We start from the raw sequence: 258,337 nt of genomic DNA, 5'->3' as shown, positions 1-258,337 counted from the left end.
TAAGTCCTTTTAATATCACCAGGACATAGATGAACAAATGATGGAATTAGAAGACTTGGATTGAAATCTTGGTGTTTCTTCTTAATTGACTATGATCTCTGATAAATTTTATCTATGTTCATTTCCTCTTCTATAAGCTGTAGAAAATAGTCTGAAACAGTTGTAGTTAAGAGCAAAAGAGAATGCATCCTAGTGGCCCTAACCTATATATAATAGGTGCACAGTGGTAAGTTTGTTTCATCATTTGTTCGTTCAGACTTTAGTACTGAAGTCTTAATTGAATATGCTTGGGATGAAAATTCTTTATGATTATAGTGAACCCAAATTCACATCAAGATCCCCATTACCATCATCATCACCACAAAACAAGTCATAAAGCTTTATTAGGTTTCAGGGCTTGGGAACATATATTCCTAAGATTATTATACTTGGGAAGCACATGAATCCCAGAATTGGGAATTGTATAGAGAGCATAAGTGATGCCAGGTTTGATCTCACGAAAGTTCTGAAAACAAGAAGTGACCATGTTAGGCCCTCACGATGATTTTTCCGGGGTAAAATTTGATTCCTATAGGGCTAGGGCCGTAGCTCAGTGGTAGAGCACTTGCCTAGGCATTGAGTTTAATCCTCAGCACCACATAAACAAAATAAAGGCATTCTGTCCATCTATAATTATAAAAAATAATAATAAAAAATAAAATTGACTCCTATAACAACACTGTGGAACCAATTCATAAAACATGCTAAAATAGTAAAACATCTCTTCCGCCTCAAGGGCTAAAGCTCCAACCTCAGTTTCTTCTTCTAGCAGAAAGTCCTGAAACAGCTGCAAGGGAGCACCCACCATTCACATTATAGGTTACAGAATGGCTCCCCTTCCCCCTGGTTACATTAGGACCAAAGACAGTGCCACTTAAGGGCATGAATCCAGGGTGTTAATAGCTCTACTGGCTTCTGAGACATCTTAGTAAATCAGTGACAGGAGGTGAAGTAGGGGATCTGATATCTTAAGGGTTATTTCTAAAGCATTGTTAGGTTATCAATCTCTGAATTGCTGATATAATTGTCTGATATAAATACAATTTTCTTATTTTTGAAGAACTAAAACCATTTTATTTATCCCCAGTGATGTATGAATTATTGAGAAGCTGCCATAGAGAAATGCCAGGAGAAAAAGCTCTCTGGTGCCAATTTAACCAGCTGCTCTTCTACCCAGACCCAGTGGTTTCTCAGCGTATGTTACCTGAATGTCCACGAGGTGGAGCCAGTCACACGTAGTATGGCATCCTGAGAAGTTTTTGGGTCATCCAGCTTAGCGCCCCTATTTTACATACGAAGAAACTGACCTAATGGTCACCCAGCAGTTCATTTTAGCACTAAACTGAAATAATTAATTGCTTCTTCTATGGTCTGCTAAATTATTTCAGCTCATATATAAGCCTTAGAAACATTTAAAACTTTGGTGAACCTATTTCCCTTTGTTTAACCGAGATAGTTTTAATCTTAAGTAAGAACTAAGGGACAACCTTTACCTTTTTCTGCCTTTGGGTTATCACAAAGGAGAAAGAAAGCAGACTCCTATCCCTGATGCTGTTGTTCTCCATGAGTGCCACTGTGGGCAAGCACCTGCCTTGTGGGATGTAATCCTTGGATATTAGATTCTGTGGCCCACAGTTCTAAACCTCTGGGAATATTATAATGGACATTATCCCTGTTGTCAAGTGCCTTACATTCTTGGAGAACAATAACAAATTCTAAGATGAGGATATGTACAAGGTGCTGTTAGTACATGGAAAAGATTCCAAGCCAGGTGTCTTGGCACATGGGAGACTGAGGCAGGAGGATTACAAGTTCAAAGCCAGCCTCAGCAGCTTCATGAGGCCCTAAGCATCTCAGTGAGACCCTGTCTCTAAATTTAAATAAAGAAAGAAAGAAAAAGGTAAGAAACTGATTAATGGTAATACCCAAAATTAAGCAGAAATCTGAGAAACTGAAAAACAATGAGATGTATTTAGATTAAAACAGCTTGTTTCTTAACTAAAAAGTTTTAGGTTTTTTAACTTAAAAGTTAAGCCTTCTTTGTATACTTATTTTCAAAAGTTTCATCAAAGTATAATATTTCTGTTTTTTTTTTTTTTTGCCTTTGCAGTGCTGGATATCAAACTCAGGGTCTTGTACATGCCAGGCAAGTGCTCTACCCCTGATCTATACCCCCAGCCCTCGTCAAAATATAATACAAATTGGGAGGGACACTTACAGCTTAAGGGATTTTAACCACTGGGCACATCTATGTAACTTGCATCCATCCATTTTAAGAAACAGAAGATGACCAGAAGACCCTCCATCTTCTGTCCCATTTGTTCTCAGTCACTATCTTCCTCAAGGGTAACTACTATCCCAATATTTAACAATATAAATTAATTTTGCCTGGTTGTTGTACTTCATATAAATGAAATTGTGTAACATGTACTAATTTCTAGATCATTCTAATTTTAGATCATTCCCATTAACATTATAGCATTTTACTATGTGAATGTACCACAATTTTTTGGGAAGCATTTGGATAGTTCCAGTAAACATTCCTAGTACATGCCTTCTTTTGAAAATATGGATGCATCTGGGCATTTGGGGCATGTCTGTAATCCCAGTAACTGGAGGCTGAGGCAGCAGGATTCCAAGGTCAAAGCCATGCTGAGCAATTTAGAGAGACCCTGTGTCACAATAAAAAGGGCTGGGGGACCGGGGACCGGGGATCAGCTCAGTTGGTAGAATGCTTACCTTGCATGCACAGAGCACTGGTTTCAATCCCTAGCACGGGCGGGGGAGGAAGAGAGAGATGCTGGGGATGTGGCTCAGTAGTTAAGTGCTCCTGGGTTCAATCCCTGGTACCAAAAAAAAAAAAAAGAAAAGAAAAGAAAAAAAGAGGAGAGGGAGGGAGGGAGATGAGAGTGGGGAAAAGAGAAATGAATGAATGGAAAATATGGATGCATTTTTGTTGAGTATCTAGGGGTAGAATTGTCATAGATACTTTTAATGTTAGGAGAAAGAAGCAAATTGATTTTCTATTGAATCCCACCTCATCAACCAGTAAAGTACTGGCAATGGAATCTCTAGGGCACTCTACCTTGTTTTTTTTGTTGTTGTTGTTGGGGGGAGCTACTGGGGATTGAACTCAGGAGCACCCGACCACTGAGCCATATCCCCAGCCTTATTTTGTATTTTATTTAGAGACAGGGTCTCACTGAGTTGACTTTTTGCCTCCTTAGTCACTGGGTGTGTGCCACTTCGCCTGGCTCCCCTGCCACTTTTTTTTATGGTGCTAGGGATTGAACCCAAGGCCTTGTGCATGCGAAGCAAGCACTATACCAACTGAGCTATATCCCCAACCCACTCTACCCCTGTCCTTTTAATTTTTTATTTTGAGATAGGGTTTACCTAAGTTGCCAAGGCTGGTTTCAATCTTGTGATCCTCTTGCCTCAGCCTCCTGAGTTGCTGGGACTACAAGCATGTGCCACTGAACTGGATTTATTGACTTTAATAATATATAGATATATATTATATAACATATTAGAGGAATTTTGCTCACCTGATTTCCTGAATAATGGATTTTATTCACAAGATGTAGGGTGCAGTGGACTCAGGCATTAAACATGACGTTTTTTATACCAGTCCAAATATCCATAGCTAATAAAGCAACCTGTTCAACTTTAAAAAATATATATATATATAGATACGTTCCAGGACTATGGAAGATAACCCCAATGCACAGAATGCTCAAGCACCTTATATAAATGTACTAAACTTTCATATAATCTATACAGATTGTCCTGTACACTTTTTTTCTTCCACATACTTCAAATCATCTGAAGATTAATTATTATACCTAAGACAATGTGCTGTATAAAAGTTGTTCATTATTTATGGGATAGTGAGAAGATATTCAGTACAGCCACAATTCCCCCCTCCCCACATATTTTCAAGGTGATTGGATGAATCTGCAAATGTGGAACCCATGGATACAGATGGCTGATTCAATTCTCCTTTAAAGACAAGGTAACAATGTTTTTTAAAAGAAGAATTGCTTGTAAATCTAACTTTTCACTCCCATTCCCCACTTCAGGATCAGCCTTGGTCTTTTATCTTTGAATCCAGAACTCAGTGTCCAGCCTGTGTTCTTTTCTAGTAGTTATTTATGTTCCACTGCTACATAAGCAGTTTTCCAAGTCAGTAGATGGCCGAAGTCAAAGAAGTTTTTTTTCCCTCTATGGCTATATCAGCACTGACGAAATACTGTCAGGGAGAAGAGAGGAGATCTTCAGTGATTTCTACTGTGTAGTTCCAAAGAAAGACGTGTAGGAGAAAAGCAGGTCATCCATGCTTATAAAAGTGGAGGGTAAAGGATAGTTTACTGAGATGAAAAGGAATGCTAGCCACACATGGTTTCTGCAGGTTCTCATGTGTGTAAAAGCCTTGAACCCACTTATTCCTCCATGCCATCTTTTTTCTTTTTTCCTTAGGAGATGTCTTGCTGTGACTGACCTTGTTGCCCAGGTTGCTCTCAAACTCCTGGGTTCAATTGGTCCTTCTGCCTGAGCCTCCCCCGTAGCTATAGGTGGCATCACCATACCTAGCAGCATGCTATCTCTTCATGTGGAATATTTAGAAAAATATTTGACAACAATGACAGTTAAGGTACAAAATGTGTCCTCACAATGACAGAAGATTCACAAAGTAGCTTCTGAAAAGCTAATTTCTGATTTTACTCCTTTGCTTACAAAGAAAATTTACACACACACACACACTTGTCCAGGCTGGCCTCAAACTTGTAATCCTCCTGCCTCAGCCTCACAAATTGCTGGAATCACAGGCGTGTACTACCGTGCCAGGAGTGAATATAAAGAACCTTTATAACTCAACAGTAAAAAGACAATTAAGAGAATTAAAATTTGGGTAAAGGATATGCATAGCTGTTTTCTGAAAGAAGATATGCAATTGGCCAGCAAGCACATGAAAAGATGTTCAACTTCATCAGTCATTAGGGAAATGCAAACAAAAAACCCAATGAGATTACTGTTTCATACCTACTAGTGTAGTATAATAATAATAAGGGAAAATAACAGGCTTTGGCCCAGTTTTGGAGAAATTAGAACCTAGGAGTGCTTAATCACTGAGCCACATCCCCAGCACTCTTTTATATTTTATTTACAGACAGGGTCTTACTAAGTTGCTTAGGGCCTCGCTAAGTTGCTGAGGCTGCCTTTGAACTCAACATCCTCCTGCCTCAGCCTCCAGAGTCTCATCATGCCTGACCTACATGTATAAATCTTGAAAACATAATGCTGAATGAAAGAAGCCAACTACAAAAGGTCATACATCATATGATTCCAGTTTTATGAAATGTTTAGGATAGACAAGTATAGAGTCTGAAACTAGATTGGGGATAAAAGGGAGGAATTGGAGTGATGCTAATAGATCTGGGGTTTCATTTTTTTGGGGTGATGGAAGTGTTCTGGAATTAGATGATAGCAATAGTTGCATATCATATTGAATACAATAAATAGAAAAAACACTGAATTTTACACTTGAACATAGTTAAAATAATACATTTTATATTCTATAAATTTTATCTCAAGTATAAATAACCTGGTTTAGGTACAAGGGTGTTCACTGTATTGCTCTCTTTAAAATATAAAAACAGGGGTCTAGGGTTGGGGCTCAATGGTTGCCTAGCATGTGTGAGGCATTGGGTTCAATCCCCCGCCTCAAATAAAAATAAATAAAGTAAAGGTATTGTGTCCACCTACAACTAAAACATTTTTTAAAATTATATGTGTGTGTGTGCATATATATATATATATATATACATATACATATGTATATACATATATATAAACAGGAAAAATCAAAAGAAAAATAAAGTGCTCAATAGGGTAGTTGAATAAACTGTGGTAGACTTATATGTACAAATTTGTAGTAATTTTTTAATTGTTAATGTGAAAAGATTTCCATGATTTTTTTGTTTGTTTGTTTATACTGGGGATTGAACTCAGGGGTCCTTTACAACTGAACTACATCCCCAGTCTTTTTAAATTTTATTTGTTATTTTGAGACTGCCTTGCTAAATTTCTGAGGCTGGCCTTGAACTTGCACTCCTTCCTTAGCCTCTCAATTCACTGATATTGCAGGTGTTAGCTACCTCACCTGGCTGTTCATACTATGGGGTGAAGAAAAATGATTTGCAAAGTAATATTTAACGAATGATACTAATTTTTGGAAAAAAAGAATACTAGAGAGAGAGAGAGAGTAGAAGGGCATATGCTTAATGTTAGATAGCCCTGGGGGATGGTTTTCCTTTTTACTTCTAGGTGTTCTCTAATTTTTCTCAATAAGCTCATTTTTTTTTCCCCCAGTGCTGGGGATGGAACCTGGGGCCCTTGTGTGCTAAGCATGGAGCTACACCTACAGTCCTAATATTGTATGTTTTTAAAGTTGTGTTAAAAACAAAATTGAAAGGCAGAAGATTCCAGCCCTAGCTCTGAAGTTTCCCTTTCTTAGCCACCACCCCACCATTCTTCTTTCTCTTAACAGATAATGGTGAAATAATTGGCTTAATTGAGGGGTCTAAATATTCTGAAGATCTGTGTTGCCAGGACTCTTGGACTTGTCCAAAGCTGTGTTTTCCTGTTAGAAAAACATCAAAAGTGGAGGCCAGGAGAAGTGTCTCTTGATAAGGAGGAAACCAATTTAGAGAATGTCAATAGAGTGGTCCCTGTTAGGTGCAGGACAGGCTGAGTAAGCTGTCTGCAGGGCATGCCAAACAAAGTTAGCTGCAGGATGACCTGGCCTCTCAAACCCTCTGTCTGGTTCTTTATCAACTATTTGCTTCAAGCCCAAATGCCCAAGCCCCCACTCAAGGCTGAACACTCAACCCCTTCCTCATGGCCGAACATGTAACCCCCCTTATGCCAACAAGGCAGCTTGCAGACCCAGAGACCTCATTAGATTTGGGCTATAAAAACTCCCTCCTGCCGGGCCCCTCTCTCTCTTCCTCTCTCTGTCTCTCTTGCTCTCTCTTGCTTTCTCTCTTGCTCTCTCTCTTGCTTTCTCTCTCTCTCTCTCTTTCTCTCTTTTCTCCTCTGTTTCACTGCTGCAATAAAGATCTCTTGGTTGCTCTGAGTGTTGTGGTCACTTTCCTTTCAGTCCTCTACTGCTTGGCCACTTGCATTGAATATTTCCTGCTGGCTCTTTCTATCTCTCTAGTATAGGGGGTAAAAAAAAAAAAAATCAACAAAAAAAAAAAGATCATTGTGTTGGCAATAAAATTGTCAGGGCAGCACCTGGGAGCTACTGTAATAGAGTCTTTGAGCCCTTTCTGGTAATTCCACTTTTTAGATGTTTCAAACTATGTTGTAAACTCTTCATTCACATTCAAACTTAGCACCTTTTACTGCAGTCTAGAGATTTAAATGTTAAAAACAACTTTTTAGGATTGGGTAGAAACAAAAAATAAAGCTAAGCATTTCCAGAACCTGAAATATATTCTTGTGCGTCATTTTGCTTTTTAAAGGCATTTTTTTTTTTAGAATTTTAATATTTATTTTTTTTTAGCTTTCGGCGGATACAACGTTTTTTGTTTGTATGTGGTGCTGAGGATCGAACCTGGGCCGCATGCATGCCAGGCGAGCGCGCTACCGCTTGAGCCACATCCCCAGCCCCATTTTGCTTTTTAAAATGAAAATTTTTACATCTTAGGGCTTTTTTGTTTGTTTGTTTTTGGTATACTTAACAAGTTGAAAAACAATATAAAATCAGCATTTTAAAGGGACTTACTAGCCAGGAGCATAAAAATTAAACACTTTTAGAGTCAATAAATTATGAAATTATTTTTACTATCAACCAAGAGAAAATGATACATTTATTAGCTCTTTACTAAATTATGTGAGTTTGGGAAGTTTTTTTTTTTTTTTTTAAGAATGCTGCTCACTTTAAAAATTTTTTTTATTTTTATTTATTTTTTTGTTGTAGATGAACACAATGCCTTTATTTCACTTATTTATTTTTTTGTTTGTGGTGCTGAGGATTGAATCTAGTGCCTCACAGTGCTTCACACTGCTAGGTGAGCACTCTACCACTGAGCCACAATCCCAGCCCTCTTTTTTTTTTTTTAAGTTGAAGATGGACACAATACCTTTATTTAATTTATTTATATGTGGTGCTGAGGATCAAACCCCAGGCCTCACACATGCTAGGTGAGTGCTCTACAGCTGAGCCACAACCCCAGCCCAACTTTGGGAAATTTATATAACCTGTGTCTTGTTTTTTTTTGGTGGGGGGTGGGGTGGGTGGTGGTGGTGGTGGTGGTGGTGGTGGTGCTGGGGATTGAACCCAGGGCCTTGTGCATGTGAGGCAAACACTCTACCAATTGAGCTATACCCCCAGCCCTGTATCTTGTTTTTTTTAACTTTTTTTGTGTGTGTGTGGTGTGATTAAACCTGTTTCCCTCACTCATGTGAGGTAAGTGTTCTGCCACTGAACTACATTTCCCAACCCTCAGGGTTTCTTTTTCTTTTTCTTCATTTCTTTTGGCAGGGATTGAACCCAGGAACACTTAACAACTGAGCCACATCCTCAGACCGTTTTATTTTTTATTTTGAGACAGGGTCTCACTAAGTTGCTTAGGGCCTCATTAAATTTCTGAGGCTGGTTTTGAACTTGTGATCCTCCTGTCTCACCCTCCCAAGTTGCTGGGACTACAGGTATGTGCCACTGTGCCCGGAAGATTTTCTTTTTTAAAGATAGGAATCATAAGACCTAACCCACTGTGAAAGCCATGGAGTTTCACTATTCAGCAAACCTATCAAGGAAGGATTTACTGTCAGTTCTAAGGAGTACAGTGAGCTGCTGGCATTCAGATGTTAGTACCCTTGGGATCTGCCTCCCCTTTGAGGTAAGTAAGACTGTTATGGGCCAATCCACATTGCCTTGACCAGACAAACTCCATTTTACCCTGAGACTCCATTTCTTGTAAGAAATGCTTCTCCCATGAGAAAACCCGCCTCTGCCACCTCCTGGTAAGCACACCCTGTTTGACAACAGCATGGCGGTTAAAAAAAAGTTTCTGTTTTTCTTATACAATGTATTATTAAGAAATGCATTTGTAAAGATATTCTCCATTTAGTTCCCATTTTTCTTGGGCAGTGTACTGTACCCTGAACTGGGTCATTCTGACCCACTTCCTACGTTGCTATGGTTTTGGACTTACTGGTAGCTTGTGGGTTTTGGCTATAAAAGAGATATCCTACCTTCTGCAATGGGTCAAGTTTGCAGAGGTGACTTGATTGCTGTCCTTCCAACCCTCCATGGCAAATAAAGTTCCATGTCTTGCTTCAAGACTGACCTGGTGATTTATTTCAAACATGCCATAAGATCATGCTCTTCTGGGACAATCCCCAGGGAGTGGCTGACCTCAGTGGGGTACAAGAATGGGCACTCTAACCCAGGAAGAGCCTCCCTTCTTGGGTCAGCTTTGCTCCGGAGTTGTGGATGTTCTCAGGTTGGTCAACACTTTCAGATCTGCAGGGTGCTCTGAGGCTTTTCCTACTCAATCCTGCTTCTTCTCCCTTTTCTTTAATAGGTGTCAGATCTGCAGTGTGGTCTGAAGATATCCACTCCCTAAGCTTACTTTTCCCAGTTTTTCTCTTCCACATGCATTGTTGACCAATAAACACCTGCATTCCCATCTCCATCTGCTTCCCAGATTTGTTATATGCCAAGGGGGTGATCGAACATAAAAAATTCTAAATAGTGTCTTACATGTAGAAATCCCCCAATTAATGTTTAATATCTCAAACTCATGGACTCTAAGGATCTTCCTGACTCAGTTTCCCAAGGAGCTAGGATTACAAGTGTGTACTACTGCACCCTACTGGTCTAGCCAATTTGACACATAAAACTATTCATCACAAAATGCATCAAGTTTCTTTCTTGCTGTAGGTCAATGATAATATATAAACAGCCATTTCTGCTTTCAATTGGCTCATTCATTCATTTGTTCAAGAACTATTTCTTGGCTGGGCATGGTGGTGTTATCCGGAGCTGGGGTAACGCTCAAGTTACTGCTACCTGTCACTACCCCATGCCAAACTGAAGACAATAATTGTTCAGAACCCTGGGCATCAGGACTTAAAAGGTGTCTACATCCAGGGCAGCTCCTGACAGGACAGTGTGTTTGCTAATCAGATGATCACAACAGTGGATTCCAACTAGACATAGTCTAGCTGGGGCTATGTACCAGGGCACTATGACACCTGGACATCTTTTGATGTGAAGGTGAAAGCTGGTGGTTATATAGTAAAATAGGACAAATTCAAGCATTACAAAAAAAAGTCTCCTTTGAAGCTGAATTATTGAATTTCCCTCAAGGGAAATCAACCAAACACCTTGTTAGCTGTGCCCTTCATTTTGTAGGCTTTAAATCTTCAATTTCAATTTCTTCCTTTTTCTTTTATCCCTGTGCTTACAACTAAACCCTCAATCCTTGGACAAATACCTAAATTTCCTTCTTTGTCTTCATTATACACCTTTTTAAAGAATGTCTTTTTTAAAGAATTTTTTTTTTTTAATATTTATTTTTTAGTATTTGGCGGACACAACATCTTTGTCTGTATGTGGTGCTGAGGATCGAACCCGGGCCGCACGCATGCCAGGCGAGCGCGCTACCGCTTGAGCCACATCCCCAGCCCCAAGAATGTCTTTTTTAAATATGTATTTATATTTTAGTTGTAGCTGGACACAATACCTTCACTTTATTCATTTATTTTTATGTGATGCTGAGGATTGAACCCAGGGCCTCGCATATTCTAGGTGAATGCTCTGTCACTGAGCCACAACCCCAGCCCTCATTATACACCTTCTAAAATATTTTTTTGTTTTGTCATTTAGATTCAGAATAAAATATTCTATTATATTTTTGTCTAGCATAAATGGCCATACCTTTTAATGTTTTGTTTTTAAATTTTTTTTTTTTTTTTTTTTTAATGTTTTTTTTTTCTATATTTATTTTTTAGTTCTCGGTGGACACAACATCTTTGTTGGTATGTGGTGCTGAGGATCGAACCCGGGCCGCAGGCATGCCAGGAGAGCGCGCTACCGCTTGAGCCACATCCCCAGCCCTAATGTTTTGTTAATAAGTAATGTAGAAGATATATAATGGCTGTTATGGTAGTTATGTCTCCCCTCTGCCAACCCGCATGGGAGAATTACCTGGTTTTAGCAATACCATCCTTGCCTTTAATAGTCTGGCAAGAAATAATGAAAATATACCCTTCAACAAAGTTCCGCTGAGGACAACTGAGTAGCTAAGGTACTGAGCTAGGCAAATTCAATTATAACCTTTCTAATTCAACTGTGCACTAGCTTTCAGGTCTTGCAATGTGACCCTCTTGACCTGAAAGGATGAATGCACCTTGAAAGAATGAGCAGATTACTTGCTTCCCATCAGCAGGCTTAAGCGCTGTATTTTCATGGCTTGTGTAATAAAGCTTTGAAAAGAACACAGTTAAAGTGATAATCATTAGCCAGAGAAGGAAAAGATTTAACTTAACTGTATTTCAATTCTTTTAAACAAATTCTGTCCTGGGAATATATGCAAACAGTTGGTTGCATTCCTCAGTGAATGTCGTACAGCCACCTGCCCTGGAAGAATTTGACTCCATTCAGTTAAAATTAACAAAGAGCATTTTTTCAAACATCTCAAGAGTGATGTAAATAGCTGGGTAGATTAATAGCAGAAATAATCTTTGTTTTATCAAATGAATAACTGTGAATGTGCTTTGTGAACCCTACAAAGTAGGCTAAAAATATGCTGTCATTTTTTTTTACTTGTGTACATAAAACACACAGACTGATACATAATAATTTTGCTATGTATTGCGCCAAAAAGTGAAATAATTTTGATAATTCTTTTCCAAGATCAGTGAGTTTTTCTTTCCTTTTTTAAAATTTACTTTTTAAAAATAAATGATAGCAGAATGCATTACAACTCTTATTACATATACATATAGCACAAATTTTCATATCTCTGGTTGTATATAAAGTATGTTCACAACAATTCGTGTCTTCATACATGTACTTTGGATAATGATGTCCATCACATTCCACCATCATTGCTAACTCCTGCCCTCCCTTCCCCCCTCCCCCAAGTTTTTCTTTCTTTTTTGCTTTTTCTCTCTTTCCCTGGTAGAGTATAGGCACAGTGTCCCATTGATTTTTGTAATTCCTTGAAAGGATCATTTCTGATTGTCTATGTAATATGTATCCATTTTAGGAAGTTTTGAAAAAGAAGAAATGTATGAAAAATAAAGCAAACAATATCAGAACTCCATCACTCCGTGGGTGTAGTCAATGATATTTTAGGTTTTTTCCCTCTTATCTTTTTCCTACTCACATAAATATGTATATAGACATATGAGAATGATAAATATTTTATATAATACCATATTTAAGAGAAAATACAGATAGTGATTAACATTGTCAGATTATTTAGATTTGAATTCTGAATCATTGACTTTCTAATTGTGGAAATCTGGGCTGTTTGCTTATCTGTGTAATTCAGTTTCCTTGGGTGAAATGTATTCTATTAGTGGCCTATTCTGTAGGGTTATTGTGAGGATTAAGTTTATTAGTACATATAAAGCACTTAGAACAGTCTCTAAGGGCTGGAGATGTAGTTCAGTGGTAGAATACATGTTTATTATGCATGAGACCCTGCACAACTCAAAAGACAAACAAAAAACCCAGATTTCTTTTCTTTTATTGATCCTGAGGGTTGAACCCAGGGGCACTTTGTCACTGAGCTACATCCCTAGCCCTTTTTATTTTTTGAGAGAGTGTCCCTTCAAGTTGCCCGGGCTGGCCTCAAACTTGCAATCCTCCTGCCTCAACCTTCTAAATTACTGAAATTAGAGGCAGGTGCCACTGTTCCCTGCATATAATGAACATATGTGTACATATATGTATACATTTTTTGTGGTACTGGGGATTGAACCCAGGGCCTTGCACCTGCTAGGCAAGCATTTTACCACTGAGATACATCCCCAGCTCTTTTTAAAAATTTTGTTTTGAGACAGGGTCTTGCTAAATTGCTGGGGCTGTCCTTAATTTTGTGATCTTTCTGCCTTAGCATCCCAGTAGCTGAGATAAGTGGCATGCACCTTCTTACCTGCTTCATAATGAATATATATCTATATATCTATATTTATCTATATCTATATATACATATATATTTTGGTACTGGGGTTGAACTCAGGGGCATGTAACGACTGAGCCGCATCCCCAGCCCTTTTTAATATTTAGAGACAGGGGCTTACTGAGTTGCTCATTGCCTCATTAAGTTGCTCAAGCTGCCTTTGAACTTGGAATACTCCTGCCTCAGCCTCTTGAGCCTTGGGGATTACAGATGTGCACCACCATGCTGGGCCTGATTTTTTTTTTTTTTGTGGGAGGTGCCTGGGATTAAACTCAGGGGCACTTGACCCCCGAACCACATCCCCAGCTCTATTTTGTATTTTATTTACAGACAGGGTCTCATGAGTTGCTTAGTGTCTGGCCATTGCTGAGGCTGGCTTTGAATTTGGGATCCTCCTGCATCCATCTCCCAAGCTGCTGGGTGAATGTCTTAATAAGTAAAGTATTTTCTGCATTTAAGATTATTTGATTAAATTAGTTTTCTAGGTATAAACTCTGGTAGCCTCTCAAATAGCCTGTCTTTTGCATTCCTGCCCTTGTGTGTCTTCCCAACATCCATATTCACAAAATGGTAGGTTTGAGGCAATTTACTGAGGCCCTCAGCTTAAATAAAACCTCATGAAAAACGCTGAGCAAAACCACCTAGTTCAAAGGCTCCCAGATTCCCAACCTGCAGAAACTACATGAGATAATAAATATTAATGTCGTAGCCAGGCATAGTGGCTGACACCTATAATCCCAGCAGCTCAGGAGGCTGAGGCAGGAGGATCAAGAGTTCAAAGCCAGCCTCAGCAAAAGTGAGGCACTAAGCAACTCAGTGAGACCCTGTCTGTAAATAAAATATTAAGTGCCTCTTGAGTTCAATTCCTGGGACCCAACCCCAGAAATATTAATATCCTTTAAAGTGTCAAATCCTGGGGTACTTGTTATGTAAGAATAGTAAAATATAGACAAGTGGGTTGTCTTAGTCTTCACATGGTCTACAAAAGGTAGACTATGTAAACATACTTGATTGTTGTGGGCCGGCTGTGGGCTGTGTGTGTGTGTGTGAACTATGAGAGCATGAGAACTTGAGGGAACTAGACTGACTTTGCCTCTCTGTTTGGGCTGGTGATGTATGTGTCGTTTTCACTCGCTCTGCCGGTGATCCCCACGCGGCACCTGAGATGGGTGTGGCCTTCCAAGATGTCAGTCAATCTGCTGACTACAGGACATCACCAAGCTAGACTCCACCCCCCCACCCCCCCTCCCCCGGAAAACCTGACTCCTACCCTCATTTGGATGGAACTTTCTCAAGTGTCTTCCCCTCAGTAAAAAGGACTTCAGAACATGCTCCTCTCTCTTTTGTCTGCCTTCCTTGTCTCCCTTGTAGGAGCTGGAGCAGAGGAGCTATTGCTGAAGAACCCAAGGAAAAAGGTATTTTGTCTGTCTTTGATGATTTCATTTTATTTATTTATTTATTTCTATGTGGTGCTGAGGATTGAACCCATTGCCTCACACATGCTAGGCTGGTGTTCTACCACTGAGCCACAACCCCTCTTCTTGTGATTATTTTGTTCCAACCCAATTCACCTGGAGTGACCCTGACTGATTTAGTCCTGTGTCGCAGCACTTGATAGTGTTAAATGGCTTTCCTGAAAGGTTAGACTGATCAACTCCCATCAAAGGCATGTGAGAGGACTTGTATTATTATACCCTCATCACCCCTGAGTATTCATTCTGTAGTCTTTATAATTTCACAGAAAAAGTAGAGTATCTTAACATTTAAAAATTTTGCTTTTATTTCTAGCAATGTTGATTTCTTGCATGTTCCTTTTTCATTTGTATTTCCTCTTCTGGGAGATCTGTTTATATATAATTTGCTCAATTTCCTATTGTAGTCTTAGTGATTTGTGAAAGCTCTTTATATATAAAAGACATTAAGAATTTGTCATGTTTGTTAAAAATATTACAATAAAAAAAGATATTTTAAATTTTTATGCAAATAGTGATACATTTGTGTTTAAGTTTATATCCTTTCCTATTCAAAGATGGTTGTTCATATTATAGTTTTTGGCTTTGTTTTGCATTCATAATTTTAGTTCAGTTTCTACAACATTATTTATGCAATAGAAGTTTCCCTTTCCTGGTGATCAGTAATTATTACATATTCATATATTCAATTGTTTTAAAATCTAGTCAGTGTCTGTGTTCTCTTTGACTGAAAAGATCTTCTTATGTTGATGTCACTCCATCTTAATTATTATGATTTTATATATTTTTTTCTTTTTTTTTTTTTTTGGTGCTGGGGATTGAATCCAGAGGTGCTTTACCACTGAGCCACATCCCCAACCCTTTTTATTTTTTATTTTGAGACAAGTTCTTACTGCGTTGCTTAGGGCATTGCCAAGTTGCTGAGGCTGGCCTCAAACTTGGTGATCCTCCTACCTCAGCAGCTGCTGGGATTATAGACATGTGCCACTGTACCCAGCTTTTATAATGTCTTAATACCTGGAAGTACTAATTAGGAGACTAACATTAAAAGTGTAATCTCAGGGTCTGTCAAATCACAGAGCTTTCCAGAATGCAATCAGAGGCTGTTTAAAATGTTTAAAGTTGAGTGGCCCTTCACATAAGAATATAAGAAGGCAAAATTTCATCAAGATCAGAGATCTATAGAGATGTCCAGAAAAAAAATTTTAACATCCTACTAGCCAAAGAAATTAAAAATCCAATCAAGTGTTCAAGCAGCCTGTATGGGAAGCAGACTTCTATGAATCAATGGAAGAAAGAGAATTATTTGATTTGAACTCAAGGTAAATGAGTTCTGCTGCATAAACCAAGTTTAACCATTTTATTAATTTTCATATTTTTGTTAAGCTATGGAAAATTTAAAATAGGAAAGTAAAGCTATGAGTCTGGAGAGCTTCTGTAGACATTCCTTTGATAACTTAAAAAGCTTTTCTTTGTTCATAACTTTCAGGTTTTCAACTTCTGGAGTTGACATTGGCCATTATATTTCTTTTTTTAAAATTAATCATCCAGTTTATTGAGACTTGTTTCATCTGTATATGTGACATTTTTATAATTGAAAATTTCTAGCATATTTCTTATTTTTGTGTATGTACAGATCAAATTCAATGTTTATTTTATTTTGTATTTTTTTTTAACTTTTTTTTTTTTTTTTTGCATTACTAGGTATTGAATCCAGGGGTGCTCTGCCACTAAGCTTCATCCCCGTCCTTTTTATTTAATTCTGAGACAGTGTCTCACTCATTTGCCTAGTCTGGCCTTGAACTTGTGATCCTCCAATCTCAGCTCCCAAGTAGTTGTGATTAAAGGTATGAGCCACCACACGCAGCTTAACCATGCCCTTTTAAATTGTATTTTTCTTTTAGTATCTTCATTTACAATTATATGCATGGTATAGGTATTTTTTTTGTGTATGTATTTGTAGTACAGGGAGAATGTAGGAAAAGAAAAGTTCCTCAGACATATAGCTTGTTACCTGGTACAACTGGTTTGGACCATGTAAGTTTTATGATATATATATTTGTACTGAGGATTGAACCCAGGGGTGCTTAACCACTGAGCAAAGCTTTTTTTTTTTTTCATGATATTTAATGTGGAATGAAAAGGTCAAAGTGAAAGACTGAAGAAAAGGAATATTTTTTACATCAGCTAATTTGTGCAATTGAAATGACTATTTCATTTTCCTCAAGCACAACATAAAGCACTACCTAGGGATGCCTGTGAAAGGTACAGATGAAGGTTACAAAAGAAACTTGTAAAGAGGAAGAGTCTGGGTGATCATCATATACCTGGAGAAAAGCAGCCAGGACTCCAGGTTTTGAGCCTCCTAGCCTCCACATCTGCCATTGAACCTACTTTAATTGCTAGCCAGGGCTTTGGCTCTGGGTTTAGCGTCTCCAGCTGTGTGAGTCACAAGAAATCTGGCCCTTTAGTTTGAGGCACAGAGGAGAGCATCTCTAGTGCTCTTCTTGCTTTCTTCTATGGCCACAACATAGTGTGAGAACGGGGGTGGGGGTGGGTGGGGAGATTACTGAAGTAAGAAGGAGCTAGCAAAATAGACAGCGTACATCCAACCTCAACCACTTTGTTCCTTGTATTCTAGGTCTGAGCTCCACCTTGATCCCAGTGAGCCCCTGATCAATTTCTACCTTCTAGCCTAAAGGGGAGAAGGAAGAGATAACGCAAAGGAGATCACCATGCACTGGAACAGTTTTCTCCACAAGCTAGAGACTGCCTGCTTTCTTTAAGACTCCGCGGGAAGCTCGGTCCTATCCTGATGTTCTGGCACTAAACTTGCTCTGGTTGTGTGCCTGAGCCCTGGCCAAGCACCCAGGTTGTGGGTCACAGACTCAGCATCCGTGACAGAGTGATGAACAGGAGGCAAGGCCGTCTATCGCTGTGGGTATTTTATTGTGGAGAAATCATGTGCGAAACCTTTGAAAGGTACATATTCTCTGATCCTTCTGATCCTCCTTCTCATCATTTAGGTTATTTATTTATTTATTATTTTATGGTACCAGGGATTGAACTCAGGGGCACTCAACCGCTGAGCCACATCACCAGCCCTATTTTGTATTACATTTGGAGACAGGATCTTGGTGAACTGCTTAGTGCCTCACAGTTGCTGGTTTTGAATTCTCCATCTTCTTGTCCTAGTCTCCCAAACTGCTGGGATTACAGGCATGTGCCACCATATGCGCCTGCTCATCATTTAGGTTTGATGGTCTCTAAGGCTCCTTTCTGATCCAGAATCATTTGCTTGATTTCTGGGAGTTTAGTCTAGGAACATGATCTGGACTTTTGCCATTCCTACTTCTCTGGCATTTTCCCTCATCACCCAGAAGGCCAATATGAGCGAAGGCTTTCTGCTTGGGGCACTGTGTTGAGCACTTTACACTTCACAACACCGAAGCAGCACGGATCTTATTCTGTCCCCATTTTACATAAGAGGATGGGGGAGCTGCCTGAGGTTATGAAATTTCTCCAGACCCCGGTCTACCAGCTCCAGTGTCAAAAGCCTTTTTAACTTTTTTTTTTTAACCAGGGATTGAGCCCAAGGGTACTTACCCACTGAGCCACATCCCCACCTCTTTTTTATATTTGATATAGGGTCTCACTGTGTTGTTCAGAGCCTCACTAAATTGCCAAGGATGGCCTTGGTACTTCCAATCCTCCTGCTTCAGCCTCCCGAGCCACTGGGATTACAGGTGTGCACCATCATGCCGGACGCCATTTTACTTTGTACCATGTTGCAACTAACTTTTCTTATTTCTTGTTTGCTCCTCCTTATTTTGTCCCAGTCTTTATCAAGTCAAGAAATTAAACTGAGGACTGTGAGTGTAACTCAGTGGTGGGGCGCTGCCTAGCATGCACAGGGCCCTGGGTTCAATTCCCAGCACTGGGGCAGAGGGTAGTTGGAAACCAGGCTGAGTAAAAGTAGAAAACTTTCAAATTTTAGAATTCAATGAAGATGTCCCGGGAGGGGAGAGGAAGAGGTATAATTCTGTTTAGTATAGTTCAGAAAAAACAGCAATAATACTAAGTTCCACATGGCAAAATTTGGGAATGACCTCTTTCCCCTCACTAGTTCTCTTTTAAAAATGAAGGCTACAGTCAGGTGTCATGGTGTGCATGTGCAGTTCCAGTTACTTGGGAGTTAGAGATCATTTGGCTCAGCAGTTTGAGGCTAGCCTGGACAACATAGCCAGATCCTATATCAAGAAAATAAAAGTCGAGTGGACAGGGGGAGGCTTTAACACCGCAGACAGCACTAAATCATTAGAATAAATCATGTTTAAACATGGCATCAGTAGTGTCTCCTGTCCAGGGGCAGTAGCTAACACCTGTAATCCCAGTGGTTCAGGAGACTGAGGCAAGAAGATCACAAGTTCAAATCTAGCCTCAGCAACTTAGTAAGGTCCTAAGCAACTCAGTGAGACCCTGTTTCTAGATAAAATATACAAAAGTGCTGGGAATATGGCTCGGTGGTTGACTACCTCTTGGCTCAATCCCTAGTTAAAAAAAAAAAAAAGTGTCTTCTATTCTCAAGATGTTGATTTTATTTTATAAAATGGAATTTTAAGAAATCTGCTAAATTCCTTATAGTTCACCATGTTGTAGCTCCATGTATTACAAAAGCATTTTTAATGCTCTAAACTAATATACTTCTGTTGCCTGCATAAATTATGCTTTTACATTTCATATTCCAAACTTTATCTTTTTATAAATCACAAAAAGTTAGACTTGGAGGGGAACTTATAGATAATTGAGTCTGTGTCTCTTTCCTTAAGTATACAAAAAGATATTGTATTGGAACATATTAGTTATTGCATAAATATTTCAAATATTGCAAAATGTATAAATAACTTATTTAAGTTCACTCTAGAAGTTTGGTTAAGGTCTGATTGGCTATTTTCTAATTGAAAGTATTTCAGAGTTTAAAAAATATTTTCAAATGACCAAACAGATTTAGACACACAATTAGTATACACTTTTGATATTTATTTAGGCTCAGAAATTGAGGTTATGTGGGAAAGTATATATTTGTAACTAGCGCCATCTACTGAAAATTGTTTAAAATTATGTGATTCACTTATCTCCTTTGAACTGGTAAACTTTTAGTTTTTTTTTAATATTTATTTATCTTTTAGTTTTCGGCGGACACAACATCTTTGTTTGTATGTGGTGCTGAGGATCGAACCCGGGCCGCACCCATGCCAGGCGAGCGCGCTACCGCTTGAGCCACATCCCCAGCCCTGAACTGGTAAACTTTTTGAGAGGAGTTTTCAATTTTGGGGTGGTGGTGGTGGTACTGGGGACTGAACCCAGGAGAGTTCTACCACTGAACTACATTCTCAGCCCTTTTTATTTCTTATTTTGAGACAGTACCTTACTAAGTGGCCCAGGCTGACTTCTAACTTGCAATCCCCCTGCCTCAGCCAAGTAGCTGAAATTACAGATGTTTGCTAATATGCCCAGCAATTTTCAATTTTTCAGAATTAGTAATTCTTGGAGCCGGGCATGGTAGCGCATGCTGTAATCCCAGCAACTCTGGAGGCTGAGATGCAGGTACAAGTCCAGTCTCAACAGTTTATTGAAGATCTTAGCAATTTTGGGAGATCCTGTCTCAAAATAAAAATATTAAGGGCTGGGGCTGTAGCTCAGTGGCAGAGCACTTGCCTAGCACGTGTGAGGCACTGGGTTCGATCCTTAGCACCACATAAAAATAAACAAATAAAATAAAGGCATACTTTCCATCTATAACTCCAAAAAAATTAAAAAATAAATAAAAAATAAAAAGGACTGAGGATGTAGCTCAGTGGTAAAACATCCTTGGGTTCAATCTCCAGTACCAAAACCAAACAAAAAATAACAAACAAACTAAAAATTCTTGAATTTTATCCCAAGATTATAGACTAAAGGTTTCTTTTGTTGTTTTATAAGACCTTTTTTAGAAATTAATTTATAATGAACATGTTTTGACATCATAATTGTAACTTTTTGGAGATGTATAATTGAACTCTAAAAATAAATCTTGTAGGGCTAGGGATGTAGCTCAGAGGTGAGCTACCTTCCTACTCCTTTTTTAAGGCAAGTTCTTGCCAATATACTGAGGTTGGTCACAAACTTTTGATCCTTTTGCCTCAGCCTCCCTAGTTGCTGGGATTACAGGTGTGCACCACCATTCCCATTTTTTTTTTTTTTTTTTGTGGTGCTGGGGATTGAACCCAGGGCCTTGTGCATGCGAGGCAAGCACTCTACCAACTGAGATATATCCACAGCCCTTCCTTTGTCTTTTTGAAGGATGAAAATTCAACTTTTTCTTCTGAGGTGTCAGTTTGCCCCCAAATCTCCTTAGGGCTTTTCTTTTTCTTTCCCCACCTTCATTCTCATATACCATATACCTCTGTTCCCTAAATCTTAAATTGAGTTGGTTTCATCTCTGTTCTCTCATCCTTTTGGTAAAATTCTCCCTCCTTCAGGATCATAAGAGCTCACTTCTCACCCTGAAGGCAACATCTCAAGGGAGCTTCCTTTTCATCTTCTTCTTAGGCTGGTCTTTTTCTTTAAGGGGTGCTGAGTATTGAACACAGACCCCTGTGTATGCTACGTCCCCAGCTCTCTTGTTTTATGCTTTCAGAGTACTAATTATTTTATATAATATTTATTTAAAGACATAAATAACCTAGTTAATTATGTAAATATAAATTTTATCTATTATTTTACTAGCACCTCAGCTCAGATATCCAGCAAGTTCAATTTTAAAAATTTTTCTACAACAGCAGGAAGCAGTGGCGCACGCCTGTAATCCTAGCAGCTTGAGAGGCTGAGGCAGGAGGACTGCAAGTTCAAAGCCAGCCTCAGCAACTTATTGAGACCCTAAGGAACTTAGTGACATCCTCAGAATAAAAAAATAAAAAGGGCTGGAGATGTGGCTCAGGAGTTAAGCTCCCCTGGGTTCAATCCTGGTACAAAAAAAAAAAAATTCTACAACAGAGATTTTCTGATTCAAAGCCATTCAGCCCAGGTATAAAGCTTAACCTCTGGTTGGGAGCAGAGATCAGTAATAGAGCATGTGCCTAACATGTGTGAGGTCCTGGTATCCAGTGCTGAAAATAATAATAAAACTTAAGGGCTGGGGCTGTGGCTCAGCGGTAGAGCGCTCATCTAGCATGTGTGAGGTGCTGGGTTCGATCCTCAGAACCACATAAAAATAAATAAAATAAAGGTATTGTGTCCAAATATATATATCTTAGTTGTGTGTGTGTGTGTGTGTGTGCGTGTAGATATCAACTTAACCTCAGTCTAGGGTTCCTCCTGCCACCTCTGGGGTTGCGTTCAGGGAGTTTTACATAATTTCCCAGGCTCCCAGGCGGGGATTACTTGCTTTGTTTCTTGGGCCACTGATTCTCAGGCTCCTTTGCCAGCTTTTCCTTTCAGACTCCTACATTTTGGAGTTTCCCAGGGCTTGGACCTGGGTCCTCTTCCTCTTCTACATTTTCTCCCTGGATAATCCCCTGAAGATCTTGGAAGCTAAGTGTCATCTTTATTTAATTTGTCCCCAACCTCCAGAACAAAGGTCTCCCCAGGACTCTGGGTGAGGATATTCATCTGTCCCCTTGACATTTCCACCTGGATAACTAATTTCATTTTAGGCTTACATGATCAGAAGAGAAATTGAGATTTCTACCCTAGACTTGTCCCTCTCCTCTTCCCTTGTAGCTCAGCCAAAACACCTATGGGCCAACATTGGTGCCTGTGTTTTCCCCATCCAATTATTTGGCAAATTTACTGGCTCTGCTTCCAATATCTGTCCCCAGAACACCCACTTCTCTTTATTTCCAGTGCTTTCAACCCAGTCTAAAATACTATCATCCCTCATTTAGAATGCTATTTCCTTTACTTGTCTCTCTGCTTTACTCCTGTCTTATAACTATTATTCAAAATAGAAGCCAAAGGGTTTTCCTAGGACTAAGACTCAGACCAAAATGGTGAGACCATGTCATAACTCTGTCTCTCCTTCTGTTTGTTTCCCATTACACTCAGAAAAAAACCCAAGCTTCTTATCATGGCCTTCAAGGTCCTAAGTGATCTGGCCCCTTGCCTTCTTCTCTGATTATATCATTCTCCCTCTTGCTAGCAGCTCCAGCCACACTGATTTCCCTCTTGCTTTATTTCATTTTATGGGATGGGGACTGAGCCCCGGGATGCTTTAGCTATACTCTACAGCTGTTCTTAGGTTTCGAGAGAGGGTCTCACTAAGTTGCCCAGGCTGGCCTCAGCTTATGATCTCCAGCTTCAGCTTTCTGTCGTCTCTCTCACAGAAAAATAAGCCAAGCTTACTTTTACCTTAAGACTCTTTGAACCTTCCATTCCTAAAATACTCTTTCTCAGATATTCATGAAACTGGTCTTTTTAGAGAAGGAAGCGTTGAGAAAAGGAAAAGAATGATAGATGATTTTCTCTTAGGGTTTTGGTTTGGTCAACTTGAATGATGATCCCCTTTACTGAGATGTGAGTTCGAGGGAAGGAGATATGAAATTTGAGATGTCTGTTTACCAGCTGACATTTATAGAATGCCTTAGCATTATGTTAGTTATCTCTTGCTGCATAACAAATGATTCCTAAACTTAGTGGCTTAAAACAACTTTTATTATTTCATAGTTTCATAGTCAGGAATCTGATTGAGGCTTGGCTGGGTCCTCTGGCTCTGGGATTCTCATAAGGCTACCATTGTCTTAGGACTCAACTGGGAAGGATCAGCTTCCAAGCTGGCTTGGCTGATAGCTAATAGGATTTGATTGTTGAACTGAGGCTTCATTTCCTCACAGACTGTTTAATCAAAGGCCTCACTCAGTTCCTCACCACATGGGCCTCTCCATAGAGCTTCTCATAACACTGGAGGTGACAACATCAGGAAGGGCTAAAGAGAGTGGAAATTTCAAGGTAGAAATCACAGTCTTTTATGAACTAGTCACAGAAATGTCATTTAATCTATATTGGTCAGTGTTCACCAGAGAAATAGAACCAATAGGATTTCTATATCTGTGTGTGGATATCTATACATAAATATATATGTTATGAGGGATGGGTTTATGAGATATGGAGATTGATAAGTCCCATGATCTATCTGCAAGCTGGAGGCCTAGGAAAGCCAGTGATAAAGCTCCTGTCCCAACATGAAGGCCTGAGAACCAGGAGCACATGCCTGTGGGCAAAATCAATGAAAATGGATGACCTGTCTCAAGCAGAGAGTGAATTTGTCTTTCCTCTGCCTCTTTGTTGTCTCTAGGCCCTCTATGGACTGGATGATGCCGACTTGCATTGATGAGACCATTTTCTCTAAATCTATAGTTGCAAATGCTACTCTTTTCTGGAAACGCCCATATAAAGACACCCAGAAGTAATGTTTTACCAGCTGTCTGGAAATCTCTTAATCTGGTTAAGTTACATAAAAACAACTATCACCACCAGGTATGGTGGCCCACTCCTATAATCCCAGAAACTTGGGAGGCTAAAACAGGAAGATCACAAGTTTGAGGCTATCCTGGGTGACTCAGTAAGATCCTGCCACAAAATAAAAAATAAAAAGGGCTGGAGATTTAGCTGGATGGTAAAGTGCACTTGGGTTCAATCCTTAGTAGTAAAAAAAAAAAGGGTGGGTGGATTTAGCCATCACACTATCATTTTTTTGCTGTTTTCTCAGTGTAGGAAGCAAATCATTAGGTTCAGCCCATACTCAAGGGGAAGGGATTACATAAATGTTGAACACCAAGAGTTGGGGATCATTGGGAGCTATGTCACGAGCTGCCAACTATAGGCAGGTCAGAACTTTTTTCTTTCTTTCTTTTTGATACTGGGGTGCTTAAACATTGAGCCATATCCGTAGCCCTTTTTATATTTTACTTACAGGCAGGGTCTTGCTGAGTTGCTTAGTGTTTCACTAAGTTGCTGAGGCTGGCTCTGAACTTGCTATCCTCCTACCTCACTTTCCTGAGTCCCTGGGATTGCAGGTGTGCACCACTGTGCTTGCTGGTGGGAACTATTCTCAACGCTTTACATGTCTTCAGTTTTCATCCACTTGCAACATTGCTGTTTCCATTTCACAAGTGAGCTATCAAGAAGTGAGGTAACTTGGGTGAGGTAAAATAACTAACATCAGTAACATACAGAGCTTTGAACCCAGGCTGCCCTGCTTTGGCATCTGTGTTCTTAATGAGTTGGCTGTATTGCCTGAAGTGCTGTCTAGTAAAAGCTGATATCTGGACTTCTTGGGAGAGTACCGGACTGGCAAAAGACTTGCTAATCCTAGGAGAGGACTTGTAGCTGATCTCTAGTTTGTTTCTCTCTAACACCAAGGAGATAAGTGTTTCCCTGATACTCATTTGTTCTTTCCTTTTTTCCTTTTTCTCAATATACACTGACTGTGTTGGGGAAAGTATTAAAACATGGAGAATGTATTTTTAGCTCTATAATTACGAAAGATGAAATACAGTTTGAGAAATTTTCAGTTTATTTAAATCATCGACTTAACTCTCATCTAGGTTAACTTAAATTCTTCTTCCTATTATAAATGTACCACTATCAAGTGTTGTGATAATACTGGAAAATAAGCAATTTATAAAGCATCTGTGCACATTTTAACCAGGCTTACTACTTTGGCTTTCTCTATTATCTACTTAGCAATCAAAGCAACTCCTTAATTTGACAGATGATGTTGAAAATAATTTTACAATATTTCCAATTAAGTTAATTCTCACATTGCTTTTGTATTTTTTGTCATCACACGTAGAATGACGAGATTCTGTTTTACATTTCACTAATGAATATGGGTCGTGTTTTTCCATTTGGGTCAGTAATAACACACTATTATTTAATTTCAGAAACATTGAGTTCAATACTCAATCTACAAATTAAATGGTAATCAACTTCCGTAGATGAGCCACAATTCAGAGTTAAGCTTCCAAGCTACTTTTTCTTCATTCATGTAAATCTGTAACAAACCAAAGCTTGATGGTTCATTTTAGCTATATAGGTTTGGCAGAATCTAGACATTTATTAGCAAGAAATCTCCAGAATCAAGATAGGAAATTACAAGAATGAAGAAAAGATGATATTATACATTTTAAACTCATGTTATCTAATACATAATTTACCATTGAAGTGGTAACCTTGCTTCTTATTAATAAAATACTTTTAAACGTTAATAACAGTGTTATTCTGCTTTTAGTCTTTGCTAAATAATTAGTCAGCCAGGCATGGTAGTGCATACCTGTAATCCCACCTACTCAGGAGACTGAGGCAGGAGAATCTCCCATAAATTTGAGACCAGCCTCAGTTACTTAGCAAGAACCTCAGCAACTTAGTAAGAACCTGAATCAAAATCAAAAATAAAAAGGACTGGGGATGTAGTTCAGTGGTAGATCACCCTTTGGTTCAACTTCCAGCACTGGGGGAAAAATTAGAGAATTACAAAGAGAATTATGTTGTAGAAAGTAATGCTTCCTGGCAAAATCTACCCTCCCTAGTTTTGATAAGCATATGAGCTACCAGTTTGGTTACATTGCTAGGAAATTCTGATAAAAGATAAGTATTAATTTCTAAAGGATAAATCTGAAAGAATCTCATGATAGCTTTATTTTTTAATGAAGTTTTCATGTTGTTGCCACAGAAATATTGATGATTTATATAGTTGTGCCAGAACTTTTTAATTTACCTATTAGAATTGTGAGGTCTTCCTTCCAAAAGTGTTCATTTTGATGCAACTAAAAGACCAATACAGATATTCTCCAAAGAATATCATCATCATGAATTAAGTAAAAAAATTAGTATACAAGAGTGTTCACATTTAAGTGCTGAAAATGCTCTTGGTCTAAATTAATCCATTAGTCAAGGCTTTCTTGGGCTGTGGAAATCCACACCTGCTGAACACCAAAGAGTCATGGAGAGAGGTAAAGAAACAAGCAAATTCCACAGTAGGGCAGGTTGAGGGGGCATGGTGGGGTGGGGGTCAGGGAACTTCTGGGAATTCTAATTGGGCTCTACTATGAGGCTCTCAGGAAAATTTTTTTTTTAACCTCACAGGTGACTCTGATGGTTAGTCAGGACTGGGAACCATGCCTGTACTGGTTCTCAAAGTCCCTGGATTTGTCCTACATTTTTAGAATCACCTGGGAACTAGTTAAAAATGCAAATTCTTAGGCCTGATCCAGTCCTTCTAAATAAGTCGTAGATGTGAAGGGAGTAATAATGTCTCAGCAAGCCATCCAAGGGATTTTGATGCTTGATAAGAGAATCATTTCAGATTTTTATACTACTGAATCCCTCAGTTTTTTCATCAGACTGAGATGGATGTCCAAGTTGTTCTTTGCTGCAGAGTTAATGGGTACCTAGCCAGCCATTCTCCCTTTGGAGTTCTCTTGACTATAGCATGTCTGAAGAAACATGGAGAGGAAATAACATATTAGCTTCCTACTTTCTTGCTGCTTGGGAATATAAGAAGACTTGTAGAGAGATCTCTGCTTTGAGCACAGAAGGGGCCAACAAATAATAACCAATACAGGTAAGTGTCAGAGGTTCTGTGATCTTAAAAAGCTTTTCTGTCTTTCTGGCTCTGTCTCTGGTCTTTCTTTTTTTTCTCTTTATACATTTATTTATCTATTTATTTTTATGAGGTGCTGAGGATTGAACCTAGCGCTGAGCCACAACCCCAGCCCCTGTCCCAGGTCTTTTTTTTTTTTTTTTGAGAGAAAGAGAGAGAATTTTTAATATTTATTTTTTAGTTTTCGGCGGACACAACATCTTTGTTTGTATGTGGTGCTGAGGATTGAACCCGGGCCGCACGCATGCCAGGCGAGCACGCTACCGCTTGAGCCACATCCCCAGCCCCAAGAATATCTTTTTTTTTTTTTTGATGGACACAACACAATGCTTTTATTTTTATGTGGTGCTGAGAATCCAACCTGGGTCCTGCCCGTGCTAGGTGAGTGCTCTACCACTGAGCCACAATCCCAGCCCCTGTCCCAGGTTTTTTACCCTCATTATTATTCCTGAATATAGAGCTCACTCCCTCCATGCTTTCTCATCTCACCTTTAGCAAAGCCATATGACTGTTTGTATCAATTCAAAGCCTAAAAATAAAATAAAGCCAAGCAGCAGATGTCCTCTTTCAACACAAGTTTTATTTTTACTTTTTAATGGCAATCACTCTACAGCAAAATTTGCTTACTACATTCTGGAATTTTGTTGATGGATCATCCAGTGTTATAATGAACATTAACTGTTATAGTCTACAACAAACAACAATGTCATAAAACACTGAATACTGAAGATGTGTTTGCCCATTAAATGATACCAGATGTCTAAGATTTATTCCTCATTTTTTTTTTTTTTTGTAGTGCTGGGTGTGGAATACAGGCCCTTGCACATGTTAAGCAAATGTTCTGCCACTGAGCTACATCCCCAGTCCTATTCCTCATGTTTTTATTTTTGTCTTTCCTCTTACCATTGAATTCTCAGCAAATATTCCCAAGTTACCTTTTTCAGGCTTTTTAAAAACCTGCTTCTATTTTTTTCCTTTTAATTTGGGAGTTCTGGGAAACCAGAAAACAAGTTTGTTAGAATTATGTTCAAAATTAGTACAATAGCCAGGTGTGGTGATACATGCCTGTAATCCCAGCTACTTTGGAGGCTGAGGCAGAAGGATTGTCAAGTTGGAGACGTTGGCTCAAAAATTTTAAAAAGGGGGTGGGTTGGGGTGGGGACATAGTTTCAGTGATAGAATAACCCTAGGTTCAATCTCCAGTATTGCATAAGAAACTTAAAGAAAAATAAATAAAAGAGTTTGGTAAATAATTGGAAGAACTAAGATTCAAACCCAAATAATGAGGGTCTGAGAACCTGTGCTTATAACCACTGGATTTTATTTTATTTAAAAAAATATTTTATGCCACACGCCTGTAATCCCAGCAGCTCTAGAGACTGAGGCAGGAGGATCGTGAGTTCAAACCAGCCTCAGCAAAAGCAAGGCACTAAGCAACTCAGTGAGACCCTCTCTCTAAATAAAATACAAAATACAGCTGGGGATGTGGCTCAGCGGTCGAGTGTCCTTGAGTTCAATCCTCAGTACCAATTTTTTTTTAAAAATTATTTTTTAGTTGTAGATGGACACAATAACTTTATTTTATTTATTTATTTTTATGTGGTGCTGAGGATTGAACCCTGTGCCTTATATGTGAGAGGTAAATGCTCCACCACTAAGCCCCAGCCCCAGCCCACCACTGGGTTTTAAATAAGAACATCTCAGTTTATGCTTCGTGTATTAGCATGATTATTGATAGTGTCGCAGTGCATTCTCAGAAGTCCCAATTTGAATGATAAATCATATGGTTACCTTAGTTCTAGGTGAATATACAAAGATGCTCAAAAATAAGAAAATTCTCAGGGGATCAAACACTGGGGGGATTTTCTGAGGCTGAATACATGTGAAATCAGATGGCAGAGGGAACTGGGAACCCAGCACAACGCTGGGTTCTGTGTTTAACAGGATCTGTGGTCAAGTGGGATTCAGGCCTGGAGCCTGTGAAAGCTAGGATGGGATCCAGGAACAACCAGCATGGGAAATAGTGGGTTACTATAATAATTAGTAATAGTTGCAAAAATGGTCACAGTACAACTCCTGTCAAGAAAGATGAAAGGTGTATTAACTGACCTTGACTCTTGGTTGGCCTCATGACTTTCTTTGTCTGAAAGGTGGTGATAGAAGTGACACCATCACTGATACCATGTGAGTTTTGAACACTGCCACCAGATGAACAAGGCTGGTCTAGTCTGGTAGAAAATGAGAACATGTGAAGAAGGACCAAGGCGCCCCAGCTGACAGTTGGTCATCTGCCAGATATGCAAACAAAGCTGCCTAGGACCAGTCAGCCTCCAATAGACCAGCCAACTAACTGTACATCCAGCAGCTCACTGTAAATGTATGAACAAGATCACAGAAGACTGCCCAGTTGAGCCCCGTCCAAATTGCTGACCCACAGCACAGAATTGGGAGCTGAATATCTGGTTGTTATTTTAAGCTACTGAGAGTTGAGATAGTTTGGGATACAGCAAAAACTAATTAATACATCAGGAAACCCTTACAAATATTTACAACTTCCATCCCTCAGAAGTCTAGGCGGCTGGCATGGTGGCACGTGCCTGTAATCCCAGTGACTTGGGAGGCTGAGGTGGGAGGATTGATTGCAAGTTCGAGGCCAGTCTCAGCAACTTACTGAGATCCTGTCTCAAAATAAAAAATAAAAAAGTACTGGGGATGTGGTTCAGTGGTAAAGGACCTCTGGGTTCAATCCCTGGTGTATGTGTGTGTATATATGTATGGGTGTGTGTATGTATGTGTGTATATGTGTGTGTGTGTGTGTGTATAATAAAATGAACATCTTCTCCCAGTTGAAGCATTACCTAGAGAACCCTTAATCCTATAATTTAGTTCCATATAGGATATTTTCCTATATCTACTAGAATCAGTTTTGTAACTGTAAATGTGATTTCTGTTGAGGGAGATTTTCTTTCTCTTCTTTAGGATAAAGACAACAGAATTGAGCTGGGTGTGGTGGCACATGCCTGTAATCCCAGCGAAATGGGAGGCTGATCACAAGTTCAAAGCCAGCCTCAGCAAAAGCAAGGCGCTAAGTAACTCAGTGAGACCCTGTCTCTAAATAAAATACAAAATAGGGCTGTGGATGTGGCTTAGTGGTTGAGTGCCCCTGAGAGAGAGAGAGAACACAAACAGAATTGAAAGTGTAGTCATAGAACAAAACAAGAAAAACCCATTTGGTAGCAGCTGGTCCTATTCATTGTTCAGGATGTATGCAGCTATAGGGAGGCAGCTAGTGCCTTGTTTCGGGGTTCCTCTTTCTGCCAAGGAGGAGGTAAGCCACCTGAGAAATTAAAGTCTAGAATAATTAGTAAAGGACAAAAGACAAAGTCAGAAGAGATAGTTTTAAAAGGGGCGTTCCTGATAGGTCCAGGACACAGAAGCCGGAGCTGAACAATTAGAAAATGGCGCCCATGACTTACTTAAGGGAGTACATCAAAGGCAGGGGTAAAGTTTCAAGGGTGGAGTCTTGCTTCCTGCTATCAGCGAACTGATTGACATCTTGGCAGGTCACACCCATCTCAGAGAGGCTGTGCAGCTACAGCAGGTCACCCCATCTCCAGTGCTGTGTGGGAACAGGCAGAGCTTAAATAGGGCTCACAATCTCACAATGTCTTTGAGTAGTCAACCAGAGGTAATATCCACTGGAAGTTCCCAGATACCAGGTTTCCCTAGTCACTAGGCTACGATGTGCAACAGTCCACACACAGCCCATGGACAGCTCTCAACATATAGTTAACAATATTGAATCAAAGATGGAAGGAACATATTGCTTCTGGATACAGATATGTAGGTTTCTTACATGTCAGGGGCATATACATTTTAAATAATGAGTGAATGTTGAATGAATTTTATATTGAGTTTAGCCTTGCCATAGGGCTCACTAGAGCAAGTAGCCTAGGACCTTTGGTACTGGGGATTGAACTCTGAACTCAAGGGCACACAACCACTGAGCCACATCCCCAGCCCTATTTTGTATTTTATTTAGAGACAGGGTCTCACTGAGTTGCTTAGGCTTTGAACTCATGATCCTCCTGCCTCAGCCTCCCCAAATCGTAGGACCTTTTATTTAGGACACAATTAAGTTGCCTTCTGCACCTTCCCTTACCTCCCTGCTTGGTACCTTCAATGTGACAGATCTTGTGGTGGCTGCTGCAATCACTTCCAGCAAAGCAAGGAGCTGTCTTTATTTAGGGTTTTATGGAATATGGAGTTGGTGGACTTCCAGAGGTGGGTGTGGGTTAGTTGGTGTCACTATGGAAACTTGCTTTTTCAGATGAGAATGCTGTGGATTGGCTGGCTTTTAAAAGCATAGGACTGTTTCTGGCTGGTTTTCAGAAGTGTGTTCACTTAGGCAAGTTGCCATTGATTCATTAAACTGAGGCAAGCTGTCATGGATCCATTAAGCCAGTTTAGAACTGGTTCTGGTGGTTATTTGTTGCCATAACTACAGAGCATTCAGTCTTTTCCTAAGGAGTGTGGGAACTATTTACAGGTCTTTGCCTTCAAGAAATCAGAATCTCTGTGGGTGACAGACATGCAAGCTATACACAGCATCAGCATAACAGAGAGGTTGAAAGCACAGGTGTCTTGCTAACCGTGGAAGACTGGATGCTTGCATTTACTTCTGCTCCTACCTGAATCTCTACCCAGATGATGAGAAAGGGATTAATAAACCTATGAGGAGGAAAACAACATGAGGGGAATCAACAGGAGGGGGGTACAAAAAAGCAGTTAACAGATGCCAAATTTTGGAAGCTCCCAAACCAGTTAGCAATTGCTAACTGATCTAACAAAACCAGAGAAAGCTAAAACCACATTGCCTGCAGAGGGAAACCAAGAAGCAAAATCCTGCCTTAGAATCCTGGAAAACCTGAAGAGTTGGTGGTACCAGTCATCTCTGAAGGCAGGGGGCGGTGTCGGGCTGAAAACAGAAGGGTGGGTTGAAAGTCTGTAAATGAAGCAATTCAGACCCTCATGTCCCTTTCCACACCACAGGTAACCAAGTACACAACCCAGCAGGAAATGGAAGGATATTGAAATGTACTGGCCTCAAACATAGCTGAAAGGCAGGGGGCCCTGCAGATCACAAGGGGACTAAGCAGAAATCAAGATATAATTTCAAAGTAGGATTCTAAAGCCTCCTTCCCTAAATTGGCCTCTAGAATGCTGGCATCCAAGTTGACACTCATCAAGGTTAGGAGCTGAAGGGAGAATTTCTCTCTGGAGAAAATGACCAACTGGGTTTTGCTGGAGATGCTGACACATTTCTGAGGAGGTTCCCTTTAGGGAATTACTAAAGGGAATTACTAAATTCCCTTTAGTAATTCTGCAGTAAAGTCTACAACTCAGTCCATTGCATTTTCCCACAAAGGTCTTCTTGTTGGGTTTTAGACCTCACTCTTAAAATACAAATGAATAGATAAGAATCAACATTGTAGGAAAGTCTCACTATGAAAAAATAAAAGACAAACAGAACAGAGTTTGGAGCTTGCATGTAAACACATGCCTGTAATTTCAGCAACTCTGAGACTCAGGAAGTAGAATCTAAATTTCAAGCCCGGCCTCAGCAACTTAGAGAAGCCCTAAGCAATTCAATAAGAACGTGTTCCAAAATAAAAAAGGATTGAGGATGTAGGTTATAAAGAGTGAGATTTTTTTAAAAAGCTATATTTAGAGGATTTAAAGATTTCCTGAAAGGGCCTGGGGTTTTGGCTCAGTGGTAGAGCGCTCGCCTAGCATGCATGAGGCACTGGGTTCGATCCTCAGCACCACATAAATGTAAAATAAAGATTTTGTGTCCACCTAAAACTTAAAAAATAAATATTAAAAAAACTCCTGAAAATAAAAATCATAGTAGAAATTAAAAAATTAAGAGAAATTTATCAAAAGATGTCACATAGTTATATAACTTTGAGGATGTTATTCAACCTCTCTGCATCTTATTTTCTTTTCTATAAAATGGGGAAAATGGTAGAAAGTAACCTAAGTGTTGTCATGCGTATTTCATACATGTAATGTGCATATAGTTATAGCTACATTATTTTTTCAATTGCTATCTTGCCATTTATATCAGAGCAGATACTAGTTTCTTGATTAGTTTTAGCCTATAAATAGAATTGTTTGAATAATTGCTATTTATTTTAAAAAATTACTCTAACCTGGGCACAGTGGTACGTGCCGATAATTCCAACTAGCTGGAAAGCTAAAGCAGGAGGATTCCAAGTCTGAGACTATCCTGGGCAACCTAGCAAGATCCTGTCTCAAAAATATACTTTAAAAAAAAAAAAGGGCTGAGGTTGTGGCTCAGCATTAGAGCGCTGGCCTAGCACGTGCGAGGCCCTGGAATCCATATTCAGCACTACATAAAAATAAATAAATAAAGGTATTGTGTCCAACTACAACTGGGGGTGGAGGTGGGGGGAGGCTGGGTTGTGAAAAATTACCTCCGTGTCTGTGTGGTCTTTTCGTGCCAGCCCACACCACGCAGAGGGACCCAGATTCCATCGCCCTGGGGGACATGGATGGTAGCTACCCGCCTGGCAAAATCCTACAAAAGTCACCGGTAATCTAACTTCCATGGGGTATGGAATATGGGAGGCACTCAGAGCAGAACAGTGTACAGGATGGGGACCCCAGAGCTGCAAGCAGAGTTTCTGGTCACATGGAAAACATGCGAAAACGGCTCTAGCACAGGGCCACCGGCAACCTGGTGGATTCCTTCAAGCCCCGCCTCCTGCGCTTTCGCAGGCTTCCTTTTGGTCCCCCACCATCCTGGGGCGGGACTTCCGGCCCGCCCTCCAGTTTGGCGGAACCTGTATCTCCCAGCATTGCTGTCTGTCACATGCAAACACCCAGCTCCGGATATATACTTGCTAATGAAAAATTTTCTTAACAGGCAGGGTCCAAACCAACGAACTTCTTCGTTTTTATACTTAATTCTTTCCCTATGCTGAGTTACATAAACTAACCTCTAATCCCATCAACAGGTTTTTCCAAGAAATTTGATTTCCCATTCTCTCTATAGCTATGCTAAGGAAGAGTTGCAAAAAATTATTATGTTAACAAAAGATGTTCTACTTATGTTTTCTCACACATTATTTTTATTTTTAGGGACACTAGAGATAAATTTGACCATTATGAGAACAGAAGCTGGAAATCTAAAATGTTTAATCTCACAACATTATGACGAAAATTTTTATTCTTCTGATTTCTAAATATGTAAACACAAGGATTAAATATGTATATGCACAAAAATCCTATTTTAACTTCATTACATGTCAAAGTTTTCATAGATAAAAGAGTGCATTCATAATATTTAAAGTAAAATAAAAGTGAATACAAACACTTTAAAAAATTTTTTAGTTGTTGATAAACCTTTATTTTATTTATTTATATGTGGTGCTGAGAATCAAACTCATTGCCTCACACATGCCAGGCAAGTAAGCTACTGCTCAGCCCCAGCCTCAGCCTCCATCCAAATTCTTTAAAATTGTGATTTAATAAAATTCAATTTAAAATAGATAAATAAGGGCTGGGGATGTGGCTCAAGCGGTAGCGCGCTCGCCTGGCATGTATGCTGTCCGGGTTCGATCCACAGCACCACATACAAACAAAAATGTTGTGTCCACTGAAAACTAAAAAATAAATATTAAAATTATCTCTCTCTCTTTTTTTTAAAATAGGTAATTAAATAAAAACAGACAATGTCTTCATTCTTAATACATATTGTTCCAGCTGGTTAAATAATCTACATAATTTTTATTTTATTTTATTTTTTTAAATTTTTTATTGTTGGTTATTCAAAACATTACATAGTTCTTGATATATCATATTTCACCCTTTGATTCAAGTGGGTCATAATTTTTAATTTAAAGGATAATTAACCTATATGTCTATTTACTTCTAACAGTTTTTCTTCAACAGGAAATACATAACTCATTATGTACATTTACCTGATGCCCTGCCTTTTGCAGTTACGGATAAATTCACAATAAATGTAATTCATTATATAAATGCCTGTTTCAGGAGATACTTAATGACTTATACAGTGAAGATTCAAACATCAAGTAATCTTAACTCCTAACTACTGTTTAGGTTTTCATCAAGTGGTGAACAAATATAATTCTATGTACAAAGATGTCCAAAAACTTTGGCTACATTTTCATTGAAATATTTCTTCTTATTAAAATACAATAATTTATCTAGATTTAGAGATTTACAGGAATTGTTCCAAAATGTAACCAAAAAGAAGAAGTCTAGAAAGAAAGAAATGCTTCTACAGAGAGGAAAGAAAAATTAGAGAGTCCTAGAAGGAAGAAAGAAAACATCTTTGGGTAAAACAGGTCTTCATGTATTGAAGGTTTCTAATAATAGAAAGAAAAAGGTTTTTCTGGATAGAGGAGTCTTTATATGATTATACACAGAAGGTTCTAAATAGGTGATGTAAAAGGTTTGAGTAAATAGAGAACAGATATGTGTAACTAAATTGATTATAAATATATAGAACAATCAATTAAAAATATTTGAGGCTTGGGCTGGGGTTGTGGCTCAGTTGCAGAGCGGTTGCCTAGCATGTGTGAGGCACTGGGTTTGATTTTCAGCACCAAATAAAAATAAATAAAATAAAGGTCCACTGACACACACACACACACACAAAAAAAAAAAAAAATTGAAAAAAAAATTTGAGGCTTTTCCCTAAGAGCAAATATTAACATGCTAATATAAACCAAAATTTTAACCTACACATTGAGATGACAAAAACTTCTTGAAACATTTATCTACTCTCATTCTAATAGAATAATTACTTATGCCTAGTAAGTTTTATTATTTAAAAAAGGACTAATTTTTAAGAAATTAAGAGTCATACATTTTGATTAAATGGTAATTGTTTGCAAATACCACCTTGAGTTCCAAGTGTCAAACCTCTCTTTGAAAGATAAATTTAATTGATTTTAAAACATCAATATAATAATAATTATTATTACTAATTCTTATATATCAATTGTATCTCTGTTTCCTAAATATATAAATCCTTAATTATAAGGTTTAAGAGAACATTTTACTAAACTGATGCTCTACAAACTAGTTTTTTATAATGGTTTCTTAACAACTCATCCAATAATGAGCAAAATAATTAAAAATCTAATCATATGATTTATTCTGTAATTATATAAAACTTAAATGTTACTACATTGGAAAGTAAGCTTAGGTATATTTTTAAAAGACAATTGAGAGGCACTAGCTTATTAAAAGGGTAACATAAGATATAAAAATATTTTAACACCTTATCTCAAGAAGGGATTAAAAGTTCTCTTAATTTGTCCATTTCATATTTTAGATAGTCTGTATTATCCCAAAGATTGCATACCAAAGTTTATAAACTGATATTCAGATGGAAAAATGAAATTAATTTTGATATTAAAACATCTTACCTAACTTTTGCCAAGAGACCCATTGTTAGAAAAATTAACAAGTATACATAAAAATCTCTTAGGGTTCTACTATTGTAAGTACTGTCCATAGTTAACTGCTATTGGCATCTAATACATACCCTTCTAAACTTTTTTTCTATACACATAGATATGCATATTTTATATAAAAATATAGGATCATATTAGTATTTACAAAACTTATAAACTTATACATGATTGATGTTCTTTTACAGTGACACTTTTAATGTCAAATTTTCTATCATATAGTTCCTTTATCCAAAACCTTATGTTAAACATTTGAGTTGATCTTACTACCTAAAATACAAAGTTATTAAAGATATTTATACAACTATATCTTTATACATAAAAATTGTTTTGACATAAGTCCTTTGAGATGCTTTTGCTGGGTCAATGCCATATAAAATTTTTCTAAATAATTTGTTAAATCACTGTCCTAAGCAATACTACTGATACACTTTTACTCATCAATATTTAAAGTACTGATTCCCCATACTTAGATCAACATTAGATTTAATGATAATAAAAATTATTTTTTCCTAAGTTGGTAAGTAAAAGGTTATTCATTCTCCTATTTCATTTCTCATTATTAGTATTAAAGAAAAATTTTTTCCCTATACTCGCTAAACACAAATATAATTTTTATTCAAAAAATATTCTATTTATGTCTTCTATACCTTTATAGAGGTTAATCATACATTTGATAAAAATTAAACTTTCATTTACTATAATTCCTTTCTAACTCAATAATACTAACCTTAACATGCCTAATACATAACTCTTGCCAATTTTCCCGGCCAACTAAAGATAGTAAATCTTTTCTTCTTATTAAAATACTTGTACTATAGTAGGTCATTGTATACAGTTTAAGGCCAATAATATTCTGACTTATATCAACTTTTTCTTCAATTTTAAAAAATAATAAAGGGGGAAAAAGAACCCTACATGTCTCCGCTAAATCTCACAAAAATATTTTAAAATTTCTTTAAATCATGACACTCAAAGTCTTACTGCTACTGAGCAACACATGGAACAAAAGGATAAATCAGATTTCAAAGAAAGATTCTAAATCTGTCATCATGGAAAATGGCTGAAAAACCTGACACAGGAAGGTAAATCTCCAACCACAATATTTACAGTCATACAGACTTTGTGAGCTGTCAGGTAAGTAAAATCAATGGAGAGACTTCTATGGACCCATTCCACAAGTCCATCTTGAATGTGCGTAGCAATGTGGACTAAAGAACACATCCCGGGGCTGAGATTGTGGCTCAGTGGTAGAGTGCTCCTCTAGCATGAGAGAGGCCCTGGGTTTGATCCTCAGCACCACATAAAAATAAATAAGTAAAATAAAGGTATTGTGTCCAACTACTTTTAAAAAATAAATGTTTAAAAAAAACTACACACATCCCAGTATTTATTAATGATACTCATATGATGGATGGTCTTACCGATACTCATGTTACACCCATCCATGGGTTTAAGCATACAGGCTTCAGTAGGAACCTAACTATATGTTGGTCCCATAATGAACATACTGGCTATTTAAAGGTAACTCTTGAGGAAAGGACAACATAGGAAGACAGCCAATCATAATGGTACTTAGGACTTAATATTATATCTGGACAGTTGTTAAAATAGAATGATTATTGAAATAGAATTTTCTCATAACAAGCCACTTATTTCTACAGAATATCCAACAACGTTATTGCCCCAATACAATAAAATACAATAAAAATTGGAATCTTTCCTGAACGATAATGATGTACAAACGCTTTGCCAGTGCGACATAAAATTTCTAATAAATAAGTTTTGGGGTTAACCTTCAAAAATTGATAAAAGGCAGTCATCAAGATGCCACTTCCTATACAAAGTCTAAAGCCAAGTATGCTTAACATGGAAGCACTGTCACAAAATGTGTTTTACTTCTAATTCTTCAAAGAAATTTGCAAATAACCGTGTTTAATTTGGATTCTTAATTTAGTAAAAGATCTAAGAAGCTAAAAATATAATTGAGTTATCTAAAACTATTTTCAGAATACAAAAACAAGACTAGATATACTATCATTTTGACTCTTTAAAAATTCATATGATTTAAATTACTCCCTATTATTTGGGTATTGTTTTCAGAAAAAAAAAAGAAAGAGAGAGAGAGAGAGAGAGAGGGAAATGGGAAATTCATGGAACCTATTGTTAGCTCTTTTGGTCTCTATACTCACTTATTAGAGTGACAATTTAGGGGTTGGACTCCATTTTATTTTTTCAAAAATTATGTACTCAGCACCTATTCCCACATGTCAGGTAACTATACTAGATGCTGGTATTTTGAGATTTCATAATTGCCTTTAAGAAATATAAAAATGCCTGTCTAAAAAACTTTTTTAAAATGTGGGACTCTAAATTAAAGGTGAGGAAATCTCTCTCAGGCAGACAAAAAGACAGAGATGGGAAATAGGAAAGCAAAGATAAGAAATCTAGAAAATGAACCCAGGAGATGAAACATGTGCACAACAAGCGTTTGGGGAGTGGGGAGGAAATTATCAGATAAATGATTTTTAATTTGAAAAACCCTTTCAGAATTAAGTTTCTGGTTAAAGAGGCCCAGTGAGTTTACCAAGGTACCTATCTTGAAATTTTAGAACCCATCAGATAAACAAAAGGATTATTAAAGTTTCCAGGTTGAAAAAAGGGTCACATGTGAAAGATTCAGAATCATAACGGCATTGGGTACTCAGCAGTGACACTGTAAGCTATAAAGGCAACAGAACAATGTCTTCAAAATTCTGAGAGAAAAACTATGTCTCATCTGGAATTATAAACTGCGCCATAAATGCCATGTGAGGATGGAGAACAGGTTTTTTTTTTTTTTTTTGTGGTACTGGTGATTGAACCCAATGGTACTCTACCACTGAACTATAATCCCCAGAACTTTTTATTTTGAGACAGCATCTTGCTAAACTGCTGATGCTGGTCTGGAACTTGTGATCCTACTGCCTCAGCGTCCCAAATAGCTGGGATTACAGGCATGTGCCACTACACCTAGGTGAGAATGGAGAAATTTTAAAATCTAATATTTTACCCCTAATATTCCTTTCTCAGAAAACTATAGGAAATTAAAGAAAAGAGGTTAGGGATGGGGGTGTGGCTCAGTGGTAGAGTGCTTACTTTATATGCATGAAGCCCTGGGTTCAATCCCCAGCATCATGCAGTGCCCCTTACCACCCCAAAATCGTGTGTGCACAAATATCTGATTGCAGTTGAGCAGCTACACTAGACCCAGCAGTACAGATTGAGCAGGTCAGAGAGCTTTGGGAGAGAATTTCCAGGAAAATTAAGTTCCTATAGTACTTAAAGGACTTATGTGTATTAAGATGTAGACAAGAATTTGGGGATGATAGGGTGATTGACAAGCGATATTTCTAAGGAGAAAATGAAGCACACAAATTTCTTTTGTTTGCCTAGACAACTAAGCAATTAGGCCTTAGGCAAGTTTTTTTCCCCCACATTAAAAAAAAAATTTAAGATGTTGATGGACCTTTGTTTTATTCATTTATTTATATGCAGTAATGAGAATCATAGCCAGTACCTCTCACATGCTAGGTAAGTTCTCTACCACTAAGCCATAACCCTAGCCCCTTTCCCCTATATTTTTTATTGGTGTATTGTAGTGGTGCATAATGGTGGGATCTGTTGTTAATGTATTAGTTCATGCACACAATGTAACAATATAATTTGGCCAATTGGCTCCCCAGGACCCCTTCCCCCCTCCTTCCCCTCCTTTCACCTACTGGTCCCTTTCCTCTATTCTATTGATCTCCCTTTGATTTTCACGAGATGCCCACCTCCACCCCAACACACACACCTTTATTTTCCTTTTTCCTCTCTAGCTACCACATATGAGAGAAAACATAGAACCTTTCACTTTCTGAATTTGGCTTATTTTGCTTGACATATTGTTCTCAAGTTCCATCCATTTTCTTGCAAATGGCACAATTTCATTTTTCTTTATGGCTGAAAAAAACTTCATTATATATATACACCACATTTTCTCCATCCATTCACCTGTTGATGGACTCCTAGGCTTGTTCCATGGTTTAGCTATTGTAAATTGTGCTGCTATAAACATGGGTATGCATATATCACTGTAATATGATGACTTTAATTCTTCAGAATAAATACCAAGGAGTGGTATAGCTGGGTCATATGGTGATTCTATGCTTAGTGTTTTGAGGAACCATCGAACTGACTTCTATTGTTGTTCCAATTCACAACCCACCAATAATGTGAAAGTGCTCCTTTTTCTCCACATCCTCTTCAGCCTTTATTATTGTTTGTATTTTTTTTAAAGAGAGAGAAAGAGAGAGAGAGAGAATTTTAATATTTATTTTTTTTTTAGTTTTCGGCAGACACAACTTCTTTGTTTGTATGTGGTACTGAGGATCGAACCCGGGCCACACACATGCCAGGCGAGCGTGCTACCGCTTGAGCCACATCCCCAGCCCCATTTGTTTGTATTTTTTAACATTTATTTTTTAGTTATAGTTGAACACAATACCTTTATTTTGTTTATTTATTTTTATGTGGTGCTGAAGATCAAACCCAGGGCCTTGCACATGCTAGGCAAGTGCTCTACCACTGAGCCACCAACCCCAGCCCTTATTGTTTGTATTCTTGATGACTGCCTACACAATTTTTAAAATAAGGCAGACACATCTTTTATATTTTATTTAAAAGTTAGGCATACTATAAGGTTTGGCAGAAAAATTCTGAGGAGAAGAAATGAAATTAATTTTCTTTTTTTAAATATTTATTTTTTAGTTTTAGGTGGACACAATATCTTTATTTTATATTTATGTGGTACTGAGGATTGAACCCAGTGCCTCATGCATGCTTGGCAAGCATTCTACCATTGAGCCACAAACCCCAACCCCAGAAATTAATTTTCTTAATGAAACAAAATATTCTGTTTAAACAAAATAATTTCAATAGCTCTTCTACTCAAAGAAGCATATTTAGTTTAAAGAATGATAGGGCATGATAACATTATTTTGAATGAAAAACAAACCTAGTCCTGTTACAGATGCTACCTTAAGAATAATATGTAATTCTTTATACTTTGCTCTTCTATAGTTATGACAATATATAAGCATTCTTTGAAGTAGACAATGGCATTCTACCAGTTACAGAATACATAAATTGTATCATGTAGTTTTTTTTTTCAAAGCAGGAAACACTGTTGATATCTTTATTTACTTATTTGTGGTGCTAGGATTTAAACCCAGGGCTTCATACATGCCAGGCAGACACTCTACCACTGAGCCACATCCTTAGCCCTCATATAGTTTTGTTTTGGAGTTGTAGATGGACAGCATGCCTTTATTTTATTTTATTTATTTTTTTAACGTGGTACTAAGGATTGACTCCAGTGTCAGGCAAGCACTCTGCCACTGAGCTACAGCTACAGCCCCCTTCGACTGTTTTTTTAATTTAATACACACATAAATAAAAATTTGATCAAATAAAAACTCAGTGTTTTTCTTATGGAAATGGAAAGGAATGGAGGAATAGAGGTGAGATTGCATTACTTGGAAACATTTTTATTATACGTTAAGTCTGTTGATTAAAAGACTATTTTTACTATTATTTTCCTTAGATGCTTAGGCAAGTTTTTATTCCAGAGCAAACATAAATGTGTAGAAGCAGTATCATTTTACTGAGGTACACTACATGTAATTAGTCTACTGTATGGCTCAGCTGTACCTGGCACATAGGAAAAGATTAACAAATTTAGCCTTGCCGGAAGTATTAAGTGATGTAATATATAAAGTTTTATAAGAGGACTTTTGAAATTAGAACTTAATTCTATAAAGAGCAGACAGGAAAGACTCTGTAGTGATAGGAAGTCATCACTGGGCAGAGATGGATGAATAGAGTTTGACAGATGATAAGTTGGAAGGACATTTCAGTGGAGAAAGGTATAAGGTGCAACACAGAGGTCTGACAGTCCATTATGTGTTAGCAAGAAAACATGAGCCAAGGATTTATAACCTGCTAAATTGGCTTTTGAGAATGAAGGCCATAGACAAATTGTTATGAGATTTGAAAACCCAGGGAATATTTCTCCCACAAATTCTTCCTTTGGAATAAACATTAGTTTCATATAATCAAAGTGATTACATAGACTAAGACATAAAGACATGTGGCTTTGATCATTAAGAGCTCAATGTCACAAAAAAAGAGATAGTTATACATTATATACTTTCTAATGCAAGAGTGGCTAAGTCTAATCATGACAGAAACCTATGATAGGTGGAGACTAATTTTGTGGGAAGTCACTACTGAGCTATTTAAAATCTTCTTCACTTGGGTTGCAGGTCATTTTGTGGCTCCTCCCACTTAGTGGATTACGCAATGGGAGATTGCTCTGTAGCTCTGGAATTGGACATGACCCTTTGGGCCTTGACAGCCCACCTCCTACCTTATTTGGCAAAAGAACATTCTGTAGAAAACCTTTGATGTTACCCTCATATAAATAAACCAAACACAGGCGCTCTCTCTTTCCAGTGTGGAAGCTCGAACCCTAAGGTCAAAGAGCTGTCCCACCCCTGGTTTCTTTCTTTCTTTTATTTATTTATTTTTTGTTATAGGTGGACACAATACTTATTATTGTATTTATTTATTTTTATGTGGTGCTGAGGATCAAACCCAGTGCCTCACGCATGCCAGGTGAGCATTCTACCACTAAGCCACAACCCCAGCCCTCTTTTTTTTTTTTTAATATTTATTTTTTAGTTGTAGTTAGACGCAATACCTTTATTTTACTTAATTATTTTTATGTGGTGCTGAGGATGGAACCCACGTGCTAGGTGGGTGCTCTGCCGTTGAGCCAAACCCCAGCCCCCCACCCCCACTTTCTAAAATTACTTTCTGTGTAGTGTGGTTTTTTCACCACCTTCATAGCTTTATTTCACAGCCAGCTCACTCCACGCAGAGGAAACCCAAATTCCACCGCCCGCACGGGACGTGGGTGGGATAATTTGAGATAAAATTTGGAAGAACCTAGATGCCTAGTATTAACCAGAGGGAAGGAAAGGTAGGGGTCAAGGATGACACTGAGATTTCTAGTGTAGGTCACCTTCCAGTATGCAATCCAATATTTCTTAGCTTTAGGCTGGTGATACAATCTTCTGGATCTCTGAATCACACAATTTGTTTTGTTTAATTCTGCTCTCAGATGCAGAAGATGGAATTAATCATACAGCTCAATTCCTAGAACAGTATCATTATTAGTCTGTGCAAGGTTCCTCTCTTGTTTTATTGACTCCTTATTAACCCCATTTCCCACTTGTATCTCCTTCCCCCTGCTTTTCTTTCTTTCTTTTTTCTTCTTCTTCTCCTCCTTCTCCTTCTTCTTTTTTTTTTGTACTTGGGATTGAACTCAGGGGCACCCAACCACTGAGCCACAGCCCCAGTCCTATTTTGTGTTTTATTTAGAGGCAGGGTCTCACTGAGTTGCTTAGCACCTTGCTTTTGCTGAGCCTGGTTTTGAACTTGCGACCCTTCTGCCTCAGCCTCCTGAGCCACTGGGATTACAGGTGTGCACCACCGCACCCAGCTCCTTCTCTCTTAAAGACATGTATTCTAATCTATCTAATGTAGTTTTGTTTGCCTGGTTCTTACAAAAATAGGCATCTTTGTCTGCATACGTATTTTTGTTTGCAAAATATGTGCATCATATCCATCTTAATCTTGGGCATTATGCTCTAAGTCAAGCCATGGAGAAGATGCCCACATGCACATATGATCTGTTGCTTCCAATTGCTGCACAGTACTCCATGTGTGCATCCACCAATTTCATTGATCTACTCTCTCAGTGGTGAACACCCACACTATCTCCCACTCATGACATCATAAATATTATTACCATGAACATTCTGCATATGTCCCTTATAAATCTGAGACTATTTTAATATTGGCAAGAACTTAAATATCTCCCAATGCTTATTCAGTGATAACAAAGTATTTAGTGAATATTACTTATAGCACGGTTTGAGGTTCTAGGTATATAATGGGAAACAAGATAGACAAGTCCTTCCCCAAATAACTCACATTATAGAGTAGGGAAACAGAATAAAGAAAACTTTACATGTAGTAAAAAAAAATCATATGAAGAGAAATAAAACATAATATGCTACTGTCATAATGACTACTTTAGGTAGATAAGAAAAATATTAGAGCTAAAACCTTGAATGACAAGAAAAAGTCAGTTGAAGTGGAGATGTAGGTTAAGAACCTCCTAGGGTGTGGGATGATGGTTAGAAAGGAGTGACCTTAACATATGCGGAGAGCAGTATGAAAGCCAGGGTAGGCAGGCTGTAGGTGAGGAGTGTGGTTTAAGACAACAGTATTAGTTATCTATGGCTAGGTAACAATATTACCACAAATATAGCATCTTAAAACAACTTATTATCTCCTTCTGTGGATCAGGAATTCAGGCACAGCTTAACTGGGTTCTCTGTAAAGCTGTAATCGAGGTGTTGGCCAGGGTAGGGGTCTCATCTGAAGCTTATTAAGGATCTGTTTCTGAGCTTGAGTAGTTGTGGGAAACTCAGTCCCTTATGGCTGTTGGATTGAGGAGCTCAATCTCTTGCTGGCTGGTTATTCCCAACTTGGTTGCTTGCTTCCTCAAAGACAGCAAAGGAAAGAGAGTCTCCCAGCAAGATGGGCTATCATCTTATGTAATGTTACCATGGAAGTGACATCTCATCACCTTTGCTGTATTCTATGTTTAAACACATTCATATCCCACCTGCTGGGCAAGGAACACACAAGGAATGAATATCTAGAGGTGGGGGATCATGGGGGTCCACCTTAGAGTCTGTCAGCTACAATAATGTCAGGGAGGTTGCAGGTGGGAGGCTGGCAGAAAGATTATATTATGAACACCATCATTTTTGGAGGAGAGGTACTGGAGATTTAATCAAGGGCTTCCTTCATGCTACACATGTGTTTGACCATTGAGCTATATACTTAGCTCCCACCATCTTAGATAGTATGGATTTTCTTTCTAAGTAGGGTAGAAAACAATTTTGACTCTTAAACAGGGAATTCTATATGATTTACACTTCTTAAATATCTCTCTGCTTAAGTGTCTAGGAGAAATTTATAGTGGTACCAAGAAGGAAGCAAGAAATCCAGAGATGTCTGTTGCTATATCCTGCATAAAAGATGGAAGCCTGGCTTTGGTGATAGAGTATATAGAGAAAAGTGGATAGAACTGCTATCAACTTGATTTATCATGGGACTCTTCACAGACAAATTAAGTAATTTGCCCAAGTTCACAAACTATCATGGGAAGAGCCAGAAGTAGAACTCTCCCTGAGTCAGTCCAGTTCTCTTTCTATTTTCTATATGTGATTATAGATGCCATGTTTCAGTTCCTGCCTCTATCTCTCACCTCCAAATTTTGCTTCACACAAAGTACAGGTTGCTTTGAAGGAGAATCAGTTGCTTTTGTTAATTATTTTATTAATGTTACCAATTCCAAAAGCATCTTTTAGAGTTGCTGTAACTCTAAAAGACGCTTTTGGAATTGGTAACATTAATAGTGGTAGTGGTAGGTAGAGCTAGCAAAGGCAATTGTCTTTGAGAGAAGACGTCTACTGCAGCATGAGCAAGAAGCCCTAGAATTTATTCTCATGTGTAGTAAGTTCTGTGATGTCCCCGGGCACACATTTATAGAAGTCTGGGTGGCCCCCAAAATGCAACGCATGTGAAAGGAGACTGTGCTATCTTCTCAATTTGCACTCCTCTGAGATGTGTGGGGTGCCAGTTATAGGAATTCTTTATGCAGTATCCTATTTCCTTTCCTTAGGCTGTCTAAATGGTTAAGAAGTTTCCATGGGATGCATTCCTCCTGGCTCAATACTAGTCTTCTAGTGTACACAATAGCATGAGTTGGAAACTGCTTTTGTAAGAATAACTACCAGCCAGGTGTGTGATGGCACAGACCTATAATCCTAGTGACTTAGCAGGCTGAGGCAGAAGGATCACCAAGTTTGAGGTCAGCCTGAGCAGTATAGTGAGATTCCATCTCAAAACAAAATAAAAAGGGCTGGGGATATAGCTCAGGGGTAAAACACCCCTGGGTTCAATCCCCAGTACTGCTGGGAAAAAAATTAAAAAAGAAAGAAAAAAAAAGTTAGTATTACATGCTAGGCAATGTGCTAAGTACTTTTACATTTAATCAACAAAACATCACTGTGAATTATTATCTTATTTTAGAGGTCATAAAACTAAAGTTCTAAGAAATCCAACTTACACTTAGCTTGTGTTTTTTTTTTGTTTTTGTTTTTGTTTTTTGTGCTTTTATCTACTTGTGTCTGAAGGGGAATCTCTTTCCTAGAAAAACAGTTTGCATCAAAAAAAACATTTAAGTGAATTTTATTTAAGTGCAGCTCCATTTTGTCTTGTTCCTCACTATGTTGTACTTATTGTTAGGCATTTTGAAAAAAAAGTGAAGGTTTCTAAAGTCTGCATAGCTTAAAAAATATAAAATGAAAACAACATACTGTTTATTTTCCTTTCTTTTTCACGATCCCCAAATCATTTCACTGTCAACCTACAGGAATAATATGCATTCGCTCAGGCTTCTGCTGAGCTTTAATTATGCTGTAAAGTGGTTTATTTGTTTTGTTTTGTTTTGGTACTGGGGAGTGAACTTAGCCACTGAGCCACATCCTCAGCCCTATTTTGTATTTTATTTAGAAACAGGGTCTCATTGAGTTGCTTAATGTCTCGCTGTTGCTGAGGCTGGCTTTGAACTTGCAGTCCTCCTGCCTCAGCGTCCTGAGCTACTGGGATTACAGGCAAGCGCCACCACAGCCGACTTGCTGTATAGTTTTAAAGAGGCTATTTCCAATAGTCTATAAAGAATATCAACATTATGATGAGTATAAAACAGATGAAGGGGACATTTAGATCAAATAACAAGTAGCTCAACTGCTGATGGAAAGGTAGAGCTTGCTGTCTGAATTTTTACTTGATATTAATTACAAACAAAAATAATCCAAGGTAGGCACTTCAAATTGGGCAGTAGGGAGAGGACACTGGAAAGGGAAGTAGGAAAGCATCACAGAAAATGTAAGGTGGGGGCTGGGGATATGGCTCAAGTAGTAGTACGCTTGCGTGGCATGCGTGAGGCACTGGGTTCGATCCTCAGCACCACATAAAAATAAAATAAAGATATTGTGTCCACCTAAAGCTAAAAAGTAAATATTAAAAAAAAAAGAAAATGTAAGGTAGCCCATGACAGGTACATTATGGAAGCAGCTGCATGAGTCATTTTTCCGCCAAAGGATTTTTATTTCGAAGGGACTTAATGGTGAAGCACTATTAATGCATTAATTCCAGTAATTAAAAAAATAATATAAACCAAACTACTAGGAATGTGTAATTATAATTTTATGAAAAAAGCCCATAAAATATTAATCTTAAAAACTAGGAATTCTCTTTAAAAATTGCCCTAGATGACTGTGGAAACTTTTTTTTTTTCTATTTGAGGTCTGCATTACTTGAGTCTTGTCTTACATGAAAAAAATTTTCCTCAAATATTGAAGAGATAAGATACCCTGTCAATCTGAAAATATGTGAAAGTACCATATTTTAAATAAACTTATGATAATTGTTGCCCAAGAATCTTTATCTTCCTTTGCCTTCTTATTTTTCTTGGTTGCTCCCCTCTCTCTTTGTCTCCCTTTCCTTTTCTTCCTCCCTTCCTCCTTCCCCCAAATCTTACAGAACCACTGAGAAGCTGACTTCTATCACCCATATCAAAATGTCCAAGATAATTTCTCACATCTCCACTTGTAGACTACCAACTTTCACATCCTCTGGTGAATTAGTCTTTTCAGTTTCAACAACATGAAGCTACGTTAATTATAAGTGACTGCAACATACCCTGCAGGGATGGTACCTTTCTCAGACAATGCATACTTAACATTTCATATGTTCAAGGGATGTAAAGTCTGGTTGTTTTTGTCAGAATGAAACCATCCATGATGACTCTTTAGCGTTTTTGTCTATTTTATTGATTTGGTTGTTTTGCCATTTATATCTGTAGCTTGAATTCCCACCCAGTTCCAGGAGGACAAGGGGCCATATTGTCCCCGAGGGTGGCTTCATGGTCCTCCTGCCTCAGCCTCCCAAGCTACTGTGATTACAAGCATGTACTTGTCCCTTCAGGTGCCCCTAGCACGGGCCCATGTGGGGACTTGGGAATAGTGCTGGCGTGCAAGGGGCCTGTTTTGCTTTTGCCTTTGCTTTGGGAATGCTCCTAATGGGAATGGGATGGCAGTGCCCAAGGGCCACTGCTGAGGGAAGTTGAAGGCTTGTTAGAATGAACTCTTAAACCCGCTGAGTGTGAGTGATTTTTGGGTTCGCCTAAAACAACCGAAAATCAACTAGGGTGCTAGCAGCTTGAGAGGGTACCTGGCTAAAAATGTCCAGAAGTGATGGACTTAACCTCTAGGTTCTAGAGCAGTCAAAGGGAACTTAGTTAACATTCTTGTTCAAGAAACTTAACTTAATTAAGTTCATAGAAAATAGGGAATAGGGGAAGAGGAAACAAGTCAAATCATTGACACATAAAAGTTTGGGGGCAGTTCTTTTCAAAACAAGCCAGATTTGCTGGCTTTAAAGATCTCCTCTGGCAGGAAATTGTTTTACTTTTTACTTTTTGGTGGTGAGAGGGATTGAACGCAGGACCTTACATATATAAGGCAGGCCATTCCACCACTGAGCTACATTCCCAGGCCCTGGAAAGCTTTTTTTTCTAAATCATCTTTTTCATTTTTCAGAAGACATGGCTATAGTATTATTGTGTATTCTCCTATAAATGTTATGCTATGCTTACATAGACTATATTGTACTGGACTTGTTTCGTTATTTTTGTTTTTGCATTCTTTCTTGATTCATTTTTGCAATATATGTTTGGAAGTAAATGATTTATTTCATTTAATGGATTATTTGGGATCTATGGTGAGATCTATATGACCCAACGGATAGTTTTGCCTGGTCTGGAAATATAATTTTTAGGTTTTATTATTAGCTCAAGCTACAAACAATCTGTATAAGGCATGTTGTAACTTTGTGGCCACTCCTTGATTCAAACATGTGCCCTCTGCTTGTTTTTCAGTACAGGGAGGAACTCAGGGCCTTAAGTGAGCTAGGCAAAAACTCTACCACTGAGCTATCTCCTCAGTCCTCACACTTTTTCTAATCATGTCCACTCTTTTAGTGTGTGGTCAAGAGAGGCATAGCCTTTCTCCTCTCCTCAGCAGCTTGTTCTTTCTCTGGTTATAAACAGAGTCAAATGAATACTCTCCTATTTGTCTGACCTTCAATGTTGCCACATGAAATTCAGAGATTCAAAATTAAAATGTAACACCAGGAACTGAAAAGAACACAGATAATAAATGGCAAAATACTGTATCAAAAAATGCTAACACAGAAAATTTTTATGTGGAATGTACCAGACTGTTAAACTGGAGCCTTGTTTTCTTGATTACTCTCCTGATTTTACTGTTCTCTAGCTAGGCTAAATTTTTTTTTTTTTAATCAGAGCCTTAGATACAAGACCTAAAACAATTCTATTTGATGAAAACAGTTGGACACGTGTTTGAGCCAAGTTATTTATTTTTTAAAAACGTGTTTAGTTGGTCAGAAACACTTGTCCTTTCCTTCAGAAACTCTGATGTATTTTTAGCCTTTCCTCCTAATTTTATGCATCCTTACCAAAAATAATTTTTTAACCAGCTTTTGAGTGCCAATGAATTAATTCGTTCCACAGCAACAAATAACAGCCCAAATAAACACAATCTTATTATTGAAGGATACAGAGTTGCCTTACTACAGTTTTGTGGCAATGCTGATCTGGAGCATTCTGCTCTTATAGGCCAAGTCCCTGCTTTGGAAATAGTGATTTTCCCCATCCTACTATGAAGGGTGTTACCCAAGTGGCAAAGATGCCTCTGCCATTTCACAACTGCCCACCTGGGCGTTTTGCCCTTTTCGAGGCATTGAAATCACCTGCTCAAGGTCGCGCTGCCAATCAGTACTGAATGCAATCAGCAACGCACGGCAGGGCTGCGCGGTTTACAGCCTGCCGGCGCTCGTCCTGATCCCGGTCACCTGGTGCCCAGCAATTTGCAACCGCTGGAGAATGCGCCCTCTCCCGACCGACCGCCAGCCGCAGCTGGGCTGGGAACTAACGCCCAGCTCCCCCGGCCGGCACCGTAGATACCGGAAGGAGGCGGGGCAGCTCACGGGCGCGCGCGCGGGTGGGGGACGGAGCGGGGCGCGGCTTATAAAAGCTGCGCGCGGCGGAAAGGGCGGGCCTGGGCACGAGCGGCTGAGTCGGCGGAGAGCCCAGCGCCGCAGACGCCGCGGGCCAGGACTGGGAGGGGAGAGGGAGGAGACAGGAGGAGGAGACGCGAGTGCGGGGTGGCGCCGGTCCACCTCCGCAGCTCGCCTGGCTCCCGCGGGCTTTCGAAGGCGGGCCCGGGCTGCGGCAGCGGCGGCCTTGTGGCCTGGGGAGGTGAAGCCGGGCTGCGGCGGCCTCGGTCGGCGCGGCGTGGGGAGGTGACCCTCCTGGCGAGGGTGGGCAGGTCCGGGTGGCAGCGACAAGGTGGAGGGGGGCTCGGCATCGCTGGGCGGGGTCCTCGAGGGCAGCGGCTCGTGCCTTTCTCCCCAGGTCGGCCTCCCCAGCGACCTTGCAGAAGTGGCCCCCAAGGGCTGTGGGCAGGGGGAGGGGTCTGTCCCTTCAGGGTGCTTGTGACCACTGGGTCTAGGTGCCCCTAGCGCGGGCCCATGTGGGGACTTGGGAATAGCGCTGGCGTGCCAGGGGCCTGTTTTGCCCTTGCTTTGGGGATGCTCCTAATGGGAATGGGATGGCAGTGCCCAAGGGCCACTGCTGAGGGAAGTTGAAGGCTTGTTAGAATGAACTCTTAAACCCGCTGAGTGTGAGTGATTTTTGGGTTCGCCTAAAACAACCGAAAATCAACTAGGGTGCTAGCAGCTTGAGAGGGTACCTGGCTAAAAATGTCCAGAAGTGATGGACTTAACCTCTAGGTTCTAGAGCAGTCAAAGGGAACTTAATTACCATTCTTGTTCAAGAAACTGCTGGTTCACTTGGCGAGTGAGTTTTAAGATTTAAATGTCATTCATATAAATGAGATTGGGGGCTGGGGATGAGAGATCAGATAAAGAGGTTTGAGTGGTTGCTTTAGATAAAGGTCCCAACGTGGAAAGCTTATTTGTGTGTGAATGTGAGAAATCATTTGATCACAGAATTATTCAGAATGTGATATGCCCTTAGTGGAGAGAGGAGCTTGGAAGCCATTGCTTATGGGTTCTTCTTCTGACCATGTGGAAAATCGAATTTCTGGAAATATCCCCTATATTGTAGATTTTGCCTAGGCCAGTGCTTGTCACTAATTACTTTAAAAATAATGGGATGGACGTCCAGTATCTGAAGCACCATTAGGTTCTGAATTCACTTCCGTGGAAGAGAATTTTAAGAAAGTGGGTCTAGACTTCCCTAGGGAAGTTAAAGCCTGGTTTATCCCTCTAGTTTACTTTTATTCTTAACTTCCCCCTCCCCCCTCCTTCAGCTTCATCTGTTTCAATGGTGCAACTCTCTCCATCCCCTTTTGGTTACCAGTCACCTTCAGGCCATTCAGAGGAGGGAAGAGAGGGGAATATGAAGTCAGCCAAGCCCCAAGTGAACCACAATCAGCACGGGGAAAGCCAGCGGGCCCTCAGCCCCCTGCAGTCTACTCTCAGTTCTGCTGCATCTCCTTCCCAGGCGTATGAGACCTATATTGATAATGGACTCATATGCCTTAAACACAAAATTAGAAACATCGAGAAAAAGAAGGTAACTTTTTTTTCCCCTCCCAGCCCTCTGTATGCATGATCTTAAACAAGGGTTAAAGAATTGACATTTTCTTTATGTCAAGAATCACAGATCTTCCTTCCTGAAGATTTAACCTTGGGATTTAGTCTGAGAACAATTTAAATAAGCAGGCTAAATATTGGATGTATTAAACCTTCTGTTTCTTTTTTCAACACAGCTGAATAACAGTATTCTTCATAGTAAAACTATTATGCATACTGCTCTTGAAATTCTTGAAGAGCTAGTTATTTTGGGGCAGATAATTTTTTTGAGTTACAGAATTAATGTTTCTTTTCAAGGATGAGTAAAAGCCTGCTTTTTTAGCTTGTTTTCCTTGTGACTTTCTGCAGCAGTTGATATTGCAGTATTGCTGCTGCAGTCATTGGAAGCTTTAACCATGGTAGAGCCAAAAAATATTTCAGCACTAATTTTTGTGTTTGCTTGGTGTTGGTTTAAGATTGGTAGGGGAAAGTATTGTGGACAGCCTTGTAAAAAGGTCCAGGGGTTATTATCAGCTTAAAGTTATAGTAAATGCTGATGTATCCAAATCATTTTCCATTTCCTGAGTCATGTAGCCTATGAAACAGTACTGAACGTTTCTTTGTTGTGTCATGATTCTCTTCTGATTTAGACGGTAAGGCTGAGTGGGTAACTATCTGGACCTACGTGTTTGTACATACTTTTATGTCAAGATCTAGTTAAACCTTAGGAAGCCTGCTTTGCTTTTTTTTTTTTTTTAGTTCGTTTTGTGGTACTGGGGATTGAACCCAGGGCCTCAGACATGCTAGGCAAGTGCTCTATCACTGAGCCATACCCCTAATCCTGGGAAGTTTCTTTCAATGCCCAGTTTTAACCAGATTTTAAAAATGTGGTTGACTTTATCTCCCCTCAACCTGTCTTTTCTTTTCACTCTTTCTTTCAGCTAGGAAGGTAGTAAAGAAGGGCCAGTTGCTAGTATCTTCACCATTTTTCTTTTGAATATATGCATTTGATCACAAGTGTGATAAGGTGAATTTGCCTGGGTCAGCACAAATTCCCTACCACTATGAGAACTAGTCAAAGTGGGACTATTAATGGAGATTCATTAATGGCTTTCCTCAGATAGAGAAACTACATATATGTAAACCTATATTCTCTAGCTTAACTACTATTCCTCTTTAATTTTGAATACCTGGAAGTACCAGTGCTTTCATTTCAAGCTTCTGGGAAAGCATTTTTAGACTCTAAAGCAATATAGGAGGAACCTGAGAAATGCTTGACAAATATACTGGGTTTATGTTATCATTATGGCACTGAAAATGCAATTTATTTTTCATGTATTTCTTTAAATAAAATATCAAGTTTAATATGAAAAATAATAAGTTGTGGCTACTATAACATTAGAAAGGAATTCTTTTACATTTGTGCTTCCTTTAGGAAACTGTCATATAATTCAGCAGGTAATTGAACTAATAAGTTTAATTATGAGGTTAGAGCAGAACTTGAAACCTTGACACCATTGATATTGATTTGTGCCAGATAATTTTTTTGTTGTGAGGGGCTATCCTGAGCATTATGGGTTGTTTAGTGACATTATTGGCCTCTAACAAAAGATGCTGGTCCACCTCACTCTTAACTCCCCAAGTTGTGATAACCCAAACTGTCTCCAGACATTGCCAGATGTCTCTGGAGGACAAAATTGCCCAAATGAACACCACATATGATTGACTAAGGTAAGTCTCTGTGCACTAAGTAGTCTAATTATAAATAGAAGTTTTAAGAGGAAAATGCTTTGAGTTGGTGCAGTGGCATGTGCCCTTAGTCCCAACAACTTGGGAAGCTGAAGCAGGAGAATTGTTTGAGGCCCTCCTGGGCAATATAGCAAGACCCCTGTCTTAAAAAGCTAGAGAGAAAGGGCTGGAGTTGTGGCTCAGTGCCTAGCATGTGTCAGGCAGTAGGTTTGGTTCTCAGCACTGCTTGTAAATAAATAAAATAAAGATCCATTGATAATTAAAAAAATTTTAAAAAAGCAAGAGAAAAGTATTGTACCTTTTTATTATAATTTTAGAATAATGTTGTTCTTTTTGAAAATATTAAATTCCTTCATTTAAAGGTCCTGGAAAATGAATTATTTATAACTAGCATACAGGCTCTAATAATAAATCTTAATTGCTAGATATGTAGACTGGTTAATAGGAGTGAACTTGGGCTAGCATGGAGTGGGCTACATGTGTTTTGCTAATCTGTCACATTTCTTCTCATATGAAAGCTTTGCCCATTACCTCCAATACTTTCATATTCTAATAATCTAGCACTGTAGCATCCTTTTAAATCCCCCTTTTTCAGCCTGGTGTGGTGGGTAATCCCGGTGGCTCAGGAGATTGAGGCAGGAAGATTGCAAGTTCAAAGTCAGTCTCAGGAATGGCAAGGCCCTAAGCAACTCAGTGAGACCTTGTCTTCTCTAAATAAAATACAAAATAGGGCTGGGGATGTGGCTCTTGGTTAAGTGCCCCTGGAAGTACTGGAAAAAAGAAAAAATCACCCTCCCCTTTTTTTTTTGCAATTCATTATGCTTCATACATCAAAAACATCTGACGTGTTTATAGATGCTCCCTTTGTGCCCAATTTTGGGAAACTTCTGTAGGTTCAGAGCAATTAAGTACTATGAAGACCTTACATTCTTTTATTTCTCTACATTTTGTATTGGTGTATATAGTTGTACATGAAGTAGGATTCGTTGTTACATGTTCATATAGGCACACAGTGTAACAATATAATTTGGCCAATATCATTCCTCAGTATTTCTCCTTTCTTTTCTAAGACCTTTCATTCTTTTTTTATTTTCTTGTACTGCAGATTGAATCCAGGGATGCTTAACCGCTAAGCTACATCCCCAGCCTGTTTTATTACTTTTTTAAAATTTGAGATAGGGTCTCACTAAATTGCTTAGGGCCTCACTAGGTTGCTGAGGCTGGCTTTGAACTTGTGATACTCCTACCTCAGACTCTAGAGTTGCTAAGATTACAGGCATGTGCCACCGTGCCTGGCAGACTTTATATTCTTAATGGATCTACAGTGGTCCTTCCCCCAAACTGGCCTTATCTGTTTGAAATTTTGTTACTCTTACACTGGGGCACTAAATCACCACAGATTCCATCAGTCACACAGCCAAAAATTTACTTTTGTGGAGCTCCTTCTTCAGAGATATTCATACACGTAGGGAACTCAACCACCTAACCCACTTCTTCCATTTGTAAAATGAGATACTACTACCTAACTCAGAGTTGTGAGAACTAAATGAATTTGAAGCAGCTGTCACACTGTCCTGTCACCACTCAGCACTGTTCCACTGCTCTAATTCCTGGGGTGCATAGTTATTACATGTAAGAATGTTTCACCTCAAGAGAGGCACTTTTCTATTGCAACGGTAGAAATAATTAAAATACCAGCATCAGAATATCCCATTTTCGGGGCTGGGGATGTGGCTCAAGCAGTAGCGCGCTCGCCTGGCATGCGTGCGGCCTGGGTTCGATCCTTAGCACCACATACAAACAAAGATGTTGTGTCTGCCGAAAACTAAAAAATAAATATTAAAAAATTCTGTCTCTCTCTCTAAAAAAAAAAAAAAAAAGAATATCCCATTTTCAATGGCTTATACCTATGGTATTTAAGTTGTACTTGGAGCTGAGGCTGTTCCATCTATGAGATATTGACCTAAAGTCAGCCAACATCAGGGTTTTGCTGCAGCAGTTGGACACAACAACACAAAAAAGTAGTGGGAAATCTCAGGGCTCAACTCTATGGAACAAAGGGTCTGGCTACACTGAAGCAGTGCAGAGACCAGAGTAATGTTATTCTATGTGCCCGCCCTCTCACGACTGGAACTCATTTAATTGCTCTCTGCCTATGGTAAAATGGAATTCTTGAGTATTGATTGCTTACTTCAAGAAACCTTTTGTTTTCAAAGGGAACAAAGTCTGATATTTATTTGCTTCAGGTTTTTTAAAAAATCATATTATAGTAGATACAAATTTCTCTTTTGCAGCTCAAACTGGAAGATTATAAAGATCGTCTGAAAAATGGAGAGCAACTTAATCCAGACCAGTTGGTAAGTGGCTTATGATTCTTTGTCAAACATACTGGTTTCTTAATAAAATTCTAGGTGGATTTAGTGAGACCAGAGGCTTAATAGATCAAAAGGAATTAGATGCATATTAGGTTAACAACAAATAATTGTGTATTTCAAAATAGCTAGTAGAGAGGATTTTGAATGTTCTCATCATAAGGAAATGATAAATATTCAAGGTGAAGGACATGCCAGTTACCCTGATATGATCATTACACATTGTATATATGTATTGAAATATCATACTCTATCCCACAAACATGTACAGTTACTATGTCAATTAAAGATAAAAAACAAGCCCTGAGTTTAGTTTTTAAAATTTGTAATATTTCATACAATGCAGAAACCAGGAAATATTTAAAAAGTTGTAGTTTTTCTTTCACCTCATCTTTTCACTGTTCAGTTCTCATGTTACGGTATACTCATTGTTATGTTCTTTCAGAATTTCTTTAAATTTATATAAATTTATAAAAAAGATTTATTTTTGCCTCCTATTTTTTAATAGACTTTAGTTTTGAACAATTTTAGGTTTATAGGGAAATTGAGCAGAAAATACAAGTTTCCATGTACCCCCTTGCCTACCCCCAGCCTCTTCCATTATAATGTCTCTCATCAAAGAGATGCATTTGTTACATTTGATAAATCTACATTGTCACATTATCATCAAAGTTCATTAGGGTTGATTTTTGGTGTTGCATATTCTTTTTCTTTGTTTGTTTTATTCTTTTTTTTGATTGGTGCTGGGGATGGAACCCAGTTTGCATGATAGGCCAGTGCTCTATCATTGAGGCATACCCCCAACCCCTTTGGTGTATTCTATGTATTTTGATAAATGCATCTACCGTTAGTGTCATTTAGAATAGTTTCACTGTCCTAAATCGTCTCTGTACTACACTTATTCATTCACTTAATTTTTTTTTTCATTGATTTTATGTGGCAGTAGTATCTCCATAATACACAGTCTTTAAAGTTTGGTTGAGCTCCTCTGTGAAACTATTTGAACTTTTTTTTTGAGGTGGGAATGGGAGCTCTTTGAAAATACTATTTTTTTTTCCTTTGAAAATTGATTTTGTTTAGATTTTTTCTTTTGGAAGCAACTTTCAAAACCTTTTTCTTGAAAATCACTTATTTACTTTTTAAAATTTATTTGCATAGATTGGAATGAAGTTGTCCCTTTAATAAAATTTCACTGCCTGCTTCTTTGGTTACTTTCTATTTATTTTTAATTTTTTGTATTTCTATTTCCTCAGTTTCTTCTTCTTTTTCTTTCTTTTTTTTTTAATCTTGAAAATTTTATTTTAACCTTTAAATATTTCTGCCAAGTAGGGCTTTCTTTCTTTTTTTTTTCCCACTGTGCAATCCACTTCAGTGCTAGCAGCCTACACAGGCAGACCTCAGTTTATTCTTAATGAAGCTAGCTCATGATAGGTGTGTGTTTGTATGTACACATGTATGTTTGCAGAAAAAGTGTGTATATATGTATCTATACGTACCACACACACACACACATACACACTATACTTTTTTTTTCCTTAAGAATTAGTTTTTGAATTTTTGTTTTAAATTTCACTTTTTGCCTTTTCTTTTCTCTTTTGATTTGTTTGCTACTTTTTCTAACATAAAAATTTTATTTGTAAAAATTCCTTGAGTGTGATTTTTCCATCAAGCACTGCTTTAGTGGTGTTAGGTATTGATATTGTATTTTTAATTGTGAGAAATTTGATAATTTTAGTTTGATTTTCTTCTTTAACCCAACAGACATTGGTAATATTGTAAATAAAGTTTTATTTTGTCTGTATGGCTCTTTTATCCACTTTGAAGTGGCAACTTTTCTTTTTTTTTTTTTTTTTGTCTGTATTGGGCACTCTACCACTGACCTACATCATCACCACCCCACACAACCACTAACAGCCCTATTTTATTTTGAGATAGGGTATTTAAGTTACTGAGGCTGGCCTGAACTTGTGATGCTCCTGCCTCAGCTATACAAATCACTGGGATTGCAGGTATGTGCCATGATGCCTGGCAAAGATAATGTCTTAATTGAGTTGATTTTAGAGTCCCATTTAAAACTACATGTTTTAGTTCAGATATAGATTTGAAATGGAGAACCAAGTTACAAGTGAGTTCTTTGGTTCTACAGAAGTTTTTGCCATTGAAGAATTAGGATTTGGTTTCTCTTACCGCTAAACTCTGATCCTGTGTTGTAATTAATGCACCTACTGATAAGCACATTAAATAATGTGCAATCTTCTGGACACAGTGGTCCATGCCTGTAGTCCCAGTGATTTGGGAGGCAGAGGTGGGAGGATTGCAAGTTTGAGTTCAGCCTGCCTATCTTAGTAAGACTCTGTCTCAAAATAAGGGGAAAAAAAGGGCTAAGGGTATATCTATATCAGTGGTTAAGTATCCCTGCATTCAATTCCCAGTACCACACAAAAAGGAAAAAAATAATATAGAATCTTCTTTCCTTCATCATTCCTCTTTTATTTGCCTAATCAAGGTAGGCCACTTGAACTGTCCATTATTTTTCTAACTATTAGCCTTTTCTTGGGACTTTAGTCCTATTGTCTCTTGTGTCCTTGTTGTGAAACAGAAATCTCAGTACAAAATTGATCTCTTTTTTTATACCTCATCCTCGCAAAACAAAAACCTTCCCCTGGTATTTCCAAGCTCATTAAATGGTTTTGCCAGCTATCCAACTGGGAAAGCCTGAAACCAATTTTGGCCCTAACCTCTGATTTTAATGTGCTTATGAGATATCATGGGGTATGTATGTATTTAAAAGTATATGACCTGGAGCATAAAGTTTAGTCTAGAGATTTATCACCTATATGGCTGCTAATAGAACCATAAGAGAAGATGAGACTATCTTGGGCAGGATTATAGAAAGCAGAATAGATACTGAGAACAGAGTCCTGAGGATCTGACATTTCATGTTTGGATAATAGCTTAAGATACAGTGAACTTATTAGGGCTCATGCATCATTTTGTGTGTTTTATAAGTACTAAGTCATTTAAATTCTACAGCATCTATGTGCAGTAGGTCTTATGCCTATCTTACAGGTACTCCAAACTGAAGTGAGAGAAGTTAATGGAAATATTGTTGGCAAATAAGCAGCTGGTAAATGGGAAAAAATAGAAGTTTATTATATGAGAAGCAAGGTGTTTATAAAGCAGGAGAGTGCCTTTTTGTTGAAGGCTGCTGAGAAATCAATCAAATGAGAATCATAAAAGACCCAAACCAGAGCTTTAAAGAATGGGATTGACATCGCCGACTTCAATTAGAACTGGTCTAGTGGAATGGTAGAAGCAGAATCTAGGCTGATGAGGTCTGAAAAGGAAATAGAGATCATCAGTTTGGAAATTTGTCTGAGACTGGAAAGAAGTAGTTGCCAGAGAGAAACTTTAAATTTTTCTTATTTGGGGATGACTTGAACTTTTTTTTTTTTTTTTTGTGCTGAGGATTGAACTCAGGGACTTGTGCACGTGAGGCAAGCATTCTACCAACTGAGCTATATCCCCAGCCCATGACGTGGACTTTTTAAATGCTGATTTAAAGCATCAACAGAGAGGGAGAAACTCTGTTAGAAAACTCTAAAGAGAGAATCACAGTACGGATTTCTTTGAAAGTAGAATTAAATATGATCCAAGGCACAGGTGGAGAGAATTTCTTCTACTCTGTAAGGAAAGGACTGGTGTACATTGGGTGATGGGAAGTCAGGTGGCTCAAAGCTAATACCATTTGGGAATGGATTTGAAGTATTCCTTTCTAGATTTATGTCCCTCTGAGAATTATATGCTATGGTTTTATTATCTGCCCATTCATGTTTCTATAGATGGGAGGCCACGTTATCTTTTCTATTATGAAACATGGTCCAAACAAAGTGTTGCATCAGAGTTATAATGCATAATAAAGCAAGCAGCAGAACCACCTCTCAACTGGAATAATACATTGTCAGTACTACTGAAGTTCTTACCCAGTATTTTTTCCTTCCTGTAACTGTGATCTTGAAACTCTCTCCCCACTTTTAATTTAATTTTTGTTTATTGCCCTTAAATCTGTGAGAGCTACTTTTTGTACCTTATAATCAGTGGTATCACACTATATATTCTGTAGTTTTCCTTTTTCACTCACTATATTTAGTATTTTTCTATCGATGCAAGTAACTGTATTTTATATTTTTCTCTTCTTAATAGTAATCTGTAAATAGATGTATTTTGAACAGTTCTTTCATCAATCTTATGTATATATGTTATTGAGACATGGGAGAAAGATTTTTTCTAGGGTATATACATATCATTGAGCTGTAAGGTTTGCCCATAGTTAACTTCATGGGTACAAATGTTAAACTGTCTCCCAAAATTATTGTACCAATTTTTACTAATATTGATGGTACAAGGAGTTATTAGTTTTCTATAACTTCATAGGAACTTAGTATTATCAGACTTTTCCCAACAGATTATTGAGGCATAAGATAAGTGTCACAAAATAAACTTATTACAATTGCACAATTCAGAGATTTATACTAAATTTGTGGAGTTACGCAATTATCACTACAGTCCAGTTTTAGAATATTTTACCCCCTGAAGTCCCCTTTTGTGTCCTGATTTGTTTCTGTTTCTATAAGCTTGTCTTTTGTGGACATTTCATATAAAATAAAGTCTTTTGCATTTGGCTTCTTTTACTTAGCCTAATGTTTTTCCATGTAATAGTATGTATAGTATAGTATTCCACTATAAGGCTACACACATTTTGTTTATCTGTTTATCAGTTGCTGGATATTTAGATTGTTTTTATTTTGGGCTATTAAGAGTAATTTTGTTATATAGATTCATACATCTTTTTGTGGACATGTTTTCATTTCTTTTGGGCAATATCTAGGGGTTCAATGCTATACTATTTTAATTACTGATAATTTATTTGTCTTTATCTGGTTTGGCAATTTCTCTAATTTTTGTGTGTGTTTCAATTGGCCCTTCTTTCATATAGATTCAAATTAAATTATCATGAATAAAGTCATTCTTTAAAATAAATTGTGTTCATTTGAGAAATCTTAAACTTGCTCCTTTGATTTCCTATAGGATATTGTTTGTCTATTAATAAATAATTGTTTATATGTATTTTCCACAATATCATAAATGTCTTGAGGTCGCTCATTGATTTCTGTGATGCTTACTGTGCTACTGTACATTTGATTGATGAATGAATATTTATAGGGAAATCCTATAGGCTCAGTGCTCTTAAAACCTGCAGGCCTCTCTAACCTTAAACTTCATAGATAGGGTAGAATTAGGGAGTCTGATTTCTAGTATAAAACTTGAATTTCTAGCATTAAAGTGGAATTTTTACATTTAACTTTATATTGCTTGTTATTTTTCCTTAGGTAAGTATTTTTCAATGTGTATATAGTAAATGGCTAGTTCCTGAAATCTTAAATCTCCTCTGCCGTATTTAAGGAACATTTATTTTTACATATTTGTACTTATATGGTCACAGAATTGATGTTTTCTTATCCTGTGTGGTAGGAAGCAGTAGAGAAATATGAAGAAGTGCTACATAATTTGGAATTTGCCAAGGAGCTTCAGAAAACCTTTTCTGGACTAAGTCAAGATGTGAGTATGTTTTTTTTTTTTTTTCTTTTCCTGAAATCAGTTTAACCACCTTGAAGAAATGTCAGTATCTAATAACAATGTTTGTTTATCATCCTTCTAATTTCTGCTGATATTATATTGGTATTAAAGATTGAGGATAGTTAATACTTTTTTAGATTTCTGGAATCTCAAGGGAACACAAATAGCACCTGAAATATGGGACACCGTAAATGAAGCATTGGTTATTTAATATTTTATTTCATCGTGGAATCACAGAAATCATTGAGAATAATTTTGACAAGTATATTGAAGATAATTTTTGAACATATGCCTATAAATTTACACAATATAGGCTTGTTAGTTGAACATTATTTAATAAAGGAGGAAATAGAGTTGGTACTCCTATTGAGCGCATGAAAATTATTATGGAAAATTTGTGATTCGTATTAAATTAAGTCTGGCCTTGTAATAGTTAAGTTCTCTATGTTGATAATACAAACTTTTCAAACTTTTATTTTTATTATTATTTTTTGTGGTGCTGGGAATTGAACTCAGGGCCTTGTGTGTGTGAGGTAAGCACTCTACCAACTGAGCTATGTCTCCAGCCCCTCAAACTTTTATTTCTGATGTATTTAGTAGTTAATATAAAGTTTTAAGCATTCCTTAATGAAATACTCTTCACTGTTTCAGGATTTTAGCATTAGAAGTTCCTTTAAAGGTCATGTTTCAACAATTGAGGAAATTAAAAAAAAAATTGATTCCATGGGGAGCGTGTCTTATAAATAGTCTCTATGTTTTTGATATTTTTCATTTTTAAAAATTTCTTTACTGTTCCTTTGGCATCGGGGAGGGCGGGGGAAGAAAGAAAAAGAAAAAGCCTTTGTCATTGTGAGATGAGCTCTGTCCTTGTCAGAGGGATTCATTATTCTAAGTCATGGTTCAGAAAATAAGTTGTCATTCACTACTATCGATTTGGAGTGGTTTATTTCGTATAAATTCTTTCTTTCCAAATTGGTCTTCAATTGGAAGATAAGGAAAATGTAACCTGACTTTTGAGTTTCCAATAAGAAGAAATACGCTGTCATTGGTTTTTCATATGACTGCACACTGTCACTTGAAGTCAGGTGTGAAATTTTCTGTTTATGCTGTCATGTTGCTGCTCAATAAATTTCAGATTTGGAGCTTTCAGATTTTGGATTTTTGAAAACCCCAAATTAAAGTATTTTTCTTAAAATATTTGGCCTTAAAAGGCTTGATATACATAATAATAAAAGGTAAAATCTGGGGCTGGGGTTGTGGCTCAGGGGTAGAATGCTTGCCTAGTATGTGTGAGGCACTGGGTTCTTAGCACTGAATATAAATAAATGAATAAAATAAAGGTACACTAACATCTAAAAAAATTTATATATATATAAAAAGTAAAATCTTGAAATAAGTATGGCTATCAGTGATTAGTATTTTAGTTTGTATCATGGTATTTTTAAAGACACCAGGTATATCCTGGAGTTGGAAGTCAGATATTTGGATTCCCTTGTCTCTGGTTACCTGAGACAAACCAGTGAGTTCTTTTTTGGTATGGGTATTGAACCCAGGGGTCTTAATCACTAAGCCACAGCTACGTCCTCAGCTCTTCTTATTTGTTTTGAGATAGGGTCTTACTAAGTTGCTTAGGGCCTTGCTGAGGCTGGCCTTGAACCTCAGCATCCCGAGTTGCTGGGTTTATAGGTGTGGGCCAGCACACCTGGCAGTGTGTTCTTTAACTGGAAAAGGAGATGGCTTAAGCAATAAGATTTATTATCTAATCTCAGCTATTTGGAATTATATCTTATAATCTATGAATAGCTAATGTGGGTGGTGGAGAGTTGTCATTCAGCATTTATTTTAACAGCTACTGAAAGCTCAGAAAAAGGCCCAAAGAAGGGAGCACATGCTAAAACTTGAGGCTGAGAAGAAAAAGCTTCGAACTATACTTCAAGTTCAGTATGTATTGCAGAATCTGACACAGGATCATGTACAAAAAGACTTCATAGGGGGCTTGAATGGTGCAGTGTATTTGCCTTCAAAAGAACTTGACTACCTCATTAAATTTTCAAAACTGACCTGCCCTGAAAGAAACGAAAGTCTGAGGTAAGCTAATGAAAAATTTTCCCGAAATAAGAGCCCCATAGCACTTTAGTATATATCAACGAAGAAAACATTAATTTGATCAAACATGGAAAACTTTGGCGTTTGATAGATTGTCCAGAAAAAAAGTTAGTTTGAATGTGTTAATGTGCTTTTTCATTGTAACAATGTTTAAAAAATGTCTGATCAAGTTTTAACCCCATACAATTATTAACCATGATACTAATTATAGACAGTTGAAAACTTTTTGTCTTTATCTTCTTATTCCTGCTGTACTTAAATAGAGGTAATAAAGTTTAACTTTGTCAGTATCATTGAACTTTAAAAATGAGACTTATTTGGCATGTTTTTATCCTGTGAGCAAACACATAGATCTGATAATGTAAGTTTTACAATCAACAAATTTGGGCTAATTTTTTCCTTATAGTTAGCCACTTACTATTTTTGTTTAAAGAGAGTAAATCAGTTAATAAATATATCTCTATGCTTTTGCTTTGTTAAATACATGTTGTCCCAACTTTGTGTTAGTCAGTCATGTTAAAGGAGAGTCAAATTTCATCTGTTACTAGAAATCAGCCTTATATCATGAAGGTGCCCAATAAAACTCTTAATTACCTGTAGATAGCTATTTATCTTTTTATTCCTATGTTGATAATTTACCTCATTATTACTGTTAGATTGCTTATTGCTACCTTCTCACTTTGGTGGGTCCAGGGAATGTAACATACGTAAGTATGTGAAATGTCAGCAAAATGTAATTTGAAAAATCAGCTGCTGTCTTTAAAGTTAAATGCAGCTTTTATTGACTCCAATTCATTTTTCTTTCATCTATGAAACTTGCTTTATAACTAATGATACCTCGTTGGCAGTCTTAAATTCTTTTGGTCTATTCTTTGATAGTCATATTTGGTAAAATATTTTTAGTTGATTTAAGAAAAAATTCTTATTTTTGAAATCTGTAAATGGGAATTTTACCCTTTTAAAATTTCACCCTTTATAAAAATTTCACTTTTCATTTCCAATGAGTAAAATGGACAATATTAACATTTGACTGTCTTGACTGTTAATGGATTATACTGCATGAATTGTACTGCTCCACATATATACATATGTGCTTCTAAAGCCACTTTGTTCTGCTGCTGCTTTTCCTTGTCAGTGTTGAAGACCAGATGGAACAGTCATCCTTGTACTTTTGGGACCTTTTGGAAGGTAGTGAGAAAGCAGTGGTAGGAACGACATGTGAGTTTTCTCTACTCTGGACTTATGCAGTAAATACTAAACTTTATGTCTAGAAGTTTAGTATGATATTGAGGGTCTAAGCTGTGTCAGTCCATCAGAACTTACATGTCTGACAATATTATATTCATTGAGAAAATAATCCCTTTGTTCAGTTCTGTTAAAAGCAGCTGTTATGTAGTCTTACTAAAGTGGAACTAAGGGAAAAGTTTGAAGTGGCAAAGCAATGTGATTTGAGAATAAAAGTTAAGTAATAGTGCTTGCTTCAATACTAGCTTGATTATTTTGGGGTTCAGTTCTCTATTCTGAGTGGAAGTACCTGTTCTATTTAAAAATCTTAAAACCTTGACATTAGTAATGCATGGATTTATCTACCAGATTGGCATAAGAAAATATGAATGGTTTGGTTAGTCTGTTGAAGCACTGTTTTTTATTGATTTGAAAATTATCTGGAGAGGGAGTGATTCCTTTTGGCTTCCTAAATATCTATTGGTCAAATGAACAAGCACAAATGGATACATGTGATGTACATATGTATGTAGTTCCCCCCCGCCCCCCCAAATCAAGGATATTTAACCACTGAGCTACATCCTCAACCCTTTGTATTTTTTATTTTGAGAAATAAAACAACTCACTAAGTTGCTTAGGGCCTCACTAAGTTGCTAAAGCTGGCTTTGAACTTGCAGTCCTCCTTGAACTTGCCTCTGCTTTCCAAGTTGCTGTGGCCACTATACCTGGCAGGACATAGCTTTTTATACTGGCTCAGAATAATGAAAACTTACTGGAAGCTAATAGACATTTTTGTTAATTGCTTAACATTTAAGTTAATTGCTTCCCTTTTTAAAAAAAAATCCAAGTACGTATAATTATTAAGATTTCTAACTCGAAGTTTAAGTCACAATTAAAAATTTATTTCTTGAGTGGGGTGTGGTGTCATGCACCTGTATTCCTGGCTACTCATGAGGCTGAGGTAGGAGGAATGCTTCAGTGTGGGAGTTCAAGGCCAGCCTGGGCAAAAGTGGGTTGCACTTACTGTATGACCAAACATTGATACTTCTAATACCCAAGATGAATGAAAACCTTATGTTCATATGAGTATTTGTGCATAAATGCTTATGCTAGCTTTATTCATAATAATCCCTCAGCCTAGATGTTCATCAGCTGATAAATCAATAAACAAAATATCTAGGGGCTGGGGATGTGGCTCAAGTGGTAGTGTGCTCGCCTGGCATGCGTGCGGCCTGGTTTCGATCCTCAGCACCACATACAAATAAAGATGTTGTGTCCGCTGAAAGCTAAAAAATAAATATTAAAAAAAAAATAAACAAAATATCTATACAGTGGAATCCACTCAGCAATTAAAGGGAATGAACTATTCATATGTGAAATATAGATGAATCTCAAAATAATTATGCTTAGTGAATGAAGCCAGACAATAAATGGGTACACATTATATGAGTTCATTTTTATGAAATTCTAGGAAAGACATAATTAGATAGGCTGTTGGTTGCTGGAGGTTGGGGAAGGGGAGTAATTGCAAAAGGGGCATAAGGAATTTTTTGGGTTTATGAAAATGCTTTATATCATGGTTCTAAAGGGTGGTAACATGACTATATATTTGGTAAAACTGTACTTAAGATAGGTGAATTTTGTTGTTTGTAAGCTATATCTCAAAGCTGATGAAAAAAGAAAAAGACAAAATCTATGTCATAGTTCTTCTATGAAAGGAATAATAGACCCAGATCAAGCATAGGAACTCTGCTTAGTTTGGGAATTATTTTTCTATTGGATATTTAAAATGAAATATTCTTTAGACCTATTTGTAGTGGGCAACTTTATCATATGATTAATGTGATGTGCTACAACATAACAGTAAAATCTTAATTATGGAATTTTATATTTTCATTAAGAGATCGTCCAATTATGGTTTTACATTGCTTATTTTTGAGGAACTGTCTTTTACTTCTCCAAAGCCTTAATGGGGAACACAAAGCAGTTGCTAGTTGCGATATCTTGGCGGGCAAATGGACTTGTCTCTCAGTTCAGGGAATGTGTGCATTTGTGACAGTAGAGTCTGATTAGGATCTCTAATTTTAAGTCATTTTTCATATGGTGGAAATGGAGGCCCAGAGAAACTTTAGTAATTTGCTGAACTTTGAGATTCTAATCTTTAACAATTATATTGATTCAGCATAAAATAGAGATGGGCTGCTTATTACTTTTTATTGGACTAATTCTTTGAGTATCTCTATGTTAACTTTTGTAATGATGTACTGTAACTTGGGTAAAATTAGGATTCCTATTCCTCATAATTTTCAATGAACTATTAGGTTATGTGATAACTAAGTCCTAATTAACTCTTTCTTAGACAAACACATGAAAGATCTACTGTCTAAATTGCTGAACTCAGGTTATTTCGAAAGCATCCCTGTTCCCAAAAATGCTAAGGAAAAAGAAGTATCCTTGGAGGAAGAAATTCTAATACAATCAGAAAAGAAAAATCAATTATTGAAGACTGAATCTATCAGAGAGTCAGGTTTGTTAAAAATCTCTGGAATTGTTTATTGGTTTATATATATATTATATACATATATACACATATTATATATATAATGGTTTATATATAAATATATATACACACACACACACACATATATATATATATATATAATTTTTTTTGTCTAGTTGGACATAATATCTTTATTTATTTATTTATATGTGGTACTGAGGATCAAACCCAGTGCCTCGCATGTGCTAGGTGAGCGCTCTACCGCTGAGCCCCAGCCCCAGCCCCTCTTTATTGGTTTCTTAACACTGCATTTAAAAAAAAAAATTTTTTTTTAAATGATTTGTCTTATTTTAATTCATTTGATTCTTTATGTATAGAATTCTTTTCTCCAGGTAAGCCTGAGTTTAGAAAACATCTCCAGCCTTTGTTGCCATGATTTATAGAGCAAACCTTAAGAGAAACATTAGGTTATATTTTGTTCCAAGAGAATATATTGGTTTAACCTCTCAGTTAAATTACTAGTAGGATAATTCTGCTTAAAATTGTGCCATAAATATAAGTTATAGTAGAATCCAATACTGAGGTAGAATGAAAATTTAAATAATCTAAAATCAAAATACTGATTTAGGAACAAAATTGCCAAAATTAAGAAAGACAATATACTTCTCAAATTATTTTCCTGAGAAAGAAAGATTTTCAAGAAGAAATTTGTTTTTGTTTGTTGAGGTTGAATTTATTAAAGTCTCTTTCAAGGAGGTAGTCCAGGTAGGGTTCTGGTGCCTACCAGTAAGAGTAAAGTTATTTTCAAAGTTTACTTCTCCTTACTTCTAAGACCAGTGTTTCAGTATCTCTCTTTTTTCGCTTCCTTCCTGACCTTAAACTGACTTGGAAGAGGTCTTTAAGGGCTCTTTTTCAAAGCTGAGATGACTAATTTTTATCACATAAGACCTGAACTATAATTCCAATTTAAATAAAGCTGTATTTTGGGTAGGAGGAGACAGTATTATTTTCAATCAGAAATAAATTTTTAGCTGCAACTTGACTTTAACAGAATGCTTTATATAGGAGAGCCACTAGCTTTAGTTAGAAACCACCCGCTGCTGTGTGTGTGTGTGTGTGGTTCGACCCAGGCATTACGTATACTAGGCAAGCATTCTACCACCGAGCTACATTCCCAGCCCCTCCACATGCTTTTGACCAATAAAGCAATAGTTAGAATCATTCGTACAATGAATGTACTTAATTGTACTATTCTTTTTCTGTTGTTCTTCTGAAGTCCTCTGAAATATGTTGCTGGAATGAATTACAGTTATAATAAGTTTAAAAACTTAGAATTACTTAGTATTTATTTAATATTCTTATTTAGTATTTATTTAACATTCTTTTATCTTCCCAGAGTCTCTCATGGAACTTGCACAGCCAGAGATACAACCACAGGAGGTAAGAGACTGAAAGATCATTTGCTGATGCTGTTTTTTCAGACTTTTGTATAGTGTTGTAGTTGTGAGCTGAGGCTCTGGAGCCAGACAGCCTGAGCTTGAATCCTAGCTCTGCGGATTATTAGCTTAGTGACTTGGGTAAGATTGTTGGCCCAGCTGTGTCCGTTATCCTCGTATGTAAAATATGGATAATAATAATGTTTGCCTCATGGGGTTATTGTGAGGATCAAAGGAGTTAAATTACTTAGAATTTGGCCTGACACACAATTAGTGCTGTTAACTGTTATTGATGTTTTTATTCTTGTGTTAGAATTTAAAGATGTATGGTATTATGCTCTCTCCAGAATTTACTCACATTGTTAGCAGAAAAGGGTATATTTTTTTCCCTCTTTTAGATGTGACATTGAAATTTGTGGGCCAAAAAGAGTGAGAGAAGAAAACATAGTATAATTGATATATGAAGGAAATAAAAGAAAAGGCTGGTAATACAGGAAATAGAGCTAAGCAGGTTTTCTTATATGAACTATTTAAATTAAGGGAGTCAAGTAGGTAGAAGGGTCCTAAGGCTGGCAGAGGTGAAATAGCTTTGGTTAAAGGGCCTAAATCAAACAGTTGTGGCACCACAATGGGTAGTTCTTACCAATCTTTTTTTTTTTTTGGTTGTGGATGGACACAGTACCCTCATTTGTTTATTTTTATGTGGCGTTGGGGATTGAACCCAGTGCCTCATGCATGCTAGGCAAGCGCTCTACCACCAAACCACAACCCTGGCCCTGTTCTTGCCAATAATAAGTGAGTCAAACATAAATAGCTGCTTTTGGAATATCAAAGTTTATATTTCTGTTAATTGAGGAAAAAGGAGTGAACAAAGAAGTAGGCCAGTCTTTTTAAGTAAGATAAGGACAGAAATTTCATATCAGCATGATGGTTCAGACCAGTGGATATGGGAATACTAGTAGATTTGAACATTGCTTTCAAGGTCTTAAATAAATTTATGACTCAAGCACATTATTTCTCTGGTTCAGTTTCTTAACAGACGCTATATGACTGAAGTGGATTATTCAGGCAAACAAGATGAAGAGCAATCTTGGGAAGCAGATTATGCTAGGAAACCAAATCTCCCCAAATGTTGGGATATGCTTACTGAACCAGATGGTCAAGAGAAGAAACAGAAATCCTTCAAGTCCTGGGAGTCTCCTGTTAAGCCACAGGAGACACCAAAGCCTGCAGTTTCCTTAGATCAGAGGAAACAAGAGATTCCAAAACTCAGGTCAACTTTGCAGGAAGAGCAGAAGCAGCTGGAGATCTCTAAATCCAAACCACCTTCCAGCCAGTGGAAGCAAGAAACTCCAAAGTCTAAAGCAGGATATATTCAAGAGGAGCAGAAGAAGCAGGAGACACCAAAGCCTTGGCCAGTTCAGCTGCATAAAGAACAGGATCCAAAGAAGCAAACTCCAAAGTCCTGGACACCTTCTGTGCAGAGTGACCAGAATGTCAGCAAGTCATGGTCCACTACCATGTGTGAAGAGCAGGATGCAAAACAGCCAGGGACTCCAAAATCTTGGGAAAGCAATGCTGAGAGTCAAAAACACTCTTTAACATCACAATCACAGATTTCTCCAAAGTCCTGGGGAGTAGCCACAGCAGGCCTCATACCAAATGACCAGCTCCTGCCCAGGAAGTTTAATACAGAATCCAAAGATGTGAGTAGATCTGCATATTGGCTCTGTCAGTGGAGGCATAAGGAATTGTAGTAATGATAATTTCTTTTAAAAACAAACCCCCTGTGAAATTAATTGAATACCCTTAACTCTTTAATGAGTTGATCTGTTATTTTTCCTAGGAGTCTAACTGAAGATGAAATTTCTACAATTATAAAATGTTAAGATTTAATGCCAATTTTTTGACCAGGTACAACACATATTTAATGAAAAGATATGAAGTACCTATATTAACATATTACCAAATATATTTCATAGAACCTTAATGAATTAAGGAAGTTGTTATTTCTAATTCAAATGTGAGGAAAATAAAACAAATAAAATTAATTGGGTTCTATGAGTCAAAAAATAAGTTACATAATTCAGATTTGAACCTCATTCACAGTGGATTTATAGTATTTCAATGTGGCTGAGCTATCAACACCTCTCTTAATGAAATTGAGGAATATATTTATTTTAATCCTGAACAATGATTTACTTAGGACAGTTTTATATAAGTAATACATAGTTTGTGACTGAACGTTTAAACTTAATTATGTACTGTAAGGCTCCAGTAGCGTCTAACTTCATGTGATATCTGAACAACTTCACATTATGTCTACTATACTTATCATAAATCTTGTCTTATTTATTTATTAATACAGGTTGATTGCTTTTTATTTGGTCTTTCTTGTGTGTGTGTGGGTACCAGGTATTGAACCCAGGGGCACTTAACCACCAAGCCATATCCTCAACTCTTTTTTTATGTTTTATTAAAGATGGTTTTGCTGAGTTTCTTAGGGCCTCGATAAATTGCTAAGGCTGGGTTTGAACTCTTGATCCTCTTGCCTCAGCCTGCTGAGTCACTGGGATTATAGGTGTAGGCCACTGTATCCGGCTACTCTTATTTTTTGATACATATTAATGTTGACTTTTTAATGGTACAGTATGACATCAGATAGTGGCTATTTCAGACAAGACCTTAATGTGAATAAGTGAGTAATATAAATACTTGTCACAGAATGGGAGACTTGTTACACTGTGTTTTATTTGTGGAGTTTTTCCACTGGGCACATGGGTGATCTTTTCTGACAGAAGTTACATTTTTCTGTAATTTTTCATTTGTAGCACTCAGACTAGCCTGAATTTTTATGAAGAAGAAGTGTGAGATACATGATGGTTACAGATATCCTGGTATTTGGGGAACTATTTGAGTTAGGCTTTTTTTTTTTAAGTTGTAGATGGACACACAATACCTTTATTTTATTTATTTTTATGTGGTGCTGAGGATCGAACCCAGTACTTCACATGTGTGAAGCAAGCGCTCTGCCACTGAGCCACAATCCCAGCCCCTGTTTGAGTTAGTTTTGTATTTTTGTTTCAAAATAATTTCCAGCGATAAGAAAATATAGGCATTAAATATTTTGTAGTTTTGAAAAAAGAAGGCCTCATTCTGTTAATGATAAATAACCTATTTCAGGAAGATGAGGCTAATAATGAATAATCCTTGGATACAGTCCCATGCTAATGTTGCCTGTTACTAAATTGCTCACTACTGTGGTGAACACAAACTTGTTACCACCTTGCTTTATAAGAAGTGTGAACTTATCCTCCCAATGTTCTCCGCCTCTGTGTAGTGGTCTTTCTTGTACTTCTGTGCCATTTTAGTCAAGGCTTTCCAATTAGTCTTTAGCCTTATACCTTAAAACATTTAGCTTGAAAAAAACCAAGCATTACATTTTATAAACAGTGAACTAACTACCTCTGCTACCTCTAGCTCGATTCTCTTATGGAAAGAGTTGGGTTACTTATCTTTTGCTCTCCTTTCCCTCTCTTTTCTAGGAGTATTAATATTGATTTTATCTTCTCTATAGAAAATTTGTAGCTGTATTTCATTAACCTGATATTATACAACAGTAACTGCAGTGTCATAACTATTTTGAGAAACATTTAAAAACCTAATTTAATACCTCCAGACAGCTGTTAAAAAAAAATCTAATGGGAAATTGGACTAGGTATAGCAATGCTGAACCTTTTCCATGACAGAATAGTGATAATGCATTGTTTGTTACATGCTTAGTTGGAAAGGTCAGAACTCACATGTGATTTGCTTTAATAGCATAGACAGCATTCTAGTGTAGTTTTAGTTTTTGTTTGTTTGTTTGTTTGTTTTTAAGTAACTGAGAGGATACTACTCTGTGTAGTGCAGATTTTGTCTGTCTTGTGATTTCAGCTGTCTAGAACATGACTAGGTATAGGCAAGGGCAAAATGAATTCAAAGCCAAAAGACTAGGTAACATGAAATTAATCACTAAAGCTCATATTTTTCTCCTGAAAGAGTTCTTTATTTATTTACTTATAGTCTATTAGCTTATCTGGTACCTTTGACAAGCACTCAGGTGACTTACAAGTTGGGGAAGAGATGCAGATGGAGCCTGTCATCCTAACATCTGTAAGGAGTAATTATAAATTGTAAATTAGGTCTAATTCAAAATGTACAGCAATTTTAGCTAATCACCTTTTAAACATCAGTAGCCCCAAAGTAACAAAATGTAATAATGTATTTCCTCAGTTCTAGGGTGCCTGTGTTTGTGTATATGTATTTGTATCTTAGTGTTTCTGAAATCAGATACATCTTAAAAATATTTAATGTAATAGTAGTAATTTTTTCCCCAGAGGGAAAAAAATCATTGGGATTTGTCAGTGGTATCCTTGTTAAGAGTATGTTCAGTGCAGAGAACATACTGATAACTATTGTCAGTAGTGAACATCTCTTAACAAGGAAGTTCTGTTATTCTAGGTCTTCCCTTTAGAAATAGGTTTTTAAAGAAAGATCTCCATTAAAGTTGTCATGAATGAGGGAAAATCATTTAAAGTTTGCTTACATTATTTAGAAAATGCATTTATATAGAAATTCTTTACTTGTAATAAATCTGATAAATGAACATTGCTGTTTGTTTTAATTTTATTAAAATATAGTGAGATCCTGAATAAGGCTGTTGACTTTGAATTTCTCTTATACGTAGTGGGTTTGTCTTATAGGTGCCTAAGCCCATGCCTCAGCCTGTAGGTTCTTCCTCTGCTCTTCCAAAGGATCCAGTATTGAGGAAAGAAAAACTGCAGGATCTGATGACCCAGATTCAAGGAACTTGTAACTTTATGCAAGTATGAGCCATTTTAAAAAAGAATCTTTGGTGGTATTCATGGGGCAGTTAACTTCTGATCTGAAGAATTACAGGGAAATTGTGGATTCTGCAGTCCAGAATGAGTGAGAGTCCTGGCTCTGCTGTCCTTTAGTTCTGAGGGCAAATTACTTGATTCTCTGCTTTGGTTTCTTTATTTGAAAAATGAAGATAATATTCCCTACTTCCTAAGTTTGTTGTGAGTAAAGAAATGAATTAGACATATAAAAAAAACTTCAAGTACTTATTACCGCTGTAGGTCACCAGTAGTTCCACTCAGGCTGTGAGAACCTGCTCCATGCTTGGTCTTCTGTTGGGTACTGCTGTATATAGAAAATGATAGGACATTTTTTGCCTTTGAGGAGTTTATATTTCCAGCTGTATAAGATTATAAACTTTGCTATATCAATAGTTGAATGCTAAATTATGAGATACAGAGTCTTACAGAATTTCATAATAGCATGATATTACTGAGGACTGAAGTAGTCAAATAAGGTATTTTTGTTTAGCAAAAAGATCTTGAGATTTGCATTTAGACCTGGGTTTAAATCTCAGTTCTACCACTTAAGACTTATATAATCCACGCAGGTTATTTAACTTCCAAACCTCTACTTATTTACAAAATTAAGGAATGGATTACCTCTGTGGATTATTTGAAAATAAAAGAACTAAAATGCTTACTACAAGTATGTAGTTTAAGTATGCAAAATGTGGGGAAATTTCTCTGAGATAACCAAGATATGTAGTGTAGGTAGGAAATGAGAATGGTTCTCATCACTAAAGTCTTTAACAACATGAGCTAGTAGGAGGTTGCGGTAAAATAATTAGACCCTCTCTAATTTGGGAATAATAAAAATGGGGGTACAGACTAGATTGATGCTTATGCTTAAAACAGGAGTGTCTTTCCCAAGTTAGGCCTTGTAATTGCTATCATAGTTTTTAACATTTGGCAGTTACATTAGAGTTGATTTTTGACTCTTAATTTCTTTTTTATGCTGAATTTTGAACATCTTGAGATGTTAATTAGCTAGATACCTATAGCTTTAGCTAATAAGCTATGGGCAATACCATGAATAATTTAATGGTAATATCTTTTAAATTAATGATCTTTGTTCCCTATGCATTATTTAAAATCTTATCTTCAGGAGTCTGTTCTGGATTTTGACAAACCTTCAAGTGCAATTCCATCATCACAGCCGCCTTCAGCTTCTCCAGGTAGCCCAGTAGGTATGTAATCATTCTAAAGACTCAGAACAAGGGCTTGGGTTGTGGCTCAGCGATAGAGTGCTTGCCTCGCACATGTAAGACCCTGGGTTCGATCCTCAGCACCACATAAAAATAAATAACAAAATAAAGATATTGTGTCTGTGTATAACTAAAAAAACACCACCACCAACAACAACAACAAAAAACTCAGAACAAACACCTTTAGAGCTCACAGTTATATCTCTTTACAAATCATTTGCTCTAGATAGCATAAGGGTTAATCTGAAATATGTCTCTAATAATTTATTCTAATTGTATCCTCTGCCATCAGAGTTATATAAGGATAAATTACCATTAGGACATTACTGTGCTTACCTGACCTGTTTGCATTTTGGGAGCAAGTTTTCAGATGGGTGAATGGAAATGCCCAATAGCTGGATTTTTTGGCGATATCTTATGTTCTTCTTGGAGTGATTTCTGACTAGAAACTGCTTGACTCTTTTGGACTCCAAATCTGGAGTTGGTGCTTTTGGATCCTAACTATGAGATCACCTGAGAGATGTTTAGAACAGTGACTAACACAGTAACTAATGATAGACCCCAAATGTAAATCTGGTCTGCTGCTTTAACAGGTAGCCTTTTTGGTTCATATTAGGTTCTGTCAGGTGAGGGGAGAATATAATCAAAGCCATATTCCAGCTGCAGTGGGCACTAGACACCAGCTCAAGATAGGGGCAGCAATTCCAGGGTGAAGTAAGGAGAATCAGTAGAAAGTAATTAACAATTGTGATAGACATTAACAAGAAACCAAAATGAAAACTACATGTTTGAAAAGCATATTATTATAACCAGCAAGAAAAATACCTAAACAGATGACCCAGCTAAGACTTATTTTGAAACCTGTGTTTTATTGGTTGTTTTGTAAAGTCTTAGTTCTTTTCTTTAGAAGCCTTGAAATGCTTATAACCCTTTAACCTTAAAATATCACCATGAAAAAGTATCACAGATGAAATTAGTATTTTCAGCTCTTCCCCACCTTCTCTGATTTTTTTTTTTTTTTTTTTTTTTTTTTTTTTGCATGTGGGGATGGAACCCAGGAGTTCTCGCCACTGATATACAACACATACCCCCAGCCCCTTTTATTTTTATTTTTGGGCAGGGTCTTGATAATTCGTTCAGGCTGGTCTTGAACTTGTGATGCTCTTGTTTTAGCCTTCTGAGTAGCTGGAATACCAAGCATGTGTCACTGTGCCCAGTTTCTCTGGCTCTTTTTAAAGTACTAATGAAGAGTGCATGATGGACTTAATACCTAGTTCTTCCAGCTAACGATTTTGCTGTAAAGTGTAAACTTTAGTTTCTTTCCAATTGCTATGCAGTAACTTTTCTCTCCTCCTCAATAATGGTTTATTTTACTCTCTGCAGTATCTACAGAACAAACTCTTTCCAGTCAAAGTGATTTTCTTCAAGAGCCATTACAGGTAATATCCTCAGATTACTCTTTTTTATTATTCAGGGAAGGACCTCTTGCTTTGGCAAGAAAGACCAGACTTATTAAGATACCTAACTAAATTGTTTAAAGTAGGGCTGGGGTTGTAGCTCAGTGGTAGAGCACTTGCCTAAATTGTTAAAAGTGTTTTAAGACTATCTAGTTTTTTTAGATTAAGCATACTGGTTCTAAAAAGATTCTCTGACTATGCTGAAAACATCTATTACAGTAGAGACAGTTGACTGATTTTGGTGAGTAAAGAACAACCCTGAAGAATTCAGGGGTACCTTGTCTAAGAATATTGTCTAAGAATTTTCTATTGAGCTATGCAAGTTACAGTTCATTAGCATAATAAAGGGTCTAAAGAAAGAAACTAATTTTGTTTAGTCCATGGTTAACCAGTCCGCCCCCCACAGCCCATAATAGTTCATTCTTTTCATTTTCACTGAGTACACTTAGAAGCACAAAGGAATTAGATTTTGAGATCCCTAATGTCAAGTTGCATTTCCATCAAAGGTAAGCCCAAACTTACTGGCCATTATTTTTGAAAACGTTTTCTCACTGTTTCTGTGAAAGCCTTATGACAATTTTCTTGACAGTAGCTCTTTTGACAGTAAGTTAAATATTTTGACTGGTTGGTTCAGCAGTTGTGATCTTCCCTTCTGAAATCCTCTGAGTAAATACCACTTGTTTATGGTGGTTTATATATAATTTGAAAAGGTGTGGCTTAGTTTTTGGGGTTGGGGTACGGGGGACTTAACCCATTGCCTTGTTCATGCTAGGCAAGCACTCTACCACTGGACTACATCTTGAGTCCTCAGTTTTTAAATTGTATTTGTTAAGCAAGGTATATCAGGGGGTTTTGCCCTATCTTTTCCACTTACGCTTTTACTAAAGTGGTTTTGTTTATCTTATCTAGCTGTTAGAATTCTACAAAACGCCTTCATTTGTCAAGTTAAATTCTTTTTGAATAACTACTGGTCTGTGTAGAAGTTCTCAGGTACAGGCCGACAGGATGGCTACATCAGAATTTCTGGTCACTCTAATAAAAATATGTATTTCTAGGTATAACTTTAAACCTGCTGGAGCATCATTTCCAGGGTTGCTATCTAAGCATTTATTTATTTTTTATTAAAGAATTTTTTTTATTGTACTGGGAATTGAACCCAGGGGTGCTTTACCACTGATCCAAAGCCTCCCCCCAATCCTTTTTTTTTTTTTTTTTTTTTTAATTTTGAGTTAGTTTCTTGCTGAGTTGCCAAGACTGGCCTTGAACTTGGAATACTCCTGTCTCAGCCTCCCAAGTAGTTGGGATTACAGGCACATGAGGCACCTGGCTAAGTATTTATCTTTTGAATATAACTCCCTGGTGAATCTGCATATCTGTATTTGGAACCACTCATCTCAAACATCATGTTTACTCACCAATATGTAATCTTCTTCCAGCTGGTTCACTTTTTAAAGAGTGGTAATTTGGAACAAGAGCTGCTATAACATGAATACAAGTGTAAAGAATATGTCTTTGCTGGGCTTGGTGGTGCACACCTATAATCCCAGCTACTTGGGAGGCTGAGGCAAGAGGGTCACAAGTCTGAGGCCAGCCTCAGCAATCTAACAAGACCCTGTCTGAAAATTTAAAGAATTAAAGGAAAGGGCTAGGATGTAGTTCAGTGTTAAGCACTGCTGGGTTCAATTCATAGTACTAGGGGAAAAAACATGTGTCTGTCTTTTTTGTTGTTAGGTAAACTTTTTCCCCCCCTTAAATCTCTTATGGTGCTAGGATTTGAACCCATTGGCACCCCACAATGGAGCTGTATCTCCATGTCTTGCTAAGTTTAATTTGCCAAGGCTGGTCTTAAACTTTTGATCCTTCTGCCTTAGCCTCCCTAGTCACTAGGATTATAAATATGTGCCATCATGCCTGGCTTCAAGTCTTTTAAAGTTTAACTACCAGGTGGTCCAAGAAGCTTTAATACTTAGCATCTGTGAAACCCTTTTGTTGAGAGAATTATGTCCTCACAACAGCCAGTTCTATTTATTTTTTTGCAGTTGTCTCATTATTTTAATAAGAAGCACAGAAAAAAAGTCAGTTTTTAAAAATATCTATAAAGTGTTTTATTTAGTACCTCTGTTTTTAACATACTTTGTGCACTTCTAAACATCTAAAATGACCAGATGTTTCAAATAAGGACTTAACGTTTGTAGATTTTATGCACAGTAATGCTGAATAAACTACACACATCCAGCAGTGGTTGTATCTAAATGTGTCTTCTAAATAGGAACATTCTGGCCTAGAATACTTAATTTCTTCCAGTTTCTTCTCTGCTATGTGTAACATAGATATGATGTTAAAATTTCCACTTCTGAAAGTCCTTTCAGAAGACAGAAGAAAGGCATAGTTTTAAAAGTGTTCAATCTCATATTCTAATATTTTAGTTGGATATAAATTATTCCTGTTCATGTTTATAAAATGTTGTACACGATTAAAAAATTATTTCCATGTGATCTTTTTTAAAACTTGGTCCCACACTCCTAAAGGAGCAGCATATCATGAAGGCCCCTTTGGAGGGTTGCAGCAGCATAACTTCTAATGTTTGGTTACCCCTCGTTAGTTTGCATTCATGTGTTTTATTACTTGAGCTTCTGAGAACCACATAGAAGCATTTAGATAAAATTATTGAATTTGTGGACGCTTTAGACCTTGCTTACTAGATTTTGGGAGGTATCTCTGATATATTCTAATAATTGCTGTGCCATAGATTTCCTTCCTAGCTACTCTCATAGTATTTTATTGGTTACAGTTGGTGCAGCCTTAGTTCCTGCTGTGCTATCTCACAATTTTTCTTTTATTCATGCTTTTAATTTAGTTTTGCACTAGAATTTTAGTGTTATTTTGATTTATGTGGAGCTTATCCCATTTATACTTCCAAATTCCTCTTTAATTCAGAAAGTACTTATAGAATAAAAGCCTAGTTTCGATGATCGCTGACAGTGCTGTGGCTGAAGAGTTCATGTGCCCGAGCTTACACCCTCAGTGAGCTGCTTTTTGAGACACTCAGTCTAGCCCTAGGCCTGGAGTTTGAATCTTAATTCCGCCACATAGTTTTTGTGTAATTTGGGAAAATCACTTCACTTTTCTTTGTCTCTGCCTGATTATCAATAGAATGGGGATAGTTGTACATATTTTACAGGGTTATTATTAGTATTAAATACTAATATGTGTGATGGGCTTAACATAATGCTTAACACTAGTGAGGGCTAGTAAGAGGAACATATTAGGAGACCTAGGGCCCAGGAAACAGAAAGTGAGCAAAATATGACTTTTTTTTTTTTTTACAGTATTTTATGTCTTCTTGTGTCTAGGCTACTGCTTCTCCAGTTACTTGTAGCTCAAATGCTTGCTTGGTTACTGCTGATCAGGCTTCAACGGGATCTGAAACAGAATTTGTGACCTCAGAGACTCCTGAGGTAATAAAAGGCTAATGGTCTTAAATTCTTTTCTTCCTAAAAGAATAGCAAAACTAGTTTATTTTATGAATTACAGGAATGATTAGTTGAATGATGTAATGTTTAATTTATTAAGGTATGACTTTATAGATGTTGTGGTCCTAGAACTTTTCTAGGTAACTTTACAGTGGCTTTGCCATATAGGTAAATTTAATAGTATATTGCCTTATCTTTTGTAATAAATATTGAATTTTTCATATAGAAAAGTAAAAAGTTTTAGGTAAGAGTAGGCCAGATTTCCCTAAGGAAAACCTGGACAAGTTTTTATTTTTTCATGACTGAAGACAATAATTTTTAGGATTAAGATTAATGCTAGCCCAGTGTGGCAGTTCTCACCTGTAATCCCAGTGGCTCAGGAGGCTGAGTCAGGAGAATCGAGAGTTCAAAGCCAGCTTCAGCAATGGCCAGGCGCTTTGCAACTCAGTGAGACCCTGTTTCTAAATAAAATACAAAAGTAGGATGCGGATGTGGCTCAGTGGTTGAGTGTCCCTGAGTTCAATCCCTAGTACCAAAAAAAAAAAAAAAAAAAAAATTAATGCTAATTCAAAAGCTGGGTATGGTAGTTCATGCCCGTAATCTCTGTGGCTCAGAAGGCTGAGGCAGGAGGTTTATAAGTTTAAAGCTTGCCTTAGTAGCTTAGTGAGGTCCTAAGCAACTTCATAAGATCCTGTCCAAAATAAAAAAAGTTAAAAGGGGCTGGGGATGTGGCTCAGTGGTTAAATGCCCCTGCGTTTAATTTCTGGAACAAAATCAAATAAAACTGATTAATGTTAGTTCAGTTGTGAGTTACTCTTTTGGCTTATTTGACAATATTAGGTTTTGTGCTTTCAGTTTTTGTTTTTTTTTTGGTGTGTGTGTGTGCGTGCGTGTGCGTGCGTGCGTGCCAGGAATTGAACCCAGAGGTGCTTAACCACTGAGCAACATTTCTAGTATTTTTTTTTTTCCTGGTACGGGGATTGAACTTGGGGTTGAACTCAGGAGCACTTGACCACTGAGATACATCCCGAGCCCTGTTTTGTGATTTACTTAGAAACAGGGTCTCACTGAGTTGCTTAGTGCCTCACTTTCACTGAGGCTGGCCTTGAACTTGTAATCCTCCTGCCTCAGCCTCCCCAGCTGCTGGGATTATAGGTGTGCACCAATAGCTACCACACCCTGCACCAGCACTTTTTTATATTTTATTTAGAGACATGGTCCTGCTGAGTTGCTTAGGGCCTTGCTAAGTTGTTGAGTCTGGCTTTGAACTCATGAACCTCCTGTTCAGCCTCTTGAGCTGCTGGGATTACAAACTGTTCTGAGTTATAGATTTTGATGTTTGAGCAAATCTTTGAGACAGACATAGCAGGATAAAATGAATTTTGAAGGACAATTTAACAACTATTAGTTTTATTTTGGGTGTGCTATTATATAGAAATATTCATTATACAATACAAGAAAACATAGAGGGGCTGAGGTTGTGGATCAGAGGTAGAGCTCTTGCCTGGCATGTGTGAAGCACTGGGTTTGATTCTAAGCACCACATAGGAAAAAAAAAAAAAAAAGTCCATTGATAACTTAAAAAAAAAAACTAAAAAAAAAAACCAAAACACACAATCATTAGTTTTTAGTTTTTTCAAAATATTTATTTTTTTTAGTTGTAGTTGAAAAAAAAAAACTTTATTTAATTTATTTTTTTATGTGGTGCTGAGGATTGAACCCAGAGCCATGCATGTGCTAGGTGAACACTCTACGACTGAGCCACAACCCCGGCCCCACAATCATTAGTTTTTATGGCGCTACCTTGGTCTAAATTGAGATTTGGTTCTTCATTTTAAAAAGATGGGGGAAGAAGCTGGGTGTGGTGGCAGATGCCTGTAATTTCAGTTGCTCAGGAGGCTGAGGCAGGAGGATCACAAGTTTCAGGCCAGCCTTAGCAATTTAGTGAGGTCTTGTCTCAAAATAAAAAAATTAAAAAGGCTGGGGGTGTGGCTCAATGGTTAAGAACCTCTGGGTTTGATTTCTAGTACTCAAAAAAAAAAAAAATAGTGGCAAATCAGTTGGATGTGGTGGTGGTGCACACCTGTAATCTCAACTACTTGGGAACTTGAGGCAGGAAGACCTCAAATTCAAGGCCAGCCTTGGCAACTTAGGGAAACCCTACCTTATAAAATACTAAAAGGACTGGGGATGTAGCTAAGTAGTAAAGAATCCCTGGGTTCAATCTCCAGTATTGAAAAAAAAGTAGATAGTGATTTTTACCAAGTGACCACAGGTATCTGCTTCATAACTAATTGGAATTGAGTTTTATTATCTATCTTTTTAAAATATTTTTAAGTTGTTGATAGACCTTTATTTATTTATATGTGGTGCTGAAAATTGAACCTAGTGCTTCACACATGCCAGGCAAGTGTACTACTGCTGAGCCCCAGCCCCAGCCTGGTTTTGCTATCTTTTTAGAAGTCTTCGTCTTCATAGTCTGTTATGTCAAGAACTAATTGTTTCCTTAAAGATTAATTAAAATAGGTCAGGATTGGCTTTCTTTTTTTAGTTAACTGATTCAGAAATCCACTAATAAGTCTTTAAAACAGAGAAAAATTAACACTAAAGAAGTAACCAAGATTTTTCTTAAGCTCAATTCCACTGTATAAATTTGGAATAACATTAGATTCTTAACTGGAAAATGGTATTTCAGGGTTCAGAAATGATTAGATGCTTGTAAAAAGGTCAGCCCCTCTTTTGTTAGACTGATTATCAGTAAGACTCTTTGACTTAGTCAGCAGGCTGTGCAAAGCAAATACTAGTGTGCATCCTCAGCAATTGAGATTTGAAATTGTAAGCAAAAGCTATTCTTTTGCATTCCTGTGTCCAAATGTCATCCTAAAGAACTTGCTGACTTGCGCCAGTTTGGGGTTTAGTGTAAGTGAACTGCTTGTTATATGGCAGGTGATTGGCTGATGTTGCATTTCTTCCCTGCAGGCAGCAGTTCCCCCAAGCAAGCCACCGTCTTCACTAGCTGCTCCAAGTCCTTCCATGGCAAAGGGTTCTGAACAGGGCTTCCAGTCACCTCCAGCAAGTACTAGTTCAATAACCATTAACACAGCACCCTTTCAAGCCATGCAGACAGTGAGTATGAACCGGGAATGATGATCACAGTTAATTATTCATTATTCTGCTTAAGAGTCTTTGTTTCTCTTACATCTATTATTAGTGCTATGTGAAAAGTTTGCCTTTTGTATTCTTATTTAGGTGGTTAGAATTTACATTTGTCTAGTTGACATACTGTTTTTGACAGAGGAGTATTAAATCCCCAGTCCCTAGAATTTTGAATGGGTCTTTTATCAGAGCATTGTTCCCACTCTGAAAACTAGCAGGCAAAGCTGAAGGCCTATATCAGACAAATAAAATATGTGGTTGATTCAGTACCCTGCACAGCAAAAAAGGGATGAAAATGTGTAGGTGAAAAACGTCTGTTTCTAGGAACAGCTTAATAATACTAATCATTACTAAAAGGGTACTAGCAATGTTCTTAGCATTAGTAACCTGAAACTCAGGGCACAGACTTGCTTAGCACCTCACTTCGTTATTGGAGATTTCATTTGGTTTCATCCTGGTCTCATGCTTGTTCGTAGAGATTTATTCAGATTTGTTTGGTGTTCTGAATTATGTATTTCTTTACAAATTATAGTTTTAAACTTTATTTATTTATTTATTTATCATGCTGGGGATTGAACCCAGGGGCACTTTACAACTGAGCTACATCCCCAACCATTTTTTATTTTTTTGAGACAGGTTCTTGCTAAGTTGTCGATGCTGACCTCAAACTTGTGATCCTCCTTCCTTAACTTCCTGATTTGTTGGGATTATGGGTGTGTGCTACCATGTCTGGCTTAAAACTTTTTTTCTCTTTTTTTAATGATAATATTGCAGTTAGATTTCTACATTTATTCTCTAAACACAGTAGCATGAAACAGTCTGTAGGGGTGTTAGTGAGCCTAATTGGCTCAGTGTTCCACTCCAGCTCCTTTGGAGTGATGATGGGGTGTGTGTGTGTGGGGGGGGGCCCTTGGAGTGGCAATGGGAAGCAGGCACAATGTAGGGATAGGCTGGTGAAGTTCAACACCCGAATTCACCAATCTTTTCACTCTGTGCTTAAGCAATTAGAATATCTTAGTTTCCTTGCTTTTCCTCTTTCCCTGTCAGTCCATCCTACACAGTTTTGCCACATTGGGTTTACTTTTTCTTTTGCCTAATTGAAAGCAAGCAGTGGTCCATTACAGAATGAAATTGAGTCTTTTGCCTGACACTCAATACCTTTGTAGTCTTGTATAACTTGTCAAACCAGTCCCCTAATGGGCTTGGCTTGCTCATTGTTGGCACAGTACCTATTTGCTCATGCCTCTGTGTTCTGCCTGTTTTGAAGCCTTTCAAGTTCAGATCAGTTCTCATTTATTCATTCATTAGACATGTAGTTATGAAGCCAGATCAAAATCACTGGGATTATAGCAATTAAAAATAGGTCTTTTCTCAAGAAGTTTGCATTTTTATTATTGCAAATTAAATAATAATTTATTATATTATTATTACTAGAAGTGGGAGATTTAGAAAGACAAATATATATATTATCAGATGCCATGTAATATAAGGAAAAATGGAGCAAGGTAAGAAAGCCAAGGTAACAGAAATGTTCTTTTGTAAATTATGACCAGGTTCTGGAAGGTTATTGCTTGCCACATAGTAAAAATTCAGGAAGTAATAAATTATTTTAGTTTTTTAAAAAGGATCCTTTTCCTCTATAGGTTTAATGCAATGCCAATCAAAATCCCAACGGCATTTCTTGTAGAAATAGAGAAAGCAATCATGAAATTCATATGGAAAAATAAAAGACCCAGAATAGCAAAAACAATGCTAAGCAGGAAGTGTGAATCAGGCGGTATAGCGATACCAGACTTCAAACTATACTACAGAGCAATAGTAACAAAAACAGCATGGTACTGGTACCAAAACAGGCGGGTGGACCAATGGTACAGAATAGAGGACACAGAAACCAATCCACAAAACTACAACTATCTTATATTTGATAAAGGGGCTAAAAGCATGCAATGGAGGAAGGATAGCATCTTCAACAAATGGTGCTGGGAAAACTGGAAATCCATATGCAACAAAATGAAACTGAATCCCTTTCTCTCACCATGCACCAAAGTTAACTCAAAATGGATCAAGGAGCTTGATATCAAATCAGAGACACGCCGTCTGATAGAAGAAAAAGTTGGCTACGATCTACATTCGGTGGGGTCGGGCTCCAAATTCCTCAATAGGACACCCATAGCACAAGAGTTAATAACTAGAATCAACAAATGGGACTTACTCAAACTAAAAAGTTTTTTCTCAGCAAAAGAAACAATAAGAGAGGTAAATAGGGAGCCTACATCCTGGGAACAAATCTTTACTCCTCACACTTCAGATAGAGCCCTAATATCCAGAGTATACAAAGAACTCAAAAAATTAGACAATAAGAAAACAAATAACCCAATCAACAAATGGGCCAAGGACCTGAACAGACACTTCTCAGAGGAGGACATACAATCAATCAACAAGTACATGAAAAAATGCTCACCATCTCTAGCTGTCAGAGAAATGCAAATCAAAACCACCCTAAGATACCATCTCACTCCAGTAAGATTGGCAGCCATTATGAAGTCAAACAACAACAAGTGCTGGCGAGGATGTGGGGAAAAGGGTACACTTGTACATTGCTGGTGGGACTGCAAATTGGTGCAGCCAATTTGGAAAGCAGTATGGAGATTTCTTGGAAAGCTGGGAATGGAACCACCATTTGACCCAGCTATTCCCCTTCTCGGTCTATTCCCTGAAGACCTAAAAAGAGCATGCTGCAGGGACACTGCTACATCGATGTTCATAGCAGCACAATTCACAATAGCAAGACTGTGGAACCAACCTAGATGCCCTTCAATAGACGAATGGATAAAAAAAATGTGGCATTTATACACAATGGAGTATTACTCTGCATTAAAAAATGACAAAATCATAGAATTTACAGGGAAATGGATGGCATTAGAGCAGATTATGCTAAGTGAAGCTAGCCAATCCCTAAAAAACAAATGCCAAATGTCTTCTTTGATATAAGGAGAGTAACTAAGAACAGAGTAGGGACGAAGAGCATGAGAAGAAGATTAACATTAAACAGGGATGAGAGGTGGGAGAGAGAAGGGAAATTGCATGGAAATGGAAGGAGACCCTCAGGGTTATACAAAAGTACATACAAGAGGAAGTGAGGGGAAAGGGAAAAATAATACAAGGGGGAGAAATGAATTACAGTAGAGGGGGTAGAGAGAAGAGGGGAGGGGAGGGGAAGGGAGTGGGGATAGTAGAGGATAGGAAAGGCAGCAGAATACAACAGACACTAGTATGGCAATATGTAAATCAATGGAAGTGTAACTGATGTGATTCTGCAATCTGTATACGGGGTAAAAATGGGGTTCATAACCCACTTGAATCAAAGTGTGAAATATGATATATCAAGAACTATGTAATGTTTTGAACAACCAACAATAAAAATTAAAAAAAAAAATAAACAGGATCCCTTTCTTCTATATAACTTTTATTCTCAGTAAGCCTTATTATGATAGCTTAATAGGACGTTTAACATTTACTCTTTGGTGTCAGTTCTGTCTGGAATTAAATGGAATTTAATTTACCATTATAATAATTTTAAAGTGTGTAATTCAGTGGCATTAAATACATTCATATTGTGTGTAACCCTCTCTACTATTTTCAAAACTTTTTTCATGATACCAAACAGAAACATTGTACTCATTAAGTAGTAAGTTGTTATTCCTCCCCCTCCCCAGCCTGTGGTAACCTCTATTCCATGTTCTATATCAATAAATTTACCTATTCTAGGTACCTCACATAAGTGAAATCATGCAATACTTGTTCTTTTGTATCTGGCTTCTTTCACTTTGTGTAGTACTTCAAGGTTCATGCATCAGATTCTCATTCCTTCCTCTGGTTAAAGAACATTTCATTTTATGTATATATCTTGTTTATTCATTCATCTGTTGGCGGGCTCTTGGGTTGTTTCTACCTTTTGTCAGTTATGAATAATGTTGCTAAATACACAGGTCTACAAATATCTATTCCAGTCCATGCTTTAGTTATTTTGGGTGCATACCTAGAAGTGAAGTTGGTGGATCATATGGTTGTTTATGTTTCACTTTTTGAGGAACCATTGTAATGTTTTTCATGACTGCATCATTTTACATTCCCACAAGCAATGTATGTTCTCCACATCCTTGATACCACTTGTGTTTTGTCTTTTGATAATAGCTGTCCTAATGGGTATGAAGTGGCATCTTATTATGGTTTACATTTTCCTCATGACTAAGTGTGTTGATTATGTTTTCATGTGCTTATTTGTCTTCTTTGGAGAAATGTCTATTCAAGTCCTTTATACAAATAGAAATATCAAAATATTGTAGTTTGATGAATGCTATCCTTAGGTATTTCCTATAAACATTCACAAATGGCCTTATTTACCCTTATCTTTTAAGGTATTTAATGTTAATGCACCTCTGCCTCCACGGAAAGAACAGGAAATTAAAGAATCCCCTTATACACCTGGCTACAATCAAAGTTTTACTACAGCAAGTACACAAACGCCACCCCAGTGCCAACTGCCAGCAATACATGTAGAACCAACTGGCATGTCTCAAGAAACTGGTAAGATCTTTGCATATATTTTGAAGATTTTGGTAACAGGTAATTAAATGGAAAGGAAGTCTGTAGTGACACTCAAGACGTTCTTTCTTGTCCAATAAACCTTTCTAAAGTGTTGAGAAGCACTGAGTGTCTTTGTTTCTCTTTAGTTAAGTTCACCTGTTAATTTGAACTTTTATAGAGAGGCAGAACTTTGATGGCTGATTTAACCTTGTAGGGTTGTGTTTTTTAAAATCTAATTGCTTTGAGCACTCCACTGAGGTAGATAGGGTACTTTCTGACTGTGTGAAGATTCCCCCCCACCCCCCGACCTTGGTACCAGGGATAGCCACTGAACCATATCCCCAGCTCTTTTTTTCATATTTTATTTTGATAAAGGGCCTTGTTAAATTGCTGAGACTGGCCTTGAACTTACAATCCTCCTGCCTCAGCCTCCCAAGCAGCTGGGATTACAGGTGTGTGCTACCATATGCAGTGCACGAAGATTTTGAAACCATTGTGTTAACCCTTTGTCTGTGGTGAAAAAATTATCTGGCCTTTCCCTCTCTTACATACAACATTGATTAATGTGAAGATATAACTTAGTATGCTTATTATACTGTTAACAGAGAAAGAAGAATATTTTGATCTTTTATGCTACTTTAAATTATGAAATAGGCAACTTTGTACTTATTTCTTAAAGGAGCTCTTGTAGATTTTCAGTGTTGGTATTTCAACTCCTTGTTCACTTTTCTGAAACTTAATGTCTGAGCAAGTGAACTGAGCATTTTTTTTCTTCCATATTGGGGATTAAACCATGGCCTCACTCATGCTAGGCAAGTGCTCTACTGCTGAGTTACATCCCCGGCTGTTTTTATTTTATATTTTGAGACGGGGGCTCACTAAGTTGCCCAGACTAGCCTTGAATTTGTGATCCTCCTGCTTCAGCCTCCTGTTTAGCTGGGATTACAGGTGTGTGCCAACATGCCCAGCTTGTTGGTACTTTTCAATAAAATGGTAAAGAGATAGTAATTATAAATCTCTAACCACAGGGACCTCATTCTGTTCTCACCTATTTTGTTGAAATATAGGGCAGGTGATCTACATAAATAATATTTTGTCATATGCTTTTTCAATTATGAATTCTATGAATTAGGACTAATTTTCTTCTACTCCCTGGCCTGAAAGGTTAGCTTATTATTTTTAAAATCATGGTAAAATATACATAACATGAACCTGACTATTCTAACCATTTTTAAAGTGTACAGCTAAGTGACATTAACTGCATTTGTGTTGTGCAGCCATCACCATAATCCATCTCTAAAACTTTGTCTTTCCCAACTGAAACTAGAATCATTTAACATGAACTCCCTCTTCTCCTCCCTCTCCAGCTCATGACAACCACTATTTTACTTTTGTGTCTTTATGAATTTAACTACTTTAGCTTCCTGTTATATTATTCAATATTTGTCCTTTGGAAGTGGCTTTTTTCACTTAGTATAATTTTTTTCACAGTTCATTGATGTTGTAGCATGTGTCAAATTTCTTTCATTTATAAGAAATAATAAATCATACTCATTTCTCTCATATACACACACAAAAATCACTTTTTTGCAATTTATTTATTTTTAAAATTTATTTATTCATTCACTTATTTATTTATTTATTTATTTTTATTGTTCCTAAGAAAGCCTTTATTGTCTTGTGCAAAACTGATACATGTTCAAAACATTACATTTTGGAAAGTGTCTCAGTTTAATATCAATTGATATATTCCAAGTAAGCAACATTACAGAAGGCCAGTGCTTGCTGAGTTCATTAAAATTCTCATTTTTGCCTTTTCTTTATAATTCACCATTTGGTAAATTAGAAAAAAATTGATATGCACTAGAGACTATAAAGGTCTATATATTTTTTTTTATTGGTTGTTCAAAACATTACAAAGCTCTTAACATATCATATTTCATTCATTTGCTTCAAGTGGGTTTTGAACTCCCAATTTTACCCCAAATACAGATTGCAGAATCACGTCGGTTACACATCTACATTTTTACATAATGCCCTATTAGTAACTGTTGTATTCTGCTACCTTTCCTATCCTCTACTATCTTTAATGTGCTGAGGATAGAATCCAGTGCCTCACACATGTTAGGCAAGCACTCTACCACTGAGCCACACCTCAGCCCCTGCAATTTATTTTTATTTGTTCTAATTAGTTATACATGACAGTAGAATGCATTTTAACACATTATACACAAATGGAGCATAACTTCTCATTCCTCTTGCTGTAGAGGTGCTGAGTCACAGCAGTAGTGTAATCATACATGTATATCAGGTAATAATGTTTGTCTCCTTCTACTGTCTTTCCCATCCCCAATGCCCCACCCCTCTTCTCACTCCCTTCTGCACAATCTAAAGTTCCTTCATTCTTCCCTAAACTCACCCCCACCCACTATGGACCAGCATCTGCTTATCAGAAAATATTTAGGCTTTGTTTTTTTGCAATTGGCTCAATTCACTTAGTGTGATATTCCCTACTTCCATCCATTTACCTGCAAATGCCATAATTTCATTCTTCTTTAAGGCTGAGTAAAATTCATTGTGTATAAATGCCACATTTTCTTTATTCATCTGTTGAAGGGCATCTAGGTTGGTTCCACAGTTTAGCTATTGTGAATTGAGCTGCTATAAACATTGATGTGGCTATGTCACTGTAGTATGCTGATTTTTAAGTCCTTTTGGTATAAACCAAGGAATGGGATAGCTGGGTCAAATGGTGGTTACATTCCCAGTTTTCTGAGGAATCTCTATAACACTTTCCAGAGTGGTTGCACCAATTTGCAGTCCCACCAGCAATGCATGAGTGTTCCTTTTCCCCAACATCCTCACCAACACTTATTATTGCTTATATTCTTGATAATTGCCATTCTGACTGGAGTGAGATGAAATTTAGAGTAGTTTTGATTTGCATTTCTCTAATTGCTAGAGATGATGAACATTTTTTCATGTTTGTTGATTGATTATGTTTCTTCTTCTCTGAAGTGTCTGTTCAGCTCCTTAGCCCATTTGGGTTATTTGTTGTTTGGGAGTTAAGTTTTTTGAGTTCTTTATATATCCTGGAGATTAGTGCTCTATCTGAGGTACATGTGGTAAAGATTTTCTCCCATTCTGTAGGCTCTCTCTTCACATTATTGATTGAATCCATCCCATTTATTGATTTTTTTTTTTTTAATTTTACTTTTTGTGCTTCAGGAGTCTTGTTAAGGAAGTCAGATCCTAAGCTGACATGATGAAGATTTGGGCCTACTCTTTTTTCTATTAGGTGCAGGATTTCTGTTCTAGTGTCTCTCTTTGATCCATTTTGAGTTGGTTTTTGTGCAGGGTGAGATAGAGTTTTAATTTAATTTTGCTACATAGGGATTTCTAGTTTTCCCAACACCATTTGTTGAATAGACTGTCTTTTCTCCAATGTATGTTTTTTGGCACCTTTGTATAAGATAACTGGATTTATGGGAGATTGTCTTTGTGTGTTCTGTTTTGTACCATTGGTCTACATTTCTATTTTGGTGCCAATACCATGCCATTTTTGTTACTGTTCCTCTATAGTATAGTTTAAGCTCTGGTATTGTGATGCCTCCTGATTCACTCTTCCTGCTAAGATGCTTTGGCTATTCTGGGTTTTTTTTTCCTTTCTCCCAAATGAATTTCAATTGTTCTGTGAAGAATATCATTGGGATTTTAATAGGAATTGCATTAAATGTGTATAATGCTTTTGGTAGTATGGCCATTTTTAAAACATTTTTTTGCAGTTGTGTATGGACAGCATACTTTTATTTTATTTGTTTATTTTTATCGAACCCAGTGCCCCACACATGCTAGGCAAGTGCTCTGTCACTAAGCTACAGCCCCAGCCCATGGCCATTTTGAAAATATTAATTCTGCCTATCCAAGAGCATGGGAGATCTTTCCATCTTCTAAGGTCTTCTTCAATTTCTTTCTTTAGTGTTCTGTAGTTTTCATTGTAGAGGTCTTTTACCTCTTTTGTTAGATTGATTTCCAAGTATTTTTTTTTTTTTTTGAGGCTATTATGAATGGGTAGTTTTCCTAGTTTCTCTTGTAGTGGCTTCATCACTTAAATCATTTTCTTTTTAAAGGGAGAAAATATATTAAAGGTTTTGATTATTGATTTTTTTTACATATAAAGTGTATCTGACCTTTATTACCATTTAACTCTTAACTGTTTCCTTAAGCTTCAAATTATCATCCTGATGGAACTGTTCAAGTAAGCAATGGTAGCCTTGCCTTTTACCCAGCACAGACGAATGTATTTCCCAGACCTGCTCAGCCATTTGTCAACAGCCGGGGATCTGTGAGAGGATGTACTCGTGGTGGGAGATTACTGACCAATTCATATAGGTCCCCTGGTAGTTATAAAGGTATGCTGTGAATCAACTTTAATTGTACTGAATTATTTTGTCTGTATATTTACCTGGCTCAATCCGTTTTTACCTTTTTCTGTTTTGTCATTGCCATTTGTAATGAAATGGGGGTCTTCTACATAGTATGCCTGCTCTCTATAACAGAACTACCTTTTTGAAGAACAGATTAATCCTGCTGCTTACTAAATAGAATGGTCAATCTTGTTTTTCTAGGGATAAGTTTGGCTTTTGTATTTGAATAGTTTCTTTTTCTGTTAACTTTGTCAAAAAATATGTCACAATTAGATAATATCTATTTTCTAATTATTTGTCTAATCCTACTACACACAGGAACACAGAATTTGAAACTATGATAGTGATATTAAGTTTTAGTTATGATCCCAAGTATTTTAATTACTGCTTAGTATTAGCAAAATATTCAAGACAGAAGCCTCAAGTACCCCTAATTGCCCTACCACCACTTTTTCCTATACCCTACCTGTATTCCAGTGGCAGCAAATTTCTAAACTGGGCTTGTTTAAAGTCAGTGATATTTTATAAATGTATTTTTACTGTGGGAGCAATTTTAATGTCTTTGCTTAAAGAGGTAATGATGGCTTTACAGGGTCAGTTTATCTTTTGCAGTGGTATAGTTTAATATGCTTTTTTCACTCATTTTTTTGTTGATGCATTATAATATAACAGATTTGTTACATATTTGTATGTGCACATTAATTTAGTATGCTTTATTCATTGGTTTATTGTTTGTTTATTTGTTAGGTTTTGATACTTACAGAGGACCACCTTCAATTTCCAATGGAAATTATAGCCAGCTGCAGTTCCAAGCTAGAGAATATCCTGGAACACCTTACTCCCAAAGGGTAAGTAAGACTAGTTGTTATAGTTGAATAGAATTACAGTTGTTGGTGTTAAGCTGGTGATTAAACTATAACAGTAATAATCTGTTTTGTACAAGTGTGTTCTTAGCTCTAGAACTATTTTAAGTCCTATGGAGTGTTGATTTGGAAGCTTTCCCAGTCACCCAAGGAAGATAAATGTCAGCTACTGGTTATTTGGAATTTAAAGGTGTTAAGGACTTTAGTAATCATGTTCACATTAGCCCATTTAATCCTTCACCTTGAAAAAGGAGCTGGGGGTTCAGAGGTTAAGTAACTTCTCTACTTATCTAAGGTCATTCAGCAAGTAAATTGTAGAACTTAGATTGGAATGTGAGTTTCTTAACTCCAAACCTCATGATCTCAACTTTACCATATTGCCTTTAACTTAGCTTGCTTAATTAACAGAGCTCTTTTTTTGTTGTTGTTGTCTTTTATTCTAATTGAAATAAATCAAAACATCTTCCATCACTACATCTGATGGAAGACTGGATAGGATGTTAGACATTTTGCTTTAACAAACCTTGAAACTTCCTGTTATTGGTCATATATGGATATAAATTTATTTTTTTTTAAAAGGGGTGTGGCTGTGTTGGGTGTAGCTTAGTGATAGATTGCTTGCTTAGTATGCATGAGGCCCTGGGTTCAACTACCCAGCGCACACACACGCACACAGCCCCCCGCCTCCCACTGGCTGCCCCAAAAAAGTTTACAAACCAGGAAGAGGCAGTCATTGGTATCCTAGATATAAATTTATACCACATCAGTATTTTCCATTTTGGACTTTTATAAGATTTTGAATATGTACTGATGGTCCCCAAATTAAGGTGGTTTAACTTAATGATTTTTTTTGACTTTATGATGACTGAAAGTGATATACATTTAGTAGAAAGTCTATTTCAGATTTTGAATTTTGATACTCTCTCATGATCATGGGCAGTGGCCAGAGGGCTAGTCATTTGTGCAGTCATGAGGGTAAACAACCAATTATACTGTGTAGTATACTGTGCTACTTACCAGTGATGTTCAGTAGGTTAGGTATATTAAATGCCTTTTAAGTTACAATATTTTTTTTGCTGGGGGGGGGGGGAACATGTGTCTTTATTGTGATTATTTAGTTTCTTTTTTTTACAAATTGCATATTCTTAAACATTTTTAAGAATGATCAGTTTTGGGCTGGGGTTGTAGTTCAGGAGATCATTTGCCTTGCTTGTGTGGGGCACTGGGTTCAATCCTCAGCACCACATAAAAACAAATAAAATAAAGGTATTGTGTCTGTCTACAACTAAATATATAGATATATATTTAAATATATATATATTTAAAAGAATATATATATATATTTAAAGGAATGGTTAGTTTTTTTTTTTTTTTTAAAGTGTTCAATTTTCTCTTGTATACTTACATGGCTTACAATATTTTCAATGTATGATGTGTTTTTCAAGACATAACCCCGTTAAAGAAGAGGTGCATGTGTATATGTACTACACTGAGCTTTGTTGTTAATATATCAAATACCTATTCTTCTGGAGCTTTCAGTTACATGAGGTAGGGTAGATGTCTGTATAGAGGCAGGATTGAAAAGGAGTGAAGGACACACCTTGGAATCTAAATGATGTGTGTTTACTTTCTTACTTTATCAGTTCTCTCGTCTTGTGACCTTAGATATGTTCCTTTAGCCTTCTGAGCTCTAGTTCCTTATCTGTTAGATGTGGACTCATCTCTTAGTTATTCATCTAACTCTGAGGGGTTTTGAGGATTTCTCCATGAGATATTTTGAGGATCAGATGAACTAACAGTACATATGAGTGCTTAACATCACAATGCTGAGTGTATATCAAGCATGCAAATATTAGCTGTTATTATATGATCCTCAGTGACTATATTTGGGGAAGGTGTTGATAAATGTAGACTTCATAATAGAACTATTTGTTCTTAGTATCAGTGTTCCAGTGTTTTTGTGTGTTGCTTTAAGTTTCTTTGAGAAAACATAAGAAATTGATATTGGTGCTATTAGAAAGGAGATTCTGGACTTCTGGAGTAGGAGACTTAATTATTCTTATTGAATGTCTTCTGGCCTGTTTTTTTCCCCAAAATTGTACTTATTAACTAGTTAAAAAACTAGTTATTGGGCTGGGGATGTGGCTCAAGCGGTAACGCGCTCACCTGGCATGCGCGGGGCGCTGGGTTCGATCCTCAGCACCACATAGAAATAAAATAAAGATGTTGTGTCCACTGAAAACTAAAAAATAAATACTAAAAAACTCTCTCTCAAAAAAAAAAAAAAACCAAAAAAAAAAACCTCTAATTATTATTTTCATGGATTATGTGGAGATGCTTTTTCCATACTTGAGAATCAGTTAGAAGCATTGCACCTTGAATATTTATTCTTTTCTATTTTAGATCATATTTCCAGGCAATAAATACACTTACATGATGTAATTATTTTTAATTTTATCTATCAAAAAACAAACAAACAAACAAAGTCTTCTCAGTTTGATTTACAAATTAAACAAGATTGAAAAAATTTGTTCTTTTTTTTTTTTGGTATGTGGGATTGAACCCAGGGGTGCTTAACCACTGAGCTACATCCTCAGCCTTTTTATTTTTTGAGACTGGGTTTGGTTAAGTTGCTTAGGGCCTTGCTAGGTTGATGAGGTTGGCTTTGAACTTGCAATACTCCTGCCTCAGCCTCCCAAGCCACTGGAATTAAGGCATGCGCCACCTCACCTGGCTTTATGTTCTTGTTCTTGCTTTATGTCTTATATTGAGATGAAGGACAAAGGACCATGCAGTATTTCTGAATTGCCATCATTACCTAGTATTGTACCTTCTACATAGTGTTTTCTAAGTGACTTATTGTTTTTGCATATACATAGCTAATTGGTCAGGTTAATTAACAGATGAAGCAAGTATTGCCACTGTTGCCTTTGCTTTGTTTTTTCTGGTGTTTGGGAACATCTTGAGCCTCTTGATGGTTGCTGGGGAAGGTCAGATAAAGAATTAGAAGGACTTTAATCTTATAGACTTAGCAGCCAATAATCCTGTGTAATAACTAATTTTTGTCCTGCATTTTTGGTGCCAAGGTGAATATTCATGTATTCATTTTAGGATAATTTCCAACAGTGTTATAAGCGAGGAGGGACAACATCTGGTGGTCCTCGGGCAAATTCAAGAGGTAAGGGTCATTAAGTGAGTAGTTTATTTATCAAAAGCATAATTTTAGTTCATTCTGCACCTTCTTCCAACTTCTCCCCCAAAGTGTATTGCTTCCAGCATTGATCTTGTTAAAGTTTTAGTTTTCTTAAGAGTAATACTGAACTAAATCCCCAGCCTAAAAACAATCTTTTCTTTTTGAAAAAGTAACCAATATTTACAACATCTTTGCCTTATATTTAAGCTTTTTTTTTTTTTTTTTTAATGGTACTGGGAATTGAACCCAGAGGCACTTTACCACTGAGCTACATCTCCAGCCCTTTTTTATTTTTTTGAGGCAGAGATTTGCTAAATTGCATAGAGCCTTGCTAAGTTGCTGAGGCTGACCTCAAACTTGCTATCCTTCTGCCTCAGCTTCCCAAGTTGCTGGGATTATGGGTGTGTGCCACTGCACCTGACCTAAACATTATTTTTGTATGGCCCCTATCACATTAAAATTATTTGATGTCACATTAACTTGGAAATAAAAAATAAGCATTCATCATGTGGTTTAATACCAAATCAAAATATCTCTGAAGAGCTATTAGCCAGTAGTTCTAAAAGTTGGTTTCTTAATCTAGGTTTTATTTTATTTCTATATTACCTACTTTGAGTAGAAGATGGATCATGAGAAATTAACTGAGTCAGAATTATGGGAAAAAGATACAGAAGTAAAAAATGTTTAAACCTGGGGTTAAGTTTTTGTTAACCTTTTAATCTAACCTTTTCGGGGACCACATTTTCTTAAGAAAATTTTTAAAAAGACAATTAGATAAGATTAGTTAGGTCCCTTTTGGCTTCAGAATAGTATTATAAAGTCTATTCCAGAAAATCTAAGAAAGTATAAGCTATTTACATTTTTATTGCTTTTTGTTTTGGAATTTACTATAAAATGTATCTTTATCTGTGTTTCAGTAGCCGACTAATGTTAAATATTGTGTTCAAAGCTAACTGCTTCATTATGAGAAACTCACTGTTGCTAATAAAACAGCAGGGTGGAGTGATTCTTCTCAGGTGAGCAGCCCAGAAAGAGACAACGAAACCTTTAACAGTGGTGACTCTGGACAAGGAGACTCCCGTAGCATGACCCCTGTGGATGTGCCAGTGACAAACCCAGCAGCCACCATACTGCCAGTACACGTCTATCCCCTGCCTCAGCAGATGAGAGTTGCCTTCTCAGCAGCCAGAACCTCTAACCTGGCCCCTGGAACTTTAGACCAACCTATTGTGTTTGATCTTCTTCTGAATAACTTGGGGGAGACTTTTGATCTTCAGCTTGGTAGATTCAATTGCCCAGTGAATGGCACTTATGTTTTCATTTTCCATATGCTAAAGCTGGCAGTGAATGTGCCACTGTATGTCAACCTCATGAAGAATGAAGAGGTGTTGGTATCAGCCTATGCCAATGATGGTGCTCCAGACCATGAAACTGCTAGCAATCATGCAATTCTTCAGCTCTTCCAGGGAGACCAGATATGGTTACGTTTGCACAGGGGAGCAATTTATGGAAGTAGTTGGAAATATTCTACATTTTCAGGCTATCTTCTTTATCAAGATTGAGTCAGTTCAGAATTGACAAAGGATGGTGTTCGAATTAGTGGGGTTGGAGAAAATGTAGTCCTTGCCCTGGTGACTGATTGGTTTAAGAAAATGTTTTCATTCCTAGAGGAAGGTGGAGGTCCTTACTTTTTTGTTTTCCTCTCTAGGTGAAAAAGTTCAAGCTGAATGACAATTAGCACTAATCTGGCACTTTATAAATTGTGATGTAGCCTTGCTAGTCAAGCTGTGAATGTATATTGTTTGCACTTAATCCTTAACTGTATTAACGTTGAGCTTACTAAACTGACTGCCTCAAGTTCAGGCAAGTTACAATGCCTTGTTGTGCCTCAATAAAAAAGTTACTTGCACCTTCAGTTGTTCCTATTTGATTGAACACTTAGATGAGAGGTAAGATACCTAAGTTTTTAGAATTCATCACTGATAATTCTTGAATGGTTATTTATTCATGGGTTCATGCTGTTATTTTAAAATAAGACTTTTTGGGGCTGGGGATGTGGCTCAAGTGGTAGCGCGCTCGCCTGGCATGTGTGCGGCCCGGGTTCGATCCTAAGCACCACATACAAACAAAGATGTTGTGTCCGCCGAAAACTGAAAAATAAATATTAAAAAAAAAAAAAATAAATAAATAAAAAAAATAAATAAAATAAAATAAGACTTTTATATATAACAGTTCCTTTCAGGGTCACTGATATACATCTCTTTAATTAAAAAATTTAATATGTTTTCAATGGACCAAATCACACATTCTCCTTGAAACTTTTTTCTTTTCTTTCTTTTTTTTTGCAGTAGGGCATGTACTTCCTTTAATTAGGTCTTTTTTTGGAACCTCCTACATGTATAATAATACAAGATACAATAGAAAATACACAGGTAATATCCTGGTCCACCATCAGTAAGGCTTTTGCTTTCTCCTGGGTTCTTGATTTAATTTGAATTAGGTAAAATGCTAAATCATCAAAAAGCATAGTCTTTGGTCAGGCAATACTGTGTTTGAGCCTTGGTGCTACCACTTCATAACTGATCTGGATTGGATAAGTTATCCAATTGAATAAGCTATTTTACCTCTAAGATCTCTCTCTCTCTCTCTCTCTCTCTCTCTCTCTCTCGTTTATTTTTAAAGACTGTCTTTACACACGTAAAATGGGAATGATGACGATGATTGGTCAGTCTCATGGGGCAGTTGTGAAACTTAGCTAAGAATATGTCTAAAAGACTTAGTACCTGGCTCTTGGCATTAATGAATATGAGGTGCTGTGGGTTTTTTTGTTTTTTCTTCATTTTGAAGACTATACAAGGTTCTGTGTATGTGTGTATATGTTGCCTTATGAAGTATAGTAGGTACTACCAGAGTTTACTGTTCATTTGAGACATGTAACATCTCAAACTTCACCCTTTAAGCTTTTTATCTTTCTCATTAATAATTAATATTTTATTTCTCAATTTTTTTTGCATTTAAAAATCATTAAATTAGTTCTATTCACCGAAGCTCTTAGAAGCAGTACTATTTCATTAGCAACAAGCACAACAAGTACTCAGAGCTTGATTTTTTTTTTTTTTCATCCCACATTTTTTATTGGTGCATTGTGATGGGATTTGTCGTTATGTATTTGTACATGCACACATTGCAATAATATAATTTGATCAGTATCACTCCCCAGGACTTCCCCCCTCCCTCCCTGTTTCCTACCTCTTGGTCCCTTCCTCTACTGATCTTGCTTTGATTTTTAGGAGATCTACTCCCATCTTTCTTTTCCTTTTTCTTCTCTAGCTTCCAATGTGAGAGAAAACATAAAATCCTTGACCTTCTGAGTTTGACTTATTTCATTTAATATAATGGTCTCTGATTCCATCCATTTTCCTGCAAAAGCCGTAATTTCATTTTTCTTTTTGGCTGAATAAAATTCATCAAAACTATTTTATTGCAATATGGAGAAATAGATGCAAGTCTTCTGCTAAAGCAGAAAGTTGTTTCAATTCTCTTCTGAGATGTTGAGTAAACTTGGGAAGCTGGTAAAAGGTTTTATATCTACAAAAGTTATTTTTGAGCTGGGTCTGGGTTCAGCAGTTAAACCCTGCAGCTATGCATAACTTTATTTTTCACGGGGCGGTTACCGGGGATTGAACTTGGGGGCACTTATCCACTGAGCCACATCCCCAGCTCTGTTTAGTATTTTACTTAGAGACAAGATCTCATTGAGCTACTTAGCACCTTGCTTTTGGTGTGCCACCATTACCAGCTTTCTTTTTTCTTTTTTTTTGAGATGGGTTCTCACTGTATTGCCCACATTGGCCTTCAATTTGAACTCAATCCTCAATCCTTCCTCCGAGGTTGCTAGAATTACAGGTACATACACATGGCTTCTCTTTGTGGTTTTAAATTTTAGTGTTCTCAGTAGAGAGGATTTGGGGTGAGTCACTATTTAACAGAATTTTTTTCAGTTCATGGTAGATACTTTGTAGGTTAGTATTTCAGTTAAATAAATTAGTTCATGGTTTGGCGTTTATGTCCAGAACACAAAGTATAATGATTGAAAGCAAAATTTGGTGTATAGGAATAGTGAGTCCTCAAGTTCAACAAGGCCTTTATCCATTATGCTTCCTACTATATTGGGATTTTTAGCTTAGTCTTATTTTTCTCCTGCACACAATAAATGCTTATTTTAATAGTGTGAGCATTTCTTGAGTTTTTTAAAATATAAATGCACCAATGGGGATTCATTAAACGGGATATCATAATATTTGTTTTAGGGGAGTTGTTTTCTTTTTTTGACACTAGGGATTGAACTTAGGTATGCTTTACCACTGACCCATATGCCCACCTGTCGCAATATGCGATGGAATCGGGGTCACTCTGGGTAAATTGGGCTGGCAACAAAAAAAACCACACAAACACAGAAAATGCCTTTTTCAGAGTTCAGGACAGCTCTACAGCCTCAAGAATCAAGCTCCATACTGCGGGGCATGGGGAGCAAAGGAGTCAAGAGAGTGAGCAAACCTAAAGTCCCCCTATTTATTGGGGAGAAACCATTCATAGAATATTCCAAATAAGGCAAGGGATCAGGTTTCAGGGGGTTGAGTCTAGCTTCTTGATGTCTTGTGGTCAGTAGATTGATTGACATCTTGGTAAGTCACACCCATCTCGGTGCCTTGTGGGAACACAGGCAGAGCGAGAGGAAAGGGCACATGTGTGTCACACAGCCCAAAGAGCACACAACAGCAGCCAGTCCTCTCATATGCTCAAATTGCACATAGCTTATACTTACAGCCCATGGATGGCTCGTGACACCCACCCTCTTTTATTATTTTGAGACAGGGTCTTGCTAAATTGGATAGGCTGACCTTGGACAATCCTGTTCTGCCTTATCCTTCCAAGTAGCTGGGATTAGAGGCATGTGCTACCACAACTGGAGTTATGGGAGTGTCTGAAATTACTATTTTGCCAAATATAAAGACTATGAATTATAAATTAGACTTATGAAAATGAATGGACATGATCTTTCCTCCTGAAGCAGTATCATTTCTTGCAGTTCTGTGGATTGAAGCCAGAACCTTGTGCATGTTCATAAGCAAGTGTTCTACCACTAAATCTAAATCATCAACCCTGCAGTATAAAATTTTAAAGATAGCTTTGGGATGTTTTAGTAGAAGCATAATATCTTACAGGAAGATTTTCATATGTACATATTTATACATTTGCAAGAGATGGAGTGAACATCCATAGAAATTGAAAGCCCCTTTAATGGAGCTTTTATAAAGAACTTATATTTTACTGGGAAGATCTTGAAAATAGAACTGAAGGACAAAGGCATTTCATAATTACCTGAACATATAAATGCTTTGTTGTCTTACTGAAGGAGATGGACAGGGTATAGTACATGTTTACCATATTCTCCCCCAAGTTCTTTTCCTTCACTTTAAGTCTTTTTGTTAAATGACTTCTTCTCACATCCACAATTGTTAGTTTTTGCATATTGTCTCTAAATTGGTTTGTGAGTAAATGCAGGCATTTAAAGCAAGAAGCTTAGAGGTTTGCTGATTTGTCCCCTTTCTCAACTCCTTAACAGTTATAATCCTTTAACTGTATTTTAATCTTTTCTGTTTGCAAATTAAACTTTTTAGCTTAAATGATCTGGTGTTACATTGTGGTCCTTGTGATAAATAGGATAATATGTTAAGTGTTCTAAAAGGGGAAAAAATTTAAATTTGTCTCTTGGTCCTCTACTTGCTACTTTATTTACCTTAGTAAAGGTATCTTTTTGACTACTTTAGTAATGAGGCTACAATGGCTTTGTCCTTGTTTTTTCAACTTTTGAGCAAGTGTTGACAACTGATAGGTACAGCTCATTTACTACCAGTGTGTGACACCAAATGCCAGATTATAAAAAATCATCTATTATCAATATCAAGAGGATGAAGGCTCACTAATTCTAAGTTTCTTAATTATTATTGTTTCATTGACTATTTCAATATCATAATTTGCTAATGATTAGTCTTTTAAATATTGGGATAATCTCATTTGTACCTGACTCAGACTGCAAAGATGAATGACATTTAAATATTCATATACATCAGGTTCATCACTTTCTTCTACTGAGCAAATCTCAAGTTATTTCTCTGATTTCTGACACACCTCTTTTATTTAGAAGTGTTACTATTCAAAACTAGACCTCTTTGGACCTTTTATTTCAAGGTTTCTTTATTGGGAGATTTTATATTTCTACCATTTCACAGCATTTTAAATTTCTGCTCACGTTTAAAATATCTAAGTACATTTGTTATCAGAATGTTTCTTGTAGTATCCTTATTTCATGATTGCATTTTCTCATTACTAAATGGCAAAGGTTTTTTTTTTTTTTTTTTTTAGGTTTTTTTCTCTCTGTGGTCTATTCCTATACTTTTTACATCCACTTTCTTATCATTATATTTGCCCAGAATCTTGGTAGTTGGCTATTGTTCATACGAAGAACACGGTACCAAAAATGCATTGGAAAATTTGAACACAGAGGTGGGGCTTGTTGACTTTGGACTTTGTGGTATTATGATGTTTCTTTTCCCCAGAGAGGAGGAAGAAACACCAATGTGGGGGTATGGAAGAGCTTTCTAAGTAGGACACAAAACCTAAACAGCATAAAGGATGGATCAATTTTTTTTTAATATTTCTTTTTTATTTTTAGGTGGACACAATATCTTTATTTTATTTTTATGTGGTGTTGAGGATCGAACCCAGTGCCTCATGCATGCTAGACCAGCGCGCTACCACTTGAGCCACATCCCTAGCCCCAAGGATGGATCAATTTGACACACAGAATTTATTCCCCCAAAACTTCTGTTTTCAGGAAAATAGCAATGTCAAAAGATAGAAGACTACCTAGAGTGGGAAAAAATGAATTAAAAAGATGAGGTGATTCACACACACACACACATGCATACTAAAGGTGATTGGTAAGCAAAAGGTAAACCTTTCAAATACGTATTTGGGCAAGCATGAGGGTGAAGTGGAGGCTCAAATACAGCAGATGGGAATGAAATTGACATGTTTTTGGAAGGTAAGTTGGCAGTAGCTGTCAAGATAAAAAAGCACATGCTTTTGACCTAGAAATCCCACTGCTGGAAATTTATTCCACAAATAGTTTTGGAATTATGCCAAGATACATGCACAAAGATATTTTGTACAGCACTAATTATACTAGCAAAAACTAGAGAAACAACACATATGCCCGCTAGTAGGGAATTAAATGAGTCAAAATGGAAGGCACAGATCAAAGTGCATAATATCTCATTTGTGTGACAAAAATGTAAAAGCATATATCTGATGACTTGATTTTTAAATTTTTCCCCTAGTAGGATAGGGTAGACAAAGATTTTGATAGTTTTGGCCTTGTGTAAAGGTTTTGGGAGTTGCAAGTAGGAGGAAAGAAGACTGACTCTTCATTCTGCATCTTACCATAAAAATGTATATATCACTTTTGAAACACTTAAAAAGGTAGATTGTATGCTATTGCCCAGTCTTGTCTTTCCTTGGGTGGAGTTTGGGTATTATCATCCAGCCTGAGATAACACATGGAGGAGTTTTAACAGAAAAGCTGAAGTACCATCCCCACCCCCACTCTACTTGCATTTCCCCTCAGGATTTGTCTTGTATATAATCAATTTTTTTTTTTTTGAATTTTTTAATTATCCGCGGACACAACATCTTTGTATGTGGTGCTGAGGATCAAACCCGGGCCGCACGCATGCCAGGCGAGCGCGTTACCGCTTGAGCCACATCCCCAGCCCCTCTTGTATATAATCTTATTTGATCCTCACAATGGCGCTGGTGAGATAGATCCTGTGTGGGACATAAGAAAATGGGGACTCTTAGAGACTTTGTAAGGGAGCAGAAGCACAGAGCCAATTGTCTCTCCCAAGTCTGAATAGTGTAGTGTTTTCTATCACCATATCTTCCACTGCTGTCTTGCACATGTTTTGGGGGCACTAAATTTTAGCATGGCATGTTACATCCTTCATGAACCACCCGAGCCGGATTCATTTGAGGTTGTCATAAAGTAGTTCCTCATAGGTGCTGAAGCTGAGGCAAGGGACATCTCCTTTCTCACTGTGGAATGAGGAAAGCTTGAGGCAATGAAGAAACAACATTTTGAACAACAACAACAAAAAAACTTATTTGAAAGTAGATATGTCATCTTTTTGTCCCAGTTAATACTACTATCTTTAGTTTCAACCTTCCCACCACTACTACCATTGTAGTCTCTGGAAAAGTAACTTTCTGGCTTCTGTTGAGAAACTGTAATGCTGCCCTACATATGTCACTCATTTTTCCCTTTTTTTTAGTTTTCTTTAACTGGGAGGTTTGTTACATTCTTTTAGGGAAGTCTACTTGGGTGCGATTTTAAAGGAGATTTCTGTTGACTTCCATTAACAAAATATTAAAGATCTGTGTTGGGGATGTGGCTCAAGCGGTAGCGCGCTTGCCTGGCCTGCGTGCTGCCTGGGTTCCATCCTCAGCACCACATACAAACAAAGAGGTTGTGTCTGCTGAAAACTAAAAAATAAATATTAAAAAAATTCTCTCTCTCTTTAAAAAAAATTTAAAAAAATAAATAAAAGGTACATGCTTAAAAAAAAGAAAGAAAATATTGAAGATCTTACATTTTCAGGAGGTACCCGTGTGCACTTGATATGTCAGGTGCTATGACTTAGAGCTACGCCAAGATAGACACTTTGGGAATAGAGATGTTTTAAGAACCAACTTCACAGCACTCCCTTACAGACTGTTTAATGTGGTCTAAAAGATGAATTATTGAGTTTATAGATAGGATTTTTATACATTGTTTTAAAAACTTTTTTTTTGGGGGGGGTAGTGATGAATGGAGAGCATGCCTTTATTTTATTTGTTTATTTTTATGTGTTGCTAAGGATCAAACCCAGTGCCTCACATGTGCTAGGCAAGCACTGTGCCCACTGAGCTACAGCCCCAGCCCTATGCATTGGTTTTGAACTCCTATTTCTCTTTTACCTTATGGACTAGATTCAAACCTGCTAATATAGACCAACGGATGAGCTGCTGCCAGCAGATGGGGAGCACAGCTGTGTGATATTCCGTTTAGATGACTAAAATGTTAAATCTCAAAAAAGGCCATAGTGGCAGTGCGTGGGCTAACAGTTGCTTTCTGTAATTTGAGCTGTAATCATGCCAGTTCTTCTCACGCTATGCTGTATTCTAGGGTAATGCCATCATGTCCTTGATGTCAACTACTCTATGTACACAAATGACTCATGTCTCTCTGTCCCTTTATTTCTTCCTCTTCTCCATCATCATTTCCTTCTTCCTCCCCCAGCTTTTTTATAAGTACAGATGTGGTTTCAGGTTATGCACTGGAGTTCACCAGCTGTATAAACTATAAGCATTCCTGCTGCAGTCCGGCTGCAGCAAAATAACCGGGGGGGGGGGGGGGGGGGGCGAACAACTTGTGTACGTTGATACAGCAGGAGTAGGAGCCGTTTATTGCAGGACAGGAGCAGTATTTATACATTCCACACAGCTTATCTAATTAGCATAAACTAGATACATCAGTCAACCAATAAGGAATCTCCACACTTAATGGCTGGCTTTTGTTACTTCTCAAACCACTCCCTCTGGCATTTTGCCAGGCACCATCCAGACTTGTTTATGAACTCTAACATTCCCCTGGCAAAATGCCAGGTGTTATTTTGACTTGTTTACAGACTCTAACACATTCCTACTTCATAATGTCCGAAGGTAACCTCATCTTTCCTCCAAAATGTATTTTCCATTTCCCCTGGCTAATGACTTCCATAGGTCATCAAAGCTTAAAACTTTAGCATCATTCTTGACTTCCCTTAGGTAATTTTGTGTACCTAATCAGTCACACATCCTTGTTGATTCTACCTGCAAAGTGTCTCATATTTTTCTTACCTTCATTCCTACCGTGGACATCCTGTTTCAGACACATTGTTATCACACATGCATGCATTTATGTATTCAACTAGTACTTACTGGTTGTGTATTTTGTGAGGCTGTTTTATGTCTTATTCAGTGAAGTCTGAATAAGATGTTTTTTCTTCTTTCTTTCTTTCTTTTTTTTTTTGGTACCAGGGATGAAACTCAGGGGCACTCGACCACTGAGCCACATCCCCAGCCCTATTTTGTATTTTATTTACAGACAGGGTCTTGCTAAGTTGCTTAGCGCCTCGCTTTTGCTGAGGCAGGCTTTGAACTAGTGATCCTCCTGTCTCAGCCTCCCACCCTGCTGGGATTATAGGCATGAGCCACTAGGCCCAGCATTCTTCCTTCCTTTTAAAGAGATGGCAATAGTGGTTAAGATTTATTGAGCATTTCCCATGGGCAGCAGTACTTATTTAGTCTTCACAATAACTCTTAGAAGCAGATGAGGAAACAAGTGCTAAGAGATGAGGCATATCTGCAAATTATAACAAGACAATATAGGTGACTCAAGGTACTGAGACCAAAGTGAGGTCATCAGGAAATATAGAAATCCTTTCACGCAAAGTAATACAAAAAGAAAGGACTCAGAACAATGAACCACATGTAACAGGGAGCAAAACACACGTAAAGAAAATTTAGAGCAGAATCTGAGAGGCTATATCTTTATCCTGATTGATCTTTACCTATTACCTTGGTGACCCCAAATTTGATAGTTTTTTTTGGTCTTCACTGAGTGTGCACTAAAGCATAAAAAGTTTTCATGGGATGGCTGGGGCTGTAGCTCAGTGGCAGAATGCTTGCTTGAATGTGTGAGGCACTGGGTTCGATCCTCAGCACCACATAAAAGTAGACAAAACATAAAAGTATTGTGTCCATCTACAACTACAAAAAATTTTTTTGAAAAGGTTTTCATGGGAAAATTGACTTTTTGGTTATGTATTATTTTAATTAATTTAATATTTGAGTTGGGATCAAACTCAGGGCCTTCTGCATGCTAGGCAAGGTCTCTTCCAATAAGCTACATCCCTAGCTCTAGTTTAAAATTTTGTTTTGAGATAATTGAAGGTGCACATTCAGTTGTAGGAAATAATACAAATATATCTCATGTATCCTTTATCCAGTTTCTTTCATGGTAATATCTTGCAAAACTATAGTACAATATTATAACCAGGATACTAATAGATACAGTTAAGATACAGAACATGTCATATATAACTAAGAACTAATAATTTTTTTAAAAAAAGATACAGAACATTTCTATTATTACAAGAATCTCTCAAGTTGCCCTTCATAAGCCTCCAGAAACTACTGACTTGATCTTTCTATATATTTTAATTTTAAGGATTTTATGTAAATGGAATTAGAAAATACACATTATTTTGCCCCCCTTTTTTGTGTGTAGTTCTGGGGATTCAGCTGAGGGCATCTCCTATTGCTGTCAGTGCTTTACCCTTGAGCTATATTCACAGCTCAATACATATCCTTTGACCTCTTTCGCTCAATATAATTCTCTACAGATCATCCAGGTTGTTGCATGTATCATTCCTTTTTTTTTGCTCAATAGTGTTCCAAGGCATAGATGTATCACAGTTTAACCATTTTCCCATTGAAGGACATCTGTATTGTTTCTAGTTTTTAGCTGTAATGAGGAGAACTGCTATTAATAGGTGCTTCTCCCCCAGCCCACCAGTGATAGAGATTAAACCTAGGGCTTGAGTGTGGGCTCTGCCACTGAGCTACCCCAATTCTCTCAGTGAGACAGGGTCTCACTGTGTTGCCCAGGCTGGCCTCATGATCCTCTTGCCTCAGCCTCGCAACACAGGGCACCATTCCCAGCTTACCTGCAAGTTTTACATGAGCACAAGCCTTCATTTCTCTGACAAATGCTCAGGAGTGCAATTTCTGGGTCATGTGGAAGTTGCATGTTTAGTTTGTGTGTGTGTGTGTGTGTGTGTTTGGGGGTACCAGGGATTGAACTCAGGGGCACTTGACCACTGAGCCACATCTCCAGCCCTATTTTGTATTTTATTTAGAGACAGGGTCTCACTGAGTTGCTTAGCGCCTCCCTTTTGCTGAGGCTGGCTTTGAACTTGGCAATCCTCCTGCCTCAGCCTCCCGAGCAGCTGGGATTATAGGTGTGCACCAGCGCCCCCAACCGCCCCTGTTTTTTAAGGCCAATGACTTTATTGATCTAAAAACTTTACAAGGACAGTGATTTATGCCATAAAAGGCACCAAATGGAATCAAACAGACCAGAAGTGAAAGTTGGGGTGAGGGAAGGGGCCAAAAGCCCAATCAGAAAAGTTTGGTTAAATGTTTCCATGAAACTAGCAGGGGAAGGAGGAAGGCAGATGCATGCAAGAGCAATAATTCCAAAAAGATAGAAATGGTGAGGGGAGAGAACTCTGAGAGACCCTGAAGTACAACAATAGGAATCTTTTCCTTTGTAGAGGACAAGGAACCCCCACTCAGCTGCCAACTCTGGACATTCAATGGGGTTGGGAACTGAGGGTTCTCCAGAGCACATCACAAGAAGGCATCACACCATTCTTGAAAGCACCCAAAGCAGTCCTGGGACTCTTTTTTGGCCTTGGAGCCCCATTTCCTTCAGCCATTCTGGAAGAGATCTTCATCTTTCTTTAGCACCCAAAACTAGGACCACATATGTCTTATGAAAGTCCTTTTCCTCCAGCTTCTTGTCCAGGACTTACTCAATCCCGGCCAGGCTCCCCACTGGCATTCCCTCCATAGACTTTGACACGAAATCTCTGTGCTTTTGTGGTGCTGCCATCGTGATCAGGCTTAATAGGCAGCTCCTGCTCCCATAATGGCCCCTTTTACCACTCGGCTGCTCCAGCCAGTACTTCAAACCACTAGAATTTTTCTGTCTCCTCTCCTTTTACATTATTGAAATAACTACATCAAGTCTCCCTACTCCCGACCATCTTCTTTAATGGTGTCAAAATTCATTTTCAGACATGGGCCAAAAAATTTTTGAAAGATGACATATCTTGGTATAAATGTAGTAGGCATTTGGATTCATCTAAGTTAAAGAAAGAGACATTGGTTAGAACTTTTGTGAATTGTCTCTATTAAGTTTATGGTTAAAGTTATACAAGTAGATGAAATGACTCATGCAGTGTGGGTGGAAGAGAAAGAAAGGAACTGAGTCCAGAGACCATTCATACTTAAGAGTTGGGTAACTGAGTAATCAAAGGGCTAGGATATACTTTGGAAAGTAAAACAAGAAGTGAGACATTAGCAAAAGAGCATATAATACAGTGTTATATGCCAGATGAGAGACAATTTAATTGGAAGACTAAAAATATATCTTGCATTTGGTAGCTAAAGGGATGAGTGTTCATTTTTGCTTGGCAGTTTCAGTAGAAATGCAGGCAGAAGACCAGGGATACCTACTTGAAGCATGAATGGGAAATAAAGTGGAGGTAATGAATGAAGCGATTCTTTGAACGTAAAGTGAAAAGAATAAGCAATAATTAGAGAGTATTAATGGAAAAAAATGATTTTTTTTTTTAAAAAACTGGAGGCCAATGTTTTAGGATAAAGTTGAATTACTGGGGAGAATACCCCCAAAATATAGGAAAAAATCTTATAATTAGTCATGTAATAATACCCCAAATTTATCTTAATGAAAAATTATACAAAAGAAAGGAGAGATTTAAGGAGAAAGGTTCTGGAAGAGATGGGAGAGAGGATTTGGTTCAGACTGGTGGGAGGGAGGTGGAGAGGGGTAAGCTGAGATTAATTTGTGTTTGGTGAGTTCAGCCTAATGGCTTTCCTCATCCTTGGGGTAGTGGGTTTGAGAAGAGTCCTGAGGGTTGGAGCAGTCATTGAAGAAATGAGAGATGGTGCTGATTAATCACAAGGAATAGGATTGTTGAGTCTGAGGGAAAAAAACACGTTTTTAGTGTTGTCAGTTTGTATAGTGTGGCCAGGGTGGGCTTGAGAAATTAAATTGGGAGTTTAATAGCAGAAGAGGATGTGGAGTCAGGAGTGGATAGTCTAAGAGAACTGAAGTAGTGATTGTGAAGCCAGAATTAGACAGGCAGTCAGCATAGATAGGTAAATTGAGTCAAGTGGGATCAAGGAGGCCAATTTTGAGTGAGTCCAGGAAGTTGGAGACTCCCCTGAAGGATTGAAATGTTAATTTCTACAGAGCCCTTCCATCACCCTTATCTAGAACCTGCCCCTGCTCCAACCTGTTGCCAAGGTAACCGCCCTACAGGGAGCTATAAGGTTGTTAATGTGTCCTTAGTTGCACCATTCTGCCTTTCCCCCTTCATCCCACCCGTTTCCACCTTTTGGCCATCCCACCAAGGATTTCCTAGGCCTAATCCTGTATGCAGGAAGGAGAGAGATAAGGGGAAGAGGGCAGAACAAAGGAAGCTCAGGACTTATAAAAAGGGCAGAACACCTCGATTCTGGGGACAGGATATTGCTATGGCCCCCTTCTCCCTCCCTATGTTCCTCCTATGTTATCCCTTTCTAAACAAACCCTGCTTTATATGCTTGCCTCCAGAGTGCTTCTCCAATGTTCAAATATCAAATGTGGGGGAGCAGAATTCGTGGCAGATAACCAGTAGTATCAATTGGGTTGGAAAAAAGGTGTAGAATTATTGAGCAAGAGAAATATGGAACAACACTTCCTGGCTAGAAAAGATGATATTGGAGTTAAGATTTCAGATGTAAAGAAGCTTGAGATAATCATGAGGTCCAAGAGAGAGAGAGAATGCCACAATGAAAGAGATGAAAGCCATTGTTTCAAAGGACCCTACAGTGTTAAGGAATTTGTTTTTTATCTTAGAATTTATGGAAAGTCAAAGAAGGGATAGGACCATATTAACCTCTCAGAAACCTTACTCTGATGGTACTGTGGATAATGAATTAAAAGAGGGGCAACACTCAAAGCAATCAGAGACAAGTTCATTACTTCTGCACCCAGCTGAAGGGACTTGTTTTAGATAAGTTTTCTGCCACATTTTCTACCCTCTTCATTAAACCCAGTTAATTGAACCAATCAATCTTGATTTTGTGCTCCTGGAAAGACCACCATCCCTCAACTGTATTTTGCTCACAGCCATCTTTACTAAATGTAATTAAAACTCTTTTCTGGGCTAATTTCAGGAAAAATTTGCTCTATATTCTTATGTCATTAAAGTTATGGGGCCAGGTACGGCTGTTGTAATTGGAAATAGTGTCACCCTGTTCTTGCCATTCACTATTTTTCTGAGAGTCTCTGGAATTTTTTTTCTGAAAAATCTCAGCCATAGACTTTCCCTGTGTTTCCTCACGCTGAAAATATACTTCATATGTTTATATTTGTCTTTCCTAGCAGGTCCTGAATGCCTTTATATTAAACTGTATCGAATTCATCTTGTTATAACGTGGTACTTAGACATCCTAGAATTCTGGATCCGAAATATAAGTTTAACAAATGTTCGGTGAGTGAGTCAATGAATGAATGATGACTCCCATAATAGACTGGGATGCAACTCTGTCCTCCTGGCGGCTACGTAATCTTAAGGTCCCAACAAGTCTGTTCTGGAATAGGTTTAGCTGCAATGCCCAAGCAGTTTTCGGACTAACAGAAAGTGTCACTCCACTAGATCCGCTTCATTTGGAAGTGGCTGTAAGAGGACACTAGCAAGCTTGTTTCCCCCGAGGCTGTTTTCCGTATAGCAGCATGGCAGCTGCCTTCCTGAACTCGGCCGCACGTTCCCTCTGCGGGTAGAAGTTGAAAGCTCTGTCCGTACAGTATCATGGCGCCGCCCGTGGGAGCCGGTCACAGCATCACGCCCGGGGGAAGAGGCCGCCGTAAAGGAGGCGCCGCTTCCTCTTCTTACTTCTCCCGCCTCCCACCGGCTGTCGTAAAAGGGTGAATGGAGAGCGAGTTGTGGGGGGGAAAGAGGGAGGACAGGGGGCGCGGAGTCAGAGTGGCGCAGCAAGTGGCTGCAGGTGGCGACCGTGGCGGGGGTTGGGGAGTGAGGTAGTCTAGGCGTCGCGGAGGAGGAAGGTGAGAGGGTCCAAATAAAACTAAATCTGCAGTCTGGCCTACTGGTTCGGGGGCCGCGGAGCCCCCACCCGGGGAGATGGACCTCAACCGGATCATCCAGGCGCTGAAGGGCACCATCGACCCGAAGCTTCGGATTGCAGCAGAGAACGAGCTCAACCAGGTGAGAGCGGGCCTTCGGCGCCCCGCTGCCGCCGGAGCGGAGCCCCCAGCCGGATTGCCAGCTCTCCCCGCTCGACGCCCTTCGTCTCTACCCCCACCCGGGCTCGGGACCCCGGCGCTCCCTCGGCCTGTCCCGCCCCGGGTCCAGTGGAGCAGCATGGCACTCCCCCGGGGTCTTTGCGGAACAACTCACGCACCTGTTGGTCACCTTTGCATCTTTTCGTGTCGCCTTCCTTCCCAGTGCAGTTTGTCAACCCCACTTGGTCCAAATAGAGAAGCTTTTGCAATCTTTGCCGGTGTCTTCAGGGTGGGAAGCTTTTCCGTAAGCGCTCTGAAATTGGGGACGCGGTTGGGGGAAATTCACTTCATATTCAAAGCCGAGTTAGCTTTTCTCCAGACCCAACCCTTTTTAGGTGTTGCTGTGGGAAACCCTGCCCATCGCCTGCTTCTGTGGGGTTGGCACGGACTCTTTTGTCAAAGAGTGGCAAGAGTTTTGTTGGAGCGCTGGGCATTGCTGTCGGGAGAGTGCTCTGAGAAGAAAGGGCAGTTTTCATGTGCTTTACCAAAGGCACATCCCCTAATCGCGTCTGGAGGGATTTCTTTAAAATGCTAAAATGTGTAAGAATTTCTTCTATTCGACTTCAGGTGTTCTTCCTAACCAACCTTGGCTTTGTTACAGTGTTATCCCCAATATTCCAAAAACTTAATGATCCCGGACTCTAACGTATTTCTTCCTTCATACCTGTAACACTGAACCATAGACCTGTTACTAAAAAGTACAAATGATACCTACTCCTAGGATGAGGTGACCATTGTTTGAAGTTCTAACAATCCTTAAAATATAAAGGAATATTCTCAAATTAATTACTCCCAAGGTATTTGCTCAGGACCAGCACATCAACATCCTCTGAGAATTTATTGAAAGTGCAAGTTATGGGGTTTCTTCCCAGACGTAAAGGGAAATTATGGGCGTGGGAACCAATTGTGTTTTAACTAACTCACCAGGTGATTCTTTTCCTTCTAAAATGTGATAAAGTCTGTCCTAAGTAAATGTTTCTGTTGGGGTTAATTTTAAAAAGCAGATGAGAGTTGTGAGTCTTTGAAAGGAATTATCTTAATGGGAAATCTGTGTGGAGTTCTGAGTAGACTGAAACCAGGATTCCCAAGCGATAAAAGGGATTGTGAAAATACTATGAAGATGAGAGATTGTATTAAAACCCAAAGGGGATGTGTCAGGACCATCACTCAGGATAAAGTTAAAGTCAGCACCTGCTTTGCAGAGTAGAAGGACTGCATGCTGATTAGCTGGAAGAATAGTAATCCAGGGGTTGGTTAGGAAGAACAAAACAAGAGCTGAACTTGCAATTTTCTAATATGAACAGGAGAGTTAGCTTGTTTGTGACCCCCCTTCTCCTCATCACAGACCATTTCCAGTGCAACTTCTTAAGGTACCTTATTTATGCTTGAGGCCCTTTGTTCATCCCTAGCACTGCAAAACCAAAACCAAATCACTACCACCAACAACAGAAAACTCTATAAATAAATAAATAAATGTATGTAGATTATTGCCATGCCACTCATTTAGCATTTGTTTTGTATGGTGTTTTGCATTGCAATATATCCACACTAAGTTTTTTGGAATTGCCTTTAAGTAGAAGGCCACCATATAATGTTACTTAACCTTATAGTAAAACACGGTTTAGCCAGACATGGTGACACACATGTGTAATCCCAGCTATTTGGGAGGCTGGAGGCAGAAGGATTGCATGTTTTAGGCCAGCCTGAGCAATTTAGTGAGACCTTGTCTTAAAATAACAAGGACTAGAGATGTAGTGCAGTGGTAGAGAATCCCTGGGTTCAATCCCCAGTATGGAAAACAAAAACACACATGGTTTATGGTGTTTGGGTTTTGTATGCTTGTCCATTACCACCACTGTAACTTCCTGCTTTGCTGGATAAACTGGTGGGTAATCTATCATAAGTATTTAGGTTCTCCTCTTAAAATTTTGTGTTTTTAAAATTTTTATTTTCATAGTACTGAGGATCCAACTCCGGGTTCCTGCACATGCTAGACAAATCCTCTACCATGGAGCTAGATTCTAGTTCCCAGCTCATTAATTTTAGTCTAGACTGCCCCACCTCAGCAAATATGCTTTGCTTAGGAAATGGGGGTAGCTTCTACAGTGTACTGATTTATCTGTCAATTGCTTTAAGAGTAAGTAGCTTCAGCATAACAACCTAAGGTCTAAGAGATAAATTCTTATTTGGAAGCTATGTTTTCTTAGGCCAGCATTTTTCTCTTAGCAGTGACTGGTTCTCTGTTGGTGATATTGTTTCTATGGAAAACGGATTTTTGAGTCTTTTTTATTAAAAATGAATGCTGTACACCTTCCTCACTGTCTCTCCACCAGAAGTCCCTTTAGCAGCAGCATAGAGGAGTATGGTTGGGTAGATGTCTTGCTTCTGTAACTCATCCAGAAAGATGTTGTTGTCCTTTTTTTTTTTTTTTAAATACCTTTGTTTTTATTTATTTTTATGTGGTGCTGAGGATCGAACCCAGGGCCTCACACGTGCTAGGTGAGTGCTCTACTGCTGAGCCACAACCCCAGCCTCAAGATGTCTTCTTTTGAGCTGGGGTTGTAGCTCAGCAGTAGAGTGCTTGCCTAGCACACATGAGACCCTGGGTTTGATTCTCAGCACCACATAAATAAATAAATAAAATAAAGGTATTGTGTCCATCTACAACTAAACATTTTTTAAAAAGTTGTCTTTTTAAAAAAATTATCCTCCACATGTTTTTCTTTTCTTTTCTTTCTTTTTTTTTAAGATAGAGAGGGAGGGAGGGAGAGAGAGAGAGAGAGAGAATTTTTTTAAATATTTATTTTTTAGTTTTTGGCGGACACAACATCTTTGTTTGTATGTGGTGCTGAGGATCGAACCCGGGCCGCACGCATGCCAGGTGAGCACGCTACCGCTTGAGCCACATCCCCAGCCCAACTCCACATGTTTTTCAGTAGGGAAATAAAGATAATTTAATTGCCAAATTTTGGAATCTCCATTTTCCATGGAACTGTGTGTGTGTGTGTGTGTGTGTGTAAGCGCGCGCGCATGCCTGCATATTAATGGGATCTACACCCAGTAGATCCCTAGTAACTAATCTACACCCAGTAGCTACACTCCTCGCCTATTTTTATTCCTCTTTTAGAGAGTTTGTTTATATGAATGACAGATATATTTACAGAATTATATTGTAGGCATTGGTATAAGATTCTTCTCCCATGGAGCTTACATGTTAGTGAGAGATACAGGCAAGCAAATATATAATTTCATGCTAATAAAGCCTGAGAAAGTGTGTTGGAATGTATGCATAGGGTAGTCATTCTCTGAGGAATGACATTGAATAGACATAGATGTTGTGAATGAGTGAGCTAAGAGAATTGGGAGAGGAGCAGAGGGAATAGCAAGTTCAGAAAAGGCCCTCAACCTGTCATTTTAGAGGACTTGAAAGGTAAATGTAGTCAGAGCAGTGAATCAGAGAATGGGAAAAATCAGGCTTTTGCTTTATAGGAGTTCTCATAAAATACGGAAGATAGCTAAGCAAGAAAACAGTGTTCAGTGAACTTCACAGATTCAAAGTAAACATCCTTAAGAAATTATGAGGAAATCAGTTATCCCATTTATTTATTTATTTAAATATTTATTTATTTTTTAGAAACTTGAAGCCCAAAGGAGGACAAAGAAATTGAGTAATATTTGTGAGGCAAATAGTGTGAGAATATACCAGAATTTACTGCTGAATGTTTTATCTGGCCAAATTAACATACATTGAAACAAAGCTAAAAGGAGAAGACAAAGTTTCTGAAGTTCTTTAAAATGTAAACAGTTGAAAAAAGAGAAGTTCCAACTGTGGCAACAATGCTGAAATTAATTTCAAATAAGTAGCATTATCTAAGTGTAAAGGTTATGTTGTTTTTATGTGTAGGAAGATTTTTTAAAAAAGTAACCAATTAGTTTTATGATTAAAGTAAATGAAATTTTTTTTTGGACTGGGGATTTAACCCAGGAGCATTTAACCACTGGGCCACATCCCAAGCCCTCTTTTTATTTTTCATTTTGAGACAGGGTCTTGTTAAGTTGCTTTAGGGCTTCACTCTCAAAACTTCTGATCCTCCTGCCGTTGCCTCCTGAGCTGCTGGGATTACAGAAGTGTGCCACTGTGCCAGCACAAATGAATTATTTTATAATGTGTATGTAGAGAGATATAGAAGATGGTGCTAAATCTATATTAATTTTGCCACTTGTAAACTATAGTTAAATATGTTTCTTTAAGAATTGAAATTTTGGGGCTGGTGTTGTTGCTCAGTGGTAGTGCACTTGCCTAGCAGGCGCGAGGCCCTGGGTTCGATCCTCAGCACCACATAAAAACAAATAAAGGTATTGTGTCCAACTACAACTAAAAAAAAAAAAAAAAAAAAAAAAAAAATTTTTGTAGTTTCAATTACGAAAATGAATTTCCCTTAAGTATGATAGATTTAAGATTTTTTTTTTTTTAAATATTTATTTTTTAGTTCTCGGCGGACACAACATCTTTGTTGGTATGTGGTACTGAGGATCGAACCCGGGCCGCACGCATGCCAGGCGAGCGCGCTACTGCTTGAGCCATATCCCCAGCCCCTTAAGATTTTTTAAAAAAAATTTTTAGTTATAGATTGACAATACCTTTATTTATTTATAAATCTTTCGAACCCAGTGCCTCTCACATTCTAGGCGAGCACTCTACCACTGAGCCACAACCCCAGCCCCACATTTAAGATTTTAAAGACTATACAGGATGAAAGGAAGAATAATTATAAGATAATACAAAATTTTACTGAAGTATTTGGGAAAGCACAAAAATGTACTTGAATGGAAAAGATGTTGTTTTTCTCCAAACTTATTTTTAATCATATTTACCTTAAATGCTACTTTATAAATAAAATAATAGAAAAGGTGATTAAATAAATGAGTGTATGCACAAACCCAGCTGTATCTTCAAAGGGATGATACCAGAGATTCAAGCTCCCAGGAAAACGTAAGCTAGACAGACTCTTTGGGGCATTGTCTGGTTTGGCTTCAGTGAGAATTTACAATTCTTTTCTGGGATTTTCAGTGGGCAAATCCATTTATGGGCTCTGGGAATGTACAGGGTTGTGAAGGTCCAGATACTAAACATCTATGCAGAGCATGGCCAAAAGGAACCGGCTGCTCTGTTTCGTTTCTTTTTGCTTCTAAGGTTACCAATGGCCAAACTCAGGAGCAGGTTACTGGTGTAGAGCATGTCTGGGGTGTGAAGTGACTCAAGCAGCAGGGCAGAGAAGAAACTCCATCAGCACAGGCTCCCTTAGGCATTGTTAAGTTTAAAAGATGCTATAGCCTCAGAGGACAGCTGGCAATGACAGCTCTCAACCCTGTCTTGTGAGTCACACTGTTCAATTTGGACTGGCTCTTCTCCATAGCTTAGGCATTATTTAACATTGTCTGGTTCATGGTACTGGATATCCAGTTTTCTATAGCTGATGTTTTCTTGATTTGCGTTTGTCAAAAAATAACAAACAAATTAACATATAAATAATCTGAGAATAAACACTTGTGATGAGTTATTCAGAGACTTCAAATCCATAAATAGCTTTTAGACTTTATTGAGAAAAAGTGAAAATTTCACCTACAAAAAGATAAATGGAGTAAGGAATTTGTAGAAGCAATTAGTTCCCAAACAAAACAATAGCAACCACAAAAAGTCTCCTTAGTAATAGAGGAAATATAACTTAAAGTATTAAAAAGTTTTAAAGTTTCAAAGAAATGGTTAATACTGTACCTACACTGCTTACATGGACACTTGTATATGTGGGCTTTTGCATATTTTTTGTGGAAAGCATTTTGGCAGCATATGTCAAAAATCATAAGTGCCTCCTGGCAGGGTGGTGCACATCTGTAATCCCAGTGGCTCTGGAGGCTGAGGCAGGAGGATCTTGAGTTCAAAGCCAGCCTCAGCAAAGATGAGGTTCTAAGCAACTCCATAAGACCTTGTCTCTAAATAAAATACAAAATAGGACTGGGGATGTGGCTCAGTGGCCGAGTGCCCCTAAATTCAGTACCTAGTTAAAAAAAAAATCATAAGTGTTCACACTTTTATTTATGAGCTTATTCTAAGAAATTGTCTTTTGACTTGAAGTATCTTAATAATCTTCATTTTGCCATGGAGAATTTGTTTTATATTAGCAGTTTTTCTTTTATCTGGATGATAAGGTATTCATTAACAGGTGCTAATAGATATTTATTGACATTTCCCTCTTTTTATAAAACTATTCTTTGTCATTTCAGTCTTACAAGATTATCAATTTTGCCCCCAGTTTACTTCGGATTATAGTCTCTGACCATGTGGAATTTCCAGTACGCCAGGCAGGTGAGTTTTTTTTTTTTTTTTAATACTTTAAAAATTGATTTATAGGTGAAAATAGAATGAGAATTTTATTTTAATTCTAAATATAATTTCTTGAAAAAGTAGGAAGCACATCTACGTATTTCTAAGGCATAAAAATTTACCTTTTTTTCCCCCTGAAAACTTAAAGGTAAATACTAAACTCTCAAATAGCTCCCCCCGCCCCCCATGCTCTACCCATCAGTTCCTTGCCTTTGTTACAATATCAGTTTCCCACTTAGTTTTCCCAGTTTTAATTGCTTATCTCCCTAATTTCTTATGATTCCTGATAGCTTCACCTTTGGACCCACAGATTAAGACCATGAGTTTATGTATCTGAATTCAAGCTCTAATTATGTGTCAAATGATGTTGGTAATTGTCACACAGATGTTCCTAACCAGATGTTTGGAGAGCTGGACTTTTTTGTTTTAAACACAAATTTATTCTTAAGTCTGGGATTTTATGTAATTGCTTAATGCACTTTTTTTTTTTTTTTTAAAGTGGGCTTATCATTAGAGCTCAAAGGTTAAATATTGAGAAAGCCTTGGAATATCACAAGTCCTTGGAATATCCGGAAAAGATAATAATTACAAACTAACGGGTAAAATGACAATAGCTAATTTAAAAAATAAGTGTATTTAAAAGCCTTATGTTAGTGATATATTTAGATGTCCCTCCACTAATGATGGATTCCCTTCTGATAAACCCATTATAAGTTGAAAACATTGTTAGTTGAAAAATAATAAGTCAAAATTGCATTTGATTCAGGACATGGTGGTACATGCCTGAAGTCCCAGTGACTCGGGAGGATGAGGCAGGAGGATCACAGGTTTGAGGCCAGTCTCAGCAATTTAGTGAGGCCCTAAGTAATTTAGTGAGACCATGTCTCAAAATAGAAAATGAAGGTGTCTGGGGATGTGGCTCAGTGGTTGAGCGCCCCTGGGTTCAATCCCTGGTACCAAAAAACAAACAAACAAACAAATAAATTGCATTTGATGCACCTAATCTACTGAACACCATAGCTTAACAACACAGTATACTCTTGAGTTTCTGTTGTTTACCCTCATGATCTCTTGACTGTGGTTGCTTAGCATCATGAGAAAATATCTTGCAACATATTGCTAGCCCCAGAAAATATCAAAATTCAAAATTTCAAGTATGGGTTCTATTGAATGCATACTTCTTTTGCATCATTCTAAAGTTAAATAAGCATGCATTGAACCACGATAAGTCATCTCTATTCATTATAAGTGATCTGAGCAATGAAGAAGAATACAAAGAAGAAAGTAAAATTATCCAATATTCATCATTCAGAAATGACCCTCATTGACATTAGGTGAACATTAGTGTTGCATGTGTTCAGGTACAAGGGTTGAAGAATAGTTTCATAGAAATTGAATTATAATCTACATGCTGATCAAAGTATTTAATTTCACTTGGACAAAAAATAAAGAAGGAATAATTAAATTCTGGGACTATGTTTATGAAAATATAGTTATGTGTTGCCTGATGATGGGGACATGTTTTGAGAAATGTGTAGGCAGGCAATTTATTTATCACTGTTCAAATATCATAGCATCTACCTAAACAAACCTGGACAGGATGGCTTCCTACACATCTAGGCTTTGTGGTATTTATCTTTGGAAAAGTGGTTGATTGTCGTAATGACTGAAATGTCATTATGTGGAACATAACTCTATATGATTTCCTACAAGATTGCTTTGTGGTTTAGATAAAAAAGAAAAACCTATGGAAAACATTCATGTTGGAATTATTTATTTTAATAAGGTTTATAAGAATTCTGTAAATGCTTTTTGCAATTTTAGATCTCATTTGTTTAATCTTTGACTTTATAAAGTGGGGCTGTTCTAGGGCTGGGGATGTGGCTCAAGCGGTAGTGCCTTGCCTGCCATGCGTGCGGCCCGGATTCGATCCTCAGCACCACATACAAACAAAGATGTGTCCGCCGAAAACTAAAAAAAATAAATATTAAAATTCTCAAAAAAAAAAAAAAAATTAAAGTGGGGCTGTTCTGAAACAACATTTTACTAAATGAAACCTATTTTAAAAATCCAGGTATTTGTAGGGACATTGTGATGTTCTTATGAAGCTTTTTAAAAATATTTTAAAATATATTGTTTTAGAAGATCTTAAAACAATTTATTACATTAATGTGTTGTTTATATAACATACAAACAAAACACAGAACTTTTACATTAGATTACACTTAACACCACTCTCAAAGATAGCTGCCATCAAATTTGGGGCAATGCTTTAGTTTTTTCCATTTACATTACACATGCTATTTTCAAGTTTCCTTTCTTTCATTAAACCATGTACCTTGGAGATTATTCCATGTTTGTGTACACACGCATTCTTCATTCTTATAGTGACTCAGTAGTATTTCATTGTGTAGAACTGTCATGGTTTATTTAAACAATTTGATATTGACAGACATTTCCCTCATTGTCCTTTTTTGTTGTTAATAGAAGCAGTGCTTAATGAGCATCTTTGAAAATGTACCTCTAGGTATTTGGGAATTTTTATTTTTTAGAATGAATTATTAGGAATGAAATGCTAGGTTAATAGATGTTAAAGATATTAACATTTATAATTTTGAATCCGATCACAAAATTACTTTTGCTTTTTCTTTCTTTTTTAAAATATTTATTTTTTAGTTGGATACTTATTTTGTTTATTTTTATGTGGTGCTGAGGATCGAACCCAGGGCCTCGAACATGGTAGCCAAGCACTCTACCATTGAGCCACAACCCCAGCCCTTGCTTAATTTTGTACCTAAGAGGGTTGGGTGTGTAGCTCAATGGCAGAGCCCTGGCAGGAGGCCCTGGATTTGATCCCCAGCACTGTGGAGGAAAAAATGTGCCTTAGAATGCTAGGTTCCCCATATCCTCACTAACTGTGTGCAACCTTTTTTTTTTTTTTTGTGGTGCTGGGGATTGAACCCAGGGCCTTGTGCATGCAAGGCAAGCACTCCACCAAGTGAGCTATATCCCCAGCCCTGTGTACAACTTTTTAAAAAAATTTATTTTTGTGGTGCTTGGAATACAACCCAGGGCCTCCTGTATATTAGGCAAGTGCTCTACCATTGAGCCATATCTCTAGCTCTACAACTTTGAATCTTAATAACTTAGGTAATGAAGTTTTCATATAAAATATAATCTGTGTGTAAAGGTGCTGTTTTCTTTATAATGTATGTGAATTTTAAATCTTTTAGGTGCAGGACAGTTTGGTTTGGTGATTGATTATTTCCTAATGTATTGGAACAAACTTTCAATCTTAAAGCATCCATTTTTGCCATTGAGTTTGAAATATATTGTATAACATTTTACAGCTATCCTAAAGAATAGTTTATAAATGTTCTTTTCTATTTAGTCTTTTATTAAAATACAAGGATGCTTTATCACTTTAAGGTGACATCTAGTTAGCCTGTCATTCATCATGATATTAAAAATAGAATGATGTGGTCTTTGTTTTAAAGAAAGATCAGCCTATATAAACTGTTAAAATAAACAAACAAAAAGCAAACAACAGACCAACCAAAAAAAGAAAAATTAAGTGGAAAGATATAGCTCTACATAGCCCTGTTTTTGTAGGAAAACAAATTTATTTCCTTATGAATTGGATTAAGATGTTAGTGTTTTGTTTCTTAGTGCTGGAAAATTTTTTAAAAAATATTTATTCTTAAGTTTTAGGTGGATACAACATCTTTATTTTACATTTATGTGGTGCTGAGGATCAAACCCAGTGCCTTGTGCATGCTAGGCGAGCACTTTACCACTGAGCCACAACCCCTGGCCCCTGGGAAATTTTTTTTTTTTTTTTTAAATTTTCATCTTTTTGGCAGACAATTCTAAAATATTCTTTCTATTATTAAGTAAACTTAGTAGTAAATGTTTGCTTTTAGCTTACTGTGAATTTTCAAGAAATAGGAAAAAAATTAATATTTTAATATTGCCATGTCAAAATAAATTTGGAGGTTTGCTCTATTGCTTTCCTTTCAAAGTATTGATAAGCATAATAATAATATAACCAGATAGTATGCAGAGAAGGAAACTTTTTTTTTTTTTTTTGGTACTGGAGCATTCGACCCCTGAGCCACTTCCCTATCCCTTTTTTTTGTATTTAGAGACAGGGTCTCACTGAGTTGCTGAGGCTGGCTTTCATCTCTCAATCCTCCTGCCTCAGCCTCTCAAGCTGCTGGGATCACAGGAGTGTGCCACCTCGCCTGGGAGGAAGCCTATTTTAAATATAGGATATTGAAGTTGTAGTTTGGAATCTTTCAAGTCACTTTTGTTTTTAAGTGTTCAACTCCTTGTCTCTGAAGAGAAAGAGACCCTTTATTAAAGTTCCTCTAGTAAGTGTAAACTTGGCTTCAGAATGTACTTTTCTTTAATGCATTTTGCAGTTGCTGTGAGAAGAGTAGTTTGTATTTAAAAGTGGAGGTTGAGAGGAATATTATATTGGACCTGAAGAAGTCATCTGCAGTGAATGATGTAGGACCAATCAATTGGAAAAAACAGAAAAAGCTTTTCAGGACCCCCCTCCCCTACCTGCCTGGTTTTCATTCTTCTAGGTTGTTTTCCTTTTTGTATGTCAAAGGGATGGGGTGATGATATTACAATTTATAGTTTTTTATGTATAATTTGTTAAGACTACAGCATTCTAAAATGCAGAAGCTAGTGATAAACAGAAAGATAATGTTTATCATTTCAGAAACATTTCAAAAAGCTCTTTTCTTAAAACTGTTTTATTTGTGGGATGCTTCTCTGCTCTTACTAAAAATCTCTTTAATTTTATTTATAGCTTATACATTTATTATCAGATCTAGCCTTTAACAGATTGAAGTAATAGCAATGGAGAGAAGGGCTACCAAATTATGATGAAGAATGCAAAGACTTAGAAAGATCACCTAAAAAGCATGGCATTCTGCCTCACCGAGTTTATAACAGCACTATCTTGATCCTTTGAGGTTGTGGAGCCCAATTTATTTCTGTAGTTGTGTTTCTGAGTAGAGAGTGAAGTTTAAGTGATGATACATTGTGCTTGCGAAGGAGAGAGGCAGGCAACTGAAAGCCACAATTAGATATTATTTCACCCCAGTTAGAATGGTCATCATCAAAAAGACAAAAAACGGGCTGGGGACATAGTTCAGTGGGAGAGCCCTTACCTAACCTGTGTGAGGCCTTGTGGGATTGATCTCCAGTATTGCAAACAAAGAATAACTAAAAAAGCAAATGCTTCCTTTTCTCTAAAAGGGAGTTCTTACACACTTTTGGTGGGAATGTAAATTTAGTAAAATCACTATGGAAAACAGTATGGAAATTCCTCAAAAAACTAAAAATAGAACTACCATATGATCCAGCTCTGTGCTTCTGGGTATATGTCCAAAGGTGATAAAATTATTATTCCAAAAACATTTGTATTCTCCTGTTTATTTCAGTACTTTTCATAACGGCTAAAATATGAAATCAACTTAGATGCCCTTCAGTGGATGAGTGGATAAAGATCCCCCCCAAATGAAATATTATTCTTCCCTAAAAAGAATGAAATTCTGTCATTTGTAGCAACATGAACAGAACTGGGGGTCATTATGCTAAGTGAAATTAGGCAAACACAGAAGGTCACATACCATATGTTCTCACTCATTTGTGGTAGCTAATAAGTGAGTTTTGTAGAAGAAGAGAATGGAATAGTGGTCATTAGACTTTTGAAAAGTTAGGGTGAAGGGGGGTTAGAAAGAATTTCATTAAGGGGCACCAAAACAGAGTAGAGGAATTACTTCTGGTTCTTCTTTAGCACAATAAGGTAATGATAGATCAAAACAATCTATGACATATTTCAAAATGATTAGAATAGAACAAAATTCCCAGCACGTAAAAGTGAATGTTTGAAGAGATGGAAATACTTATTAAAACATTATGATTAAGGGGCTGGGATTGTGGCTCAGCGGTAGAGCGCTCGCCTATCATGGGCGGGACCTGGGTTCGATCCTCAGCACCACATAAAAATAAAGGCATTGTGTTGTGTCCATTAAAAAAATTATGATTAAAACATTACTTCAGTGTTTATAGCAGCAAAATTCAAAATAGTAAACTATGGAATCAACCCAGGTGCCTATAAATAAATGGGTTAATATAGATATATAGATAGATAATAGACATAGATTGATAGATCTATGTCTATTATCTATCTAATCTATATATCTATATCTATATACCTATAGATATAGATAGATAGGTATATAGATAGATAGAGTTCTTCTCAGCAACAACACAGAATGAAATTATGGCATTTTGCTGGTAAATGGTTGGAACTGGAGACTCTAAAGCTAAGTGAAATAAACCAATCCCAAAAAAACAAAGGCCAGATGTTCTCTTTGATATGTGGATGCAGACTCACAATGGGGTTGAAGGGAGTGAAGGTTCACTAGATTGGAATGGTGACAAAGGAAGGGGGATGGGAATGGGAAAGAATATCTGTATTCATATATGAATATATGACCAGTGTAGTCTATATCATGTAAACCACAACAATAGGAAGTTATACTCCAGTATCTATGATAAGTCAAATGCATTCTACGGTGTCATGAATAACTAAAAAGAACAAATAAAGACATCTCTTATAAAAAAAAAAAGAGTGGGAACAAAATAATTGATTGTATTTATTTTGATAGAAATAAATAGAAAAGAAATAAACAGAAGAAAAATTTCCTGAGATTTTCCAAAAATATTTGAAGGATAGAAATGATGCCAAATTTCCCTATTAGTTATAAGTAATAAATATCTCAAAAGGGTTAAATAAAAATTACCAGTGCTTTAAAAAGCATAAATATTCTAAGATGGTAGTACCAGATAGTAGCCAGTGAAAGAAAATAAACGGAAATACCAGTCTGTGTAAAGGAAAGCAGAGCTTTACCTGTTGTCAGTTCAGTATTAGGCATTATGAAAAGTGTAATTTTGTGATATTAGTGTGTATTTTGTATGGTCTCATTTAGACCACTTGTGTTTTGTCTAAGGATATATCTATATCTATATACATGATTCCTAGATCATTTTTTTTTTTTTTCTGGCTTTTAAGCTCTGGAGTTTGATTTGGCAAAATATTTTCTGCTTTGACTACCTAAAGTGAAACCTTTAAATTCTTACCTATTTCCCCTTCCTAACTTGGCTTTATTCCTGTAAGATTTGCCTTTTCTGCAGGGTGTCATGTTTGGCACTGAAGGGCTTAGCCTTTCCTGCCCTATCCAGCTGAATTAAAACATTTCTTTTGATACTAACACATTAACATTCTTTTCCCAAACACAGCTGCCATCTACCTAAAGAACATGGTGACCCAGTATTGGCCAGATCGAGAACCTCCACCAGGAGAAGCAATATTTCCCTTCAATATTCATGAAAATGACCGCCAACAAATACGTGATAACATTGTGGAAGGGATAATTCGATCACCAGATTTAGTGAGGTATGTTGTGTTTTATCTGTGTAAGTACTAGGGAACATGAAATATTTGGATCTGGGGATGAGAGCGGTGAGTTTGTTTTTTTCTTAAAAAAGGTAAATAAGAAAGATGGACACTCAAGGAGTATTATCTAACTTATGTCTTTGCCTTTATAATTCTTTGCCTCAAAATATTTTGGAAAAGATTTAGTTGTCATAAGTTGCCCCCCAAAAAAGTAAGGTAAAAATCAAACTTAACTAAAATGATCGTGTAAATTCTTGTGAAGTAAATAACCTATGTTGTTAGTAATAATCTCTTCTTTCTTTTATATTTGCTTTCCTTTTCTTTGATATAAGGGATTGATTCTGGGAATTTTCTTTTTTTCTCTTTTTCCTTTTCTTTTTGGTACTTGGGATTGAAGCCAGGAGTGCTGAACTACATCCCCAGCTTTTTAAAATATTTTATTTAGAGACAAGGTCTCACTAAATTGCTTAGTGCCTTGCTAAGTTGCTGAGGCTATCTTTGAATTTGTGATCTTCCTGCCTCAGCCTACCAAGCCGCTGGGGTTACACTGTGCCCAGCCAATTCTGGGAATTTTAATCTACTGTTATTTTAATTCTTTACCTATGTTTTTATTCATGTTTTAAATGAACTAAATGTCTTTTCCTGCAGCAAAGAAAGAATAGTCAATATAAACTACAAAAGTTAATGCCAGTTTTTTAGATTCATAGATTAGATTAGATGCTGTAGAGAGCACTGCCCAATAGAACTTTCTGCAGTAATAGAAGTGTTCTTTGTCCAAACTGTCCAGTATTTAGCCATGTGACTTGCCTTTTGAGCACTTGAAAATGTGGCTAGTATAACTGAGGAACTGCATTTTAAATTTCATTTAATTTTGATGTATTTAAAGTGTGTATATGTAGTTAGTGACTGTTCTGTTAAGCAACAAAGCCAATGAGTCATACAGTTTTTGCAGTCTTAGGTTGAGATTTTTTTCTTTTTTCTTACAGTGCTAGAGATTGAACCCAGAGCCTTGTGCATGCTAACTCTACCACTGAGTTACACTCCCAGCCCCAAGTTTTGCAGTCTTAACCCATTAAGTCCCAAGTTTCCAATTCTGCAAATATAGTAAATATTCAAATATCATTTACCATAGTGTTATATTTGTTGCTCAATTTATTAGTTTTTATAGTTTCACATTTGGAATAATGGAACAAAAATGGATTAAAGTAGTAGAAACAGATTTACTCCAACATATGAGCTAGTTATTTTCTTTTAAAAATGGTGGACAAGGGGCTGAGATTGTAGCTCAATGGTAAAGTGCTTGCCTCGCACGTGTGAGGCACTGGGTTCAATCCTCAGTGCCACATAAAAATACATAAAGATACTGTGTGTTCATCTACATGTAAATAAATATTAAAAAAAAAAAAAATGTTGGGCAAGCCAGACGTAGTGGTGCATGCCTGTTATCCAAGCTGTTGGGGAGCCTGAGGCAAGAGGATTGTAAGTTTGAGGCCAACCTTGGCCACTTAGAAATTCTATCTCAAAGTGAAAAATAAGGGGTGCAGGTGTAGCTCAGTGGTGAAAGGTCTCTGGGTTCAGTCTCCAGTATAAAAGAGAAAAAAAAAAAAAAAGAAAAAAAGGAAGCAAACAGATTAAACAGTGGTAAGGGAATGAAATTGTTTAACTTTAGCCCTGAGCGTCTAACAGAAATTATGATATAGGCAATGGGAAAGGAGGTAAATAAGAGAGTTAACAGTAACAGGAAGAACAAACATTGAACCATTTGTGCAGTTATTTTGTTAAGAGGAGAAAATAGATGTGCTAATTGATGAAAATCATCATGATTCTCATTGGTTGCCAGTCATGGCCCTGATAACCCTGCAATATCATCACGTATCCATTTTTTTGTCAAAATGCTTACATTATCTGATCTACCTGAATCTTCTAATGGTTTTACATAGTAACATGAAGGATGGCCTTTCATAGTCATTCTTTGGCTTGGAATGAGAAAGAACTGAGAGGTCAACCAAAGATGATTTTTTTTTTTCTTGTTTTGTGGTGTTGCTGGTTGAATCCAGGGCCCTTGCGTGCTAGGCAAGCTCTCTCACTGAGCTACAACCCCAGCTCTGAAGATGAAATTTTTTGGAGGTGGGGGTGTACCAGGGATTGAACTCAGGGGCACTCAACCACTGAGCCCCATCCCCAGCCCTATTTTGTATTTTATGAGACAGGGTCCCATTGACTTGCTTAGTGCCTTGGCTGGCTTTGAACTCACTATGCTCCTGCCTCAGCCTCCCCAGATGCTGGGATTACAGGCATGCACCGTTGTGCCTGGCTCCTTGAAGATGAGATTTTTAAGAAATTAAAAGTGTCAGTTTTATTACATACAAATATGACCTATTTGTAAGGACTGTTGCTAGTGACATGAGAAGGCCTCCTGTTATGAAAGTTCTTTGTGGCTTTGCTCCTTCTGTCTTTAAGGCTTAATTGTAATCACCCTGAAGACATATTTTCTTCCAGTTCTCCAGTTTTATTTAAAAGTATTGCAAAGAAAATTTCAAATAGATTTGGTAGCACAAGAAAAAGCCTTTTTTTTTTTTTTTTTTTTAAATTTACTGGTTTCTGGGAATCCAAGTTAGCAGCTATTGAACTGAACATTTTTTCTTTTGTATCATAGACTCCTAATCTGCCAGACCAATTTTTTAACCATTTGCAAATTGTATGTAAGAACAAATTTAGTGATAATGTTTTTGTTTTTTTTTAAGAGAGTTTTTTTTTTCTGTTTTTTTTAATTGGTTGTTCAAAACATTACAAAGCTCTTGACATATTTCATACATTTGATTCAAGTGGGTTTTGAACTCCCAATTTTACCCCAAATACAGATTGCAGAATCACGTCGGTTACACATCCACATTTTTACATAATGCCCTATTAGTAACTGTTGTATTCTGCTACCTTTCCTATCCTCTACTATCTCCCCTCCCCTCCCCTCCCATCTTCTCTCTCTACCCCATCTACTGTAATTCATTTCTCTCCTTGTTTATTTTCCCATTCCCCTCACAACCTCTTATATGTAATTTTGTATAACCATGCGGGTCTCCCTCTATTACCATGCAATTTCCCTCTTCTCTCCCTTTCCCTCCCACCTCATGTATCTGTTTAATGTTAATCTTTTCTTCCGGCTCTTCCTCCCTGCTTTGTTCTTAGTTGCTCTCATTATATCAAAGAAGACATTTGGTATTTGTTTTTTAGGGATTGGCTAGCTTCACTAAGCATAATCTGCTCTAGTGCCATCCATTTCCCTGCAAATTCTATTATTTTGTCATTTTTTAGTGCTGTATAATACTCCATTGTGTATAAATGCCACATTTTTTTATCCATTCATCTATTGAAGGGCATCTGGGTTGGTTCCACAGTCTAGCAATTGTGAATTGTGCTGCTATGAACATTGATGTAGCAGTATCCCTGTAGTACGTTCTTTTAAGGTCTTCAGGGAGTAGTCCGAGAAGGGCAATAGCTGGGTCAAATGGTGGTTCCATTCCCAGCTTTCCCAGGAATCTCCATACTGCTTTCCAAATTGGCCGCACCAGTTTGCAGTCCCACCAGCAATGTACAAGAGTACCCTTTTCCCCACATCTTCTCCAGCACTTGTTGTTTGACTTCATAATGGCTGCCAATCTTACTGGAGTGAGATGGTATCTTAGGGTGGTTTTGATTTGCATTTCTCTGACTGCTAGTGATGGTGAGCATTTTTTCATGTACTTGTTGATTGATTGTATGTCCTCCTCTGAGAAGTGTCTGTTTAGGTCTTTGGCCCATTTGTTGATTGGGTTATTTGTTTTCTTATTGTTTAATTTTTTGAGTTCTTTGTATACTCTGGATATTAGGGCTCTATTTGAAGTGTGAGGAGTAAAAATTTGTTCCCATGATGTAGGCTCTCTATTTACCTCTCTTATTGTTTCTCTTGCTGAGAAAAAACTTTTCAGTTTAAGTAAGTCCCATTTGTTGATTCTTGTTATTAACTTTTGTGCTATGGGTGTCCTATTAAGGAATTTGGAGCCCGACCCCACAATATGTAGATCGGAGCCAACTTTTTCTTCTATCAGACGCAGAGTCTCTGATTTGATATCTAGGTCCTTGATCCACTTTGAGTTAACTTTTGTGCATGGCGAGAGGAGGGGATTCAGTTTCATTTTGTTGCATATGGATTTCCAGTTTTCCCAACACCATTTGTTGAAGATGCTATCCTTCCTCCATTGCATGCTTTTAGCTCCTTTATAAAATATAAGATATTTGTAGCTTTGTGGATTAGTCTCTGTGTCCTCTATTCTGTACCATTGGTCCACCCGCCTGTTTTGGTACCAGTACCATGCTGTTTTTGTTACTATTGCTCTGTAATATAGTTTTAAATCCGGTATTGCTATACCACCTGATTCATTTTTTTTTTAAAATATTTATTTTTTAGTTTTCGGCGGACACAACAACATCTTTGTTTGTATGTGGTACTGAGGATTGAACCCGGGCCGCATGCATGCCAGGCGAGCGCGCTACAGCTTGAGCCACATCCCCGGCCCCTAGTGATAATGTTGATAGTTTCTAGAAGCCACATTTTTTCCCTTATTTTAAATCTCTATTATGATTGAGAGCCTATTGAGGAAGTGATCACTGAACTAATTGTTGAGACAACATCTTTTATCACTTTATGGTTTCATCAAAGGGATAGTCTCTTTTTCTGTTTTGTATCTTTTCTGTTGCTTTCTAAATTTATTTATTTGGAGACGGCTCTTAGCTTTCCTCTTCAGAAATTGCCTGGCTAATGCATGTTTTTTTCTTATACTCAGAGTACAAGATTAGTATCTCAGCTGCTTTGACGAGTGCAGTACTCACTGCTGGTTGTGAACTGATGAGGGATGAGTGTTCAATGTTTTGGTTCATTGAGATGCTTCCCATAGTTTTGTAAACCTCCATTTAACTTACTTTTACCATCTGCAAACTAGGTCTATCTAGTTGAAATGATGAACTATTTTCTCTCCTCATTCCTTTTAGGATTTGGTAACCAAAATATAAAATACAGCATGCTGAGAAATCTTACAAAGCTGAGGTAGATTCATTGTTTTGAAATTTTTATGAGTTCTTTTTTTTTGGTACTGGGATTTAACCCAGGGATACTTTACTATTGAGCTACATACCCAGCCCTTTTTTATTTTTTATTTTGAGGCAGGGTCTCACTAAATTGCTGAGGCTGATCTCCAACTTGTAATTCCCCTACCTTAGTCTCCTGAGTTGCTGGGATTACAGGCATGTACTACTGTGCTTGGCCTTACAAATTTATTTTTAAGTTCATATTTTAAAAAGCTGTCTTTAAAATAAGACACTTTGAAAGGCTTCATTCATTTTCATTCTGTTTATTTTCAGTAAATTGAGCTACTGAGGAATTTTTTTTTTAAAAACAAACCTATTTTGTTGATTCTCTGCCAGCACATAGAGTATCTTTTATTTATTTATTTATTTTGTTTTAGGTGGACACAGTATCTTTATTTTACATTTATGTGGTGCTGAGGATTGAACCCAGTGCCTTGTGCATGCTAGGCGAGCACTCTACCAATGAGCCACAACCCCAGCCCCAGGAATTTTTTTTTTTTTTTTTAGGACTACTGTTTTCCTTCCTACTCCACATATAATGCAGCCTCATGCCACATTACACCATTTTGATCAACCATATATATGATGATAGGTCCCATAAAATTACATTATTTAGTTATATAGCCGTCTTAAGTTTATAAAAAGTCCACTCTGTGTTGTTCCCAAAGCTGTGAATTTGATAATTTATGCATTTTTCATAACATTACCCATGGTGGTAAGTTATGTGTGACTGTGACTACATAATGGGCAAATAGGAGCTGGAGAACTTTTATGTAAAATATTAACGGTCCTTGATACATTATACTTCTAACTACTTGTATTTTTTACCTTTTTCCCTCTTACCTTACAGAATTCAGTTAACAATGTGTCTCCGTGTCATCATTAAGCATGATTTTCCTGGTCACTGGCCAGCAGTAGTAGACAAGATAAACTTTTACTTACAATCGCAGAACAGTGGAAGCTGGCTTGGCAGTTTGTTATGTCTTTACCAACTGGTGAAGACTTATGAGTAAGTTGATTTCTCTTGGCTGAAGAGAACAGTCTTGTGTCACTTGGGATTGATTTGCGTAGAGTGGTCTGCTGTGGGTGTTCTGTAAAACCAGGTTAATTTGGAAAATGTTGGGTTAAATATAGTTAAGCATGTTAATTTACTGCAGTTATTCAAAGCCACTTTAGTCTTTAATGTATATTGCTAATTTCTAATGCAGATATAATATGCAGTGCTTCTCAAACATTTATTAACAGTTTTACTTGGAGACTCTAAATTTTTTTCCTTAACATTTGTCTTCTCAGGAGCATATTATGAAATAAGTCAAATCAGATACCTTTCTGGATGTAAGAATGAAAATGTTAAAGTTTCTTTGGGGATATTCTTCTCCCATAAAAGTTGTTTGAGAGGTAGAGGACTAGGATCACATTTAATAGTATTTTCTGATTTAAAAGAGGATTTCTGCTTTTGCATTCAAAATCTTATTATTTCCCTTCTTTTAAAATATTTAATGTGCCTCAACACACAACTAAATGAGTCAGGGTCACTCCAGGTAAATTGGTTTGGCACTGAATAATCCCACAGACACAGAAAGTATGTTTTTCTGATTGCTCCTTGGCCCCAGCTCCCACAAAGGAAGCAATAGAGGCAGACAAAAGAAAGAGAATACTCCTGAGACCATCCTGTTTATTGAGGGGAAGACAGTCAAGAAAGTTCAACCCAAATAAGGTATGGGATTGGGTTTCAGGAGGTTGCTTGGTGATGTCTTATGGTCATCAGATTGACATCTTGGAAGGCCACACACATATCAGGTGCTGTGTGGGATCAAAGGAGGAGCGAGTGAAAAGGACACACAACCCATTCAGAACAGCAGCATCAGTCCAGTCCCCTCCAGTGCTCAAATGCTCATAGCTCACACACACAGCCCATGGCTGACTCATGAAATTAGTTCAGACTCTTATTTGTACAATTTTTATAGAATATTTTAGATTTTTAGCAATTAAAGTGATCTAAGAGCAGCTAAATTTGTAAGTTATTTTTACTTCTCAATTTAGGATAATAAGAAAAAATTTCCCCATATTATGAGTGCCTATATAAACTAGCTTTTCAACTTCTATTTTATAGAATTGTGATTTAATAAAAATGACTGTAGATACTAGAAAAATTTAAGAATTAGTATTAGTCTTGGATGCTTTTATTAAAAATAAGCCTTAATTTTTTTTAGAAAGATTTTAGGTATTTTGCTTAGAACAGGGACATACTCCCAAAGTTTATTCCAACAATCCAAACAGAAAGTGTAAGCCAAAAAAAATTTTTGGGGAGGGGTTTGTTTTATGTTGTTAACAAATATTTTTCATTCATTGTTTATAGTTCTTTGGGGAAGAGGGTACATTATTTTTCATTCTTTTTGTCTTTGCTCATGTAGATATAAGAAAGCAGAAGAAAGAGAACCTCTTATAGCAGCAATGCAGATATTTCTGCCACGTATTCAGCAGCAAATCATGCAGCTCCTTCCTGATTCCTCCCATTATTCTGTATTACTACAGAAACAGATTCTCAAAATCTTTTATGCTCTTGTTCAGGTAAGTTTCTACTGCAGAAGCCAAAAATGAGGTCTTGTATTTCTTCCTCACGTGTGGAAAATGCTCAGAGTCAGTTATTATTAAAAATTATTATATATTTTCATATATATTTCTTTTAAAAAGAAATATGAGAAACAGGATCACAGAAGTTAACAGAGGTGAGATTCAGTGTCTGTGCTTCCATTCCAGTGTCTGAAGCTCCAGGTCAGTAAGAACCAACACATTACTTTCCCACAAACTTTTAGTAGACATTTCTCCCCAAAGCATAGTTATGATTATAAGAAAAGAGTAAGGAAAATAAGAATAGAGTCCTTCTTTTATTGGAAAATCATATTTATGATAATTTCTCTGTCTTCCACCAACCTAAAGCTAACCAAGATTCGGTGGCTCATTTTTCTTGATTCAAAATTTTCTTTTTTCATATCTGAAAGCTATAAGGGCTACTAATGTGGGAATGAAAAAAATTATAAGACAGACATGTAATGTATTTAAAATATAAAAGTATTTAACAATAAATCCTTGAAAGGCTTGGGTAAATGAGGTCTGGTTGGGGAAGAATCCTTGTTGTCACCCTAAATAATGTATTGATTAGTGAATTGAAGCTCTAATACATGTTTTTAGTTAAATTCCTCATGATACTAGGATAGTTTTGTTGAACTTGAGAGGCAGGACAGTTTATTCTTGGCACTGTTTCAGAACATTTCATTTCAATATAGATTTATAGTTATATTGAAGTCTCATCTTTAAAACTGTCTGTGTAGGGGGTATTACTGGCAATTGAACCCAGGACCTTGGGTATGCCAGGCAAGCACTCTACCACTTAGCTACACCCTCAGCCTTACATCTTTTAAACTTTTACTAAAGACAGTCTGAGCCAGACTTTTGTTTTTCAGGTCAGCCTTTTTGAGGGATTGAGAGAGGAAAGAAAAGGAGGCAAATCTGAGAAGAGATAAGAACTAGAAAATTAGAAAAGTATATTCCTCTACCTTTTTTTTTTTTTTTTTTTTTTTTTTAAATAGAATAGGGAAGGAAGATGCATGATGCCTCTACTTATCGAAGATCTGTTTTGAAATCTTTCTCAGGAGGATCACTTTACTTTGAGGCAAATTTTTTGTTCAGTGAGACGTTTTGCCATTAGATTTGATAATAACCCTTTTGTTTAGGACCAAACTTGACTTTCTTATTGGGAGAAACATAGCTAGGAATTGAGCAGTAAGATAAAGACTGACCAAATCATTTTTCCTAAGGCCTGTTGTTATTGATTTGCCAATGGGGCAAAATCTAAATTTTTTTCTCTCAACCTATACATGCTAAAAACCTAAAAAATAGGTAAATACCCTCAACACTTTTAACCATTTTGGTAATCTGTTAATGTACTAATATAATATGTTCCTTTGAAAGCAAAAAATTTCAAAGCATTGAGGGACACAGTTGCAATAATAATGTAACTAAAAAGTGACTGACAATATGGAAAGAGGCAGAGGAATATTTTTTAAAAGTCTGTACAATGAGATTGATTTTGTCTGAGTAGCATTTATTTGTATGGGTACTTGGATATTTCATACATTCCAGAGAAATCACCATTCTTTGCTTAACTCTCAGCCTGGTCCTCCTCTGCACCCTAATTCAAGTCTGAATGCATCCTCAGGGCATTTTGAATAAAGTGTGTACTGAATGTAGCCTATAAAATTCTTCATCCCTCCACCTTTATCTTTACCACTTCTACGTGTGTGTGTGTGTGTGTGTGTGTGTTTTCTCCAATTAGACTGTAAGCTTGTGAGGGCAATGACTATCTTACTTACTATGTCCTTAGCACATTTTGGAATAAACATGGAGGCACTGTCCCTCCTCTCCTACAGCTCACAATGTAGCAGGAAGACAAGTGCCTGCTTCAAAGTGGACTGTGGTTATTATGTCACAGTGTAGATGAGAGTAACTAAAAAATAGTTTCATGAGTGTTCAGTAAGGTAAAGATTATCATTAAAATGGTTGAAATTAAAAGTTTGACACGCAAAGGGATAAACAGTAAAAATCACTTACCTGGAATATAAATTCTAGTTAAAAGTATAGGTCCATAGGTAAGCTTCTCACAGTTATGTAGGTCCTGTTTTATTTACTTTTACCATCTATAGACTACGTTTGTCCATTTGAAATGATATAGTGTTGCTGAATAAATAAGAGCTTAATTAAAATTTTTTTTCAAAATTATACATAATTTAAAAGTTTACTTTTTCTTTTTGCTGGTGCTGGGTGTTGAACCCAGGGCCTTGTGCATGCTAGTCAAGCACTCTACCAACTGAGCTATATCCCTAGCGTAGACATATACTTACACATCTAATTCAAGTTAATTTTAGGTTAAATCATATGAAATTGCTATTTTAATGCTTAAAAATTAGCTATTTTACATATTTTTAACCTTTTAGAATAGATAAAATTGCTGATTTTTATGGTAAATGGGAATTCTTCTTTATGTTGTTGTTCTGTTTTTCCAGTATGCATTGCCTCTTCAGTTGGTGAATAACCAAACCATGACAACATGGATGGAGATCTTCCGAACTATTATTGACAGGACAGTCCCTCCTGTAAGATAGGGGTGTTCTGAGAAAAAAATGGGCAGTCTTGGGTTTGGAGTACTTGTGTTGGGCTAATTCATTATCCTATCCTGCTATTTGAAAAAAGAAAATTGCTACTATAATAATATTAATTAATTAAATAATCATTTTTAGAAAGCTCAGAAGCAAAAATAATGAAATAGCTAATTCTACTAAATATGGTAAAAACCATTTTTAAAACTTGGTATTCCTCTAGCCTTTTTTCTCTGCATCTATATACAATAGTTTATGAATAAAAAATAGTACTTGTATATACTATTTTGAAGTTCATTTTGGCCTAAAATTTAATATATATATATATATATATATATATTTTTTTTTTTTTTGATTATGAATGTTTTATACTTCATTTTTGTCAGATGCTTTTAGTGTTTTAAATATGAGAACACAGTTAAATTTTTGTGCACGTGCACAATTATTTTCTCTAGAAAAATTTCTAAAAGTGTTTAGGCTTTTGACACATCTTACGAAATGATTTCCAGAAAGGGCACCCTGATTTATACTTTAATAAACAGTGGCTGAAGATGCCTATTATGAGTATACACTGAATTCTAAGTTTGCCTATTTCATATGTCTCTTCTTTTGATTTGCAGTGAGAGTATTTCTGCATCTGTCAAATTAACCCCTCACTCCCCAATGTATTTTTTCTTTTGCTGTTCTTAGGGTTGAACTCAGGGGTCCTTTACAGTGAGACACATCCCCAGCCCTTTTTGAATTTTGAAACAAGGTCTCACTAAGTTGCCTAGGCTGGCCTCAAACTTGTGATACTTCTGCCTCAGCTTCCTGAGTTGCTGGGATTACTACATTTGGCTTAATTTTTTGTATTTTTACATTTAAGCTGGTCTTAAAGTGTACAATATTCTTTCCATTGTTCTTATCTTTGGTGTATATGTGTGTGCTAGGAATAAACGTAGGTCTTACATATGCTAACTATACTTTCTACCACTAAGCTATATCCCTAGTTTTATTCTCTTTAATTTGAAACATAGTATATAAAGGTTTAATTAAAGTACATGTATAGATGCTCAAATTTTAGTATGTAAAATTTTGTGAGCATCACTCAGATTAAAATGTGGAGGCTTTTTGTTATCTCAAGAGTTTTATCAAGGGATCATGATGTTTATATTTTGTTGTCTACTTATTTGGCCCTATTGAAGATAGTAGATAATGTGAACAATGGCATTGACTATGAAATTTGCTTATTTAATTCCTACCTAGCAATCTATAAAGAATGCTTGTAGAGCAATCTATAAAGAATGCTTGTAGAGCAATCTAACTACACATTTAATATGACTTAATCTATACCAAGACTTATTCTGTTTTTGTTAGTCACATAAATCCTTTTATTATGCAGACATTTAATCTGGGTGATTTTTGCCCTCTCAGGAGACTCTGCAAATTGATGAAGATGATAGACCAGAACTAGTATGGTGGAAGTGTAAAAAGTGGGCTCTGCATATTGTAGCTCGTCTCTTTGAACGGTAATTTTCTGTTTATTACATTTAGCTTGTACAGTCAGTATAATAAAAGTGGATACTTCCCTTCTTGCTCTGCAGTTTATAATTATATGTCTTCAAAACCACAGAGGGCAAAAAGTCACCCTTGGTTTAAAGTGGCTTAATTGCGATCATTGGCTTTGAGATCATAATGAGGTAGGGAGCCTTCTCTGGCTCTTTTCTTTTATTCTGTGAAAAACATGGAAAAATAACATTATTCAGTCCATTAGAAATATCCAGGAATTATGTAAGAAGGTGCATGGCTATCAAGCTCCATTAGAAAGTAAAATTTAATTTTAAGAGCATTTATTGGGGAGATAGGGAAGAATGAAGGAACTTCGGATTGTGCAGAGGGCAATGAGGGGAGGGAAAGGGCTGTGGGGATGGGAAGGATGGTGTAATGAGATGGACATTATTACCCTACATATGTGTATGATTACACTACTGGAGTGACTCTGCACCATGTATAGCCAGATGAATGAAAAGTTGTACTTCATTTGTGTACAATGTGTCAAAATGCATACTACTGTAATGTATAAATCATTAGAACAAATTAAAAAATTTTTAAAAAAGAACATTTATTGAGAGAAATTTATTACATGTCAGATAAACATTTTATGGAAAGAAAATTATTACATGTCAGATAAGCATTTTTTAGTCCTACCATTAGTTCTGTAGGAACTCTTGATTTAGAAGGTAAAAGCTTACATGTGAAATTTTAAGTATGGCTCAGAGTTTGAGCACAGCTCTTTATGATTTCATTTTGTGCCTTCTGAAAAAGAGGAATGTGTTAGTTTTGTTACAATAGAATGCATCGTTCAATGACTATATTTAAGCTAGTGAGCTTGCTTTGTTTTTAAACTTCATAGTATTTGAAAATTTTCTTTGAATTTTAAGGTATGGAAGCCCAGGAAATGTCACAAAAGAATATTTTGAATTTTCTGAATTCTTCTTGAAAACCTATGCAGTGGGAATTCAGCAGGTAATAAGCCTTCACTTTTAAAACAGAAAATTATTTCCATCTACTCAAAGGTGAATTATAGACATACTAATTCATTACATTATTTTTGTGGTAGTGGGGATTGAAGCTAGGGTGCTCTACCACTGAGCTGCATTTTTCTTAAAATAGAAGTCTTAATTTATTTCAAAGAGCCAACAATGGAATAGAAATTAGACTTAGTCTGAGTATTTCTGCAGGTTAGAAATAGGACAAATGCCTGGGAGTCACAGCAAGACAGCCTTTGATTCAGTATAACATGAATGTATCTAATAATTATAAATGCCTATGTGAGCTTTCTCACAAAATATTGATTTCCTCCTAAATCTATTATTTTTAATCTCTATGTATTTTGGATTTTGTTATGCCTAAAGTGCCCCATCTCTTTTAATTTTAAAGTTGTTTTCCCATATTTTCTCTTCCTATTTTCCTGTAGGTACTACTAAAAATTTTAGATCAATATAGACAGAAAGAGTATGTAGCCCCTCGTATTCTTCAGCAAGCATTCAACTATCTCAACCAAGGGGTTGTTCATTCTGTAACCTGGAAGCAGATGAAGCCGCACATACAGGTAAGTGTCATAGAGTAGTTCTCCAGAATCGTTCTCCAGTTAACTTAGGTTTCCCAGGTAAAAGGAGTGTTATTAATCCTGTATTTATATTTAGTATCTCTTTATTTCCATTAATAACTTCTTATAAGCACAATCTTACATCTGTTATGGACTTGGAAAAATTTAGTCATTTGAAAAGAGCGAGGCCTTTTATTTTGAGAGTTGGAAGACTTGGATTCAGTTGACTTTGTTTAAAATCTCATTTATCTCAGTTTCTCTTCTGTTGAGGCTCATAACATTTCTTATCTAAAGGTTACTAGGATCACAAATTTTGTGAGAAAGTATTTTGAAAACTCAGTTGGGCTCTACTAAGACAGTATTATTGTATAGAAAATAAAATCTGATATGTGGACCGTTTTTCTTTTATAGGTCTGAGCAGAAAAGTTTTTTATTTTCTTTAGATTAAGTTCTTCGGTAGAAGTTAACATTTTCTGTTTTTATACCAATTGTTTACTTAAGGTAGAATTCAGCATTATTACTTACACTACAAACGAGAGTAAAAAATTATGGGCCATTAATAAATAACTCACACATAAATAATCCTGGCTAATTCAAAAACATTAGGAGCTGAATCACCACTTCCCAACTATGAGTTCTTCAGTTCTGTAAGTTGGTATGTAACAAGAAAATAAATTGTTTCACTTTTCCTTTGTGTCCAGAATAGGATTTGGTTAGCATTCTGTTACTATTAGTTTTAAAAATATAGTATCTTGGGGCTGGGATTGTGGCTAAGTGGCAGAGTGCTTGCCTAGCATATGTGAGGCACTAGGTTCGATCCTCAGCACCATATATAAATAAATAAAATAGACGTCCATTGAGAACTGAGAAGTACTTTTAAAAAAATATATAGTATCTTGTAGAACTTGGCTGAGGATCTGTTTTGTCTTGGGCTTTTCTTGATTGGTAGGCTTTTGATGGCATTTTCTATTTCTTTTTTTTTAGTTGTTGATGAACTGTCTTTCTTTCTTTCTTTTTTCAATTTTACTTATTTTTTCAAAGAACCAACTTTTTGTTTTGTCAGTTTTTTTCAGTTGTTTCTTTCGTTTCAATTTCATTATTTTCTGCTCTGATTTTAGTTACTTCCTGTCTTCTATTTTTGGTGTTGAATTGTTCTTTTTCTGTGGCTTTGAGTTGTAATGTTAGGTAATTTATATGTTGACTTATTATTCTTTTAATGAATGAGCTCAATGCAATGAACTTTCCTCTTAGTACTGTCTTCATGGTGTCCCAGAGATTTTGATACATTGTATTACTATTCTCATTTACCTCTAAGTATTTTTTAATTTCATCTCTGATTTCTGCTATTATTCATTCATCATTCAATAGCATATTATTCAGTTTCCAGGTATTACAGTAGCTTCTATTTTTTATTCTATCATTGATTTCTAATTTTTTCCATTATGATCTTATAGGGTATTACCTTTATTCTTCGTATTTGGTAACAGTTCCTTTATGGCATAAGATATGGTCTGTTTTAGAGAAGGATCCTTTCTTGAATTATTCAGTTTTGTATAAGTAGTTGTTAGAGCAGTGTAAGAGAGGCCACTAGTTTAGGACTCCCCTAAACATGCCATTTTTTTGTCGGGGGTGGGGGGATACTGGGGATTGAATCCAGGGCCTTGTGCATGCAAGGCAAGCACTCTACCAACTGAGCTATATCCCCAGCCCTAAACATGCAGTTTGGAGGTTGAAAATTAGTCTTTTGAAAGTGGAAGAAAAAAAAATTATAATATTGTTGATAAGTGGACATTTAGGACCAATGTGGAAATGTTAAGAATTTCAACATAAGAAATAGAAATATATCCCTGACTTGACATTTTTCTTCCTTAAAGAAATCAAAGTCTGTTTAATGTCAATTTGTTAGTAAAATTTCATTGTCCCTGTTGTTGCTTCAAAGAGTAGTTTATATTTGTTTCTTCCTCTGTGCTTTTACTCGCTGTTCAAAAGCAATCTTACCTGTAATTCTAACCCCTATGCCTGCTTGGGGACTTTTGCTTACTTGCTTTCATCATAGTGAATGCAGGCTTAAAAGAAGAATTACTATAATTGGAAGAATACGATCATAGAGACTGTCAATGAATACACTATTGGTATTCCCCAAATTTGAATAGCCCATACCCACTTGTTGTTTTGTTTGTTTCTCATCTTAGAATATCTCTGAAGATGTGATTTTTTCTGTGATGTGCTATAAAGATGAGGATGAAGAGCTGTGGCAAGAAGATCCATATGAGTATATAAGGATGAAATTTGGTACTTGAGATATTTTTTCCTTAATAGTTCCTGGATATGTAAAATAATATAACTATATTTACATTTTAAGCAGTTTTTTTTTTTTAATCACTTTGTTAAATTCCCAAAGTTTCACTTTATTTGTTTAACTGAAGCTCATGAGAGTTTGGTGTCCTTTTGAACAAGAGAATTTGAGGCCTTTGGGTGTGGGAGATGAAAATCCTCTGTATCTCTCTTAGGAGTGCTGAAATACTCATGAAGCCATCTGTTACTTAGGCTGTGTCCCGTGTGTTTTCAGGGACCATCTTTTTCTTTGTTCTCACCTACAGATTGGGTTGTTCTCAACTCTGAGACAGCCTTTAGATTTCTGCATGTTTTGGGGGCATCCTATTTCACCTGTCTCCTTTCCCTATGACTAAGTATTCCACAGGGAATAGGATTTCTTTTAGACGTACTGCATGTGCACGATTCTCTGGGGTTCTTTTCAGTTTGATCTTCCTGGACGCTGTTGAACTGTGTAGGTTGCCTAAGTTGTTTCCCTTTATCCTTCTTTAAGCACTTAACATGGTAAAATATTAATTTGTGTGTTTCTATCTCTCCCACAAGTTAGAAGCTATCTGAAGTCAGGAGGTTTGTCTTATTTGTTTTATTTTGTATTTTTTATCCTTTCCTCCCTCTGTATTCCTCTGCTAGTGCGTGGCCTTAATATGTCTTCAGTAAATGTCGAAATCAATTACTAGAACTAACACAAAGATGCCAAATGTGCCATGACAAAGCTGTGCTGTCATCTGTTCAGCCAGGTGTCTCTAGCTATCTGAGTTAAACTTACTGGTATGAGCATTAGATTATCAGACTCTGGTGTTTTTACAGGGTTTTGTAAGTGAGGAGGCACTTTTTCTCTTGGAGACAAAGTTCAGGAAGAGCAAATGAAACATTTACCACTTGCTTTGTTTCTTTATCCTATCTTTATTTTTTGAAACTCATGTGTAGAATTTATTACTTCCCCTTCCTTATGTATTTGTTTTCCTACTTTGCTTTGACAAGACAAAATGATTAGCTAATTTTCTCCTCTTTTTTTTCCCCGACTTGGTACCAGGGATTGAACCCTAGGGTGTTTTACCACTAAGCTACACTCCTAAGCCCTTTTTGTTGAGATGGAATCTTACTAAGTTGCTGAGGCTGATCTCAAATCCGTGTTCCTCCTGCCTCAGTCTCTAGAGTTGCTGGGATTATAGGCGTGTACCACTGCACCTGTTCTTCTTAGCTTCTTTATGCTGTGAATGGCATTATGTGGATTATTTTATTTTTTGGTCTGAATTATTGGTTGGTCAGATTTAAAATCTGTATCATAAGTCACTACATTTTTACTAATATGGTTTGACCTTTTGAAATCTTAGATATTTTTGAAGATTATGCTTCTCCTACCACAGCAGCCCAGACTCTCTTATATACTGCTGCAAAGAAAAGGAAAGAGGTATATAATTATTCTTTTTAATGTACCCATTGTATTTGAAAATTATCTTGTATTAGTTATAACCTAGTTTAAGAATATTTTTGCTCTAGTAAGGAAAAAGTATATTCTAATATACCCCTAGTATTCAAAAATAATATTATTATTAGTTGTAACTTGTCAGTTTAAGAATATTCTTTGTTCTAGTAGGGGAAAAGAGTGAAGTACTTTTGGTTAGTTTTTTTTTTTTAATAAATTGTACCTTTCTTATTGAGCTTAAGGTTATTTGATAAAACACAATAAAATGGTTTTTATTTTTGAAAATTTATATCATATTTAATACTTTATTAAGATAATGAAAGTTCTTGTAGACTAAAATGGATTCTTCTATTTCTTTAGGTGTTGCCAAAAATGATGGCATTCTGTTATCAAATCCTAACAGACCCGAACTTTGACCCTAGGAAGAAAGATGGAGCCCTGCATGTGATTGGTTCCCTAGCTGAGATTTTATTGAAGGTTAAGATTATCAAAATTTAATTTACTTAATAAAATTGCAAAGCACAGACTAATAAGATAGTATGAAAGTTATGGATAATTTAAAAATTATGACTTCCTCTGGGTGATTGAGTCAACGATACAGATCCTTCTTTTTGTAACCTATTTCTTTATTAAAAGAAAATTTGACTTTTGTCAGTTTTTACTTATGAAACTGCTCTATAAAAAAGGATACGAAATGATTTTAGTGTTATTATTTCTACAAAAATCCATTAATAGCTAATTGACTTATTGTGTTTTAAAATATGCAGTATGTAGGTCAGACAATTTTACAAAATTGTGAATAGATGTATATAAATGCAAGTCATAATAAACATGCTTTATCAGGAAGTGATTCTTACATATGAGAAAAGCCACTGATAAATTGAAATTTAATTTCTGTTTCCTAACAGAAGAGTTTATTCAAGGACCAAATCGAGCTATTCCTACAGAATCATGTATTTCCTTTATTGTTGTCTAACCTGGGATATCTTCGAGCTAGAGTAAGTTTTTTGTGTATCTATTTTATACCTTAAAATCCTCGTCTGTAAGAAAATTATTGAAATAAATGTGATATTTTAATAAGAAGTTCTTGTGTGAGGAATGCAGGTGTAGCTTATAGTTACAGTGCCTGCCTAGCATGTGTGAGCCCTTGGATTCAATCCCTAGCACCACCACCAAAAAAAAAGTTCTTGTTTATGTGACATTATTGCTCAGTGCCATAATCCTAATAGCTTTCTGTTTACTTTCTGCTCATACTATAGTCATGTTGGGTGCTTCATGCATTTAGTTCTTTGAAGTTTCACAATGAACTCAACCTCAGAAATGCAGTTGAATTAGCAAAGAAGAGCCTGATTGAAGATAAGGAGATGCCTGTCAAAGTTGAAGCTGCCCTTGCTCTTCAGTCATTAATTTCTAATCAGATACAAGGTAAAACCAAAAATGCCTTTTAGAAGGGTAATTTTTCATTCGCTTCCTTCCCTGATAAAGGGGGTTCTTTAGGTTCCAGGGGTTCAGAGTTTGGATTCCTGGGCTTTTGCTCCCTCAGAATTTTGTAGGGGATTATTCTTGTCCCTTTTTTAGGAGTTCCTATTGATTGTGGTTTCTGGAAAAGTTTTACATGAGGAACAAGTTAATAATTGCTGGGCACTAAGGTAGACTGGGAAGAGAGGCTTGGGTTCAGTTTTGATTTTGCTACTAATTTGTCGTGGAAAGCTGGGTGAGACATATGATCTGTCAAAGCTTAGATTCCACATATTTAAGCTTGAGGGGGTTAGATTAGATGGCTTCAGGATTTTTTTCAACTTTAGAATTCTTTGGTTCTACCAGTTCAGGAAAGTAATATTTCTAGGGAGTGATAAAACAAATATCTCATTTGTTTGTTTAGAAGAATGTTCTGTTCAAAGTTCAAATAAACCTTTACAAACAAATTCAGCTTTATGAAAAACATGAACCTTGTTTACCTTTATTTAACATGTTTTAATGGGAGGACTGGATTTTGTATGAGGATTTTCCAGGAGATCTGGGGGTAGAAATGGGTTAGGGTAGAGAGTGGGCCCCATCAGTGTTGGGGATAGTCTTTATGTACATGAGTTTTTATACTTGTCATCAAGACTGATGTAATATTTATGTTCTCCAAGTTATGCTGATGACAATATGTGTGGTTAGAATTTTTCAGTGGGAAATATTAGCATTTGGAATAGGACTGTCCTTTCTTATGTAGAACTGCTTATCCCTTTGATATTCTTGAAGTTGGTATAGTGGTGAACATTATTTGATGCAACTCTGTAACTTACTCACCATAGAGCATGAGTGCATCTAGAACCTTATCTAGGTATTACCTTGTGTCACTTGACCTGTTACCAAGTTAATTCCTTTTACTATCTGTGAATGGCTAACATTTACTAATTTTGTTTTGTTGCATTAGCTAAGGAATATATGAAGCCACATGTGAGGCCTATTATGCAGGAGCTGTTGCACATTGTTAGAGAGACAGAAAATGATGATGTTACTAATGTAATCCAGAAGATGATATGTGAATACAGTCAAGAGGTAGCCTCAATTGCTATTGATATGACCCAACACTTGGTAAGACATGACAGTTTTTTGTTAGTTTTGCTTGGAATCCTTGAGTAATCTAAATTAAACCCCATAATTTCAAGTTCAGTTTTATTTGTAACTGAAATACTAATATAAAAATGTTTGCTCTGATAATTCTGATATTCCTGTAGTTAAGCAGACTTGAAGCTAATAACATGTAGGATAATCTCTCTTCATCTGTAGTATCCTAAGATTTCATAATGTGCCTTGATGTGAACGTTCTAAATTTTTACTTTCTTAACTTTGATTCTGGTATCTCAATTCCTTTACATTGGGGCATTTTTGTTTTTGTTTTACCACTTTGATAAATTTCTCTCTACTGTTTTTTAAAGTCATTTTGCTTAATGACAACCAATAAAATTAGTTAACGGTTGTAATGACTAATGAATATTCCACATTGATAACTATATGGGGGAAATGGCTATATTTAAAATATGACAGATTCTATTTTTGTAAGAAAAAAGGTGATTTATTCATAAAGTGCAGAAATTAACGTTTGAGTGATGCTGATATTTTAATGTGTGACATTACCCTTTTGCTAATTTTTATAATGAGGGGGGTTGTAACAGTACCAACTGTTGAATATTTTAATATGTTTTGCATAGGCTGAGATATTTGGCAAAGTTCTTCAAAGTGATGAATATGAAGAAGTTGAAGACAAAACAGTAATGGCTATGGGAATTTTACATACTATTGACACTATCTTAACAGTTGTAGAAGATCATAAAGAGGTGGGATTTCTTTGTGTTTTATTATGACATAATAATGACTGAAATTTTTATGACTGGTGGGCATGAGTTTTAAAGTCTTGACCTTGAAGTTGCTATTTAGTTATGTTGCTAGGCTTTAAAAATTGCCCTCAAATTTTAAAAAAAAATTAAGAGGAACTATTACCTGTGCACTTAAAGTATATAGTATATCTCTCTGTATTAAAGAGTTTAGTTCATCATATCTGCTATGTGCCAGGCTAGGTTTTGTATAAGACATGAACCCTGTTTTCTGGGAACCCACAGTTCGGTCTTTGTGGTAGAGGGCAAATGTTAAGTAAAGGAATAGAATTCTGATGTTACTAGTATTGTAAGAATAGAAGAGTGGCAAGAACTTAGACATTTTTCATAAACCAATTTCTAAAATAGTATTGGGATAAGAATTTACAAAGACATGTATCCTGTGTCTTCACATCATTAGCTGATGTAGTCTTATTGATGCCATGTGTGTGTGAGAGAGAGAGAGAGAGAGAGAGAGAGCGCGCGCGCGTGCAGGTGTTGGTAGTCTCCTTTTGCTGAAACAGGCCAATAAGCTCAGGTAGGTTCAGGAGACTTGTTCATGGTTACAGAGCTAATAAGTTGTGCATTTAGGTTTGTAGTCAGATCATTCTGATAATGTATTGGTTTTTCCCCACCACTTAAAACCTGCAGTTCTCCTTCTGAATTATAATGTGGACTCACCTCAAATTAGATTTTTACTCATTACTTCTGTGAGCACAAGTTGATTGGTTTGTCAGGGATGGAGCTCTTGTTTTATACAGTGAGGACTTAGGGAGTAGGTGCCAGTTCTTTAAATAGCATGTTTTAGTCAGTTTTTTTTTTTTTTTTGCTGCTGTGACTACAATACCTGCCAAAAACAGTTTTGAGGAGGAAAAGTTTATTTATGGGTTCAGTTTCAGAGGTCTCAGTCCATAGACAGCTGGCTCCATTCCTTGGGACTTGAGTTGAGGCAGAACAACATGGCAGAAGAGTGTGTTGGAGTGAAGCAGCTGACATGATGATCAGAAAACAGAGACTCTACTCACCAGATACAAAAACATATACCCCAAAGGCACGCCCCCCGCCCCCCAGGGACCTACCTCCTCCAGACACACCCAACCCACCTTCAGTTACCATTCAGTTAATCCCATTAGGGGATTAATTCACTGATTGGGTTAAGGCTCATTTTTTCTCTAAACCTTCTTGCATTGTCTCACGTTTGAGCTTTTGGGGGACACCTCACATCTAAACCATAACAGCATTATTATTGTTAAACTATGTGACTGTTGATTTATCCTGTGTTTATCAGATATTAATGAGAGCTTCCTAGTGTCTTAAAAATGGTTCAGTATTCTCTCTTGGATGCATCTTCTTAATTGAAGGGCTTAATGTGAATTTTTATTTTCATAATCATCATTTTATTTTTTTGTTCATGTTGAAACTCTATGGTCCTCTTGTAACAGTGAGATATTCCAAGTTAAGTTATAATATGTATTGTAAGGATAGTTTTTTTCACCTTAAATTTGGAACTTATGCTTTAAATTTGAAGAGACCTTAGAAATCACTTATTCCAGTTTTTCTGAGTGTGGGTGAGGGTGTAAGAAGTAGGAGAATTAGCTTTAGGATTAGTTTGAAAACAAAATAGCATTTTGTCTTTTTGTTTTAATTTTTCACTATTGATATTAAATTTATTTTGAATTTCTAATAATGTTAAAGGAGCTGTGAACTCTGGTTTTCAAAGGAGGAGTGGGTTAAAACTGAGAAATACAAATCTAACTTCCTTACCTATACTATAGAGCAAAGCCTTAATGATTTAGCTAAATGGCTTTACTGAGGTCATGGGTAGTTAGAGGCAAAACACCAACTGAAATCTTGGTCTCTAGGTCACTTGCCCTTTAATTTTGAACTTTGCCTTGTTAAAAGCAAACTTTGAAAGCAGTATTTCCTTAAAAGGGAAAAAACCTATATCTGTACAAATACTTAATGCATGAAGAACAAAATTGGAAATCTGAAATAGGTGTTTAAGCATGTACATTTTTATTTAATGGTTTTAAGTATATTGGCAATTTTTAAACTGGGACATTTTGGATCATTTGAACTTTAGATAAATAGTTTAACATGTATCGGGTTACTAAACTGTATCCCACAAAAATGCACCATTATTATGTGAAAATTAAAAATAAAAACACAGCTGGATGTAGTGGTATGGATCTATAATCCCAGCTACTTGGGAAGTTGAGGCAGGAGGATTAGAAGGCCAGCCTAGCTAACTTAGACTGTCTCAAAACAAAAACAAACAAAAAAACTGGGAATATAGGGCAGTGCTAGAGCACTCCTGGGTTCAGGAGTTTAATCCCCAATACTTCAAAAACAACAATGAAGAAAATAATTGAGTATTAGAAAGTGCTTAAAAGATGAAATTGGATATTTACAGTAAAAATCTAACATGATGGATTTTAATTGTAACTTATTTAAAAAATGTTTAAAACAAATATGTTGAATGATTTAAAAGGTCTGAAAAGATTACTCAGTGAAATTTCACTTTCTTACTCAGTTCTCTAGTTGTCTTAATTTTATCCCTTGCAGAAGATAGCAAAGTTTTTTCAGGTTTTTTTGGTATTCTTCCAGAGGTTTTTCTACTGTCATACAAACAAAAAGTGTACATATTTTTCTTTTATGAACACAGTAACATACTATGCACAATTTTTAGCTACCATTTTCTATTTAATTCATCTTGGTGATCCTTCTATACCAGTCAGTAAACTTACATATTTTTAATGGTTGCATACTATTCTCTTGTATGATGTGTCAAATTTATATAACAGGTTGCTAGTTAATAGGAATAATTTAGATGTCCCTTGTTTAAATCGACATTGGTGAGAAATCACAAATATTGTTGCAATGAATGTTTTTGCATGTCATTTTGTGCACATAACAATGTCTGGAGGGTAATTTCTTGACGTGGAATTGTTGGATTAAATGGTATGTATATGAGTTAGTTCTAAGGATGTTGCTAATTTGTCTTAAATAGAGTGCGCCCATTTATAGTCCACGAATCAATGTACCACAATGTCTTTCTTTCCAGTCTCATACTTTTTGATCATTGGCAGTCTGATAGGTCAAAAGTATTAATATTGCACTTTGAATTTATAATTTTCTCATATTAGAGTAAACATCTTTTTTTATAAGCTTAAGGCTTGTTTAGATTTATTTTTCATAACCTTTGCCTGTTTTTCTGTTGATTTCATATAATGGGAATTTGATTTTTGTAATACCATTTGATAGTATTTCACTCAAATTTTTATTTTTGGCTCCATGCAGAAAATTTTAATTTTTGCAATCAGATGGTTCAGTTTTTTTTTTTTTTTTTAAATTTCTGGGCTTCGATTCAGTTTCCCACTTCAGGATTACACAAGAATTCTTTTTTTTTTTTTTTTTTTTTTTTTATTCTAGTATTTTTGTTTGTTTTAATTCTTTGCATCTGAAATCTTTATCCATTATAAATTTATTTTGGTATAAAACAGGTAAGGAACTAATCTAATTCACAGATTTACTATGGATTTATTCTTATCCCCATCTTTGGTCTACTTTTTGGAATTTCCTTGCATTTTTTAAAAATTTAGTTTTTAGTTGGACACAATACCTTTATTTTATTTATATGTGGTGCTGAGGATCGAACCCAGGGCCTTGCATGTGCTAGGTGAGCACTCTACTGCTGAGCCACAACCCCAGCCCCTTCCTTGCATTTTTGCATGGTTAATTTTTCACATGAAAATTAGAATTAATTTATCAAGTTCCCCTCAGAAATGTCTTGTAGGTATTTTTATTGGGATAATATTAATTTATATATTAACTTAAAGGTTATCATGATGAATTTTAAAGTAAATATTTAAAATTTGTTTTCAGATCACACAGCAATTAGAGAATATCTGTCTGCGGATCATTGACCTTGTTTTACAGAAGCATGTAATTGGTAAGTTCAGAGGTTAAATAAAAATCTGCAGTGGTGGTGCATGCCTGTAATCCCAGCGGCTCAGGAGGTTGATGCAGGAGGATCGCGAGTTCAAAGCCTGCCTCAACGCCCTAAGCAACTCAGTGAAATCCTTTCTCTAATTAAAATATAAAAATATTCCGGGGATATAGCTTAGCTGTTAAGTGTCCCTGGGATCAATTCCCTGTACCACCACCCCACTCCCAAAAAAGTTTAATTGAAGACTGAGGATATAACTTAATGTTGGAGCACTGGCCTAGCATGTGCAAGACCCTAGGTTCAAAACCCCTCCCCCGCAAAGAAAGATAATCGAGACTTTATTTTTCTCAATTTGATGAACTTAAAGTACATTTTTAGCCCTTCAATTTGACAGATGGACAATTTAGAGAAGGAGTAACTTATATAATATATCCAGTGAGAATTTTTGGCTTTGAAAAGTATAAAGGACAAAGAATGTTGTATTTTACATTTTTAGAAATGAACTGAGGTGAGATTTTGGTGAGATTCTTTAATCTGGGATTGAAAAATGTTTAAAAATAGAAATATTTATTGCTGGCAGTGTGAATTGTCCTGTTTTCTGTTAAAAGTGCCTGACTTGTGAGTAGAATCAGTAACTGATGCTAGATATTATGAGCTGATGGGTATTTTTGATAGAGGAGGCTACTTTCTGTAGTTTCAAGCATTTTGAAGATGCCAATCCCAAGACATGTGGGCATGAGAAAGACACAAGTTATTTAGTACTGATGTAGAAAGATGGCTTAAGAGTAGTTATCTCCAAACTTTTTATTGTTCACTCATTAGTAAAAAAAATTGAGCATGCATGTCTAATATATATTAATAGTATTTGAGATTATTTATTCAGTAAGTATTGATCTCACTCAAATACTTATAGTATTTGAGATTATTTGAATAAAATATGAATAAAATATGATACATGTACATACACACACAGTATTTACACAACCTTTAAAAAGAAGGAACTTTGGTCATTTGCAAAAATGTAGACGAACCTAAAGGAAATTATATGAAGTGAAATATATCGTGGGTGCCAGCACCTCACCAGGGAACCCTTTTCTGCTCAGAGGGATAAACCTCTAAAGAACTTAAAGTCTGAAATAATTAGTAAAGAACAAAATACAGAGACAGAATTATAGTTTTGAAGGATGGAGGACCTGATAGGTTCAGCCCTCACAGGAGCTGGAGCTGGACAATTAGAAAATGGTTCCCGTGGTTTATCTAAGGGGGTATATATGAAATGCAGTGATAAGGTTTTGAGGGTAGAATCTTGCTTTTGATGTCTTGCAGTCAACAGGTTGATTGGCATCTTGGCAGGTTTCACCCATCTCTGAGAGGCTGTGTGACAATAGCAGGTCACCCCATCTCCGGTGCTGTGTGAGACCTTTTTGAGCAGAGCTGAGAGGGAGTTCACATGTATTTGGGTGATCTTACTCTATGGGATTGCCACGGGAAGTTCCCAATACCAGACTTTCCCACTCCTTGGCTGCAATGCTGAAAAGATCCTCACATATAGTTCACGAATGGCTCTCGATAGAAATAAGTCAGAAACAGACAAGTACTGTGAGATCTCATGTGAAATCTAAAAACGTTGAACTCTTGGAAAGAGACACTAGAATGGTGGTTTCCAAGGGTGGGAGTGGATTGAGATGTGGAGATGTTGGTCAAAATGGTGACTATAGTTAATGTATTATATACTTGGAAATTGCTAAGAGAGTAGTTTTTGTGTTTTCACAACAAAAAAATAAGTATGTGAAGTAATGGATATCTTAATTAGATGATTTAACTATTCCGGAAAACATGTATATTTCAAAACATTTTGTTGTACACTATAAAATGCACATTTTTAATTTGGCCAATTAAAAAATACGTAAAAGATAATTTTTAAAAAGTATGTGTTTCAGTAAAATGATCAATACTTGCTAGGGACTAGGAATGGGAGAGGGAAGGATGAATATGTGGGAATACGGGATGTTTAGGACATTGAAACTCTTCTGTATGATACAGTATTGATAGACATATGTCATTATATACATTTGTCAAAATGCATAAAATGCAGTATAAAGAATTAACTGTAAAGATTTTTAATAGTAGTAGTAGTAGTAGTAGTAGTAGTAATAGAATAGAATTTCCAAAATACTGGATAGTATTCTATCCTGGATATGTACCACATTTTCTTTATTTATTCCTCTGTCAATGGGCACTTAGCTTTTTCATTTCTAACTATTACATCTCTTCAAGATCTTGATTTCAGTTCCTTTGGCTATGTATCCATTAGTGGTTTTGCTGAATCATATGGTAGTTCTGGTTTTTCTTTTTTGAGGAACCTCTACATTGTTGTCCATGTGGCTGCATGACTGACAGTGTTTGAGGATTCTCTTTGGTCAACATCCTCTCCAGCATTTATCTTTTTGATAATAAACGTTCTAACAGATGTGAGTTTTAATCTGCTTTAATATGCATTTCCCTGATGATTAGTTATATTGAGCATTTTTTTCATATACTTATGGGCCATTTACATGTTTTCTTTTGAAAATATCTATTTGTCTTTTTATTTTTTGAGATGAGGTCTAACTGTGGCTTGGACTGAAGCAATCTTGCTTAAGCCTCCTGAGTAGCTTGGACTATGGGAACATGCCAGATTGCCTGATTCCAATTTTAAAATTATATTTTGTATTTTCTTGCTGTTGAATTAAGTTCCTAATGTATTTTGGATAGTAATTCTTTATTAGACATATGATTTTCCCCCCAGATGTATGGTGTACAAATATTGTCTTGCATTCTATAGATTGTCTCCGCACTCTATTGTTTCCTTTGCTATGCAGAAAAATTTTAGTTTGACATAATTCTGTTTGTCTATTTTTTGCTTTTGTTTTCTGTACTTTTGGGGTCATAAAAAAATTGCTCCCCAGAGGAATGGCACAGAACTTTTCCTTCTGTTTTCTTGTAGTAGTGTTATAATTTCAGGTCTTAATGTTCAAGTGTTTAATTCATTTTGAGTTGATTTTTGTATATGGTATGAGATGAGGATCTAATTTCATTTTTCAGTATGTGGATATCCAGTTTTATCAGCACCATTTATTGAAGAGACTGTCTTTTCCCTATATGTGTTCTTGTGCTTTTTTTTGTAGAAAATGAATTGAGTGTGAATACATGGATTTATTTCTAGGTTTTCCATTCTATTTTACTGATTTTATGCCATGTTGAAACTTTCAGAAATCCTTTATTCAGACAATTTGTTGGTTTTCAAGTGATTACCTTATATATAGCAGATTATTTCTCAAAATTTATACTTTCTATCTTATTTTACTTTTAATAAGGCAAATGTCTGTATTAGTAGCTTCTGAATATGTTCTTTTAAGTAAGACAAAGAATATATTATTCAGGCTTTCAGGTAAGTATTAGTTACCTTTCTGAGACAAAAATAAAACTTTCTAGTTCGACTTCTTGGCTCAGTGACATGGTAGGAGTTATTTGAAACTTAGAGTGAGGCTTGTCTTTTCTGATTATATATTTAGCTATAATTTACTTTTGATTGAGGGTGATGGTATTAAATATGTGTGAATGTAAGAACATTTCTTTTGAACTCTTCTACTTTACAGTGGGTATAATTTTTTTTTTTTTTTTGTACTGGGGATTGAACTCAGGCACTCGACCACTGAGCGATATCCCAGCCCTATTTTGTGTTTTATTTAGAGACAGGGTCTTACTGAGTTGCTTAGCACCTCACCTTTGCTGAGGCTGGCTTTGAACTCAAGATCCTCCTGCCTCAGCCTCCCGAGCCACTGGGATTACAGGTGTGTGCTACTGTGCCCCGTGGGTATAATTGTTTTGAGGTAAATTAAAGAATACTGTGCAAATCTTTAAGTTTTATGGATTGAAAAATACTGGTAGCAACAATTGCTTTTAAAAATATAAATGTGAAATAGGTAGATATTTCAATCCCTATGTAATTAAGCTCTTTAAAGAATATTATTATTTGTAAGTTTAAAATCCTCTACGTGAAAGAGGTATGATAATCTATTCCTTCTCTCATGCATTCTAATATAATTTTATAAAAATAAATTATATTTTGTTATAAAATAGAAAAACTTATATTTTTTCCAGTATTAAAAGAAAGTTTAGTAAAAACAAATTTTTGCCTTGCCTCAAGTTGAGGACAAGTCTTGAAGGCTGAAAGTGCTGATGCTGAGAAAGGGATGCTGGTAAGCACATTAAATATAGGAGGAACGTGTGTTGCTCCTCTGCGTGGTCTTTGCGTTTAATTTTTGCTATTTCTGGTGTTCTAATGAGAGATTTTTTTCCTTCTAGAATTCTATGAAGAAATTCTTTCACTGGCATATAGTTTAACCTGTCACACAATTTCCCCTCAAATGTGGCAACTTCTAGGTATTTTATATGAAGTTTTCCAGCAGGATTGCTTTGAATACTTTACAGGTATGGCTTTGACCATATAGCCTTTTTACTTTCTGGTTCTGGATATTTATTCCTTTGACACTTCAAATATCACACATGATTCTAGCACTAATTAGAAAATGTTCTTATTTTTCTGTCATGAATAGGGTGGAGCTGTTGTAGCAGTGTTTATATATAATCAAAAGAGTTAGGCTGTATTTCTTGTTGTGTTAAGTTACTTTGCAACCAGAGCACATGTCCTTATGTTAATTCAATAAATATTTTCTGAATGTCAGCTATGTTCCATATGCTCTTCTAAATTCAGTAATATGGCAGTGAACTTCAGAAACCCTTTTGAAGCTTGCATTCTGGTGGGGAATGGGAGAGAGCAGGGAAGTATTCAGGTGAATAAGCAAAAATTCAGGACAATCACTACAATAAATGGTAAGCATCTTAATCTTTCAAATTCACATTTTCCTCATTTACAAAAAGGGCAGACCACCTTCATTTCTAGCATTTTGTAGTTGCTAGGTAAGAGAGTTATGTTGGGCATTACGGAAGTGTGGTTTCACTAGGAATAATTATTTCTACTCCTGTTGCTCAAATCTCATTGGGATTTTGAATTTTTTCTTAGACATGATGCCTCTCCTGCATAATTATGTGACAATAGATACAAATACTTTACTATCAAATCCAAAGCATTTAGAAGTACTTTTTACAATGTGTAGAAAGGTAAGCATATCCTAATCAATTGTCACAGTGTTTCTTACTAATACTTGAATATTTATATCCTTTATCAACATGTATTTGTCAATTTGCATTTTCAAAATGAATTTGGGGTTGTTGTAATTTGAAAGTTTCACGATATATGTTGTGCTTAAAATGTTTACTACTTTAATATCTACATTATAATTTTGAAGATAAATATAATTGTTCCTTAGAATTTTTAAAAAAATATTTTTAGCAGTAGATGAACAACTTTATTTTTATGTGTTGCTGAGGATCGAACCCAGTGCCTCCCATATGCTAGGCAAGTGCTCTACCACTGGGCCACAACCCCAGCCCTGTTCCTTAGTATTAATGAAGAATTGATTTCATGATCCCCATGGATGCCAAACTCTAGGAATGCTCAAGCCCATTGAGTAATAGGGGATAGTATTTGCATATGATCTATGCACATACTTTCTATATACTTTAAGTCATCTCTACGTATAGTAACTGATACAATGTAAATACTGTGTAAATAATTGTTATATGATAAGACTATGTATGTGTTCAATACAGATGTAGTTCTTCTAAAAAGTATTTTTGATATTTTGGTTGAATCTGGATAGGTAACCTATGGAGGACCAACTGTACTTCTCTACTTTTTTCTTTCTAAAATATAAGCTCATTACTTAATTAAAGAAATGTGCTAAGAAAAGCTAGGAAAACTGGCCACACAATTTCCCATTCTGTCATTGATCTTTTCTTATTTGATTGAATGTGTATATTGGAAATCACGAGGTATAGGTAATTTGAACATACACAATATAAGACAAAATTTTTTTTTTTTTTTTTTTTTTTTAAGCAGTACTTGGAATTGAATCTAGGACCTCATGTATGCTAGACAAGAGCTCTACCACTTGGCTATAAACCCAGCCCCAAACAATTATAGTAGTTAGAAAAACAGCATCATTTAGCTCAGGACAAGATCATTTATAATCCCTGTAATGGCAATCCTTTTTTTTTCTTATTTTTTATTTTATTTGTTTATTTCTGTGGTGTTGAGGATTGAACCCAGTGCCTCACATGTGCTAGCCAAGTACTCTACCACTGAGCCACAGCCCCTGTGCCCTAATTTATTCTTTATTTTATTGTTATTATTTTTTTATAGCTATTCTTATCTTTATGCACAAACATGATTGTCTACTGTGTTGTCTTTATAGATTAGATTTAGGCCTCTGTTGGTTATGTCTTGGAATCTTTGATGGCTAAATAATGTTTTCCTTCTCATTTAGATAATTATTGGCGTATACATAAATTTAAAACTATATTGCCTAAAGCCATCAGGCAGATTTTAGAAAGCTTAACTAGCCTGAAAACAAAAAGTTTGATTCTGGAGTAGGGAATAAAATAGCAAGTGTGTATAACCCATTATTCTCACTGGAAGAGATGTGTACCAGAATATGGTAAGAGCTGTGAAGTGAAAATCAGTCTGTCTCTTTTAGGTTCTAGTTCATTATTAAAAGCCTGGGAAATTTTGGGAAGTCATTAAACTTCACATCTAAGCTGTGATATTTAAAAACCTCAATTTAGCACTGCGATAGCCCATCTTGTTAAATCAAAATCACTGGCATCTTCAGTTTTCCCGTTATGGAGACAGAAAGGGAGAAAGAAAACAAGTAGAAAACAGCAATCCTGTATGTTCCATTAGTAACTCAGGTGCTCTGTGTTAAAGCATGTACACTAAAACTGATACTCATAATGTCCTTATACTTACCAAGTAGTTAAAATATATTTCATATTCTTGGTTTTAATATCAATTATATTTACTTAATTCTCAATATATCAGGTATTTTCTGAGCACTTTATACATACTGACTTTTTTAATCTTTGTAACATTATGAAGAAGGTGTCACATTTTTATTAATGAGAGAACTAGGGCATGATTTAATTTCTTTTGCTGTGGCTAGAGTTTAGTAAATTGTTTTAAATCACATAGCTACTATGTGTTGGAGGCAGATTTGAAGCCCAGGTAGTCTAGTTCCAGAGCCCTCTCTACCTGTTTAGTGGTTCTGGGGATTGACCCCAGTGGCATTCTCCCATCAACATACCCCCTCTTCCTTTAAAAATTTTTTTTTGAGACAGGACTTCGCTAAGTTGCTGAGGCTGGCCTAAAACTTGCCATCCTCCTGCCTCAGCCTCCTGAGTTGCTGAGATTACAGGTGTGTGCTACCATTCCTTGACTCCATTTTTAAAATTACAGGATGTATCTTGTTTCTTTCCCTTTGAGAAAACAGAAATCAATTAAGCAAACAAGTTTCCATGTGAGTGCAATTTTGGGAAATGTTTTTTTTTTTTTTTTTTTTTTTCATTACATATCTTACAAATCCCTGAGGTAGGTACTATTATCCTCATTTTATAGATGGAAAGTAAGACACAGGGGTTAAGTGGCTTTTAAAAGTACAAGTAATGATTGGCAGAGCTGTACTTGTTCCAGAGCTGTTTTAGAAGCTGGATTTTGTACATTGTCCTGGAGGGAGAGATTTAAACTTATGTAAATAGCCCTCACTCTTAGCTCTGCTGTCATCTGCTTATGAATCAGTTCACTATTTTCCAGCTTCCAAAATTTTTACTGGTGTATCTTTCCTTTTCTCTTTGTTGAATATGTGCTGTTAAAAACTCTTCACTGTTGTTTTAGTAACCTCTTGGGAGGGAATGCAATTAAATAGGAATGTTCCTCTGTTGTCTTTCTCAAATCAGTTTTTTAAAATTGTATTTTTCTAGGAAATAATTCAATTTGTTTAGGTTTTCAAAGATGGAAATAGTGTTCCCCATATTCCTATTTCTTATTTCTCTTTTATATTTGTCTTACATTTCTAATATATTTAAGTTTTTGCTTTGTAAACATTTGGCAAGAGTTGTCTACTTAGTCTTTTTTTTCTTAGTGAATCTGCTTTTGGTTTCTCTTTGTAATCTCTTTGTATTTTAAATCTGCTCTCATTTTTTTCTATTTTTTTGGGGTTAAGTCAGTTAATTTTCTTATGTTTTGTGTTTGGACTCATTATTTTTTGTCTTAATTTCTAATATAAGCATGTTCTACTCTAGGAACCTCTCTTCTAGGGATCATAAGAAAATTATATTCCATATTTTACATATGAACATGTTTATTATAGAATCATTTATAATAGCAAAAATACAGAATTGACAATAGAAAAACAGTTTAGTAACTTTGTTATATTCATGTACTATTGTACTATGTCCTACTATATGTAACATGAATAGTTATAACATCCAATGAAAATATTCTAATTATGAATTCCAGGTAGGAAAATTAAAAAATGTATAGTATCAAATTACAGTTATGAAAAAAAATGGGCAAAAGAGACAGAAAAATAGTTTGCTTGAAAAGTTATTTTGTTTTCATTGCTGCTTTAAAAGGGAATCTTTATTTATCTGGATAGTTAATGCAAATAGCTTACTTTATTAATTTAGAGTCAAATGAGTGAATTATTATGCCTTATAAGGAATTAGAGTAGGTACTAGAGAAGATAAATGGACTTTATTTTGACCTTCCCTTCTTTGGGTTGATAAGTAAACTTGGAAAGCTATAATCCCTATGATTGAGTTTGTATAGAATATTTACTTCAAGTGGTCTTGATTAAATTGCATGCAATACCACTCACTACTGAGGTAAATTGTAATTGCTGTAGGTACTATGTGGAGATGCAGGAGAAGATGCAGAATGTCATGCAGCCAAACTTCTTGAAGTCATTATTCTTCAGTGCAAAGGAAGGGGAATTGATCAGGTAATACAATTCTGGAAAGTGTCTAAACATTCAGATTTAAAATTTATATGCCTGATTGACATTTTCTTTTGATGCAAAATTTAAAAGATAGCCTATAATTTGTGCTTGTGGGTGCAAATTTTATTTAAATGACCAAACAATCATGCATTTTGGAGATTGTACCTTGCATCCTAGCTGAGAAGGATGCACAATAAATATATAATAATTTAAGGAGCTATGAAATAATGAAAGAAATAAGTGTGTAAGTAAATTTTACTTATTTGGAGCCCTAGTGTTTGCATGTTTCTCTTTTATTTTTTGGCAGTGCTGAGGATTAAACTCAGGGCATCCCACACGCAAGCACTCAACTGTCATGCTCTCTAGTACATTTCTTTGTTTTTGTGTATACTGTTTAAATACTCAACAAATATCTTTTCTAAACAGAAATTAAGATACTATGAAAAAATGAAAAGGAGAAAGTTTCTCTTGACAAATTTAAAAATTATAAATTTATATTTTCTTTTTTATAAGATAAATTTATAAATTTTCAATGAGATTACTTTTTGGTACTATTATGATATTCAATGATTAAGTATACATATGGAGGCATTAGAGTAAAATTGTGAATTTCTCTTTAGTTTTGTATTTTTCTTTTATTTATTATAATAGTAGTATGGATATAATTCACATGATATACATTTTACCCATTTAAAGTGTACACCTTGATGATTTTCATTGTATTCACAGAATTGTGTAACTATTGCCATGATTTTATAATATTTCATCATCTGCCCCACCCAAAAATAGTAACCTTTCCGTTTTCATGGGCAATCACTTTTCTCCAACACTCCTCTCTCACTCCCTCCAGCCCATGCAATCACTACTGTATTTCCCATCTTTATAGACTGGCCTATTCTGAACACTTCATGCAAATGGAATCACATTATATGGAATCACATTATATGATCCTTTGTTGTAGGCTTCTTTCACTTAAGGTTCTCAAGGTTAATCCAAGTGGTAGTGTATCAGTTCCTTATTTCTTTTTGTTGCCAAATAATATTCTATCATGTAGAAATATCACATTTTTCATTCATTCACCAATTGTTCATCATCTGAGTTATTTCCCTGTTGTGGTTATGATGAGTATGCTGTTATGAATGATTGTGTATACGTTTTTATGTGGACATATTTTCATTTCCTATGAGTGGAATTGCTGGATAATGTGGAATTCAAAGTTTAATCATTTGAGGAATTGTCAAACTGTTTCTATTCCCCAAAGGAGTGAAGGTGGTTTTCCATTTCTTCAAGTCCTTGACAACACTTGTTTCATCTTTTTGTGATAGTCATTATAGTAGGTATTAAGTAGTGTCTCATTGTAGGTTTTTTTTTTTAGTTGTAAATGGACACAATACCTTTCTTTTATTTTATTTTTGTGTAGTGCTGAGAATTGAATCTAGTGCCTTGCTCTAGTTTTTTTTTTTTTTCTTCTCTGATAGTTAAGGATGTTGAAGATCTTTTCAAGGATAATTGACTTTGTATACTTATTTTTTTTTTTTTGAGAAATGTCTAATCAAATTCTATACTTATTTTTAATTTTTAATTGCATTGTTTATTGTGGAATTGTTGGAATTCATTATATATTCTAGATTCAAGTCCCTTGCAGATAAATGATTTGCACAAATTTTCTTTCAATTTGTAGGCTGTCTTTTAACTTTCTTGATCATATCCTTTGAAGCACATCAGTTTTTAATTTTGGTGCTGTTTAGTTTATTTTTTCTTTTATTGCCTGTTTAGTGTCATATTTAAGAAAAATTTCTAAATCCAAGATCACTAAGAATTTCATAGTTTTAGCTCTTATACTTGGATCTTTGCTCCATTTTGAGTTAATTTCTTGCATATGAAGTGAGAGGAGCTCTAAATTACTTATTGCATGTGGATATTAAGTTGTTTCAGCACAGTATACTGAAAAGACTTTTCCCCCATTGAGTTTTCTTGGCACCCTTGTCAAATCAATTGACCTTAAATGTGAGGGTATTTTTTCTGGGCTGTCACTGTGATTTACTTATTTATCTGGTTTTACAAGTAACTGCTGTATCTTTATTCCTGTAGCTTTGTGGTAAGTTTTGAAATCAGGAAATTTGAATCTTCCAACTTTATTGTTTTGCGAGATCATTTTGGCGATTCAGGATCCCCTAAATTTCCACGTATGAATTTTAGAATCAGCTGACCAATTTTAGTAAAGAACCCAGCAGGGATTGGGATAGGCCTTGTTTGGAATTTGTAGATCAATTTGGGAGGTATTGCCATTTTAAAATATTTAGTATTTTAATCCCTAAACATGGTATGTCTTTACTTTTATTAGATCATCTTTATGTTCTTTCAATATTTGATAGTTGTCAGAGTATATGGTTTACAATTCTATTCTTAAAATATTTCTATGTATTTTATTCTTTTTGATACTATTATAAGTAGAATTGTTTTCATAATTTTATTTTTAGATTCATTGCCTATGTATAGAAAAACAAATGTGTTTTGTATGTTTATCTTCTACTACTTGCTAAACTCATTTGTTTTAGTAATTACTTAGGATTTTTTATATAAAAGATCATATCATCTACAAATAGTTTTACCTTTCTAATTTGGATGCTTTTTATTTCTTTCTCTTGACTAATTGCCTGACTAGAACTTTGTATCCCATGTTGACTGCCTTTGGTGGGAGGTGACATCTTGTCTTGTTCCTGGTCTTAGGAAGAGAAAACATCCTGTCTTTTACCATTAGATCTAGTGTTAATTGGGGTTTTTCTTTTTTTTTTTTTAATTTTAATATTTATTTTTTAGTATTTGGCAGACACAACATCTTTGTCTGTATGTGGTGCTGAGGATCGAACCCTGGCCGCACGCATGCCAAGCGAGCGCGCTACCGCTTGAGCCACATCCCCAGCCCTTAATTGGGGTTTTTCAAAGATGCCCTTTATCAAGTTGAGGGAGGTTCTTGACTATTGCTAGTTATTGAATATTTTTATCATGAGGGGGCTTGAATTTTTGTCAAATGATTTTTTTGGCGTCAATTGAGATGATGTGGTTTCCTCCCCTTCTTTCAGTTTTCAGATTTTAAATCAACTTTACAGCCCTGGTACAAACTTGGGCATAGAGTATAATTCATTTTATGTATTTCTAGACAAAGTTTGTTGATTTCCTCCCTCCCTCCCTCTCTTCCTTCCTTACTTTTTTTTTTCTCTTTTTCCCTTCCACTGTGATTACAGGTATGCACCATTATGTCTGGCTGTGTCTGTATTCATAAGAGAGATTAATATAGAATTTTCATTTCTTGTGATGTCTTTGGCTGGCTTTGGTATCAGAGTAATGTTGGCCTCAGAATTTTGGAAGTTCTCCCCTATTCTCTTCTTTCCAAGAGTTTGTGAAGGATTGGTATTCTTCTATGTTTGGTAGACTTCAGTGGTTAGTTGTAAACTTACTATCACAGTCTCTTCATTTGTTAGTCTATTCATATTTCCAGTTTTTTTTTTTTAAATCAATTTCATTATCTAGCATCTTTCTAGAATTTGGCCATTTCATCAAAGTTGTCTAGTTTGTTGACATGTGGTTGTTTATAGTGATTCTGTACAATTCTTTGTTTTTTTCTATAGGAGTGGCAATAATGACCTTATTTTGTTCCTGATTTCAGCAGTCTTCTCTTTTTTCCCTTCGGTAATTGACTTAATGGTTTTGTCAATTTTGTCCATCTTTTTAAAGAACTAACTTTTGGTTTCATTCTTTATTTTCTGTTTTCCATTTTTTAGTCTCCCCTCTAATCTTTATTTTTTTTCTCCTCTGTTGATTTGTTATTCTTTTTCTAGTATTTTAAGGTGGAAGTTTAGGTTATCAATTTGAGATCTTTCTTCTTTTTTAATATAAGAACCTATAGCTATAGATTTTCCTTTCCGCACTGATTTAGATAAATTCCATAAATTTTGATATGTTTGTTTTATTATCTCAAAATGTTTTCTAATTTCCCTTGTGATTTATTCTAAACCCACCAATCATTTAGAAGTATTATTTTTAATTTTTGTGAATTTGTAGATTTTCAGAAATTTTTAAGTTTGACTCCATTGTGAGTGGAGAACACATTTTGTCATATCACTCCTTTTTAAGACCTTGGGGGTTGTTTTATGCTTTTCATCTAGTCTGTCTTAGTGTTCTGTGTGCACTTGTGAATAATGTATATTCTGCTGTTCTTTGATGTGTTCTGTAGGTGTTTGTTAGGTCTGGTTGTTGGTTTATAATGTTAAGTCCTGTATATCTTGATGATCTGCCTACTTGATCTGTCCATTATTGAAAGTGAAGTATTTAAGTCACCTGCAACTATTGTTGGATTGTCTACTTCTCTAATTTCTGTTCATTTTTGCTTCATATTTTTTTTGGCTCTGTTGTTAGGTTTGTGTATATTTATAATGGTTTTAGCTTTCTGATGGATTGACTCATTAGTCAAAATTTCTATTTCTAGAAACTGTTTTAATGTCTATTTTGTCTGATATTATCTTTTTTCATAGTTGTGTTCCCTGATATATTTTTTTTCCAATGGTTTTGCTTTTAATCTATTGTGTGTATTGAATCTAAAGTGTTTTCTGTATACAGTTTATAATTGGATCTTGTTTTTTTAATCCAATCTGACATCCTGACATTCTCTGTTATTGTTACATGTGGATTTAGTCAATTTTTTATATCTCATGTGTTTTTGTTCTCATTTTTTAATCCTTTATCGGCTTTATTTTGATTAAGTAAATATTTTCCAATGTCACATCTTAATTTCTTTAATTATTTTTTTTCACTATACTTTTTTTGATCTCTTAGTGGTTACTCCATATTTTTTCACTATTTAAATTTTTTTGGATGTTAAAAACTTTAAAGACATGACTAAAGTAGTGTTTGATATAAATAGTGATTGTTCATTTGATTCACAGAGAAGCCCAGTGAGAGATTCCATCTGAAATGAAGTACGCATAGGCCAGGAAATTGGACAGAGAAACCTAAGGCCAAATCTGTCAGCCTAAATATTTTCTCTTCCTGATCCCCCTTTATCATGGGTTTACAGCAAATAATCATGGCCAGGATCCTATAGTTTAAGGAACTCGAGAGTTGTTGGTATAGCTGAAGATTTTAAAGAATCTGACATAGGCTTATAAACTTTTTCATTTTAATAAATTTTTTCTGGTGATTTATAGAATCCACTTAATATTAATTTCAGAAAGATAACAGAAATAGTCTGATATAACTCTTTCCTCTTCTCTCTTTGCACTGTTCTTATACATATTACGTTTATGTTACAAATCCAATAATACATTATTAATAATTATTACTTTTTGTAACTTTGCATCTGTTAAAGAAATTGAAGAGAGAGAGGAGAGATAACCAAGTATGTATGCGCAAAGTTGTTCTTGGTTTGTGGAATATGGGGCTTTTTATATTAGCCTTCTTATTTAACCATCTCTGATTCCTTTACTTGTTCCTGTGGACTTACCATCTGGTGTTATTTCCTTGCTTCAGGATTACCTTGCTTCTCCTACCTCTTCTGTATTATTACATTGCTTTATGTCATAGGCCCAAAAGTACAATTGTGGTATACTTTGTTTTATGTAGTTGCTTTTTAAAACAGTAAAGAAAACAAAGTCAAAGAAATATTGTGTATGCTGTCTTTACTGGTGCCTGTGTGTATGTGTATGAGTGTGTGTGTGTAACGTTTAATTGGGTCATTTGCTTTCACAGCCCAGAGAACCTCCTTTAGTACTTATTATAATGCAGCTATGTTAGCAATGGATTCTCGTTTTTTTTTTTTTTTGGTGGTGGTGCTGGGGATTGAACTCGGGGCCTTGTACATGTGAGGCAAGCACTCTACTCTACCATGTGAGCCATATCCCCAGCCCCTCTCTGGTTTTTTTTTTTATCTGAGTATGCCTTTATCTTGCCTTCATGTTTTTATAGCTTTATTTTATTCATTTATTTTTTATGTGGTGCTTAGGATTGAACCCAGGGCCTCACACATGCTAAGCAAGCACTCTACCACTGAGCTGCAACCCAAGTCCCTTGTATTTGTTTTTTAAAGGGATATTTATTTTTTAAAAATATTTTAATTGGTATATTGTAGTTGTACATAATGGAGGGATTTGTTTTTACATATTTATACATGCACACAATATAACAATATAATTTGGCCGATACCATTTCCCAGTATTTCTCCTTTACCTCCCTTCCTCCCACCCCCTGTTCCCTTTCCTCTACTCTACTAATGTCCCTTCAATTTTCATGAGATCCACCCCCACCTTTCTTTTCTTTTTATCTTTCTAGCTTCTGCATATTAGAGAAAACGCATGACCCTTGACTTTCTGAATTTGGCTAATTTTGCTAAACATAATGGTCTCATATTCCACCCATTTTCCTGAAATGACATAATTTTTAGTTATGGCTGAAAGAAACTTCATTGTGTGTACATACATACCACATTTTCTTTGTTCATTCATTCACTGAGAGACACATAGGTTTGGTTCCATAGTTTGGATATTATGAGTTGTGCTTCTATAAAGTGGTATGCATGTATCACTATAGTATGATAACTTAAAATTCTTTTGTATAAATAAGAGTGGTATAGCTGGGTGATATGGAAATTTCATTCCTTGTCTTTTGAAGAACCTTCATACTGTAGTTGTACTGATTTACATTCTCACCAACAATGTACAAATTTAACTTTTTTCCCATATCCTCTTCAGCATTTATTATTGTTCATACTCTTTTGGTACCAGGGATTGAACCCAGGGTTACATAAATACAGAGCCCTATTCCCAGGCCTTTTTGTTTTTCATTTTGAGACAGGGTCTCATGAAGTTGTTTAGGGCCTTGCTAAATTGCTGCGACTGGTTTTGAATTTGTGATCCTCCTGCCTCAGCCTCCTGAGCTGAGGATTATAGGCATATGTCACCACTCCTGGATGTCATTTGTATTCTTGATGGTTGCCATTCTAACTGAAATAAGATGAAATCTCAGTATAGTTTTGATTTGCTTTTCTGTAATTGCTAAAGATATTGAACTTTTTAATACATTTTTTTGGACATTTGTATTTCTTCTTTTGAGAAGTGTCTAATTAGTTCATTTGCCCATTTATCATTTGGGTTATTTGATTTTTGGTGGGTTTTTTTTTTTTTGGTGTTAAATTTTTTGAGTTCTTTATATATTCTGCATGTTAATCCTCTGTCAGAGAGTAGCTAGAAAAGATTTGCCTTCATATTTGAAAGGTAATTTTGGTAGATTTTTGGTGAACAACTTTTTTAAAATTTTACCTATGCTATGACATTGCCTTTTGGCCTCCATTATTTCTGGGAAGAAACATTGTTTATTTCTGGGAAGAAACAATGATTAACAGATGTTAATCTTATTAACCTTCCTTTGTTCATTGTGTTGGTATATGTTTTTCTCTTACCACTACTGTCAAGATTGTGTCTTTCAGCATTTTTACTATGATGTGGATGTGTGTGGCTCTCTTTGTGTTTATCTTAATTGAAATTTGTGAGCTTCTTAAATGTGCAGATTATTTTTGTCAAACTTGGGAAGTTTTCAACCATTGTTTCTGTATTTCCCCCCCTTTCTGTCCTGTTTTTTTCCTGGTACTCTTGTTATTCGTATACTAGTGTGCTTAATTATGTTCCACATTTCCTTGAGGTTGTGGACATTTTTCTTTGTTCTCTTTTTTCCTCTGGTCTTTGGAATTCATAGTCTTTATTGCTTGTCTTTTAAGTATGTTAATTCTCTCTTCTGCCATTTTAAACCTTTGGCCAGTGGAGCTTCTTTAGTGAATTTTTCATTTTGTTCATAGTATTTAAGTTCAGAATTTTTGTTTGGTTCTTTTTATAATGTCTGTTTTTATTGTTATTTTATATTTGAGGTATTGTAGTCAAAGTTTCCTTTAAGAATGGTTTCCTCTTCCTTCATGGTGGTTGAACCCAGGGGCTTCACCTGCTAGGCAAGCACTCTAGACTCATCTATATCCCAGCCCTCCTTTATTCTTGAAGCATTTGTAACGACTGATTTTTTGTTTTCAGGTTCTTCTGAGGTTTGTCTTGTCCCCGTGAGGGTTGTTCTTGTTCCCCAGGAAAGTTGTTCTTGGCTGTCTCCTTCCTTGGCTTTCTCTGCTGAACTACTGGCCTATCTTGGCTTTGTTTATCAGCAAATTAGGAAGAATTGTAAAAGTGCAAAAAATTGAAATTTCAGTTTGGAGCAATATGGTAGGTAATCAAGAGTTGAATAAGAGGATTGTTTTTTATCTGTGTAGTTTCATTTAAAGTCAGCAACCAAAAATCTCTAAAGTGATATAGTCAATTTCCACTCCTAAAACTGGGTGGTAGAATGATCTGGGAAGATAGTATTAGAGAATTTTTAATCAGAAAGCTGAGGACTTAAGAGGATTTCTAATGGTTGTGAATAGACAGTGCATTAACTATCTATTAAGGAACACATCACCTTGGCATTCCATTTCTCTAAATTTCCTGTCACGTGGTAGTTAAATTTAGAGATTGGGTTAGACTCAGGTTTGACTTTTTTGCCAAGAACAAGTCATGGGTGATGATGTGTATTTCTCCCAGGAAGCACAGTATGTCTAGTTGTCTCCTATCCTCTGAGGTTAGTGGTATTGAAAGTGATATTCTAATCACCATTCCTTCTTCATTTATTATATGAAATATTTCTATAAAACGAAATGTTTTCTCATAAATTATCAGATTATCCTGAGAAAGTTTGAGTATTTAAGTATGTTAATTCTTTCTTCTACCATGATTCAAAATAATACTTTTTATCTTGGGTACTAGGGATGGAACTCTGTGGCACTTGACCACTGAGCCACATCCCTGGCCCTATTTTGTAGTTTATTTAAAGACAGAGTCTCACTGAGTTGCTTAGTGCCTTGCTATTTCTGAGACTGGCTTTGAATTCACGATCCTCCTGCCTCAGCCTCCCGAGTTTTCCCAGCACCATTTGTTGAAGATGCTATCCTTCTTCCATTGCATGCTTTTAGCCCCTTTATCGAATATAAGATAGTTGTAATTTTGTGGATTGGTTTCTGTGTCCTCTATTCTGTACCATTGGTCCACCCGCCTGTTTTGGTACCAGTACCATGCTGTTTTTTTTTTTGAGGATATTGTGAATGGGGTGGTTGTCCTCATTTCCAGTTCAGAAGATTTGTCGCTGATATACAGGAATGCCTTTGATTTATGCGTGTTGATTTTATATCCTGCCACTTTGCTGAATTCATTTATTAACTCTAGCAGTTTCTTTGTAGACCCTTTTGGGTCTGTTAGATATATTATCATATCATCCATGCCTTTAATTTCTTTTGTCTGTCTAATTGCTCTGGCCAGTATTTCGAGAACTATATTGAATAGAAGTGGTGAGAGAGGGCAACCCTGTCTTGTTCCAGATTTTAGAGGGAATGCCTTCAGTTTTTCTCCATTGAGAATGATGCTAGCCTGAGGCTTAGCGTATATAGCTTTTTCAGTGTTGAGGTAAGTTCCTGTTATCCCTAGTTTTTCTAGTGTTTTGAGCATAATGGGATGCTGTACTTTGTCGAATGCTTTTTCTGCATCTATCGAGATGATCATATGGTTCTTATCTTTAAGTCTATTGATGTGGTGAATAACGTTTATTGATTTTCGTATATTGAACCAGCCTTGCATCCCAGGGATGAATCCTACTTGATCATGGTGCACGATCTTTTTGATATGTTTTTGTATCCGATTTGCCAGAATTTTATTGAGGATTTTTGCATCTCAATTCATTAGGGATATTGGTCTGTAGTTTTCTTTCTTTGAAGTGTCTTTATCTGGTTTGGGAATCAGGGTGATATTGGCCTCATAGAATGAATTTGGAAGTTCTCCCTTTTTTTCTATCTCCTGAAATAGATTGTAGAGTATTGGTATTAGTTCTTCTTTAAAGTTCTTGTAAAACTCTGCTGTATATCCATCCGGTCCTGGGCTTTTCTTGGTTGGTAGTCTTTTGATGGCTTCTTCTATTTCCTTACTTGATATTGGTCTGTTTAGATTGTTTATATCATCCTGACTCAATCTGGGTAGTTCATATGTCTTAAGGAATTTATCGATGCCTTCACTATCTTCTATTTTATTTAGAGTATAGGGTTTCAAAATAATTTCTAATTATCTACTGTATTTCTGAATTGTCTGTTGTGATGTTGCCTTTTTCATCCCGTAAGCTAGTAATTTGGGTTCTCTCTCTTCTTCTCTTTTTTAGCGTGGCTAGTGGTCTATCAATCTTATTTATTTTTTCAAAGAACCAACTTTTAGTTTTGTCAATTTTTTCGATTGTTTCTTTTGTTTCGATTTCATTGATTTCAGCTATAATTTTAATTATTTCTTGCCTTCTACTGTATTTGCTGCTGATTTGTTCTTCTTTTTCTAAGGCTTCAAGGTGTAATGTGAGGTCATTTATTTGTTGGCTTTTCCTTCTTTTAAGGAATGAACTCCATGAAATGAATTTTCCTCTTAGTACTGCTTTCATAGTGTCCCAGAGATTTCGATATGTTGTGTCTGAGTTTTCATTTACCTCTAAGAATTTTTTAATTTTCTCTTTGATGTCTTCTGTAACCCTTTGTTCATTTAGTAGCATATTGTTTAATCTCCATGTGATGTAGGATTTTTCCTTTCTCATTTTATTATTGATTTCCAATTTCATTCCATTATGATCAGATAAAATGCATGGTAGTATCTCTCCTCCTTTGTAATTGCTAAGATTTCCCCTGTGACATAATATATGGTCTATTTTTGAGAAGGATCCATGTGCTGCTGAGAAGAAAGTGTACCCACTTGATGTTGGGTGGTATATTCTGTAGATATCAATTAAGTCTAAATTATTAATTGTATTATTGAGCTCTATGGTTTCTTTATTCAACTTTTGTTTGGAAGATCTGTCCAGTGGTGAGAGAGGTGTGTTAAAATCTCCCATGATTATTGTGTTGTGGTCTATTTGACTCTTGAACTTGAGAAGAGTTTGTTTGATGAACGTAGTTGCACCATTGTTTGGGGCATATATATTAATGATCGTCAAGTCTTGTTGGTGTATGGTTCCCTTGAGCAGTATGTAGTGTCCTTGTTTATCCCTTTTGATTAACTTTGGCTTGAAGTCTATTTTATTCGCTACAAGTATGGACACCCCTGCTTGCTTCTGGGGTCCGTATGAGTGATATGATTTTTCCCAACCTTTCACCTTCAGTCTGTGTATGTCTTTTCCTATCAGATGAGTCTCCTGTAGGCAGCATATTGTTGGATCTTTTTTTTTTTTTAATCCATTCTACTAGCCTATGTCTTTTGATTGGTGCATTTAAGCCATTAACATTTAGGGTTACTATTGAGATATGGTTTGTATTTCCAGCCATATTTGATTATGTATGTTACTTAACATGATTTGTTTTTCCTCTATGATTAATTTTCCCTTTACTGTACTACCTCCTGCTGTTGGTTTTCATTGTTATTTTTCATTTCCTTTTCCTGTAATGTTTTGCCAAGGATGTTTTGAAGAGCTGGTTTTCTAGCTGCAAATTCTTTTAACTTTTGTTTATTGTGGAAGATTTTTATTTCATCTTCAATCCTGAAGGTTAATTTCGCTGGATACATGATTCTTGGTTGGAACCCTTTTTCTTTCAGCGTTTGAAATATGTTGTTCCAGGATCTTCTAGCTTTCAGAGTCTGGATCAGCTGCAGAACCATGCTGGTAGCCACACCCCCTTTGATGGTTTTTAAGGGTTGATGGGCTTCCTCCGGACTAGCACACAGGGCGGGCCCGGGCTTCCTCCTCCGGTCTGGCTTGGCGCTGGGCGGCTTCCTCCTCCGGTCTGGCTTGGCTGGCGCTGGGCAGCTTCCTCCTCCAGTCTGGCTTCGCATCAATTATATATTAACATTCATATATAATATATATCTTACTGCTATTTATGTACAGTCATCAATATTGAGTTGGTCATTGTTTCTATGAAGAAGAGCTGAAATACCTTTTTCTTTTTTTAGTCTGTGCATCATTAGTACACATAGATATATGTAGATATTTCTAATTTCCAATTAAAATTCAGGGCTTCTTTATTTTTAGTTAACTATAATTTTTGGTGTAGGAGATAGGATCAATTAAGTTATCATCATAATTACTTATGTGCTTTATTCCACTAATATAAACAATAGTCTCAGAATAATTATATCATTATTATCATCAATATGTGATTACTGTTGTGCTGGGGATGTGGCTCATGCGGTAGCGCGCTCGCCTGGTATGCACAGGGCGCTGGGTTCGATCCTCAGCACCACATAAAAATAAAATAAAGATGTTGTGTCCACCAAAACCTAAAAAAAATATATTAAAAAATTCTCTCTCTCTGTCTCTCTCTTTCTCTCTTAAAAAAAAATATGTGATTACTATTAACAGTTCAAGATTTTTTGGTAGCTCTTTTCACCTAAGGTATGTCCATACTCTAGGAGTATATAAATATATACGTGTAGTTAATATACAGTCAAATCATTAAATTTAAAGTCACTAAAATAATCCCTGTTTGGCTTATTCATTTACTTCAATTAATCTGAATTTTTAGGGATTGCTTTTTTTAAAAAAATTAACGAATATAGAACATATACACAGTTCTAAAGTCTAACTTAATAAATAAGGTGTATTCAGAGGAGTCTATCCTCCATCACTGATCCTTTTACCTTACTGCAATTCCCTATTTCCCCCCCATTTTAAATTCATTCTTTCCTTGCTTCTTAGATACATAGCAATGCACTCTACCTATGTTTTTCGCCGTTCTTCTCTTGGTGACCACCCTCCACAGTGGTACACGCAGCTCTCCTGCACTGCTCTTGTAGTTGCACCATGCTTTATTTGTGGATTTGTGTAACTTGTCCAACCTGTCTCCATAATCAGTTTTGTCTTAATATACTGTAAAGGGGATAATTTTAGTGTTACTAGTTTAAAACTTAAAGATTCCTTTGGTTCCTCTTGGCTTTGTATGTATTAGTAAAAATTTACTTTTAAAACCTCTCAAAAAGAGCTCTTCAGGCTTATTTTCCATTGTGGCTTCACTGATTCTCAACCAATTATTTGGCCAGGGTAATAATTTTTAATGTATTTTAAAATCATATGTGTTGTGCTATTACATTAGAACCAGGAGTATTCTAGATCTGAGTAAGAAACAGAGTTAGCATTGGAATTAGATCATTTTATTTTAATGTGTGGGGTTCACCACTTCTTTTTCATCTTTCATGTAAAATTGTTTTCAAGAGACATACTGAGACTATCATACTTATTTTTAGTCCAAATTATTTATTTTCAATTTGATTAATCAAAGAAAAATCCACCTTCATCATTTTATCTAGTTGGGTTCATTCATGGGTTATCGTCACCATTTGAGTGTGGACTCTACTGGACAGTCTTCCATGAATTCCAGTGTTCACTAAAGAAAGCAGATTTCCTGGCATTGCTGAAGGACTGTTGTTTACTTAATTTCTGTGAATTTTATGAACATATAAATCTTGTAAATATCTAAAAACAATTTAAGCAAAAATTTTATTGTCATTAAGACTTTTTGATACTACTCTTTGCCAGCATTAGCTTTCTGTAAGTTACTTGGTTGCTCTGTGTATGGTTGACTCTTCTTTTCTTTTTACTCTTTAGTGCATTCCTCTCTTTGTTCAACTTGTTTTGGAGAGATTAACTAGAGGGGTCAAAACTAGTGAACTCCGTACGATGTGTCTTCAGGTTGCAATTGCTGCCTTGTACTATAACCCTGATTTGCTGCTACATACTTTAGAGCGAATTCAGTTGCCTCACAACCCTGGACCTATCACTGTACAGTTTATAAACCAGTGGATGAACGATACAGATTATTTTCTTGGGTATGTGTGCCTTTGGACTAAATATTAACTTTCTGTTTCTGGGAAGTTTACTATATATATATATATATATATATATATATATATATATATATATATATATATGTATGTATATATATATATATATGTATGTATGTATGTATGTAGGATAGAATGTACAAAATCAATTTTCATATCATTGGAACTATTTTTGGTATATTAGTAACATGATGTTTAATTTTTAGAGTATTATGAATGTGTTTCAACAGTAAAATCTAGTGAAAAGAATTCAAACCTCTTCCCAAATTTAAAAAAGTTTTTTTTTTAATACTTGTAGATGGACAGAATGCCTTTATTTTGTTTATTTTTATGTGGGCTAAGGATTAAAGCCAGTGCCTCAACATGTGCTAGGCAAGTGCTCTGCCACTGAGCTACATCCCTAGCCCCTTCCCATTTGTTTTTGATTATTGTATGTCATTATATCTTAGGCAGCAAAAATTAAGGGTCTAAATGCTATGACTATTATGTGTCTGTGGGCAGATACTCTAGGGAGAATCAGGTTTCTAAGGAGGATACCAGTCTGCCAAAGATGTTACATACTGTCCTGGGATGTTTAGCTCTTTGCAGCTCTCAAAGGAGCCTGTTCTCAAATGTGGTCAGAAAGATTATTAATTTTAGCTTAGAGATTGCCTCTGTAGAAGAGTTTGGCTTTCTGTGAAAAACTCTCCTAGTTTTCAAACATAGGAGATGGAAACGGAGCTCAGTGGTAAAGCATTTGCCAAGCATGTACAAGGTCTTGGGTTCATTCCCTAGTGCTACAAAGAGAAAAAACCACAAATTATGTCTGGGGATATAGCTAAGGTAGAGTGCTTGCGTAGCATGCATGAAGCCCTGGGTTTGATCCCCAGTATTGCGAGAGAAAAAAAAAAAAAAGGCAGGGGGCATGGTTCAAACTCAGGAAAAGTAAGGTCCTACATTGTTATATGCCCATCTCAAGTCACCCAACACATGTTGATGGCCATATTATGTTAGAATTTGAGCTTGCTTGCTGTCTTAATTTGGGAACATTTTTAAAGTTTTACAAGATATTACTTAGAAAAATTTGCTGAAGGGAGTAGACACTTGGGTAGAAATGATCAGTACACTACCATGTGGGTGGGTGATGATGAAGGCCTGGGTTAGGATGGTAGAATAGGACTGAGTGAACACACTTACAGGATACTCTGCCTGTTTTCTACTTGTAGAAGCCTGGAATTTGTCCCTCACTTATATTTGTTTATAAAACTTTCAAGGGAAAAACATTGTTCAAAGCTAGCCTCAACAACTGCAAGGTGCTAAGCAACTCAAGGAGACCGTGTCTCTAAATAAAATACAAAGTAGGGCTGGGGATGTGGCTCAGTGTTTGAGTGTCCCTGAGTTCAATCCCCAGAGGCTGCCCCCCCCCCCCCGCCCAAAAAAAAAAGTGTGCTTAAAGTTATCTCTGACAAAGATTTAGAGTCGAGATTTGTTCATGCAAAGTTATGTAGTTGGTATTCTTATATCTTTGTCAACATGAATAAGCAGTTTTTTAAAGACAGTCTTTTTTTTAGCTTTTGCATACACTGGGCATCCTTGGAGAGTGCTTCCTTAGATTCTTTAGAGATCCACTGGTAAATCATCTTTCTTGCTATGATCCACTTGACTGGTATGCACTACTAGTTTGGTACTACGAGAATGAGAAAGCCTTCAGGTCAAGTACAATTCCTCTTACGTCATACAGCTTGGCCATTAGTAACTCAAATGAAGCAAGCAATGCATATAATGAAGAATAACAGAAGCTTGTAAAGTATTCATGAGGTTGTTGTATTATAATCTCATTTTAAATGAATTGAACCACTGCAAGTGATTTTTTTTGTTCATGCTTACAATTTTAAGTGGTTATACTAATATAATAGTCTTTTAGTTCTTAGTATCTTTAGTTTTAAACAATTTAAAGGGAATATATAGAAAAATATGACTAATATAAATTGGTCAAACATCTTTTCCTTCAGAATTAAATTTTCCTGGGGTGGTGTGGAGCATGGGAGGAATGGGAGGCACTTTAGATAGGGCAAAAGGGAGGGAGGGGAAGGGAGGAGGCAAGAGGGTAGGAATGATGGTGGAATGAGTTAGACAGCATTACCCTCAGTACGCGTATGAATACATGAATGGTGTGAAAATACTTTGTGTACAATCAGTGACTTGAAAAATTGTGCTTCATATGTGTAATATGAAATGAATTGCATTCTGCCATTGTGTATAACAAATTAGAATAAATAATTTAATAAAAAGAGTTTCTTATCTGTGTTATAGCAGAGGATGCCAGTAGATTTACTTAGATCTATTAAGCTCAGCTTATTGGATGTTGAGTTTTTGAAACACCTTTTGACACCTGATGTTAGTGTATAGTACCTGTGCCAAGAAAACTTGAGGACTAGTCTAATGGGAAGAGTCTGGGGAATTCTCCATGTTTTCCATTGTACAAGAATTTTCTGCTTTAACAAAACCCATTATGCCAACACTCAAATGTAGCATTTACATTAGTCATAAGTTGGTATTATAGCAAGATTCACCATGCTAATTGCAGACTCCCATGGGTCTTTAATGATAATGATTTATAAAACTTTTTTAATGTAAGATTTCATATAGCAGAAAACTGGAGATATTTCTGTACAATCCCAATGAATAAACCCTAGAGTTTGCCTTGAACATTTCTTTTTGTAATTTCTCTGGGTTTTGTCCTTTATTGCACTTCTCATGACTACATTTTTTTCCCTTCAAATTTTGCAGGCATCATGATCGGAAGATGTGTATAATAGGACTGAGTATCCTTTTTGAATTGCAAAATCGACCTCCTGCAGTAGATGCTGTGGTGGGACAGATTGTCCCTTCAATACTTTTCCTTTTCCTTGGCCTAAAGCAGGTCTGTGCCACTAGGCAACTGGTAAACCGGGAAGATCGCTCAAAAGCAGAGAAAGTTGACATAGAAGAAAATGGTAAAGTCTTATACGGTGCTAGAATTGATTGTGATTTGAGCATTGTTTTCTTTGACTTTTAGTCTGTTTGGCTTCATTAAACAGATTTACATTCTTTGGCTTGCTGAACATTTAACAAATATCTTGGACTTGATTGACGTGTTAATTGTATCATGTGGGATAACAGATTTGTGTACTTCTTGAAACTGTAAACTGAATTATTTTTAAACCTGAGCCTAATGGATGTTTTTATACGTGGTAAATATATTTGTAACAGAATCATATGGTCTTGATACATGTTAACAACTTAGTATTTTATTTTCTTGTTAATGCTAATAGACTCAATGAAGGCAGCAGCCATGAATTAAGTGAAACACTAGATTAAGAACAGTGGAGATTGATTTAAAAAAAAAAAAAAGGATTGGTAGGTGATTCATGTTCCAAAATTATTAATGAGAGATGTATTTGTGGTCTAAATATACATTTAGAATAAAGTTCAGAAATGAAGATGATTTGCTTAATCTAAAGTCAGAATAAGATTGTCAATATCAAGAATATTAGACATTTAATAATGAGATTGTAAAGCTACTTGCTAGGGCCCAGGAAGTAGCACTATTTAATTCTGAGTGGAGGTTTTCCTTTTGTGGTTAAAAAAGACATTTATCTTTAGCTAAGAAAAATCAGAATTCTTGCCAGGAAACAAAAGCAAACAAACAAACAAACAAAAAACCAAACTATTTTTTGATGCTAAACTTTGTGATTTCAGGTATAGATTTAAAACACTTTTTGTTTTAACTGGTATCCCAGTTTGTTCATATATAAGGAATTTTAAGCTACCCTTCACCACTCTTACCACAAAAGTTTCTGATTTTTCTGATTTCTGAGTAGATCTTTTGAAGTAGTTTCTTTCTAGAAGTTACTTTTTTTTTCCCTCTTTATTATTTTTCTTTTGGAGGGGGCTAAGCATATGCCAAGAATTACAAATTCTTTTTTTCATTTTGTTATGATCTCTTTCTAACTTCATGTTTTGCTGGTTTTTGGCTTATAAATAATACGGCTTGAAATAATTTTTTCTAGTAATATTCCAAGACTTGTTGAATTTCCTTCCAAATTGTAGAATTATTAACTAGCAAAGGTATTTCTTGCTATCTTTGTAATTGTACCTTTGCCACTTTCCCCCACTACATGTCTGGTCCCAAACTATGGTTTCTTGTTTTATCCCTGTCTTTTAGTTTAATCCAGCTGTTTCAGTGTGGTGTGTTTTATGGAACTAGTTTTAGATTGACGTTGCCTGGTTTACTCTAGGTTTTTCCTTTTAAGTTGATTTTTATTCTGCATTTGCTGCCTTCTAGTTACAATATTCCAGTTACAATATTCATTTAACCACTTGGAACAGAGCAGCACTGAAAATAGGTCATGCGTAACTTGGCTTATAACTTTTCAAGCCACATGTAGTTGACTACTTTATTATTATTTACATTTTTTGCATTTTTACTATTTCTATTAAAGGAAATGACCTCATCATTTTGGTACTTCTGAACACTTGGTAATCAATGGGAGGTCATTGTTATCTAAACGTGTACTGATTACAAAATCATTTGATGTCTTTTTTTTTTTTTTTTTTTAACAAAAATTATGGGAAATCTGCAGTTAAATAGTATTCTCAAGTTAATGAGTCAGCTATAGTATAACATTAGCAATGTTCAGGTAACCCGCAGATCTAGGGAAATTGTTTTCAGTGAGAAGGATAAAGCCATTCTCAATTTATCAAACTGTAGAGTAGGCATAAGGTTTATTTTTATGTATTTATGTAAAATTTTTTTTCCATTTCTACATTTTTAAAATAGTCTTTTTCATGGAATTTTATCTATTACACTTGCATATTTTGATTCCTTTTAAATAATTAATGGATCCACAGAGGAGATTTCCAGTGATGAGGAGGATACAAACGTTGCTGCTCAAGCCATGCAGGCAAATAACGGGAGAGGTGGAGACCAGGAGGAAGAGGAGGATGACTGGGATGAAGAAGTGCTGGAAGAAACTGCCCTTGAGGGGTTCAGCACTCCACTTGACCTTGACAATAGTGTGGATGAATATCAGTTCTTTACACAAGCTCTGTTAAGTATGTCTTTACTCCCTGAATTTTGAGCTATTTCTTAGAAATTTTTTTTCATTCCTTTCTGTTACTTGTTTTGGGGTCTGACTAAAAATTGGTATAGACACTTAAAATTTTAATTTTTTGTTACAGAAATATCCATACATATGCAAAATGAAAGGGATTAGCATAAAGAAACTCTCATCACCCAGTCCTAGCATCTTTCATCATTTTAAAGCAATAGGGTGAGCCTGTAGGTTATCCTCACGAAAGCAATTCCAGGCAAATGTGTTGTTGATCCTTTAGGCAAAAAGCGAGCAAGCATATACAGAAAAGAATGAAGTATTTCAGATGTATATTACTTAAAAATGATGGTGTAAACCTTTTAGTTATTCACAGTCCCTGAGTGAAGGAACAGAGAGTAGCTCTTTACTTCTTAAACAGTTTACCAATTTTGTACAGCAAGGCACATAAATATAATTAAAAGACTCATTGAAGATTGGGAGAGAAGACTTGCTAAATGTATCATAGGCTTATGATGCACAACAGCCAAAAGCCTTCTACAAATGAGTAAGACCAATGAACTAGTATAAAAATGGGAAATAGAAATTTTACAGAATAAAAATAAATGAACCGGGCATAGTGGTGCATGCCTGTAATCCTAGTAGCTCTGGAGGCTGAGGCAGGAGGATTGCAAGCTCAATACCAGACTCGGCAAAAGTGATGAATTAAGCAACTCAGTGAGACCGTGTTTCTAAATAAAATACAAAATAGGGCTGGGGATGTGGCTCAGTAGTTGGGTGCCCCTGAGTTCAGTCCCTCCCGCAAAAGAAATGATAAACCAATGATAATATTTAGAAAATTATTAAAGAAATTATAATGAAAAAAAATCCCACTAATGTATATTCTGTTATGGTAGATGGTATTTCTGTGATTGTATCATAATATAACTTATTTTTATTGTTGGACATTTAGGATTATTTCTAGTTTTTTGTTATTATAAGTGATATTAAAGTGGATATGCTTCGGTATAAAATTTTTTTACTGACAGGGACAATATTAGCATAATATTGGCATCATTTCGTGTTGCTGCAAACACCATTGATGAAGATTAAAAACTACCTAAATATTTTTATTGAAATTTCACAGGAATTAAAGAGAGTACAAGGAACGTCATTACAAAACAATAGGAAAATAAAAGCATAATGTGGAGATGGAAATATGATGTGTACCAAGATAGTTTTTTCCAGACATGGGTGTGCACCCTAGTCACCAACAAAACTTTTAGGTATTGAGTGGAGTCTCAAAAGATGTAGTTCATTTTTTAATTTTTCAGTAATGGGGATTGACTTTAGAGGTGATTTACCACTGAGCTATACTCCCACGGCCTTTTTATTTTTAGGTACTGGAGAATGAACTCAGGGGTGTTTAGCCACTGAGCCCTATCTCTAGTCCTTTTGATTTTTTATTTTAAGATAGGGTCTTGCTAAATTGCAGAGGCTGGCCTGAAACTTGTGATCCTCCTACCTCAGCCTCCTGAGTAGCTGGAATTATAGGTGTGTGCCTCTGTACCCAGCACGTATGGTATTATTAAAATGCTCCTCAAGTGATAGTTAGGCACCCAGCTTTGGACCAGTTTGTAATGACCACTGCTGAAAGCCTCAGTGAAGGAATGAAATAGGACGAGATTGTAGCGGCTTTGAGTTCTGGTCGCCATTCCCTAGTGGAGTGTTGAGTGTTTTCTGTAAGGGAGTTTCCAGGTGTTCAATGTGTAAAGAGCTGAGGGAACCAAGCATTCTGAGATTATTTTGTTAAGGTAGGAGTAATAAGGTCCTGGAGTAGAGAATGGGATTTAATGGAAAGAATCATATGGGTAGAAAACATCAAGTCTCAGAGGATTGGACATGAAGAGAATGTGGCCAGAGGTGGTAAGGGCTTGGGATGGGTGCCTGGGAGACTAATAGAACCAGTGATAGAAATAGGGAGATAAATAGAGTTGGGGAAAAAGTGCTGAATTTGGTTTTATTGTGTAGAATTTGAGATGAGCTATCTAAGTGGGAAAGTCCAGTAGCTAAGGGGAAGACTTTGCCTAAATGCACACAGATGTGGGTCCTTGTTGTGGAAACAATACTGAAGCTGCATTTTCCTCTAGAAAACTCTAGAAATGGTAACAAGTGAGTACAGGTGTATGTCCCATGATCTGGATTTTAGGGAACATTTATAGATGGTAAAATTTAGAAAGAAGAACAGTTTATTCGTTGGTTAAGTTTCATCATTCTGTCCCTTATTATCTGAAGTAATTTCATTGTAATTTGATGATGCCACTCATTTTTCTCTGAGTAATAGTTGTTATTGGACTCTTATCTTTTTCTCCTTTTCCTATACACCCCTGAAATGCAACAGCTGTGCAGAATCGGGATGCTGCCTGGTACCAGTTGCTGTTAGCCCCTCTCAGTGAGGACCAGAAGAGAACACTGCAGGAGGTGTACACATTGGCAGAGCACCGAAGGACGGTGGCAGGTCAGCCACTCATTTCCACATGTGTCAGACTGCCAGCAGCCAGACTTTTTCAGTGTCCTAGGGGGCACCTAAATATGCTTTTTAAATTTTTAGAGACCAACCCTTTATGATAATGAGGAGTTGTCATCATTGAATGGTTGGTTTTTTAATCATTTCCAATATCTTAGATTTGCAAAAATCTTTCCATTATGTGTTTATCAGTGGTATTCCCATTCAGAGCCTTACATTATTTTGGAGGTATAGGTAAAAAGTAAGGGTAGGCATGAATCTTGCTGAGGGAGACTTAATCAGATGGACACCTACCTAAACATCTTAACCACAGGTAGACCAAAGTCTCTTTATGAATTCTTGCAAGGAACTTGTATTCCTGTGTAAGGGTCCGGCGAAGCGTCGGAGGAAGAGATCACCAAGAGATTGACTCATGCAATTGCAGAAGGGGTTTTATTGGGGATCCATTCCAGCGCGCTGGGGTTCCGTGCTCACTCAAGAAGGGAGAGCAGCCCAGAGCCCAGAGCAGGGGTTGAGCAATGCTTAAGTACACTTTTTAGGGAGGGCGGGACTTTACATACATCACAGTCTCCTTTAACAAATCATCATATACCGTGGGAAAATCAAACAACAATTCTGAGACATGATTAGTACATTCATTGGTGGGAACAGGTCGGGCGGGGGTGATAGGTCAGTTCTAAAGCAGGGTACACATTCAAACTGATTGGTTCAGGCCCTGCGATGTCTATGTGCAAGGTCACACAGAGTCCTAGGTTATTAAACAACCAGGCGGTCAGGGGAAATATTTACTGGGCAGTTCCAAGTATTGTCTTAACAGCTACAGGAATTTCAGGTTTTACATGTAGCATAGGAACTTAACAATACCTGGTCTTTTACATTTTAACTCAGGCCTTGCAGCTTAGAAACTTACAATGCCCGGTCTTTTATACTTTAACTTTTATACTTTAACTTCAATTTCTTTTACCCTTACACCTGGAAATGAAATACTACATTAGTCATCTCTCTGTTGCTGTGACAAAATGTCTGAGAAAATTAACTTATAAGGAAGGAAAGTTTATTTTGGCTTCTAGTCTCAGAGGCTTCAATCCACGGTCACTTGGCCCTGTTGCTTTTAGGCCTGTGGTACAGCTGAACAACATTTAGGAGTTTGTGGTGGAGGAAACCTGTTCATAGAGGTGGCTGGGAAACAGAGGAAGGAAGGAGCCAAGGCCCAGTGTTCCCTTAAAGGGCATGCCCCTGTTGACCTAACTTCCCGTAACTAGGCCCCACCTCCTGAAGGTTTCATCCCCCCTAGGAGTGCCAAGGCTGGCAACCAAGCCTTTGGCATGTAGGCTTTTGGGGGATATTTACAATCCAAACTAACAAATGCTCTCCATTTATATTTGTTGGGCTTTTTGTGTTGGTGACTCATGTTGATTTTCAGTTTTTAAGCTAAAGAAATTATTTTTATGTTGAGATTGTTAATGGCCACTCCTAGATTAGCAATGGAAAAGACTTTGTGATCACAAAAATATTTTGGTAGAAAACATCGTGGACGGGCGTCTAGAGTTGAGAACTCTGGTTCTTCTGCACAGACTTAGGTCTTCAGATTTGGTATTGACCCTCCTGCTATGAAAAGTCTGGTGCCTTTTCAGCAGTAGAGACAGTGAAGCTATTGGAATCTAGCTTGAGACTTGTTTTCATTTCACTTATTGTAGTAATGTTTTTCTGTGATAGTAAACATAATTACTCATTGATGTGCTCCTGCTAAAGGCTGGCATTCAATTTGGCCAAGTAACAAATACCATAAGTCACGGTTCTTCAGTTCTAAGTATGTAAAGAATCTGGCTTTACAGAGATTCTTTCCAACTTTGTGCCTTAAGGACTCTTCTGTTTTCTTCCTCTTTTTTTTTTTTTTGAAAATGCTAGAGGCAAAGAAGAAGATTGAACAACAAGGAGGCTTCACGTTTGAAAATAAAGGAGTTCTCTCTGCCTTTAACTTTGGGACTGTGCCGGGCAACAACTGAAGGAAGGACATCAACTGACCAGATGTCTTTGCTGTGTTTTATCTCACAATTTCACAAAGGGAGTGTGAGAGTCAAGGGGAGAAATTAGGGGGCTGCTTTTCAGGGCCCTCCTGCTGTACCAGTTATCATCTGGCATTAGGCAGTACTTTTATCCACTCTCCCTTTCCCCTTTGACCTTTCTCACCCTGAAATATATATTTTCAACAGCTACTGTAATGTATGAAATTAAAAAAAAAAAACAGAATCATTGCATTGAAAAGGACAAACCTAACGCTCCAAAGGCTGACAGCCTACGGTGATTTTTAGAGGATTGGATTGACTTGCAGGTCTCAGGTTTTTGCCATGCAGAATCCATGGATTTATGCGGATAATAGTGCCTTCTGTTGTACATGAATTATCAGAAAAATTTTTTTGGAGTGCATTGCAATTTTTTTAAAGCATAAAACATATTTCTAGATATAATGTAAACCTTGGTTATATGTCGACTTATTCTGCATTTTACTCTGTGAATTTACTGTTAGGCAGTTAGCTGCAAGTCACTCTGGTTTCAAAAACATCACTGCTCCCTTTGCCCACCCTGCTACGGGGGCTTTCTTCAGGGGTTGTAAAATATGCACTGGCTCTGGTTTTTCATAAATTGTTTTGTGGCTTTCCTAAGAAGTGTCTTAATCCCTCTTCCATCATATTTTTCTGCCTTGAAAGGGGTGGGATTTCTTTCAGGATCAACAAATATGCATATCGATTTTATTCAGAACCTGATACGTTCAGGACTCAGCAGCTTCTTGGAAGCAAGTGGCAGAGGCTCATTAGTCACTGGAGTTAACAGCAAGTCTAAAGATATTCTGAATCACGTACTTAATTATGCAGTGAAGTAATGATTTTACCTAAAGCACATTGAACTTTTAGGAGAAAGATGCTGCGTAGCACAGTGTCTTTCTGGATGGGGGCTTGTATCTTCAGTAACTCATCATTCCAGCTGTGTTGGACCAGGGTCTGAACCATTTTATAATGAAATTGTTTATTTAGTCACACGACATAAACAAGTCTAACTTGCTTTCCCACACTTCTGATTTTTCTCCTACATATCTTGTTTTCGTTTTTATTATAGCTCAGTTTGTAAGGGTTGGGTATATTGGTCAGTTGTATTTTTAGATGGGTAATGATCTAGGATGGCTTTTAGTAAATATTGCAGATGGAGGATTTTTCTGAACTGCTCAAGACCTGAACATGGATCATAGTGTGTTCATTCAGTAAAATGAAAATGTATCTTGAGAATTTACGTATTACTGGATGTGATACAGATTTTCCATTTTTGTGAAATGTCTGCAGTTTAAATTTCCCATCAGTGACTGGTGGAATTTTTTTCCCAGGTGCTTCCTATATTACTATCCCTTATTCATATTAACTCTTTACAATTTTAGATTATTTAAATAATTTTCACAGAAGTAGCCTGAAAAGCCATGAGTTTCAGAATTAAATAATCCTCTGCTTTCCTATCCCTCACTTCCCAAGGCATTGAAGCTGAATCTTATCCTTGTCAGTTAAGAGAAAGATGGCATTTTTGGAAATGTTAGGGAACTTTGGAACTCTTACTCTGCCCATGTTCCACATGGCTTAATTTTAACATAAAATGCCTTCACACTGGATTGTAAAAGGCATGTGATTTTTGTGTGTGTGATGTATTATCTTCTGCAGTATTAAAGGGAAAGAAGTATTAATGTGCATTGCCCTATCTTGTTTTTGAAGCCAGGGAAGTTGTATGGTTTTGTTACCAGCAGTGCTAACCTGAATGTGATCTGGTTATCTTGGAAATGCAGGAACTTACACGAATGTACTGTAAAATAAAATGCGGACTGATTCCCAGAATTCTGAACTCTTCTGTGTGAAATGTTTTCCAAAATGTGCAGGTGCTTTAGGCAGATGATAACAAAGTATTAGTACGTTTTTCTGAATCCTGCAGCAAGGTGACTTGGTCTGGATGGTACCAGGGACTCATCTGGGCCAACAGAAGGTCTTATCAGGAACAGCCAAAGTATGGGGAGTGGTAGGAAGCCAGCCCCCCCCCCCACATATTTTTTGTTGTAGATGGACTCAAAACACCTTTATTTATTTTATGTGGTGCTGAGAATTGAACCCAGTGCCCCACACAGTGATAGGCAAGTACTCTACCACTGAGCCCCAGCCACATATCCAAATGAGAGTGACAGAGCTCTGGAAAAGCAAGGTCATTTACCTACATCAGGAAGGGAAGGTGAAAGGGAAGGAAGAGAAAAGGTGACTAAAATGGAACAATATTCTTATTAATATCAAATTCGGAGTGGTCATAACTGGTTGGATATATGCTAGCCTTTATATTCTTAGTGCTTCCCTTTCTTGACAATAAAAACTTCACCTCTAAATTATTTTAAGACTACACTGAACCAATACACTGGAAGTTAGTGAACATTTCTAAGATAAATGACGATTTTTAAATAATTGTTTTCTAAGTGATAGAGTGAATTACATATAGTATAGTTTTCAGTAAAGGGGACTGAAAATCCAGGGGAACTTGGCCTAGTATTAGGAACCATCTCTGTGTGCATGCACACATATGTCATCTGTTAAAAATCATTCAGGTGTGCTGTAGATGACAACCCTTCCTGTCCTTACTCCATTGTCTGCACTGGGACGAGTGTTCAGTGCTGACTCTGGGTGGGTTGTGAGCTTTTGGGTACTCTGCTGATAAGTCTGCAAAATCAAGAGAGTGGCTTCTCTTTTTAATGCATGGACCGTGCTTGAGGAAGAAGCATAGGGCAAACAGTTGATTCTGTAGCTAAGACAGCAGAAGTATATAATCAACAGCATGTGTTTGGAGAGGCTGGGCAAGACAGTAGTGCTGGTAGAGGAAGGAGAGGAGTGTGTTCCGGAGAGAGGGGATGCAAACTGTACCATCAGGGAGGAAGAGGGAGTGGGTTCACGTGCTCCTAGCAGGACACATGAGAAGAAATTCATCTTGGAGGTTGCCGAACTTGTGAGAAAGATTTTGCAAGTAGATGGGGGTGTCTCAAGACTTTCACAAGGATTTGGAATGTACAGGAGCTAAGATCTATTCGGAGAAGAATGATCTTCAGGAAACTTTTCCTCCAAAGAACCTACCCAGGCATGGAAGAAAAACCTGGGTAGAACGGGAACTTCCCCACAAGGCCTCATGGGTACCTTTCAGCTGTGTCTCGGTGTCAAATACACTGCTTTTGTACATTTAGAATGATTCTCCAGTTCTGCTGCCTAGAAGGTGAGGACAGTGCCCTCAGTTTCTTTTCCTTGCCAGTCATTCTGCCCTGGAGATATGTTCTAAAGCTGGGTCTCCCCTCCTACTAATTTCCACATAGTCCGACTCCACTAGTCTTATGTCCTTAAGCATGGCAATGAACTAGAACTGTGTTCCTGTCACTTGTGTTTTATTGCCTTGCCTTGAATTACACCATTGATGATAGGCTTGAGGGAGGAGACTGCTTTTATAGTACTTTGTCTTATTTGGGCTGGGGATATAGCCCAGTTGGTAAGAGTGCTTGCCTTACATGCACAAGGCGCTGGGTTCAATCCCAGCTCCACAAATAAAATAAATAAAAATAAAAACATCTTGTCATATTTATGATGTGCTGCACCTGGTGGCTAAGCATGGCTGATTGAATGAATGAATATTTGAGGTTCTACCAATGAGCTTGGAACTTAGAAATATCTCAGAGGCCACAAAAAAGGGCTTAGAGACAGCGGTTCCTGTGGAGGCACCTGGCTTTTAGAAGGAGAAAACAAAAATGCAGTATCAGCAGCAGCTCCTTTATAAGAAAAGTTGGCTTATGCCAGTGAAAGCGAGATGTTTGTGAATCACTGTGGCTGTACTTCCTGTTCTTTCTACACCCAGTGCACAATTTTTTTAAATATATTTTTTCAGCTGTTAATAAATATTTATATGTGGTGCTGAGAATCGAACCCAGTGCCTCACACATGCCAGGCAACTGGGCTACCACTGAGCTACACCCCCCAGTGCACAGTTTTTATGTGCAGCAGTGAACAGTGTTCAAAATAGGCTCCTCCCCTATTTTTTTTTCTTTCTCAGACCTCACTTGAGTTTCCTTTCTCCTAACTCCAACATGTTCTTTTTCCCCTTTATGGAGTCATTATCCTCTGTGTAACTTCTAAGCTTGTTCATCCTGATTATTCCCACTGTTTCACACTCACCCTGCAAACACAATATCTCACTAATTCCTTCTTTGAAATACATTTTGAATCTGTTTACTTCTTCCTATATCACTTTAGTGAAAGTCATCACAATTTCTTTGCTAGGTTATCCTAATATTCTCAAGAATATTCTGAGATCGTCTACCTGCTCCTGTGACCCATCTCACTGTCTTTTCCCATTGTTCACAGTGTAGACAGAGTGATTTTTCAAAATCCTAATCTTGATGGTATCACAAACCTAAGATGTCATTCAATGGCTTTGGATAAAGAAAAAATCTTTAATGTGATGTATAATGTCCAAAGTAATCTGGCTGTTCCTCACCCTCCGTAGGCTTTAGCTGCCTGTTTTCACTGTTTCCAATTCATGTGTTTCTTCTCCTTGGTTCCTGGCCTTTTCTTTTTTGGAAGTTTTAAAATTCCTAACTCAATCCCATTTGTTTTTCTTCTGCTTGGGCTCCCTGTTTGTTCTTGATTTAATCTTGGTAGCTTATATGTTTCCATGAATTTATTCATTTCTTCTAGGTTGTGAAATTTGGTGGCCTGTAATTGTTCATAATAGTCCCTTATGATCTTTTTAAAAGAATTTCTGTGGCATTGCTTGTAATGTGCCCTCTTCTGTGAAGAAAATCTCTCTTGATGACTTTATAGCTGAATTTTACCAAAAATTTAAAGCACAACTAACACCAATTCTCAAAATCTCCCTAAAAAAAAATTAAAGGAGAAGGGGATACTTTCAAACTCCTTCTATGGGGCCAGAATGGCCCTGCTATCAGAACCAGATGATTATAATAACAATAAAATTATGGACTAATAATATCTTTGGTGAATATGTGCAAAAATTCCCAATAAAATACTAGCAAACTGAATCCAACAACACATCAAAAAAGATTATACACCATGATTAAGTGGGTTTATCTCAGGAATGCAAGGATGGTTCAACATATGCATATTAAACATCAAAAGGACAAAAACCATATGATCATCTCAATAGACATGAAGAGTATTTAATAAAATTCAATATTCCTTCATGATAAAAAGTCTTATCAGATATAGACAATATAATTTCTGAGCTCTTTATGATGAATTAACAGCTAACATCATACAAAATGGAGAAAAGTTGGAAACATTCTGTAAAATCTGGAACAAGACAAGGAAGCTCAGTTTTGTCACTCTTACTCAACCCAATTTGGAAGTCATGGCCAGAGCAGTTAGGCAAGAAAAAGAAAGGGCATCCAAATAGAAAGGGGAAGTCAAATTATCCTTGTTTGCAAATGGCATTATAAATAGAGGAAACTAAAGACTTCATCAAAATACTTAAAACTGATAAATTTAGAGATTTGTGGACATAAGATAAACATACAAAAATTAACATTTCAATTCACCAACAATGAATTAGCTGAAAAAGAAATCAAGGATATAATTCCATTAACAATAGCTACAAAAATAAAACCTAGGAATAAATTTAACCAAGGAGATTTAAAAAACTCTACAATGAAAACTATAAATTGCTGATGAATGAAGCAGCAGAGGACACACACACACACACATACACACACACAAACAATGGAGAAACATCCCATGTTTGTGGATTGGAGGAATTAATACTGTTAAAATGTCTATAGTGCCTTAAGAGATCTATAGATTAATGACACTCCCTATCAAAATGTCAATGATATTCCTTACAGGAATAGAAAAACCTAAAATTTGTTTGAAACTGCAAGACACTTCAAAGAACCAAAGCAGTTCTGAGCAAAAAGAACAATGCTGGAGGTTTCACAATACTTAAAACACAGTACAAAGATAGAGTAACTGCAACAGCATGAAACACAAATAGTGGAAAAGGATAGAGAACCAAAAATAAACCCATGTATTTGTAGCCAGCTAATTTTAAAATTTTGTTCTTTTTAGTTATACATGACAGTAGAATGTATTTTAACATATCATACATACATAGAGTATAACTTCCCACTTTCATGGTTGTACACAATGTGGAGTTACAATGGTTGTATATTCATATATGAACATAAGAAAGTTATGTCTGATCCATTCTACTGTCTTTCCTATTCTCATTCTCTCCCCCTCTTTTGCCCATACTCCCTCCAATTTGGTGAACTTCTCCCTACCCTCTGCTTATTGTGAGTCAATATCTGCATATCAGAGAGATTTGGGGGATTAGCTTATTTTTCTTAGCATGATAGTCTCTAGTTTCATCCATTTACCAGTAAATGCCATAATTTCATTCTTCATGGCTGAGTAATAGTCCATTGTGTATATGTACCACATTTTCTTTATCCATTCATCTGTTGAAGTATACCTAGGTTGGTTCCCATAGCTTAGCTATTATGAATTGAGCTGCTATAAACATTGATGTGGCTCTTTTGCTGTAGTCTGCTGATTTTAAGTCCTTTGGGTATAACCGAGGAGCGGGATAACTGGATCAAATGGTGGTTCCATTCCAAGTTTTCTGAGGAATCTGCATACTGCTTTCCAGAGTGGTTGCACCATTTTGCATTCCCACCAGCAATGTATGAGTGAATCTTTTTCTCCACATCCTCACCAACATTTATTGCATTAACTTGTATTCTAGGTCATTGCCATTCTGACTAGTATGAGATAAATTCTCAGTGTAGTTTTAATTTGGTAGAGATGTTCAATATTTTTTTTATATATTTGTTGAGTGATCATATTTCTTCTTCTGTGATGTGTCTGTCAGTTTCTTGGTCCATTTATTGATTGAGTTATTTGTTTTTTTGGTGTTTAGTTTTTTTTTTTTTTTTTTTTTTTGTACCAGGGATTGAACTCAGGGGCACTTGGCCACTGAGCCACATCCCCAGTCCCATTTTGTCTTTTATTTAGAGACAGGGTCTCACTGAATTGCTTAGTGCCTTGCTTTTGCTGAGGCTGGATTTGAACTCACGATCCTCCTGCTTCAGCCTCTGAGCCTGTGGGATTACAGGTGTGTGCCACATGCCTGGCTTTTTGAGTTCTTTATAAATCTTGGAAATTAATGGTGTATCTGAGGTGCAGGTGGCAAAGATTTTCTCCTACTCTGTAGGCTCTCTCTTCATGTTCTTGTTTCCTTTGCTGTGAAGAAGTTTTTAGGTTGATATTTGATACTATGCCATTTATTGATTTTTTATTTTATTTTTTGCACTTTAGGAGTCTTGTTGAGGAATCGGTTCCTAACCCTTCATGATGGAAATTTGGGCCTACTTTTTCTTCTAATAGGCACAGGTTCTCTGGTCTATTGCCTAGGTCCTTGATCCACATTGAGATGAGTTCTGTGCAGGGTGAGAGAGAGTAGTTTAATTTCATTTTGTTACATATGGATTTCCAATTTTCCCAGCACCATTTACTGAAGAGGCTATTTTTTTCTTCAATGTATTTGAGAACTGTATTTATGTGGGTTTGTCTCTGTGTTTTCTGTTCTGTACCATTGGTTTTCATGTCTGTTTTGGTGCCAATACCATGCTGTTTTTGTTACAATAGCTCTGTAGTCTAATTTAGGTTCTGGTTAATTATGATGCCTCTTGCTTCACTTTTCCTGCAGAGGATTGCTTTTTCTATTGTGGGTCTCTTATTTTTCCAAATGAATTTCATGACTGCTTTTTTTTATTTATATTGAAGAACATCATTAGACCCTTAATAGGAATTGCATTAAATCTGTATAGTGCTTTTGGTAGTATGGCCATTTTGACAGTATTAATTCTGACTATCCAAGAACATGGGGGATCTTTCCATCTTCTAAGGTTTTCTTCAATTTCTTTTTTTAAGAGTTCTGTAGTTTTCATTGTACAGATCTTTCACCTCTTTTGTTAGATTGATTCCCAAACATTTTATTTTCTTTGAGGCTCTTGTGAATGGGATAGTTTTCCTAATTTTTCTTCCATTGGATTCATCACTGATATATAGGAATGCAGTGATTCATGGGTGTTAATTTTATATCCAGCTACTTTACTGAATTCATATATGAGTTCTAGAAGTTTTCTGGTGGAGTGTTTTGGGTCTTCTAAATATAAAATCATGTCATAGAGATAGTTTGAGTTCTGCTTTTCCTATTGGTATCCATTTGATTTCTTTCTTATGTCTAATTGCTCTGGCTAGAGTTTCCAGGATTGTTTAACAGAAGTAGTAAAAGAGGGGGGTATCCCTGTCTTGTTCCAGTTTTTAGAGGGAATGCTTTTTTTTTTTAATTTATTTTTTTTATTGGTTGTTCAAAACATTATAAAGCTATTGACATATCATATTTCATACAATAGATTCAAGTTGGTTATGAACTCCTAATTTTACCCCAAATACAGATTGCAGAATCACATCGGTTACACATCCACATTTTTACATAATGCCCTATTAGTAACTGTTGTATTCTGCTACCTTTACTATCCTCTACTATCCCCCTTCCCTCCCCTCCCATCTTCTCTCACTACCCCATCTACTGTAATTCATTTCTCTCCTTGTTTATTTTCCCATTCCCCTCACAACCTCTTATATGTAATTTTGTATAACAATGAGGGTCTCCCTCCATTACCATGCAATTTCCCTTTCTCTCCCTTTCCATCCCACCTCATGTATCTGTTTAATGTTAATCTTTTCTTCCTGTTCTTCCTCCCTGCTTTGTTCTTAGTTGCTCTCATTATATCAAAGAAGACATTTGGTATTTGTTTTTTAGGGATTGGCTAGCTTCACTAAGCATAATCTGCTCTAGTGCCATCCATTTCCCTGCAAATTCTATTATTTTGTCATTTTTTAGTGCTGCGTAATACTCCATGGTGTATAAATGCCACATTTTTTTTATCCATTCATCTATTGAAGGGCATCTGGGTTGGTTCCACAGTCTAGCAATTGTGAATTGTGCTGCTATGAACATCAATGTAGCAGTATCCCTGTAGTACGCTCTTTTAAGGTCTTCAGGGAATAGTCCAAGAAGGGCAATAGCTGGGTCAAATGGTGGTTCCATTCCCAGCTTTCCCAGGAATCTCCATACTGCTTTCCAGATTGGCCGCACCAGTTTGCAGTCCCACCAGCAATGTACAAGAGTACCCTTTTCCCCACATCCTCTCCAGCACTTGTTGTTTGACTTCATAATGGCTGCCAATCTTACTGGAGTGAGATGGTATCTTAGGGTGGTTTTGATTTGCATTTCTCTGACTGCTAGAGATGGTGAGCATTTTTTCATGTACTTGTTGATTGATTGTATGTCCTCCTCTGAGAAGTGTCTGTTCAGGTCTTTGGCCCATTTGTTGATTGGGTTATTTGTTTTCTTACTGTTTAATTTTTTGAGTTCTTTGTATACTCTGGATATTAGGGCTCTATCTGAAGTGTGAGGAGTAAAAATTTGTTCCCATGATGTAGGCTCCCTATTTACCTCTTTTATTGTTTCTTTTGCTGAGAGACAACTTTTCAGTTTAAGTAAGTCCCATTTGTTGATTCTTGTTATCAACTTTTGTGCTATGGGTGTCCTATTAAGGAATTTGGAGCCCGACCCTACAATATGTAGATCGGAGCCAACTTTTTCTTCTATCAGACGCAGAGTCTCTGATTTGATATCTAGGTCCTTGATCCATTTTGAGTTAACTTTTGTGCATGGCGAGAGGAGGAGATTCAGTTTCATTTTGTTGCATATGGATTTCCAGTTTTCCCAGCACCATTTGTTGAAGATGCTATCCTCCCTCCATTGCATGCTTTTAGCTCCTTTATCAAATATAAGATAGTTGTAGCTTTGTGGATTAGTCTCTGTGTCCTCTATTCTGTACCATTGGTCCACCCTCCTGTTTTGGTACCAGTACCATGCTGTTTTTGTTACTATTGCTCTGTAATATAGTTTTAAGTCTGGTATCGCTATACCGCCTGATTTGCACTTCCTGCTTAGAATTGCTTTTGCTATTCTGGGTCTTTTATTTTTCCATATGAATTTCATGATTGCTTTATCCATTTCTACAAGAAATGCCATTGGGATTTTGATTGGCATTGCATTAAACCTATAGAGAACTTTTGGTAATATCGCCATTTTGATGATGTTAGTTCTGCCTATCCATGAACAGGGTACATTTTTCCACCTTCTAAGATCTTCTATCTCTCTCTTTAGGGTTTTGTAGTTTTCATTGTATAAATCTTTCACCTCTTTTGTTAGGTTGATTCCCAAGTATTTTATTTTTTTTGAGGATATTGTGAATGGAGTGTTTTTCCTCATTTCCGTTTCAGAGGTTTTGTCGCTGATATACAGAAATGCCTTTGATTTATACGTGTTGATTTTATATCCTGCCACTTTGCTGAATTCATTTATTAGTTCTAGTAGTTTTTTTGTAGACCCTTTTGGGTCTTCTAGGTATAGAATCATGTCATCTGCAAATAGTGATAATTTAAGTTCTTCCTTTCCTATTTTTATGCCTTTAATTTCTTTCGTCTGTCTAATTGCTCTGGCCAGTGTTTCGAGAACTATATTGAATAGAAGTGGTGATAGAGGGCATCCCTGTCTTGTTCCAGATTTTAGGGGGAATGCCTTCAATTTTTCTCCATTGAGAATGATGCTAGCCTGGGGCTTAGCATAGATAGCTTTTACAATGTTGAGGTAAGTTCCTGTTATCCCTAGTTTTTCTAATGTTTTGAAATAAAGGGATGCTGTACTTTGTCGAATGCTTTTTCTGCGTCTATTGAGATGATCATATGGTTCTTATTTTTAAGTCTATTGATGTGGTGAATAACATTTATTGATTTCCGTATATTGAACCAGCCTTGCATCCCAGGGATGAATCCTACTTGATCATAGTGCACAATTTTTTTGATGTGCCTTTGTATCCTATTCGCCAGAATTTTATTGAGGATTTTTGCATCTAGGTTCATCAGAGATATTGGTCTGTAGTTTTCTTTCTTTGAGGTGTCTTTGTCTGGTTTCGGAATCAGGGTGATGTTGGCCTCATAGAATGAATTTGGAAGAGCTCCTTCTTTTTCTATTTCCTGAAATAACTTGAAAAGTATTGGTATTAATTCTTCCTTAAAGGTTTTGTAAAACTCCTCTGTATACCCATCCGGTCCTGGGCTTTTCTTGGTTGGAAGTCTTTTGGTTGCTTCTTCTATTTCATCTATTGTTATTGGTCTGTTTAAGTTGTGAGTATCCTCCTGACTCAGTCTGGGCAAATCATATGACTTAAGGAATTTATCGATGTCTTCACTATCTTCTATTTTATTGGAATATAGGTTTTCAAAATAATTTCTAATTGTCTTCTGTATTTCTGTAGTGTCTGTTGTGATATTGCTTTTTTCATCCCATATGTTAGTGATTTGAGTTCTCTCTCTTCTTCTCTTCGTTAGCATGGCTAAGGGTCTGTCGATCTTATTTATTTTTTCAAAGAACCAACTTTTAGTTTTGTTAATTTTTTCAATAGTTTCTTTTGTTTCAATTTCGTTGATTTCCGCTCTGATTTTAATTATTTCTTGCCTTCTGCTACATTTGCTGTTGTTTTGCTCTTCCTTTTCTAGGGCTTTGAGATGAAGTGTGAGCTCATTTATTTGTTCGTTTTTCCTTTTTTTGAGGAATGACCTCCAAGCGATGAATTTCCCTCTTAAAACTGCTTTCATTGTGTCCCATAGATTCAGATATGTTGTGTCTGTATTTTCATTTATCTCTAAGAATTTTTTGATTTCCTCCTTTATGTCTTCTGTAACCCATTGATCATTCAGTAACATATTGTTCATTTTCCATGTGATGTAGGATTTTTCCTTCCTTCTTTTATCATTGATTTCCAGTTTCATTCCATTATGATCAGATAAAATGCATGGTATTATCTACACCCCTGTATATTTACTGAGGGTTGCCCTATGGCATAATATATGGTCTATTTTTGAGAAGGATCCATGTGCTGCTGAGAAAAAAGTATATCCACTTGATGATGGTTGATATATTCTATATATGTCAGTTAAGTCTAGGTTGTTGATTGTGATATTGAGTTCAATAGTTTCTTTATTCAGCTTTTGTTTGGAGGATCTGTCCAATTGTGAGAGAGGTGTGTTGAAGTCACCCATAATTATTGTGTTGTGGTCTATTTGATTCTTGAACTTGAGGAGAATTTGTTTTATGAACGTTGCAGCACCATTATTTGGTGCATAAATATTGATAATTGTTATGTCTTGTTGGTGAATGGTTCCTTTTAACAGTATATAATGTCCTTCCTTATCCCTTTTGATTAATTTAGTCTTGAAGTCAATTTTATTCGATATGAGGATGGCCACCCCTGCTTGCTTATGAGGACCGTGTGCGTGGTATATTTTTTCCCAACCTTTCACCTTCAGCCTGTGTATGTCTTTTCCAATCAGATGTGTCTCCTGGAGGCAGCATATTGTTGGATTTGTTTTTTCAATCCATGTTACCAGCCTATGTTGCTTTATTGGAGAGTTTAAGCCATTAACGTTTAGAGTTACTATTGATATATGGCTTGTACTTCCAGCCATGTTTGATTATTTATCTTCTTTTTTTTTTTTTTTAATTTAGTTTGTTTCTCCATGGTTAGCTTTCCCCCCGCCCTCTGTCTTTATAGAGGCACTTCCCACTGATGGTTTTGGTTATTGTTTTTCATTTCTTCCTCGTGTAGTGTTTTGCTCAAGATGCTTTGCAATGCTGGTTTTCTGGCTGCAAATTCTTTTAGCTTTTGTTTATCATGAAAGATTTTTATTTCGTTGTCGTACCTGAAGCTTAATTTTGCTGGATACAGAATTCTTGGTTGGCATCCATTGTCTTTCAGTGTTTGAAATACGTTGTTCCAGGATCTTCTCGCTTTCAGCTTCTGTGATGAAAAATCCGTTGTTAACCTTATTGGTTTACCCCTGAATGTAATCTGCCTCCTTTCTCTTGTAGCTTTTAATATTTTCTCTTTGTTCTGTATATTGGATATCTTCATAACAATGTGTCTTGGCGTTGGTCTACTGTGATTTTGTGTGCTCGGTGTCCTGTATGCATCTACAATTTGTATATCCGTTTCCTTTTTTATTTCTGGAAAGTTTTCTGTAATTATTTCATTCAGCAGGCTACTCATTCCCTTGGTTTGAATCTCTGTACCTTCTTCTATCCCGATGACTCGTAGGTTTGGTTTTTTTTATGTTATCCCATATCTCTTGGATGTTTTTCTCGTGTTTTTTAACCAGCCTTTCTGAGTTGGCTAGGCTCTTTTCAAGATGATATATTTTGTCTTCATTATCTGATGTTCTGGCTTCTACTTGCTCCACTCTGTTGGTGATACTCTCAATTGAGTTTTTAATTTGGTTTATCGTTTCCTTCATTTCTAGAATTATTGTTTGTTTTTTTTTTATAATCTCTATCTCCTGATAAAGATGCTTAACTTCTTCTTTTATCTGTTTATGTAATTCATTTTCAAAGTGTTCTTTCACTGTTTGGATTTGCTGTCTCGTATCTTCTTTAAGGTTCCATTCCATCTGTCTAAGGTGTTCCTTGAGTTCTTTATATGACCATTTTTCTGCTGACTCTAGGTCCTCCTGAATATTTAGGCTGTCCTTCATTGTTTGTACTCCTTTTCTTCCTTGCTTTTTTATGCTGCTCATGTTACTTCTTGTTCTGTTTGACTGCTGAGTTACTGTTTACTCTTATAGATTTATTTGATGCTTGGGAGGAAAGATATTAGAAGGGAAGGGAAGAAGTCACTAAAGAGAGTGAGAGTAGGCAGGAAGAATTCAAGGAAGGGGGAATAAGAAAATTGAAAAGAAATGAAAAGACAAAAGGAACAAAAATAACAAAGATTAGATAATAAAGAAAGAAAGAAAAGACTAGAAAAAAAATTTTAACAAAAATAATAATGATAATTAAAAAAAAGAAAATTAAAATAAAAAAAATAATAATAAAATAAAAAATTAAAAAAAATAGAAACATTGAAAAAAAGTTAAAGAACATCAACAAATAAAAATTGAAAATGAAAGAAAAAGAAGGAAAAAAAAGAAAAAGAAAAAAAACTGATAATAATAATAATAATAATAATAATAATAATAATAATAATAAATGCAGTCCTAGAGTTCTATTAACTTCTCTTCCAGTAGGTGGAGCTGTGCCCACTGGGCCAAGCTTCTCCTCTCAGTAGGTGGGAACCATTCACTGTGCAGCAGCTCTTTCTCCTAGACTGGGCTGGTCTCCAATCCTGAGTGTCTAGGGCCTTGTCTTGTGTTTCCTCAAGCCAGGCCGTGCTCACCTGTGGCACTCACCACAATACTGTCTACACGCCAGGTCTGCTGCTCCTGGGAGCCCTGTTTTCATGAACACCTGAGCTCACTCTCCCTGTTTGCCTCCCTCAGACCCTAAGTTTGCAGAGCTTGGGGCTGAGATCCCCCAGCGAATTTGCTTGCCCTCCTGTAGCCACGCCCCCGGTAGCTGGTGCAAGAGACCTCAGTTGTCAGCACTGGTGGGAGCGGTAGCCGGGAGTTCCGCGCCGCGAGTCCCGCGCCACTCCTGATTCCCTCTGTCTGGTTATTGCTTTCACAGGAGAGCTGGGAGTGACCCTTAAGGTTTCCCTGCTGTGTGGAGAGAGATGACTAGGGGATTACACACCTGTCGCGCTGGTTTCAATGCAGTTATCTCCTCCGCCCGTGACGCCATTTCTCTGCCATGGTGGTTTCCCATGCAAATGGTGACCGTTTGTTCCCTTTGCCTGGTGACCAATGCAACGGGTGGGTCCTGACTGTCTCTCCCAATCCCCGTTTCAGTCCTGTGGCCACTGCCTATGAAGGCTCGGTTGGCTTTTACCTCTGCAAGTTCCTAAGGGCCGACCAATTATTTCAGTGGGATCGTTAGTGCTGAGTCACACGAAGCAGGCGAACCTGAGCTTAATTGCCTCCGATTCGGGCTCTGTGTGTGTGCTCTGAGGGGCCCAGCCTGTACACCCCAGATCCACGTCAGCTCAGCATTGCCTAGTGATCCTGAGCAAACAGCATTTAGACAGTTTACGGCTCCCTATGCCCGCGCAGTTGAAGATGTCAGAGACTTGATCTCTCTGCACCTGCCACCATGTTAGATCTCCTCAGTGATATTCATGTTGCCCTTACAGCTTCCTGGCATAAGCAAGTTCTTGGGATTATACAAACTGCTGCTTCTGTTTCCAGTCCAGATTTCTAGGAATGAAACCCTGCCGCCGTCGCCTCCGTCTCTGGGCCACGCTCACGGGCGCTGCACTCGTGTGCGACCGTAGCAGAGCCGCCCTGGCCTCCGCAGCTCTTTAACCCCGGTGCCCGGCCCCTGGGGCCCAAGCGGCTGCCGCCGCGGCTCTCCGTCCCCCTCCTCCAGAGCACGGGTCCCCTGGCAGGGGGGTGCAGAACGACCCCAGAGCAGGCTCTGCCCGAAGGTGCAGCGGCGAACAGGCCACCGAGGCGCTCAAGGCTGCAGTCCAGCCTTCGGAGGACAGGGCTCGGCACGCAGCCCAGCTCCAACCTCTAGGTGCGGCTGCCGGACAGTGTATACAGAGCCATCAAGACAGCAAGCAGAAAGCAAATGGCGGCTCCCGCGGAGTGGATTTTTGGCACAGAAACCACAGCCCCGCCAACAATCCCAATCCACAAACTCTCCCTGTATAAAAAAATATTCAAAAGAAAAAAAAAAGGCGGGGCGCACTGAGCTTTCTTTGCCTCGGGTACTTACAATCCACTGCTGATTACACACTCAGCTTCTCTGCCCGGAGTGAAGCGAAAGAGGAAGCAGATGGGAACAAAGCGCCCGCGGCTCTGAGCAGCCAAGCGTCCGGGAGCCAAGCCGAGGGAATGCTTTTGATTTTTCTCCATTTAATATAATGTTGGCCTTGGGTTTAGCTTAGGTAGCTTTTACAATGTTGAGGTATGTTCTTAATATTCCTAGTTTTTCTAGTGGTTTGAACATGAATCGATGTTGTATTTTGTCAAATGCCTTTTCTACATCTATTGAGATAATAATGTAATTCTTGTCGTTCAGTCAGTGATGTGATGAATTACATTTATTGATTTCTGCATGTCGAACCAACTTTGCATTCCTGGGATGAACCCCACTTAATCATAGTGCACTATATTTTAAATATGTTTTTGTATGCAATTTGCCAGTACTTTATTACGAATTTTTGCATCTATGCTCATTAGGGATATTGGTCTGAAATTTTCTTTCCTTGTGTGTCTCTTTATGATTTTGGTGTCAGAGTGATACTAGCTTCAGAGAATGATTTTGGAAGGGTTCCCTCCTTTTCTATTTCATGGCATAATGTGAGGAGGATTAGTGTTAGTTCTTCTTTGAAGGTCTTGTAGAATGTGACTGAGAATCCATCTGGGCCTGGGCTTTTCTTTGTTGGTAGGCTTTTAATGGCATCATCAATATAATTGCTTAAAACTTATCTGCTTAAATTTTCTACGTCCTCCTGATGCAATTTTAGTAGGTCATAGGTTTCTAGAAATTTGCCAATGTCTTCAAGATTTTCTGTTTTTTAAAAAATTTTTTAGTTGTTGATAGACATTTTATTTAGTTAGTTATTTTTATGTGGTGCTAAGGATTGAACCCCGTGCCTCACACATGCTAGGCAAGCGCTCTACCACTGAACCACAACCCAAGCCCAAGGTTTGCTATTTTATTAGAGAATAATATTTTTAAATAGTTTCTGATTATTGTCTGTATTTCAGTTGTATCTGTTGTGATATTTCCTTTTTCATCATGAATTTTACTGATTTTTCTTTGTTTATTTTCATTAGCTTGACAAAGGTGTATCCATTTTATTTATTTTTTCAAAGAATCAGGTTTTGTTTTGTCTATATTTTTATTATTTTTTTCATTTCAATTTTATTGATTTTAGCTCTGATTTTAATTATTTTTCCTGTCTTCTACTGCTTTTGGTGTTGGGAGTGGTGATTTGAATTATTCTCTGACTCTCTGGCAACAGGAGCATGCCTCTGCTGGGAACTCCTTGTGGAAAGGCACAGATTGAGATTGTCCAGTTGCTCTGGTGATGCCCTGTACAAAGGAGATTTCATGCTAGTCATGGGACTATCAGTCTTGACACTGAGTTCAGACACCAGCTTCTGGGGGTAAAGAATTATGAGCACAAGTTGATAATCATAATTAGGCTGCCCAGACGTTCATCCTTTACCCTGCCTGCTTTTGAGAAACTTTCCCAGAAAAAATCCTTTTGATATTAAACCCTATATAATAAACGTGCTGAGCTATCTCTGGGTCATTATATCTCCATCAGAGTGTGACCATCCACCTGGTTTCAGCTTTTTCTCTCTTTGTATGTCTGTCTGTCTTTTCCAGGCCACCATCACCCTTTGCTGGGTTTCTGAATTAATGGCCGTGCAGGTTGCAGCATTTTGGTGTTGATTTGTTCTTTTTCTAGGGCTTTGAGATGTAATGTTGGTTGTTTATTTGTTGACTTTCTATCCTGTTAGTGAATGAGCTTAATGCAGTGAACTTTTGTCTTAGCACTGCCTTCAAAATGTCCCAGAGATTTTTTAACATGATGTATTGCTATTCTCATTTACTTCTAAGTGTTTTTTTTTAATTTCATCTGCTATCCATTGGTCATTCAATATCTTATTATTTAGTCTCCAAGTTTTAGAGTAGCTTCTGTTTTTTATTTTCTCATTGATTTTTAATTTTATTCCATTATGGTCTGATAGAATACAAGGTATTATCTCTCTCTTTTTTTTTATTTTCTAAAAGTTGCTTTGTGGCCTAAGATATGGTCTATTTTAGAGAAGGATCTGTGTGCTGCTGAGAAGAAAGTGTATTCAGTCATTGGTGGATGAAATATTCTAATATGTCTCTTAAGTCTAAATTATGAATTGTATTTTTTTGTTCTATCACTGCTTTTTTTAGTGTTTGTTTGGAGGATTTATCCCATGGTGAGAGAGATGTTTTAAAGTCACCCAGTATTATTTGTGTTATGATCTATTTGATTCTTGAAATTGAGAAGTGTTTGTTTGATGTATGTAGATGCTCCATGTTTTGGGGCATAAATATTTATAATTGTTATGTCTTATTGATATATAATTGCTTTAAGCAAATGTACTTTGTCCCTTCTGATTAGCTTTGGCTTGAAGTCCACTTTATGTGATAGAAACTCCTACTTGTTTACCAGATACACGTGAGTGATATGTGTTTTCCCATACTTCTACATTTTGTCTGTGAATGTTTTTGCTAAGAGGTAAGGCTCTTGGAGATGACATACTGTTTTTTTTTTTTTAAATATTTTTTAGTTGTTGATGGACATTTATTTATTTATTTATTTATTTATTTTTATGTGGTGCTGAGAATCAAACCCAGTGCCTCACACATGCTAGGCAAGCACTCTGCCACTGAGCCACAATCTCAGCCCAGGTCTTGTTTTTTAATCCAACCTGGCAGTCTATGTCTTTTGATTGATGAGTTTAGGTCATTTACATTCATGTTATTGAGAAATAATTTTTATTTCCTGTCATTTTTATTTATTTCTGGTTTTTAATTTGAATTAATTTCTCGATTGATTTACTCTTCTTTTAGTGTAGTATGTTTTATAGAGCAGGATTTCTAATTGTGAATTCTTTTAACTTTTGTTTATCATGGAAGGTTTTTATTTCATTGTCAATTCTGAAGCTATATTTCTGGGTGTAGTATTCTCAGCTGACATCCATTTTCTTTTAGAGAGAGAGATATATATATCTCCAAGGCTTCCTAGCTCTGAGGGTCTGAGTTGAGAAATCATCTGAGATCTGGGTTGGTTTCCCTCTAAACATGACTTGTCAGTTTTCTCTAGCAGCCTTTAAAATTTTATTCTTATTCTGTATGTTAGGCATTTTCATAATAATGTACCTTGGTGTGGGTATGTTGTTATTTTGTATATTAAGGGTGCTGTAGGCCTCCTGTATTTGATTTTCTACTTCATTCTTTAGGTTTGGGAAATTTTCTGATATTATTTCATTGCAAAGATTGTACATTCCTTTCATTTTTTATCTCTGAGCTTTTGTCTATCCCAATAAATATTAAGTGTGGTCTTTTTAGGTTGTCTTATATTTCTTGGAAGTCCTGTTCATGGTCTCTTAACATGTTTTCTCCATGGTCAGCTTTGTTTTCAAGAATATATATTTTACCTTCATTGCTTGAAATTCTGACTTCCAAGTTGTCTAGCCTGTTGGTGATGCTTTCAATTGAATTCTTAATTTGGTTTATTGACTTCTTCATTTTGAGGTTTCTGCTTTTTTTGTTGTTGTTGTTCAGAATATTCATCTCTCTGTTGAAGTGATCTTTCACCTCCTGTATTTTCTCTCTGATTTCACTCCTTATATCATTGTTTGCTTCACAGAACAGTTTAATTATGTACTTTCTAAACTCCTCCTCTGACATTTCTTCCACTGTGGTGTTGATGGATTCTGTTACTGAAGTATTTTGGTTTGTTTGGTACATTTTGTTCCCTTGCTTTTTCATGTTGTTTGTGTATCTACCCATCTAACAATATAAATTTGAGGCATTAGAGTGTCTACCCTTTGAATATGTAGTTTCCCTGAAGATTTTACCATCTAGGGGAGAGACAAATGATAACAACAACCAATGCAAACAATATACAGCATTAAACCAAAGAGCCCCTGCTATGATGTCTATAGTGTTGTTACAATAAATAGAAATTATGTGATCATTTATTGCTTACAGAAAAAACAGTTAGTTTGCAAAAGGGTTTACAGTTCAAATAGTGCACAGGGAGAGAAAAGAAGTGATGTAGAATGTGATGATTATAAGGAAGGAGGGAAAAGAATAGAAGTAAAAAATTAAAGGAAGAGTGAAAGAACAATAGGGATTGGCTGTTGGCAGAAGAAAAGAGAGAAAGATTCAAGGGAAATAGATGAGTGAAAGAAAAAATATATAAAGTAAAAATTTGAGAAATAAAAATAAAAGAATACAAAACAAAACTGAATTGAATTCTGAAATATAACAATCCATATTCCTAATCCTCAAAAACTAACTTGAGAAAAGAAAAAGGGGGAAAAAGATCTCAATGAAAAGTTAAAGAATTGTTTCTATTGGAGTTCAAAAGATTCTCAGCTTTCCTTCTCAATAGTTTGGTGTGGTTTTCTGCAGTATGATGCTTGCTACACCCTTAGTGTGGGGTTGCTAGGGTGAGAGAGGTAATCCCATAGGCAAGACTTCTGAAGGCAGGATTTAGGCTTAAATAGGCTGCAGGCTCTTTGCTGAATGCCAGTTGGTCTGGAGATTTTAAATCAGTGCACTTCCAGGGCCTGGCAATTGCTGGTCCAAGCTGTAAGTCTGCACCAGGGATCTCCTCTGGGTTCCACTCATGTGGTAGAGGAGCGAATTCTTAGTCCACTATGTCACCTGTGGGCCCCACATTTCCTGGTTTCGGGTTCACTCTCCAAACTCAATCTCTCCCTCCCTGGCCTTTTAAAATTCCTGGTCAGGCATGTGTCTCCCAGGAGGTCCTGCAAGCAGCCTGATTGGAAGGGGAGAAGGATAGCTATGTGGGTTTCCATGACCAGCTGTCTCCTGTGTAAACCTCTCTCCAGGTTTGATATTCTTAGGCACACTCTATGTTGTGCAGTGTGGGTTTGCCAGGCCTGTGTTTTGGGCCAGATTTGGGTTAGCCAGGAATTGGCTCCCTCTGCTGCTAGTCCCTACATGCAGCTTCAAATGGTTTCTTCTTCTGTCCTCCACACACCTCCAGGAGAGGTGTGGTTTCTTTCCCATATAAGGCTGTTATGAAGCACCTCTTTCAGCTTAGTCAGGCAAGTTGTCTTTGATCTGTAAACTCTCTGTACCCAGACACACCCCAGCCCTCCTAAATATGCAGGTACCTCTAATTCTCCTATCCCTCCACTGTGCTCAGAGAGGGATCGCTTTGGCTGGTGCCTCTAGCAGAAGCTGAGATTGTGGTGCTGGAGATTTCTTCCTTATTTTTTAATATCCAACCTCCTGAGTCCCTAATCTGCTTTGAGTGTCCAGTACTAAATTCTGTTTCTCCAGTGAGTCCCTCTCACATTGCTCTGCAGCTGGACTTCAGGGTAATAGTATGCAGGAGAAGTTATGTATGGTATGTCGTTTCCGAGATTAGGTTATAAAGAGCTGTGACTTTGTCTCAGGTGCTCTCTCTCCCTGTCTCTCTGCTATATCATTGACTCTGGAGGAAGCCATATCATGAGCAGTCCTGTGGAGAGATCTGCATGGTTTGGAACTGAAGCCTCCTGCCAAAAGACATGAGTGAATCTGAAGGTAGACTTCAACCCTGTGGAGTCTTCAGAATCTTCAGCCTGGATGACAGCTTGACTTATCCTCTTGAGAGCCTGGATCCTGACCCTTCAGCAATAATTGTTTTGAGCTACTACATTTGAGGACAGTTTGTTATGTGCTATAAATAACTAATACATTGTTCATACCCCGGATTGAGAGGGGACAAGGCAGGAAAAGGGATGAAGCATTTTTAATGTTTCTAAAAAGCAATTTTAGACACATTGTAAAACTTGAGTAGATTGATCATATAATCTGCATCTTGTTGAGGCTAAATAATGATGGCAGAGATTTGGGAATTAGACAATTTAAGAAGGGGATTTAAAACTAGTTAGCTACCTATTCCAAAACATGCATTTTATTATATACTGTTTCAGTTTTGCTATGTAACAAACCACCCCCAAAATTTGTTGGCTTAAAAAATAAGTTTCCCTCACACTATTCTGTGCATGTTTTTGGTTACATTCTCAGGACTCACTTATGCAACTGCATTTAGCTGCTTGATTGCCTGTGGGGGTGCTCACCTGAGCAAATGAGGCCTCTTTCATCCTGGAGCTGGAAGGCCAAAGTTTTTCACATGATACAGTATGAATGGAAGCTGCATGGTCTAAGAGCCTTTGAAGTCACAGAATCACTTAGGCTGCATTTTATTGTATAAAACAAGTCCTTATCAGATTAAAGTGATAGAAACAGATTAGTTCTTGACGGGTGGAGTTGCAAAATCACATTACAAAAGAGTGTGGCCACAGGATGCTATAATTCATTGGAAGCCATTATAGTAAGAACCTGCCACTTCTGCATTCTTTCCCAGTAATTCCTTCTACATGTAAAGTACACTCAGCTCTTCCCAAGATCCCTGAAGTCTTATCCAGTTATTGCATTGGTCCCAAAGTCCATTATTTTATAATCTGCATTAGGTCCAAATGGTTTAGCCTCCATGGGTGTAGCTCCTCCTGATGCAGAGAACTGAGAGCTCAGAGGTTTTCTTCCCTCCCCACCCAATGCACATATGAAGGTGAGACAGGAAGAGGATGTCCACAAAACACTCTCATGGAAAAATATGAGGAATGGAAGGTACTTGATAGTGACTAGTTAACAGGAATTTTGAAACGTGGCTGGCTGGATTCATCTTGCCAGGACCCACTTCTTTGGTAGCAGGGAATGATTAATAAGCACCTAGTTCTAGTCCCTTAGAGTGATTGTCTTATCCTACTTGATCCCTGGTTCTTGGCTTTGCAGTGGGATCTTGGTTCCCTTTAGGCCCTCAGTTGTGCCTTCTGAGATATTTTTCCTTTTTGGTTTAAAAATGTCCCATGTTTGTAGAAGAGTAACTTTCTTTTCCTATTTGCCAACTGTAGAAAAATTTAAGCCCAGACTCTCTATTTTTTACTGTCTCTGTCTCTTCTATTCTAAACTAGTGGCATCCTTACCAATATAATTCTCTCAGAAACTTTGTGGATTTGTTATGTGTCTTATTGGGGTTCCTTTCATAATCCAAAGCCACGTGCATTATTCTTTTGAGACAGACCTAAATTGTCCCACAGCTGAGACAATGTTTTTGAGATTCCTAGGAGGACTTTTATCCTGCTGAGCAATGTCTACTAGGTGCTGCCTTACATCTTTCTGAAGTCTCAACAAAAGATGATCTTATAGCCACATCTTTGATTCTACACCAAGGTCTTCTCTTACTTTGATGTTTTTTGCTGATTGGAAATATTAGAAATGCTTAACAGTTTATTTCCTGGGTCTTCTATACCTCCTCCAAATTTGACTTGAAAACTGAACAATTTTTTTTAGTTTTCTTTTCGTGCTATATCATGTAGAGTTAAAAAAGAAAAAAAAAAAGCCCGCTGATTTTTACAAAATTTGCCTCTAAATATCCTTAATCAGATACACAATTTTATTAGGTACATTTTAAAAATAACTCTCTGAGTTACCTGGGCAACAGTTTTACCAATGTTTCCACCAGTATAGAGCATGCATGTTATGGTTTAGATATGAGATGTCCTTCCAAAAGCCATGTGTGAGACAATGCAAGAAAGTTTGGAGGTGAAATGATTGGTTTATGAGAGCCTTAACCTAACCAGTGCATTAATTCTCTGATAGGGATTAAGTGGTAACTGAAGGCAGGCAAGTAGGGTGTGGCTAGAGGAGTTGGGTCATTGGGGTGTGCCTTTGGGCTATATATTTTGTCCTGCCTCACCTTAGGCCCAAGCAATTGAGTCAGCCATCTATGGACTGAGACCTCTGAAACTGTGAGCCTCAAATAAACTTTTCCTCCTCTAAAATTGTTCTTGTCGGATCTATTGGTCACAGCAGTGAAAAACTGACTAAGACAATGGGTCATGATTTCTCCAGAATCTAATACTGGTTACCCCACTTTCTATCTTCAGTGTTTCATCTGCTTCAAAGGCTAATGCTATGTGTTTTAGGTTTTTGTTATGGCGTCCCCCCTCCCCCCCCTTTTCAGTTGGCCTTTGTTACAGAGCCACTCCCAAATTCACAGCTTAAAACAACAATTTGTTATTTCTCAGTATTTTGTAAGTTGGTTGGTTGCTGCTCTGCTGGGCTCACCATTTGGCAATTCAGCTGAGGACTGGGCTCCCCTGGGATAGTTGGGCTTCTCCATTTGAACTTGGAGCCTTAAGGAAGCAAGACTGGGTTCCTTTATATGGAAATGTTTTAAGAAAGTAGAAAGCTTCTTGCTGTCCAGCCTCAGAAGTCCCACAGTGCCACTTCTGCATCCTTTTGGCCAAGGTGAGTCATAGTCAGGCCCTGATTAGAAAGGAGGAGAGATCACTTCTTCTTCTTCTTCCTTTTTTTTTTTTTTTTTGGTGGTGCTGGGGATTGAATTATGGGACTTGTGCATGTGAGGCAAGCACTCTACCATCTGAGCTATATCCCTAGCCCAACAGATCATTTCTTTTTTTATATATAATTTTTTTAGTTATAGATGGACACAATACCTTTATTTGTTTACTTTTATGTGGTGCCTGGGATCGAACCCAGTGCCTCATGCATGCTAGGCAAGTGCTCTATCACTGAGCTACAATCCTGGCCCCTCTCCAACAGACCACCCTTCTTGATAAGATGTGTCATCTGATCTAGCAACTTGGGAAGACAGATTTTATAATCTGCTGAACTCATAGATCTTGTGATATAGAAATCATCTTGGAATTTGATGTCTCAAGCAGCCCACTAAAAGCAGCTAATTTCAAGGAAGCCCCTTTTATCTTTCTCTGCATTTCCTAAAGTCTGTCAGCAAATAAAAGCCCATATGCTTTCTAACATCACTTCTGATTGCTATTTATTTACCTATGGAAGTGACCAATTAAAGGCATGTATCCCTTGTAAAGAGCTGTGATTTTTGTAAAATATTGTATGGAGCTCAGAAACACTTTTCTCCCCTAGTGATTTGGAGTGAATAGGATAAACCTAAAATGGTTTAGATTGTCTACTTTCAAACTAAGGTATACCTGAAAACAGCTTAGATTCAGTTTGCACCTGTTTACAGATGCTAGGCATTCTTTCTTTTTTTTAATATTTTTTAGGTGTAGATGAATACAACACAATGCCTTTATTTTTATGTGGTGCTGAGGATGGAATCCAGGTCCTGCCCATGCTAGGCAAGTGCTCTACTGCTAAGCCACAATCCCAGCCCATGAGCCACAATCCCAGCCCAAGGCATTATTTCTTAAGGACTATCATTTGTTTTAATGTTTAGCCAACTTTCTTTTTTAAAAAAATATTTATTTTTAAGTTACAGTTGGACACAACACCTTTATTTTTTTTTGTTTTCATGTGGTGCTGAGGATCAAACCCAGGGCCTTGCACATGCTAGGCAAGCGTGAGCCACAATCCCAGCCCCCAACTTTATTTTCTAATATGCAAAACTTTCTACAAGTGACAAGACATGATCTAATTTATAGTTTCCATTTATATGGCCATAAATCCTATTTGCAACCATGGCTGAATTTTTCATGTATTCAGGCTTCATGCAAGTTATAGTCCTTTGTGGGAAGCCACTCCTAAGCTGCTTAGTACCTTCACTCAGCTTTGAGCCAGGTGTTGAGAACCACAGCTGAGTCGGAATGGCCCCTGGCATTTTGCCAGAAGTAATGGTTGAGAGTCGAGCCATTAAGATGATGCTGGATTGAGTTCTCGCTGGATTGAGTGCGGGGGAGGGACTTCCGGTTGGTGTGTGGTGTGTTCCTGGAGGAGCCACGTGGGTGGCGTTCGGGAGAGTTCCCGAGGAGCATGTGTGGAGTGTGCTGGTGGCGTTCAGAAATAAAGTTTATTCCTGCTTGAGTGGCTCGTGATTTGTGCCCAGCCAGACTGCGGCAGCCAGGGAGATTTTGGCTCAAAGCTGAGTGAAGATACCAGATTTTCACACTATTTTGTGTCCCCTCCCACTTAATAGATGACACAGTGCACATGACTTCATGGCTCTGTAGACTGATCTCGTAGCTCCAGAGTTGGGCATGACCCACTGGGATCTGGACAGCCCACCTCTTACCTTAATTGGTTAAGAACATTCTATAGAAAGCCTTTGAAGTTCCCCCATATAGATAAAGCAAACAGGGCTCTCGCTCTCTCTTTCCAGTGCAGAAGCTCCACCCTTAAGGTCGAATAGCCCTCCTGCCCTTGCTCTTTAAAACTATTTTCTGTGTTGTGTGATTTTTTGCAAATATCTCAGCCAGCTCACTCCTCGCAGGGGAACCCAGCTTCTGTTGCCTGCATGGGCTGTGGGCGAGACTCCTTAATGTACTCATTTGTAGTTATGGATGTGTTCGTGGGGCAGCTCTACTAACTCATACAATTGAGACAGTTCTTCAGTAGATTCTTCTATAGTACATGAAGCACTTGCATTGCTGGTGGTACACACCTGTAAATTCAACAGCTCAGGAGCCTGAGGCAGGAGGATGGCAAGTTCAAGGCCAGTCTGGGCAATTTAATGAGACTGTGTCTCAGAATCAAATCAACTCAAAAAGGTCCAGGATATAGCTAAGTGGTAGAGCACTTGTCTAGCATGCTTGAGGCCCTGGGCTCAATACCCCAATACCCGGTACTAAAAATAAATAAATAAATAAGTACCGCCATTTATCCCTAGCTGGGGACCTAATGCTGGGTTCACAAAATCTGACTATTCCTATAACACAATAAAATGGTGAAGAAAGCATGCAAACACACAGAAGTACCTTTTCAAAATCTGGGACGGCTCCGTGACCTTAGGGGTTCTGGAAAGAGAGAACCACTGGAATTCTTTATTCTTATATATGGGACACACAAGGGGAGATTCCATGGAACATTCTATCTCCAAAAGGGCAAAGAGGTAGGATTAAAAAGAAACAGGTGAGTGCAACTCAACCCCAGTGGGTGACGCCTACTCCTGGAGCCATGCCGTGTTGTCTGAGCTGGGGTAAAGCCCATGTTTTTGCAGGGCTCAATAATTGTTCAGTATCTCTTGCTCAGGACTTAAGAGCCTGTATTTCCAGAGTGACTCCTGACAAATGAATGAATGAATGAATAGTACGCATGTCTCTCTGCCATTGGGTTCTATTTTTATCATCTTTTGTTATATTCAACTTAGAAATCTGATTTGCAGAGTCATCTAAGGTTAAAATACAAGAGTAGAATTGCCTGTGTTTCATTAAATAACACAGGCTTTTGGCTCCTCAGGTCTTTGCTGAACTGTCACTTGACAATGGTTATTTGGTAACACTGTTAATTCTATTTTGCCATTCAGGGAACCACTAAACTAGAGTAATGGAATGTGCTGTCAATCAGGTTTGACCAAACCTCCAGCCTCTAAGGGATTTTGCGATGAAATGTAATAAACTTTCCCTCCTCTAAGTTGTTTTTGTCAGGTGTTTTGGTCACAGCAATGCAAAAGCTGTCTAAAACAATCACATACTGCACATACTTGGTCCTATTAGTTTATATTGCCTGGTGACATTGTAGCTGTCTTAGTTTGTCTAAGCTCTCATATGTGTCTGAGTGACAGTGCAAGAGAATGTTTTTAAAATGGAGTGTACATTTTTGCACAAAGCTGTAGATATGTACAGAAGTCACCATAAATAGAGATGGTAACTCCATCTATTGAAGATTGTCTGAAAGTCAACATCTAAGAATATGGACATAATGTAGGCCAAGGCTAGCTTCTGCTTTTCCATGCACACTGGGCAAGCAGAGGAAGAGCCACTGAGCTATTTGCCTCACCCCAGGCCACGTGCATTCTCTGTTACTAGTACTGCAAAGAAGAGGTTGTGACTTACTTTGTCTTTGAAATTTCAAACATTATTTTTACCCACACAAATTTATTGATGCTCTCTAAAACATGCTGTGATTTTAAATTCTTGGTATGTTGTTTCCTGCTTTTTAAAAAAGTATTTATGGGCCAACATGCTTTTTAAAGGTCATTGATACCATTTTTGACAAGGCTTTGTACTTTGTCATCCTCCTATTTTCTCCTCTGATTTCTAATATTTCTTTAGATACCTCTTTATCTCTTCCTATTTGAAAGTTTAGTTTATATTAGGAACATTGCAGCCATTCATGCTAAGCTCATTAACTATCTACTGACACTTTAGAGGTGTAAGGATTGTTAATCTGGTTCACTCTGCATATTTTGACTATTAGATACAAAAGAAGAAAAAGGGGGAAGGAGGAAAGCAGATGTTTGGAAAGAGTAGATAATATCAATCATGTTGTGGTCATTGGCAGAGCTGGGAAAAAAGTCAAATCCTAGTAATGAAAATTCACCTAACCTGTGCCATTTCAAAGGCTTTGAGATCAGAGTGGACCATGGGCTGTGTCTGGTGCATAGGGTGGTGGGGATGATGGTGATGCAACTGGTGCTAGGAATGCCCTGCTGAGGAACTCTGGGGGTGTGAGTACTTTTCCCCTGTACCTCACCCCACCACTGTGCCAATGCCTGCTTTGTACTAAGCACACAGTAGGTGTGACGTTCTCAGCACTTGCAGTCAGTACTTGTTATTTTCTGATTTGTTGATTCCCTGCCACTTTTCTCAGTCACTATAGAATACGGCCAATCAGAGATCCTTCCCAGCTCTGAAGGGCCCCGGATAAGGCTGACTGAATCATCCATTCACAAATCCACCTCACAGTGTGAACTTAAACCAAGTGGAGAGAAAAAGAGTGGAAGATGTTTGTCCATGTGAGCAAGCTAAAAGAACTGCTCCAAGATGACTTGAATGTTTAGCTTTAATATTTTAGACATAAAAACTGTTGGGAGGGGTTATCTCTTTGGGGGCTAAAGGCTATTGTCTACTTAATAGCACTTCAAGGAAGTAACTGGAGTATAGTAATCATTAGCATATCTTTACTTTTGTTTCCAAAATTGCTGTTGGACTTAGAGGAATGAGACTGTTGGCAAACTGCCAGTTACATGTTTTGATCTTTATGAAAATCAAAATCAAAGGGAGAAAGGTAAATTAGTATAATTTTGGTTTTAGAAATTAAGCCACAGTCTTATACTAATATCACGGAATACTTTCATATTATTTATTTAGAACATTACCCAGTAACTCAAGGATTCTGTTTTGAAGAATGTTTATTATTTTAAATATTATCTTTAGATATTATTAACTGACTATCAGCCAGAGCTGTCCAGGTAGGAGAAAGATATTTTTTCAGATGAAAATTCAGGAAATCTGGATGTTTGTATTTTAGTTCCTGGTCTTGACACTGGCTCAGGTGATTTCTTTTTCTGTGGAATGGCATTTGTAGAGGGAAACCTCGCTGCCTTGGTGAATTACACCCTTATTATCATGAGGGCAGCATTTTGTAAAAGGAGGATTGTCTTTCTTTCCTTCCTTCCTTCCTTCTTTGTAATTTAGAATAAAAAACAGGGAGCAAAAAAGAGGGCAATTTTGCCAAAGTTATTTTAATATTTAGTCTTCAAAAGCATGTTATTTTGCTTTATATTTAAGAAATGATGTATTCTTCAAAGGGAGCATGGTTCTTGAAAATTAGTACAATTGTGCTCCAGGACACATTACAGAAATTTCAGAAAACAACAGTAATAAAGCAGCTGAGAAATAGGCCACTTAGAAGATGTCCCCTCAAGAAAGCAAAGGACAATTAATAATTTGAAAATACTTGCCTAGAAAATTGCTGATGGGGTTGGCAGTAGTCATTAATGGGATTTACTTTTTTAGCTTCCACATATGACAGAGAACATGCAGTCTTTTTCTTTATGTGCCTGGATTATTTCACTTATCATGATGTCCTCCAATTCCATCAAAGTTGTTACAAATGATGGAATTCCATTCTTTTTATGGCTAAATAATATTTCATTGTGTATGTATGTGTGTATTGCACATTTTCTTTTGTATGTTTATTCGTTGATGCATACCTTGGCTGATTCCATATCTTGACTATGTGAGTAGTTCCTCAGTAAACCTGGGAATACACATGTCTTTTTGATAGGTGGATTTTATTTTCTTTGGATATAGCTAGTTCTGGGATAGCTGGATCACATGATAGTTCTATTTTTAGCTGTTTTGAGGAAACTCCATACTGTTTTTCATAGTGGTGGTGTAAGTTTTAGTTTTAGTAATAATGTATAAGACTTCCCCTTTCTCCAGGACACCTTGGTTTTAACCCAGTGAAACTTGGGTTAGACGTTTAAATTTCACAGATGAGATAATATTTTGCATTATTTTAGGTCACTATATATTTCTTGGTAACTTGTTACATTAGCCATAGGAAAGATATAACTTCTTTTACTGGTGCTCTTTATTTCTTGTATGGATTCAAGTTGTGTTTAGTGTAATTTCCTTTTAAACTCAAGGACTTCCTTTAGAATTAATTGTATGAGAAGATATGTTAGTTGCAAATTCTCTCAGACTTTGACTATCTGGGAATGTCTTTCTTTAATTCATTTGCATTTTTGAATGGTAATTTTGCTGGATATATACTTTTTAGTTGTCTATTTTTTTTCCATTAGCACTTTGACCTTGTTAATTCACTGCTTTTAGCCTCCATTGTTGCTGATGGGATGTCAGCTGTTAATCTTATTGCAGATTCTTTGTGGTAAGTTTTCTCTTGCTGTATTCAAAAATTTCTCTGTCTTTTGGCAATTTGAGTATGATATGTTTAGGCATGGAACTCTGAGTTTATTCTATTTAGAAATTATTGACCTTCTTGGATATATAGATTGTTTTTGAGCAAATGTGGGAAGTTTGTAACCATTTCTTCAAATATTTTTTTTTCTTTTTTCTCTAAATATAGTGTCTCTGAATTCACCTGGTTCAAAGTGGTGGCCACAGCCATCTGCACTCCCCTGGTTCCCTCACTTAATGATGTGCCTACTCAAGTAGGTGCTTGCTGCTTTTTATATTTACCACTTTGCATACCCCTGTACACCTTCCACCTTCTTTTCTCACTCTTTCCTAGAACTCGAAACCTACTCAACATCATCCCTGCCCACAGCAGTTGTCATTCAGGGGGAGGTCCTCTGGGAGAAAACTCTTGCTAGTGATTTCTGAGGTGGGTTACTATTGCTTCTGCATTCTCCTTATCATCCAAGTTGTCTCATTTCTGCCTCTCAAAAAGCTCTGCTGAACTCAGCAGCTTTTGAAAACCTTTCCATTCAATTTATAGGTTTTTTTTTTCCTCATAGTTTTACAAAAATTAAGTTTGTCTCTTTAAAAAAATTATCTGTCTTGCTCCTTGTGGTTTTCAATAGAAGTCATGGGAAAATTCATAACTATGCTATCACCATATTTATACTATATGTTTATAACTATATAAAAATCCTAGCATATTTTCAAAATGTATTTGCATTGTTCAGAAAACAAAAGCAAAGTTTTCTCAGGGGTTCAGTCAGATTCTGTGTATTTTGTGCTTTTCAGTGCACAACTTTCAAGGAAGTTGGGGATCAGGGTGTTGTTATAAGCCACATGTTTAATTTGAATTTTGAGAAGATTTGAGAAGTCTTTAAAAGGGCCAACAGAAGATAAAAGAATATCATAATTTCTTGGTAATTTTCTATAATTGATCTTGGGGAAAGAAGTCAGAGGTGGAAGGGAGAGAGAAACAAAGGGAGAAAGGAGAGGGAAGGAAAGAGAATAAATTTGCAAAAGGAAGAGAAGATGTAAGTGGAAAGTATATTTTGAATGAGTAGGACAAGAAAGAGAGAGAGAGAGAGAGAGAGAGAGAGAGAGAGAGAGAGAAAGAGAGAGAAAGGAAGGAAGGAAGGATTGATTTCTTGAGCCAGCTCTGCAATCTTGTTTATTGGAGAAAGACCAATCCCAGTGTTCCCAGTGCTGTCTTTCTCTTTTGCCTCTCCTGTGACCCACGTAAGATGTGGGTCTTAGACAAAAATGTCAGAAGAACTAGAATGCCTTTGAGATCTGGATTTCAAATATCCTAATGGAAGGTAGAGGGAATAACCTTGGAGAAGGGGCATCCTTTGAAGAATCTTCCAAATCATAATACAGTTGGGTACCTACTAATTCTCAGTCTCTACATCTAGTCCAAACAACCCTCATAAACTCATCCAGACAGGACAGGAACATGGACTATGACGTGCTGAGAGGTGATCTGAGAGTGACAGCAGGGGCTGCTGCTGGGATCTTTTCAGAAGACTTCCTGAGCCATAGGTCAAAGGTCAGTCCCATCATTTACCTCACTCTTCTTATGCAAACATTGTGAAAGTTGAGCTTATTATAGGAAATGAAGATGTATGATCTAAGCGGCATAATGGCAGCAATCCTTCAACAACTGCCCTACACATACTTTGATGGGATAGTTTACAGAACCCTGAATTCCAACCACAATAATTGCTATGCTTACAGTGAAGCAGTTTAGCTGTTAATCCTTCCTCATGACACAGAATTAAAGATACTAAATAACTTTAGAGAATTAAAGATACTAAATAACTCTGAGGCCAACAGGTATGACTTCTAATTTATCTGTACCACATTAATTTTAAAATTACATATTTTAAAAATTTGAGTTAACACTCAAATTGTGAGTTACAGACCAGATTGTTTCATGTTTTTTCATGAAACCTTAATATATAGTAAATAATATGACCCATTGATAATTTGTGCCAGTTTTTAAAAATATCTCTTTCAGGGAGCTTTAGAATCTTTAAAGAATAAGCAATATCTGCTTCTGAGTGCTATGTTAGAATTGGTTCAGAGTCATCTAAAAAACAATAGCATAGGTATTTCTCTTCTTTTCTGAATTGAGATGAATGCACTCTTAAAGCTGAGAGGATGAAGTGGAGGAATGGTGGGTAGATGGAGTAATGAAAACTAACTGCTCTGAAAGCCCATGTTGCCTGAAAGCATTGGAGACAGAAATGCAAGAGCACGTGAGGTATTAGGTTTATATTGTACCAAAGGAAAGAACAAAGCTACATATTTATCGATTTAGAAAATACAACACAATAGCAGCCTTACTTGTATCATTTGCCTCAAAGAAAGTCATAGCCTCTCTCCATTCATCACTGCTAATCCATCCACAGCTCTCCTTGGAAGAAAACTAGGGAGGCCAGATGTCTTCATGGAGTCTTGCGCAAAAGCATTTCCTGTACAGAATTCTGTGTGGGATGGTGCTAAATTGATAAACTTGATCCTCTTTCTTCTTAAGCATGGATTCCAGGAGATAAGCAGAAATAGAAGTCATCTCCCAATGTTTGATGTGATGGGATTAGTGGTCTGTGAGCCTGTGGTGTAGCCAACTCTTTTAGACCAAGAATGACTGTCCAGCCAAAAGGCAGATGATGACTTGGAAACCTGACATGCTGTGAATCCTTATTGGCAATCCTTGCTCTGAAGGGAACTAGGCATGTCTGTAGTAAACCCTGAATGACACTTTACACACCAAAAACTGGACTTCCGCTTTGAGTCTCTCTCGGGTATTCCATGATTCTTATCAGACCAGACAGAGTGAGAGGTTGCAGAGAGAACAAAGGGGACAAGATGTGCAGTCCTTCAGACCTGGGTTCAGATTCTTGTCATTGAGCTGAACACCAGCTACTCTCAGTTATTTAGTTAGATAAAATAAGACCCATTCTATCTGTCCCACCAAGTTCTTATCAGGATTTAATAAAATCATAATGTATCAAACATCCTAAGATTTTGAAAGCTGTCTTTTATATCTTTTGCTTATCCTTTGCTGCATAGTGAGATATGGGATCCCCAGAAGGTTGTTTGATAAAAGCTTGTGATATGTATGATCATCTTAAAATCACGACCTCTGTGGTTCATTTGGGATGGAGCCACGTTCAAAGAATACTACAAAGATGAATCAAAATCACACAAATCAAATATGCAACTCTTAGGCAGCTCTTACCCCAACCCCCTTTCCCTCACATTCCTTAGCACCTGACAACATGGATGGAGGCCCATCTCTCCCACTGAAGGAACTGGCCCAGCCCGGTTCTCTCTCTGAACCACCCTGATCCCAACTCTCCCAGTTCTGCTCTGGTCTCTTCATACTTTCCAGGTGTGGGATTCTTCTCTCAATGCCCTGGAAAGTGAAGCATATTTTCATAACTTTTAATTCCTCAGCTCCCCTCCCCCTGCCCCAATTCTGTCTCCAAAGGACCTCAGTGTTGCTTACTTGTGCTCAGAGGGAGGGGCAGGGAAGGTACCAATCAGTGGGCAGAACCAGAACCTGATTTATCTGCAAAGGAGAAGGGCTGGGGACACTCATCCCATAAATGATCAGAGGGAGAATAACAAAGTCAGCAGGTATGTGGTATGTTCCAGCTGGGAAGCTGGCTCTAGTAATGAGCTGCAAGGAGAAACTACATCCCTGATGACTTTGTGGGGATTTGCATGGTGCATTGCACATGGAGTTGGGGCAGCTTCAGGAATCTTTGTAAATGCTGGAGGAATGAGAGATATGGTAGTTCTTTAAAAATAATTTACATACAATAATTCTCCTTTTTAAGAGTAGAGCTCAGTGAATTTTGGTAAATGCATTGTCATCTAATATCATTATCATCCAGATACAGAAGTCTGTCAATCAAAGTACAGAAATATCTGTCACACCAAAGTTCTACTGTTCTCCTTTTCAGTTAGTTCCCTCCACTACCCCCAGTTCCTGTTAACCACTGATCTATTTCCTGTCTCTATAGTATTTTCTTTTCTAGAATGACATATATATTGAATACAGGATATATATTCTTTTGTATTAGAAGTCCATTTTTTATTACTGAATAGTATTCCACTGTACATGTATATCATCATTCATCCATTCTTCAGTTGATGGGCATTTAGGTTGTTTCCAGATTTGGGTTACTATGAATAAAGATATTATGAACATTCATGTAGGTCTCTGTATAGATGTGAGTTTTGTTTCTTTTGTGTAAAATACCTAAGATTTGTATTGGTGTATTGTATATGGAGATATGATGACTTTCACAAGGAAATGCCATACTGTGTTCCAACACAACTACATGAGAGTTTCAGCTGACCCCTAGCCTTACCAACACTTTGTATTGTCATTCCCTTTGATTTTTCATGTATTGATGTGCAAAGGTATTATGTAGTTTTAATTGGCTTTTCCCTGATCACTAATAATTTTGAGCATGTTTTCATAAGCTTATTGACAGATATGTCTTCTTCATTGACATATCTGTCCAAATCTTTTATTCATTTTATATTGGATTATTTGTCATTTCATTTTTCTTATTGAGTCATTATTAAGATTTCTTTATATTTTATATATTCCTTATCAGATACATGTTTGGAAATATTTTCACTCAGTCTATGGCTGATTTTTTTTTCATTTTCTCAACAGTGTTTTTTGGATACCAGAAGTATTTGATTTTGATGACATTCAACTTATCAATTGTATTTTTATTAGAAGTCTGTGTCACACAAGGTCACTATTGTGAGTTGAATTGTGTCTCCTCCAAATTATATATCAAAGTCCCACTTGCTAAAACCTCAGATTTTGACTTCATTTGGAGATAGGGTCTTCACAGGGGTAATCAACTTAGAATGAGGTTATTGGGCTATTTCCTCATCCATCATGATTGGTGTCTTTATATGAAGGGGACATTTGAAGACAGATAGATGGAAAAGTGCCATGTGAACCTAAAGGAGAGATTGGGTGAGGTATCCAAAGCCAAAAAATGCCAAAATGTCAGCTAAGCATGAGGAAAGGAGACAGGCCTGCAACAGGTCCTCCCTCACGGTCGTCAGAAGGAACCACCCTGCTCACACCTGGACCTTGGGCTTCCAGCCTCCAGAGCTGTGAGATAACACAATTTCTGTTATTTAAACCCTTCAGTTTGTGGAACTTTTTTTTTTATGGCAGCCTGTTGTGTGCAAGCTGTGTCATTAACATAGACCAAACATGTTTGTGTCTTTCCACAGTGTCAGAACTTTGAATAACAATAAATTTTTATTAATGATGATTCTTCAAATGCTTGTGGGTCACCTAAGCAAGCATGGTTTTTTAAAATTCTAATCTTAATTTCTAATATCTCTAACACTCAAGTCACATACTTCACATAATAACATATATATACACATATATATGCTGTGACATATATGATATATATGTATATGTATATAATATGTATACATATATATATATCATGGACAGATGAAGGAAAGGTTTAGGCAGCCACAGGGTTACAGAATGCTGAGCCAAGGGCAGAGGCAGAGAGATGAATGCAGAGTCAGAGTCACTGTAGGTCCTCAGATAAGAATGTCAAGAACCAGTTCTGTCAAAACAGAGGGTCTGGACAACAATGGATGTCATTTTCAGTTTCACATTCTCAGCTTGGGTGATGAATAGTCATCAGGAGCAGGAGAAGCCTCACTCAGATGAAGCCAGAGAACAGAGAGTCATAGGTGTGTCACTGTGGTGATTTTTCTGGGTAGGGCTCAGATGATGGGGTCAGGGCACTGCCATGTCTATTCTCAGGGGATTCCTCCTTTTATAGGTCTTAGGCAAGGGGTTGCATCTGGTGTGGTTGATAAGCTCCTGTGTCTGGTGTTTCTGATATGATTTTGGATGTCCATGTGTCTAGGTACTTGATTTAGTTTAATAAGTTGGCACATATAATTTCTCAATTCATGCCTTATGATTGTACTGGGCTGAAGGTGGCTATTTAATTATATGATCAAGGTTTAGACTTATTCTACTTGGCACTTGTATTCAAAATATAGTAGCTCATGGCAAACTACTGCTTTAAAAAACAGAGTAACACAGGTTTAGGCACAGCTGAAAACTTGCTGTTCTATGCATCTTATAATAACTCTGAGCAGGTCACAGCTGCTCTCTACACAGTCCTAGCAACAGTCACTAAGCCACTGAGACTTTCTCCAGTGTTTCTTTCAAGAAGTCTTGTAGCACTTATAAAAGATCTATCTGGAAGAGGTTTAATGAAAAACATTACTGAAATCTAAATGATTTCAGAGTATCTTTAAGGAGCTGGATGATGCTTGTAGTAAGATAGTTTTTTATGGGGATAAAGATTCTGTCTTGTTTCTGGCAAGTGGAGAGAGGAAGATTTCATCTTTGTGTAAACAAATTTGATTAGACTAAGAGGCCATAAGAGTTTGGCGTCTGTCTTGCTGTAATTGAAAGGATTAGAAAGACAAAAAAAAAAACATTTTTTTTTTTTTTGACAAGAAGATGCAGGTTGCTGAATCACAATTCTTTCTTCCTTTTTTGAGGAAACTTACTGCTTCTTCACAGGTAGTGCCCAAATAGAAGATTTTGGAATTAAGCAGGGATGTGCTCAGCTGTGTATTTAGTGTGATTGGCAATGAGACTTGATTAGATTTTTAGCAGAGGCCACTGGCTGAAAGGGATCTATCTCAGCAGTGTTTTGGTACCTCTTCTATTTAACCAATCTTGAAGACGTAGGAGTTCAGGAAATTAACTAGATAGTGCGGAAGATCCTCTACATACTGGGCACTGTCAAGGCTTTTAGAAGAAGACCCAGGGCGTGTGGAATCTGTAGTGTGTTAGATTCCATCTGCTTCCATCTACTTAATCTGCAATTCTTGTGTCTTTTTATGGCAGCATTGGGGATCAGGCCCATGTTGGAACACTCAGTAAAGAATTACAAGCATTCTCCTGATTGAATTGATTACGTCTTCAAATAAACACCTTGCTTCTTAGTAGCAACAACAAAAAATTATACTAGATGGCAAAAATTTCAATTTGTCATAAAAGGTGCTTCAATATTTCACATAAAAGTATGACACATAGATGAGAATGATGATATCTCATGACTGCAGGTTAAGTTGAAGTAATATTGTAATTATGATTTATAAATGAGGAAATTTAGTTAAAGAGAGGCTAGAAGGACTTACCCAGACACACCAGAAAAACATATTTAATAAAGGCTTTCAAGTGCAACCTTTACCCCCACTAGTACTGGGAATTGAACCCAGTGGTGCTTTACCACTGAGCTATATATCCAAAACTTTTAATTTTATTTGGAGATAGGTTCTTACTAAGTTTCCCAAGCTGGACACAAACTTGCCATCCTCCTGCCTCAGCCTCCTGAGTTGCTGGGTTATAGGTATGCACCACCATGCCCAGCAATTGTAGCTTTTTCCTTCTTTCTTTTTCTTTAAATTCTTGTTACAGGTATCTTCTTTTCTACTTTAGAATCTTTGTTCTTCAGATGTGTAGAAGGATATTGTTTAGCAATTTTCTGTTTCCTCCTTCACTCCAACCTCCCTGGGTGTTCTGCGTATGCTCTTTACCCTCCTGCATGTGCTTGATTTTGGGCTCAGCTACTTGAGTTGCTTTAGCCAAGGGAAAGTCCACAGAGGTGAGCAGAGCCTTGAACTGTGCTTGCATATTTGGGTGTTCTCATGAGCACCTCCCTTTTACCATGAAAATAATATGTCAGGGGCACTGATAATATAGGTGAGTGACGTGGAGCAGGCCTGGACTCAGCCTGCAGCTAGGAGGCAGGTGCCTCTAAGCCCTGCCATATCACCTAAACCCTCAGATGTATGAGTGGGGCAAAGGTTTGGGATAAAATTACTTAAATGTCCAGGTTGTTAAGATCCTTGTTTTGGTAATATTAAATTAACACAGACTTTTGTAAAGGAGCAAATTAACCTGGTGTAGCCTATGTACTTCACCATGGTGATGTGACCCACCATACTTAAGTACTTCATGTACTGGAAACAGAATTAGACTGGAGGAGGCTGGATGATTTGAAGAAGCAGCCCAGGTCTGAAAATCTGCAGACTTGGGTTACAGTGTTTTTTCTACCTTTAGTGATAACAGCCTATCCTTATGAAGTATTGACCCTGTATCAGGCATGTTTCTAGAATCTTCTTTTGTTAACTCATCCAATCTTCATGACAATTATCAGAATGAGAATATATATGTATAGTATTTTTCCTGATGTAGAATTGAGACAACTAAAACATAGAATGATTAGGAAACTAATCTAGGTTTCATAGCTAGTAAGTGGCTGAACTGAGATTGCTACCTACTAGACAGTGTTGTCATGGATCCTTTCATGGGCCCCACAGAGTCCCTGTTCAGATCTGTTGTATTCAGTAGCCAGGCTGCTGGGAAAACTGGCATCCTGATGGCTCTGGCTGAGTCCCTCTCTGGAAGTTGTCCTTGACCAAAGGGAGCTGCCACACCCCAGATCAAATCCTTTCTTGGAATATCTCACTCCCAATGTCTGGGCAATGTGGACTAAAAGCCTCTATGTTAAGGTATTGGTATGCCCTTTCCAATCCAAGAGGTCTTTGCAAGGTCAGAGTAGCCCTCCTATAGCTCCTTCGTCACCCCTGCCCACCTCCCATCCCCAGTCCTCATAGACATTGGTTTTGAAAATGCACCCCAATAAACCTGCATGCAATATCCATCTCAGAGTTTAATTCAAGGAACCCAATTTTAAATAGCCATGTTCCAGAGTCTGAGTTCCTAGCTGGGGCCCCAAGACCCCAAGTCACCATTCTGAGCTTCATTATAAAGTAGTGATGACAAAATTACTTATTGAGAGAATTAAAAGAGGCAGCATTTTACATCCACTTTCCCTGTGCAATGTGATGACTTCTGCCCCTGACTCCTACTTCACTGAAGCCTTTCCTCTATGATCATCATTGACTTTTAATGACAAAACCCAACTGATATTTATATTGGACTGTCTGCTGCTTTGATTGTACCACCACTGGGTTTTTCCTCTTCTTTCTCCTTTGAGAACTTGGTCTTTCAATGATTGTTTTTTTGCAGGATTCTAACTCTTTGTCTTTTATTCAACAGCCACTTATATATCTATGAATTCCTACCCTAACTTGTTCCCTAACTTTGCTCTATAAGCAGTTGATTATGCATTGTACTTGATGTCTTTCAAATTTCCACAACTGAAATCATCATTTTCTCTACTAAACTTGCTTTTACTATGTATTTTGCTTTTATTTATGACACTGTCTTTTTAGGTCATAATTCAAATATCAGGATATCTTTCTTAAATAGTTCTTATTCCTCATTCTCATAATAAATCAATAAATCTGGCTAATTTTATCCATGTCCCCAAAGCTTCTCTAGTATGTCCCTCTTCTCTGTTCCATCTATTATTGCTCTACTTGAGACCCTCATCATCTCTCATCTGAACTGTGGTCATAGCTTCCTAAGTGTCCTTTATACATCTGACCTTGATCTCTCAAAGCCTTCTTCCAAACCACAGCCCAAGTGATCTATGCAAAAGAAAAATCTAATCATGCCATTCATCTGCTTCAGATTCTTGAGTAGCTCTCCATTGTCTACAGGATATCATCCAATCTTATCATAATAAAAAGCTCTTCACATCTGACAATGCCATTCAGTGGGTAAAATGTAGGTTTTAGAATCAGATGGTTAAATGAGACTGTTGGCTACATTGATTATTGGTTGTGTGGCTCTGGGTGAAAGAAACACTTAACCTCTCTAATGGAATGGGAATATGATAACATTATCTACTTATGACAGTTGCTCAGAAAATACCTCCACACTTCTCTGTGTCTCTCAGTTCTTCCTGAAGTTAAGTTTGGGCCAGGGGTCTTGTTTTGGCCAATTGACAGGAGGTGGAATTGGTATGGGCCTTGTGACCTTCTTCTATTTGTTTTCCTGCCAGGACCACCCTGGAGGCCACGTGCTCAGGATGGCATAGCTGGTTGTTATGGTTTCGATATGGTGTCCCGCAGAAGCTCACATGTGAGACAATGCAGGAAGGTTTGGAGGAGAAATGATTGGGTTATAGCCTTAACCTAACCAGCAAATTAATCCCTGATTGGATTAACTAAGTGGTAACTGGAGGCAGGTGGGGTGTGGCTGGAAGAAGTGGTTCATTGGAGATGTGGCTTTGGGATATATATTTGTATCTGGTGAATGGAGTCTCTCTCTGTTTACTGATCACCATGTGAGCTGTTTCCCTCCGCCATACTCTTTTGCCATGATGTTCAACCTCACCTTGAGCCCTGAGGAATGGAGCCTGTGGTCTGTGGATTGAGGCCTCTAAAACTGTGAACCCCTAAATAAACTTTTCTTCCCCTAAAATTGTTCTGGCCAGATCTTTTAGTCACAGCAGAAAAAAAAGCTGACTAAAACACTGAGGTTGTAGGAGGGCTGCTCCACCTGTGTTAGGCTTAATGCAACTGAAAAATAACCCATTATTGGGCTGGGATTGTGGCTCATTGGTAGAGCGCTTGCCTAGCATGACTAAGGTACTGGGTTCAATTCTTAGCACCACCTACATATAAATAAACAAAATAAAGTCCAATGACAACTAAAAAATATTTTAAAAAATAAAAATAACCCCTTATTGTGGAGAGCCCCTGAGATTTCAGGGTTTTCAATTATAGCAACATTAATAACCTTGACAAACTATCCCATAGAGTTGTTAGAAGGATCAACTGAGGTATGTGGAAGTCCCCTAGCACAGCACTCACTATGCATCTTCAAATCCTGCCTTGGACTCCATGTGCTTGCACTTTTGAGCCACTTTACACATGGCATCATTGCAAATCTTCATACTGTTCCTTGTGCATGGAATGCCCTTCTGTGGCTCACACGTCCTTCAAAACCTGGCTAAGGTGATACTTGTCCTGGTCTCTCCAGCCTTGTTCAGATGGTCCTGATTTTAATCTTCCAGCAGAGTATTTATTCCTCCACCTGAATAACTATACTCAACACCATGTACACCCTGCCTCCCTGGACAGATGGTGAGGGCCTTGAGGGGAAGGTTTTATAGACATCATCTCTTTGCCTAGAATGCTCTTTTGCCTATGCCTGGAAGCCTGGAAGACTCCTCTCTCTCTTTATACCCAGCTCACCACTTCTTCACCTGGAAGGAGCTTTCTCTTTGGCAGAGTTGAGCGCTCTCTCTCTCTCTCTTATTTTATACCATGTGTTTCAGTTGTGAGATGATAGTAGCCACACTTACTGTTATTCACTGTGTGCAAGGTCCTGTGCTAAGTTCTGCAAGTGCATGATCTTTTGATCTCAGGTCTGAAGTACAGCAAGACAAAGGTCCTTGTTTATAGGACCCGTAAGTAGCAGAGCTAGGATTTGAATCTGTGTATTTTGTCTTTATCTCAGTTAATTGTCACAAGTACCCTATGAGGGTTTATATCCTCTTTTCTTTTTAACTAATAATAAACCAGAAAGCATTTATACATTACTCTTTATGGGACAGGTACTCTTTTAAGTATTTTACATGTTAACTCATTTACTCCTCATAATGATGTCATTAAATAGGTACTGTAATTTAGTACCTCCCCATTGAGAGATTGACTGCCAGTTGAGCCCAAGAAGTCCCTGGCTTTTAGCTACTACACTAAGGGACCTCTTGGGAGGGAGGCTAAGTAACTTTTTAAGGGCCTGCCACCTGCTAGGAACTAGACTGGGGTTCTAGTGCCAGGTTCTCATGGTGGACTCCACACCACCACATCTGCCTGCACCTCACAGTGCTTTAGGTTTCCCTTCATGTACCTGGTGATGTACATAGGTCTCCAGCTCTCGATTCAAGAAGAAAAACTCTGATGTTGAATAAACAGGGTTTGAGGGAATATGCTCTTCTGCAGCATTATTGGAGTAAACTTGGTTTTTCCTTAGACTGATTAGCTGCATATTTAAAAATTGAAAGCACAATTGTCTTTAAAAAAAAAAAAAAAGCCAGACTGGTTAAATCCGAAAGGGGCCAGCAGTTGCAGCAGATTACCTTTTCGGTGTTTATAAATGTTAAGTCTGTCACCAGGCCTCTGGGAACATTAATGCATTTCAAAATATAAATTAGAGAAATATATTGACATAATTGTCTGTCCTAAGGAATTTTCCCCTAATCAAGGTCTTGATGGAAAAATTCCCACTTGGCTTTTCTTCACTAGGCAGAAGTTGGAGTGTACAGATGAGACTTTCCATGCGCTTAGAAGTTAGCAAGAGATGCTTTTGTCAACACAAACTCATTTTAGACCAGAATTTTCCATGGACAGCATCTGGATCCTGCCTTCTCCTTTTGCTTTACTCCCACTCAAGATCACCTTGCATCTTGCACCCACAAATGTCCTTGGCTTCACCCACTAAGGCTGCGACTGGCCTTTGTGACCTCTTCAGGATCTGGAACCAGCCAGCTCCCAGGGCTTCCAGTCTTCCCCACGTCCTCTTCATAAGTCCCATGTCCCCACCATACTTGTCTCTGTTCTCTTCCCCACCATTTACTTCCTGCTGGCACCTGGTTTCACCCTATCTGCCCCACTGTTACCATGGTGGCCAGTCCTTGGAGACTCATGGAGCCATTCCACTTCACAAAGCCAGTAGTGCTTCATTTGCATCCTTGAGGATCCTTTTATAGGGTCCTTACTGTTATTTGTGCATTTTTTTGGCTTCTATCTCTCAAAATACTGAGGAGCCAGGGTGTCTAGAGTAGGTACCTGATAAATGCTGGTTGTGTCTTTTTCCTTTTTTATCTACAAAATATTATCCACATTGCTTGACTCATAGCAGATGCTCAATAAAGATTTATTAAATGAAAGGCTGCATTGCAGCAGAATTTATTACAGAGAAACCTGGAAAAAATTTTAAAGAATTCTATTGTAGGGGCTGAGGATATGGCTCAAGTAGTAGCACGCTCGTCTGGCATGCGTGAGGCAATGGGTTCGATCCCCAGCACCACATAAAAATAAAATAAAGATATTGTGTTCACCTAAAGCTAAAAAATTAAATGAATAAATAAATAAATAAATAGAATTCTATTGTAGGGCTGGGGATATAGCTCAGTTGGTAGAGTGCTTGCACAAGGCCTTGGGTTCAATCCCCATCACCAAAAAAAAAAAAATATTATAGTAAAATAAGTATAACAAAATTTACCATCTTGACCATATTCATGTGACTAATTCAATGGCATTAATGCAGTCACAGTGCTGTATTATGATGCTTTGCCTTACAAAACTCAAATTCTGTGTCCATCAAAAAAATTCTCCAGTCTCCCCTCTCCCCTCTGCTGTATCTTTTTTTTTGGTACTGGGGTTGAAACTCAGGGGCACTCAACCACTGAGCCTCTCTATTTGGTATTTTATTTAGAGACAGGGTCTCACTGAATCGCTTAGTGCCTCACTTTGCTAAGGCTGGCTTTGAACTTGCAATTTTCCTGCCTCAGCCTCCTGAGCCATTGGGATTACAGGTGTGCACCACCACACCTGGCCAGCCACTCTATTTCTTGTAACCTGTGTTCTTATTGTGTCTGTGAATTTGCCTGATCATATAAGTGTAATCATACAGCATTTTTCCTTGTGTGTCTGGGTCATTTCAATTAACATGAAGTTACCCATCAGAATGCATTCCCCCCTTTTTTTTTTTTGTTTGTTTTGGACCAGGGATAGAACTCAGGGGCCTTTACCAAAAACACCTTAAAATTGGCAAAAGACTTATTACACATATATACCACAATTTTTCATATCTCTGTTTGTATATAAAGTAGGTTGACACCCAATTCGTGTCTTCATACGTGTACTTAAGACAGTTGTTTTAAAGTCTTTGTCTAGTAGGGCTGCTATCTGGTCTTTCTCAGGGACTGTTTCTGTAGTTTTTTTCCTTCATTAAATGTGCACTATAGATCTGTTTCTTTGTGTGGGCATGATGTTTTTTTGAATGCTGGGCATTTGATTCTAACAAGCAGGTTCTATCCCTTCCCCAGGTTTGCTGCTGTTTGTTTTGGTTTTGGTTCTTATGGACTGTCTCTGGGCTGAAGATCAGTCTAAGATCTAAATTTAAGGTCTTAGGTCTTTTTCTGTACCTGCACCTTTCCCTGCACGAGCATGTAACTTTCTATTTCTTCTCTCATATACAGCTAGCTGCTTTTAAAGGTCTTAGTCTTTAATGACTGACTCCCAAAAGGGGACTGATGGAGAAATGAAGGGGTGCGTGGGCACTGGTCCTGGAAGTCACTTCAGCCAGAGGAAGAGGGGCTTGCGACAAAGGGTGATGGTGTTGATAGGATTTTAAAAGTGGCTGGCAGCCTCTGCGTCTGCCCCTGTGTGATGAGAAGCAGCCATTAGCCAAAAGATAGGAGCATTCAAGTCTTTAATCATTTTATCATTTATTTGTCCAGTATAATCTAGAGTCTAACTGGAGGAAGCCTTGACTCCACTTTTCTCTTTTACCCCATGGGAAGCCGTGCTGGTGAAGGTCAGGTAGATCCATGCAGATCTTGCTGAACGGGGAGCCCTAACAAAAGTCTCCTGCTATTTCATGGAGAGGCTGATGCTGGGGAGAGTGTGAGAGGGCTGGGCCTGAAAAGTGTTGAGGCCTGAGTGAGGGCAGAGCATGGTGGCCCCAGCAATATAGATTTCAGGAGAGAGAGAGAGAGAGAGAGAGAGAGAGAGAAAGAGAGAGAAAGAAATAACTATCAGCCCTTCTTGGCTGGAAGATTCATCAAGGCTGGGTTTTCTTTTGAAGAAAAGGAAATAAAAAGCACAGGAATTAGGGCTGGGGTTGTGGCTCAGCGGTAGGGTGCTTGCCTAGCGTGTGTGAGGCACCAGGTTTGATCCTCAACACCAAATAGAAATAAGCAAAATAAAGGTAACATTGACAATTTAAAAAAAAAAGGTAAATAAAAGGAAGCATAGTAATTTACCCAAAGAGTCAGGAAGGAAGAAAGATATATTAGGTAAGAAATAGGAAAATAGTATTAAAATAGCACTTTTTTTTTCCAGCTCTTAAATATCTTATTTATTTATTTATTTATTTATTTTTGCAACTTATTTTTATTTTTTAAACATCTGACCATTTGAACATATGGCTACAGCCCCTTGAAAACCTGGAAAGAGCCCAGGCAAGTGAGATACCTGAAGCTGAAGCTTATTAGCTTCCAGGTAAGCCCTTCCATGAGAGGGCAGAAGGGAAGTGGGTGGGAGGCAGAGGTTCCATGGATATTGCCAATTACAATAGGCAGGCCTTTGGGGGGCCAAAAGGAAAACACTCTCTCATATCTGTACAGTGACCCCTCAGTGTCCACAGGTTTGGTTCCAGGAAACTCCATCCCCAAGATAAAATAGCACTTTCATCTTGATGTTTCAGTAAAATCGTGAGAAAAAATAAACCAACTAAACTCGAACAGGATTTTAGTTCATAGAATTGGTTCATAATTGCTATATAATGATATTTCTGAGAAGTCCACGTGATTCTGTTTGTGACTGGTAAAATCATGGTGCCTCATCTACACATTTAAAAAAAATGAAAGAAGGAGGGATTGACGGCATTCAACATCTAGATCCCACAGGTGGGGCACACACTGCAAATTTTGCTTTTAAGCATCTATGTTTTGGGACTTCAGAGAATTCAGAGAGGGTTTAGGTTTATAATCACTTAAAAGAGAAGGCACATGGAAAGGGAAACCAGAGGGGGAAAACCTCTGTTCATGAGGCAGTGAGCCATTTCCTTTATCCTGGTGTTCATCCAGGCGTGTGTTTGATCTGGATTTAGTTCAATAGCTGCTTTATAGATCTAAATAAATAAGGGATACTTTCAGGTTAGGAATGAGAGCCCATCTTTAGCACCACAGGGTTGTGGAAATCATTCTCTTCACACACTAACATTTAAATGGTTAATATAATTATCACTATTTTTTTTTATTATTTCCAAAGTAATAGAAAACCAGACGTTATTATTTTCCAAAGTGCTATGTATCACAAAAGTTGTTGCTTCTAAAGTGGAGGAAACTGGAAATGTGTAATTTCCCTGCAGAGATAATCTAGTGGACTTGAAGAGATTGAAAACATCTGTGGGAACCCAGGCGATTTCTGTTATCAGGGATTATTTCCTGCTGGCCTTGACCTGCAAGAAAACTGTTTTTCAGTTGTTGTAAAAACTGCTTCTGTTGAATGAAATTGGCAAGAAAAACTTTTTTTCTCCCAATTTTTTATTGTGGTAAAATACACATGAACTCTACCATTTTATCTGTTTTTAATCATCTAATTCAGTAGTATTAGGTAATTCGCATTGTTGAGCAACCATGATCCATCTCTAGAATTCTTTTTATCTTGCAAAAGTGAAACTCTGTACTCATGAAACCACTCCCCATTTTCCCTTCCCTCCCAGTCCATAGAAACTATCATTCTATTTTCTGTCTGTGATTTTGACTTGTCTAGGTACCTATCTAAGAGGAATCATACAGCATCTGCCTTTAAGTGCTTATTTCACTTAGCATAATGTTCTCAAGTTTCCTCTGTGTGGTAGCATGTGCCAGAATTTCCTTCTTTTATAAGGCTGAATAATATTTCATTGTATGTGTGTACCACATTTTGCTTATTCATATTCTGTTGATGGGCACTTGGGTTGCTTCTGGGTTTTCCTTATTATGAATAATGCTGCTATAAATCTGGGTATACATGTATTCCTTTCAGATCATTCTTTTGGGTCTATACCCATAAGTGGAATTCTTGAAACATATGATATTTCTATTTGTAATTTTTTGAGGAACAGTTTTCCACAAAAGCCACATCATTTCACATTCTTCAAACACAGTTCACAAGGTTTCTAAGTTGTCCATATCCTTGCCAACACTTGTTACCTATTTATTTAAATGCAACCATCATACTGGGTGTGCAGTGATATCTCACTGTAGTTTTGATTTGTATCATCTATCTTATAGACCTTTTATCAACATTTATTTAGCTAATACATATAAAAATTTTAAAATAAGGCCTGTCAAATAGTAAGTACCCAGAACATTTTATCTATTAATATTAACTTACTGTCCTAGTCTAAATGTTCATCTTCCACATAATGACATTTGATTCATTGGCCAATCAGCAAACATCTTCATTTAAAAAAATAACATCTTTATAATCTTATTCACTTGTTTACATATATATGTACACATGTAATTTATATTTATATATAAATTAATGATAAAAATTATGTTAGTAAAAATAACTGAAGAGGCTGGTGTTGAAAATGTTTAACAGATAATAGAATAGTTTCCATCTCAAGTTTAGCAAATTATTTCCCAAAGTATCTTTGTACTTGCCTTTCAATAATATTTTAAAAGTCACTTCTTTATTTTCTGACAAAATTATGTCACTTGGAATTTTGTCCAAAAAATAATTGGTATGATCTGAAGATGTTACAGATTCTAACCAGTGACTTTGTCAGATAAAAGAAAAATATAGTGTTTCTATTTGTAAATGTTTACCATTGAGCAAGCTGTGTATACTTTTAATGAATGATGTAGATATTATATGAATTTTAATGAATGATGTAGATATTAAACACCTATTGGATGCAAGACACAGTGTTATAAATATGGAAAGAAGCAGTCTTTCCCCTTAAAGAACTTTCAATCCATTAGATGCTGTAAAGCATATTTATAAAGAGGCCTAATACCACAATTCAACAGACTGTGACTTTCAGATTACAGGTATAGACAGCAGGTGTCCAGGTCAGTGTGACTGTGACTGGGGTATCAGGGAAAGCTTCCAACGAGAGGAAGAGTCAGTGTATCTTTTTGAGTAAGTTGTACTCAAGTCAGGGTGGGATGAACTATTAGTTTTCTGTTTCTGTGACAAAAATATCTGAGAAAACCAACTTAAAGGGAGAAAAGATTTATTTGGGCTTGTGGTTTCAGAGATTTTAGTCCAAGGTCATTTGGCTTCATTGCTTTGGGCCTGTTTGCAAGACAAAACTCGTGTCAGGGCACATAGTGAAGCAAACTGGCTCACTTACTAGCAGCCAGAAAGGAGGTTGGGGGTTGGGGAGAAAAAGGGGTGAGATTCCCAATATACCCTTTAAGGTCATGCCCCCGGTGACTGACTTTCTCTAACTAGTGCTCACTAGTGCTCACCTCCTAAAGTTTCTACTTCCTCTGTGGTAGTAAACTTTTCATCATGAAGACAAAATACATGAGAAAAACAACCTAAAGGAGGAATAATTTATTGTGGCCACTGGTTTTAGAGTTTTCAAGTTATGTTTGAAATTGCCATTCACTTCATGATGGTTGGGAAGGAGAGAGGTAGGGGGAGTACATGCGTAAGGTGCTAGGGACAAGAAATTTCTTCCAAGTGATGCCCACAGTGACCCACTTCCTCCAACTAGGCTCCACCTCCTATAGTTACCAACATCTCTCACTAATGTGATCAAATTATTGATATGTCAATGAATTAACCCATAGACAAGGTCAGAGACCTCATGATCCAATAACTTCCCCAAAGCCCTGCTTCTGAATATTGCCTCACTGGGGACAAAGCCTTTGGCTTATGAACCTTTGGAGGACATATAAAGTGGTCTAATCCAAGGACACCTACAGGCAAGAGGTATAAATGCCCTAAGCATATCTAGGTATTAGTTGAGCTGGAAGAGAGGATTTTATAGTAAAACAGAAAGAAAAAAAAAGCTAAAAATAATAATCCAAAGATATTGTGGGACTCTGGATAATAAAAAATTGAAGGTTCAGTTATAAAAAAGAAATTAAGACATAATGTCAATTAACTAAAGATTGATTAGATAAATAGTCTTAACAGTGTTAGACTTTACTGTATTTGCTTAAACACTGAGGGGTATTAGTATTAATTCATAAATGTAATGCCTGACTCAATGTTCATACTTCAAGAGCTGTGTCGAGTTTTTGCTTTCTTAGTTTCTTCTTTGTGAGCCAAAGCTGAGCTATAACTTCAGGGTCCTTTGGTTTCAGCCAGAGTGCCTGCTGAGGCTGAAAATCAGAATGCAAGTATATTAAAGGAAACCATGACGAAAAGGTAAAAGCAATAATCCTACTCCTCTGCCTTAGCCAGCATGGTGCATCAAACCGTACTGTGGTGTGAGTCAAATACATTCTTCATTCTTCCTGACTTTCTCATTGAGAAATGAGGTAGCCCTGATGAAACAGTTTTCTTCCATTTCCTATTTATGACTTGGTGACAATAAAATGTTCCTGCTCACTTTGCAGAAAGGTCATGTGATGCTTTGGAAAGAAAAGAAGATTTGGGGCCAGTTTTGGCTTCATTTGGACCACTCCAGCAGCCTCCTTGGAGGCCCCTGGGGCCCACTCTGCCCCACCACCCACTGACCACACCACAGCCAGACAGCTCTTCAAAGCACAGTGCTGGCTGCGTTTCTCTTTAAAAACACTAAACAAAATAAGGAACAAAATCCTTGGTTTGGCTCAAGGGGTCTAGTCCTTACCCACTTCTGCATCTGTATCTCACACGGTACCTCTGCTCCCTCCTGCCCGTCTCCAACAGGACACTCGCTGCTGCCGTGAGGCCTCTGTATGTGATGTTTCACTGTGAACTATTCATCACCCAGCTCCTGCACATCTCTCCACAGGAACACCAACCTCCCAGACCGCCCAGGTCCCTTGATTGCATGCTATTTAGGGACATGTCACCCTATGACATCAGTGAGCACAGCTGTGATCCTACATTTGTTTCGTATCTGTCTCCTTCACTGGACAATATGTGCCATGAGGAAAAGGCAGTGTTTTCCATCTTCTCATTCAATTCCTGGTCCCCACAGAGTGTCTCCTACACAAGACCTTCAGAATGTTTGTTGATCGGAATCACAGATTTACTGGTTGTGTGACTTTTAAAGAGATAAATGATAACAGCTCTATGGAAAGCTGTTCACTGTTTTGCAGGAGTGCCATCAATATTCAGTGTATCACCCTGAGGTTCGCAAAGCACACTGTGCACAAATGTTGGTCTTTATTTATTATAGAGATCGCTGAGAACAAGATGAGATAATACCATGCAAAATCTTTAGCTTGAAGATGAGCTAAAAAAGATCCTACCATTTAGAAAGGAAATCTAAGATCGATGGTATTTTGGTAAAATAATTTGCCAACTGACAGTATTTAGAAGTCTCAGCCTTTGCAATGTGCAAATTTATGAATTATTTATCCTCACATCTTTGTCTACTTTTGAGTCCAAACATAACACCAAAGAGTGGCTTTCTTGTTATGGTGTCCCTGCTTGCTGTAGATTGCTGGCAAGGGGCAGTAGTATTCAAGCTATCCAGTCTCCTGTGACACAATGTGATTCTTTTTGTCTGAACCTCATACCCCAAACCTGAGTCTGCAAAACCACATGAACCTTGGCTTAGAAGATAGTTTGTTATTCCTTATTAAATAAAGCATCCCTGCATAGGAACATTGGGAAAATGCCTTGGGAGCACCATATTACATTATAGTATAATGTTTTATATATATTTTACATTATATATTACTATATATATATACCCACGTTATATATATATTAATATAGGTATACACACATTTTATACAGTGCAATTCTTTTGTTCTCCTGATAAAAAGCCTTCAGTTTCTATGTAGTGCATACATCTAGGGTTACATATGCTGCAGTTTACAGTGTGTGTGTGTATGTGTGTGTGTGCGCGTGCGTGCTCACGCACGCGCATGCACCTGTGTGCATCCATCTACAGCTAGCAAAGATGGCCAAAAGAAACCCACATAGATGATTTGTTCTTTTAAATAAACTGTTGACTAAGTATGACAAATCCTGACCCAGAGCCACAGAGCTGAATGGTTTATGTTTTCCACACAACTGTGTAAGAGAAGCTTCACAGATTGCATTTCTAAGGAGAAGAGCTTGTTTTGTGAATTTTTTTTTTAGATAAACTATATGCTTTTCTGGTCATGGTGCTCTTGGTAAATGGATCTGATGGGTGGGTCACATGAATCTCACCCCATTTTGAGGTCATCGAAGCCTTCCCTGTGTTTCGTGCCAGGCTCCCTCTCCTTCCTCTCTTCTCCTTTGTTGGTGTGCCTCTCATCAGTGCCAGGTGGAACTCCTGTGGGCAGGCTGAGGAGCTGCAGCTTCCTGGTGAATGGCACGGCCTCTTGACACCATCCGTGTTGTAACAGCACTCCCAAGGGTGGCACTTTCACCCTTTGTGCCCCTGGCAGTGCACCAAATTCTAAGAACAAATCATCACACTTCATTTTTTCTTAAAAGTATTTTTCCAAAGGTCTAAATTTAAATTTAAGGAGGATTTTCAATCTTGAGCTAGCTTGGTCTTTGACATTATATCAAGAAAAAAATTAAAAAAAATATGCTCTCATACCTACCCCTTTATACACTGAACCACGATATGGGACCAGAGCCAAGGGACAGTCCCATCAACCGGGTGAGACTTGTTTTGTCCTCTCTACACCCTTTCATCTGCTCCCCTTGTAAAGTTACTAGTTTCCATGGAAATTAGTTCCACTATTGACTTCATACACTTCACTTTATAACAAGTCATTAATTAAGATACCATTAGATGTATTATTCTTTTAATTTTTAATTTGTAAATGGACACAATGCCTTTATTTATTTATTTATTTATTTGGTACCATGGATTGAACTCGGGCACTTGACCCCTGAGCCACATCCCCAGCCCTATTTTGTATTTTATTTGAGACAGGATCTCACCGAGTTGCTTAGCGCCTCATTTTTGCTGAGGCGAGCTTTGAACTCACGATTCTTCTGCCTTAGCCTCCCAAGCATCTGAGATTACAGGTGTGCGCCACTGTCCCCAGATTATTTATTTAGTTTTTATGTGGTGCTGAGGATCAAACCCAGTGCCTCAAGTGCCTCAATTCTAGGCAAGTGCTCTACTTCTGAGTTATAACCCCAGCCCCATATTATTCTTTTTTTTTTTTAAAATCTAACTTCTTTTTTTATATTTTTTAGTTTTTTTTTAAGAGAGAAGGAGGTGGGGGGAGAGAGAGAGAGAGAATTTTTTAATATTTATTTTTTAGTTATCGGCGGACACAACATCTTCGTTTGTATGTGGTGCTGAGGATCGAACCCGGGCCGCACGCATGCCAGGCGAGCGCGCTACCGCTTGAGCCACATTCCCAGCCCATATATTATTCTTTTTGAGAAAGGAAATTGGTACCATTCAAGTTGAGGAAATTAGTACATATCCTACAAACACATCTCTTCCAATTAATTGAAAAGTAAGCTGGGCACAGTAACCCCAGCTATTTAGGAGGCTAAGAACTGTTTCAAAGGAAGGAAGGAAGGAGGGAGGGAGGGAGGGAACGAGGGAGGAGGGAAGGGAGGGAGGGAGGAAGAAAGATATAGCTCAATGGTAGAACACCCCTGAATTCAATCCCCACTATCCACCCCGCAAAGTGGATGGGCAATGCTAGGGTTTCTGAGCAACTGTCAAAACAAAAGGGAGATACTTTACCATTTGTACTATTTTCTCCTCCAGTGACCTGCAGAGTGTGCCCAGGTTCGCCACGACCCTGTGGTGGCTTGGGTTAAGCTGGATGGCCTGTTGGGTATTGGCCATTACCTTGTCTAGATCCCCTCTACCCACTTATAGGTTGGTAGGAGAGAAAACACTAGTATTTATAAAACACTGAGTTTCTCAATCACTCTTGTGACATAACATTCTTCTTCAGCATTGCAGAGCCATAGGTTGATTATTCACTGTGTAAATTAGCATGCTTTTAAAATATCTCTCCTTGCCATTGCCTAACTATAGATCACTTTACTATTTACTTCTATCCTCAATGAGAATAATAATAAAGCAGGAACAATAATGATGAGGATAAATTTTCTGTATAAAATATAAACATGATTATGCATTATTATAATACATAAAAATTAAAACCTATTGCTTGCTTTTTGAGGTGTTTTAGTAAACATTTGTGTGGGCCAATCCTAGCTTATTATGATATTTTGAGATGATCGAGAACATTTATTTATTCAAATATCTCTGCATCCTATAATATAAATTAAGGAATTGAATATTGTGCAAAGGAAATCATCCTGTAGCAGTTTCTCAGGGACTTTCTTTTTTTCTTTTTAAGACTGTAGCTATCTTTCATTGAGATGCACATTAAGGATTTTAGCCAAAGTATGAAACAATGCCAGTCTCCTTAGTAATTTTTATTTGTTTTGGAAAATAGAATTATCTTTTAATAATCATGCATTCTTTGTGTCTACATATAATGGGTTCTTTATGCCATTTTTTAAATGAATAAATAAATATTTTTAAAGTTCCTAGTTTTAATTTATAGTGCAATTGATATTGATAGTTATAGTCAACCTAATCGAAAGTCCCTTGGAGTTCTCCGTAATTGTGTTGCAGGGTCCTGAGACTAAAAGGAGTTTGAGAAGTTTCCTTCTAGATTCCAGGCTTTGTGGGCAGAGGCAGTGTCAGTCTTATTCACTGCTATCACCTCTGTGGACAATCTATGAAAAATGGCTGACAGTGTCTGTTGAAAGAGTGAATAAATGAATGGACGACATTGGAAATGGACCTAACAAAGCATTCTTGAGAGAGGCAATACTCTGATAAGAAAGGATCAGAATCAAGTAAGGATCATAAGAGAATAGTGAGCAAAATTAAGTGTGCAGAGCAGACTAGCACAGTGGCTTAAGACTTAGGGTAGGGAAATAGGCAACTCTGAGCTCTTATTCTGGTGCCGTCTTTACTAAGGGTAGGGAAATAGGCAACTCTGAGCTCTTATTCTGGTGCCGTCTTTACTAGTGAAGTCACTTTGGGCAAATCAGTTATTCTGACCTGTAGCTTGTTAGCTGTGTTAACCAGTACAAGTCACTACATCTCTGTGCCCCTATTTCCTTCATAGTAGAGCACTATGAAGTACTGTCCAACACAGCAGCCACAAGCCACAGGTGGCTAATGAGCAATTGACATGTGGCTAGTGCAACCGAGAAACTAATTTTTCAATTTTATTTAATTTTAACTGCTTAAAGGTGAAATTAAAAATTTTTAATTGAAACAGTTTATTGGCAATGAGGATGAAAACAGAAAAGGAAATTATTTTTTATATTGATTCAGTTATTAGAAATCTTCTAAGTATGTTTGGAACAACTTGAGTATATGGCTTACTTTTTTTTTTACAGTACATTTTATGAAATCTAAATACAGGCTCAAGTGTTTTCAATGAAAATTTAGCATCAAAATTGTTGATACAAAATATGCAGAATGCTTTAATAACTTCATATTGAAACCATTGATTGAGAGGGCATCGTTTGCTCCTGGAAGAGTGCTGGTGGGTGACAGAACTGAAAACCATGAATGTGAAATATTTTATATTTCATGTGTACATTTTATATTGATTATATGCTCTCTTTCAAAATATTTTTTATTTAATTAATTTAATTAATTTATTTTTATTGTAGTTATACATAGTAGTTTTGTTCATCCCGACAAACTCATACATGCATGGAATCCAATTTCAGTTCATGATCCACCCTTTCCTCTCCCTCTCCCTCTCCTGTCCCATTCTCCTTCCTCTACACTACCAGACTTCCTTTTGCTCATCTATTAATTTATATTTGATTGGTTCTTATGAAAAAAGGTGAAGTTCCCTGGGGTATATTTATATATGCACATAACATAATTTTTAAAGAACTCCCTCTGCATTTCCTCCCCTTGCTCATTCTTTCACGTTGCTTCTTTTTTAAAAATATTTTTTAGTTTTTTATAGTTGGACACAATACTTTCTTTTATTTATTTATTTTTATGTGTGCTGAGGCTCGAACCCAGCGCCCTGCACGCGCTAGGCAAGAGCTCTACCGCTGAGCCACTACCGCAGCCCCCACGTTGCTTCTTTTTTTAAAACTATTTTTTTTAGTTGTAGGTGGACATAATACCTTTATTTTATTTTTATGTGGTGATGAGGCTCGAACCCAGTGCCTTCCACATGCACAGTGAGCACTCTACCGCTGAGCCATAACCTCAGCCCTCACTCCGCTTCTTGGTCTCTTTCTTCTACATTAGTGATCTTCCTTTTATCTTTATGTTATCTTATCCTTCCTTCTCTTATTTTTACTTTTTTTAAAAAATATATATATTTATTTTTTTAGTTGAAGTTGGACACAATACTTTTATTTGTTTGTATGTGATGCTGAGGATTGAACCCAGGGCCTTGTGCTTGCTAGGCGAGCGCACTACCAGTGAGCCACAATGCCAGCCCTTATTTTTACTTTTTAATGTGGCTATTAAAATATCATATTACATCTGTAGCACACATTATATTTCTGTTGGACAATGGTTTAGCACATTGTGAGCACTGTATGAAGTATTAATGATCATGGCTTTATTATTAGCCATGTTATAGAAATAATGTTTACCTTACAAAATCTTAAAAAGATAAAATCAGAGATTATGTAAAGCTCTTAGCACAATGTGGGGCATGTAGGAAGGGCTCAGAGCATGGTAGCTGGCATTGGTAAATAGAGAGGGCCCTGTGTGTTCCTGGAATAGTGCTGGTGGGTGACAGCACTGAAAGCCAAGTGGGGGTGGGAAATGCAGAAAGTTTTGAAAACCATCCTGAGAAATTGGGCTTAATTCTCTATGCAATGGAGAGCCACTAATGCACCTGATCCAAGGTGTGTTTTAGATAACTCTGACAACGTGTGTCCTCAGAGCGGGGATGTGGGTTTTGAGAACAGTTCTCAGCCATTTGGAGCTAAGTGTGCTGAGCAGGTTGGGTGATTGAGCTGGGAGATGCTGTCTGGAGTCCTAAACCAAATCTCAGTTATGAAGAGTCTGGCTTCGTGGGAAGCTTGTAATCCAGCCTTACAGGAGAGCCCCGTTGCCTCCCTAGGCAGCTGTGAGGGTTCACCAGAACTGTTTCTGGTGCCTTGGTGCCTGAGTCCAGCTGAGCATCTACCCTGACCTCTCCAGCAGGGCCGACTCAATGTAGTGCTTATGTGGAAGCTCAGATCTGGTCAGGTCTTTAGTCATGCCCAGGCTCCTCTGCTTTGTAGGTGGGCTGACCCAGTAACTCATCATTGACCTGGCACGTGGTTTCAGAGGACTCAGGCCACGGTCAGCTGTCTCCAAGGCAGAGACATCATGGTAGAAGGGCAGGGTGGAGGAAAACGTCTCAGTTCATGGCAGCTGGTGTTGAGAGCCATCCATGGACTGTGGGTCCACTACTTTGGCATCGTAACCTAGTAAATAGGAGAATCTGGTGTCCGGGAACTTCCAGTGGAAATTTCCTCTGGCCAAGACCACCCAAACACATGTGACCCTATTCAAGCTCTGCCCCAGGTCCCACACAGCAGCAGAGATGGGGTGACCTGCTGCAGCCACACAGCCTCTCAGAGATGGGTGTGACCTGCCAAGATGCCAGTCAACCTGCTGACTGTAAGACATCAGAATCAAGGCTCCACCCCTGAAGCCTTACCCCTGCCTTTGATGTACCCTCTTAAATAAATCATGGGGGCTGTTTTCTAATTGTCCAGCTCCAGCTCCTGTGTGGGCTGGGCCTATCAGGTGCTCCAGATTTCTTTTGAAACTATTTTTTTTCTGACTCTGTGTCTTTTGTTCTTCACTGATTATTTCTGACTTATCTTCTCTGGTGGCTTACACCCTCTGCAGGCAGGAAGAAGGACCCCTTATCGAGGCACTGGCTGCCTCCTCATAAGCTGGGAAGTAGAAAGCCTCAGGGACTTTCTGATTTGCTACACTGAAACATAGCATTTGAAGATATTGCTTTAAATCAGTGTATATTAGGATTTGAACATTTTCGGAGGACAGGGTACCAGGGATTGAACTCAGGGGCACTCAACCACTGAGCCACATCCCCAGCCCTGTTTGGTATTTATTTAGAGACTGTCTCACTGAGTTGCTTAGTGCCTTGCCATTGCTGAGGCTGGCTGTGAACTTGCGATCCTCCTGTCTCAGCCTCCTGAGCCACTGGGATTACAGGTGTGCACCACCACACCTGGCAGGACTTGAGCATTTTTAAGATATAATTTTATCTTAATGTTACTTACACAAACAGGGCATTTTACCATGTAATAATGACAATATTACTCTGTATTTGTCTAGTGTAATCTACGGACTAACACACTTGCTTTTGTGATGTCAAGTAATCACAGCAAGTATTTCAAAAATCATGCGGCTACCTAAAACTCCTTTGATTTATAAGAGACAGAAACAAATTGCAAAATGATGACTTTATAGACAGAAACGAAAACTCCCTGATGTGAAGGATCCTGGCGAAGATCTGAGGGCAAGAGGGGGTTGGACTGAGAAATAGGTCTCCGAGGCCCAGGGAACTTTCTCTAAATTGGCTTCCTAGGGAAATTCTAAACTTGGGTAACTGGATTTGGCAGACAGTTTCCCCAAAGGAATGATTCTTTGCACAGTGATTTTGTCAGGCAGGCTGCCTTAGAACCCACGTTTGACTGGCGGGAGACAAAAGTACCCTATAGACAACTCTATACACAGCAGACGTCAAGGGAGGAAGTGGGGACACTTTTTAAGTATGAACAGATCAAAGCCAAGATAAAGCATATTGCTGGCAAAATAAACAGAGAGTGGATAGTGGGTTGATTTGGAAGTTTGATGGTTATTGAAGTAGAAGAAATCATTTTCTTAAGGTCTACTCTGGTTTTTATTTACTTAATCTGTGTCGCTCCTAATTTGGATTATGTTACTTCTATATATTAGTAAGTAAGATTATCTAGCAATTTTATATGCATGAATAAAAGCAGATTTTTAAGGCAGGTAGTTTCAAATGAATTCATGATATAATTTATGTTCTGGAAAACAGAAAACTCTCAACTGTGCCAGAAAAGAGAAACTTCTTTGAACTTGCCATATTGAAAAAAATAATTAAAACAGAATTTTCCTACAGGCAGCCAGTCTATTAGTTAATGAAAAATAAATCATGTTCTTGCATTAAACGCAACATTTTTCTTGTCATTATTTGTAAGTGCTCATTACATGCCAATGGTATATGGAGACCCACACAGATCACAAAACAAAAACAGAACTTCCGCCCAATACATTTTACATTAAATAAGATGTAGTAAGCATATTTTATATATCATTTGCCATACAAGAGCATCCTATGATTACAATCTTGCTTTTAAAAGGCATATTAAGTAAGGAAAGATAAGACAAATTACTAAGGGTTTGTATCAGCTGTGGAAAGTACCATGGGCCATGACTGGAGTTAAATGCAGGGTCTGCAGTATACCATTCAGATACACTGCAAGATCAAAGATTTCTAAATGTAATGAACATCCTAAAAGCCAAATTTACTTAGTTAATTATCAAGACCATTGCCACATGCTGCAGTGTATTCCTTACAGACATGACTATAACAGATTCTAGTGCGCTGAAACGGAAGATTTGCAAAGGTCACAGTCTCGTCTCAAGGTACAATGTGATTATCAGCAATGTGAGCTTCCTTCAGGTCCAGTGAATTTTATTTCTGTTATTTGGGAGACTGCTGTTTTCTTCATCAATAGACCTGATGGGCATCACCTGATCTCAACAGAATAGCTTCTCCTTAATCTCACTTACCAGGGTTGACAGAGAGAACTCTGTAGTTGTACAAGTCTGACCTTTTTTAGAAGTTCTTTATTACATCCTGAAACGTTTCTTTGACTTTCTCAAATTGCTCTTTAAAAGTAAATACAGAGTGAGTGAGAGCTTTAAAACACAAGACTAAAGTCAACACTAATAGGAAAGAGATGGTAATTGGGAAAAGCATTAACATTTCCTGAGCACCTACTATATACCAGGCATCTTGATAAGCATTTCACTTGGTTTGGTTGTATTTGTTAATATTATCTATGAAAACATCTACTATGTTTACTAACTTTAAGTCCCGTTGTTAAAATTCTTGGACTCTTGTCTTTTAACAAGTATCTTAAGAATGCATCATCTACTCCAAATGGAAATGGAGCTACAATCAGTTATCTTTACTATTTTTTTAATCACATATGTATCTTTTATTGCAAAACTAGAAGGAAAAGAGCTTATGCCAAACTAATTTCTCAGATGACCTGGGTACAACATCATCTACCCAGATGGGTGATGTTTCAGAAAGGGAAAAGGAAAGAGATCATGATGCTTGGATAAAGTCTAAGACTTTCAGTAAAGCAGCTGCTGCCATCTGTAATTTGTGAGTTTATTGAGTCCCTTCACTCACGGTGGCTTTTTTTCCTTATAAACTCCATTAAATTAAGGCAAATGGCATGTTTTGTATTAAGAAAGTTTGTCTGAAACTTTTTGAAAATACACGACTGATCCTAGAGAAGTTAAGAATCTATATGGCTTAATAATGCAGTGTTCAGGGCTGGGGTTGTGGCTCAGTGGTAGAGCACTTGCCTAGTATGCATGAGGCCCTGGGTTCGATTCTCAGCACCACATATAATTACATAAGTAAAATAAAGGTCCATCAGCAAATAATAAAAATTTTTTTTTTAAATGCAGTGTTCAAAGAAACATAGTGCTCAGAGAGTGAGGCAATGTGCCCTGGTTACTAAAAAGGGACATCTGGTACCCTGGAAGCTCAGAAATGTAACATTCCCTGAAGACAGGAAAGGGCTCAGCATACTTAGTTGCAAAGGCTCTCCTATAAGATGTACCAGCTTTTATTTTTGACCCCAGCTTTCCTCCATCACACCCTTCGGCCCTCATGTTCTGCCTCACGTCAGGTCCAGAGCAATACAGCTGCCAACCAAGGATCGAGTCCTCCGAAACCATGAGCCAAAATAAACCTTTCCTCCTCTGAGTTGTTCTTGTGAGGAGTTTCTGTCACAGTGATGAAAAGCTAACACATCTCTATACACTAACAACCAAAGGGAAACTAAGAAAACAACCCATTTACAATAGCATCAAAAAGAATAAAATACTTACCAATAATTTAAGAAGATGAAAGAGCTGTATGCTGAAAACAACACAAAATTGTAAAAAAAAATAGAAGAAAACACAAATTAGAAAATATCTGGGGCAACATTCTGTGTTCATAGGTTAGAAGAATTAATATTGTGAAAATCCAAAGCAATCTATAGATTCAATTCAATGTTTATCAAAATTCAAATGACATTTTTCACAGAAATAGAAAAGCCAATCCTCATACTCATAATGAACCACAAAAGACCCTGAATAGCCAATGCAATCGTGAACAAGAAGAGTAAAGCAGAAGCATCACATTTTCTGACTTCAAATTATATTATGAGGCTATAGCAATTAAAATGGAATGATACTGGCATAAAAACAGATGTATACACCAACTGGACAAAACAGAGCCCAGAATAAACCTGCACATACCTGGTCAACTAATCTTCAACAAAGGTTAATAACCAGTGGGGAAGACTAACCAGTGGGGAAATAGTTCCTTCAATAAGTGGTATTAGGAAAATTGGATATCCACATGCAGAAGAATGAAACTGAACCCTTAGACCATATATAATAAAGCCAGCTTAAATTGAATTAAAGACTTAAACAACTTAATGCCTCTCTTGAAGCTATGAAACTCCTAGGGAAAAAACTTCTTGACTTTGGTCTTGGAAATGTTTTTTTTTTGGAACCAGGGATTGAACTCAGGGGCACTCGACCACTGAGCCATATCCCCAGGCCTATTTTGTGTTTTATTTAGAGACAGGGTCTCACTGAGTTGCTTAGCACCTCACCACTGCTGAGGCTGGCTTTCAAGTTGTGATCCTCTTGCCTCAGCCTCCCAAGCCGATGTGATTACAGGTGTGTGCCACTGCGCCTGGCCACATCAATGTTTATAGCAGCTCAATTCATAATAGCTAACCTATGGAACCAACCTGGGTGCCCTTCAACAGATGAATGGATAAAGAAAATGTGATATATATATATATATATATATATATATATATATATATATATACACACACACACACACACACACACACACACACCATGGAATATTACTCAGCCAAGAAGAAGAATGAAATTATGGCATTTGCTGGTAAATGGATGGAACTGGAGAATATCATGCTAAGTAAAATAAGCCAATCCCATAAAACCAAAGGCTGAATGTTCTCTCTGATATGCTGATGCTAACACACAATAAGTGGGGTGAGGAGGGAAGAATAGATGTACTTTGGATTTGACAAAGGGGAATAAAGGGAAGGGAGGAGGGGTATGAATAGGAAATACAGTAGAATGAATCAGACATTGCTTTCCTATGTTCATATAGGAATACGCGACCAGTGTAACTCCACATGATTGATGTACAATCACAAGAATGGGAAGTTTTATTCCATGTATTATAATATGTCAAAATACATTCTACTGTCATGTATAACTAAAAAGACCAAATAAAAAATTTTTAAAAATGAACAACTTAGAGGAGGAAAAATTTATTTGGGGTTCACAACTTCAGAGGTTTCAGTCCATGGTTGGCCATCTTCCATGCTGTGGGCCCAAAATGAGGCAGAACATCTTGGTAGAAGGGTGTGACAGAGGCAAGGTGATCAGCTCATGACACCCAGGGAGCAGAGAGAGCAAGGAGCTAGGGATAAGATACAACCCCTAAGGGCATACTGTTGGTGACCTACTTCCTCCAGCTATGCCCCACCTGCCTACAATTACTACCCAGTAGTTCATTCAAAGTATTAGTCTATTAAATGGATCAATGGATTGATCAAATGGATCAAATACGTTGATCCACCCATGAGGTTACTGCTCTCAGAATCATTTCACCTCTGAACATTTCTGCATTGGGGACCATGTTTCCAACACATGAGTGTTTCAGGGGACACTTCATATCTAAACCATAACAAATGCATAAAGAAAATGTGATATAGATTGTATTGTGTGTGTATACATATATATACACACACATGCATACATACATATATGTGTAGATTTTTGAGTGTATATATGTGTGTGTATATATATATATATATATATATACAATTTAGTCTTCTGACAGAAAGAAATCCTGCCATTTGTGACAACATGGGTAAATCTGGAGAACATTGCATTGAATGAAATAAGTCAGGCATGGAGACGAATACTGAATGACATCATTATGTGTGAAATCTAAAAACAGTTGATCTCAGAAGTAGGGAGTAGAAAAGCAGTTTCCAGGGGCTGGTGGGTGGGGTCCAATGGAAGGTTTTGGTCAAAGGGCACAGAGTTTCAGTTATCAGGATGAATGAGTTCTGGAGAGCTTACACACAGCATAGTGACTATAGTTACTAAATCATACACTTGAAATTTGTTGAGAGTAGACATTACAAATAACGCAACCACGGTAACTGGGAGGTGAGGGAATGTTAATGTGCTTGACTGTGGTGGTTGTTTTGTTTGATGAGTTAAATCATCAGGTAGTAAACCTGAAATATATATAATTTTTATTTTTCAATCATATCTCAATAGAACTGGGAAAAAATTCATTCATTTTGAAGCTACATTGTCTGATTCATTAGGGGAGGTTTTGTGAGTAGATGGGTTCATGCAGATTATGGGGAGGACTTTTTGTTTTTTGTGTTTTCTATACCTGGAACATTTCCATAGCCCAAGGCTGGTAACACAATGAACTTTTTATTTGTTTGTTTTTGTTACTGAGGTTTGAACTCAGGGGCACTCAACCACTGAGCCATATCCTCAGCCTTATTTTGTATTTTATTTAGAGACAGGGTCTCACTGAGTTGCTTAGCGCCTTGCTTTGGCTGAAGCTAGCTTTGAACTTGAGATCCTCCTGCCTCAGCCTCCCCAGCCGCTGGGATTACAGGCATGTGCCACCGCCCCTGGCTCAGGATGACCTTTTGATACTGAACTAACCAATCTGTGCTTCCTTACTGTGGGCAGGCTGCAGGTCCCTTGGTAGTCCACCCTGTGCATGGTCCCTTGCGGTCCCACTGTGGGTCCCTGTTGCCACTGTATGTGGCACTTGAACATCCTCCCGGCATTATGGCTTCCAGCTTGTGTGACAGGAATTGATGTCTGTCTCTGCACCGTGGCAGAGTCATGTTCATATTGTTCAGGACGGAGCATGCACACAAACATATCAGTCATGTTTAGTTTGGCTCTTAAAACGAACATTTCAAAATTAGTGTAAGCATTTAAACATTTTATATATGAAAACTAGCTTTCTGGCTTCTTTTGAAAAACAAAAAAAGGTCTGGCATCTTAAGACCCACATTTCTTTAATAGACTCAGTTAGCAGAAGCTGACTCCCCGTTACAGGGGCATCTGTTCTTCATTTCACTGGGGGCGCCCGCCTGTAGGCATTTGAACGTGCGGTTGCAGGCGTCGGCTGTGCTTGGCGCAGGTGCCCTACTCACTGTTGAATGAACCACACAACTAACAAAGCATGGTTGTCCTCCCCCTCATCCGGTTGCCATGTTATTTCCCTACCTCCCCACTTCTTTTTTTTTTTTTTTTTTAAATTTTTTTAAATATTTATTTATTTTTTTAGTTATTGGCGGACACAACATCTTTGTATGTGGTGCTGAGGATCGAACCCGGGCCGCACACATGCCAGGCGAGCGCGCTACCGCTTGAGCCACATCCCCAGCCCCCTCCCCACTTCTTAAGAGCTTTTATACAGCCTGAAAAAAGGCGCTTGACAGCACTCCATCTCTTTCATTCCTAATTTGATTCCCTTCTGTAGATCTTCACATGTCAAGCTGAGAACACGCCCTGGCTGCTCATTCGTTTCTGGTCACAGTCCAGCAGGGACCAAGAGCAGCCTATTAACTTTCACAGCCACTTTCAACCACAGCCTCAGGGGTCACTTTCTGTTCATTAATTCACTTTCAGTTTTTTTCTTTTCTTGGTGCTGGGGATTGAACCCAGGGCTGCGCACATGAATTCACTTTTGAAAAAGAAGTTTTGAATCCATTCAAGTGAAGGGTTTGGGGTAGTCCCGGTTTAACCTTGTCTACACCGCTCTGCTCTTATAGTTTTGCAATCAGGCTATGTCAGGACAGTGTCCCCTGGCACAGTGACCCACAACTCCACGCTACATCTTGGTGCCACCTGAGACCATCACTTGCACCTTGTTATAGTTTGGATACGAGGAATCCCCCCACAGCTCCTGTGTTAACGCAGGACTGTTTGGAGGTAAATGATTGGAATGTGAATGCTGTAGGCTCATCAGTGCATTCCAGTTTGAATGGACTAACTGGGTGGTAACTGGAGGAAGGTTGGTGTGGCTGGAGGAGGTGTGTGGCTAAAGCCATGCCCTGAAAGGGTTCATTTTCCCTGGGACCTCTTTCTGCACCTCTCTCTGCTTCCCAGTTGACTTGAACTGAGTAGCTTCCCTCTGCCATGATCTTCTACTTCATTTTAGGTGCAGAGTGCTGTTCTGCCGACCATGGACCGAACCTCTGAAACCATGAGTCCAAAGTAACTTTTCTTCCTCCAAGTTGTTCTTGTTAGATATTTTGGTCGAAGTGATGAGAAGCTGACTAATATACATCCACAACCCAAATTGGTGAAATCAGGTGCCCTGCAGAGGGCTACTTTAATTCTTCTTCAAAAGAAAATTGTGCTCTGTGGGAGTGGGCTGCAGCTCCTCACAGTGATTCATGCCCCCCCTGTACCTACTGGTTAAATACAACACAAGAACGATTATTGTTAAGCTTTCAGATTTCAAATGACTAAGATCACCTTTGTATTATAATGGGTAGGATTGAATTAATAGTTTTAAACTATGGAGGTTCAACCCTGATTAAAGAAATTTATGACTCTATAGTATAAGCTCTGAAGGTTGAGTACAAGCTGGTGATGCAGCACAAGTCCCACTGCAATGTTTTCCTCAAGATTCACTGAGTGTGGACATTTTTCATAATTGTACGACTACTTGCTACTATGGAGTATTCAACCAGAAAAATGGAAAGGGAATGTGGAGTGATAATTACATTAACAATTTCTCAAAGATAACAACTTTAACTTGTGAATAAAAATGTGCCAGAAATTCACATCAGGTACTGTCAAGATCCAAATGTCACCCCCTTGTACTGCACCTGTTATCACTAACTCCAGGGGCACGGGTATCCCAGAGGCGCTTGAAAAATCATCTGTAAAGACCTGAGATTTCAAGAGCATCATTTAAGCTGAGCACTGAGAGTTGAAAGTGTATTTCTTGAAAATATAGTGTCAGATCAATTCCTTCACATTGTAACTTTCAGAAGTCAAATATAACAGTAAACAACAGTGATCCAAAGTACAATTACTAAGTTTAGTTTTATTTTTTTCCCCAAGTTTTTTTTTTTTTTTTTTTTTGCCACTTAAGATAGGCCACCACATTTTAGTCTTTCACCTAAAATGCCTTGCTTACACTTCTGGGTATCGGATAGAAATCAGATCTGCATTTCAATTTTAAAGTTCAAAAAGATAATGAGGGATTCCATTAAGAACAAATAATCTTTTCAACAAGTTCATCCCCCAGAATAGGCTCAAAACTCCGGTCAGTGGGCACTATTCTCAGTAACTGGCCTTCTTCCCTTTCTTTCATGATTCTGAGTTTCAGGGAATAAAGTTTCACTTTTTAAATCCACAAAGAAGAGGCACTATGAAAGGGAAATACCTGGTATGTATCTTTTTGCAGAAAGCTTATTTTTGCCTTCTCTAGGAAGGTAATGCATTATTTTAAAGTAATCTAATTATTGAAATTCAATTTCAAGCTGTTCTTGTATTTAATTCACCAAGTTAGAAAGTTCTGGACTAAACCTGGCCATTTGTGGTTTCTCTTTTGACATTGTGAGCTCAGGAGGAAAAGAAGATAAAACACACATAGCAATTGTGTAATTCAGAATGCATGTGAGCTGGAGGTCAGCCCTGACAGCCATCTCCTTTGTGGCATGTCAGAATCCCTGCTGGCCACTAATTCACCTGCATTGTCCTGGGGACAGCAAGTTGGGGTACACTGTTCCTCTCTGTGGTTACACATTGCAGTGAGGTAAAAGTAAAAGCGAGTTCATGCCTGTAATCCCAGAGACTTGGGAGGCTGAGATAGGAGAATGGGAGCCAGCCTCAGTAATTTAGTGAGACCCTCAGCAACTTAGAGAGACTCTATCTCAAAATAAAAAATAAAAAAGTACTGGTTGTAGCTCAGCGCTAAAGCACTCCCGTATCCTTCCTCCCCCCAAAAATACTTCCTCTCATGTGAGATAATCACCCACCCAGGCATGCTTTTTATCTTGAGAAAGAAAAAGTGAAAAAAAAAAAAAGATTTTCTGAAGAACCTAAAGAACCCTTGAAGGTTATTTTCTTCCTTGGCACAATAATGTAATTGGAAAACTGTCCTTGAGACTCAAGTAACAATGGCTTTGAAGAAAAATGGACATTTATTAATGGATGGTCTACAATCAGGAATTCCTACTTTCTAGAAGCCAAAGGGTGTGGCATTCCAAGTGACCAAGCAGCCACAGAAGAGGAGATGGAGTTCTAGGGTGCCACCTCTGGAAACCTGACTAGTGTCCTGATAACACGGTCACCTTCCTCTTCTGCTTCCTAGAAATCTTTCCACTCCAGCCCCTGAGTGAGCGAATCCCTTGAGTGAGCTCTCCCAAAGCCAGGTGACTTTCTGAGGTATGGCACTTCTATTAAGTTGAGGACTAATGGGTGTTTAGGCTAATGCTAATTATTTTTTTCTAAGAAATGTGCAATTAAAAAAAAAATAAAGCAGTTGGGCACATACCTTTAATCCCAGTTGCTTGGGAAGCTAAGGCAGGAGGATCTTAAATTCAAAGCAGCCTCAGCAATTTAGCGAGACTCTGTCTCAAAATAAAAAATAAAAAAAAAATCTGCAACCTGTACACTCAGAAAAATGAGAAATTATATCCCATCTGATTCAAATGTATGATATGTCAAAATCATTGTACTGTCATGTGTAACTAATTAGAATAAATAAAAAATAAATAAAAATAGAAAAAAAGGGCTGGGGATGTGGCTCAGTGGTTAATTGCCCCTGGGTCCAATCCCTGGTACCAAAAGCAAACAAACAAAAATTAAAACAAAACAAAATAAAATACAAAAATCAAAAATAAAAAGGCTGGGGATCTAGCTCAGTGGTAAAGTACCTCTGGGTTCAATCCTCAGTAACCAATAAATAAATAAAGAAAACAGACCTCTTTATAGTCAAGAAAACAACCTCCCACTCATCTGTCATCAGTGTGAACATCTTATGAGACAGTTATCAGTATCTGCTCTCTTTCACATAGAATTGAAATTTGGCATTCTCTCCACCCACCCACCCACCCAGCAAATGTTCCCCTCCCCCCACTCCCCACCCCTGCCCCAACCCTACATTTTGGGGTTTTCTCTGCATCTAGCAGGATGAGATCAACATAATACAGTGACAATTTAAGCAAGAGAGAAATATGCCTTCAAGAGAAAATGCCAAGAATTCCCAAAGTTAGAGAAAAGTGTGACATGAGTCATAAGCCACAGGCACAGAGGTATGCAACTGTTTGGAGACCCTGAAGATGGAGACAGAAGCAGAAAACCGCAGAGCAGGTAAGTAGTCACAGCTTCCTATTTTTGCAGACTCACCCTCGTCTCGTCCATGTTTGCCTGCAATATCTACACTTGTAGGAACCCTGACCTTTCTATTCCTGAAATCCTTAAGGTAAGGTACTTTATTTTGACTTGTCCATGCACATATAGTGGCATGAGATAAAATATCTAAAGGGCTGGACTTGTAGAAGAAGAGAAATTGACGTTGGATTCTCTAGTTTAGGTCTCCACCACAAATTTATATTTTATTGGTCCAATATTCTTTTTATTTGTGTGCTGTACCTAAATGCATGAAAAGAAAATATTTAATTAGATGTGCTATTAAGTGAATTGGTCTAGTTTTTCCAATAGTTCACAAACCCGAGGTAGCAATAATTTATAGGCAGACAGAACCATGAAATTTTATTTATTTATTTATTTTATTGCTTGAGACTATAACCTGGGGCAGAACTAGGCAGATTATAATGTTTGTGGGCTCGTAAATATTTACAAGTCCATCTGTGACGCTGGGTAATGACCAATTCTCTGAGCTAAAGGAGGATCAGAGGAAAATCAGGAAGTCAAAAACCACCCTCTCAAATCCAAGAGTCCATCTTCCACTCTCAGTTGAAAAAAATAAATGTCTTTGCTGCTTGACACGGTGGTGCTGTCATCTTCTGGTGGACAAGATTTTCAGTTTCTCTTCTGTAGCACTATACTTCTGTCATTCTCTTTCATTACCTCCTTCCCCTTTCTTTCTCTACTTCTCACCCCATCTCCTTACCTATCATTTACAAGACCTTTCGCAGTTACTAAACTCTGTGTTCATCTGCAAAATGAGAAGATTGCAAATATTCGTTTAAGGTCCAACTTTTGACATGATTCTCTCTATTCATTCCCTTATACAATTTGCCTATTTGTTTTGTTTATTATCTCCATACAAAATGTTCTAGATGTTTATTGCTAGTTCCAATTTCCCTCAACTCTAAACCATCAAGATGCCATTATAATACAAAGGTCCCATTAATATTCAGACTTAAATGTTGACCATTGAGAGTAAGAGTGGAAATTGGTATCCTCTTTTGGAAGCAAATTAATAATATGTCTTAAGAGTCATGAAATATATTCCTACTTATTGACTCAGGCATTCTAATTTTAGGAATCCGTCATAAGAAAATAATTCAAAATATATTTTGGGAAAATGTTGTCTCCCTCCCCAAATTGAAGGGAAGCTAAATGACCAATAGCGATGGAGTTAGGTAACTCCTGATACATTGATTTGATAAATACCAAAATATTATTGAAATAGTTCAGTTCCATGTTGATATATGAAAAATATGTGCAATCTTACATATAACATAACATAGGGGCATGCAAGCTGAACCACCTACAAAGTTTCTGAAGAAAATACACCAAAATGACAATAACTGTTCAGACCTATGACCATACATGAGTTTTTAAAAATTTTTTTCCAAGCTCAATTATACTTTTTATACCATTGTGTAATTGGAAAGAAAGGTTAATTCTAGAAGCTGATCTTATTTCCTTATTTTCTACAACTTTACCTCTCTATGGCTTCCCCACCTCCATCAGTGGCCATGTGTCTTCTCAGACCTCTAGGTGTTCTGCTCTGGACTTCATAATTTCTTTTCGTTATTTTTGCCTCTTATACTCAAACTATCCCCAAGTGCAATGAAATATTCTACAACAGAATCATTCCATTACCATATTCTCTGCCCATGTCTGAGCTCTTAGCAACTGTAGTTAAAATGTACTTACTAGCCCTCAAATATCCTGAATGTTTCCTCTCCCACAAACCTATCTGTGCTCCCTTTTTATCTACCAGTTTCAGATCTGGACCCCCATAGTTGGTTTTACTGCTCTGTCCTTTTAATCTACTTCAACTTTGCAACCTCATTACAAATCCTCAAACCACATTCTCTACCCTTGCCAGACTGCTCTTCTGAGGTCCACTGCTTTGTACTCATTGGTCTTCCTGGTTCCTCCCTCAAAACCCACTCCAAGTTCATATTAATTATCATGTCCATGTTTGGGGATGCTTTACCTCATGTATTTTTAATCTTAATTTGCATGAACTTTCTAAGCATTTGTTTTAAATCGGCTTTGTGTTGCTGTGACCAAAAGACCTGACAAGAGGAACATAGAGGTGGAAAAGTTTATTTTGGTTCATGGTTTTAGAGGTCCATGGTCAGCTGACTCCATAGCTCTGGAGTTGAGGCAGAACATTATGGCTGAAGGGCCTGATGGAGGAAAGCAGATCATGGCAACAGGAAACAGAGAGCAATCTCTGCTCACCAGGGACAAAATATAAACGCCAAATGTATGCCCCCAGTGACTCCTTCCTCCAGCCACAGCCTGACTATAGTTATTACTGAGTTAATTCATATCAGTGGATAAATCTGCAATTAAGTTACACCTCTCATAATCTAATTATTTCATTAGATTATGAGCATTCTTGCATTGTCTCATAGGTGAGATTTTGGGGGACATCTCATATCTAAACCACAATAGCATCCTAGTGAGATTCAAATAGGACACAATATTTCAAAAGCATTACATAAATATTAGGCAGTATGTTGGTACAGCATAATACTTAAAGAATCATGGTTAATGGTATTGGTACTGATCCACATCCCCAACTCTTTTTTTTTAAATTATTTTTTAGTTGTAGTTGGACACAATAGTTTATTTATTTATTTTTATGTGGTGCTGAGGATTGAACCCAAGGCTATGTGCTAGGTGACAGGGCCTCATATGTGCTAGGTGACAGGGCCTCATATGTGCTAGGCGAGCACTCTACTGCTGAGCCACAACCCCAGCCTCTATCCCCAGCTCTTTTTATATTTTATTTTGAGCCAGGGTCTCGCTAATTTGCTTAGGGCCAGACTAAATGGCTGAGGCTGGCTTTGAACTTTCAATCCTCTTGCCTTAGCTTACTGAGCTTCTGTGATTACAGGTGTGTGCCAACACTCTCAGCTTGGCTAATTTTTTTTCTAACTTTTAAATAATTGGAAAGATAGATTCTAGATGTAACAGACTATCAGTTTCAGGAAAAATACTAGAAAGAATCATGACTCTGAAGGCAAGGAATGATGGTCAGCAGGAGCAAGGAGCAACAGGGCATTCTGGACTCATTTGGGAGAACTGATTAGCCTTGACCAGGGGAATAGTTTCAGTGAAGTATTCAATAAAAACATTTGACAAACTTGTGGACTGAGAAATGTGAGCTGGATGATAATGGTTATATAAATCCATAGTTGGTTGAAAAACTGTAAAAAGAATCTTGATTAAGATTAACCTTGGAAAGAAGGTTCTGCAGATATATAAGGGTACTGATCTGTCAGGTGTTGACCTCTTCAGCATTTTAGTCAATCAAGTACTCAGAAGGTATTCTTGTCAAATTTGTCCAATTAATATAGTTAAAAAGGATTGTTTATAACGAATCTCCTTGCTGCTGAAGAATGAGTCAATTCAACTTTTCACTAATGGCTTCTCTGGGCCTGGCATGTGTATCTAAAGCACACGATAGAAATCAGCACATGAAGAGGAAATAAGAAAAGCTGGAAAGGAGGAAGGCTGTTCTGTATCACTGGCCTTAAAGTAAATAACCCGAAAGAATGCAAGAAAAAAGAGAAATCCCCCAAACCCTAAAAATTTAGACTAATGTCAAGAAGATAAAGTGCAGATCAATATAAATTCTTCAGTTCAGGTTTAAGAAATTAGGCGTATAACTGCTGGATGGATGACACTTGGTTTAACAAAAGTTCATATGAACAAAAATCAGAGGTTTCATTTGGTTGCATCTCATATTTTCCTCCAATGTGAGCCACATAGTCATATGGAGGAAAAGCATAAAAAATTAAGTTTGGGATCGGATGACCGATTTAGGGTCCAGAGCAAGGGACGTAGATAATCTCACTTCACTCAACATAATGAACAAGAGTTCAGGAAACCCTACTTAACTGTGGGTTAAATATTTAAAGGGGGGGAATAGACAATCCAGAAGTAATACAAGCAAAGTGACCAGAAAGAGATATGGAAGGAAACCAGGGCAAATGAGGAAGAAGAGAAAAGATGTGGGTGTTCAGCTAAAAAAGGAGAGCATACAACACAGTCATGATAACTGTGCTGCGTATATAACACTCTCAGGTGAAAGAGGGACAAGGGCCACCAGACAGACCACTGTCTGAAAACAAGGCTCCCATGTACTGTAGGTACCCTGAAATGGGTGGCTGAACTATGTGGCGTCACCCTGAAATGAACAATGAGTCAAATCAATTGCTGCTGAAGAATGAGTCAAATCAATTTTTCTTTAAGAGCTTCTCTGTGCCTGGCCTGTGTAATTAAAACACGCTGTGGAAATCAGCACATGAAACAGAAATAAGGAAAGCCGGAAAGGGGAGTGAGTGGGCTGCTCTGTATCCTTGGTTCTGAAATAAACAGCTGAAGTGAGAACCTCTCGATTTTTCAACTACGTTCACAGATCTCATGGCATTTGAGAGTCACATATGAAAGGCTGGCAAAGGAGTGTGACCTTTGGATTTAGACAGAGTTCTAATCTTGATAATATGCTGTTTTTTCTTCATAATCATCCACAAAGCCAACTATGTGAAATGCAGAATGTCTCATCCATGTACCCTGGTGGTTTATTTAGGTGAAATCTGATTATTGATTAAAAAAACATGGCACCTGCCATTTATAAACACAAATGAAGTAAAAAAAATGAGTATTTTTATTCATTTTGGGCCATTTTTAACTTCTATGTCCAATTTAAAAAAATTGTTAAGAGTAAGAATAAATGTAGAAACACAGTAGAGATAGATTTACATAAATTCAAGGTCATTAAACATCTCAGTCATTTTCAAATAATGAACTTGGAGCTTGTTAAACTTGGATGACTGATCATTTCAAGGCTAAGTTTCATTTTTGTCCTCTTCAAAATAAATGTAATTAAAACTTCAGGGTATTATTAAGAAGGTAAAATGTCTTTTCAAAAGTAATGTTAGTGTATTATTTATAGAGGAACACCAATGATTTCAATAGAGATTTCAACTATCCATTAAAAGTATTGACAGGTAGTCAATGTTGAGGGACACTAAAAACTATTAAACTGAAAAGACATTAAAGATCATTCAGTATATTTTTCATAGTTGGAAACAGGTCAAGTCCTTGGCCAGGCTTGTGCTGCTGGTTACTGGGGCAGGATGGAGGGAGGCTTGTGTCTCTAGAACTAAGGCCTCCTCGTTCACAGTCAAGTGCTCTCTATATTACTCCACTGAGTAACCGAAACCCAAAGTACTGAAGTCAAGAGCTACTGTGTAGAGGACATGGTTTGTGCAATGTACCACACCAAGTCCTGGCAGGAGAGAACACAGCACTTTTCTTAAGGATACTCAGAGCCTTAGCTGGAGACAAGCCTGAAAACCCAAAAAATCAATACAAGGCAGAGTCCAGTCACAGCAGTTCTATGAATATATCCAGGTTGTTAATGATCTGTCTTGAAAAAGGAGTAACTTTTAGAACAGGAAGGGTGGACAACATATTCTGCATATTTTTCTTTATTCTTTTTTTTTTTTTTTTTAGCTGCTCATGTGGGAATAGGACAGCTGAGGGTTCTGGGTTAGGTTCCCTGGTGAGCATGTGTAGAGGAGCTAAACATGGCCTCAAGCTGATGCTGAGTTCAAACGTCATTGTTCACACACACCCCAGCAAAGACTGAGGAGTAAAAGGCAATAAAACTCTACAAATAATGTTGTTTTTTCCTGATAGATTTTTCTGCCAAATTAGATCATGCGCGACCACCAGACAGTCAAGGTAAGGGGAGGGTCCTTTTATGCAAAGGAACAACCCAGGGCTGGGTGAGCTACAGACTATGGGATGAATAGAGCCTGACTGTCTTCAGAAAACCTGTGTCTAACACACAAATAGGTGGGTGAGGACTCGTGATATCATAGAGCATGATAAATATTAGTTTGTTTATTTAAACATACATTGAATTCACTCACCATAGCCATGGGAAAATGCACTGAAATATCTATTTGCTTCCTGGTGAATTCTCCATGAT

At 37.2% G+C, this 258,337-nt stretch overlaps 2 protein-coding genes, 3 non-coding genes and 1 pseudogene across 19 annotated transcripts; 3 read left to right on the top strand and 3 right to left on the bottom strand.

Annotated features, from left to right (window-relative positions):
• Positions 1-8,365: 8,365 nt before the first annotated feature.
• On the bottom strand, positions 8,366-8,438 carry Trnav-cac (transfer RNA valine (anticodon CAC)). The gene has a single exon. It is a non-coding gene; the product is annotated as a tRNA-Val (tRNA).
• A 42,883-nt stretch (positions 8,439-51,321) lies between these two features.
• Caprin2 (caprin family member 2) lies at positions 51,322-99,026 on the top strand. 14 transcript variants are annotated; one of them, XM_046436186.2, is made up of 19 exons: positions 51,322-51,461; positions 52,587-52,802; positions 56,845-56,907; positions 62,455-62,541; positions 64,409-64,647; positions 65,801-65,883; positions 68,249-68,416; positions 69,786-69,829; positions 70,854-71,531; positions 74,571-74,693; positions 75,856-75,937; positions 77,339-77,394; positions 80,766-80,870; positions 83,865-84,011; positions 88,460-88,628; positions 92,855-93,040; positions 93,803-93,903; positions 97,030-97,096; positions 98,105-99,026. In XM_046436186.2, the coding sequence occupies exons 2-19, from the start codon at positions 52,626-52,628 to the stop codon at positions 98,671-98,673; spliced, it is 3,144 nt and encodes a 1,047-aa protein (XP_046292142.1). In that variant the 5' UTR covers positions 51,322-51,461; positions 52,587-52,625; the 3' UTR covers positions 98,674-99,026. The 14 variants fall into 14 exon arrangements, with proteins under 14 accessions (XP_046292142.1, XP_058432408.1, XP_046292141.1 ...); XM_058576425.1 differs by having other exon boundaries at positions 51,344-51,461; positions 52,537-52,802; XM_046436185.2 differs by having other exon boundaries at positions 51,353-51,505.
• A 7,628-nt stretch (positions 99,027-106,654) lies between these two features.
• LOC124087167 (barrier-to-autointegration factor-like) lies at positions 106,655-113,082 on the bottom strand (annotated as a pseudogene).
• A 36-nt stretch (positions 113,083-113,118) lies between these two features.
• Ipo8 (importin 8) lies at positions 113,119-186,024 on the top strand. 2 transcript variants are annotated; one of them, XM_046435894.2, is made up of 25 exons: positions 113,119-113,334; positions 119,694-119,775; positions 127,117-127,273; positions 133,245-133,403; positions 134,809-134,965; positions 137,458-137,547; positions 138,964-139,058; positions 139,971-140,055; positions 140,507-140,641; positions 142,831-142,930; positions 144,307-144,383; positions 144,759-144,875; positions 145,307-145,396; positions 145,658-145,823; positions 146,821-146,981; positions 147,599-147,724; positions 151,646-151,712; positions 156,057-156,182; positions 156,775-156,872; positions 160,556-160,651; positions 174,332-174,552; positions 177,337-177,542; positions 179,440-179,643; positions 182,020-182,136; positions 184,054-186,024. In XM_046435894.2, exons 1-25 carry the CDS (start codon positions 113,251-113,253, stop codon positions 184,149-184,151), a joined length of 3,114 nt encoding a protein of 1,037 aa, XP_046291850.1. In that variant the 5' UTR covers positions 113,119-113,250; the 3' UTR covers positions 184,152-186,024. The 2 variants fall into 2 exon arrangements, with proteins under 2 accessions (XP_046291850.1, XP_058432410.1); XM_058576427.1 differs by lacking the exon at positions 119,694-119,775 and having other exon boundaries at positions 113,184-113,334.
• On the bottom strand, positions 142,271-142,343 carry Trnaa-ugc (transfer RNA alanine (anticodon UGC)). Its single transcript has one exon. It is a non-coding gene; the product is annotated as a tRNA-Ala (tRNA).
• Positions 186,025-244,124: 58,100 nt separating the features above from the next.
• Positions 244,125-244,197, top strand: Trnat-agu (transfer RNA threonine (anticodon AGU)). Its single transcript has one exon. It is a non-coding gene; the product is annotated as a tRNA-Thr (tRNA).
• Positions 244,198-258,337: the final 14,140 nt, after the last annotated feature.

Source organism: Marmota monax, unplaced genomic scaffold (genome assembly GCF_021218885.2).
Source record: "Marmota monax isolate L192 unplaced genomic scaffold, Marmota_monax_Labrador192_F-V1.1 WCK01_AAM20220418_F8-fsc00012, whole genome shotgun sequence".
Classification (NCBI taxonomy): Eukaryota; Metazoa; Chordata; class Mammalia; order Rodentia; family Sciuridae; genus Marmota; species Marmota monax.
This window is presented reverse-complemented; position numbering and strand designations above follow the sequence as displayed.

What these genes read in the sequence shown, in the direction of transcription:
- Ipo8 (XM_046435894.2), top strand. Translation starts at nt 113,251, where the DNA reads ATGGACCTCAACCGGATCATCCAGGCGCTGAAGGGCACCATCGACCCG. An exon ending in TTGACAGGACAGTCCCTCCT is followed by an intron (nt 137,548 to 138,963) that starts GTAAGATAGGGG and finishes TTGCCCTCTCAG; the next exon opens with GAGACTCTGCAAATTGATGA. An exon ending in GCACCGAAGGACGGTGGCAG is followed by an intron (nt 182,137 to 184,053) that starts GTCAGCCACTCA and finishes TGAAAATGCTAG; the next exon opens with AGGCAAAGAAGAAGATTGAA.
- Caprin2 (XM_058576425.1), top strand. Translation starts at nt 52,551, where the DNA reads ATGGTGCAACTCTCTCCATCCCCTTTTGGTTACCAGTCACCTTCAGGC. An exon ending in TTCTTCAAGAGCCATTACAG is followed by an intron (nt 77,395 to 80,765) that starts GTAATATCCTCA and finishes TCTTGTGTCTAG; the next exon opens with GCTACTGCTTCTCCAGTTAC. An exon ending in GTCCCCTGGTAGTTATAAAG is followed by an intron (nt 93,041 to 93,802) that starts GTATGCTGTGAA and finishes TTTATTTGTTAG; the next exon opens with GTTTTGATACTTACAGAGGA.